This window comes from Atractosteus spatula, chromosome 6 (assembly GCF_055471065.1).
Source record: "Atractosteus spatula isolate fAtrSpa1 chromosome 6, fAtrSpa1.hap1, whole genome shotgun sequence".
In the NCBI taxonomy this organism is placed as follows: Eukaryota; Metazoa; Chordata; class Actinopteri; order Semionotiformes; family Lepisosteidae; genus Atractosteus; species Atractosteus spatula.
In genome coordinates this window covers 4,887,468-5,089,805 of record NC_142711.1, presented here as the reverse complement: position 1 = coordinate 5,089,805, position 202,338 = coordinate 4,887,468, and the positions used below count along the sequence as shown (strand labels likewise).

The window sequence follows — 202,338 nt, the reverse complement described above, 5'->3', positions numbered from 1 at the left end:
CAGATTAGCATCTAACTATATTCCTAGATATTTCTAAGATGTAACTTGCTTAGTGGACTCATTATGAGTTATGACTGGGCAAGGACTTTGGTAAAAAGACAAAAAAAAAACCAATCTCTCCTGTTTTTCTACTTTTTAAAATCAAGGACATTCTCGTCACACCATGCAACCACACTGAATACAGTGTTCTGGTACAATTTGGGGTCGTCATTATCATTCATCAGAGAAAGTAAGGGGGAATCGTCAGAAAATGTGATTAGGAATTGGTTTGGACCATTGGCAACATGATCATTCGTATAGAGAGTTAAGAGCAATGGTGAACTCACATGTCCCCAGGGTGCTGCACAGTTTATTAAATGGACTTACAGTAAGTGTAGTCTGTTCTCTGTCCATTAACAAATACCTGCAATTTGTTAATGGCATAAATTGTTTATAATGAACTTTATGAAAGGCTTTCTTCATTTTTCCTAAGTATATTTTTCATAATGTAAACATAATATCATTTATTGGTCTATAATAACTTGGCACAGTTTTGTAATCCTTTTTACTGATGGGCACCATGCAAGTAATTTTTTATTCAGTGTAAATTGGTCTTTTCTTGAGTGACTGCTAACATGGTGCTAACATGTCTTGTTTTTTTAAATGACAAATAGTAGAATAATAATCTCTATCAGGCCCTGAAGATTTAAAGTGTTTCTAGTACCTGTAAGACATCTGCCTCTTCTTTGCTAAGACAATTTAATACAGAACTTCATCTTTCTTCAGCCTGAGGCATGTTGTTGATTTCTTCCTAAGTAAATATCAGAGTGAGATCTTTAATTACTACTCATACACCCCTTTCATCATCTAAATGTTTACAATTAAAATATCTAAGATACTTTCCTTTATACTTTACTGTTATTGTAATGTTATCATTATAAGTAAAGTGTTTGATATATGCTGTATCCACTGTTATTCTTCATATTATTTTCTGTCTCTCTCTTGACCTTTCTGATATCTTGCTCAGCTGTGCTTGCAATTAAATTTATTCCTTTCCTTGCTGTGAGATGATTGATACTCCCATCGTTACACATTTAGAATTTTTTTTTCTTCAGTCTGTCCCGTACAGTTTCGAAGACCTTGACTCCTGAGTCGCAGGCCTGTTTCTGATGTACAGTACAATGCTGCATCTCCACCTGCTTCATCCTTCCTGCCTCTCTGAATTGCTGTGAATCTAGTGATTTCAAATTCTTCACCATCACTTTGTTAGCCACCTTTCTGGGATTCTAATTCCATCATCACCTCATGCAGTTGCGTCTACATCTTGCAGCTTGTTGCCAACACTCTTGGCATTTAGATATAAGCTCTTAATTACTTTATCCTTTGATGTTTTGTTTTGCCTTGAATTCCCTTTTGGATTCTATTTCCTTTGTATCTTCCTTGCACATTTGTTGGACATTCTTTCAGTTCTTTTCCATTTTAAATTGTTCTGGGATTTCTCTGTAGGTTAGTAGTTAATTTCAATGTAGAAGCGTCTACGCACAGGGAGGGCGATGACGTCAGCGTGTCCAAACTGGCCCCGCTACAGCAGCATGACTTGAATCACTTGCGGCACTTCTTGACGTTGAATAAGGAGAAGTGCCATCCATTTTAATGACAAGGTGTGCAAGTTTGGGGTTTTGAGAAAATTAGCGACAGTCATGTAAAACTGTTTATCACGATGAACTCCCTCTTTGCCTTTAGATCTACACTTCTTTTGTGGGACTGGAGGTGTGTTACTTGTTTAAAGACTAACTGAAAAGAGGTCTATTGTAGATGTACAGCGATAGGGAGTTAACTAATACGATTTTCTATTTAGAAAAGGAATCAGAAAAAAATACATTAAGGTGTTTATCTAAATCTAAAAGTATTTTTGCTAGTTTCAGTGTTTACTGTCATTGTTCTGTTTTAATTTAGGAGGACAGAACTCTGGTGTTGTTGGTGGGGCACTTTGACTCATTTTGCTAAAATGCACAACAAAGGTGATAGATTCATGGGAGCAGATTAAATGTCAGTGATGGGGATTTATTTTAGATTTGTTTCTAATTGGATTTTAAGATTCTGCAACTGCTAATGTTTCGAGGACTTCTTTACTTATTGATAGAATTTCAGTACGATTCTTAATTGCCCTACATTTATAACTCAGTGTGTGAGAGAGAAGATGTAAATAAAGTCACATGTACAGTTGTGTACCCAGTTGCGTTACAGTATTATAACTGTTTGTGAAGCACAGACTAGGATTATGAAATTGATTACATCAATTCAACCCAGGTTAACCCAAAATGAATTTACGTCCCCACTTATGTTGATCGATTCACCAGAACAATCTGTATAGATATAATGCTCAACAATTTTGAGTTGGAGACATGACCGTTTGACTACGGGTTCATACAGAACCATAAATACACTCCATTCTACCCCTCGATTAAAAGTGATACATACTGTATACAATATATACAGAAGAATGTTACAGAAATAGTTTTCCTAAAGAGCAGGTTTTTAACCTAAACGGTTTGTCTTTAATGTTTAGTGCTGCACGATAAACATTAAAATGTTCTTAGCTGAGGTTAAAACAGCTCCGTTTCATCTTGAAACTCCGCGTTAAACAAATCTGTCGCTGGAAATACCGACAGGAAGCATTTACCCATCGATTTTTCTAACTGCTTTTTACAATTCAATTCCCGGCAAGCAACAGCCACAGGAGGCATTATTTCCAACAATCCTGAAACTCGACAAACATGATGCTAAATGACGATTACCAGCTTCACCGGGTACAAAAGCAGTTTCTTAAGAGGTGATTAGCCGAAAGTACGGAAGCGCATTGCGGGGTTTTTTCCCTTGGTGGCAGCAGTGCGCTTCCCTATAAATGATAGTTTAACTTAATAGCCGGATTTTACAAACATTTGCACATTTAAATTGATAAAAGCAAGCTAACGTTGCTGACGAAGAAACTATCGAACTTTGTGTCTACCTGTAAACTGTCATGTTATAGGATAGCAACTAGCCGAAAGGACACACAAATCAGACATCCCAACTTTGACAATTTGATTTCGGGAAGGTCGTCCCTCCCGTGAAAACTTGGGGGGTAAATAAATAATTCGCTGATAGATACTCTAATATATATGCAATACACTATATATACTATAACTCACCAGTCCAGTTGAATAATCTCACTTTCTGTGCAAATATGAGAAGATTCTCAGATGGCTCAAGGCCATATTATATAAACAACAATGCATACAGGGAATATAACTGTAAATCTATAATCGTCTCTCGAATGATATTGAATACAAATGGTAGCCGTTGGAACTTAAGAATCGTTTAAGGCAAGGGCCAATTATGACCTTAACAATCAACGCTTAATTTTAATTGATATCACCTACAAGGTTAAATGCCCACGTTTCTTCATTTTACTAAAATAGCTGTTAATAGCAAGTAAGATCCCTATATCTTTCATTTCTGTTATTTTAATATGCAAATGTTGAATAATAACCTTCGTTTCTCAGGCATATCCTCCAAACACCTGAAAACATGACCAATAGTGACCCAGACACGAATTTATGTGAGAAACAAACAAAAGCTCTTGAGGACTGTTCAAAGGATTACGTTGGTGAGTTACAAGCATTGGCATGAGAAATATGAACGTCGTGATTACGGATCCGACAATCGCACTCCTAGCTTGTGTAGCAAAGGAAGTTAAAACCTAACGGAAGCTTATTCACAGCAGTTATTGGAATATACGTGTCCTGACCGACTCTTTTTTTTTTGTATAAATACATTTGGGATAATTGTTTTACTGGTGAGAACTGAGGGCTCTTTTTGTCATTGTCGTCTTTACCGATATTATGATTGTAATACCAACGATATTGCTGAATGTTGTGTATTTTGAACTACACCTACCAAGGTAGTTGTAGAGTTCTTAACGCTTTTATGGGCAAAGTCATTTTCCATTTTCAGGTAGTTTGCTTACTGTAGATGTGGCTACGTGCCTTGTTGCAGAAACGTGTAAGACTTTTCCAATGAACGGTGGCATAAATCGAGTGTAAAAGGTCACCAAGCTACAAACTGGTTTTAACACGCTTCTTTATGCTTTATACAGAGATTTTTCATCACTTGTTATTTTTTTTTATATCCGATTCTTTTTCTCTAGCCACACATGTTGTATATGAAAGTAGGCGATTTAGTTCTCCTGCTTTACTTTATTCTCGTGCCTTGCAGGAATGCAGCTCAGGTCTGCCACTTCTAACTCCCTACACTTGAGCTCAATACTCATCAGAAGAGGCAGGAAGAGCTGATGCAGTGAAGGATTTAATATCTACAGTACTGACCGCTGTTCTCATACTATAGGCTAGGGGTGTATAATCCAAGCAAGCTGTGATGATCCGCGCGACTACTTATTTTTATTCCCCGTGAGCTCTTGATTTGATGGTTAGGGATTCAGTCAAACCTTCAGATTGAATCCTGAAACGGACAAGTGGCTTGACTGTAACCTTCGCGATTGTAAATTAAACTAGTGCATTTTGCAAGTAAAAAGAGGCAGCGTCCAACACGTTCAGAAATGGAAAACGGAGCTGAACTGCAATCACTGTACCATTTAAAGCTTGAATTATCCAAGGGAGCTGAGCTGGAGCAAAACCCAACAGGTGTGTTGGTGAGCAGGACCGGGGGAGGCGAGAATGTTTTTCATTCGAGTGCAGCTCTTAATGACCTAAACCAGTTTATTAATGGCTTAAAGGGGGGCAGTTTGCCGCTTCTGACAGCTCATTTTAACTCCTCGGGTAATACTGCTTCAGAGACCTAGAAAGCCTGCAGATGTGCTGTCCCTCCAGCACTAGAGTAAGACCCCCCTGCCTCCAGCCCGACTGTGTTGTTCAGGGCTCATGCTAATCCCACATTCACGTCACACTTGCGCTGTTGAAACGGAAACATCTGTAGTCCCAGGCACATGAGTATTTTTTGCTTCATACAGTAAAGACAGAAACTCCGGAGTCATATTATTTTTACATTTTCCAGCATGCCTAAACGTGAATACCAAGAGGAACGTTTAGTTTATCATAATTGAATAGATTCAATTCCAGAAATATCCTGTGTTGCTAGAGTGGTCTGAGCACTTCCTTTTCAAAAATTAACCTTTGTTCTGACAGTAAATTTGCTTTCATCTTTCAATTGCTTTTCATTACTCACTAATATATAGCAATGGGATAACTCAATTACTGTATTTTTAAGTCCATGTGTATAAATGTTTTTATAAATGGGAAATTTTAGGTTTCCAGTTTAATATCTAGGGTAGAAGTCGGGGTTTATGGCTCTGTAAATGAAAAGCGAGGTTGCTTTAATAAAGTTTGTTTGCTCTTCCAGGAGGCCACCAGAATAATCTTCTTGAGCTCTGTCAGAAACAGCTTGCTGAGCTGCCATTTCATAATATTGATGACATCGCAGGTGTTTTTGAAAGTATGATTGGAAAAAATTGAATATTTTTGTGCTTCTTATGGATCTCTTTGTGATGGAGAAAACAGTGGGGAAAAAAATCATAGACAGTTTTGACTATACAATTTTCACTTGAGCTGATAGTTGCCTATAAGCATTAGTATTATTTTAATTTTTGATTTTGTTCTGCCTTATGTACTTCCTCAGCAGGTTTTAACTAACATTTTCAGTGGCCTTAATTGTGCACATCATCATTTTCAGATGCTTGTTAATTTCAAAGTAATGAAGAAGATCAAAATGAAATATACTTGATTTTAATTCTTTGAAATTCTGGGCTTAGTTTTTTTTTTCTCTCCCTGTTTTGTTAGTCAAAGCCAAAAATGTTGTGATGTCCAGGTACAAAAAGAGGGGTTGTTGCAGAAAGAACAAAATGATGGAGAACGGAAAAGAACGTGGACTAAAGTCGCAGTTACAGAGGCCTAATTACTTTGTTTCCATTCCAATCACAGACAAGCAGGTAATGGGAATTTGTACAGCAAGAATTCAAAGAGTCTCGTTTGAGACTGAAGGCTTACAGTTATTCATTTCGTTTTAGCTTTTAAAGTTTCCATCCCGAGTTCATTAGAACCACTGGGTGATGACTAATTCCAAATAGAAAGTCATTTATGTAACGTTGGAGCTCTGCTCTTCTCCTCGTTAGTTACAGGTTGAATGGAACAGTCGTCCCCTTTGCCCTCAGTGGCTCTCAAAATGATGATCAATTCCGCTTCCTGTTTGCTGGGGCTTCCTTCATGTACCAAGTGAGGCTCTGCCTTCGGGATCTTCGCAGCTGGGCTGCTGTTGTTATGTAATCAATGCTTTAGTTTCATTAAAGATTTCAACTCGGCCTCGTCTCCCATCCACAGATAAGTGACGGATGTTACAGTGTTATAACAAATCTGGGTGTTATTAGGGATCTGGAGTTCTGTGTCAGATATTCATGTTGCAAAGGAGGCCATGTCTGTGAAATGTTTGTGGACTATATTTGCAAACCGTTCTGAAATGGTCATATGAGTGTCGCATTGCCTTGTTGGCTTGTCAGATGTACAGTAAAAGTGATCTAAAAATCTAGGTTTTGGGGGGAAGGTATTTCAAGTACTAATAGTTTTGTAATCTTACGTTTTTGCACAGTTAATTTGAATTAGCTTTAGCACTATTTTCAGTGCACTGAATGTGCATGTCCTGTAGCATGTTATACCAAATGCTGTTTATGCTAAGGGAAATAATTCCCTCTAGCTATTATATTTAACTTTTCATAGACATTTTGCCATTAGGAACTGATTTATGTCTAGGTTTTGAGCAAAATTGAAGAAATCCAGAAAGCAATGATTTCTAAGGAGAAGATGCTACGCAAAGCACTGATTCCTTTGGAGAAGATGCATCTGACAGTAATTGTGGCTAACCTGAAGAATGAAGAGATGATCCAAAGGTGAGGAATACCATCTTTATACACCATGTACTGGTGTTGCATAATGCTGCAGTACTATAATATTCACAAATAGATTGATCACACAGGGGGTTAATAAGATTGGTGCCATTATTCATTTGTATGGGGACAATGCAGTCCTGTATTTTCCAGCTCTTTTCCTGCTTTTTCTCCATTTGTATTGCAAATGACCCTGTACTGTACCTCACTGACCCGATCTACTATTTTGTGTTTGAAAGATGTGTTGAACTGTTACACGCATCTAATGGGAAACTTACTGTGTAAAGAATTTTCATCGTATTACAGGTCTGTACTTTATAAATTTGTCCTATATTTCAGTGTCAAGCAGCGAAAACGTGTACCTAATGTTAAAAATGGCCTTTATCTTTTACGTCCTATAAAGGATGTAAAATATTTCATTGTCAAGGCAAATGTTATAATGTTCACAGTAATGTAATTGTCAGCTGAGTAGCCTGAGATTTTTAATGTAAAGCACAGGTTAGCCTCCGCTCCACTCTGTACAGTCCTGTAGTCCCGTAGCCCCGCCCCCAGGCGCTCTTCCCAGCCCGCCTTGCGTGCGCATGGCTGAAGCGCCCCGGTGGCGCTAGACTATTAAACCAAAATGCTTTGCTAAATCAATTGATTGTGAAATATTAAGTAAGCCTTTGATAAGCCCCTTGCCTGCAAAATAACCAGTAATCAGTGATGTTTACACAGTTTACAGATTTCATCCTGATGGAGATGCATGTCAGAGCCCACGCTTCTTTTTGCCTGCAGCAGATCGACTTCTGCCCGTGTTCATTCAGTAGGGTTAGTCCGGGTGTAGCCTGAGTTAAGCTTTTAAGTTTTTCCTTATCGTTGTTAAAGTTGCTTGTGATGAGGCTGGATTCACACAGCAAAATATTATTTATAAAAAAAGCTTTTATAGCGCTGTTTGTCTAAAATAAAACACTTTAAGCTATAAAAATTAGAGCCTTCCTTATGGCGATATGCCATTCTATCAAGCAGACTATTGTTCTTGCCAGACATCAGACAGTAATAATATACTGTAAGTGGATGCGAGATCAGTGCGGATGCACCTGAAAACTGTACTCGGGGAAACACTTGACTATAACCAGGAGACTGGTTTCTCCTTTTGAGACCCAAAGTAGTAAACAGTGAATGAACATGAAAGTGTTTTGTTTTGAAGTTATGCTGGTAATGCAGGCTAACAGACAGCACCGAGACTGTAATTGACTAAAATTGATCTATGGTGCCTTTGATGTAGTTCAGCCTCTAAAAATTTATGAAAAGACATCTGCTGTTTTGCTGCCATTTGATCGATGTTCACACCTCTTCTAAAAAAATCCTAATATGTACAGTAACTGTACTGAGATTTGTTGAAAAAAAAGCTAAGAGAATATTAATGTTTTTTTTTTGGTGTGCATTTGGCTAGAAGCCTAACAAACAGGTTCGTTTGTTATTAAATGCATTTTTTTGTCACTTGAGAATGTTATAAAGTGGAAATGAGTCGATATTTCTTTTTTTAATGTAATACCTTGTGTTCGCAGCAGATCTGGTGGACGAGAGAGAAAATACTTCAATTGAGTTCAGGTGGCACTTAGACGGAGCGTCTTGTGCAATTCCAGAGTGGAGTTTTAACAGGACACTGTTGTGATCCCCCTACTCTAAAGACCATAGCCATGAAATATTTAAAGCACTCAGGACATCAGTTTAGCATCCCATCCAAGGGATGAATCTCCTACACTACGGTGTTTCTTGATTCCATGCTGGCGACTTGGCTCAGAAATTCTGGTCCAGAGAGAAACGTGCCACCAATACCACTTAGAAAAACAGCCTGGTTGACTTGGACTGAGACAGGCCCGGTCTTGAATCACTCTAAAGCTTTGACCAACTCGGTCTCCAAGGTGACAGTGCTGCTGTCCGGCACTGCCAGGTTGCACCCATTGCTTAAAACAATGTGGTCCTGCACTCTGCCAATGGTGATTGAGTACAACCACAGAAGAAAAAGCTGTGTAACTGAAATGGTTATAAGTACATTTTAGCTTTAATTTGTAAACTCTTGCCGTGATACCTGTTGTGGGGGGCAATGGAATGACCTGTAAATTAAAGAAACTTTTAATATTGAAATAGACAGATTTCATATACACCTGCACTAGACCATTAAATGATGTTATGAATACTTTGGTTTACACCATGTTAATCTCAATTTGCAGCTACAGTAATTCCATGGCTTAGGGTTGAAAGATCTTTCACTAATACAGTAGTCAGTTATTCAGTGTAATGGCAGAATTATTTTCTGTGGAATAAGAATCTAGCATTTTATATAGAGTTGTTCCAAACACATTACGATCTGCCCATGTTCACTAAATCAGTAACGTTAAGGCACAGTAACTGGCATGGTTATTGAATTGTACATTTGATCATGTGTAGGAGCACTATGATTAATATTTATGGTTCATACAGGGCAGGGAACCCTACCATATGATCTAAATGTACCTGATAAGTAGAGAAAAACCTTTCACAGTTTGGTAATGAAGTACTAATACTAATTTACATACATTTCTGTTGGGTAGAGATCTAAACAGAGGAACAGGTAATTGAGTTTTTCTTAAATTCTGAAGACCAAAATAGACTTTGTGATGGAAATATCTTTGTGTGGGTTGCCAATAAGTATTCATGCAATGTTTCTGCTATTAGTAGTCTCCAACATCACTGTGCTTAAAACACAAAATCCAGCAGTAGTTTGTAAGGGTCCCAGTTGAGCTTTCAATTGATTTCTTGCCTTCAATATTTAGTGAAGTCTGATTTCTGTTTGATAGAATATTTATATTATTACAGTTCCATTCATATTGTTAATCATTTTAAATTATATTTTGCATGGTTAGCATATGGAGAAAGTGGTGTCAATTAAGAGTTATTAGTAATAAAACTAACTTCATGAATTTCCTATGAGATGTGTGTTTAATCTATCATCTCATCCAAAAGTCATTTTCCTGGATGAATAACAGTCCCACAAAAGACCAGCAATAAGTGGTAATTTAAATCACCAAAACCAGTTAGTGGTTGAAGAATTGAATAGGAGCTCAGATGGAGCAAAAGCCTGTTTATCTTGCTGCTCTCTGGTATTAGTGGTGTTGCTCTAAAAATGGCTGGTGATTTGGAGAATTTGACAGCTTTGGAATCTGAGAGGAGAGCTCTCTGAGCCTGGACACATCTGAAGACTCTGGCAGGATAACAATTTTGACATGTGCACCAATCACCAGTTCCAGACATGTCAGTAGATTTAAAAACTGTGCCAAATATCATTTAAAGGCTTTCCTTTGGTAAAAACAGTTCAATGATATGAATTGCCTGTTGTGTTAAGATAAAAACAGGTTAGGGGAGTGTTCTGTGAACCTTTTAAAAGGGTGTTAATTTTATCCATAGGTGCAAAAGAAGGAATTGCCTAACTGTTATGAAGACATGCTGTGACTGTAATTTTCATTATGCACTTTTCAGTGTCCTGGTTCTTGGGTCCCAGTGTGATGTGCATGATGGAATTAAAATCCCTTTTTATGTGCCTTTCTTGAAGTTAACTGGTTGAGTGAACACCTTATGCCTGCTGCTTCACTGTGCCCTGCTGAAGCATTGATTACCAGCCAGGAATAATGTTCACTTACTCTGGAGTCTCTACTCTTACTCTTTCATTTCACTTCAGTACAGTTTGTATGATTTACATTTTATATGTAGATGTTAACATTTACATGCAGTTATCAGAATTAAAGTCCATAATGGTATTCCATCAGACCTCGAAAATCTGAATGAATCTTTAATGTTTTAACAATGAAAAGGCTCCAGGGTTTTTCTCAATTATTCTTGTCAATTCAGTACACTGGCTGTTGTTAAATTAAAATGGCAATTGATTTATTAATTACAGTCTTAATGCAATTGTTATTAATCAAGATAACCTTTGAAAATTCAAATTCAGCCATAAAGTAAAAGTGGTACAGTAAAAAGTCATTTTTATTATTTTCTACTAAAATGATACTGTGGTGCTACTGTTATTTTATCCAAATTGTTACTGTTGGAATTACTTCATAAGCCTTTGTGTATGATTTATTTTTGTCTCGGCTAAAAACAAAGTAAGGTAGCTATTTAACAAAGTGCCATTTTTTAATGGCAGGATTGTTAAATTAAGAATGATGTTTAACTGCTGTTTCTGCACCCAGGGGAAATCATCTACAGCAGTTTTGATTCCTGCCTTTGCTGGCTTCTTGAAAGTGATGCACTCTGGCAGCCAAAGGTTCACTTGACGTTTTGCTCTAAATGGTTGCTCTCTGCAGGGCTGCAGACGCATTAAAGCAATGCAAAAATCAACTGGACACGATCTTGCTGGGCAGGCTGCCCCAGATGACATTTCATGGGATTGACCAGTTTAACAATAAAGTGGTCTACATCAAAATGACAGAGGAAGAGCACCCGATACTCTGTCAAATGGCAGGTGAGTAAATGTGTTGAATACAGGTACTCGGAGGATGTTGGCATAAATGTTTTTGTGTTGGGGGAACTTAGTGTTATGAATTGTCATTTTTGATCTGTCCAACTATACACCAACTGCCTTGCACACCTGTCTCTTACTTTTAACTGTTACCTTTCTTTTAGCAGTCTTATTTTCTTCTGTTTTTTTTTGTGGGTTTGAATATTTATGCAATAGCAACCTTTCCATTTTTCTATCATAGTATTTGTTTACTTATGGTTTTTTTTTGCTGTGGTGTAGGTGTGTACAGTAGAATACCCATTGCTTCTTCAAACTGTCATGATTACACATTTTAAAGCAATGAGTTTGTGAAAACTGTGCAAGTCGCTTAATACAGTACTTGTACAGTGTACTGGAACCGATTGTCCATTAGTTATTTAAGTTTAATTCTATAAGAGTAAACTTAATCCAGATTTATTCAATTTGCTGCAGACTTCACATTTGCATTGAAACACTTAAAGTCAAACATTTGTGTTTGCCTGTATTGACATGTAGAGATTATGACTCAATAAGTGTTATTGTAGATAATTACAGTACATCAAACCTCATTTCAGATTTATTATAAAGGGTTTTGCAGGTAACACCTCTGATTGATAGAATTCCAGAACATGTAACAATAGCAGAAAGCCTCAAGATTTCTCTATAGCTTAATCCTGTATTGTAGAAAGCATGTTTTATGCCATCTGGAGGTAATTTAAAAAACAGTGGTTAATTGAAGATGATACAGAGCCAGGTGCCCCCTTGACACCTTGGTGGTGGAGAGTTCTTAAATACATCCTCTTCATTCATCCTTGTCATCACACATTCATAGTGACGCATCTGTGATTCAAAGAAATTTAAGTCATTGTCAGTCATTAAGACTTGAATTGGTTTCTTACATTTCTGGTGTGATGTGATCCTGCACTTAACATGTATTTATACTTGAGCTCTGAAGATAACTTTAGCAAAAGCTTTTTAATGAGCAGTGGTTTCTATGAGGTTAAAAAATATCTTCATGCAAAATGGAGAAAATGACTATACAGACTAAATGAACAGCATATAATGCATGAATTTCTTCTTAATGGCAAGGGTACATTTTCTAATAGTAGATATTTTTGCTATGCATGTAACTATGGGCAAATATACAGTACAAAACACAATTGGCTTGCTGACTGGCTCCAGGTTAATAAATGTGCTTCTGTTCCAAATAAGTAAACTGACAAAACTCTTGCTTGAAATAAAAAGGATATATTATGTAATATACAAACAAAATATCTTCCTTGCTTTCATTCTTTACTTTCTGTTTAAGATATCCTCTTTTGCGTTAACGTTGTGTGAACTCTTTCCCTGAAATGAGGAATATACTGTACTAATTAGTTCTTCACTTCATTTTGGTGGTGATTAAAATTGAAGAAAATGTGTAAAATCCATTGCTTGTCAGTATCTGGTCAAAGAGGAGGTATAAGTGGTTAAGGAATTATCCGTCTTTACTTATCCTCTTGGTTTTATGCATAGAGGTTCAAGGGTGGGTTAACAGCCATTATTTCATAGTTCAGTGAAAGTTTGTTGCTTGGATCTAAAATCTAATCTAACTTTTTTTTTTCTCTGATTTCTGTCAGAAACTGTGAAAACAACCTTTGAAGAGATGGGGGTTGATATTACCGGAAGCAAAGATTTTAAACCTCATCTGACAGTTTTGAAGCTATCCAAAGCACCAGCACTCAGACATAGGGTAAACTACTTGGATCATTTGCAAGAACTTCGATGTCTGGCTCTGAGAGCGAAGTAACGTGTGCATCAGTGCTGACTGTGCAGTCAGCAGCCATATCACCCTGAGGCTCACCGCTGGCAGCCCACTGCAGCCCAGCCTGGCCAGTACCTGGATGGGAGACCTCCTGGGAAAAACTAAGGCTGCTGCTGGAAGAGGTGTTAGTGGAGCCAGCAGGGGGCGCTCACCCTGCGGTCCATGTGGGTCCTCATGCCCCAGTATAGTGACGGGGACACTATACCGTACACAGATGCCGTCCTTTGGATGAGATGTAAAACTGAGGTCCTGACTCTCTGTGGTCATTAAAAATGCCGGGGCGTTTCTCAAAAAGAGTAGGGGTGTAACCCCGGTGTCCTGGCCAAATTTCCCATTGGCCCTTACCAATCATGGCCTCCTAATAATCCCCATCTATGAACTGGCTTCATTACTCTGCTCTCCTCCCCACTGAGAGCTGATGTGTGGGGAGTGTACTGGCGCACTATGGCTGCCGTCGCATCATCCAGGTGGGGCTGCACACTGGGGGTGGTGGAGGGGATCCCTGTTACCTGTAAAGCACTTTGAGTGGAGTGTCCAGAAAAGCACTATATAAGTGTAAGCAATTATTATCTGGATTGGAGAATGTAATGACAATGGGACTGCCACTAGAGTAATTGAGATGGCTTCAGTGACCGTGACTCGCCTAATATGAATGACACATTAGTCACTCATGATAGTGGATTGTGTTGGAATCTTCACATCGCTTGTGGGCCGTGACTTGTTGTTGGGAGTTTTTTTGGGGTGTCAGTAAAACCGTGGTTAGTATTCCCAGAACAGTGACTTCCAAACTTGGTCTTGTGGTAACATTGTGTCCTCAGGCCTTTTCTCCTGTCAGGTTCCTCATTGCAGACAAATTGATCTAAATTTCTAACTTGTTTACTTTCGGCTCCCGACAGAGCTGTGGTGGGCTTGTAATTGGTGTCAATGCTAGGTCATTTTCTGAGTTCAGAACTACACTCTTTCAGGCATTAGCTGCTATGTAACCAATTAAACGCAAGTAGGAGGGAAAAGAGAACAGTTTTTTTTTCCGTTTCTATCTATATAAGCATTTTCTAATCTAAATATAACTAGTAAGTGTGTTGATTTTTGCTTTTGTGGATTGTACAGAATTGACTTGATTATTGTAAGAAATAGAAGGGGTGCCCTCTTGTGGTTGATCTGGATTCAGTATTTGAAGAGCACATCGTGTTGAGAAGCAAATTTCATGTTATTTCCAGAGTACCGGCATTACAGGAAATATTGAAAGAACCAGTTCCATTTAAAATATCGCCTTTGACTACAGTTTATGTTCCAGGTTTAAAGAGATGCTTTTAGAGAGGTAATTCCTGATGGCTCCTGTAATCCTGTTCCCCATAAAAGGCATCGTCCTCTTAAAAAAAAAAATAAATAAAAGTGGGCAAGGAAAGAGTGATAATGATAAACCATATATCTTACAGTGCTTTTCAGGACGCAACCTCTCAGAGCCTTACCACAAAGCTCTCAAACAAAAGAAATGTATATTCATGAATCAAGCCATTAAAAGCTAGACGGCTCATGAAAATGCCGTCTTCAGAGAGGTATTGAAGATGCCAATTTACCTGCAAGATCTTTTATAGGCTGGGGGACCATTCCACAGCCCTGTGACGGTAGAACAGGGGGTAATGTCTCCCAGCGTTCAGAGCCTTGGAATGCGGAGCTCAAAGAAGGCCAGTGGTGTGTAGGGACTCGGCAGTTCGCTAATGCCAACAGGGGTCAGACTGTTCAGCCCTTTAAATCCGAGCAGTAATATTTGAAATAAGATTCAGAAATCGGCTGGGAGCTAGTGCCAGAATGCTACAATATGCTCCATCATTTTAAAACGCTCTGAACTCAGTTTCCGAAATCTTTTATCTTTTAGGAATATTCTGCAGTTCATTCCTTTCTCCGCACTTTCACCTCGCCATCATTTTGGTAGAGGTTTATCTGTCCAGGTGGCTGTGAAGGAGAGGTTTGCTTCCTGTGGTGTAGCCTGTCCAATTCTGCAGCATCACTCGCTTTAGAGTTTTTCTTCACGGCTCGGATGCTTTTTCTATCGTCAACTGGAGTTGTTCTCCTCGCCCAGCCTGGTTGTTTGCTCGGCACATCAGTGGTGTCCTCCTTTCAAGATACTCCGTTGAGTTTGCCATGTCCAGTTTGGTGTTTGTGCTACAGTATGGTTTCAATTTTTCTCAACTCTTTCCTTTCATAGACAGTTCTATAGTTATGCTGGTTTAGGCGTGCTGAATCAAAAGGCAGGCCTAAGGTAAGCGCAAAGGCTAAGTCTAGCACTACACATACCCAGCTCTTCATTGCGCACGGTCAGTGCACCAGGAAACGCCTGGCAGCCACTTGTCCCATTACTTCTGTTCACCTGAGATGTGGGGGATTGAACACAGTGTGCAATTGTTCTAAAATGGTAAAACATATAAGCACAGAAATAAATGGTGACATTCTGTACTTTTGACTCATATTCAGCTTTTCCCCTAAAACCCAAATTGTTTGAGTAGGCAGAGAAAATGGCAACTTTGACTTTGCTGTCCCAGTACTTACTGTATGGTGGGCACTGTAATTTGACTTTTGTTGGGGAATTTGAACTTGAGGAACAAGGTTTCATTTTATTACGATGTTGTGGGTGATAAGGAATCTAAGCTTTTTTGATGCCTGGTGATCTTAGTCATTTGTCAGTCTTTGTTTATAAAGTATGTGCATATTATAACAGTCATTTATGAATTATTCATTGGAATGCAAAAGGTAATGTCTCATCTGTAATTCTTTTTTATACAGCATTATGAGACTACTCATCATTTGTTTAAAGCCTACTTTAATCTTGTTGCTGGAGGGTATCATGTAATCCTGAAATCAGCTCCTTTGATGTTTTTTTTAACTTTTGATGATTTGCCTTTAAAATTAAACACTTTGTACATCTGATTTTCAAATACCTAAATCTTAAGAATGAGAGTTTGCTAAATACACTTTCACACGCATCAGTCTTGTGGGCATCACATCTGTAAACCTCAATTGCCAGTGAAGAACTTGAGTCAGTGTTATTTTTAAGCGAAGCCTTAAGGAGCAATTGTATGTGGACACATTGACTTGAAATTGGCTTTAATTTTGGAAACTTGTCAAAAAAATCCTAAACCATTGACCCATTCCCTGTGTGTAGGATTTCCAATGGTTTATTTTTAATATAGAACACTCAAATGAATTAAGATTGGAGTGCATTAAAACCATTTTTATTTGCATTCTCTTAGAGGATTAGGACAATTTTGTATGAAGAATATGAAGACGTCATGTTTGGCACACAGACGTTGACTCGTATCGACCTCTGCTCAATGAGGAAGAAACAGGCCTCTGGTCATTACCACTGCGAGAGCTCGATTCTCTGGGATCCCTGTGGTGGAAGTGTTGTGGAATCGGCTCTTTCGGCCTCCGTGACGGTTCCCTGCGTTGCTGAAGAGGCGGAATCCACACCCGATGTTCTCGGTCGAAGTCCGTGTGCAGAACAGGAATCTGCCCACGACTCGCCCCTGAGGCCGACCGCAGAAAACCAAGATCCCCCCGCTGTCGAAAAAACACGTGAAGGCGAGAACCTGGACTCGGAGATGTCTGCTGATGAGAAGACGGATGCAGCTTCTGTTGAAGAGCCCCACAGCGTTCCAGACAAAATCAAAAACGACAAAACGCCTTAAGAAATTGAATTATTTGGATTTAGTGATAATTAGATGCACGAAGTGAGTTTAATTTATGTGATAAAGAGAATATTCAGTAAAATGACCCTTTTTCTTTTTGTGGAAAAAAATCCAGTAAATATATAGGTTCTATATATGCTTTTTTTAATTACTTCTGTATGTACATTGTTGCTCTTTGTTTTACAAAATGTGAGGGAATGATTTTGACATTTCAGTAAAGATGGTATCTTTTTTTTGTGTGTGCCACGAAGTGTAGCAGATGTGGTTGCATCGTATTGATCAAAATGTGTATTTTAGAGAAGATGGCAGTTTATTATAAATCTTTGTTTTCCTACAAGGGTTGTAGAAAATAAATGCATTTTGGCTAAGACCAATGCAGTTTGGTTATTCTTTCACAAATTCTGATATTTATGGAAAGGTGATAATTGATTTAAAAGGTTTAGTTATTTTTTTTATGGGAAAATAAATTCCTATCTCTTTTAAGTAAATTAGTTCATTTGACTGACTTTCTAAGTATGCAATTCATTTCCCACTTATTAATGGAGACTTTCTGACTTTAAAACCAAATTTAGAGATTTAACTACTTAACACACGTCTTAAGAACGGGTGCTGTGAGACTCTTTGCACTTCATTTCTGAGCTAATAAGAACGAGCTGCTAGATGAGAGCATACCGTATACCTGTAGATCATGACAGGACGGATAGTATAATGGCCATCTCAAATGTTCTGATTTGTTCACTTCTATAAACGGGCATCTTCCAATGATTTGAAGAGAGATTTTTCCAACGACAACAGTTATGGGTGGATTCATCTGGTTGTGGAAGGAACTCCATGTTGGGCGAAGTGAATGTCAACAATGCTGGACGTGTATTGTGTAGAGTCGCTGTCCTAAAGACAGACTAGTCTAGTGTTTGGTGACTCTTGCCGGCGTGCTGCTTTCATTTTATTTTAAAAATAGGGCTCCAAAGAGCAACTACTCATTTACTTTTGCTTTCGCTGAAAATCGCATTTCTTACATCAAATGCAGAGGTCGGTTTCGATTCGGTATTCCCACCGCCTTCATGCAATGACATATTTTTTCCAGTAGATGGCACTGTAAGAAAAGCGGTTGCAGTGCTATTTATAGAAAGTTGCCATTATCCGCAAGACAAAGAGAATCCAGGGGTAATTGCAAAATTTATCAACTGAATTATTGCAATGTATATAGCATTTATTGGGGGGAAAAACTTGTATTGTTAGTGTTGTGTACTGGAAGAAGTAATGCAATTGTAATCATGAAAACCACCACCTTGAAAACACCCGTTAATTCCGATTTGTTATTCAGGGTGCCTGCTCTTTTCCTGTAGGGTGCGGGTTATGTATGACTTTCTAGAAAACCGACTGTTTTGTAACAGGCACACTGGGAATTCGGCTGTCATTGGTGATTATCTGAAAAGGTGGAAGAAGCCATTGTATGGATGTAGTTATATAAACAGATTCAGTTATTATGTAAGTGGGAGGAAAGGCTACCAAGGGCTTTCGAGTGAATGCCTTTCTTCCGCCCTTGTTAATAATTTGCAATGACACAATTACAGCTTTAAACGGGCTGTACAATAATGTGGGGGCTTCGCTTTGTAAACTTGAAAGAAGATGAGTGTATAGGACTGAATTTGTAAAACCCTTGTATTTATTTTGGGATACTTTTAATGTATTCAAGTATAATATTGTAAAATATTCATACTCTAAATACAGTAGTAAGGCTGCATAAGAATGCAAAAATTGTATATTTCCTTTTCCATTTAATCTTTCCTATCTCATTGTGCTACCGTTAGCAGTAATTGCAGTCTTACAGGCACATTGCTTTTGTGAAAACTTTATTGCCAGAGTTGCATCAAATCTTTGCACTAAAACCTTGTCCTTAGTACTCTGTTGTGGATAATATGGTTAAGTATTACAGAATTTCTTAATATTCTATTTATTTTAATATTAAAATTACACTTTGTCAAATTCTTATTTATTAACAATGTTATATGATAACTGGGATTTGCATCAAACTCCTAATAAATCAAATATTGTATGTCGTTGCTTCAATGTGTTAAGAAAATGTAGCCGCATAATCTTCTAGACAATGTTACCCTTCTCCTGAGATTGCAGGGCTGAGAAAGACTCAACTACAGTAAATGCTGGCTGAAAACATCAAGGGCAGGTTAACAGTTTCTGCAGGGTTTCGCCGTGATTGTTGAAAAAATCACGGTAGATCTTTAATCCATTTATTTGCAAGTTGTATTTCAATTTTAATGACTAAATAATTTAACATTCCACAGTTTGCTAGCTTGAACTCCCATTATCATCTCCTTTATTCCGTTCTTAGTCTGTCTGCTCCCTGTACTCACAAAGCTTCATATTCTACTCTCTATGTTTCTCTCTCCCTCCATCTCCCACAAAACTGTAAGAAAGCTCCACCATGAAATATTTTCTTCTTTTACTTTTCCTAATGCACAAAACCTATTGATGCAGCTTCCCTAACTGAACGTATATCATGATTACTGTATTTTAATGCATATTAATTATTGCAGTTAAGTTAAGTGTTACGTATTATTGTATTGTGAACAACAAGCACATGTACAGTATTGAAGGGTGAAAGCCAAAGGAGAATGCTTACTTGCAACTACTGTATGTAGTTGTGTAGCTGTGTAGCTTGCCTCCAGAAATCAGACTTGAAGGTTGTAATGAAAATAGACTATTGCGTCTGCTATGTCCCTAGGTAGAATGGTAGCAGTTTAGGATCTGGGCGATTGAATAGAAAACAAAATCTCTGTCTTTGTGATGAGTGTAAAGCTTGGATGTTGAGAAATTGAGAAAATGTTTTTAATCAAATACAGCAGGATATTGACACAATTCAATTTCTGGACAGGAGGATTTGAGAGAAGGTGTGTTTTCATGCAGAGAGCAAAGGAGCAGTGGAAAAGACGAAGTCTTGAAACATACGTATGGCTGGCAACTGTGTTCTGAAAAAGAGGAGGACCCAGCCCTCATGTTACAGTTAAAGGTGTTGAAGTTTCTTCTGGAAGCAGGATGGTTGTAATATTTGTTCATAATGTTACACAAATAATCCTAATCCCTCACCATGCTAGTTCCTATTCCATTGCACATTTCCCCTCATTTCCATTTCATATTTGCTGGTAGTACATGTGCTTCAAAACAAAAGAGGTGTACATGAAAATGATATTACTGTATGTCCACTGAGTTCAGTCATTGCGTTCTTGTTTTTGTGGAGGAAGTCTAAGATGTTGTGCCATATCATTATTCGCATATTATCTTATACTCCTCCACATGCCAGGGAAACATTCTAGTGATGCTTTTTAATTATTTACTGTGTATTTTCTGGGTTTAATTATTGAAGCATGTGCATATTAAGCAATTAATAACCCTAATTATAGGGTTTTAAAATGTTTTCCTTCGTTGTTATTTCATTTCTCTTCTCCTGTATAAAGGTGGGAGTTCCTGTACTTCTGCTCTCTGTCTTGCTCCCACCTCTCCTTAGAGATCAACACACACCTGTACTGTATTAAAGGACAGTAAACCCTGGTGAGCCTGCAGGTCTTCTCACAGACACAGACAGGACTGGTGCAGTATCATGAGTGGTAATTCTCTATATGTGTTCGCGTAACAGCTAAAAAAGGGTTGCCTATGCTGTATGTAAGATTCAGGTTACATAAAAACCCAACTCTTACGTAACCTGGGGAGTGGGTGTACACTTAAAATGTTATTAAATGCTAAGAGATATTTTCGGTATTTCTGTCAAATTACAATGAGATGAGATGATGAATATAAAGGGATAGAGTACTCAGTATTGTAGAGTTTGGAGTTATCTCTCCTGGCAGAGGAAATAACAGCCCCGGCCATAAGTACGTTCATGGGGGGTCTGGCAAACCTGACCTTACAGTCAGGACTCCCATTTCCTCAGCCGGCCAAGTGAACGTCACTTGTGAGGAATGAGCCAGGGAGCTGCTGCAAGGGTGAAGATGGAGTAGAGGCGGGGGGCTAGAAAATACAGAGTTGTGTGCAGCAGGCGAGATTACAACTTTACCTCTCCTGGACTTCTGTTCAACACCTTCACCCTATTTCATTCTTTAGATATTATATTTTATATGATACCTTTTCCAAATGCTTTTAAAGTGTATCCATTTGTGTCCAAATAGAAAGAAATCCAGCAATGTTCAGTGGCTATCGGATGCAAAAGAGTCTCTTTCTTAAAGTACAACATCTGTTGCTATCGCATTTCTTTTCGTCATATATTGTTTGATATTGTTTTAACAGCAGTAATACCAATGTCTCGTTTTTCATAAATGTGATATTACAGCTCATAACAGATATGTGTATTTTCTTCCCTCCTGTTTAGTTTTCCTGCATCCATGTTTACTGCTCAGTAACTGAATCCTACTGACTTACTATACCAACTTAATCTTTAAGTAAGTTAGAAAGAATTTAAGTTAATAAGAATTTTCACGGAAAATGGGAATTTTCTGTATATTCAGCACTCTGCAGGTGAATATTGAACAGTGACCCCTGGGAGGCAAGCAAGTATTTTTCAAACGGTTCCACCAGGAATGCATTCAGAATCTAGCATGGAAAATCTTCAAAGTGCAACCCAATAAGAAAATTTCCACTGAATGGTCTTACGATTTTCATGGCTTCATCTAAATTTAGTACATACTGTATGAAAGGTTACAAATAAGGAAGCCATTCAGCCTGTTTGGGAGTTAGTAATTCATGAATTTCTTGAAAGAAGACAGCATATGTGAACAAAACAATACTGAATAACCTTGTATTCTTATGCTTTGTAGACAAGGTGAATAAATGTTAAGAGACCAATCCGACTTTTAGTTCACTGAATCCTTGACACATTCAGTTTGAAAGCAAATAGATAAATGTTCAGAAGTGAGAGTAGAACATATCACAGATTGAAAGTTTTTTTATTCCCTCGTCTGTTGAAAATAACGGAGCTTGATCTTGACATTCTGACTTTATAACAGTGAACATTTCAGCGTTTGTATCAAGTTTGCTTTACTTTTCCCTGTCAGCAGTCAGGATTTAGAGAGGCAAGAATCTGTCAGGATTCATTAAGCCATCAAATTGGTTTGTAATAGTGGCATTAACTCTCAATTTATATGTTTTTTTTCAGTAGCTGTTGATCTTTTTCTGAAAAGAAATTAACAAAGAGTAATTATTATGTGAATCTTATTGTACCAAGATGTAGAGACATTTATGCATAAAGTAATTATTCTTTATGCATGCAACTAGAGAACTGAAACACGTTGGTCTAAATACATATAAATATAAATTAAGTATTGTAAATATACTGAACTGACAACATGTTGCTTCCTTGTTCACTTTAATCCTTTAGTTCAATTTTTAATTTTTTGTGCTTTCCTTAAAGTTTAATTTTCTATTTGCAGTTACGATTGAGAAAGTCAGAAGACAATACAGTAGAGTTGCAATTATCCGACCTTCGCTTATCCGACATTCTGTTTTATCTGACATGGCCAATCACCATAACGTACAGTATATACTGTACACTATGGGTGCATAATATTGTAATGAACTCGGGTTCTTGGGCTTGTGCCCTCGCCGCTCCCGCCCCAGTTCGTCCCTCATCGCTTGGGCTTGCCGGTGGGCTTCAGCCCGGGCGGTCAACATCCCTGTTATGCGCAGGGGAGTAGAGGGCGGTGCCATCACCGCGCTGCAACCGGCTCGTACCACCTGTATGTCAGGTGGGGAGCTGCGTCAGCATGCGTAGTCTGCAAAGGAACAAGTAACAGGTTTACTCCCTGCTGAAAAGAGAAGAGAGAAAACACAACGTTTCAGCTGTGAAGCCTTCCTGAGGTGTGAGAAAGACAGGGCAGACAGCAAAGACTAAATAGCACAGAAGAACAAAAGCTGGGAGATCATTGTGATCATGGCCGTCTGAGGTGAAATGAGAAACTATGGGCTTGGAGAAATCTTTAATCTTAACTGCCCTAACATATTCTCTGAAGCGGTTTCTGAGTCTCCTTCCAGTTTCCCCAATCTAGATAGCTGGGAATTTTTTGCCGGAGATACAGTAAATTAAGTTGCTGGAGGTACAGGGTGTTGTCTGGGAGATCTAGAATTGTCCTGAAGGGTCTTGAATGAGCGTGCTGTTAGATATGTATTTGCAGGTGATGCATTGAGTTCTGTTGCAGGGGAAGGTGCCTGGTGGGGATGATTGCTGAGTGCGGTCAAGGGAGCTGTGAACAAGAAGTTTACGTAGATTGGGTGGTTGGCGTTATGAGATGGTTGGGCGGTTAGAAAAAAGGGTACCGATGGAGGGATCGCCCTGTAAAATGGAGTAGTTGTTAATAATGGTCCAGGGGATAGAAAGTGTGTTAGAGTGGAAGGGAAGCACCAAAGGAATGCGGTTGTGAGACCTGGAGTTCCTGATCGAGTTGATGATCTGAGGACTGTTTTTGGCCCGGTGAGGGCCCTATCGATAACATGGGTGGGGTATCCTCTGTTGATGAAAAAATAATACATTTTGAGTGCTTGGTTCAGGAAATCCACGTTATCACTGCGGTGTCGACGTAGCCTGAGGAACTGTGAAAAAGGGAGAGAGTTTTTGGTCTGGGTAGGATGAAAAGAGCTGTGCAGGAGATAGCTGTGTGAATCTGTGGGTTGTCATAGACCAAGGATGAGAGTAGTGGATGTTTAATAGATACATTTATGTCTAGAAATGGAAGAGTGGTGGAAGTTATGTTAACTGTATATTTGAGGGACAGGTGAGAGTTAGTGAATTGATGCAGGACGTGCTCTTGCTGGTCATGAGAGCATGTAGCAGCACCGCAGTCATCGATGTATCGCTTGTAGAGGTCAAGGACAAAGCCAGTATAGGTAGCAAAGGAACATTCTTCTACCCAGCCGACAAACATATTGGCATAGCTGGGTCCCATCCTGGTGCCCATGGCGACTCCACTAACCTGCTGATAAAAAAGGTTATTAAATGAGAAGGCATTGAGTGTGAGAACTAGTTCCGCAAGACGCACTAGAGTGTGGGTGGGTGGATCAAGCATTGTGCGTTTGTCTAGCATATGCTTGAGGGCTGTAAGACCGTCACTGTGGGGAATGATGGTGAAGAGAGACACCATGTACAGTATGTTGTCCGTTTTGTTACAATATTTTGCCCAATCCGATGCTGCTCTGTCTCTCCGTGTGTCACATACTGCCGTTGACGGCGCTTCACTTGCTGATTTCAAGCTCGTGATGATTATTTTTCCTCCTGTATTTTCGAAGCGGCACATTGAACAACAAGAGGAGGCAACTGCTATCGATGTCATGTTACTGAGACGCTGGCGAGGTCTTGCCCCAAGGAAGAGAAACACATCTGGGAAACGGATTCCAATAACCCATTTTTTAAAATAATAACTAACAAAAGTTACAACACAGGAAACTGTATTGTACTTATTTTAGTATTATAGTAGATTAATAAACCAGATTTCGTACTTATACGGCGCTTCCATTAATCTATGATTTGTCTGCTCAGTTTCCGTATTATCCAACATTTTCAATTATCCGACATACAGTACTATCGGTCCCGTTTAGGTCAGATAATCGGAACGCTACTGTATTTGTAAATATTACTTTAAGATGTTATACTGTATTATCTCTTGTTATAATATAGACAAAGGAAAGATAATGATGACCATAAATGGGTCATCATAAAGGCTTTTTCTCTTATCTGCAGATTTATACCAGAGGCTTTAGTTTTGGTTCAGGCTGGCCCTTACTGGAGTCAGAGATACCTCTTCTTCCTCACCTTTTTTATATGGCCTCCATTTCCTGAATGACATATCTTTACTCTTACACACATCACCGTCTCCTTGATTTAGCTAGCTTCCTGTGATGACAGTAACACCACAGGGCATGATATCTGTATGAGTTTCTCACTAATGCATCCGGCAAACAGAAAGCCATTTGAGACTGCTTGCCACTAATGCATTCTAAACTGTAGATGCCTCTAATGCAGTGATGCCTGGCCCTGGACTTGGAAGAACACTCTCTGCAGTGTTTCTATTCCATCTGAGCTCCACATCTCCAGTGCTAATTGATGACTTCATTGATCTGTTTGCTTGTTTAGATTTTTATTGAACTTGGCTCTTCTTCTCAGTCCCGAGTGTTAAAAATACCCTGCTTCAAGTGTACTGCACTCAGAACTTTATCCACCTCAACTCGTTTGCTATTACTAGGTGATCAGCGGCTGATGAGTACAACCTTCCATCATGAGCATTATTGTCCTTACATCCATACTTTCCTTCTGCAGTGGTTCAGATGCAGAATGTGGACAGTCCAGAAACTCAGAAATGGGAACAGAGTTGGTACAAATCCCGTTTGACATTTTAAGAGCTGAAAACAAATGTAGAAATATGCCCCAAAATAGAAAACTCGAATGAATGAGACATTGATTAGGCTCTTGCCTGTAGCAAAATCCAGAAGGAGACCCAGCCTGTCTTGGACCACCTTGTCAGTGGTTCTCCAGTTAATGTGCAGTTCCACCCCTGTACTGATCTCTCTTCCCTTTTAAATCTGATCCAAACCTAACTAGTTTAACATCCAAAGCTGAAACCAGCCAGACTCTTCAATCACAGGAGGTACAGCTATAGTACAGTGGGAATGGCCTTTTGTATAACTGTGTGGCCCCAAGCCTTCTCTCCATACTGTCCTTACTGTGCTTGCTACTGCTCCCAGGAGTAGATGAAACAACTCTTTAAAATCACAGAATCTCCAAAAATTATTCCTCATGCTGGAGTAGCCTTGCCTCTAGTTACTCAGCGTGCTGACATTGCACATTATAAATGTCACTGGATATCGTCCATTAAAAAGAAATTGCGTGGCAGAAAAGGCATATTAGCAGCTTTTGCATATGGAAATTCTTTTTTTTCCCTAATAATCTGTAAGCTTAGTGATTTATTGTGTAAAGAAAAATATACTGATGGAAAAAAGAAACACAACATTTTCTGGAATGAGAATACTATAGTTATAGCTTATGTACTTTAACAAAAGGTTGTCGATTTGTTTTAAACCCTCTGACTAGCAATACAGCTTGTGCAGTGAGGCATTGCAACTTGCCATTCACACGAAACTTTGTTAGGTGCACTTTTACCCAACGATGCCCAGGTGGAACTATGCCTGATCAGGTCACCTTTAAAAAGGCCTTAATTCAAAGCTTAGGTCACTGCGAGAAGAAGGCCACACTTAGTCAGCTTTCTGTGCATTCCATAATGCCTCGGATGGCACCAGAAGCAAGGGAGAGGGCCATTGGCATGCTGCAGGCAGGCCTGTCATGTGCCAGCGTTGCCAGACACTATGGAGTAAGCTGCTCCACTGTGTCCCAACTGCAGAGAGGGTTTCAGCAGACCGGCAGGACAGATGACCGTCCAAGATCCAGTCACCCTCGGGTGACCACTCCAGAGCAGGACCGACACATCAGATCTGCCACCGATACTGCTACTGAAACTGCCAGCAGACACAATACCCGCATCAGTGACAGGACAGTAAGGCTCCATGCTGCTGGCCTTAGAGCAAGGCGACCTGTCAGAGGCCCTCTGCTCACACCTCCTAGACGTCACACCCAACTGGCCTGGGCCAGACAGAGGCTGCGATGGACTCGTCAGCAGTGGCATCAGGTCCTCTTCACGGATGAGTCACTCTTCAGCCTGTTCCACCCAGACGGGAGGGCCAGAGAGTGGAGGAGGAGGTGTTGCGTTTCTTTTTCTATCAGTATATACATTTGCTTACCTAAAAAAATCATAAAATGAAATGTGGACTTCAAAGCAGATTTACAATCCGGACTCCAGGTACCTCTGTAATTTGATATGAATTGTATGCATTAAGCGCATGAATGTAACTTATATTTAAATTTAAGTAGGAATTGACATGACATTTGTCACCTTAAAGGCAAATTTACACTTCATCAGCTTCAATGATCAATGACAATCGTTAATGACAAGTGACACATGGTTTTCCTATGTTACATATTACACATTGAAACAATTAATAGACTTAATGCTGACAATAAGAGAGAATAACTTAAGCATTAAATTATACTTCAACAAAGTAAATAAAAGTTTGTACAGTATATACTGAGCATCATAAGAAGTGTATCACGTGTAACTACAACACGGAAAGCAAGTTATTTTTTTTTTTTTAACTGAGCAGACATGACATGCAAAATGCCAATTAATATCTGTCTGAGACAGGGCTGATGAGCTGTGGCTTTACTGTGAGTCACAGGCTAGTGGTGTGTGATGATTTATGCATCACTAACACCGACCTGTTTGAGTTGATCAACACAGTACCCCCAATTCACTGTTCGAGAGAACTTAACTCCACTGCTAGTGAGTCCACCTGGGGTGTTACTCCAAAGCATTAATGGCACCAAAACATGGTTCTCCTGTGGATGAAAGGAATAGTTTCCTGTTTTTCTTGGCTTGATATCCAATCAACACTCTCGCTGACACCACAAAATTACTCTAGGGTATCACAGTAGTCAAGATGGATCAATAAATTAAAATAACGACTAAAACATCTCATCAATATCCAACATCTACATATTTCATGGACATCAAGGTGGCGCAGTGGTTAGAATTGCTGCTTCACAGCCACATTTTTTGGGGTGCTGTCTGCATGTACAGTATGTTCTCCCTGTGTTCCTGGGGGGTTCATCCTACAGGGCAGAGACAAGTTGGTAGGTTGTTTGGCATCTGTAAAACATTGGCTCTGTTATGAGTGTGAATGTGCATTTGTGTCTATCTATGCCCTACAATGAATTGGTGTCCTGTCCAGGGTGTGGATCCCACCTTGTGCCTGTTGCTTGCCAGGGTAGTCTCCTGCTTCTCTGCACAACCCTGTATTGGATAAAGCTGTGGAGAGAACAGTTGGATGTATACTGTATATCTTTCTAAAAACGTGCATGCATAGAGTAATTCTTCTGATGCTCGGCAAATGTTCCATCTGTTCTAATTTACTTCATGAGAAAACTTCTGTTTTTAGCTCCCTTAAATCTGGAAATATGTTAAGTTTAAAAATAAATGAAACTGATTTGCTACAATTGAACCACAAGCTGTTACAAAATAGTAAAAAGGCAGTCATCAGTGTTTTTTAGAGGTGTTAAAGGTTTTATTTTATTTAAAAGAGGTTTTGTGGCTTGAGATCTATTTCAAGATGATGAGATATTCATTCTTCCTGTTGGCACCACACTGAGAGCTTCAAGCACATACTGTTTGGGAAGGCACACAAAGTGCTGGAAAACATTTAAATATTTCACTTTTATAGCTCTTTCTTTAATGTTACATTCTAAATTAATATTTAATCAGTATTCCATTTCACTTCTATGCTTTATAGTGTTGTGAAAAGATTCAGTGGATTTACATACTGTATCAAGATATATCAGACCTTCATCTAGTCCCAACAGTAGATCAATCTAACCTCGTGTGACAGATAATGCACACATATTTTACTTCGTCATTATTTATTAAACAAAAAATCAGCCAGCATTCTTTAGCCTTGTGTGAAAAAGTAAGTGCACCCTGTGATTCAGTAATGTGTGGTGGAACCCAACAGCAACAGGGTGAAGGGAAAGTTTCCTGTAAGAGTACATCAGTATCTCACATTGCCTGGAGGAATTCTGGCCCACTGCTCCTTACAGGAGTCCTTCAGCTCCACAAGGAGCTCTTTAGGTCCTGCCACGGCATCTCAATGGGGTTGACTCTGCCATTCCAAAATCCAGATTCTTTTCTTTTTCAGCCATTCAGTCGTAGAGTTAGTGGCATGTTGTGTTTTGTCCTGTTGCATGATTCACTTTTGGCTAAGCTATGGCTGTTGGACAAATGGTCTCACATTTTCCTCTAGAATGCGCTGGTATAGACAGGGACCCATGGTGAGCTCAATGACCTGACGGTGCTCAGGTCCTGCGTCTGCAAAGCAAGTTCAAATCGCCACCCCTCCACCTCCGTGTTTGACGGCTGGTACAGGGCTCTTGTGGTGATACGCAGTGTTTGGTTTTTGGCAAACATTGTGTTCTGCATTACAGCTAAACACCTGCACTTTGGTCTGCACATTGTTCCAGAAGTCCCATGGTTCATGCAGCTGCTGTTTTGCAAACCTAAGCAATGTTCTTTTTGGAGAGAAGGGGTTTCCTCCTGGCTGCCCTTCCAGGAAAGCCGTTCTTGTTCAGTTGTTTCCTCGTGGTAGAATCATGATCTCTAATGTTTACCACATTGCCAGTGGTCTGTAGATCCCTGGATGTAGCTTTGGGGTTCTTTGCGGTCTCTAGAAGCCTCATAGACTGATCTTGGGGTGAATTTGCTGGGATGCCCACTCCTGGGTAGCATCTTGAACTTTGTCCATTTGTAAATGATCTTTCTCACTGTGGAATGATGGCCTTCATATTGTTTTGAAATGGTTTTATAACCCTTTCCAGACTGATGAGCAGCAACGATTCTTTTTCCAAGACCATCACAGATATCTTTTGACCCAGGCGTGATGTGTTACCACAAGCCTGAATGCTCCAGACCAACCTGACAAAGTATCTGATTTTAGATTCAGGTCGAAGCACTTCCTGATGATCAACTATTCATGTGCACTTGTTTAGCAGCACCTGATTCTAATTACCTTCTTAGCTGATATAGAAGCAGTAAGGGTGCACTTACTTTTTCACACAAGGCTTCTGAATGTCGGCTGATTTTTTTGTTTAATAAATAATGACAAATTAAAATGTGTGTGTTATTTATCACATGAGGTTATATCTATCTACCGTGAGGCCTACGTGAAGGTCAGATATCTCTTAATATGTTAAACCACAGAATCTTAAGTAATCTTTAAGTGTACTTACTTTTTCACATCACTGTATAAACCTTCCATCATAACTGCAGAAGCTAATTGTTTCTTCTGGTTTCTCGTACGGCCCCTTTAAGAAGGCATAGTCCTTTCAGGAATTCCTGACCACTCACTTGTCTTGTTTAATCAACGCACCCTCAGCTCTTCTCTAGTTTAGGACGCTCTAGTCATTCACTCTCGGCTCAGTATTTTGGAAGCTCTCTCCTGGTACTGGGCATTCATCGTTTGTCTCGTTTCTCCTAGTTTTCGGCAAAGAGATCTCTTTGATATCGTTTTCTGGATTATGTTTCTGGCTTGCTGTTTTGGTCTCACATTTACTTGCTTTTGGACTCTTGGATTTACTGAACCTTGGCTTTGGACTTTGGATAGTGTTTCGGAACGGCATTCATTTGAAATCTCGGACTGGCTTTTGGTACAGCACCCTACTCTGCACAGGATCCCTCTCGACTCATCTGGCAGCCTTCCATGCATGCCTTCCACAGTCAGAACAAGTGTTTATTTTCTTTGTTCTCAAAAGAAAATCTCAAGTGAATACAGTGCTGATTTCATCATGTCGGAAACTACAGTAAATCATTATAATTATTAAATTAAAAATTTGATTTAAAGACATTTACTTATATTTCTAAGTGGCATGCTGTTCATTCATTTGCTTAGCATCAGTGAAAGTGGATCAGATATTCCAACACAAAAGGAAAAGGTCTGGTCAACAATTCATATGCATTTTTGTTTTCTGATTTAGATGCTACCAAGCTTATTTAGCTTACAAGCTATTAGTTCTCCAATTTATGATATGTAATATACAGTAATACCTTTACCAATACCTTATAATAATCACATCTTATTATTATCGAACCTAACCAGAACAAAGCCTTGCAATGGCCTAAAAGAGAAGAATGCTTCATGTGTACATCCTCCAAGACATCACCAGGTCACCTTCTTTCTGCAGCACAATCTTGGGAATAAAAAAAGCATGCAGGACTGAGAGAGTTCCCATGATAATACACTTAGCCTTAGTCCCTGCCCTATACTATAGCAAGGGATAGATGGTGCATGGCTTGTGCAAGGAAAGGTATCTACTGCAAGAGCTAACATAGGTGTCCAAGATTGCTTTTGATCACATCAGTTCAGATGGATGCATGTAGAAGGATGTCAGTGATAAATGCACACTGATACTGTAGTTACAAATCTCTCAGACCTAAATCTTTAAAACTTTAATGAAACAAAAAAAAAAGCTTTTTGTTTTAAAGCAACTGATATAGTATCAAATTGGGACCTTGCAACCACTGTACATATCAAGTAAATCACAATCACAGTGTCACTGATGTCATTTTAATTTGTATCAGACTGCCTACAGTTCACCAACCAGTTTGTAGATGGTGTGGAAATCGCTGGGTTTAGTTTAGGCTGCACTGCATTGGGGTCCTCTCAGAAGTGAAGGTGTGACTTAACCTTCCAAATATCTCTAGGCATGTTGCTTTTACTGAATGTTTGCTACTTCTTATTTTATAGTGCAACAGCAATTGCATCACATGCCCAGGAAAAACATCCCACTGTAGTTCAGAAGAATGCAACATCCAATAGTACAGACAGAGCCAAACAAATCCCCTTGAATGTTATTTCTGTAAATTCTAGGACGCTTTTTAATTTGCATGATTTTTCCATGTACTGTATATACTGTAATTCAGAATGTGATGTTGGTACATGTTTCCCAATCTATTATCGACAGCTTCTGTGATAGTCTCTTGCAAGTACTATGAAAGAACAGATGTATTTAGTCACACATTTACAACTGTTCAAAAATTCATCACATTCATATTCTCAGAACATTATGAATAAACATTTGTGCTGGATGAAATCTGCCGTAAATCTGTTTAGTTTTTGTCAGAGGCTTTGAAAATGCTGTTATTGTTTGTGTAAAAGGTAAAATCTTAAAATTAATTTTCAAATTCCAATGAAGATTAATGTTGGAAGCTTTAATACTGAATTAACAGGTCATTAGTTTTATGATTGTATCAGTACTATAGTGACTTAACAGACTGAAACAATACTTTGTATATTTTGATGTTAGCGATGATATATTATTCTGTAGTTATATTAATTATGTCAATACGGAGTGCAGAACGTCCCTGATCTTTTGCTTCTAAGGGGACTAGTACAGAACACAGACTTTTCAAGACTGGTAATTCAATATAGCACTACAAACCTTAAATTTCCAAAAATTACAATTTCGTAACAGTGTCTCATTATATAGATACATTTCTAGACAAGCAATTCAGGCATGTTTAAATAAAATGAAACTGACAAGTACGTATACAATTTGAAGTATGAAATAACTGTTATACTTGTGTTGACAAAAATACATATTTTTCACAGGCAGTTAGAATGTGTTACGAATAATATTGCTTACTTGAGACCAGTGTTGCTCAGACAGAAGGAAAAACTGCCTGTTGTAACACTGAAAAGAAAGTTTGGAAATTATTTTAGAGACTGCAATCCCTAACTGGATTGCCTTACTTTATAAACTAGATTTTAATTTTGTAGTTGTTACTGTTAATATATACTCATTATTTTTGAGACATACAGTCACAACTCAACATAACCATAATGTTTTTGTCTTTTTTCATTTTTTTTTGCTTTGAGTTTTCTACAGTAAATTGTAAATGTAAATAAATGCAACATTCTGAGATTCTTTGGGTTATGACTTAACCGCCAACAGGAGTATTAATTCACCACCAATAGGAGTATAAGATTGTTGTTTTTTTTAAAAAAAAGACGGTGCTAATAGTCGTCATGAATCTTCTCAAACACCAGTGCTTTCAAGATCTTCATTGTCCAAGCTCAGGGAAGCGCCTGACTTGGCAATCATTAGAAGTTTCTCCTTGTTTGTATATTGCCTTGTTATCCCTTTTGGGGGTTCATCAGCACTCTCTTGTAGATCTGGATCTGTAACGCTGCCCTCCTGTTTGTCTGCTTCCTTAGAGACTCCACTGCTGGAGGCAACAGGATCAGAAGATTCAAAAGACTCTCCTCCAGCTTCTCCAAGTTTTATGTAACCCTTGCTGTTCGACCGCTCCAGACGGGGGCAGCTAAGGCGCCTACATCTTTCCCCCTTCTGGTCACCAGCTCTTGATGGACAATCACCGAGGTCTACAGACTTCGAGTAATCGGAAAGGGCGCTGAGGGAAAGGTGGGACCCCATTCCCCTCCGGCTGGGAGACGGAGGGAGCAACTGGACCTGTGAGCCTTGTGGAGAGGTCCGCTGAGCCCCTTGCAAGCTACTTGTGCTCTTGTGAATGGCTGCCGATTCTTCCGGTGAAAACACGTTGGTCTTTGAGGTCTCCACTTTGGTTTCAGTGTTACCACTGTTGGCACTGCTCCCATCAGTCTCTTCCAAGTCACAAACGACTGCTTTGCTTTTCAGGTCTTTTGAGTCTGTGCTCTCTGGTTGCTTAGCGCTGTTTTCCTCTAACACACAGTTGTTAAGCTTGATCACTGGGAGGGTAAAAGCATTGATGGAAGAAGTAACGATCGATCTTGTCTCCCACTTTTTTGCCACGGGTGCCCTTTCAGTTGTCCTGGTTTGTTCCCTGTATATACTGTAGACCGTGTCTGTAAAGCTCTGCCCCTCTCTAGAAACAGTCTGTTGTCTGGCTACGGAGTGCCGCCTCACTGCTTGAATGCTTTCACCCTGATCTTGCTGCTTGACTGCCGCAGAAACTGTAGAAGGCCATGAGCTCTTGGCTAGCATGGCAGTGCTATAAGATCCACCAGACTTCACGTCCACACTCCTTGACTGCACATAGTTGACAAAGCCATTAAGTGGTGTGCAGTCCTTAGTCCGTAAACTGTGAATATCTATGACTGTTGAGTAGATGTCCCTCAGGTTGATAATTTTAGTCTTTTTGTCTCTGTTCTCATGAAGGACAGCATTGGCACAAATGAAAAGGAAAATGCCAATGCCCATGATCAGCGGGCCAAAGACCTTCAACTTGTCCGAATACAAATACCTCTCCAGAAATTCAGCAAAAAAGCCTAAAGATGAAGAAGCGTCCACAGAGGTGCTGTTAGAATGATTGTTTTTCAGCAAATCTCTGTCCGTTTGGTAAACATGTCTATTGCTTGTCTGATTATTTGACTCCAATACTGTCTTTCTGTTATTTGGTGAGTTTTTAGACTGTCGAACATCTTGATAAACTGGACTGTTCCTGGGCCAGTATCCCATCATAGCCATGGCTATTCCTACAAGCAACACTAATATTCCAATGGCAGCAACCAACCCAGAGACAGAACACAGCTTCAATTTGCCCTTGACCACAACAACATCATTCTTTCTTTTCTTCTTTGGTTTCCTCTTCCGCTTGTTCTGCGCTCGATTTTTGGATCGGAGAGAATCCTGTCTTCTGGCTGAAATCCGAAGCAGACCTCCAGTTGCTATCATGATCAAGGTTTGATGGCCGAACAGTCACTCATCCTAGGAATAAAGCAGGGGGACAGAAGAGCTCAGTTATATTCCAGGTTTCTGCAATATCCTCTTCATAACAGTTGTGCTTTAGCATCATTTTAAATGAATTCAACAACACAAAGTCCTTATAAGAGTATGTAAATATCTGATTTTATAGGTATATCTGTCTTACATAACACAAGTGCTATTGTTTCCTTGTTGTATAATAACATTTCCCCCAGTTTACATTAAAGGTTTACATATAGTGCCTTGCAAAAGTATTCATTCATGTTTTGATTAAAAATACTGACTTTAAACAAATATTTACACATCACTTGCAATTCAATAAAGGGGGCAGCATTGGTAGAGGATTGCAAGAGATTGTATCCCAATCGAATTATAATTTCTTGACATTTTTGTTATTGTGGACATACTGCATGTTCCAATGATATACACACACTTTTGGTGATAATTGTGTCAATGAAAGTTAACAGCCAGAAGGAAAGAAGAGGACGTTAACATTTTTGAATGGCACCTGTCTGACAAACTTCCCTTTGGGCTTTTCAATGAGAAGCCTGCACAGAAATAATGTTGCAGTAAAAAGAAGTTACAGAGAAAAGGCTAAGATGTCCAGACTCTTAAGGATGTGTTCTAGGTTAGTGGGGCAGTCACTTGAGCAGAACTTTCAAACTGTTGGCATTATAAGAGTGTGTGGAGACTGTGTGATCCTACCCCCTCTGATGCCTTGCATGTTCTGCATGAGGAATACCAAGTGATGCTTTCACATTTAGAGTCCCTCAGTGCAGACATAACAGTGGTGTTGCAATGACGATGCAAGGGGTGATGTCTTTTATGTAATATATTTCATTTTAACGTAATGTAACGTTATTTGTTCTGTTTGCATGCTTTTGTAAGTCTCTGTATGTGTAAAACATAGTTGCTTGGTTGCAAAATAAACTACTGAGAAATCAGAAAAGAAAGTATTATTGTATCGTAACTGCACAGAAAACACTTAATAAGGTATGGAACAAAAAGTGAGGTGAAATGACAGAAAAACTAAGATAACATCAGTTAGTCCTTTAAGAATGGTTGTTTAATTCAGTTCACTAAGACTCACAGGGATGATGGTGTTTCGAATTTAAATCACAGGAAGTAAGGTTAATTAAGCTTATACTAATGCTGCAGAGGTCATTTAGAATGGTGTGTCATTAAGTTACAGTATAAGAAGAACACTTTTGCCTAGAGAAAGAGTTTAAGGAAAAGCAGCCAGATCAATTTGAAATGTGAAAGGATTACCATACACAGAGTGCCTTGTGAAAGTATTCCTACCTCTGCACAGTTTTCACATTTTATTGCTTTTAATGATTGCAGATATGACACTTTGAAGTAGCAGTTAAAATGTGTTGTATACTGTACATAACCTACTCCACACATTCAAAGCAAAAAACAAAACAAAGAAGTAAATAGATAATGAAAAAAAACAAAAATAAAAAGTCATGCTTGCGTAAGTATTCAGTACCTTTACTGTGACTAACCTAAATTTTGGTACACAAAATGACCTTAACAAGCCACACAAATAGATAAGTGGCCTCTGTCTGCAATGTGTACAATAACAGTGGTTCACATGATTTCAGAATAAATACACCTACAGTATGTTTATGAGGTCCCTCAGTCAGGTAGTGAACTGCAAGCAAAGATTCAACTATGAGGACCAAGGAGCTTTCATAACAACTGAGGGATAAAGTACTGTAGTATGAAGGGGAAGGGTATAAAAACCAACGTAAGGACGGCTAATGTGTCTTTGAGCCTGGTGAAGTTGAATAAGAAGCAGCAGGCACCCTGACACAGCGTAGATCAGGCTGCCCATCTTAACTTACCAGCCAGACAAGGAGGAAGCGTTTAGAGGCGCCACCATGAGGCCAACAGTGACTTTTAAAGAGCGGTAGAGTTCAGAAGAGTTTAGCAAGGGTCTGAATACTTTTGCACAGCACTGTAAATCACTTTAGTCTAGAACAGAGGAGGATTATGATCAAACTCAATGCTCAACATTGACACAAGCAGCTGATGGCACACATGAACACTATGAAGAAGTCCATTTAGTACTGAGATTAGAAGGACTACATCTTTAGACAGAGACCTGTAGGTACCAATTTGCTGATGCCAGTGATGCTTTCAAAAATGACTGAATGATATCCTCAGAGCTACTGTCGTAACACTCAGGCTTGCATTTTCTCTAATTAATTTCTTATTTTCTTATTAACAATAGACAAAAGCAACACCATAAAAATCACATAAGGTAAAACAATGTTAGGAATTTCCATTTAAAACTGAAATGTAACAATCATTCTTATAACACAGCTGAAGTTTATCACTGAATATCTGTTATAACAGGTGGCATGACTGCTTTGATACAGCCCAAAAAATATAAGAAGGTGTTTGTATGTTTTAAAAGGTGACAGAATACTTGACCACCTCTTTTAAATTAAGATAAAAAATATTCTTAATTAATCTTAATTATGATACACCATCATGCTACTAAAGCCATTTATGCTTAATCTAAGTTTAAGTTAACAATAGCTACAGTACAAAGAGCTTAGTAAGCACTTTTAACATGATTATCACACAGGATTGTGAGTTCAGACCCCAGACAGGACACTACTATTGTAACTGTTGTACCGTTCTAAATGTCCTACTGCATAAATAGATCTTCAAGTCATCTACAGTATGTAAATTGACCAACAAAACTGATAAATAAAATAAAAGATTAAAAAGACTAATCAGGAGTTTAATGGCACAGCAAGGCTAGACTTGAAGGAATGTTGTGATCAGAATTAACAGCCCATGCTGCATCAACAGAGGCTGAATTATTTCCTAGTCTGTAAGACATTCTCTCAGTACAATTAAATTTGAATATATGGTAGAGAATGCCTGAAGAGAATTATTTATCAGCCTTTGCTGCTTTTTGTTTGTTCGCACATATACTGTGACAAAAACATTGGCATTAATTACAAAAGCAACCTTTTACCGATGATAAAAAACATAATGTGTTCATGTGTAAAGCCTACAAACAGCAGTTCCAACAGATATTTTTCCTAATTAATTTGCATTTTAATTAGTTTGAGAAACAAACCCAAATTGTACATTTTTTAATAATGAAAATGCATTTCAGTAAGCAGTTTGTAGATCACATAAATATGGTATAGTGTCTTTACAGACTGAATTGTATTACAGTGAGGTGTATTAATTCCATTTACAATTAAATAACCTACCACTGAGCAAAATCAATTAAATATTGTACAGAGTCAATAAAAGACAAGTGCTGATGTATGTTAATGGGCCTGAGTTTACAAATCACACATTTCTAAAGCAGCTCTGACAAAACACAGAGATCACAAGAATTGAACAATTATACTCGGCTAAAACAGCAATTATATACTGAAAGAAAAAAACATTTCAAGATGGCAACATGGCTGTAATTCTTTCCAGTTTCCTTAAAGCATACTGAGGTCAAAGCAGGTGAACAATCCATTGAAATGGATTCACCATAGTGAGAGATTATTTACTGTATGTTCATTTACTTGGCTGTATCATGCCAGATATCCATTCCTTTATTAAGAAAAATTCTGAACAGAAATGGGAGCCATTCACCTTTCAATATGAGGAGTGTGTAATTTAGAATTCACAATGTCCTTTGTAGATAGTGCCGTAGCTGTTTCAAGCAAAAAAAAAGAGGCTGCAGTATGTCCAGCTGTAAGAACACAAGTACAGGTAAAAAAATACAATAATACTTTGGTAGGTATGAAAGTCAGTATTTTCAAATTTGAAAAAAAAAACCCACTATGGTGTGGGGCCATTTGCGTTATGTGTCAGTCGGCTAAAAAATTAATCTAGTCTTTCTGATTATAACATCTCACTTCAAATTATCCATATTTCATAAATTGCAAACTATGATAAGTTGCATGTAAAAATATTCGAGGTAGCTCAGGTGGGCAGCTGCGTCAGCATGCGTAGGCTGCAAAGGAACAAGTTAATAAGTCTATTCCATCCAGAAAAGAGAAGAAAGAAAACACAACGTTTCGGCTGTGGAACAATGTTTTGGCTGTCCCTCTCTCCTGGCTTTTGTTTTCCCAGGCTATATTATCTTTGCTGACTGTCCCATCTTTCTTACACCCGAAGAAGACTCCACAGCTGAAATGCTGTGTTTTCTTTCTTCTCTTTTCAGCATGGAATAAACCTTTACTTGTAAAAATATCTCGCATGCAACAATAAATGGAGACATCAGGGAATGTGTGGCTTTTCCAACGATCACCAATTACTGTAACTCTGCACGTGATTACGATTGCAGTCCGAAAGGAAAGACCTCATTTCCAGCCATCCCACGGTCTTGGCTGAATGTTTGGATCCGTAAATATTCACAGTGGTTTTACTGCCACCTTTATTCGAACTTGGCTGCAGCCGATACAGAGACTGCAGATGAGTAACACAGAGTAGTCTGCTGTGCATGAAATTGTGATGAAGGACATGCCAGGAGCCCCGCTAGCCCAAAATCGGAGGAAAAATCCAGGCCAAGTTCTCTTTATTCTGATCCTGACAAAGGTTCTCCGTAAAGTTTACAGGAACGCGCCCTTTTAACAAACCCACGAAAACTTTAACAGGACCCTTCCCATTAAAAACAACAACAAAAGAAACCCACTGGGAATAGGTTAACAAATGGGTATTTTGTCAAGAGCTGCTTTGACCGCTGGAAACTAACTACTCAGAGCATCCAGGGGTTTGATGGGATGAAAGCAAAGAGACTGCTCTGGATTTGGATTAAGAGTAGGCTAGCCTAAGGTCAGCATACAGCCCAGGGATAAGAGCCTGAGAACCCACTGCTGTAACAGACATGAAAGCACAGAACGTGCAGGTCTGAGTTCTCATGAAGATCACGAGCGTGATACAAAGCAGAATTAAACATATTCCAACAAACTGTTTGAAGAGTCTTTATTTGACTTTTATACTACCTTATAAACAAATGAGGCTAAAGGCCATTAGCATGCTTGGTACTTCATGCCCTTTGAACATTCATCAAAGTCACCTTAGGAAACAGAATATTGCAAAAGGTCCTAGGTTGGTGCAGCACAAACTAATAAAAGGCTTTTTACCATTGCTCACTTTCATCTACTCATAACCATACACAAAAAAATGCGTTTAGAATGTTATTGCAGGCTAATCGACAGAGCATCAATCTGTAGCGCATTAAAAAATAATCTTGCCCACTTCTCTGTGACTAGTCAGAAGTAAGAGAAAAACACATTTGTATTCTGAAGCCATCGCAGGTACTGAAAAGGTCAGCAGCTCCCTGCTGCAGGACCGGTGTGATTCTGCCACCACTTTTCTTAATTTGAGACGACACGTTTTCTCCTATTATAAATGCACATGGCAAGGACAAATAGCAGCATGTAGCATTTCTGTAAAAGATGCCAAGCAAGTTATCCTGTAGCCCTCAGCTGTATTGTTTTTTAGGCTAATAGTTCATGTTGTAATACAAGCTTTGGAATACAAGTCTCCTCTTCTCTTACATTTGCATGAAATCTTAAAAGAATGAAAATTTGCTTTCACATGTACTGTATATTCCTGCAGCTGATAAATACTTTATGATCTCAACTACTTAAACCATGCCCGTTTCCTAGAATGTATGTGTATTTGTGTTGGTCATTTAAAGCTAAAGATCACTGAATGCCCACATCAATAAAAATAACTCACATGCTATAGCGCCCCCGTGTTGGGTCAGTATTAACCCGACGAGGAAAATAACATTGACCCAATGAAGCAAATGATATACAGCAGCTCAGGGACACTAAAGGTTCTTCACAAGATGGTGCTCATGATAAAATGATAAAAATAATCATAACATTTTTTGTTAATTCACCAGGGATTACAAAACACATGATGATCTTACAGTACGTTTAAGATGTTATTCTTCATTTGTCTCGCAAAGATTTAAGGGACTGCAAGTTGTATTTTCAAAACTACACGTGAACAGCAAGGCTCATGAAAATCTGGGGTTTGTTAAGTTATTTAACTACAAATGATGGGCAGGGACCATAATGTCAAAAACAGTCAAAGAGTTTTATGGTGCGCTGATCAGCACAAAACATAATCTTATCTCCCTGAATGATAAGAATGTTACCCTTGGCGCTGTGCTCAGTCTTCATGTACTGCTTTATCTGCACTTCACTATGCTCGGCCTGAGTGAATCCTTCCCTCCCTGCGTTTTAATGACGAGCAAAATCAGATTTCCATATTGCACTTCACTGTGTTCATCCCCAACCTCACCTCACCCTCACACAAAATCAAATACAAGATTTAGGACCACACTCATTTCATACCTGTTTGGTATTAAACAATGTTCACAGTAATCCCATTAATAAACCATGCCTTCACTACAATGCTATTATAAGAAGCAAAATATGTGCATAATAAAGTACAAATATAAAGTGAAAGATTTTATTGCAGACTCATAGAATATTAAGTGCAAAATGAATTAGAATACCTATTTCAAAATTGCTCTTTTTGCCTTGTTATAAACAAATTTTAAATGGCATTGCAGGACAAATCATTAAGTCCTGCCTGTAGCAAACAGAATCATTGCCAATATTACACAAATTATTCTCTCAGGAGCATGATTCAGCATTTACATTTTGCACCACTACTGATGATAAAAAGATCCAGGGCATTAGCATCAAGGACTGACTCGCAGGCTTCTCAGATGTTCTGTAATTAAATGGAGTAGCAAGACCAAGGCTGTATGAAGAATGAGGTGAGTGGGAAGATACTGATCTTAAAAGATTAGATTTATGGTGGTGAAGGTACTAACATGACAAAACACAACACTTGTCCCAGAATGGCTGCAAAATGAGGTCACTGTCTTATGTTTCTGTCAAAAACCAAGTCATTCGAAGTGTGATCAAACTACAAATGCAGTACCAGTGAAAGCAATGATATCACTAAGTACCATTTTCCACAGTGGACAGCACTAGCCCAGTCTAATTCTTAATTAATCTAGCCCTGCAACTAAGAACACTGTAACAATAACACCAATAATTCAAAGCAGTAGCAGTAATTGTAGTCTACTCACTATCCTTTGTGGTACAGTATATGCTGAAAAGATGACAATGGAAAATAAATGTGTGGGCAACTACAATTGATTCTCTCTATTTCATTCACTGGGCTTCTGGCTGGACAATAACATTGGTATTCAGGCAGTAAATCACAGGGAATCATGACTTGTTTTACTTACAGTATGACTACACACTGTTGCCTTTTAGATGACCGGGGTCTGAACTAGTTGCTTCTGTACACCGTGATGGAAAAGCATTGTGAGTTTATCATGGAGAAAACTTTGAAAGACCATTTGTATAATCACTGCTGCAGAAAATATCTTGTGTTGAAGCTCTTGACCTGTACTAGTCCTGAGTTACAGATTGGCTGACAAATGGTAGCATTCGTCAGAATGGGCCTCCTAGCAGCTTCTCTCTATCCACAGTGCTGAAGTCTTGGTGGACAACACTCCAGTCTTCTGTAGAAAATACTGTACAAACATACTGATATTTTAATACTAAATGCACTGCATTGCTATTACAACTGACCAAAAAAGAACAGTATCTCCCCTCAGCGGAAGGGGTCAAATGTCATGGGCTGTATGACCAAATAATGTGTCAAGTACATACTGTAGCTCTGTTTCTAATATTTAGGTTTTGCAAGAGCCAAGAGGAAAATGAATCCGGTTTTCATCTTCAACCAAACAGCACCTGTCAGTTACAAGTAAGATTCCACAGGATGGACAACCAGATCTTTTTAGGTTGCAGAATAAACCTGGCTGTGGCTCACATCACTTCACTGAGCAGCGTGACTCCGCTCAAGAACATTCGACAGCTGTTTTCTATGAAGGGTGAAGGGCAGGGCATATATTTTGATGATCTCCAGATTTATGTTCTAAGGGTACGGGGGAGGTTCATCAAACCCTCAGAATGTGCAGTCTCCTGTTAAAGACAATTGAGAAGTAGATGTCAGCCTCCTTATTTCATTATTCGCCTGGCATTTGTAAGGTAGAAATGTTGCAGAACAGGAAGCAGAGGAAGGAGAATTAAAAAAACGTCGTTTTCAGTGTTAATTTATTTTCGAAGGACTACCATTCAATTTGAATATATCCAAACGGATACAATTGACTAATAATTAAATGCAAGGCTATATTTAAAATTGCGGATGCAGAACATTCGACACGTCACAATAAACACATACTCCAGCGTGGCAGACTGCGTTAATTCTAGAACCACACACAGCGGTAACAATTCACGGACAGGGCTAATCAGCAGGTCAGGAACACGCTAACAGAGTGGATAAGATCAGAAATTAGAAAATGGATAATTCAGGATGCACCTGAACGGTGGTTTTGTACTGCTTGACTGCACAAACTCCCTTTGTGGAGTCAACCCTGGAACATCCAGTCAGTGCCCTGGAGATACCTAATTCCTAATTGCACACATCTCGTTAGGGACTCAGTCTCTAGAGGAATGGCCTGTTCAATTTCGGGGGGGTCTTTCTGTCAAATCTCTTGACGAAAGGATAGAAAAAAAGCTCTAGCCCTGGTTGGTTTGCTCCTGAAACACCGCAGCAATTTCCACACTCTTCGAGCCGCTGTAACATGAAATTCTGAAAATCAACCTTTGAATAAATATATTTCCTTTCTTCCAAACTAGAGTGCTCATTCATAACGGATATTTAATTACAGTGCTAAACTAAACGGCAATTGCTCTTTAAGAGAAAAACGGCATTTTACAGTACATCAAAGACATTGGGAAAAGCTTCTATTCAGGAGCAACTAACGCTTAGCTCTGTATGTTATAAACTCCTGTTCACGACATTCTGAAACATATTTAACGTTTACGGGCAACAGTATATGTTAAAGCAAAAAATCCACTGACAAATTCCCAGCGTAATAGAATACATACTTCTTTCGGTTTTCTGCGGTATGCAAATAATTGCCTGTATCGATAAGTAACCACAGAGAAGGCACAATTCATAGAATATTCCTGCAAAGCAACGTACATTTCAGTATAATTTTATCTGTATTGAGGCAACTCTTACACAATTATTACTAAATTGTCTTAGCCCATAGACAAATGTAGCAATGATAAAGGATGGACATCTGTGAAAATGGCTTCATACTTGTCTGAATTTTCTTCGGAAACCGTGAGTGATCTCTGCTCAAGTCGCCAGCTGGAATAGGTCTCCGTCCTGTTACCTCTTCGACTGCAAGTCACTTCTGTAACCTGCGGTACAGCGCTGAACTACACAGTAACTCTCGGCACACACCGCGGGAGGTTTGCTGGTTAACCGTTGTGGGAGAAAAAACAACGAACGCTGCTCCAGAGATGTTTTCAAACTCCACAATCAGATCTTAAATAATCCTGGAGGTGATCAAAGTGGAACAGGAATATAGCCTCATAGCACAGGGTTAAACAGTGAAGAGCACAAATATCCAAATAGGGATTACTTAAAAAAAACATGACTGGGCGCTAGGGATGATACAGTTAATACAGGCAAAAAGGATGCCGCCGGACCCTAAATTGATAATGAAGATTAAATGTCCCCTACTCTTGGCGGTTTTTTATACCGTGCAGTGATTTAAGATATGTACTGTATGTTTTTTCCCCTCACAACACAAAATGCTCTGAATTCATTTACAGTAGGTGACACTTAAACCCCTACTTCTCACCCGTTTCTCACGAACACCATTCACCCCCAAAAAAGCACAGAATAAACAGAATAAGTAGCGGGGTGTAAAAAAGTAGGAGTAATTAAAATATTACAAGGTGTGTGCAAAGGGGGGAGGGGGGGGGGGTTATAAGATTTAAACATATTGATCCCACTACATCTCTGTTTCTATCAAAGTATATTTTTTTATGAATTCGTCGTACCTTAATGAAAAACGTTTCATCTTAATCATACGCCTAAGCTACACACCTGGACCAAGCATTTATACAAAGCCCTTGGTACACACCTATCACCGACCTTTCTTCTTAAAGCACTAATTAAAGAAATAAGCTACTCAGTTGCGCGAATCGCATACCGTCATGTGTTCAACTGACTTTGTAGATAGGTGTTGCCAATCCATTTACTCTTTCAAAACAGCCCCCGTTTTGTTGAAGAATGTAATACAAAAATAAAGGGATATATAGCGGTAATTTGTTTTCTTAGGCTTCATCAGCTGCCAGTCGTCGAAACTGATCCTAAAGCCGAGGACCCCGAGGTCCGCCAGTCTCCAATAATCTTTAAAATGGCAGCATTTACATGGACAGTAAACGACCAAACTTACCAGGGAAGACGCACGAAATGTAACGACGGCAGGGAGAGAGGGGGGGAAACAGATATTCCCGGGGCTTTCGCAGTCAGCAAAAAGTTTCTGCCTTCCAGTGTGGACACCTCAGACGTGTAAAGGAAACTCTGCGCTGTGTCTGACCCCCCATAATCCAAGCCATAAAAAAAAAAAACGTGGCCAAAGCGTAAAGCTTGACTAAATTGCAGAAGTCATCCAACCTCTAGTGAATAGCCGGTGCCACAAGTTGTAGTTTCCATTGGTGGACGCGCATTGTCCGGATTCCCGAGTCTTCCGTGGATGTCTGTGGGCTCAACGCGGTTTCCTCGGAGTTGCAGCCAGAGGTCTGTGCAGTTTGTAATGGTGAGTTTTCAGCTGGCAGACAGGGGTGATGGTGATATTGCCGATATTACCCTGAATCCCCGCTGTTGCTATGATACCACAGCAGTGGCAGGCTGAAACGGCTGCAGGATGTGAATAATTGCCTTCTTAACTATCCTTTTAGTATAGTAACCAGCCCCTTCCTCTGTCCGCATCTAGATGGGCAGCTCCCCCGCCTGCGAGAAAACCGAGGTTCAAAACGGAGAGCGCAGGTGTGGGAAACACACAAGTGCGCTCGGCAATGTGCATCGCAGCTGCAATATGCACGGCCACATTAGCAACCTGTGCAAGATATCACCTGGGTTCCTTCACAAGCGTGACCTCCTCGCAGTGATGTCAAAAAGCATAAAAGCCACATTGCATGTGTGCGTACCGACGTCACGGCAAGACGATCAGCTCTGACCTGTCGTCAACTGGTTAAAATGTTAGATGAACATCTTCGCTGGAAAAACAAAAAGGCATCGCAGAATGAAATAAATTGTGTTCACCCCGTCTGCTTTCGCAGGGTTCACATAGTGCAAGATATTCGTCCAGAACCTTTAGGCAGTGCGCCTTAAACGAAACTGTTCCCAGAGCATGTTTTTTCCCAGCCATAATCTACATCACCGCAATTATTTCCACAGGATCTGAGAGCTGGAGCTGAAAATAAACATGCCAGCTGCGTGGGATTTGACAATATTCCACTGGGGGGTGGAGGGGAGGGGGCAATGTTCATTTCCGTTTCAAGAGCATTTTTTAGAGACTTTTAGCGTGATACTAGATCCGTTATTTACGAGCAATTACCAAATTATTACTATCAACTATCAACATAAATACATCCCTGTCATGGAACTGCTATATGTGTTTTAAATTTGCAAAACCTTTTGTCTGGTAAAAAAAAAAATACTTTTTTGGATAGCATTGTAAATTCGACTTACGATTCCTATAAATATATATATATAAACAATACTATTTAAACAGTAAATATAATTCAGAAATTCTATGAGCTTTATGCTGATGGAAGGTACAGTAGCTAGACAAAACACATTCTTTTTCTTTTAAAAGTTGCAGTGGTTAGAAATACTGTAACGGATTTGGGTTCTCCAGTTCGTCCCTCGCCGCATGGGCTCGAACCCGGGTCTCCGGCGTCGCTCAACAGGGGTCTTGCCGGCTGAGCTCAAGAACATCTTCTTCAACCCTGGCGGCAACGTCCCTGTTGTGCGCAGGGGCTTATTCGTTATTAGCAATACTAATAAAAAACATAACCTGGAATTTGCAACTAGCAAACCTAAGAAGTACTGTGAATTAAAGTCATTGCGATCTTCAGTTGAAACAATATTAACCACTTATTCAATTTGTTTAAATATATGTTCTTGGTGAAACTGAAGGAGTGTTCGCAAAGCTTTGCAAGTCAGAGATTAGTCTGAAATGCGCTTTTATATGCATTTGCTCAAACCTGTATATGGTAATTCTTGCCCGTTGTCGTTCTATCTAATATTATACAGCTCTTTCAGGGCCATTATTTGGTGAACATTTTCATCATAAGAGCAGCATACGGTCATCAAATCATTGTGATGACCAGTGAAGAAAATGAATTTCCTTTATTATTCTACATTATTCTACAGTAACATCATGACATTTTTGCATACTGCAGGAGGCAAGAAATTGCAGATGACTCCAGGACTGAACGACCATTGGAAAACCAACTAGTTTTCACTTATTCTTGTTCAGAGACATTTTCAGAAGTGCGGTCAGATTCTACTGATGAAAGAAGCTGATGAATATAAGGGGATAGCATACTTGATATGTTGGCAGAGGAAGTGACAGTGCTGGTCAGAGATCAGTGCTGTCACGTCCTCCTCACTCATGAAGGATGAGCCAGGGAGAAAATGCTGCAACATTGATGTTGGGCTGGAGGGAGAGGTGCTAAATCTAGATTGTCGTGCTGCGTACAGCCAGGGATCTTATGTACAGTATGTGGAGAAACGGAAATGTGAGATTAGAATTTAACCTCCTCCTGAGCTTCTCTTCAAAAAACATTTCTGTAGTTCGGTCTAATTCTAATGACGAAATGAGCTGATGAATATAAAAGGATAACGTATTTAATACTTTGTCTTTAACTAGCCTGGCTTAGGAAATGACAGCGATGTCTGTAGAAAAGTGCTGTCACATCCCCCTAAGGATCCCAAGAAACACCCACACAGATTTTGAACACTGAGCTGAGACAAGTCAGTTCGGCTGCAGGCTTGCAGGGAATGAGCAGGACGTGCCTTTAGCATGAAATGAGTGACAAGTGCGTATGATGCACACTTGAGCTTGTTTGAACAAGTAGATACAGATATGCAGTGAATGTGATGTGATATGCTTGTGCCTGTTTGATCAAGACAATTCGGACATGCAGTGAATGAGATGCTGGCCAAAGCTTGTTTGATCAAGAAAATTAGGATGTGCAGTGAATGAGATGCAGGATTGAGATTGTTTGACTAGATTCGGATATGCAGTGTTTTGGAGGAAGACTGACGGTGAATGAAGTGAATGAGAAGCACTTACGATCAGGTGACAGAATGAGTCAGCACCCAGGTGGCTTCATTTGCAGCTAGCGGTGCTAGCAGGACTTGCTTGAGACTGGAACTCTGTGGTGGGCAGCAGAAGTGACCCAGAAGAGTAGCTTAGTGCAGGAAGTAGGAAGACAACGTGCTGAGATTTGCTAGATGGATGAGAACATTTTCCAAGCAAAACCCCCAAAGAAGAAGGAATATCAGCTACAGTACTGTACATATTTGGCTGGAGGCTTTGGAAGGGGGAAGAGATGAAGGCCAGTACCTCGCCAGCTGGACACCAACTGAGGCAGGGGGTGTGGGGGGGGGTATCTCTGTATCTGTCTAGACCGCAGGTACTAGAGACAGCATGGTCTGTGAATGAGCAGACTGACCCCATGTGCACCCATGGGATGGAGTGGGAGTCAGCAACCAGGGGTTAATACAGGGACAGCAAAACACAGGAAAGGTGGAAGAGCAGAGTGAGTGAGATAGGAAGAGAGAGAATTGAAAGCAAAAAGGGGAGACAAAACTGCCTCATTTGTCTGAGTTTCTGGAAGGGTGGATGACATCGGGACAAGTGAAAGAAAATCACAGATCGCATGGCAGAGCAGAGCCACTTGTTTGCAGCGGTTAAGGTTGAGATGAGAAGCAACTCTGGTCGAAGGACATGAATGCAATGAAGGTAAGGTTCCAGAAATGCCTAGTGTGAAACATGTACTGTATTTCTGCAACACAATTAAGTGCTGGTGCTACAAAAAGGGGCTTTTGGTACCATCTGCAGCCAGGAAGCTTATATGAGTAGGGAAGTGGAAGTGCAAGGTTAGAATTTGACCTCCTCCAGAACTACTGTTACAGCATACACCATTAAAAACCATTAACACCACTATGCTTCATTTTGTGCAGTAGAGTTTCACATGACGACAGCCATGTTCAATCTGCTTCAGCTGTCAGTAATTTCCATTCATTCCTGACGTCATTTCCTCAGGAGAAAACTACAAATACAACATGCAATCCCCATCTGGTGGCTTTGTGCCTGAGGATCTGTGCCTATGGCTGGAAGATTGCTGGTTCAAATCCCACAGCTGGCAGAGGAATCCTCCTCTGTTGGGCCCCTGAGCAAGGCCCTTCACCCCAACTGCTCCAGGGGTGCTGTATAAATGGCTGACCCTGTGCTCTGACCCCAAGTTTCTCTCCCTGCCTGTGTCTCTCATGGAGAGCAAGCTGCGGTATGCGAATAGACAATTTCATACAAGAAATTGTACATGGCCCATGATGTGATCTTCTCTCTCCCTTGCATACATCTTTTGCATCCCTCCTCCAGCCCATCTCTACCTCTGCAGCTGCCCCTTGGTCACTCTGGATGACCCTTAGCCAAGTAGTCTAAGCCACATTTATTGTGACTAAAAACACATAGCAACACTGCAAAGGAACAAGTAAAGGTTTATTCCATGCTGAAAAGAGAAGAAAGGAACCACAACAGCAAGGAATAAACCTTTACTTGTTCCTTTTCTGCCTATGCATGCTGACGCAGCTACCTACTTGAACTACCCTATAAAACTGTCAAAATGCTTATTTCTTGGGTGTTGTTTTTCCTAATGGAGTCAGTTTAGTTGGGGTGAACAATAAAACAGTGGAACCTTTGAACTTGCTCTTTTGAATCTGAGGAGGTATATGATTATGTATACCCTGAACTCCACATACTCTACCTAAAGAAAACTTTTTAAGTCAGCTTTAGATCAATATCCTGCCAGAGATACAGTGAATGCTGTTGCTCTACTGTAGACAGCATTATCTCTGAAGCCTTACTTTCTGACATAAAGTATAAATGGCTGACAAGCTTTTCCTACCTGGTATCCTCTGAGCAGGACATCTTGGAGTGTGGGTGCTGCCTTCCCTAAGGAATGCTATTAAAGATGTTTTGGAAATCCAATCATTTGATTTTGACAGAAAGATACGAACTTGTTGAAATGTGTTAATATCAACAATACCTGTTGTATATGAGTAACTATAATATTTTCTAATATATTCCTGCCACAATTTTGATATGGTGCAGCATTTTACAACATATGGTCCTTACCTTCCCCTGTAATGACTTAAGTACCCTGTGTGGAGACAATTCCTCTGCTGTTCTCTGCACATCTTGGAATCTACTGTAGATATGTCAGTTCTGCCTCCAATTTTACTGTATTCTCCCACTTTCAGCTATCACACTGGCTTGAAGAGATGAAGTTTATGTGCAGTTGTGTACATCATAAGATCTTTTACTTGTTAAAACGAATTGTAGATTCTTCGAGGTACAAAATATTTTTTACCACTATTGGTCAGATGGGGAAATCATCCCATTTTAGGTCAGCTTTCATTGGAATAATAATTATTTTTTAATGAAATATCAAAATGACAAACAAGATACAGTAACTAGAAGAAATATATAGACATATATAGACATACAGTATTCACCATGTGGCCAGAATAAAGTACTATTAGTACCAATGGCTATTACCTTTCTTGGTGCGACTATAATGTAGTCGTACATTTACAAGTAGGTTTAATATAGATAACCATTTTTTAATATACCTCTGCTACATCATATTCCTGAAACTGAAGCCATTCACAATGAGGAAAAAAACTTGTTTGCTAGCCCCAGGATGATCAGTTTGCTCCTTGTGCATCACCGTTTACTGCAGGTGAGCACTCACATGTGGTAAACTGGAAGCCATCCACAGATAAATACAACAGAGGTAGCAGAGCTGGGTTATTTTTTCCGAAATTTGCCCCAAATGGGTGGTGTGTTGTTAAAAAAACATTGAAATTATTTGAGATTTGAGATTACTTGAGAGTTCAGTTTAAAATAGCATACAGCAGCACTCAATGATGAAACCCACTAGAACAGATCATACACAGCATTAGTATGTTGGTCAAAGGTTCTGTAACCAGTATGCTGGTGGTCAAGAGAAAAACAAAGTCAGAATTGAGTCTGGACTCCAAAGTATAGGTACTGTGGCAAAGTGGAATAGTTTTAGGGCTTTGTACTCTTGACAGCAGGTTTCAAAACCTCGCTGGGAGCCCTGGTGATGTATCCTCAAGCAAGGAATAAGAACCCAGATTTCTCTAGCCTATATTTGCATGTGGAGAAAGTCTAATTGTAATCTCTGTAGGTTGCTTTAATTAATGAAGGGTAAAATAGGGGCAGGGTAATAGTACAGAATTTGTATGAGATCTTTAAACAAGAATTAGCTTCTGGGAAAAATTAATGGCGATGTTTTGCATGTAGATATTAACAATGAACAAATTTACTTTGAAATATTACCTAGATGAAGACATACATCGTGGAGCCCTCTCTTGTGAGCTGACTTGCCCCACTTTCACTCACTCTCTTAGGGTTATATATCTCAGTTGGGCTCTCGAGGATCCCAGCACAGCGTACTTTACAACTTTTCGGTGTGAATAATTGGTATATGGTTCACTTTCCTATACATAAAATACATAAAAGGTAAATTTTCTTTCCCATTTTTAGGACAGTAATTTTTAAACCTCTCTTAGATATAGTGGGTGGCTGTTCAACACATTTGCAATGCTATCAAACCAACAAGCATAACAATAAATAATAAGGCAATGTTATTACAGTATATTGTAAATTGTCCCATCATGAGTGATCAATGTTTAGGCACAGCTCTTTTTTTTTACAAAAAATGAAACATTTTTTTTCTTTTATGAATGATTCATGATTTTTTAAGAACTGTGCTTCATATCGAACTGAGGCTGAAGTTAAAAACTCATAAAGCCATTAGGTGAGTACATGAATCAGTGTTAGAGAACATGGTTTTCTTTTGAAAGTATTTTAATCATCGGTTTTTGAACAAGTGATACTACAGCAAATTATCTGGAGTGTAAATGAACTTTTTAAAAATATACTGTACCATGGCAGCAGCACTTTACAAAGAACGAGACAATTTTAAATTTCTACATGTACATGGACATGAAGGGACTGGGAATTGGAGATTTTTCTTCCTGAACAGTAACTAATTAAGGCACACCAAAAACGTGCTCTATGAGAAAGCAGGTCTACACTCTGAAGAACAGAAGAAGGCTTTATTCAGTGGAGGAAAATAAGAAACTAAAAATTAGAATCATTACCTCTGTCACAGGGAGTTCTCATTCACGTTCTTAATTGTCGAGGTGCATTTCGATGTCTCAATCCATGGCTAACCAGACCCTCTCAAATATTCACTCAGATAGGATGCTCTCATAATGGAGCACTATATTATAAACATGCAAACAAGATCTCAAATAACACATATTTGAACAAGGAATTAATTCAGTCCTGCTGTAAGGCATAGATAGCCATCAGTAAACCAATTGCTCAGTCACAATCATAGTTCCACATTCAAGTTGTACTGGTCCTTAAACCACCCCACAAAAAACAATGACAATATCAATCTCAACAGAAGAAATATCATACATGTAATAGATAGATGTGACAAACACAGCAGTGTAGGGTAGCTTGCCCTTACATATTTATGCAGGGTTTAATGCGTGCTTTTACCCTGTAAGTTTGTTTTTACAGAAAGCACAGTGAAATGTTTCAGAGAGTTCTTTTTACATGCCCCTTCTCTGTAATTTACTATATCTCACTTTGCGCTTACCAATGGCTATCCCAGTTATCTCAGACGTATAATAATTTAATAATTCTCTTTTTTATTCCAACCTTCATAGAGGTATTTAAAAACAAATTAGTTCGTTCAGCTCTTCATTGGTTATTTGAAGTCCAGTCAATTAAATTCTTATAATGACAGAACATGCTAATGAGTATAAAGGAATAGTACTAATACAGTACTTTGGCATTAACACGCCTAGCTGAGGAAATGACTGCACTGTTGCATCCCCTCTCACTAACTGTATGAGGAATGAACCAGGGAGGCAGCTACAACAAGTGAACTTGGAGTGGAGGGATAAGTGCCAGAAAAGATGTGCGCAGAGTTGTGCGCAGCCAGGGAGTATTTATTTAACCTCCTCATAAACGTCTTAACTTTGTGAATATATGTTATATAATTACCATTATCTGTAAATATATGTTGTTTTTCATTGTATTTGAATGCATTATACTGTACATATAGGTGTTTCCAAGGAAAGTGGAATCAGTAATCCAGGAAAGTGTATGCATGAAAACAACATGCACATTGTACAGTATGTTTACACACAGAATATTAGACAAAGGGGAATGTACAGTAGCAAGAGAATAAATGACAAAGCCCTGCTTTTGATTTGTATCTGATTTATTTTGGTGATCCAAATGCCTGTATTACAGAAAGTGAAAAGCCACCAGTTAGAAACTATTTTACAGTTTACAAGTATGCACACTTTTCAGTTCAAAAGATTTTTGTATTTTGGGGGAAACTCTAATTGTGCTGTGGCATGTACCATGCTCTACAAAGAAATTACATTGTTTAGGAAAAAAATAACAGGATTATACAACAGAACGAGACAGAATCAAGCAATTTAAATTATTTGTGTATCTTTGAATACTGGGTTACAGCAAACCCCATAAAAGGAAACAGTTATTTAAAACTAATACATTCCTATACATAGTGTTCAGTACAGATGTTCAGGTAATAATATTTAAGCTGCTCCCACCTTTTTATTTTTTTAAACAAAGTTTACAACAGGAACAATAACAAATTGATCAAAAATTTCAATAATAAATATATACCATTCTTTTTTATACTGTATTACAATTTTTTGCTAAGTATAAAACAAATAATAACACAGAAAAGTAATTCAGTTCTGGAAATACACACAAAGTTGTAAAGGCTTTCTTAAATGGCCAAAATATGAGTCATCTTTCTATACAGAATACATAGCACTTGTTATTTGTAGAAGAACATAAGAAATAAGAAAACTTTATGACAAGAACAGGTCATACAACCCATCACAGTTGGCCATTTTTCTATACAATAAGCAATCCTATTGAAGCAGTAAAGTTAGTTTCCAAACACACCAATGTCTTTGTCTCCAGATTGTGGGTTTAGTAGCCTACTGCATTCCACACACTGATAATGAAGACATTGAAAGTTCTGAAAACCAAGTTTGATAAGCCGTAATACAATCACTTAGTTTGTAGTTCGCAATGACATATTTTTCTCAAATTTAAAAGAAACATTAAAACTGTTGAAATGTCATGCCTAGCACCAGCTACAAAACCAATTACAATATTGAATAGAATGTACTTTACTGTAAAATATGAAGAACTCTCATGTTGAAAAGAATTATATTTCTTTACAATTAATATTTCTTTATATTAGCAAGAACATTTTGCATTATCCAAATTATTAATATTTCTAAAATACTTTTAAAAGTATAAAATATTCCTTTTTTCACAATTAAAACAAATCCTTTTGGTATTCAAGATTCTTATATATATATATTAATTTCCTTCAATCCAGCAAATGCTTCTAGATACTTAACTAGTCCACAATAAATAAGTGAATCCTTACGTGTGGTCAAATTATACAGCAGTTGTACAGAGAAGAACAAAATTAAATAAGACAACACAGCTTTAGTTATCTCTTAGTTATCATCCAGGAGACAAGATCTCACTGTGCAAGTGAAGTAAAAGGCTGCATGTTTCACTTTCTCTGTTGTATTCTAGCAACAAATAGCACCTCGATGGCTCAGGTTAGAAACGCTAAACCACCACAAAAAAAAAAAGTGTGTTTGGTGATTGTCAGCTCTGTAGTCCTTCAGTTAAAAAGCAAACAAGCACATAAAAATGCAGACTGCACCTTTGTGCAATTAAATAAGCCACTGTATTTTAGTGGCATTAAAGGCAGACAATAAGTGGAGGCTGTGTCCAGTGACTCTGTACAATGCACTAGGGAAATAGAGCCACCGGAACCCAAGGTCCACGGTCAATGACAGTCATTTAGTAATAGCAAAAATCTATTCATTCTTATCTCTTTAGCATATTTTATACACCAAAGTTGTTATGCCACATTTGTGTGCTGGCTGCTTAGGAGATCGAGAGCTGTGTTTTGCTTCAGGTATTCAGCTCGTTGTTTCCTGATGTTTTTTCTTCTGCATACTGAAACATCAGGATAGAGTTGTAGATCTTCAAAGCTGGACCCAGTTTGATGTTCATGATCTTTACTATGTCGGTCTGAGTCATCAGCAAGAAGGCCTCTCCATCGATCTGCTGTAAGAGAACACACAAGTCACATTGTCTGATTATTGTCTAATTCAAATATAAAGATTTTAATACCGTTTAATATAGGGTAAATAGCTATGGATTCTTTTCATTTATTTTTATGGCTTATTTTCTTTATATTTAATTGCTTCAGTCTCTTTTTCCATTTTGAAATGTTTTCTATGTTCACTCTGAAATGCAGATTAATTAAAAAAAGCCATTAATAAGAATAATGAGAAAGTAAATGCAGGTACAGCAACTGGTTAAGTGAGAGGTGGGAGCGAGAAAGCCTGTAGCCCCAGCCTGAGGCTGTTACAGTCATTGGCTAATAGCATATGCAGTTTCTAGAGAAAAACGTTTATCCAGTGTTGCAGAGAAAGACATAACAATGAAATCATTTTTTACTTTCATACTTAGTTTTTGCCATGGGCAATAAATAAATGTGTGTGTATATATATATACAGTAGGTGGATAAAGCTAATAATAATGGTAAAAATCAGATGAAGGGCCACTGTTGCCCTCCATCTGACCCTATTGGTTTATAGATGGAGTGAGCCAGTCTCCTGCAGCTCCTTTGCCAAGCAGTTCTGGACTGTGGAGAATCTCCACGCACCTGTGGAGAAATATTCGCGCGGCGCCATACAGCAGCTCTTCAGGAACATGCTGTGCAGAACTGCTCGCACTAGAGTTGCAAGAATGAAGGCGGCGTTCTTATTTCCGACAAGTGAAGAAATCCGACGGAAAAAAACGTTTGTGCTAGTAAAAGACCCAGATTTTGCATCTGAGTCTACCCGTTAACTCGTTTACAAAAAGACACTCTTTATTAATGACATCAGTTATGAAAAAGTACAGACAGAGACTGGCTGTTATAACGTACGATCAGATGTGGGACTAGACTGAAAGAATAGTAAATAGAATATCTACCCTTCATAACACTGTACACTGTTCTGTAAACTGAACACAACTTTTGTATTTCAGCAGTATATATTTTGTCTAAAAGTATTAGCATATTACAGTTGTGAGACCAATTTTAGATATGATACATCAGATATGATTTACAGTATTCAAGTTATTTATGAGGTTTGTGATTTTTCTCCACTAACAGTTCACTTCATATTCTCTCACATATTCTATTTTAATATACATGAAACAAAGCAGTTTTTTTCTTTATTGGAATGTTTCTGTAGACATTCCTCAAATCCATTTTGCAAATAATTGTCAAGTCCCCGATGTCACAAAGTTTGACACTTGCAAATGTATCCTGTAATCTGTAGTAAAAGCTACATTGCACCTGTTCCACATAATTAACTGGATATTATAAAAGGGAATTAATATTCATTATTTTAAATGCAGAATGTGAAACACCAGGGAGTCTTCTAGCAAATGTATCTCTGCTTACCTCATCTTTAAATTGCTTGGCTGGCTCCTCACAACCAGGGAGAGAATGCACAAAGCTTGCCACCTAGACAGAATGAGAACATCTCATTATTATAAAAGTTTTTTAAAAAGTACTTTAAATGCTACACTTCCAGAATTAGCTGTAATTAGAAACTTCGCAGTTTTTATTGCTCTGTCTTACAAAGGACACACACCCACACACCAGGTACAAGATGACTTTAAAACGAAGTAAACAAAAGTACTACACAATGCTTCTGTGAATTGTTGAATATCCTCACCACACCCAGCCTTACTTTTGATCTAGTAATTTACTGTACATTAAAGCATCAGCACTGCTAAAGTAAATTACAGCGCCCAAAGCTGCAAAACCATGAATAATTTGTAACACACTGGGACTGGGTGTGCCTTCTTGTCATCCTTTTAAAGGCGGCTTTCACAAACAACTGCTTCCATGAAGCCTGAAAGATTACGGGAAATTATCCGTCTCTGTTGTCATGTGCTTCATCCAGTCTGGTTTTTCCCTTAAACAAGTTCCTTTGTCTTCAGTCCTTTCTGTACTCCTCAGCAGCTTCCTTGTCTCACTTGTGCTAAACAGTCAAAAGTGAAACACTGGGGTGCCTTCCACACACTGAGTCCCTGAGGCGGGTGACTTCTTCTGGGGGCGTTAAATATCCTGAACTGCTTAGTCCTCTTCAGCTTCGCAACGGTTTCTGGGACTTCCTAGTTTTCTGACGTTTAAACTGGCTCTCCATGTCTCTGTTTTCTTTGGTGTTTTTTAGGACTCTGCCCCCCCAGGGCAGATAGGGGGAACTAAAATACAAGTGCGGCACTGTAGCCTAACTCTTAGACTCTGCATTTCTCACCAGAGGATCGTGGATTCAAATGTTCAAAAAAGCCTGTGATGTGAGTCTGTCGGTGATTTATTCTGTAGTGTTTTATTTCTGTCCAGTGAACACAGCCTGGAAGCTGAATGCCAGTTTGAATTTTTGTTGTACATCTGAATTGAACTCTTAATGCTGGCATTTCCAGTATGTTTGAGAGCATGTTTTAAACCCATTCTATTACTGTACAAATGAGATCACACCACAATTTAAATGACTCAATATTACAAAAATCTTAGAATATTTTAGTATCCAAAATAATTGAATTTAGTTATGGAACAGTATTAAGGTTTGGAAAACCTTATGAAAGTACTACTGCAAATGCACATATTCTAATAATGTGATAATGTTAATGATAATGTTTCTTTATTAGCCCTATACAATTTCTTGCATTAGGAATTCATCTTTTCGCAGACCCCAGCTTTTCTCCATGAGACACGGACACACAGACAAGGAGAGAAGCTTGGGGTCAGAGCGCAGGGTCAGCCATTGTACGGTGCCCCTGGAGCAGTTGGGGTTCAGGGCCTTGCTCAGGGGCCCAATGGAGTAGGATTCCTCTGCTGGCTGCGGGATTTGAACCGGCAACCTTCCAGCCACAGGCGCAGCTCCTTAGCCACAGAGCTACCGCTCCGCCTATATGCATCTGTGAGAATGTAAGGTCACAAGTTTTTTAAATATTTGATTTGTTAATCTGAAAAGGTCACAGATTGTCAATAGTGACAATAAAGAAATGAGAACAGGGCAAATACAGGGATGCCAGTTGGTCTGGAATATTACACTGTCAGCATAGGACTGTTACAAGACAGTATGATCATGAAGACTGGTAGCAGTGGTGGTAGTTTTTTTTTGGTATTTTATATTTGTATATTCCACATCTTGTATTTGTAAAAGGAGTGGGGAGAACTAATGCAGGAGAATAAGAGGATATATCCAGACATTTATTCCAATACTTATTTAAGCAGTAAGACAGCACTGTTTCCCTGAATTAAATACTGTAGCAAATTGAATCACATCACATTTACTAATACACAGACCAAACAAAAAGCATGTGTTACCATCTTTCCCTTAAATACCTGGTTAAAAAGCCCACTCTATAAAATCTGACATAAGGACAAGCCAAAGTAGTGGTTATTTTTGTGATTCATTGACATTAAGGTCCTACAGGAATTAAACAACAGAAGATCTGAACTCTCACAAGGAAATCATGCTACAAGTAAGGCAGTCGGCTATATTAATTCATTAAAAACCTTAATTATATTTCTAAGGTTTCCTTAACACAATTTTTACGAGAGATGCAAAGAAGACTCAACAATAATGGAATTTGTAATTTGCAGAATCTGCCCTTACCAAGGCCTCCCTGCTAAGGCATCAACAGGCCACACTTATTAGTGGTCACTAATCAACTTTGTAGTCACTTTTAGTCACATTTTACTCATTTACAACCCACCACCTTGAATTAAAAAACTATAGTAGTTAAAGGCCTATTTAGTAAGTACATTTTCCACTGGCGTTTTATTTAATTTTAATAGGACCAACACACACTACACACCTGACCAACGTATAGTAAATGCATTTAACCTTGTATTGCACAACCATCTACAAGAAGCCCATAGAAGATTTAGAATACTGTGTAGAAGTTTGGTCTCCACATGACAGAAAAGATATTGCAGCTCTGGAATCAGTCCAGATAAGATCAACCAGAGATATATGGGCATAAAGGCAAGTCCTACACTGACACGCTAAAATAATGGAACCTTTTTAGTCTTGACCAAAGGGAATTACAAGAGAATCTGATTAAAATATTTAAAAATCCTCAAAGGCACTGACAAAGTCTATCAAGGGGATTCAGTGAAACATGAACCACAGGACTGAAATGAAAACTACATGGAAGTGCAATTCACACCGAGAACAGGAGGAAACTTCTTTATGCAACCAGATTGCAGGTCTATAGAACTAGCTAACCGGCCATGTTGTTGAAGCCAATAAACTGAGTTCTTTCATGTCTGGATGAGATCCTCAGATCAATTAGCCAAGAAAAGTGGGCAGAATGTCCTCCTGTTGTTTGTAATCGGTCTTATTTTATTAACATTATAAACGTACTTTCAACTGTGAGCAAAATATGCTTCTTCCAAACAAGATGAATGACTTCTCACCATCACATGGAAGGCCTATGTGGCCTTTCTGACCTCACATTTCCCATATGCTTAAATAAATGTTGACTTATTTGAATGGTTGAGCACTTTTAAAATGAAAACTATTCAAATTAAACACGAATTTCATTTAAAAAGTAATCATTCTGATTATTAGAACACGCATTTACTGACAAAGATAACATGTAATAGGAGACAACTGATAACAGGAGAAATTCCAAGTGAAAACGCAATTGAAAGCCGACTATCACTATCACTATCACTATCACTCTGTCTCAGTTTTGGATCACATTTTGACAGACCATTCGCCTAAGGATAAACTGCAAGCACGGATACTGTAAAGGATAAGGTACAGCAATGAGCAAATACAACTACAAACACAAATACAACAGTCCTCTTGCATTAACTAAGTTTTACATAGATTTAATTTAAATAATTTTAAACTAACTATGACAAATACAAAACTGTTGGGAGAGTGGTTTTAGTCCTTACATTTAAGCATTAAAATGGATTAGAAATAATACTGTAAATCAATGTAGGATGAAAAAATAAAAAGCTACAGATAACAACACTGCACTGTTGTTTTGCTTCTTTCAAGGCAAGCTCTGAATAAGCAGTTGTATGTGTAAATCCTGGCAGTGGGAGTTTGGCTTGATCCTTTAACTATAACATCCTTTAACAGCTTGTCTACTCCTTTAGTTTGCTCTTACTGAAATCTGCATCTTAATGTTCCTAAAACTAAGAATAATTATCAATGTGTATGCTGTTTGTTGCTGTTCTGCCACATTTTAGAAAATAACATACTATCAATTTTTCAAAGACATGGACCATCTGCTTAGAGATTTTCCTTCAAAGTACTGGCCAAGCCCAGCCTTACTTAGGTACTAAAACCTGACACAAATACTTCATTTATGTGCCAAATGACTATCAAATAGATCTTACTTCAGGACATTTGTATATTTGCAATAATTATATCTTCAAAGGAAGCAGCAATCTAAAATTTGGGAGGACCATCTGCATTTGGATTAAAACGATACATATGCTTCACCCTGGAAAATAAAAATACCTGCTGAGAGAAGATTCTTTAGATAAAACAAGAAATAGCTGTCTTTGTATGAAAAGGTTACAATTTCAGGGGACTGAAATGCAAATACAACATCAAACAATTCTCTTTTCTTTCTTACACGCATCGGGTCACTTGCTTAATTGAAAACACCTCTAAACAGAAGCAAATTCCTGCAGCAAAGTTCTCTCCAGCAGTAATCCATGACCATTTAAAAATAAATTTCAAAATGCCGAGCCTCAGTTTTAATGCACAAGAGTGAAAAGAAGTTTAAGTTTTAGATTGCATTTGCAGAATGCAGTTATTTTCTGATGATTATAAAAATAACTAGGTCTTTATCCACAGCAAAACTGAGCTTTTTGTTCTCTCTAGTACAAATATGGCCAAATTCTGGTTACACTTAAATGCTGGGTATAATAGATCAAATCTATCAACATTTTAAATCTGATTTTTAAAAATGGTGAAAGCTAAATCACCTTCACATTTAAGAAACATATTGATCTTTTCACAGAAAAATCAGTACACCCATTTATATCAAAATTCAAATCAACAGTTTGTAATGAGATCCATTTAGAATAATCTTCATGAATCAACATGCAATAAGACTAAACAAAACACCAGTAACATTAAGATAATTTTTACATTAAACAGTTAAAATCTACTTTTGAGGAAGTATGTTTTTTTGGGAACTGAAAGAAGATCAGAGTCCTGAAATTGTAAAGAATTCGTAGGTCTATTGCACTGTGAAAATGTTTGCATAGCTCTGTGTATACTGTAGACCTAAAACACAATTGGATCCTCATGAAAGTCTTATTAAAATATGAAAATGACATGAGTAAACATAAATCAGAAAGCTATAAGATGTATTTTCATGTGAAATTTCTTCTTCCTAAGTCATTCTGTTGTGGACCAGGATCACTGTCTTGCTGCCTGACCCACTCTGGGTTCAGCTTCAGCTGATGAACCAACGGCCAGATAGTCAATCGATGATTTTCTTCTCACTCAATTATTAAACCACCTTAATTGTGCTACTGTATGTATACCAGGTGTGCATTATTGCTTCACATACACTGATTCTTAATTCTTTTTTTTACTTCTGACAACACTGCATCTCAGACAGCATTGCAGTGGTAAACGTACACCCTTTATGTTACTTTTACTTAAGTAAAGACTCTTTTTCTTAAACTAAGGTACCATGGTAAGAAATTGTAATTGCCATAATTATATCAGGGATTCACAGCCTTTTTCTAGGCACTATATCAGAAGATAATATTCACTCAGATGTTATTTGATTAAACAAAGCTTGCACACTTCACCAGAAGGAAATCTTATATCTGGGATATACGGCATATATTAGCATAACTATCCTTCCTTGCAAAGTCACCATCTGCACGAACAGCACCATCTGTTTGACGGACTAGGTGCACGGCAGCGCTGATTCCAAAAGCAGAAGTGAAGGAACCACACCAAGAAGAAACCACACACATGACGCAGGCGGCAAGGTGGGTATTTCTGTCCACTTTGACAGAAGCCAGTTACTGTGTGTGTCGCTGCCGTGGCGTGAAACAAATGAACAGAGTCAAGCTGATCCCACATGAAAGCATGCTAAAGGCAGGCTCTGCTTGGCCAGGGCGCTGGCAGCATCTGGTGTGCAGCAGTGTTACCTCATCTGCAGTCCAGTGGAGCACCTGGCTGGCCTGCACACCGGCCACCCCGGGCAGGAGCTTGCAGTGCTGCTCCCAGCACAGCGGCAGGTCGCGGCTGGGGTGGGCAGACATGGCTGACAGGAAGACAGACTGGTGCAGGGCCTGCTGCATGCTGTCAGAGCCGCAGTCTGCAAGAGAACAGAACAGCGCCCGGTTACTCCTGCACACACCCCCCACGGACCTGTCATCGGCAGAGTGCAAGCGTCACCTGTGCAAATCAGGTTTTGAAAACAAGTGCCTGTTACCAGCTGAGCTCACAGATGACATTTCCAGCATCCCAGGTGAATAAATTCATACTATTTCAAGACGACCAAAAGTGTACTGAAAGATTTTCCTTGAGCTTAAAACACCTTTACTTTAGATTCAACACTGCGTTTTACAATGAAATAAATATGATATAGGTTTGAGTGGAGGAAAGGAACAAATACAGTACAGAAATGAAGAAGATGTACAGGTACAGCCAAAAAGTCTTGTCTTTGTTCTTTCATTGAAATTTCATTCATTTAGACAGTTAGACATTTAATAGTCCTTCTACTTCACTATCAGGATAGTTATTTAATAAACTGTATAAAAACAGTCATTTAGGAAAGTTAGTACCTTCTGTATTTTTGCTAAATGTTCCTGCTTTTTAATGCTTTTGAGCCTACTTGCAATTTAATCAAACAAGTTTGGATGCTGTTGTCCTGTACCTTAAAACCATTTTCCACACCAGAACCTCAGAGGCTCGTTGGCCCAGAGCTCTTCCTGGTTTCTGTAATGTTAAGTGAACAGAGAGAGCATGTCCCCTCCCCTCTGGGTGGGACCCCAGTCCATCCCAGCGGTAACATTACCTCCCACTTATACAGCTGGGAGGGCTGGAGAAACTGGGGTGAAGAACCTCACTCAGGGGTACGACAGCAGAGTCAGCAGCTGAGTCTTGAACCCAGAATCTGCCAGGCCTGAGTCCAAAGACCAAGGGCCAAAAAGGAATAGCAAATATAAAAGAAACAATATAAATGTAACTGTAGATTTACCAAGTATTTACCGTATTTCAAATGTACACCTAGGTTTCTCAGTGCTTTGTATAAATGTTCAATAAGCTTTCCCCTCACCTCCTTGCACCTTTCGGATACTATTACAGACAGGACCCTTTAGAAGCCTACTGGCTGAGCTCCCCCTGCTTCCATGTCAATTACCATTAAGTCATTGAAGGAATCTTCAGCCTCTCACACTGTATGATGCCACAGGAAGTGAACCGATAGAGTCGAGGTTAGCTGCTACAGCTCCGTTATTAGGCTGTACTGTAACAAGCTCCTGCTCCAAAGGGCTCTTTCAGTGTATTCAGAGCTTTTTACTCTCTCAAGTAAGTGAATTATTGAGCTCATACGGTTGCGGTGTAATCTTCTGCATGGTAACTCTGCATGCTATATCATTTTGGTTGATTTGTGCAGTGGAACATGTCAGGCTTGCGTTTGACAAGTGTACAGTAAATACTTCAGTGCTAAACCTTGGAGCTTTCAGTGCATCATTTCACTTTGTTCCACAGTGAGAGGATAAAATACTTTAATTAGGGGACATTCCATATATATTCATCCCTTGAAAGCTATTGTAGAGTCATAAATTACTTTTATGACTGTTTCTGATACAAATAAACAATTATCAGACACAAAACATCTTTAACTGTAAGAAAACATATATGCAGTATATACTACATATTCGAGCAAACTTAACGTTTCACACTTATCACTTAAAACATGAACACATTTACCTAAGTTAAATAATTTACCTAAGTTAAATACTAGAAAAATATCTTAATTTTCCTTAAGTGTTTAAGTATACACCTTTGTTTGTATATACAGTGTTTAAGGTATTTTGTATTTTAAGTACATTTATGAATCCTAAGCAATATTCAGAAAGCAGTGTTCCTGGTACTGCAAATATAAAAAATCCTACAGGGAAGTCAAACATGCTTTCACTTTCATTGCCAGCTTGGAAAAACCTCTGTGTACTGCTGAATAATGCATACTAAATATTTCTCACAATGCTGAGAAAGAAAAGACCTTATGTTATAGCACATTTAATCCCAAAAGATTCCAAAGCACTTAAAATATGATAAGGGCGGCTTCACTTCCTAAGAGCTAAGCTTTCCAAAAGCTGCATACACTAGTGCCTAACAACTTTATTCATACCTCTGTGAAACAGGAACATTACATCATACTGTATAACAGAATGAGTCATGGATTGGATAATGTGTCTCGTTTAATAAATTCTAAAAATGTTATACTTAAATTTTTAAGTCCATATTCTAGTAAAATATGGCAGGGATCTATTATGTTTTAGGGCTGTTTCGTATCTATGGGTCTTGAAGCACTTTTTAAGGACTTCAACATGTACAGTACTAGGACATTTTAGCCAGGCACCTGGCTCCTTCTACAAGAAGCTTAAGCTTAGCCAAAAATGGACAATCGAGTATGACAATGACCCAAAGCATACATCTAATTAGTTCAGGTGGGTAGCTGCGTCAGCATGCGTAGGCTACAAAGGAACAAGTAATAGGTTTATTCCCTGCTGGAAAGAGAAGAAAGAAAATACAAACCTTTTCGGCCATGGAGCCTTCTTCAGGTCTAATATATCTAATTAGACAACCATTAACAACATAAAAAAAGATCTTCAGAATCAAGATCAGTTCTTGATCGGCCGTCTCAATCCAATCGAAAATACGTGGTCTGAAATACACTTGGGTGATACAGCAGCAGCCCAGCTACTGTACATTGACGAGCTGAATTACAATGTCTATTTCACAATATTAAAAGCATTTAAGCGTCCTTGCATCTGCATACCTCATATTGCTCCTGCATGAAAGTATATCTGATGGGCTCCTTTTCTAAAGTGGCTCCAGGTGCATACAGTACATACTTATTAGATAGATCATGTACTGCAGATTAGAGGAATGACGGTTCATCACAACAGGTCATCCTACATGCCTGCTGTGAGTCTCTATGCTTCTGTGGTCCAGCACGCTTCATAATGAGACGTATAAAAGAAAGCGGCCATGACTGTACATCACACACATAGAGCACAATCATAACTAAGAGATTTGTTTCAAAAGTAAAGATAAAGCATCTCTATTGTCACTAAGCAGTAAAACAGTAGGAGATTTTTTTTTACAAGGGGCACCACCTGAGACAAATAATACAGGCCTGAACTGGAGCACACACAGTAGAGTTATTTATCTAAGCGCTTTCAAGTATAACCTGATTCCTTTGAAGCCTCAATTGTTACAGAATACAACTGGTGAGCTCTAGTTTATCAAGAACATTTATATGCTGTATGTTTAATTTAAGTGCTCTTGCTTTTTCAAATGATAGTTATTTCGATATATGCTGCACCCAGCTATCTGCTGCCAATGTACGGAATTTAAAAGCTTTGCCCGAAACTGGATAGACATTTGACATAATTTAATTTGGTTTGAACTAGAAGACTCAGAAGATCATGGGCACAACCAACAACATGTAATTCAAAAGTGCTACCAAACAGCTCACAAAAAAGCAGGGAAAGTTCAGCTAATGTTGCAAAACTGAATGATTCACAGAGATATCAAAGGATCTCTGCGAGAGATAATGTGTTCTTGTTATTTTTTATTTCATACAGTAATGCCGATGATCAGAATTACCATCACAAACAAGAATGTTATAGTTTGATCCATCTAAATCAATGAGATCACACCATACACTATACAAACCTGTACTAAATGAAATATACTGAGAAGTAATGTAGCTCAGCTCAAAAACTTGGAAAGTTTTGGCAGTTACACTGAGGGAACTGTGGAAAAGTGATATACAGTACATTTTAATGTCAAAAACTGTAAAGGAAAACAAGTGTGACAAAGAAATATATGCATCTCTAATCATAAAAGACATAAAGGCCTTTTGTTATTATCCACTATTATTTAAAAGCAGAAAGTGCCTTCTAACATTAATTGGTTGATTATCAACCAACCGATTTTTATTTTTATACAGAGCCTTTCAATCCAGAGCATTCTTAAGGTGCTTGACCAACATTATACACATGGAGGCCTGTGTAAAAATTCTGTGAAAAAATAATTTTACACAGAAAAATAGGAAAACATAAGAACTCTTAAAGGCACACTGGAGACGGACCACACAGTGCCTGGCAGGTCAACAACAGAATGCTAAAGTCTGTCCTGTATCAGAATGCTGACCAGTGCAGGTTTTTCAGCATCAGGAGAAATACATTTGCCATGTCACCCCTGCGACTCACATCTGGCAGCCCACTGAAGCTCAGCAGGTGTGAGCCTGGTCAGTACCTGGATGGGAGACCTCCTGGGAAAGCTAAGGTTGCTGCTGGAAGAGGTGTCAGTGGGGCCAGTAGGGGGCGCTCACCCTGCAGTCTATGTGGGTCCTAATGCCTCAGTATACTGTAGGTACGGGGACACTATACTGTAAAAAGGCATTGTCCTTCGGATGAGATGTAAAACCGATATCCTGACTCTCTGTGGTCATTAAAAATCCCAGGGTGTTTCTCGAAAAGAGTAGGGGTGTCACCCCGGCGTCCTGGCCAAATTTCCCATTAGCCTTTACCAATCATGGCCTCCTAATAAACCCATCTCTGAAATGTCTTCATCACTCTGTTCTCCTGTGAGGGGAGCATTCTGGCGCACTATGGCTGCCGCTGCATCATCCAGGTGGGGGTGCACACTGGTGGTAAAGAGCTTTGAGTGGAGTGTCTAGAAAAGTGCTACATAAGTGTCAAGAATTCTTATTATTTTTTAGACTTGGTCAGCACTCAAGCAAAACAGTTGTGGGCATACTAGCCATTTCTTGAATGATCCAGATAGCAAAGCACTAAGGTGTCCATCCTTGAGTAGATAAAAATATTAACTAATTTCTCTGCATCAGTGAGAGAAAGAACTGGTTCTAATATGTTATGCAAATGGAAAAAGGATGTTCTGCAGAATTTCAGAGCATGTGATTCGAAAGATCACCTCTGTGTTTTTTAACAGAATTTAAGGGAACAATGTCTGTATATCACAAAAGTGAGTTTCAGACAGTCTAATTTTGAGACGTGATGGGGAGAGGCAACTAAAATAATCTAGGTCTTATTCTTGTTGAATTGAACGAACTGAGTTTAGTTTAGTTTTATTGAGTTGTGAGGCACCCACAACTCTATGTCTTTAAGATATTTGATTATTGTTTAATGTGCAAGTTGAGGTTTTGTGCATGCAGGTAGGTCTGAGTATCATCAACATAACCGTGGAAGTCGTAGCTGAAAATAAACCAATTATACTAATTAAATGATTAACTGAGAAAGTACTGATAAGTTATAAAGTACCCCACATAAAGTGGGAAAAGTACAACTGTTCTACTGCAGAACCATTTAAAAACTAAGCAATAATAAAGTAAGTGAAATTTACAGAAACAGAAAATGGGAGACTGAATTATTGTGCTACTGAACGTCATTAAAAACTAATCAACAGCAGAGGCAGAGAAAACAAATAAGCCTTTGAACGCAGTATTTTTTAAATAACATTTGCTTTGGCGTTATAGAAAATGCCTTAAGCAATTCACAAAACCGGAGTTTGTGAAATGTTAAATTTGAACATTAATATCAGTTTGAAAACTCCACGTGGTTTGCTGCCACATTCAGCACATTGGACTTATCTCGCCTATATATTAGACTTTGTTGCTTCCTGAAGAATATACAGTACATAAACTCAGGTCTACCTGATTGCAAGTTCATGAAAAGTCAACCAACTGCTGCAGTAATTAAAACACATGTTCTCAGCCTGGCCTCAGATTCTCCAGAGCAATAATCATTTTCAACCAAGAACAACTCTGGAGTTTGACTGAAGGTAAAACACTTTTATTGACTAAATACATATAAGCCATCTGTTGAGAATCTGCTTGGTATATTTCTTTCTTACAGAAAGACCCAAAAAGTGAGATACTTGTAATGTTTAACCTGTTGGGTAAATTACTATACTGTATATAAATAGTGCACCTCTATAGAAACAAAACACTTTAACAGAAAAAAAACTCTTACAAAACAAAAATATAAATGCTCCTAGACATCATCACTATAAGGCAGGAAACTGCATGCTACCAGTTAAACTTCTGTCTAATGAAGCTCAGAGTAAAACTTGTTTGCTGATATTTCTCTATTAAATCTATTAGGTTTAATGTTAAAAATAACTCAGCCTAGGCTTATTCAAATGTTTGAACAACTAACCAAAGACGGACTCAGACTCCAAAGCTTGATGGCAGCTCTTCGCCGGATGGCTGCCAGGCGCATTTTGAGCAAAAGCCGTCAATAAAAAGCTAAAAAGTTAGACCTAGCATGTGATTCTGTTGTAATCTGAGTCTAAATCTGGACAAGCCACTCTGAAGCCTCTCACGCCCACAGCACTGAATTCTCAAAATGTGAAGCAGGAGGCTCCTCTGATCAATTATTCCACTGAACTACCTAGGGAAGACAACACACAAGACACAGATAATTCATGAACCCTTTTAGCTCTTGTATTAAATCTGTTCAGGACAGTGAGTAACAAGCCTAAACTCTCAATCATCTAAGAACAGGAATTTTGATTTATTTTTGCTTTTTTAAATTTTGATTATTTTATTTTGTTTAGTCCCAATCCCATTCTCTGTCATCTGCCAGTTAAGGCTCACTATACTGTAACTCTCCTTTCTGAGGTTCCTTCGAAAAAAAAAAAAACAGCACCCTGTTTTAATTCAATGCCAAGATTTCATCCAGCTTCCCTGACACACACTGGCTCAAAAGCACCTTACAGCACAGTTTCCTGTTTTATCTGCAAACACATTGTTACCAGTAGCTGTTAATGCCTTTGGTGATGATGAATTAAAAAGAGAGACCATTAACATCCTGCAATGTAGAATTAAAAAAAAAAACAGTGAAGCTTTCATATTAATCTGAACAGAGGCAGACCAGCTTTGATCAGACATCTTTGATCTTTTAGGTCGGGCATTTAAAGTAGGAGCTCAGAGCCTATGATTCTATTACAAAAAAATAAAGAGAAGGAGAAAACGGGTATTTTCTTCATTCACAAATTCATTAGTAATATTTATATATATATATGTTCATATATATATGTATATGTATTGTATATGTATGCAGATATGTATATATCTGCAATGTATTGCAGAGATTTTAATCTGAGCTATTTTTATCCATTGAGGAAACAAAGAAAATACCTTTTTTAAACAGTTATGTAATCGTATAGCTAGAATATGACTCAAGGGAGAAAATGCATTTCATTCAGAAGGACTGAGTAATGAAACTGTCATTTTGTATTTTGCTGTATCAGATGCATAACATTCTCTTTGACAAGTTACCATGGCAATACTTTCATCACGCTTGGTAAAGCTTAGTGCTGGGGTCGAGGAATATTTTTACTAGGTATAATAGTAAAAAAGGAAAGCTCCGTGCTGTAATGCTTCCTCAAACGAGAGAACCTAATTTCTGTCAGAGCACATTCTAGAAAAATAAGGATTCCGAAAGAACATCAATGGCAACAAAACCCGCATTTCAGGAATAACTAGGAATCTGCTCAATGTTTACTGGCCAGCAATTGTCACTGCAAGAGAACTGAGTGGTGGCCGTCAGACCAGACATAGGACATGCCAGCGGACTGCGGGCAAAGGGAGATACAGTAGGTTGTCCTGTGTTGAGCTCAGCCGGACTGACTACAGGAAAAGGGCATTCAGGAAAAGATTACTTCTATGAGAAATGCATTTGTGAAACTTGAATTTCCTGCAATCTGATAAACAACCCCTGATTATATACAGTAGCAGTATGGCACACACCGGGATGGAAATACAAACCTAATCAGTCAAGGTTTTGTCTGCTAGCAGAGTAACTGTGCCCTGGATGTTAGGAATGTTGGAATTTGCTGCCAGCAGCTGTCTTTGACTGAAGCTTAACTTCCAGTGTGATTATGCCTACTGATTTGCACCTGTATGATTTTAAGTCTTTGAATCACTTTCCATATAAACCAGTGAACTGGATGATGCCCGTCATATTAAAATTGAAATTATATTCTTGTTTCTGATAGGAATAATGAGATTGAATCTTAAAACTGTTAATTAAAATGGTAAAAAAGCAGAAGTTAATTATTCCTTTTACAAGTACTTTCACTAAACATAACAGCATACTGACACTTTGATTTTGGATAAGAATATTTTCAGAAGACAAAGTGATTCATTTTTACTTAATGGAAAATTTTGAATGTTATAGTAAGATATACAATCTAATTATCTGTACAGTTTCACATAATTAGCTGTACTTATATAATATGGACTGTAGCTTCTTTTACATTTCATTACATTTCAGGAGAAATGGATTGCGATCAAGCACAGCGTTAAGCACGAACACTATTGCCTCAGCACGCAGAAATTAAATTCATATAAAAACTGAATTGGTGGAAGCGTTACACATTAGAAAACCCAAACATCTCATTAACACAGTGATTTCCAAAGCAGAATCCAAGAACCGAGGAGCTGCCAGTCAACCTCGGAGCACGAATTTGAGCAGCTCCAGCATCACAGTTTTACCACAGAGCCCATCACAGATGTCACTGAAACGAAGCAAACTGGAATTCTGTGCTTTTCGAGATCGGACGTTGAGGACAGACCCTGTGAAGTTTGGAAGTGTGAAAAGAACCTTATCCCTCCAAATGACAAACACTTCTCTCAGGGTGTGTTTTCTTCTGCGTGGTTTTGAGAACATCCGCTTCTCACCGTTTCACAAAGCTCACCAGAACAGACAGAGACCAGAACAGTTCAATAAAGAATAGTTTCGATGTATAGTATCTTAACTTTTGCATCTGGTTCATTTAAAATTAGGATATAATGCAATTGCAAAACATAAATCGATGCATCCCTATAGCTAGATAACCTAAATAGTGACATTTTTAATAAACATGTTAGGTCTTCTATACAGAGAAATCTCAGTTTAGGTTTCATTTTAAAAAAACAATGACTGCATATTCATTATGAATTCTGACAGGATGCTAAGAAATAACTCTTTAAAGTCACTGGCGATTCTCCTGATTTCTGCAGACATTGTGTTCACAAACCACACGATGATCACCAACAGCATTATAATGAAAGTTGACTGAATTGCACATTATAAAATGTGACCCATTTTTACTAAACCCACCTCTGTGTTACACACCCAATCTCAAATTCTATTGTTTCTTGTTATTTCACTTTGTGTGGAGAACTCTGTGAAAAACATGAATATCTTCTTGTCCTTCAAGCAAAATTAAATTCCAAATAGTCAAACAGTTCTCTCACATACACACAATGGCTCATCCATGTCACTCAGATTGTCTGTGCAAACAAAGACAGATGTTGTCACTGAATAAAATGTGTGCACATACATCTACATAAAATATGCACTGAAGGACTAAAATGAAAATCTAGGCTTAGAAGTATAACATTTTTCAAAAGAATATTAATGTACTTAAGGCTGTCTGAACCTAAACATTCATCTTTGAAAGCGAAAAATATTGATCAAGCAATTAACTAATGAAGTCAGTAAAAAGGAGACAATGGATTACTACATATTATGTTAAAGTGACTTGAGAGGAAATGCTTTTTGAGAAGATAATGGAAGTATTTAGAGACAACAGCTTATCCTAAGATACATAAGAGAGACCAACCTTTTTTTAGCTTACTTTACTACTGTTTAAATTACGGTCCCTGTCATCGTGGATGAATTGAGCAATAGGATGTAAACATTCCACACAAAATCTTACAATGTAGGTGGTTTGTCTATTAATATTAAACATTCTTCAAAGCAGAAACCCTATGTGACAAAAAGGTTCCCTAAGGGAAATAAACACATTAAAAAGAGTATCGGTCCTAAAATTGAGCCTTGGAGAACACCTGAAGAGAGTGGGACAATTTTGGACTTAAAATTGCAACTTTGGAATTAAAATTGCAATTTTGGAATTAATGGCAACAAATTATCCCCAGGCTGACAAATAAGCCTCAAAAGCATTTGGCTGTTGTTCCAGTCACATACGTACAGGATTCAAGGTGATCTGCTAAGAACTCATGGTCCATAGTGGTGAATCTAAAAGGCCCAATAGGGAGGTAGAGCCAGAATCCGAGTTTAACAGAAGGTCTTTAAAACTGAAACCAAGGCTGTCTCTTGCTGTGGGCTTGTCTAAAACCAGTGTCATATACATTATCTCCCTGGTCTAGGATCTGAGTCTCATCTAAACTGAACACCCATTTGGTTGCAGTTGAAAGCCTAGTCAAGGCCACAGATATGTTCTTGATTCTATTTGTTTAACAGTTTGCTCCCACTCTGTCATACTGTCAATGTAATGTTGTATTACGACTTTGATTTTGTTGGTGGACCTATAACACTAAAAAGCTTTATAAGACAGCATGTTGCTACTGGAAGTGAAATGCAGAACAAAGGCTGGAAAAGTACAAACATTATTAAATAAGGCACATTCTGGAATGTAAGAGATGTTTTTTTTCTCCACTGAGTCATGCTGCTAAGAATCAGTCTCAAGAGACAAAATGACCTTTCTTCACAACCCCTACCCATCCGCATTCTTCTTATTTAACTATGTGCATGGAATATGAAATAGGAAAACAAAGACCTATTTCCTGGATACTATATGATTAATAATGTCACACAATTCAGAAACAAAGTCATTTACATATTTGAAATTGTTATAGGAGTTTCCGGCCTACAAAAATATTGAAACATTGTATCTTGTCACTTGTTAAATTACACAGTACTTTCTGATTTATTAGAACATACAGTACTGTGATGTAAAACATTAGAGCTCAGGCCCCATTTTTTGCTCACTGCCTCCAGGGTAATAATAACACTGTGACACATAGGCAATAGGCATTAGAGAAATTAGTCCTTGTCCATTTGCATGCTCAAGAAAGAGAACAAGGGCTTACCAGGTACACCTGAATTGCAGAAATGGCTCAGTTAAAAAAAAGAACACTCTAGAGATAGTGCTGACAATAATTTTGTACTGCGAGTTTGCTAAGGTATTCAGGGACCATTACTAGACTCTATTTGTCCTGTTATTGTCTTCTTTCCACTAAACAGACCAGGTACTCTGAACTAGACTCTCTAGCTGATTTGAGCCAAAAGACTACTGTCCACATTTTAAAGAGTTTTTTCACCAAGCACAGCTGGCCTACAGTAGGTACTTGCAGTACATTGAAGATCAAATGGGAATCCATCTCATATTTTACTACATCACAACAGCGCATTCACATGAATACAACTATGCCCTGCAACTGTAATAAGATGTATTCAGGATTGAACTGTTTTTCTTGCATCCGTCACTTATAAAAGTTATCTCACTATGGTTACTGTGTAGAAATAAAGAAGCAATATAATGGTTGCTTTTAAAAAATGAAAGGTAGGTCAGATTTAGAAGTTAGTTTTTGCCTCTTTCCCAATGAAATAATTAACTGATTCACTATTAACACATTCCTTGATTGTAATAAAATTAAATGCATCAATTAAATTCAAAATACAAGGTATGTTCACAGAAAATAATTTTACATTCTCATAAAGTTACATGCAAACAGCAACTAGTACATTTATTTTGTTCATACACTGTGCAATGTTTTTGTTTCTTTACTTTCCTTCCACTTTCAGTCTCCCCTGTGTGCGGCTGCAGTGTTTATAGTTAGGTGCTGAGATGTGATAAACAAAGAACTGGCTATCCCAAATTCTGTGGGTTCACAACAAGAAGTTCCGATTCTAATTAAAAAAATAAAACACAATAAAGATTATTATTTCATAATGAAGCTCCCCCCAAACAGTGATGACTTAGCTCCACACCACCAGGCTGCATCACTGCAGTCTGCAAAGGAACAGAAATGACAGTACCATGTACATGGGGAGAGGGTGATATTTCTCATGAAGTAGACTTCTTCATCTCATTTGGCAATGGAACAATATGTCTTTGCATCGGAGAAAATGCAAGTGTTTAGCTACGTTCTCTGTAAGGGAATGACATGGATTTAATGGTAGGTCACCAGGCCAGAATTATTTTTTCAATGACAGTCTCACTACAGTTTAATGTGTTAACCACATTTTGATACCTGTTCTCCACCTGCTATTAAAGCAACGCCACATCTGGATAATTCCTTGTTACACTTGCACACTGGATACACTGGATAATTCTTGTAACACTATTATACTTGTCTCAACATGGAGTCACTGAATGCTTTCTCTCTTCTTCTCACATCAGCCTCATGAACTGGGCTGCTGTACTGCTTGCTCTTCACCCATAAGAACTCCTGAGAGATAAGTGGACCAACTACTTCAGTGTCAAGGACCATGACACAATATGATGAACTGGCAGCTGTATGGAACAACATCCCTATGGTCCATGTACAGCATTCCTGCCACGACCACTTCCACAACAACTCGTAGGGGCAGCTAAACAGAGCGGATATCGTGTGTGACCCATATCAGGTGTTTTAAAACATGCTTACAAGTGATCAAATAACGTCACTGCCTTAACTGACTTACTTTATTCCCTCAAACGTTTCTGATCAATCAGGAGCCGCTTTTGTAAAGTGCCTCAGTGTGTTTTTAAGTTGCATTTTTTACGTTTCTCAAAAGTTAAAAAAGATTTTTTTTAAAAAATCAAAGGCACTTTAGTTTCATTCCATGGCAATATTACATCCGCAAGTAACAAAAATAAGTGCACGCTTTAGATAATGGGTGATCTACAGTATTACACAAAGTTGATGTCTGATAAGAATGCACAGTTAAGCTGCTAGTTCAACAATGACTGCTTTAAAATTAAAAGTACAAATTAACCTTTCTAATGGGTTGACCATTTTTCTAATGATCTAGAATATACATATGGCACAGATGTTACTCAGAGCAGAGCTTGCTGAAAATATCCACGGGGCAAGTCAGATGGAGATATAATTTGGTGACAACACGCCAGTTGCTACAGTGAACTCAGCCTGACAGCAGGCCCCACAGGAGGGAACTCTGTCACTCCTAATACTGTAAATCTCCTGGGCACTGGGCTTGTGTGCAACAGGGCCTCCTGTCCACTAAGCACAGAAAAGGGTGATGCCAAATGCTGACAACAAGCTACAAATCAGTTCGGGCAGCAGAGCTACACCATGAAGGTAGGCAATAACTCCAGCAGTCAAATTAAATTACTAGGACACCTACAGGGTACACAGACAGACTTTGCTACATAAAAGGGTATTAATGTGTATTATGATTTTTTTTCTTTCTGCTTTGCAGAAGAAGAAGAAGCTTCTTCTGTCACATCTATAGAATCCAATACACTCTAAGGATTTTTCCTTTTTTTAAAAAAGGATGCCTCGTTTGCACTACATTAAATATAGCTTTGCTTGGTTTTCTTGCCTGTTCAATGAAAATGCCTCTACACATGGACAAGATTCTCAGTTTTCTTTTGTATGTGCAATCACAGTGTCGAGCAATGTCAAGTTTTGACAAAGAGCAGAAAAAGCTGGTGATGATGCAGGTGAAAGTAAAATGTTCATTATTTCGAGTTGCTGCTAGTACATGCCCTAGAACTCCAAACCTGGGCTGACAAAAATGAATAATGCCATACAGCTTCCCATCTCAGCCAAATAAGAAATACAGACATTTCCAACCCAACTTTTGCATACCAAACATTTCACTACATCATACTGTTTACAGAGCATGACTTGCTTAATTTTAAGAAATAAGCTTTCAGAAACCCTGTTCATAATGGTTTTGTGATAAGCCTTGGAACTGGAATGCCTATGTTCTTGAGTTTGTGACAGCAATTCTCTTTGGACAAAATGTACCATAATGCATAAAACACCTCAGGGTACATACTGTAAAAGACAGCATGTTACAGGTCGTCTTGAATATTGAAATATAATTTGAAGATGATACATCAGGTTGTTTGAAAAACATGATGTTTAAGTTCAGCTTTAGTAAGAAATGAAGTTTTGAGAAATACTGTACAAACTATGGTAGAAAAAACATATTCTGTAACATGAATAACAGCTATGAAAATGATTTTGTAGGTTATGCTGCAGGTATTGGAATTATTCCTATTTCCAGATCTCCCTAAAAACACTTAAAACCAGGAGTATTGCTGATATTGAACTGTTTGAGAACTTTTTAATTTTGAGGATTCGAGTTTTAAAAAACACTGTAAACTGTAAAAATGTGTATACTTTATTCATAATGCAAAAACATGGGGCATCGTGAATGGGCGGTGAATACTTTTGCAAGGCACTGTCAATTGAAATTACATCCATCTAGAAAGTGGGAGTGCAGCTACGAAAAGACTAATACATGGACCTCACACCATGTAAAAACATTTACTCTAATTTCATTCGATGAAACTGCTTTGAAACATTTAAGTCAAATGTCTCCTGTAAGGAAATGTGATAGCTAAAGCTGAGTTCGGGATTGTTTCCCTGTGCAGATACGTTTAGAGCAGGAACCCTGAAATACGTGCTCTCTGCAGACAGTTTGACAGCAATCCAATGAAGTCTCCCGGGAGCCAGTGGGAGTGGGAAGGAATAGGACTTCTAGGCAACAGAGAACAAACCAGATGTGAATGTCTAATGGATTTCTTCTATACCTCAAAATAAGCAGCAAGCGGAGGCCTTGCTGGGAAATGTGAACTTAATGACGAACATTTCAAACAAAAACTCCTCTTGAGTTACTCAGTTTTGATCCCATTCAAAACAGGCTTAAAACAACTGTGGCGAGTAAACTTGGGGGGGTACAGTTCCCGTCAAGAGGTGAGGTTTAAAATATGCATACAAAATCTACTGATGATTTTGTTAAAATAAAAAGAAAAAAAAAATAGAGAAGTGTTGTGATCCTGTTTGGAGTTTCCAACTGCTCCTCAACACAAGTGCCACTCAAGGTCAAATCTGAAGACTATAGATTAAGACAGTGAAGAACATGTTTAAAATCTCTTAACGGAAAGAGGACATTCTCTGCCTTTTCGGTCATGTTGTTTCAATGCCAATAATTTACAACAGGAATCTTCATGCATCTTCTTCTCATCTGAATCACAGAACTTGACTTTTGCCGATGCTGTGAGTTGCTTTGGTTCCCAATCCTGAACTGGGGGACCCACTTACTGTATATAGAACATGCGTTCTACTCGAGCTCTTTACTTAATTGCCCCCTTGACAGAACAGAACTTAACAGAACTGAGTCGCGCGTTTGGCAGATTAAATTCGTAATGTGGCACATTACAAATGCAAACCACTAAGAGCTACAGTAACAATCAGATTTACAAGGAGGAAACAGCAACGGCACACCTCATAATTCTTACAATCCGAACTGAAGACTTCAGCGTACACTGAAAACAGAAAAGCCAGGGAAATCGATCTTACAGTTAACAAGTCTTTAAAGGTGTTAATGCTCTTGGCTTTCTTGTGTCACAAGTGGTACCTGGCATGATTTCAAAGGGCTGGATACTAGGAAACCACTTAACCTCAAATGCCACTACTAAAGACGATCCTAAGGGGTTTTGACACCTTCACTGGGAATTCCAGGAGAACCTATAAAGGTTCCGACAGCTCATCCACCCATCCATCTTCCAACCATTTCATCCAATTCAAGGTTGCAGGGAAGCCCGAGCCTATCCTGGCAAGCACAGGTGCAAACATTTATTTATATAAAGAGTAAATACATCTCTGCTGGAAAGAGTTTAACGTTTAGTTTTTTTCCCAACATATCTGTTAATTTTTGTCAAAACTCATACAATTCCAACACTTGAATGTTTTCTGTAACAGAGGCGTACACTGACGCAACGGCTAATAATGATTGCAGCAGGCAAAGGAAACAGTCCACACTGGTAACAGATTGACAGTGATGTAAGAGATGCAGCGCTGCCACCATCTAGGGTAAAACGTTTGCAAGGATGTAGCCAAAAGTGAGGCCGAGAGGATACGAGGTCATCTGGATGTTCGAGGGGTGATCCCCGTTCTTTTGGGGTGTCTGGATTACATCTCTTATTTCCAAATACATACCCGCTGGAATACCAGCAGGCCCTGGAGAGTTGTTGATCTTTAGTGCTTCTAGCACCTGTAATGCCTCTTCTGTGTTAATGCTTTCATACAGAACTTTGCCGTATCACAGCCTGAGGCATGTTGTCAGTTTCTTCCTTGGTAAACACCTGAGTGAAATATTAGTTTAATACCTCAGCCATTTCCCTTTCATCATCTCAAAGGTTTTCATAATTATCTCCAAGACACATTTCTTCGCCTTTTATTGTTTCATACTGAAGAGATTTTTATCATTTATTTTAGCCCCTGCTGAAATGTTCCCTTTTATCGCTCTCTTGGCCTGGCATCACTTTTTATCCCTGTTTGCAATTCGCATTTTCTTAACATTTGGGACTAGTCAGTTTGAAGGGAAAGGTGCAAGGCCCTCTTAGTCACACAGCTGCAGCTATCCGTCCTAATTCAATTATTGGGATTCTGTGTGTGTATATATTAAAAGAACATTGCACGTAGAATCTAAATTAAGATGGGCTGATGAGTTATTTGCATCTCTCTGGGCACATCAGACCAGCTGAGAGAGAAGGAGGGACCGTCTTTCTGTTCCAAGCCTCAGCCAGAGAGAGATTACACCACAGAGGCCTAAATCCCACTGAGCAAAAGAGAGCCTTTTGGCTAAGGTGCAGTCCGTGAGCCTTCAATGTGAAAGCTCCCTGTCTAGTGAACCAAGTGGGTGGCTTTCGTCCCTCTAGCCAAAATACATGGGAGCCTCCCTATTCTGTGAATCAAGCCAGCAGCTTTCCTCCTTATGGCTGACATACTGTAGCTTGAGATCAAGGATACGAGGAACAGAATAGTTGCTCATAGATGATCAGAGTCCACACTCAGGGGAAAAGAGCTCTGCACTCCACAGTGGGTGCAATGGAAGACAAGCAATAAACTCAGAGGGGATTAGTCTGAGGCTTTCAGGACTCATGAGAGTGACTGAGAAGGAGAGACCGCACCTTAGACTAGTATAGTAAATACTACTGCGTGAAAGAGAAGAGGGTAGGAAGCACTCTGTAGGAAAGACAAATCCCAAAGTACAAAGAAGCCCTCCTGCTTTGAAAGAGCACCTCTGAGATCTGACTAAAGGAAGACCAAGGTGCTCTCTCTGTTTAAAAGAGGGCCTTGTCTCCCTCTGTCCAAGGAGAAGATAAGACACATGGCCTGGTAACACTGGATGCTCTTTTTAAAATGATTTCTTAAAGTGCTCTCTTTACATATTCTAAACCATGTGCCAATGCCATGAAGACTTTGTTTTACATAATTGTGGGTTGAATTCATTATGTGTTTCAGGCAGAATATCTTTAAACAGTTGCCACCCATTCTCAACAGAATCTATATCCTATTTTTCTAGTTCTCTTAAAATCTGCTGAGGTCATGGTAAGGAGCTGCCTCAGCATGTGTTGGCTTCAAAGGAAAAAGCAAAGGTTAATTCCATGCAGAAAACTAGAAAGAAACAAATAGGCACAATATTTTGGTGGTTGTGCTTTCTTCGGTTGTAAAGACTAGTGAAGAATGCTTTCTTGAAACTATAGGTCTTTGTTGAAGACTGCTCCTGCACAATTTCACAATACTGTACATCTGAAAGCATACCATATAATGATCACAGTTCACAGTGCTTCTCTCACCATTTTCCTTACCCTGTCTTGACTGCTTGAAAAGACTAGATTAATTCAGCCACTAACTCTAGATTATGATTACTTCAACTCTAGTTTGTCTCTGTAGACATTCTGCCCTATGTGAGGAAATTAAAAACCCTCTTCTGATAACTACTTCTTTACTTACACGTATGTTATTGATGTCGTCATTTAAGACTGCATTATAATTGATATCAGAACTGGTGGTCTGCACAATATTCCTCATACTATGCATCTGGCTCACGTCTGACCCATGAAAACTTTTGGGATCCTTGATTCATCAAGGGTTAAGCTCAGCTGTGTCCCAGTATGAACATTTGCATTTCTTAATGCCCTTCGTATGTGCATACCCTCTCAGGTCTACAAGGGCTCAGGGTGTCCCGTTTGCAAATCTGCAATTCAAAAGGGTGCTCACGTGTGCCCCCAATGAGCCCTTAACGCGCCCTTCTCTGAAGTCTGCTCCGATGCGGACCCCCCTGAAGGGAATCTCCCCCAATTCCCCGCGGAACGGTGATGTTTCACTTTGGAACCCATCACAGTGGAGAGAGAAGTGCCATGGAGAATAATATATTCACCTGTTACTAAAATTGAACTTTTTCAAAAGTTTTTAAAGTTTTCATAATATTTTATGTAAAACTGAGTTTTCACGAGGCTGCCTTAGATTCATACTGTATGTATTCTAAGTACGAAGTGTTAACATAAGGCTTTTATTTTGTCACCCCATTTCAACTGAAGAATATTCTTTTAGCTACAGTTTATTTTGTACATGGAAAGACAAAGTATTAGTACAAAGCTTTGAGGTATTTCGTTTACTTTGACCACTTTGAATCAATTATGTTCAACTTGAATGAACGCATTATGTTCCTGGTACCGTCATTTTTGTACTGGGACAGATGAGTTGAATGTATTTAATAGTACGAAGCTCTGAATAAACAAAGAGGGCTACTGCCAAGTTTTCCTCGGTTGACTTAGTTGAATGTCAGTTTTTCTGTACAGGGACAGATGAAATGATGTTTAATTTTTTTTATGAAACAGAGAGCGGAGAATGAAAAATTATTTAAAAACACTCTCTGCTGGCGTGCAAAAGAAGCTCCACAACACAAAGCATTTAGACTGCGAACTGTGTACCCAGCGAGTGCTGTCACGCGAGGGTGTCTTATGACTCGTTTTATAACGATGCACCTCGAATACCCGCGCACTTGGAAGTCCACACTTGCGCGATGTCACAGAAGTGTGGACTTGAAGGAAGGGTTTAGGGCACAGGGTGACATCTGGGACATGGCTCTGCGCTCTCTTAATATTCTTTCTGATGCAGGCTGCTGCACCTCCATGTCACCTGTTTCTCCACAGAGAAGCGAATCCATTCTACTTGGTCGCTCTCAGTCCAAAATCTTTCTGTAATTCTACTTACTGTACACCACAAACACATGCTACTGAAGTACTTTCTGACTCTTGCAACTTGTTTCTAACACTCTGGGCATTTTAGGTCTACTGTATATCCTTAATTACTGTCTCCTCTGATATTCTGCTTTTCCCAAGGGCTGCCTCTTTGATTCCACTGTCTAAGCATTTCCTTTGCAAATTCTCTTGGGATTCTCCCCTCTTCTTTCCATGGTTAGTCTGAAGAAGATTAACTGACAAGAATTGTCGTCATTCTTTTGTTAACTTGTTGAAGGCATAATAATTCATTCATCCAAATTACAATGAACCAAGCTAACAAACTAATAAATAAATCCACACAATAAATAAACAAGAATGGAAAGGCCAGATATTGAGATTCAGAGCCCACTGCAAGCAGTAACAGGCATTTTGATGATGAAAAATGAAACCAGAATGGCACAGGTATACATCACAGAGGCATGCTGCCCTGTTCTTTTTACATTGCTTTTAAATTGGATATGGACAGAAAAGGTCAAATTGAAAATCTGAGGTGAACAGCTCCCCCTGCATGATAAAATCTTAGTCGTGTTTCTGTTCGTGTTCAAACACGTCAGGTTAGAAGACACACTGTACTGTACAAGCGGGGATGACAATCAGTGCACTTTTAATTAGATATCACATAAAAAAATACAAAAAAATGAGCAGCAGTGTGGAGCAGTGGTCAGAGTTCTGCACTTATAACTGGCAGGCCGTGGGTTAAAATTCCAGTTGAACAACTTCTGGCTTCACCCCATTGGTTTGAGTAAAATACCCAGCTATGCAAATGCTTACAAACGTTAAGTCAGCCAGGTTGCTGAAGCTGAAGCCTTGGTTTATTACAAGAAAGAAAAGGCCGCATGAGAACAATTCAGATCAATTAAGTGCCAAATACCAAACAGGCTCCATGGGCTGAGCGGCCTCCTCTCATTCGTCATATTTCTTATGCTGGATCGTTTGATTATCTGTGTCTGCACGGTCTGAAACCTCTCTGAAATCCTCTGGAAAATGAATCTTTGTCTAAGGTCTTCCCATAAGTGGTCAACTGACAACGGCTATACGAGAGTATACAAACACACCTCATGCAGTAGATGTAACAGTTATTTTAGCTGACTTTTTCTAACTAAACCACATTCCGTCTTTCCCAAAGAGGCGAGAGTAACAATGAATTATTGCCGCTCTGTTCTGAGACAATTTGGTATTAATTGGTATAATGGATGAGGAAAATTCCCCTCTCCCTTCTCTTTCTGACTTCACTTTAGGGGACGATAAGCTACTCAAATCTATCATCCATATATAGATTTATATCAAAGCTTATTATACCATCTAATCAAGCTTCCACTTCTAAACTCATTTATCTTTACTCCTAGCACTCACAGACAAAGACAAAACTATCAAACTAAAGCTTTAGATGGATCGCGCACGGTTATCAGTCTGTGAAGGTATTTTAAATTAATATTTTCCAAGGATTTCTAAAATGTGAGGCACTGAAGGTTAAAGATAGCTCAGGGAATAGTTACGTAACCACCAAAGTCAAGGCCAAAGAGTCACTAGCATGAGCACAAATACTGTGGTTTGTTAATACAAAAAATAGCAAAACAACTGCATCTGGAAAGCATTTGATACCATTAATTCGAAAATCTAAAAATGGAGCCCGAATTGTCAGCAGTATTACACACATACTGTACAATGCAACATAATTGTGAAAGAGTCCTTAATTTAAGGGTCAGTAATAAAAAGTATATTCAGTATATACATTCAAAAAGTCAGGTTTTAGCTAGAACACATATGCGATTATCGTTCTTATTATTTTTACAATGATTCAAAAACTTAATAGAGCATCAGACTCAGTACTTGCTAGTAAGCTAGGTACAGTAAGTGCATTGCTGCTGAAGCACAACATTTCCCATGAATAATTAAATGACTAACAAGAAAGTGGATGACAGGCTCCTTTTTAAATTTCGATCTTCTCAATTTTATTACAGCGGATTGGAGAAGTCCATCTTTTTCCACTACAGCGTTTCAACCATTTATTGTCCTAGCAAAAGTGAACATTCCCCTAATAGCAGGTCAGTTCACCTATGGCAGTGATTACAGCTGGAAAGTGTAGTGTTATCAATTCCACTAGATGTTCTCATCTCACTCTGTGGAAATACGAGACATTTCAACCAACTGCAGCTGACGCACTCCTGCATGAGAGGTGAGTAACGGTTCGGTAGTTTCTTGAGACATGAATTGCACTTCAACTTTTCTTTATATCTCCCAGGCATTGCCTGTAAATCCCAGAGGCTGTCTTAATTGATATATTAGCCAAGTCAGCTGTTGCCTTCAGGCATACAGTATACCAGACGCACGTGCACCAAGGATCCAGCCTAGATAGAGGCACAGAGGAAAAGGCCTGGTGTGCTACTTCTTTACACTCCTCACGATTTACGGGTCGTACCACACAGTATGCCATTCTCATTACGAGGACGTTTCCTTCGACACAGACCATATTCCGATTTTTTTTTATAGGGGAGTATACAGTCCTGTTTATAATGCGAAAGAACAATATGGTCTTTGAGTCTCCCTTCGTCCTTCAACAGCTGGACAAGGAATGTTTGTGCTATCCTAAACATGAAACCGATGAGAATATCTTAGTGTTATCACCATCCATCCATTCTGTAACCTCTTTATCCAATCAGGATTGCGGGGGAGCCGGAGCCTATCCCGAAGGTACTCTAACTCAAGCCTCTGTCTGCATTGTACCGTCTTTTCTACAGCATATTTGTTTTCTTTCTCCAGACATAAACAAAACCAACAAGTAGCTAGGGTTAAAACATGCTACATCAGAAAAATAAACCGGGAATACAGATGCTACGAATTTCTAGGATTGGTATCTCTAAAAAGGTCTGTAGACACTTGCGTTCTATTTCAAGGCAGTAAAACATACTTGAACCATGTACACACTGACACCTACAGTACTAACTGATTCATTTTGTAGATTTCTTGATGGTTTACCTTAAATAGTGTGGTTATCTTCTCCCCACAAATACAGTATTTCAATTTGTCTAGTATTGCATAAAATTGTATAAATAATTGTAAATACTTTTACAAAATTCTATAAAGTATTGTATACAATAGGCCTGCTGAATAGTAATCTATATGGCAATTTTCAGCAATAAAAAATACAAATCTATTTTAAATAAATATTTAAGCCATTTAGTAAACTACAGTATCTTACAGATCAGGCTTTTTAATTATACGAATATTAGTGTTAGACCAAGGCTCATTGTGAAGATTTCACAATAATGAAACAGTTTTAACCAGAGTTGTGATGGTAACAACAAATGTCCTGATCATTTTGTTTTATTTAAAACTACAGAACACTTCAGTCATTAACATCTGTGTTCGCCAAACCCGGGTATTAGTGAGACTACCTCTCGCAAAAACCAGCGCCTGTCCAGGACTGACAGACCCAGATAGATTGACTGCTGTGTCCTGGATCCCTTATCTTGCTAACAACAGCAGTAGCCCACAAAACATTCTGTATCTAAAGAAACATAAAGTAATGCAGAGGTTATACCTGATGAGCACTGCACAGCATCAAAACTAGTGTTACTCGGATTGGTGCATATGTACACTATACAGTATATATACAATATCTTTTTCTGCGTCACACAGAATTACTCTGTTACTGTTTCTCTCCCCACAGCTTATTATTAAAAAAGTGCTCCAAAACCTGTGGACAATGCATCATTAGCTACAGCAGTTTATCCACTGTACTGTATGCGACATAAAAAGCAAATTATTTAACTAGAGTCAGAAAGTGATCCAAAGGCTCAAATTCATTTCTAACAACACTGTTTGTGTTTGGTATAACACCACAAAAGATCCTCAAATAAGGCAGGGCGTGATATCTGTCAGTATCTGTTTTAAAACTACCTTTTTCTTGGAGGTACTGCAATGTAATAGGTACTGTAAATTTACAGAAATTAATTCTAAGAGATGGAGTTGTATATAATAATGCAAGTGATAAAATTATTATTTTTTAAATTTTAGATGACTTTAGCTATTGATCTCAAATTAATAAAAATGAGTAAATTATAATTACAGTATTTGAACATATGCCATTAGAGAGTGACCTACACCCTTAATCTTACATATTGTAAACAATATGAAACCTTGTACAAGTACAGAACAAAAAACAAAACAGTTTAGGATATTACAGGAACTGACTTACAGCTATGAAATGGCCACATGAGATGGCATAAAATGGTTTCATGTGAAATTTAATCTAGCAACATTTTACATTAGCACAGAGATACAGTACTGTGTTATATTAAATACAGAAGGTTAACAGTTCGCTCAAGCTAAACATCTGTCATATTGTGGCATGTTTTGTAATAATAGATGTAAAAAGATATAAAAAGCAAATATGAGCCTCAAGACAAAAAAAACTCTGAACTAAGCTGTCTGAAGAAATCAAAATCATTTCTGAACCCGACTCGCTTCATTTATTCTTGAATTTTATATTACTATCATGCAAAAAAATTTAAACAGAGGATACAGTTGGATAACAAACATGAAATGTGAGTTCACATTTTTAAACCTTTTCGTGCAGAAAATTGTCAACACATCTGAGGAATATACACTTCTACAAGTAACTGTTTCCTACTACATCTGGGCCCAACTCAGAGCTCTGAAGTGTCCTGAAGTCCCGCACTCAAGTACTAAAGCCCTGACTGTTTGTGGTCAATAGTAGGTACAGTGGATCTCAAAAGTCTACACACCCTTATTGAAATTGCAGTTTTTTGTGACCTTGCAACCAACCAAATTCAAGAGAAAAACAAATTGATAATTATATAAAAAATAATTGAAATTAAAAACCCACAACACCCTGGTTGCATAAGTGTGCATACCCTTTTAATGGGGGGTGTAGCTGTGTTCAAAGTTAACCAGTCACATTCAAAATCATGTCCAAAGGTAAGTAGCATACACCTGCCATCAATGAAAGTGACTCTGATTAACCCCAAATAAAAATCAGCTGTTCCTGTAGGATTTCCTTGAAATTTCCATGGTTGCATCGTACTGGGATAGCCATGGTCCGCAAGGAGCTGACAAAACATCTACGGGATCTTATTGTGAAAGGTACCGATCAGGAGAGGGGCATAAAAGAATATCAAAGGCATTGGATGTACCATGGAGCACTGTGGAGACTATCGTCAAAGTGGAGAAAATGTGGCACCACAGGGACATTGCCAAGATCAGGACAACCCTCCAAAGTTGATGACAGGACAAGGAGAAAACCTATCAGGGAGGCTACCAAGAGGCCTACAGCAACATTAAAGGAGCTGCAGGAATTTCTGGCAGGTACTGTTCACTCCTTGCATGTGACAACAATCTCCCGTATTCTACACACGCCTGGGCTATGGAGTAGGGTGGCAAGACGGAAGTCATTTCTCACAAAAAAGAACATCCAAGCCTGTCTAAATTTAGCAAAAAAATACATTCAATCACCCTAAAACATGTGGGAAAATGTCTTATGGTCTGATGAGACAAACGGTAAACTTTTTGGCCTTAATTCTAAAAGATATGTTTGGCGCAAAGACAACACAGCTCATCATCCAAAGAACACCATACCTACTGTGAAGCATGGTGGTGGCAGCGTCATGCTTTGGGGCTGCTTCTCTTCAGCTGGGACAGGGGCTCTAGTCAAGATAGATGGGATAATGACTAGCTCCAAATATCAAGATATTTTGGCACAAAACCTGCCGGCCTCTGTCGGAAAGCTGAAGATGAAGAGGAATTTCACATTCCAACATGATAATGACCCAAAGCACACATCCAAGTCAACCAAGGAATGGCTTCAGAAAAGGAAGATCAAAGTCTTGGAATGACCCAGTCAGAGCCCAGACCTCAATCCCATAGAAAACCTGTGGAAAGACCTAAAGAGGGCTGTGCACAGGAGATCCCCTGGCAATATGAAGGAGCTTGCAAGGAAGAGTGGGATAAAATTGCAAAGTCCAGGTGTGTAAAGTTGATAGAGACTTATTAACAAAGACTTACTGCTGTAATAAATGCAAAAGGTGCTTCCACAAAGTATTACTTTTGGGGGGGGGGGGTGCACACTTATGCAACCAGGGTGTTGTAGGTTTTTTAACTTAAATTATATTTCCTAATAATTATCTATTTGTTTTTCCCTTTAATTTTGTTGGTTGCATGGTCACATTAAAGATGGAAAAATGTCTGACATGATTTATCTTGATTTTTGGCTTTACATCACAAAAGCCTCCAATTTCAATAAGGGTGTGTAGACTTTTTATATCCATTGTAAATGTATGATCTAACAATGATGTTTCCCTAAAAGTCATTGAAATCCACTGCCCTAGAGTAACAGTTCTCCATAGTGTTAATTCCATAGATTTGTTCAAAACTAGTAATTGAAGGATTACTCACAGAATAATGCAATTTACTGACAGTCCAAATAAATATAGCAGGGAGAAAACAATTAAACCCAAGCAGCTCAGTTGCATGGAGAACTAACACAATTTCTGAGTCGTTTCACACGGCAGGTTTTTGAGTGAGACCAACAGATTGTTGTACAGTAACATGTCTGTCACTGTTGTGCTGTTCTCTTTTACACTGTCAGTAGAGGAAACAGTCTTTTCTTTGCCAAAGACACAACACATTTAATATACAGATCGGCACTGAGCTGTACTTTGATTCATCAAAATAATAGCAGAATTAGCTCCTGACAATTTGTTCTTTTTTTTCTGGACAACATCCATCAGTATCCAGGAAACAATGTTTTCAGGTTATTTGACACTACCATATTGAAAAGGTTAGTATAATGCATTCACTTTATTTAAACATATTGCTTTCCTATAATGTCTTAGGTATAGTCTACAGTGGGAAAAAGTGCACAAGAGTGTCAAAAAACACAGAATCTTCTCTGAATCTAGTGAACGAACATATGGTGTAATTTTAAGAAAAAAAGCTGAATATATTATGAAGATCTGAGAACAGCTGCAAGCCACAGTCTAATTCTTAATTTGTTGCTATTAAAACATACAGAGCTTGCTGCAGTGAGACATTAACAGTGAGAACATTTTTCTTTGTTAGGTTGATATTTGTAGAAGCATTACAAAAAATGTTATCTGTGGGAAAGAATGGTGTCTTAGTGTGTAATGTGAGAATAAATGAGATAATGTAAAAATACAGTATGGACAAAAATAATGATGGGAATTACAATTTCCTTTATCATAATAATATTATTTAATTAGAAACAATGATTTCATAATTAACCAACAAGGTTTATATTTACCAAATTCAATGTTTTCTTGAGGTGCAATGGTGAATGAAGTAGGAAAAAATGAATAATTATGGAAAACTCTACAGCATGTGAAATAAGTGAACCGTAAGTTTACTTAGCACACTTAAGGAGGTAATTAGAATCAGGTAGTTAAATAATTGTGTTACGAGTAAACAAGGAGTTTGGGCAGTCCTGTACTATACAATAGTTCGAAACGTTGTGAGCTTGCTCCTCACCACACATCATACCATGCTCAAAAGACATTTCAGACTTCAGAAAAGCAGCAGGCTGGGGAGAATTACAAAGCCATTTCTAACATCTGGGCTACACGAATCCAAGATCTCCCCAAAAGCAACTCCAAAAATCATCCAGAAATTCAGAAAGAAGGCCAGTGTGAAATCCACTGACCTATTGTGCTGGGGCTAATGTGAGTGTTAGTGCCTGAACCATAAGGAAAAGACTGAACGGGAATGGCTTTTATCGGAGGGTAGCCAGGAAGAAACCATCACTCTATGAAAGGAACTCTGTCACTGATCTCAGGTTCACCAAAGAGCACCTGGACAATCCACAAGACTGCTGGGAAAATGTTCGCTGGACAGATGAGTCAAAAGCAGATTTTTTTTTGGCCACAACGAAAAGGTTTTGTGTTTTGGAAACAAACACTCCTCTACAACAGAAAGACCTCATTCCGGCTGTCAAGCATGGTGGTGGGAATATCATGGACTGAGGCTGATTGGCTGCCTTGGGACCTGGACGGCTTGCCATCACTGGTGGAACCATGAACCTGGCGTTGCATCAGCAACATCTGGAGGAGTCTCTTAGGCCTCCAGCTAAGCAGAAGGAGCTGCATACAGCAAGACGATGGTCTGAAACACACAAGCAGGTCTACAGCAGAATAGCTGAAGAATTGGAATTTTTGCATTTTGCAAAACTAATCCCACTGAAATGTTGCTGTAGGACATGAAGTAAGCTTGTCTTGCAAGGAAGCTCCCAAATGTCACCTGAAGCAGATCTTACAGGAAGAACGGGACAAAATTCCTAAGAGCAGATGCGCATGGTGGATAAACCGTTAAAGGAAACATCTACAGTATTTGAAGTCATTGCTGCTCGAGGGGGGCGGCACCATCTACTGAACCAAAGCACTCGCATACTTGCAGTACAAGTGGATATTTACTGTCGTTACATCTTGTTAATTAAACAGCCTGAGTATATCTTATCTCTTATGTATTTTATGTTTTATCAGGTTATCTTCTTTTATTACGACTTTTACAAAGATCTAATTTGGTTTTAGGCCTAAAATACACAAGAAAATGGGCCAACCCAAGGACTTGGCATACTTTTTGGCCCTGTATATTCACATATATGCAGACTAACTGGGGGTGCACAACAGCTCCTCTGTATGCCACAGATATTGGGGTCCCACATAAATCCATTACATCCACAAATGAAGGCTACGATATAACAACACATTGGAAATTATGGAAACATACTCTACAGTATAACTTCCACTTTGATCTGTCATGGGTGTCAGATTCCAGCATACTGCATATCAATGAGACAGAAAGCAGCTATTGAATATGGCAGATTGATTCATTAATGAAATCTGCATTGTGTTGATGAGAATGGGCAATCAGTGCAGACTATGCTGTAGAGCTAAAAGTAAAAGTTATATATTGAACATACTAAAACATTAAAAACCACAGATAAGTATAGAAATGGTGTACTTTTATTACAATGTAGATAGTATCAGAAGGGTAACTCATGAATCAAGGCACAGTACGTTTTGTACTAAATTCTCTTTATTACTGTTTGAAAGCTTCACTACCATAGCTATCAGCTTTAGTTTTGTTGCTGTTTTTCACATTGTTGTTCCACTGTATATACAGTAGTTCTATCTTTTGACATTCAGACAGCAAATTGAACTATTGGTACTGTATGTGCCTAATACAGTGACCAATATCCAGAAACGTGGTAAAGCAGACTGTGAAAGAAGGTCTGAAGGCCAACTCCCAGACCATGATATACTGTATGTGGGTCTGCAGTATAGTTAGATGTAATGAGGGGTAAATGCGTTAATAAATTAGGCCAATCTCTTTTTAATATACATAACGTCCATGCCAACATGGCAATTAGGAAACCAAGCAACACAGGGAATAATTATTTTATGCTTCCACAGTACATATAAAAAAGCATTATGTGAAGCAGTCAGTATTAGGTTTGTATATTCTAAATCCCTGACATGCATCTGAATAAATCAAGACGAAGCTTTGATGATCCGTGCAAAGAAAGTAAATTGCAAGGTAAATGTTACTGTAACTGCAAAAATCAATCTTGACACAGAAGGACTAATTAGATGTGCAATAAACAGATTAACTGGAATACTTCACAGAATCGTTTATGAGGACCCGTAAGGTGCAAAAGATAAATGAAAGAGCACAACTGTCCTTTTGGCCTATTGCTGCTTTTATTAATTGGGACATCTATGGTATAATAACATATATTTAAAAATTGCTCATAAGTTAAACACAAATATTGCCATAGAAAAGGCTTGAATTAATGAGCCATTTGTGAGATGGTAGCTGTTTTCTTGACTCTTGAGAAAAGAGATCGTGCTCATCCTCTTTTGCCATCTGTTTTATCGAGATCTAACTATATACCATTGTTGCAGATGGACAGTGTCTGCAGACCAGCTGCGGAGTTGGCATTTCAGTGTTGTTATAGCAACTACGACTCAATGAGAGGAGTGTTTTGAAAAACCATTATTTTGAAGACGACACTTATTTTAAATTTTAACTTTTTAACCCTGGCAGTAATTGACTCTTAACAAAGCTGAGGTAATCCTTTTTTTTTTCCATGCCGAAGAAACAGTAGCCATGGATTAAAATAAGCTTAATAGGAGAATTGCTGTGCTGTTTTTTTTTTTAACATGGTCTGTGGCAGTAAGATGCACATTTTACATTGAGTGCTATGTTATGTTAAGAAGTGAGGTGGAAATATCTGGCCCAATCTGCTCAGGGCCCTGTCAGAGATCTGGAGAAGGGAAGACCTGTAGATTCAGTGTGAACAGAAAAACACACAGTACGGAGAAAAAAACAAACTCGAAGAGCAGATTACCATGAGCCACAGAAAAGGAAATATCACAGAAGGAGCCGATATGCATGGAAAATACAACACTGTCTTATACAACATGGACACTCAATATTTAAATAAAGGTGCAAAAAAGACATTACATTAAAAAAGAAACAGCGACAATATAATAGATTTTAGTCTGACCCAGGGATTTTTCAATTACAGAACTCTAGTCATATTGAAACAGCAAAAAAAGTAGAAGGATTTGTCCGAGATTGTTTTAGTTGAATGGAATATGCGTTTCTCTATCTGTATATAAATGACGCACTGCACTTTATGTTATTTATTTCTAAAATGCATATCAGAACTGACAGACAGGAAGACTGACAAAGAAAAGGCACCACCACCTGGCTGATCTCAGGTGTCAGCTAAGTCATGGTCATGCTGGGTGTGGTCAGTACTGGGATGGGAGACCTCCAGGGAAATCTAGACTGCTGGAGTAAGTGGTTCTGGTGGACCAATAGGTGGCACTCTGCCTGCCAGGCCAGAATTTCCAAACCAGAACTCAAATATGCTGACTGGGGCCACTAAGCTATAGGAGGTATCGATTTTAAAGAGACTCGTTAAATCAAGGTCCTGACTAATCTGGCCATGATCGATCCTGTTGGAGCTGCTCATTACAGCAGGGAGCTTGAGACACTCTAACCCGTCTTTGTGAATCAGTTTCCCACTTCTCCACTGGGGCTGTTGTGCAGTGGCGCTGCTGGTATGGTGTGGCTGCGAAACGCCACCAGGAGGGCACTGCACTTCAGCTGAGGAGAAAAAGGGTCCCCTCCTATATTTAAAGCACATGGGAAGTACACTGGGATCAAAATGCAATTTCCAATTTCTGCAATTTCCCTCATGGGATCAATAAAGTATCTATCATCAAAAGCACTGTATGAATACAGTGAATCATGAATTATTCTTAAAAGAAATTTATGTTGCACAAAACTTTAAATGACTGTTAAGTCATTTGTCCTAGAATGTTTTGGACAAAGATCTTGTACAACGAAAAGCCACACAGTGAAAGGCCTACAGTACTGTATGTCCTGTCACAAATGATTTTTAAAACATTTAAACCTTGTATAGAAAACGTACAAAAATTCCAGATCAGCAGTTTATTTTGCGCACTGCAGCTCATCTTCTGAAATGACTCTGTAGTGAAAAGAAGCTTTTTGTACATTATTTCACTCCTGCATTTCCATTTAAAAAATGTGAGTTTCTTTATCTACTGATTGCACAGTAAAGAAAAATCATTTTCACTACCATCAGACTATTAATCCAACTTTGATACCATCGTTATCGTCCCCAGCAGAGATTCCTCTTGTTTGCAGACATTTTGCTCATTTTAAACAAATGTTGAGTTCTGGTGATGAATTCCAAGATTTATGGCCTGTCAAATGATTGTCGTGTATAAAAGCAGTTTTCAGTATTGGCTGCTTCTAGTCATTTCTGTGCCTTGGTATGACAGAAGGCAGTATCGCTAATTTGTGTTTCTGAAATGTTTTTATTGACCTTGTGAAGTCACTTGCGTGAGTTCTGAATTGAGGCTCTGTGAGCATTTTTTGTTCTACACATCTTCCGCAAGCACTGCTCTGTGAAACTTCCAGGAAGCCTTTTGAGGTCCTAGATGGACAAAAGGAGGAAGGTGGGAGCTACAGTCTGTGGCCTTCCTGGAAGTGAGGAACTTGACCCATTGGGACGTACTTCAAGAGACGCTGGCTCCTGGCAACTGCTAGTGACCTCTCTTCAAGTACAAAGCCTTTCCACAGTAAGGAGGGCCTGCAGATGATTATCCTCAGCTGCTAACATTCTCTGCACATGCATTGACCTACACAAGCATCATGGTCCTTTGTCTCGGCATACTTTAATATGCAGAGGCCAGGCTGCATGTTTTATGCATTACAACAGTGTGCAATTTTTTTTATCAATTTAAAGTCTGTGCTGCCACATTAGCTAATGGAAAAATAAATGTGCTGTAATAAGAATTTATTTCTTGACATTAACTTGAATACCTGAGTATTTATACTGTACAAGCCATGAAAGAAAATTCGATTCCACAGATACTCAGCCTTTGTAATAAAACTGCAGTATTGTTTATAAGACGTATACCTTATCCACAGCCTCTTTACGGAGGCAGAAGTGAACAGGACGTGGCATGAAGGTAACTGCAAATTAATCCCAAAGAACAGATTAAGTCAATGCTTCTCAAACAGGGTCCTAAAAGACAGTCCATTGGGTCCAAAAACAAAGCAATAGTTTCACTTCTAAGCTAGATAGTGAGTAAAATCAACATTCTTGAAAATGGAACTACTCTGACACCCCCAAACTGGTTTTGTTAGGTAGAATGTTGCAACAGAGTCTAAAATAAACAGTAAAAAAAGTTCTGTCACTACTATAAAAGCACAGAAATGTCAAGGATGAAGTGCAATTTATCCAGGACAACAATGGGTAACAACACAGCTGATGTACTAAATGATTATTCCAGGTTTTCAAGAAGTGTTTCGGGTACTAGAAGCCCTCAAGATTAATATCTTAATATCACCAGGGCCTGCTGAAAAATTGCCAATTTTACTCAAGAAAACAAAAGGCTTTACTCAGAAGCCATTGATGCAACTCTTCTAACAGTCGCTCAAGACAGGGGTTGTAACCAGGGAGTCGAATATTGCTGAAGTAGTGCCCATTCTCAGGAGTGAGAAAACTGACTGAAGTAATTATAGACCAACATGAATGACAACTGACTGGCTATTACATGGAAGGCTGTGGAAACAATTATTAGAACTAGAGGATCAGACACATAGAAATATTATCCTAGGAAACAGCATGGATTTGAAAAAAACATCCAACTTTTTAGATATCTTTTTTTAAGCAACACCAGTAATGGAAGCACATAAGGAACATGATATGTTCTAGATTCTCAGAAGGTTTTTGATAATTCCACATAAAATATTCTCAAATTGCCAGCATTTGGCATGCAAGAAAATGCAAGTGTTTGGACTGAGAACTGGTTAATGAATAGAAAACAGAGGGTACAGATAAGGGTTGAAGACTCATATTGGGGTGATGATTCTCATATAGTTAGTAAACTGGTCAAGTTTGCTGATGTTACTAAATTAGGGGGATTATCTAACACCGAAGCAGTAGTGAAATAAAAAAAAACATTCTGACAAAATTCCTGACTGAGCAAACCAAACATTATTTTCCATGTAGACAAGTGCAGGGTTTTGCATGCATATAGTAAAATATACAGTAAACTATAAACACAGAATGAGCAACATAAAAATAGAAGAGGTTACTTACGAAACCGACTTAGGTGTGAATGTTGATATACAGTACAGTATACACAGTAGTTAAAAGCATAGACTCTAAATCAAGGTACTTTATATTAAAATTGTATAACACACTAGAAAGGCCTCACTCAGAAAATCCTGTAATATTTTGGCCACCATGTTACAGAAGAGATACTGTATCGCCACTCTGAAATCAGTCCAGAAAAGAGTAACCAAATACACCCCAGGGCTTTAAGGGAATGTCCTACACTGACCAGCTGAAGGAACTGAAACGTTTTAGTCTTGAACAGATAAAAATGAGAGGGGACCTGATACAAGTATTCAAAATCCTTAAAGGGCTGACAAAGTCAGCACAGTGGATTTCTTCAGAACGAACAGTTATACATGAAGCAGAGGACAAAAATAGATGTGGATATGGTTTTAAAAATGACAACAGGAGATACTTTTTACCCAAAGGGTTGTGGGAGCATGGAACACGTTACCCAACCATATTGAAGGAGCCAATATATTCTTTCAAGAAATGTCTGGATAAAATACTTGGATCAATTAACTGTTATCTACCAAATGAACTAGAATAGTCATTTTTCATTTGTCCCATTTCTTACCGCATGTCCTTATGCTGATGTCAATTTCTCTTCAAACATCTTATAATGAGCAGCTTTGTTTCTGATGATCTTTATAACGATTCAGGGTTCTTACCAAAGAGTGAGCTCTCGAAGAATGTCCACAGGACAAAAACTCTGACAATTGCTCAACTAAGAAATCTGCATGCCTGTACTTTATAATTAATGTACTTCTCCCAAAAGAAACAATCAACATTCTCAGAAGTACTGTATATTATTATAAATGAGTTTTTAAATAGCTTTTTCATTATGTGCTAAAGAGTGCCTGCAAACCTTTCTACTGAAGATTGCTGTTATAGGCAAAAGTATTTTAATTATGATTCATTCTTATTTAATTCATGTTACAAACATTCACTGTTTAATACATTTTCTAAACACACCATCATACCATCATAGTGGTTTAGCTTGGGGCATAGAATCATTGTGCACAAAGACCAGCACAATAAAACTGCAGATCAGCATTTGTTATGGGGGACAAACAACAAAGCTGCTGGAACCCTGTTTAGGATCCTTAGTATTAGAAGCCCTACAGTGACTTGAAGGATTTTTAGGTTTCTGAGTAGTTATGTTTTCATTCTTCTCAATGTTGGAACTGCTTGTATTTTGAAGACCAGTCAAGCGAGCAATTTGACACGACACAAGTACAGTATAGCGGGGCAGATTAACGCATTCGACGGCATTCAGGCTCTGCATCAACCCAGAGGATCACCTAACAGGAGTGTTAAAAAACCCTTTCCAAATCTTCTGAAATTCTGCACTGACCGAATTGGAACTTGGCCGATTTTTTGTTTTTAGAGAAACTGTTTTGAGAAGCGCAGCCAATCCAGCAATAATGTTCTTTGCTCAGGCTCCTGGCGGCTATTTCCCCAGACTCTGCAAGAACATCACCAGGAGGAAGCCATTTGGCTCCACTGGTCTGTTTGATAGTTATCAGCTAATTGAGCCAAGAATCTCATCCCCATGTTGGCTGAAGGAAGCCAATATCTGCTTCAAACACATGGCGGGGTAGTTTGTGTCATACAGTACTACCACAATCCTACAACAGTACGCATACAGTATATGACTTGAGTACCAGCAGAATGAATATCCAGTATCCTTACGATCCTGACAGCTGACAGCGGCGCTTTTCTTCACTGAACCATCCCTCTTAGCGGGGGTGCGCGGCAGCCGTGGCGGGAGCCAGGGGCTCTCGGGCAGACATCAGGCCAGGAGAGCGAGTGACACGCGGAGAGAGAGAAAAGCCAACGGACGCTCAGAGGAGAACGAGCCCCAGAGAATACGATGTCGTCTGTGTTGGGGTTTTTTTGTAAGTTGAAATCAAGAGTGCAGCTGTGCTGGTTTTTTGTTACAACTGCAGTTGTGCATCTGTTCCTTTATCCAGCCTGTAACAGCATATATGTGGGTATCTTAGAATATATCATATCTATAGTGCAATGTGCATGATCACAGAATAATAGTAGCTCTATAGTAAGTATACCCCACAAGTTAATACAGTATTTTTACCTGATTTGGTGGTTATATTTAATTAATCAAGTAAACTATATTTTATAAAATTACAAAATTACAATTTTTAAAAGCTAATTCCCTGTGTCGTTTACTTTATTCAGCCCTTTTTTTGCTTGGCTTTATCAAGGGTGCCAATACCTTTGGAGGTGACTGTGTGACTTCTTGGTCAAAGAATTTGTGCTCAGAGACCCTTGTGAGAGCCTGAATTTCTGATACATGCTGTAAAAAAACAGAAACTGCCAAAGCAGTGACACGTGCCCGAGTGTAGCTGGAATCTTTCCCCGCAAAAAATCATCAGTACACTGCAGCACAAAATGTCATGTGTCTCTCACAAAAGAAAACAAAAACAGTTTATAAAACAGCATACAAATCAAGCGGCAGTGCAAGGCTAGGACAAGGACGATTAAAAGCTGATGGCAAATGTGACACAGTGCTTGAGAACAGATGCCCAATGCAATAACTCAAATCTCCTTTGCACAAGGGTCTCCCAGAGGTAAAGAGAACTGCTCTCCGAGACACCACAGATTGGAAAGTGTGGGAGAGGAGACTGCAATAATGTGAGCTGCAGAAGCCCACTGCACTAGAAACATCCACACAGCACTCGGTGCAGCACAAACACACCGGGCCATGCTCACTGCACACAGAGCAATAAAACACCAGCCCCCTAACTGGGCCTACATTTCTGTGCTGAGGGGGAACAAAAGGTAGTGTTTGGGGATCATTCAGCATGTGTGTTATCATACCTGGAAAGGTTTATACAAATCTCCACCATGTAAGGATTATCATCTTTAAACTTAGAGCCATCTTTCCAATACAGGGAACAGTCACACTGTATTTTTGGTCATTCTAATGTTCATTGAAGTTGACCTCAACAATTCTATTGCTCACTAAATTTCTCAAACTGAAGAAACAAAAGACTTTATACATTTAAAGGTGACAGACTTTTTTATGAAGCTGGATCAATGCAACCCAACACATAATAGAAAAACTGGGATTCTGAATATACAGTAAGCAGAGGGATGAGACTGTCCAGCACAGATTCCCTTTGATATGGAATCTTCAGATTTATTCCACGAGCAAACACAAATGCATATACCGTATACTCTATTATGCAAAACATACATAACAAAATAAGAAGCAGATATTTCTAATCACGCGGAACATACATGACTAGGTTTCCATAGCAACAGATGAAGACCTCCCAGGTCTCTATAGAAAGGTAAGCAGTGTTGTTTTGCCCTAGTTACTGGCAGTCTTGCTGCTGGTATAGTAGCGGAAAAGCTCTATTTGGCTGCTATGGTAACAGACAGATTATACACAGAAAGGCTGTTGCTGTCACAGAATATGAAAGCCAAATGACTGTTCAGTTGCTATTATTTTAACTGACAATGCATAATTACTATCCTGGCTATTTTAAGCATAATAAGAAAACATGTACTGTACACACTCACTGAACAGAATGAATGTTCTTGACGAATACTAGGAATATTAGCTAAATTTAGATTAGAAACTACACGTGCCATTTCTAAATCTTTCATAAATGGTTTCATTTATAAAGAATTAAGTGACCGAAAAGTGATAATAATGTTAATATGTATAATAATGAGTTATGTGTTATAATGATGTTAAATGCTGTAGAAGCCAAATTCTACTGTGCATTAAACCCTGAAATATGAATAAAAATCAACGTCCTTCACGTACTGTATCAATGTACATGTGAACAATCTTGGCTAGGTGATTTCATGCTCTCTGAAGTAAAAGAAAAATGCATGGATTTAATTTTTAATAGTCGATTTGTGATTCTGTCCATCCATTTGTCAGCACTTGGAAGGACACAAGAATTTCTCCACATTCTTGACGATTCGATACACAGTAGGCCATACGGCTATATATAGCCATACTATCCTTTTTTTTTTTTTTTTTTGCACTGTTCCAAGAATTACCTTGCACTGTTTTTGTCCTGTTAAATTTTCTCTGTTTGCGGAATTTTGCACAGTTTTCGATTACATGTTATTTATGTTATGTTATTACATGTTACTGTTATTGCTATTGTGTAACTGTCTATTGTCTCATCTTCTGTCCTATTTATATACTGCACCTGAGTGACTAATGAGAAACACTTTTCATTATACTATGCACCTGTGTAAGTTTAATGACAATAAAGTTGAATTGAATTGAATTGAATTGAATATATAAGCAACAGATACAATGTTGTAAATATCGCTGTGGATTCAAGTTGGTTATGAGCCACTTCTTAAAAAATGCTTCCCCCATAACCACCGTTGAGAATAGTTACTTTGGCATATCCGTTCTAGAACAAACATCGCCAAAAACTAGTTTTACTAATACAATTTAATTATACTCCCACACACAATAAAACTAATGTAAATATATAAAATACTCTACCTACTGATACATATAATTTCTATATGATAATATAAGCAACGGCAATATTTTTTTAACTTTTATAGTAATAGTCTGAATCTGTTACTTTCATTATCTTAAATAATAATCTCTATCATTGAAAATCTTCTATAACTAAAATATGAATTAATTCATACCCAAAAAAGTTGTATAATTCTAGGATGTTGATTTAATAAAATAAGAGTCTTAACCCTCCGTAGTTGTGAAATGAAAAAACACGTTTGGATTTTTTCCATTTGGAGATGTTATGTCAGGAATTGAACCTGCTTTGCTGTGTTAAACCTATCACAATGCACATCACTGTGTTTTTTTCTGCAATTATAGCTTTTCATAGGAAATTAAAAAATAATGACTAATAAATTATTTAATCAACAATTAAAAAATCCTAATACTAATCTTCATTTACAATGACCTTTCCATATCTATTAGGTTTTCACAAAGCTTATCAATTATTCACTCTAGCAAGCTTTATAGATCACTGAAACTTGTTGGAAAAATGTTCAATATCCCTCCAACATCAATCTTGTTTTGCAAAGGTCACGGGGCAGGAACACATTGATCTGAATTCAGAATTCCATACTGTAACACAACTCAAAATATACAACAGCTGTATCTCAAATATGATATCGTACTGTGGAGGTTTGCAAAGGTACTGACATCTGCATACCTGTGACTCTGCTTTCCTTGACAAGGCTATACAGACTTATTCCTCCAAGAAGAGACTGAATTTTACTGGATTTTGTTTTCCATTTTGTAGCCTTTTGGTACAGTATATAGCACTATCTCATTCAACCGCATGTAGTTCGAATGACTAAAGCAAGCTTCGTAATGTCCCTTTACCAATTGTAACATTAGAACAGCCAAGAACAGTAAAGGATGTAGTAAAATGCATCCAGGATAATCACAGGAAACATCTATACAATAAAATGGAAATGAAAAATATCCTAAAGGAGTATTTCACTCAGATGTTTACCAGGAGGAAATTGGCAACATGTTTCAGTCAGCAGGAGTTCCACATGAAATAGTGTTAGTACTACCACTTGTTTTGTGTACTACAAGCAACAAAGATTAACATATCTCCAGGGTTTTTCAACAGTTGCTAAAGACAAGGGTAGCACCCACAGACAAGAAAATTTGTTCTGTAATGTCCAATCAATAAAAAATAATTAATACTAATAATAACAACAACAATAGACCAGCAAATCTAACCACTGCATGCAAAATTAGAGAAACTAACGAAATAATCAGCTATATGGAAATATAATTCCATTCAACATGTTTTTTAAGAAGAGTTGGTCCGGCGTAACTAACTTAGTACACTTGTTTGAACAAGCAGCTACTGTACATAAGGAAACATACAGGGCATATATTATGTTGAAACATTATTTACATCCTCTAGACAATGTGGGGAAGCAATAAAACACAAACTAATAAGACTAAGATCAAATAAGACTAAATCAAGGGATGCTAATTGCACAATGCACTAATAAGACAACATGCAAAACACTGTGTACCACTGTTACTCTGGAATCAGTCAAAGAGCAATCAGATATATCCTCAGGCTTAAAAGACAGGCTAAAAGAACTAAGAGTTTTTAGGTATTAAAAAACAGGACTAGAAGAAGCAGAACTTATTCAAGACTTCCAAATACTCAAAGGTACTGACAAGCGAAATGTGAAATCAGTCAGGCATGACAACTGATATTTTTATAATCATATTGTGGTAAATGTAGAACTCTACAAGGTCGGAGGAATAAATACTCTGGGAACATAACCACATCTTGTGCAACTACCAAGGTTTTGAAAACATGTTTTTGTCAAAATGTTCACCTTAAAAACAGGAATCTTGGCTCATGAATTATTCGATTAAGGCAAACTTAAAAGAGACCAAAATAAAATTTATGAATCACAAAATCTAGCGCAACGTACAGGATTGATATTCAAACATGGATGCATGTTTAAGTAGTGCTTTATTAATAAAAAAGCAATCATATGCAATGTAAAGTTAATAAAATTTGATCACTTTAGTAGCAAATGAAGAAAACACAAAATACTAGTGCTACGTGTATACTGCACGGCACATCTGGCAGTGTTCTTGTTGACTGCAGTCTTTATTGTCATAGACTTAGGTTTGTGGTTATCCATCCACAGCACATCAATTAGCGTGATTCAACAGTTTTTAATGATAATATTAATGCTTCTTTGTGGGAGACTGAAAAACAAGATTTGCAAGAGTCATGAAGACAGAAAAGGCAGGAATACAAGAAGCTGCCCTGCTTGCATGACTAGATTTCTCTTAAAGCACTGTTTGATAAGACACTCCTTTCACACAAGTTGCATTACAAATTCCTAAAAATAAGTACCCAACTACAGAGAAAGTTTATTTAGAGTACTGTATGCACTAAAAAACCTCAGCTCGTATACAGTAACTTACATTCCTCAGCTTGCTTGCTCTTCAGTTTCTACACTTGCATCAGTGTTATCTTCAGTGAGCTTATAGAACGGCAAATTCAGTTAATACAATGATTCCTTATAGGGAGAACTGTATTTATTTTAATTCCAGTGCAGAGAGTAGTATCTCATTTCATCAGACCTACAAGTCTTACAAAGCAGAAACACTACTGACTGCAGTTCAGATTCAGCTGCTGTAGCTTTTGTCTTGTATTGACTAGTGTTGACATGTCAGCATGGAGCTGCTGAGTCAAAATTTTTAAGGATGATTTTATATAGAATAGAGAGGAGCTTAATTTCTACTAGTGATAAACACGTTTGGCTTATAGTCTGCAGCACTACATACTATCCCGGCAGAATGCTACAGCAAAGTTTGCAATATACAGTGAGTTTTGATAATATAGTAAACCCAAGGGCTTAAATATGTTATATATAGGGCATACAGTAAACACCTTAAGGGGGAATTTCACTCTATATTAAAAATAATGTGTTGCTCAATTTAACTAATGAAAACAAAAGCATACAGTATGTACCACAGATGACATCACACTTCAGGTAGAATATTTAGGGGGAGATACAGAGTTTGAACTCCAAAAAAGATTAGCAGTAATCCTAATCATCATCAAAATGATCAAACATGATCATCATCATACTGTAATTGTCATGCTAACGATGACAATGAAAAAAAAAACATGCATATCTTTATGGCTGACCGCTGCTTTAGAAGCATTTCCTTTTTTCACAGAAAACATTTCTCAGCTGCAGAATGGTCTTATTAGGAATTATCTGCAGGAACAGTCCTGCTCTTCTTCAGCCCATTTCCAACGATATTGTATTCATCCAGAAAACGGAAGTCTCTTTAGATCTCTAGTGCTATGAGTTAATTAACATTCACTTTCCCATAATTGATAGTAATTTGCCTGCTCGTACAAGGCCTCCAGTCCTGAAAGCTGCTCCTAGCAATATATATATTTCTATTAGTTTCACTGATCAAAGTAATCTATGTTGGACCGATGAGTCCTAATGGCAGTAAAACAGTTGTCTGTATCTGGTTATTTTGGCTTATAAGTTTGCATATTTCTTGTAAGATACAACATGAAAGCAAAGTACAACAAAATATGAGAGCAAATGTGTTTCTTTTTGCCTTCTCACACACGAGGGGAGCTATTCAGAGGTTTCAAACCTGAGAGTGCACATTTCCAGGTACAATCCTACTTTTTATAAAGTGCTGTGAAGCTAATTGTGAAGATAATTTTTTGTTTCGAAGTGTCTTTACCAGAGGCAGAAAGGCATAGTCACAGGATGTTTTAATTTATAAGTTGTTAATCCTCTATGCCTCTTAATTTAATGCAACCTAAAAATAAGGTTTATAGGATTTTTCTTTGTACGTTATATACAGGGAATGTACCTGTACTGTACGTCTAATTATTTTCTTGTTGACTTGTTATATATGCAATCACTGTTTTTTAATTGACAATCTAAATATTTCATATTCCTACATTTGGTGTTTTAAATGCTGGAAAGCTAATAACAAATTAAACAAAATAAAACAGTTCTATATTATGCCGGGTTTTATGCAATATAAAAGATACACAGATGAGACAATATTCATTGTGATTCTTGCCTGTAGAACTGTGATGCAGAAATAGAGGAATCTGGGTGAACTCTGGGAGTTCACTTTTTATGGTTCACTGCAAAGGCAACTATCTAAAGGTGCAGTGATTTCCAAGCACTTACTTTGTTCCCCCAATCAAAAAAAAACTTGATGTAAGCAAAGAAAAGCACATCAAAATGTATACAATACCTTATATACAAGGTATACCAGTCTTTCTTGACATACAGTACTTTAATGCTGAAACAACTCCTTTACTAAGGTCATTACACTAAGCTGTTATGTGTCTCTACAATACAATCACATTGAGAGGACGAGTCCATTATGTAAATAAAATAAGTTACTCATAATTTTAAAATCTCAGAGGGACTGAAACTACTTTAGCTCCAAACTATTAACAGAACCTCATTAACAATGAAAGCAGGGTGGCTTTAACTATATTGACTATACTGACATTTATTATTGCTATATTGACATTTCCTTTCAAAAACCTCCAGAGTCTGATATTTAGATTTGAACAAATCTTTATTCAGTATCCCCTTTAGACATATTAAATATATTTTAGGCTTTAATAATGAAATAGCCAATCTCTGTGTTTTAAAAATACATTTGGGAACAACCTACAGTACAATAATTATGTTTTTTGAAAGTTAAAAAAAACATGTTTTTAATAAAATATTAGTGAATGTCCTACCTATGGTCTTTCCTGTTACTCTTCCATGCTGAATGTGAATAAATTAATTTTGTGAGAGCTATGTACCATGGTGGGGACTCAGGGTCTCTGGGGACTATTAGTCAATGTTGCTGGGAAGATTCATCTGGAGGAAAAGATGTGACCCTGGCTTGCTGTGAATTGCTATAACTACTCTTGCCAAAACAGGAGCCTTGCATCACTCTTGGTGTCACAGCCCCAAGGGAAGTATTACACAGAGATATTCCTGGGATCAGAGCATATAAAATGTTAGGGACATTTGGCTGGTCTACCAGTTTGAAGTATCGCTTTTTCTGCTTCAAAATAATGGGACACAGCGAGTTTTGCTGTCTGAAGCCTAGGTATGTATATAATTTCTCAGAGCCCATGTTATCATTTTGCAGCATGAAAAGCAGAAAATGCAAAATGTACTTTCCTGTTTGCTGGCTCGTATTAAGTTACACAGAGAAAACCGTTTTGTGTGAGAAACTTTTCAAGCCCATCTTCCAGTGGAATATAGTATTGCAAGCGTGGAGGATGCAGCTCGGCTGTGCTTCTGCTGGGATGTGTCGATGGCGGCTCGTGGGCTAAGAGCACACACAGCGCCTCCCCAAAGACAGCACATGATCGAGTCCTCTGCCGCAGGACAGTTTGACCCTCTCTAGGTTTCTGGGGGTGACATCCCTGCTGTCTCAGTGATTTCCAAGCCATTGCAGTGTAATAAGCCTTCCATACTGCATAAGCATACAGTATAATAGGGGAGGGTTAGGACACTGAATGTACGTTGCTTACTGAGTAAAATCAAAGACTGGCACCTTAAGGGAAGCTCTAGATACTGTATATACACCTACAACAAGAATACTCCAATACAGTATTCATGTATCTTTATTCCATCTAGCTCTCTTTCCTGGCTTAATTGAAAGCCCAAAATTCCTAACTGTTAATTAAAACGAGTGATTATTGTATATAACATGTTATGCCTAATCCATAAAGACCTGATGAACAGGAGTCACACACATTACAAGAAAATGAATCCCATGGACTCATGATGAGCATCACTAACTGAAAATGATAGATTCTTTGAACAATATCACACCAGATTATGAAGCCTCAATCTAATGATCTTAGAGTTCTTTCTTGAAATGTCTTGGGCAATAAATATTAAAAGTCTCAAGACACTGCAAACCAATTTAAGGAAATTTGCATGTCTCACTGCTTTTCAATTATGATAACAGTCTACATTCTCTAGAGAGGGGAGACACAGTGAAACATTTCTGCTTCAATGTAAAAAAAAAATCAATGTGTAAAGTTATTTAATGATGCTGCTTTCTTTAATGTGTAATTCATTCAATCATTTTAAATTTAAATCTTAAATTTAATCCCATTGCAATAATAATAACAATGACAACATACTACCATAGACCTCATTACCTGTGAGCAAACTGTGCAAGTCAATATCTTCCTCCTCTTCTTTCATTTTCAGATATTTCGTTGACTGAGCAAGCCTGGGCAAAGAGGAGAAAAATATACCGCCTGATTATCCTGTGAACTGGAACTAAATCACTATAGCAGCCATAATGTGACTGAACAGCACAGAATAAACAACACTCAGGCAGAAAACAAATTGGATTTAATATCTCCATGCATGTAAAATGATGATATATAATCTAAATTCAAAGTGGAACCACAGACAATTTTAATTGCATTTCACGCAATGCAGGCATTACATTAGTTGCACCATACACAATATCCTCTTTAAAATGAACATTTTATACTTTAAGTGAGATAAAAACAATTCATAGTTCTTTTACCTATGATGGCACACCTTAAAACTTCAAATAATATAAAGAAGATTAGGTACAGCTTTTAATGGACCTTGTTCTAGTTACTTGTTTTGAGTAACTTGTTAGGAAATAGAGCCCTAGAGCACCACCAGAAAATTGTATTTCCTTTCTTGATATTTTTGCAGAGAATGGCCAAATATCAGCTAACCAGAATTACATGAGGCTGTAATCTTTTATTTTAGGCTTCAATCTTTATTCTAGAAAGCATTTTAGCTCTGTACCAACACTCAATTCAAAGATATTTTAGCATGTACTGTACACACTGTAGAATATAATTTGCAAATTATTTTCAACGAGAAAGTCAAGATTTCCTTTCTGAAACATTTAGATAATGCGTGCTTGTAAAATTCTCAGAAATTGAGTTTCCAATCATATTCAACCTGGCTCACATCAAAGTCGCTTTCAACAAATGTGAAACAAATATTACAGCATCCAGCCCGTATCACCATTATTGTTCAGTACGAAAACAATAACATTTTATGGTTTATGATTAATCGCATGCAGAACAAAAGGCAAATGTTCAAGATCCCAGTCACTTCTAACACATTTTTCTCTGCATTGCCCCGTTTATAATGGTGTTCATAAGCCTAACTAGATCAGTAAACTTGCATCAATTTTACAGTGAAATGAAAGAAGAAAATCTCCAGGGAGTTCTAAAAGCTTGGTTGTGTAACATTTTGCTGTCCAGAATGCCTCAAATCAAATTTGTAAATGTAGCATAAAGAGAGAAAACTTCCCTGAAGTAGGGTATGTGGGTTGCTTCTTAATGAGCTCAATGTATTTTAAAATGATCACTGAAGTATACTATTAAAAGTAGTTAGATAATGGTCAAACCAAGTTAGCAATACATCACAGTAAGTCCCATGCTAAAAATGTTTCAAGCAATACTTAAGTCCCCTTTTATAAAAAAAATGAGACAATATTTATGTGTTTCAGTGTGTTCCTTTTCTAAATCAGCTCACCCAAAAATAAATGTAACATATATTATATGTCAAAGACAATTTGTATTTTTTGCTCACTGTAGGTAAATCAGTTATGGCCCATTCTTAAGTTAAGCCCTAAAATTCTCCCACATTTCTTGACAAAATCCAACATTTAGTTTTGAGAGATGCTTCCTCTAAAGGTCAAGTCTAGCAGTGTGGTACTGTAAGTTCAAGAGTTCGGTTGTTACAGTACCTACCGGCTTTGAAGCTTGGCCTTTTTAACAGCCGGAGTTAGAGGCTTATTTCCCTGAGCAGGTGGATCATTGCTGTGCTCTCTCTTGACCAGTGGAGATCCTGAATGTGAGCTGTACCTCCCTCTCAAACGACCTGAGCTTTCACACCCTGATGGTGAACACCTGTTTGTGAAATTAAGAGCAAACGATTCAATATTCACTTAGCCAAGATATCATACATCAGGAAATGTGTTGTAAAATGTATGTATCGATGGTAAGTGGATGAGTACTGTTATGATGATTTGAAATAAGAATACTGAAAAACATATACTGAACAAAAACATTACATATATACAAGTACTGTATACAGTGTAAGACATATTTTCCTTTAATTTGTAATGATGTACAGTATAATAACTTAGTCAAAATGTTTATTGTGCATTACAAGAATTACAGGAACTGGTTCAGGTTACACTGGTTCTGCACATGCCACATAAAAAGAAAATGTCTTTAAAAAGGGAAATGCAATACCAGCCCTTCTCAGGTCACCCTTCTGCCTGAAGGCTCCCAAATATTGTATATTAAGAACATCTATCACACTACTAATAACCTGCACTCATAAGTTCAACCATCTGGATTCCAGAAGCACAGCAATTCTTCAAGTGAGCAGGGGAAGCAAATACAATTATAAACATCGCTTTGTGTACAAAATAAGAGGATTTGGAGGCAGAACCAAAGATAAATACAGCATTCCTTCTTTGACAGAAACGTGTGGTCTGCTTGTTAGTGACCTGCATTTTAAACCGGGCATTTTGGATCTAGCCATTTGTTTTGATTTAGAATTCCAGTTATTCTACACAAACCTAAGTATACTAATAAGTTTGGCAAAATCAGGTTTGCTAAATCAGATTTGTTTTCCCTTTTCCATTTTATTTTGTCTTGCCAGTGACCCTCAGCCAGCTAGACTTGAGGACTCCATAATGCTTTGTTATTCCACTTTTGGTTGGAATTTTCTATTGTTTAGCTTGGAAACAAATAAAGAAGTCTCATTTACACTTCACTACCCTTGGTACAACAACTAAGTAAGTTTGCTCATTTACAGTACTTGCCTCCAAGCAACACCACAACCCTACAGTAATGCATGTCATACTGTACTGTTGCAAGGTTAGCTTTTCTTGGAAGGCAATTTGACCAAAGGAAGATCCTCAAACCTTTTTTTCTCACAATTCCACACTTCTTAAATTCAGGTAAGAAAAGTCCACTCTTGAAGAGGTTATAGTCCAATGCCATCTTTTTATCAGCTTTTTTCAATCCAAAATTAAAAAAAAAAAAACATCCAAAGTCAGATATTTTGATTTCTCTTCTGGGAAATAACTGACGTACAGTCACCTTGCACAGCTCCGTGCTGTCTCTCCTCAGTAGCTATCTGAAATGATGACTAAAATTAAAACCCACCATATGTTCCTTGTGACCTATTCCCACTGTCCTGCTGTGTTCAAATTTCATAATTCTCTGTCCCATTGTCACGCATATCATCAACGAATCATTAAGGGCTGGAACTGTTCCCTTCACCCTTGAATCTTCAGTTATTATCCCCTGGTTAAAAAGGCAGAACGCAGGCTCCAGCCTGCCTAATAATCACCAGCCAGCATCTTAAAAACGTCTAGGATGGGCTGCTGCCGTTCATACACAAGCTCATCATTCTGCACAGAAGCCGTCCGAGTCATTTCCGCCTGCGTTCCCACTGAGGCACTGAAATTGTTCTTTTTAGGCTTTATAACGACCTGGTGACCCTTGATTTTGTTTTTTATCCATTTCTATCCTGCTGAACTTTACCGCCGCCTTTCACGCTGCTGGTCATACCATTTTGCTGACTACATTAGAGAGAGGTGCAGGTTATTGATATTATTGCAACTGTGCCGTAGTGGGTTAAACCAACCTGACAGAAAGTAACTTGTTTAAACTGGATATTGTACCTCGACAACAAAAACGGACACACCTGGCATCCGACTGGGCTCTGCTCTTGGTCCATTTCTTTTTCCTATTACAGGGTGTCCCCATTTAAGGTCCTTAATGGGACCATATAAAAGGAATGTGAAGCAGGGACCTATTTCCCATGAAAAAAATTATGGCATTAGCGGATAATGGGGACCAGGCAGATGTAAATATTCCATGGAGGACGTTAGGTACAACATACTGTACAGTGTTTAAAAGAATTCAAAAGAATCAATGTATTAAAAAAGTAAGAGAAAATGGGACAGGATGACATAAGTCTTCAGTTGTCTTCAGTTACTAATTGTGATTACTATTAGTAATGATCCATTAGTGGAGCATTTAAATGTGCTTTAAGCTTGTTTAAAGTGTTTCAGAGACTTTACTTATAGTTTAATTAACACTGAATTACAGGTTTTCTGTGTGTGAAAGACAGCTTGTATCCATGTGTTGTGAGCAAGTGATAAGCAACATTTCTAAGCTTTATACTTATTTAAACATTACACTTAACATTTAAAATTGTAATACTTTTAATGCATACTGTAGTGTATCACTTATGAACAGTACAAAAGAAGATGAAAGCAACAGCTAAATACTTTTAATTTCAACTTTTATGTACAGTATAATACTACAAAATGTTAGATTACATACTGTACGTATGATAAAAATAGACATCTAATACTTTATAGAATAAAATTACTTATGTTAACTTATCTAGCAACATATGTTACTTGACGTTTCTCTTCTCTGTTTGGGCGCTTTGCTTTCAGAAGCCAGGACATAAAATAGTTGGAAAAATGACAAACATCTCAAACACAAAGTTAGAAAATAATATAGTAATAATAGGTTAATTCCATGCTGAAAAGAGAAGAAAGAAAACACAACGTTTCGGCCATAGAGCCTTCTTCAGGTGACTTGTTCCTTTGTAGCCTATGCATGCTGACGCAGCTACCCACCTGAGTAATAATATATATATATAATGATTTTTCTATAATACAAAGCTGTTTTACTAGAAATTTACTAGACACTTGCCATTTCTTGTGCTCTGGACTTGGAATTTACATCCTTTCGACATGAAGGCAGGGAATTTTTATGCCCACAGTCAATGGTGGAAAAGTGGAGTGACATTTTTTGGGAAGCTCCTGTAATACTGTATGTCACAATAATATAACATTGGGTCACAATCTTTGTAGGTAAAGTGTCGAATTCCATTTCCATGTTTAGGATTAAACAACTTTTTGTTTGGCTTGCAGAAACCAGATGCCAAACCGCTTTGATGATAAAAAATGGATGCAACAAAACTTTTCACATCTGAAATCTGACAAGACTGAAGTTAGGCTGACAGGCTCTCCTTATCAGCGCAGAAAACTAGAATTTGACCAGCTTAGTTGGACTATTGATACTCCTGGAAATCAAAGTGTTCATGTCAGGAATCTATGAGGAAGATATCTCCGAGCCTCGTATTACAAGTACATGTATGCAATGCTTTGAAGGTATTGTCTTCATAACTTTGTAACAGTTCACATTCCTCACAATCTGATACAGAAAAGCTACTGTAATGCATGCGTTTGTCTTTTCCAGGCATCATTACTGTAGTGCACTATCCAAATGTGCTTCACAAGCTGCAATATATTTTGAACTCATTATCCAGATCTTAACTAAAAGTAGAATGCATGATCACTTATCTCCTCCTTAGGTCCCTTGTACTGGCTGTGGGTGGTTTTCAGAATAGAATTCAAAATACTGCTACTGTACTTCACTTTAAGAGCTTGAACAATCTGGCTCTTGACTTCAACAGTGAACTATTAATTCCCTATACACCTACTGTACACGTCATTTATGCTCTTTGGATTATTTTGTTCAGTTCCTAAAAGGAGGCTACGAACACCAGGAGGCCATGATTTCCGTGTTCCTGCTTCAAGGCTATGGAATAATCTCCCAGCTCATATTACTGTAGATCTTGCTAGCCTATCCGTACTTTGAAGTTCTGTTAAATACTCATGTCAATACCCTGTCTTTTAATTCTGTTGTGTTAATTTGTGAATTTCTTGTTTTATTTTACTATAGAGCACTTTGTGGTGATGTTTAACCACACAAAGAAAACTTGTGTTACACCCCCCTACAAAAAGTATTGCACTATATAATTTTCCATGTAAATGTACACCAATGATATACCCTTGATTGATAGAAAAAAGTAGTACTAACAAGAGGTATCATATGTTATAGTTATTTTTTTGTATACTGGTAAACAAAAGGTTTTATGGAACTTAGATTTTGTTATGCCGGTTCCGTAAATTTATAAGAGAAAAATGAGAACAAAAAGTTTTGAGATAGCAAATCAAAATTTTCGCTTTACAGTAATGTTTTATTTTTTGCCATACATGCGTTTACTCATATTTGGAGCAAAATACTTATTAGTGATTACTTAAGAATATTTTTTGTTCAACCCAGTGATTTCAAATGACTGTGTGTATTGGGACACATTCACTTTAAATACATTTCAGGGTGTAAAAGTCGGTATTTGGTGTATATTCCTTTGAAACAGCAGCAACATTAAATCTGCAACCCACAGAGCTTATCAAACTCTTTTTATAATCAACTGAGCTGCTTTAGCAAGACTCTGCTGTAGCCACCATGAGTTCTTGTCTATTCTTGGGGTATACCTGTGGTTTCTTTCTTCTTCAGAATTTTGCAGATGTTGATTTTTGTATGCCTCATTTCTGTGGTACAGTATGCGTCTGTTTCATTTTTTTCTTTCAGCTTTAAAGGTGTCTGCGTTTCTTGAGCACAAAATACACTGCTTTTCATTTTGACTTTTAAGATACACTCCAAGTACAGTAGTTGAAGTGGCACACATTGACAGGTTTCACTACTATTTTAAGAGAGCCTAACTTCAGTACCTAACAATAAACACAGGATTGACTAGAGATACCTTGCAGTCAACCGTCCTAATAATCTTGCTCCTTTAGAACTAAGAGGCTCTATTTGGGTAACTGACACAAGATAGTAGAATCGAGATTGACTTGATAACAAAAAATACTTAGAACCCATCAGTAAAGATTTTGTTCATGAGAAATGATTATTAGAGTTATAATTAAAATCCCAGTATACTTTTCACTAGTTTTCATTCAGTGTATATTTAGAGGGCACAGTATGAACAAAACACTATGATCAATGATTAGAGTTCATAATAATGATCCACTCCTTCACATTTTCGTTCAGACTTTTAATCTGTATAAGTCGAGCACTTTTGTCTGTATGATTCTTACCTGTGCTTTCTTGAGTTAGCAGGGGGCCCTCAGACACATGATAGCCAAAGTTAAAAGTTTCAGACTGTCTGTCTTATTTTAAGCTTACGTGGCCCAGACTGTGTTTTAGTTTATAAATGCATAAAACATCATAAAATCTGAGAGTGCAAAACAGCTCATGTTCAAAATGATGACGACACCAAAAAATGAAGAGATACTGGAAACATTTTAAATTGCAACACAGATACAATTAAAAAACATCCTTAAAGGGGCTTGCTTGTAATATCTGTAACATAATAATCTTAGATCCACAATCTAGATTGTATTGTAATCTGTATTGAAGATAGATCAAAAATACTGTTAGAAAGCATGCAGTAGTTTCTGAAGGTTTTACCGTAAATGCTGTTTTGAATCTGTGGAACCTTTAAATATTAATTAGACATTTCTAATTCCCAATGCTCTTAATCAGCATGTCACATTTAACATGGGCTGCATGCTCTGCTTATTCTAAAAAATCTTAAAAAGGGGTGTGAAGTAAACTCATTTCACATACTGTATAAGCTCTTGTTTATACTTGTTTTCCAAGACCTGGAAGAACAGAGTTCATATACAGAATGTGCATATTTATTGGAAAAAACGCTGACTTGAATGACACAGTACCCTGTTTTAATACTTATTGAGCTCCCAATCTTACCTAGATTCCATATTACATTCATCTGTCTGTTCGTGTTCATCCGCAGTGTACAGACTCTTGGCTTTTGCAACGAAACGCACAGGAACAAAGGTGATTTGTTTCTCTCCCCCGAGACGGTCCTGAAGTGTCACCTCCTTTTTCATGTTGATCTCCGAGTATGGACAGCCGAAGGCACTGTTTAACAAGACGAGATAAATCATTATGTAGTAGGCAGCAGAGCGTCTTGAAGATGGAACTTGGATTTGTACAAAAGAAAGAGAAGTGTAGTGTATGCAGGTCAGAGTATAAAGTTCAGAAAGCTGAATATATGACCTACAGCACACAAATAAAACATTGGATGTACTCTGTTCATAGCTAATTTAAATTTTAATATAAACACTCTTTCTTATATTAAAATAGAATCCTAACACTTCCAGACAATGTGTTTACTTTAAATAATTTCTCCTCTTTACATAAAACATATTTTGTGGCAAAACAAACCACTTCTGATCCTACAATTAATCTACAGTTTGAAGCTCATTTTTATCTTTCTCAGCCCTCGGATTTGATAAACACTTTCAATAAGATATTCAAACCTGGGCTGGTTATTCAGCTTCTCACTTCCCTTAAACAGAGGAAAGAGATGCTGTCAACCTAAGTGTGAAACATGTGGACAATCACAACGGGACTCTGAATACAGGGAAGATAACTTTCTACGTAATGGGCTCTATACAGAGCTCATTCTTAACAGTACTAGTTGCAGTACGTACATGCTCAATCTTTGCTCAAATCTGTGTCGGTAATGGTACTGGGGAATTGTTTTAACAGTTTCAATAGAAAATGTGGTACATTTTACAGAAGAACAAAAATAAATAAAAATAAAGTGATCTTATCTTATAAAGCAGACGAAGCACTTACAGAAAAGACTAAAATGGTTTTTGCTTACTATCAAACATTTTCACAACGGCTGATTTGTTCTGTGATTTCATTTTTATGGAAAGATTAAGAACTTAATGGAATTAGGGGAGGTAAGGACGACTTGGAAAGGCTCAATATAATATACAGTATTTCCTTTCTCAGATTCCACTGATAGGTCATCAATGTTCTTACTTCTATCAAGACAGACCTTCTTTTTTTAAGGAAAAAATGTGTTCAATGTGTATAAAAAAAGGCTACAGCGGATTAGAAATGTTCGCAACAGCCCAGATTCCATTACATCACTTTTCAGGATTTCAAATAATCCTTAGCTGTTTCACAAGTGAAAGGCAGAAGGAGTAAGGAAGATTGTTTTTTTACACGGTGAAGGAATGAAGATGATATACCACATAACCCACGCAGCAATCCAAACAATTCTCTTCATTTCTAGGGGTCAATAAAAATGACATTTATTTATACCTCTTTATAGAACAATCGTACAAGGAGATGTCAAACCGCAGACACTACAGACAGTTCTTGATGACATAAACCTAAAAATACAGTATTGATAAAACAAAGCAGTAAGCAAATATTGCCCTGTGGGTTTTGGTAAACAGCAAGTTATATACAATGCTACAGTACTGTATATCTACAGTATGTTCTACATGTTGTGGACACAAAATGGAAAGACCAGTGTAAAGTCACTTAACAGGGCATTGGGCCACCATGTGGGGCCAGCATGGCCTGTATGCACTGAGGTAGAGCCTTCCAGAGTCTCGAATTCCACAGGATCCTGTATTATTCTTCCATGAGAACCTCAATCAACTCCTGCCTGATTAGTGGAAATGGAAAACACTGTTTTCAACATTATTCCAGAAATAGCCTCTAAATGCTTAACTGGGTATCTGGTGACTGAGAAGGCCATGACATGTGGAAGACATCACTGTCAAACCCTGGGGTGACCACGTGTACTCTGTGGATAGGGGCACTGTCATTCTGGAAGACAGCCTTCCCAGCAGGAAAGAAAGCCTGCAACATTGGGTGAAGATGATTCAGTTGCGATTGGCAGTGACCTCGACGTCCAAGTGCACCCAAACCATGCCAGAAAAATGTGCCCGACCACATTACAGAGACACCAGAACCCCTCAATGTTGGAAGCAAGCACTCAGGATTGTAGAGTTCTTTAGGCTGGTGACACTCTATTTGTCAAGACTGTGGTGAAGGAAGTCTCGTCTGACCATATCACATTTATACACTGCTGTGATGAGCAGTTTGCGCCCCGCAACCCTAATACAGTATGTCATCCCACTCTTCGTAGTCTCCGTGCACCATTATTAATGAAATATGCAGTTAATCGGTCACTTTAGACACTTACTGTAGACACTAATGCTTGTGAAACATCAACAAGTTGAGCTGTCTTGGTCACTGAAGTTCCTTCTAAACGCAGTTTGACAATCTTTTTTTTTCTTAAGGCACCGAGGTCTCTTCTTGCAGCCATGCTAGTCATGATTCCAGTCATGATTCCAGTCGTGCTGGAATGTTATTTGCTTAACTAATAGAGCGGAGCGGCGGCTCTGTGGCTGAGGATCTGCACCTGTGGCTGGAAGGTTGCCGATTTGTATTCTCACAGTCGGCAGAGGAATCCTACTGCGTTGGGCCCCTGAGCAAGGCCCTTCACCCCAGCTGCTCCAGGGGTGCTGTATAAATGGCTGACCCTGCGCTCTGACCCCCAGCTTCTCTCCTTGCCTGTGTGTCTCAGGGAGAGCAAGCTGGGGTATGCAAAAAGACAAATTCCTAATGCAAGAAATTGTATATGGCCAATAAAGTGATCTCATCTTAATGGATGAGACACTCCTGTGTGGAAAGCCTTCTTCAATATGCTTGGTGTCATTTAGCCAGGCATTTCCATTATTTAGTCCACTACCTGAATCTCTTAATTCTATTTTAATAAGACGAAGTTTTAGAATTCACCTGTGCTACTTGGCCCTCATCTCGCTACTGAATAATATAAAATACTACTCAAAACTGCTTTTGCTTTTTCACTTTTAAAACCTCTAATGAAGGGGTTAGTCTGAAATAAATGTACAGTATTAAGAACTGCTTCTGATAAAATTCCATGCTTAGTCCAACCAAAGCATTATACAATTTAAATATGTAATGTTTAATTAAAGTTGTCCCTGAAATAACATACAGACAATGACTTCTGCTTTTTCAATTTAAATGTGAAAAAAAAATCTCAAAGAAACATACCAAATGGTAATTAATCATGACATATGCTTATTGTCTGCTGAGGGAAAAATAGCGGCAGATAATCAAGTCCAACATTATTCATTTTAAAAGAAAATTAACTTGTCTTTCAGTAATTATGCTACAGTATATACTGTAGTTATTTTTTTCTAAATCACAGCTACCAAAATCTACAGTATATATATTAAACTTTCTCTGGTACACATACAAGTAATAATTTAAGAATCACAGTTCACATTAATATTTTATGGTCACTTTAAAATATTGATGTAAAAGGGTTTTTCTGAAATGTGTTTTAAAATTTTAATAAATATATGCACACATAGCAGACATTTCATTACTACTGAGGTCATTTTGTGTGTTTTAATTCCATTTATATTTTTTTTACATTGCTACAAATTTGTGAAAAAAATAAATCTGTTATATCTCTGCACAACCATGACTATGTGATCCTCCAACATTTCTACTATGAGTGGTTTCCACAGAGAACATACCAACAATGACTCTGAGTATTGTGGGAGCATATTAATCACATGTAATGTAACATGTAACAATGATTAAAATGTAGAAGCACATTTTAAAAATACCACTGCTTCCAGTGCTTTATTCCACTGCTTTAAAATATTTTATAGGGATTCACAGGGAGGTTTGTGAAATGCAATGTCCAATTTCATGGATGCTGTCTGTCAAGAGTATCTGTTTTACATTGTAATATTTTTTATCTCTGATTAACTCAGACATGACCAATCGTGACCTCAGGAAGAGACTTTAAAAACCCGATTCGCCAGCTCTCCAGTAATGTCTCTCCCAGGCTGGTCTTCAAAGGAACAGCATGGACACCATTGAAGCTATAACCAAACACTGGGTTAATCATAACAGCAAGTCCTGTGAATCTGTCTGCTTTGGAAAATGTAAAATTTTAGTTTTGACAATCTGGATTTTTCAAGCTCATGAAAGAAAATACATACATTTATAAACACTGAAGATTTAGTTTCATCTTCTATTGCTTGCAGCTCTGTCACTTTCATATTGGATACTGGGAGTTTTCTTTACTGAAAAAGACCAAAAAGGTCATCAGGTGTCTCAGTATTTTGAAATTTGTTACTTATAACTAGGGTACACGTTATGCCACAGCATAACCTCATAGCCTGTTTTCTTCAGAAAGTACACCATGAAGTAGAGTGCACCATGAAGGATAATATATCCATCCACCCATTTCCTATTCTACTTCATCCAGTACAGAGTTGTGGGTGGAGCCAGAGCCTTACCTCGGCAAGCGCAGGGTGCAAGGCGGGGTGCGCCCCGGGAGGGACCTCAGTCCATCGCAGGGTGCACACAGACACAAAGACACACACACTCACACCAGGGCTGAGTTTTACAGGAGGAAACCGGAGTACCGGGAGTAAACGCGGGGAGAACATACGAACTCCACGCAGACAGCACCCCAGGAATTGAACCCGGGGCCCCATGCTGACCACCGCGCCGCCCCGTGTTAAGTACATTTAACCATCTATTCTATCCAGATATCCACAAACAGCTAGAAGTTTCCTAAAAGTGTATTTTTAGACAGGTCTTAACATTACTTTGATGTTTTTAACATTATTTGCTGACACAGCAGCGCAAACATATGCACAGAGTGCTCAGGCATTGGAGGCACTGCACGTGACGGTGTCCGGAGATCCCAGCACCACGTGTCTCCTGTAACGCGTGTGATATACAGTACTCCCACAGTGTTTACCCACTTCAAAGAGCGGCATGAGGCACTTACGGTACAAGGCCATGTGCCCTTTGCATTTTCCCCTGACTTCAGAAGCTCAAAAAGTTATTTATGTTAGAGCCTTCAAATGTTTTTCGAGATCAAAATCAGAGATTGAGATTATTTTGTACAGCGTGCTTCCAAATCGTCAGTTTCACTCAGCTGTTTTCCAGCTGATGTATGTGGGTATATAAGTGTGGTAACATATTCAAATCAAAACTTTAATTAATAGCAATAATTGCTTACACTTATATAGCTCTTTTCTGGACTCTCCACTCAAAGCACTTTACAGGTAATGAGTATGGTAAGGTTAACACCCCTACTCTTTTCGAGAAACGCCCTGGGATTTGTAATGACCACAGAGAGCCAGGACCTCGGTTTTACGTCTCATCCGAAGGACGGCGCCTTTTTAGAGCATAGTGCTCCTGTCACTATACTGTGGCATTAGGATCCACACAGACCGAAGGGTGAGCGCCCCCTAATGGCCCCTCTAACACCTTCTAGCAGTAACCTTAGTTTTCCCAGGAGGTCTCCCATCCAGGTACTGACCAGGCTCACACCTGCTGAGCTTCAGTGGGCTGCCAGTTGTGAGCTGCAGGGTGATATGCCTGCTGGCAAGTGTTAATGATGTGTTGGCCGGGAATCGAACTCGGTTCAACTGCTTGGAAAGCAGCTATGCTCACCACTATACCACCAACATACTGGCATACAGATTTCTGTGCAGTCTATCAGCAAGGTACTGCTGTTTAAAGTGGTGCAAAACTGCAGTCCAAGGCTTGTAAATGAACCCAGGTGTGAGACCAGACAGGCAACACAGGAAAAGGGCAGGGAGCGAGGTGAACGCGGACACAGGCAGGCCCACACAGTCCAGGATCGTGCTCAAAACAGGCAGCGGTCCAAAGCTGAAAGAGCAGATGGGAAGTCAACAAGCCGAGGTCGGGACGAAGCAGAAAAGCCCGTAGCACAGGTGATACACAGTGCAAGTGGATGTTTTCCCGTAACATTAGTTTTTTTTTATGGGACAGGGTTGTTAGCCTTGTGCCCAACCTCCAACATCAAGGACCTGGAGCCCGACGTGGGACACAAACCTGCTACCCTGACAATATGAGTCTCATGCTCTACCAACAGAGCTAGCCAGGGCCCACACAGTGCAAGACATTGAAGGAAAGAGAAAAGAGTCAAAAGCACAGCAGGGGAGAGGAAACAAACACAGAGCAAGTTGGGAACTGGGGAAACAAGGAGCCTCGGAAAGTCAGAGGCTCAGTGGTAACTTTTACAACTGAGCGCAGAGCCCTCTGTGGTTTTACAGGGCACTGTTGGAAAGACAGGGGTGGTGGTGACATCCTCAGGTACAGCAAGCTTCCTGTCTGATTCTGTGTCTATGGCAAACGGCCTGATTGACAGGTGGGAGAGGCATGGCTGGTGACATCCCCAGGTACAGCAAGCTTCCTGGCTGATTCTATTCCTATGGCAACCGGCCTGATTGACAGGTGGGAGAGGCGTGGCTGGTGACATCCACAGGTAAAGCAAGCTTCCTGGATGATTCTGTTCCTATGGCAACCGGCCTGATTGACAGGTGGCCGGCAACTGCAGGAGAATTAATCTATCCTGAAGCGTTCACGCAACGATGGGCTTGACACTGTGTCTCGTTTAAATTCACAACACTTGAACAGGTTATGACAATTACACATACTGTAGGATAATTTTATCAGCTTGTTTCTGTTAAACCAGAAATTAATGTTGGAAGTAGAAGGGATTCAAGGCAAATTGCAAAGGGATTTAATATAATTACTTTTTTAACATTATTACGTTATGTTTCACAGAGAGATATATGGGAATGTTGATCGATTTCTCCATTGGAAATTTCTTTTTCAAATTTAAACATTTAATAAAAGAATCCAACCCTGGAGGAGGAGCTATGAGAAATAACAGTTTATAGCACTATAAACTGTTATAGTGCTATAAACAGTCTATAGCACTCTATAGCAAGAGTATAGCATCTCACAAAAGTTGTGCATTTACACAGTTGCACACAAAGTTGTTTTTTTTGCGTGAGATACAAGTGTCACAGTGATGTAGAATATTTTTTTGTTTGTGAAAATCTGTAAGATATGACTGGGAACACTGTACATTACCTATTAGATCTTGTACAGTACGAAACATTATTTTTTCATGTGGGCTATCAGGGATAAAGAGCTGCCCTTCCTTAAAGGAGTGTGAATCTGGATGACACAGACCTGAATAACACATGACAAGTAAAAAAAAAATGTCTGTGCTTCACATTATGCAAAAACAATACACAATGATTATGGCTGACAGATACTGTGCGTGGGAGGGTGAAGGGCAGGTCACAGAGCTTGACTACAAAGGAAGCTACTTGAAGCTACAATCAGAAAATGTCAAATATCAATTACAGTCTTCTAGGAATCCGAACAGACAAGCCTTAAAATCTTTTTTCTCCCATTACAGAACTAATTAACCTTGCAATTTCAAGCCCTCTTAGACATAAACTGTGGCAACCTCAACAAATACTGTGGTCCATGATACTAATTGGTAATTCCTGAGGGATTCATTGGTTTAGTATAATACTCACGGCATAGAGTAATAAATATTTAAAGCACCTTCGGACACACATTCTAAAAAAGACTGGTGAAATGTGATTTTGAAGCATGTCACACTGTGAAAAGAACGAGCCTGTGAATGCAGTAATCTTGTAATAGCCATCCTTTCAGCAAGAGTCGAACGAGTATGATACATGATAAATGAAGAACAAATATATACAGTACCTTGTTTGTAAGTATTTAGAAGCCTTACAAATATATACAGTAAGGCTTGTTTCTTTGTTATTGTAGTCTGCATACAGTATATGCTGGGATTAATATATTCTGGTATTTTCCTTTGTGTAGTTTCTGGTGCCTTGGAGTGCTCATAGCTATTTTCATTATACCATGAAATACAGGCCAATAAATTACTCTGCTACTGTAATTGCTCTTTGTTGTGGGTGTTTCTACAGTAACTTTACATTCAAGATAAAAGCTTTTCTCAACATATCCACATCTGAAGTAAATGTTAAAGGTAACCACACAAAAATTATTGATACTGCCTGCGTGACTGTCAAGATTCATGATATCCACTATAAAATACAATAAATAAAGGAAATTTTAAATGTATGCATGAAAGAATTTTTTAAGCACCAATGGTGGCACTTGTCACTTTTATTAAAGTATAATCATTCTTGCATTTTTTAAAGTAATTCTTATTGTATACATTCATGTGTAAAGCACTGAAAATAATATGGAAAAGTGCCATTGGGAGCTCAGGCAATGCACTGGAGATGCTGGAGCCCTTGTCAGGCTCTGTAAGAACTCACTACTGACTGCCAAAGGAGAATTCATGATGCACGTGGACATCCTATATTTTTCACAGGTGGCTATGGAAAGGCTCACATGGACAGCAGTGCTTGGTCTTGTGCTTCACAGAGAAAAGTCCAGACAACAACCTGGACCACATAAGAAAAGAAACAGGAAGGGAAAAAACTTACTGCAACACCTGTGTCGCAACCTAAAAGGAGACTCTTGGTTTAAAGAGGCAGAATCCCACAATGCAACACAGAGACCAAGGTGCACCCTAAACGCCAGATAAAAAAAAGAAAGAAACAGATTGACAGGATAGGGGTTCCCCGAAAAATAGGCCAGAAAAAAAGATTGTGACCCTGACTGAGGTTGTTGAGTGCCCACAAGGCAGTTTTATGTGCTAAGGTCCCCATTCGTGAAACAACAAGACCTATCATCTTCTACACTTGGTACTTTACACTATTCTAAGCATTGGAGCTTCTCTGTGTAAAAAACAGTGTTTTCAATGTTTTAATTAAATGGGGCTAACAAACAAACACCACACAACGTGCGTAATCCTTTTGAGAAAATAACATTACAGGCAAAGCAATTATACCTAATGGTTCATAATGAGACATATCTTCTGGATTTATGAAGCCACATTGCAGCAATAGTGCAAAACACATCTACTGTAGGTGCAAAACACATCGGGGGGGGGGGGGGGGGTGTTATAACCAAGACAAATAGTTCTATGCATACAGATTCAGGCAAGAAACAGCAGGACTCCAGGTACAGAGAAACCAGGCGAAAATGATGGAAGACTTGAGAGCTGACAAGGACTTTCTGCAGATGCAGTTCAGTAAGAAATGGTCCAGCTGTGTTTATATGATATTGTATAGAGCTATGTGGTTTTAAAGCATGTTGTTTTACCCTGTTGCGCTAACAAAGGAGTTAAGGCAGTGTTTTTTAGTCCTATTCAAATAAGGCTTTACCCTGTTTTCTAGCAGTGGTGCCAAATTAGCTTTTAACAGGTTTTCACTATAATCCTTATATTGTATTCAGTAAATGTTATATGAATTAACTGCTGGGGTCAAGTCCCTTTAAGAATTTGAAAACCTTCTTTTAAGTTATCCTTTTCTGAGGCATAAAAGATTAGATTCCTTCAATGCAAGTTCAAATTCTGTCATAGAAGACAGTTTTTGAATCATCTACAGTATGTAGATCACCATATACTGTACACCATGTTCAGTACACCACAGCTACAAGATTGAGACTGAAGCTTTCACAAAGAACCATGTAAAACACTTTCTAAACAATTCTAGGCATACAATATGAAAGGGCCTATACTGTACGGTATGTTTCAGTTCTCCTGCTTCAAAGTGCTTTAATCCTGGTTGTGTATTATCTGGGACATTAAGCACACCTGCAACATCATCTTTCACATGGATTTCTGTGAACAAGTTTGGACCAATTTCCTTATCACTATACTGTATACAGTATACAGTAATTCACTGCAACACTTCTTTTATTTCTGAAAACCTGGATGTGTTTTTGGAGTGGAGTGTTTTGGCTTACTAGAGTTTTGCATTATTGTGGCAACATTCTTTTCAAAGTCCCTCATACAGCTCAGTTCTCAGAGCTGTTTGGATTGCTTACATACAGTACAGTATTATTTGTGAGCCTCCACGCAAGTGTAATACACTGTAGATATACAGTACGCGTGAAGCCACATTTCAGCAATTGTGCAAAATACATGCAAGGTGTGTGGGGGGGTGTACTGTATTTAAAAAAAAAGGTGTACCTCTCAGCGTAACAATCAGATCTCTATCTCCCAGGATTGTACAAAACTGTAAGTGTTCAGAATAAACTAACCTGCCATGCTGCCGAACACCCTGGCTTTTTTCAAGAAAGGGCTGCATGTGCTCCTAAGATGAGTTACAAACCATCAAACAGACCAGGTGCATCCTCTTTTTCTTATGTTGTAAAAGGGCAGGGGAATTCTCATTCATCTGATTCAGATGAGTCCTCCTTGTTGTCCTCATTCAAAAAGGACAGGCTTTTACTTACAAAATTATCATTATTGACACATTACTGCTTCACTGCATGAAAATGCTCAACCAGCTGTACATACTTTACATATTAAAACATTCCTTGATATGCAAGATATTATTATAATTTTTATTACGCTGTGTCAACATATATTTTTTCAGATATATTTCTCAGTTGATATTAAATAAAGTCATCATTTCAATAGCGATCTGAAGTGTCCAAAGATTAATCAAAATCGCTTCGTACTGTAAAATGTATCGCTTCTCACGGTAAAAAAAAACATTTAGTCTGTATATGTCTATATGCATCCACAGAAAAGTAACCATAGTTGTTGAAATTTATGATGCCAAAATATTAATGGGTAATTAGTAGATACATTACCAATACAGCAAAGTGAACTGAATGGCTATTTACTCTCCTTACACCCCCAGAAAGTCTATTTCTCTATGAGCAAAACTTTGTTGTGAAACAGGAATTGTTTACTCTGAAACTAAATGACTGCAGATGGCTTCTGTGCAAACATCCGGACCACTTTGCGGTAGAGGTCAGCCAAACAACGGAACTGTTCCAGAAGATATCAATGAAAGACACATGACATTTACCAGGATCCAAAGGTCATCGTGTATCTCACCTGCTCGGGTGCTCAATTTCCAAATGTTAATTTAGAAAATAGCAGTATCGCACAAAATATTATGATATGATTTGGTTCTCATATAAATAAATATAAATATATAAATAAAAATAGATTATAAATGTACAAACGCTAAATGTCTGAATGGAAATATATTAAAAATAAAAGATGAAAGAGTGGATAAAGAAAGGCAGAAATCAGTGGGTTTCTGGAGACGTACTGATGAGTTAGAGAGTTTGTGTGTACTGGCGAGAAGAAGAAGTACAATTGTTTGTGTGTTATTAAACAGATTGTGTTTGTCTATTATTGTGACATAGTTGAAGATCAGACCACATTTTTATGAGTAATTAATGCAAAAATGCAGGTAATTCCAAAGGGTTCACAAACTTTTTCTTGCAACTGTACATACATACATAAGAATACTAGCAGTGAAATGCAGAGAGTAAACCTTTAATTATGCATCTAATTTGCTGAATGCAAGTGTTGAGACAGGGATAAAATAAATATGTATTTATATGTTTGCTTCATTCCATAGAGGATTTACACAAATGTTCCAATTCCAAAAGCTTCACAAATTCTTCTGATTTAAGGAATTTCACTTTTGTTCTGGATGGTACTTTAGGGTCATTGTCATGATGAAAAGCTCTTCCAGAAATCGGCTCTCTGTGGAACCTACTGTAGGTGAACAAGAACGTTGATGAACAGCAGCTTAAACACATCGCTTTTCATGACGGCATGGACTTGTGTGCCAGCTGTGTACTGTATGTGGTGACAGCCTGGGTTGGGTTATTAAACTTGGTGAAAAGCAGGGAAATGTGAATAATTCAACATTCTCAATGTTCTCATTGACTGATCAGACAGTTGCCCATCACTGGAAATTAGCACACCCTTCAAAAGTGCATGAAACATCTGAAAATAGAACTGAAATATATATACACACAGACATAATGTATGTCCTGAATTATATTTTCATTTGAAACGGATAAACATTTGGATTTGCCTATAATTACAGGTTTTCTTTGTTAAGAGGATTTTAGTCATCTTTTCAGGTGGCTCCATAATTCTTACTGACAGTGACGCGTTGAAACATGCAGTTTGAAATGCTGCATGTACAGTACTGTATGTCTACTGAAATAAAGGTTATGAAAGTACTAGACTTTGCTATTTTATTTATTCACATATCACAAAAAAGTAATTTTCTCTTGACTGCTATTGTTTAATTCAGAAAATTGATTTTCATATTTTGCAACCATTTAAGATGATTTGCAGGAAACTAAGTGAGAGTGGTTCCCAGCACACCCTTGTGTTCTCAAGTTTATTATGGCAGGACATCACCATCCACAATCCATAAGAGAGCACGATGAGGTCCTGAGACCACTAACGATGGAGAGTACAATATTGGGAATGCAACTGTGAAAGTCCATTTTCCCACTTCTGATGAAAGTGTCTGGGTGTGGTAACAGTCCACAAAATGCTTCAATATCTAGTGCACCCTACAGATTGCTCAATGTGAATGAAGCTGTCTTATGGCGTGGTTATGTCATGGTTTGAACAAGATTTGCTGGCTTCTGAGAAGGGCACCATGATAGCTAGAACTAACTGGACAACAGTGCCCTGATACAGTGAAATATACAGTAGTGACAAAAACAGTTCCTGGACAGAGAATTGTGATCTCCACCTAGAGGAGCACACGGAGGTGAGAGTGGAAAAGGGAAGCAGGAACAGACTACAGACGCTTTTTCTTGTGAACTATAAACTGGATGCCGGAGGAGTAGTGTGGCATTCATTCAGTCACCTAAAAAAAGGAACACAGGGAAAGTGTCCCTTCTACCAAGACTCAGACCCGACATCCGTAGAAGTACACATGAAAATCTGCATTCTGTTATTGTATCTGTTAGCAATACATCTGGGCATTAAGTGTAAAGTATTATGTGTATACAGTAGGTGTTTTTTTACACAATATATTTACAAATGAATCTGTGGCTTTTTTCTACTCTTAACTATTCTTAAGTGAACCCATTTAAAGTGTGATACAAAGAACGGATGTATATTAGTTGTTTCTCGGGTTCATGCAAACCACATCATCTAGTTTTCAAATAAATGGAAAGTAGGCAGGCTAAATCAGCCTTAATGACAGATTATGAGGAGAAGCTATTCTGCATGTTGATTGCTGAGATGCTACTATCAAACTCATAATAAGGTGATACTATCATGATTATTCAACACCTCACTTTGCAACACCAGAAATATCATATTAAATAACGTGTAGGGAACTTGCAATGTGAACAACCTTTTGTGACTCCCATCACTGTAGTTTGCCATGACGAATGAAACAACTTTCTGCTGCTGGACAGGGCTTGCATTGCACACTTGCATCAGTAATCAACTGCCACAAATATGCCTAGTACATTAATAGTTAAACCATGCAAGCAAGATGACTGAAGTATGGACTCTTACAATCGTCTGTCCTTTTCATTAGTAAAACGATATTTTATCTGACCGATCATAGCTCATGAAGATGGGTAGGGTTGAGGAGTTTGCCTATGCTTAAAATTTCTGAAGACTGTAGGCTATTCCAGTTCAGCTGGGTGTAATAATAGTAACTGGCAATTGTAAATTATAAAAAGCATATCCCTTACATGTTTTTTGGTAAAATATTATTATAACCGTAATCAATAACATTCCATCATAGGGTAGACACATTAATTTTGCTTTTACCACCCAATTATTTTAAAGTCTTTGTCTAATGAGAGTGGGTAAGTTATTAATCAACCTCGGTTATTAATTCAAGGGATCTAAATCCACATCTCATTTCATTTTTACACCTACTGTATGCAATATTACAATGATGAAGCATGCTGCTTCAGGTGGGTTTATATAAAAACTGCATACTTTTTATAGTGTTGTAGGTTTTAATCTGACGTTGGTATTCAAAGAATATTATCTGTCACTTATTTTATAAGTACAAATAAACAGATGAAGTGATGATTAATACCACACGAAAAGTTGATTACTTTTGTTAAGTAATGCCATATACAGTACAATGTTTCCTCCAGATTACAATGGAGGATTGACAAGAAAGGTCTCAAATTACAAACTTTGCACTTTGGGTGCTTTATAATAAAGGTACATACTACTGTCAGTAACGAGGAGCAGTTAAGTAGCATCTCTGTAGCAGCCAAGTAGCAACCTTCCACATATCAAAGACAAATATCTCAGAAGTGTACATCTCCAAGCTACATGTACATGCCCATATCTCCAGGCTTGGAAGTACATGCTATGTACAGTACAGAATAACATTTCATGAGCTGAATGCCTTGTTTTATTGTTCAGTTTTACTGATCCATGGATAGTTTTGAAAGAAGTCGGATTGAATGCATGCAAGGATTGAGTACATAAAAATCAAATATAAAATCAAATGCTTGATTGTGATTACAGAGAATAATAATAAATACTACTTTAACCCAAGAAAAGAAAACTCTGTAAATTAGAACGCTGTTGTATATTGTAATAGAACACTAATTTGTATAAATCATATACAAGGCCAAATGATGTTAAAGCATTACAACTCTTAAAGCTACAATTACCAGCAACAGGGCATAAACACATGCTTCAGACAAAGGGCACAAACTTGTAGATGTATTTCGTCTTTGAATTGCACTAATGGCAATGGAAGATACTAATTGCCTAAATTATAATTAGCCTAATTCACATCTAAATACTGCTGTGAGTGGATATCTTCTGCTTCATCGTTATCTGTGGCAGGTTTATCTACAGAAGGGCCCTTTAGCCATCAGATAATTAGACATGGCCCATTAAAGCACCCATGCACTCTATATTACAAGATAATCTGAATGAACTATAAATTCTTCTTAAAAGTGAAAACAACTCACCATTTAAAGGGCATACAATGACATTGCTGTTTTTCTCAAGGCTGTTGTAAAAATTTACTTTCACATAAAAAAAGCTTTTGCTCAAAGCTAATAACATGCAAATCTAATGTAAATTATGCAAATAGAATGTAAATTATTTGAAAATTTCAGGATGTCCTATTTCTTAAGAGCTCACAAATCACTGCAGCACCATATGAATAATATGGCATATATACTTACAGGTACTATAATAGGACACTCTTCAGAATGATTTATTGCTTTCCTTTGTGGGAAACGACATCAATTTAATAGTGATTAGACCGCTCACTTAAGGAAAACCCAGGAAAAAAAATCAAAATTCTGCATTTGCTCGAATGAGATTATCTGTAAAAATATGTATCCTAAGGATCAAAAGAATTGTGTCTCTCATACGTGCACCATATTAACAATGATATCATAAGGAAAATGAAAGGCACAAAACGCACTGTAATTTCAAAGTGAGAAAAAAATTCTACAGATCCTCCTGAATTCATTTTACATTTAAAACCGAGTCTGGTCATAAAGTCCGGACAACCATGTATCTGTGGGCTCTAGATGTCGCACATTCAATGGGGTTCAGATCTGGCAAGCAGGGCGCCCGCAACTTAACTTCCACATTCTTATCTCACAAGAAAGATTCTCTGCTGCCTTTGTGACAACTAGCACGGATTTTTATCTCATAGGAATCACTGGAAAAAAGCTGCATGAGTCATCATCATACAATACCACTTGACATGCCTAAAGTCTAAATATGCATATACTGTATACATACGGAGAAAACACACAAAGCTTTTAAACATTTTATGGCTGTTTTCCCAACAACAGGTCTTGTAACATCACCCCCCACCAAAACAACGTGAGCAGACACGGTTTTTGTTGATTCCCACGCTGGACCTTTTTTCAAAGGAAAAAAAAACACGCCCGTTCAAAACAGACCGATGTATCGAGACGGTTGTTCCTAAACAAAGGAGGGCTGGACCTGCGAAACAAGAAAAAGCAGGACAACGAATAATGTGGACTCTCTGTAGTCCACAAGACAGAAACCCTAACAAAACAAGTGCTGTTAATGAATAATAGATATACATTTATAGAATAGTTAAACTGTCCCCTAAAAGATCAACCAAAATAAACAAAACCCCCGACACTGGGGAGACAATCAGAGGGCACAGCCTGTATCTAGTTTACAGTTTTGAGAAGAGGCCAGATGATTGGGCCACTCGCTAGAATGGAAGATTCCAGAAAATGACCAGCAGCTCATGTGACCAAGGGGTGGACAGACAGACAGACAGACAGACAGACAGACAGACAGACAGACAGACAGACAGACAGACAGACAGACAGACATTGGCAGGTGGCTGAGGCAGGTGTCAAGACAGGAGAGAGGGAGCTACAGAATACAGTCACTCAGCGCCACCAAATTCCTCCTCCACGAACCAAAGTCTAAAAAGGTACTGAGCACCGGAGGGATTCAGACTAAACTGAGGAAAATGAGCCACATTTGTATGCTTGTGGGACTGCTTAAGTTTAGGCAAGATAGAGCCTGCCATCGGATGAGAAGGGAGGATTAGGCTTAATGAAAGCAGTATCCTGTTCCGCTTCTGAGTGTAGTGGGGGTACTCAGAGTTAGAAATCAAACATCAGAGTGGGAGAGAGCACTGGATTGAAGATGGTGATGTGTTAGAACCCCCTCCTACTGTGTGCAATTGGATTTTTATTTCTCCACACCAAGCTGATTAAAGAGGGTACATGGGCTCACTTGGGTGTCCCCTATATGTGATAATTCTGTGTGCGTTCTCTATGTTATTGATAACTCGTACTGAAGCTATTCTGATGTAATATTTTTCTTTTTAATTCTTTTGCTGACAAACCCACACCTTTTCGCAATGATATTGAGTCCTAATGACACCCATGGTATGGAAACAAAACACCACATGAACTTAAATTGAAGGCAAGAACAGACACTTTCAATAAGATGCACAAATCACTTTCATTTACTGTTATTATAGAGCATGAACAATTCTTTATACCATGTAAATTATTTTAGTTTTCACATTTTTCACTGTTTTGGTTTACAATGGTCTGTCAATGTAAATAAACTTTTCCTACATAAATATCCCAAATCCTCATTTACTGTGAATTAATAAAACAAGTCTATTTACAGATGCAGATTTTATACCTAAATCGTAATCCCTATTATTTACCTTGTACAATGAGAGACTGAGCTGCTGAAAACACAACCTATAATAAAAAAATGCTTATCATGAACGCAATTTCTATTAATATTATTAATTTGAGAAAAAATAAAGGATAAATACGAAATCCAACTATTGCATTACTGGCAAGAGCTTTATGTACCCTGGAAATCTAGATGAATGTTCACTTCACACAATAAATGTTTTTCTTTTTAAATCAAAGACTTAACAATATTTCACTGAACGCAAAGGTTCATTTCAGCCAGATGCTTTCCTGAATAATTGGATTGACCAAACAGCCTCTTCTTGTTTCCAGCTTCTGCAGAGACGAGACTCATTCAATCCACTGACGTAAAGGTTGAGGGAGTATCAGAACCACCCTCCTTGTCAAGGGCCATTGATCATGTGGTATTGATTTTCAAACAAGACAAAAAATGTGCTACGGTACAATATGGAAGCAAATGTCTGCAGTGGTTACGACGACAAATTGGTAAAGGTCACCTCTAGCAATTGATCTCTGAATGGAAACACTGGAAGAAAATGTTAACCTTCTTTTAATATTACATTACATTTAAGACTTAAAGGTACCCGTATATACTCCCTGTCTCAGCAAGAATACGTATGTCAAACTAATGACCAGTAACATTTTATATGCTTTCCAGAATACACGTGCATTTTTGGATGAAATTGCATGTCTTACATGCAATTTACACAACAATAACAATTACAACAGCACAAAACAAGGAGTGACGATCCTTTCCAAGAGAACAGGTAACTAACTCACTACAGTTTTGATTATTGACTTTGTTGATGAAAGAGGCAATTCATCCCAATTTAGAACAATAAATACATATCCTAGACTTATAAGAGGATAAACTCCAAGTTCAATGCATGCAAGAGAGTGTAGTAACAGACAAATAAGTTCTGGAACCCGAGATGAAGTTTAAACAAGTGAGATTATTGCATGCAAGGAACAATAAGACCAAAGTATTGTTCGAAATATAGGTACAAAACTTCCAGTTTATATAGCAAATTTCAGTCGCTTCTGATGCAAATTGTTACCATGGTGTGGGGGGCCACCTGTGTTTGGACATTCCCAAGATCTTGAACACTTGTAATGGTCGGTTTTATCTTTCCTTACTTAGGGGGGTCTCTATCTTGCACTTAGAATTTCATATCAATTAACTCCCATCCCTGCCATAACTCAAAGGTGCTTAGGCATGGAATGTCTTGTGTCACAAGAAGTCTTTGTGCAGAAAAAAATCAGTTAACCCCTTTTTCACATCTTATATCTTTCTTCAAGAGCTAAATATTCAATTTTTAAAATTAAAATTTTGAAAGATGAATCCCAGTAGTTTCAGCTGAAGGAACCTTTACCTTGTTATGAGTTAACAACGAAGTCTTTAAGAATTGTTTTATTGTTCTTCACATTCCTGACCAGCCAAGGTGTCTCGAAAGGAGATGTAATTCATGTATCCTACGCTCAGATTTATCGACATGAAGGGAACAGCAGTCTTGGTTTATTGCTGAGCTAACTGCCTGACTCTCTGACCTTTTTAACACTTTATAAGGCAACAAACTATTACTGACTAATAATAAAAATATATGTTTTTGTATGGCAATTGTGTTCATCTTTAACACTAAAAGCTTGCTGTTCTGTCTCAAAAAGCGAGTGAGAGACGAGGTTAACCTGTTAACCGTCTGTCCTCCTTTCTTTATTGCAGTAAAGACATCAAAATTGGACTCATCAGAACCCTGTTCTTCCTTAAAACATTTATGTTACTTGTGGTTTTAGAGTAACAACTGTGACAATAGTCAATGTACTATAAACTATTGAGTTTTTTCAATAATGTTAAAATGCTATGCTGGATAACTGTATAAATCCTTAGGGAATTTACAACAAGCTTTACTCAAATGAAGAAAATAGTTCTTAGGCTATATTTTACTTGTGAAGAACCAAAACAGAGATTCCAATATTACCTTGAGGTACTGTAGAAGTTCACAGACTGAGCTGTGTGTAATTCAATAGTCTAACAAGACTCATTTCACCATTGAAATTGATTTGGTGCTCCCAGCCTGATTAATCGGAAAATTAGTCCTCGACATAAACACATTTCATATAACAATTTTTTTTATTATATTTGGTAAATGTGATTTCTACCATTTTCTCTGCATGTAACTTCTTAACAGTAGATGTCATGAAAATCTAGATACATTAGCTGAGCATGTCTGAATTGATTTAAATTCATGGCAGACACTTTTGCTACAGGAATGGACAGTTCCTTCCAGGCAGAACTGTGAACCAGAAACATAAAAAATAAAAACTTGATCTATCTGTCTTCTAACCTTGAACTTTGAAGATATACAAATTGATACAGATTGAAAGAAACTATTTCCTCATCTATTGCATCCACATAACATCTTACTTCCTTGACAGGAATTAATTTTGCATTAGAGAACAGAAAAAATCACGTACAGACGCAGAAAGTATTGCGACGGTATAACTGAAGAAGCACCAGTGGTCCTGACTGGGACCACACAGGATCTTAATCAATCTCAGAGAAACAGGAGGCTCTTATGATACCATAACAGTGGAATTCAATGCATGTATTGCTTTAATAGTCCCATGGGACTGTGAGCTCCAAGATATCTTGACCTGACCTTTGACAGGGAGACACACCAAGGATAGGGCCATTATTTTTACGGGAAAACATGAGGTTTTCAAGGTGACAAAGGGACACTGAAGACAAACTTAGAGAACATTGTGTGTGTATGTACCAGAACTGGCAGCTAAAAAGACTCTACTGTGTTCCTTTTCTTTAGTTTAAATTACCAGTCCGGCTAGAGAATAGCCCTTTCTGTACTCTCTCAACATCACAGTGTCGAGCTCAATCACCCATGCCACACTATGGCGTGGGATGCCATATTAAGGGGCAACATGGGGGTGGAAAGGGTGACTTGTTTTCCAGATCCAGTTCTAGGAAAATGGAGACGGCGCAGACCTGCTGTTGAAAACAGGGTCTCTCTCAGTGCAGAGCAGAGATCCAGGATTGGGGACTGGAATCCCTGGGAGAGCCGGAGAGAGGCTAACTGGCCTGGGGACACCCATGGGCTGAGGGATGGTTCAAGATGGGAGAAGAGACAGGAAAGGGACCCCAGGTGCAACAGATTAAATGAAAGGGCAGTTCATTGGCCTGGCCAGGCCACCGGTAAGAGAGGGAGCAGCCTGGTTTCTCTTGTGGTGAGAGGAACCACAGAGTGCAGTGAAGTGAGCTGGGAAGAAGCACAGAAAAAGATGGATTGGTGGCATGAAAGAGCTCCATGCAGTGAGGGGAGCTCACAGAGGAAAGGGTCCCAAAACAGACAAAGGGGTCACGGTGATTAAAATGTGAAAGGTGAAATGCCAAAAGATTTGAATAAAAAGGTACAGTAAGTGTGGGTCGGGTGACCTGGGGTCGAGAAAAGAAAGGGGTCTGACCACCTTACAGGCTGCTGCAGAGAACATGTGGCACCTGAAACCTGTCATGAACCTGAAAGATCTCAGGCACTAGCAGACAGAGAGTTTAGCAAGTAAAAAGGAAGCCCATGGAACAAAGATCAAAGCACTGCGCTTCTTCCAGGAGATGTGTTGATAACTCAGGTGCACTAAACTATCATTCTCTGAAGGTGGGTAATGTTAGAAGATTGCACAATATTGCCTTATCCTGTAAATGTTACATCAGCACTTCAGAGGATAAATCACAAGCTCAGGAGGACCATTATGCTGCACCTCTTGCCCCACATATAAACAAACATGCTGCTACTAGCAAATGTCACAGAAGGTCTCATACGTGACTATTTTTCTTGTCGAGTTTTTGATTCTGTAAAAAGCTGGGCCCAGTCACACGTACTGTAACTACTTGTAAGTAACAATCTGTGTGCTTTGTGCTTAGTTTGTTAGTTTTGCAAATACTGTACGTTTTAGGTTTCCATCTGTGATTTACTTTGGAACCTAAGATAAAACAGAGACAAAAAGAAGCTACAAGACCTTGCTCAATATTTCATAATAATAAGGGGCATCCCTTTGCCTTCTCAGCTTTTCAAGCACTTATTTTTCCAAATTAATTTATACACCCACCCAAAATTAACAACATCTGCAGAGTACAGTAACTACAATGTCATTTACTGTGGGCAAAGTATGTCAGACTGGCACAACACTGAGCATTTTGATAATGCCCAGAGGTTACGGAAGAAAGCAGCATTTAGAATTGTTTACAATTATATAGCGCTTTTCTGGACACTCCACTAAAAGCGCTTTACAGGTAATGGGGACTCCCCTCCACCACCACCAGTGTGCAGCCCCACCTGGATGATGTGACGGCAGCCATAGTGCGCCAGAACGCTCACCACACACCAGCTCTCAGTGGAGAGGAGAGCAGAGTAATGAAGCCAATTCATACATGGGGATTATTAGGAGGCCATGACTGGTAAAGGCCAGCAGGAAATTTGGCCAGGACGCAGGGGTTACACCCCTACTCTTTTCAAGAAATGCCCTGGGATTTGTAATGACCACAAAGAGTCAGGACCTCGGTTTGACATCTCATCCAAAGGATGGTGCCTGTTTACAGTATAGTGTCCCCGTCACTATACTGGGGCATTAGGACCTACATAGGCCGCAGGGTGAGCGCCCCCTGCTGGCCCCACTAACACCTCTTCTAGCAGCAACCTTAGTTTTTCCCAGGAGGTCTCCCATCCAGGTACTGAACAGGCTCACAGCTGCTGAGCTTCAGTGCGTTGCCTGTTGCGAGTTGCAGGGTCATATTGCTGCTGGCTAAATAAGTGTAGTAATTAAATAAACAAGTAGTTAGGCTGCTGTAGTTTATTGAAAAAATATGAATCTGAGGTACACAGTAACACATTTAGTTGCACAATAATTACTCATTGCATTGTTCTTTGTCCTTCTCCCTTTAAACAACAAAGCTCTGTTTTCCAGGTGTCCAGGTGTGTAAAGTTGATAGAGACTTATTCACAAAGATTTACTGCTGTAATAAATGTAAAAGGTGCTTCCACAAAGTATAATTTTGGGGGGGGGGGGGGGGGGGTTGCACACCAGGGTGTTTTACGTTTTTTAATTTCAATTATTTTTCCTAATAATTATCTATTTGTTCACATTAAAGGTCACATTAAAGATGGAAAAATGTCTGCCATGATTTATCTTGATATCTGGCTTTACATCACAAAAACCTGCAATTTTAATAAGGGTGTGTAGACTTTTTATATCCACTGTATTATTTTTCTGTTTTATGAAGAGTGGTGTACATAGGCTTTCAGTGCCTAAGTGCCTTGAGAACTGGAGCCACACACTGGCACAAATGCATTCTGTCTATAAAAGCTTGGCTTCAGCAGCATACTTAAACATGTCTGGACTGGGTTTTTCATTTGAATATCAGTAGCACTTAGTACATCTAATAGAACTACTTGCTGTAGTAGCATGGATTTCTTTTGCAGACACAGGGTCCCTATGGGGAAGACTCACTTGACTGTGACACATTTTAAAGGGGAACTGCAGTACCAATTTCTCAGACCGGTTATTAAATCTCCATGACAAAATAAATTCACTGATGTTATAGAAAAAAAACCCACAATTTTCAAATTTAGCACAAAATCGTGAGCTCTGTGAAAGTACTGTAAGTCGCCATGTTGTCGCTAACCCCTGGTCTCGCCAGGGGAGAGCTCCTCCGAATTACGACATTAAGTAGCCCTTCCTGCTCACTAGTCCCTGTGATGACTCATATAATGCTATGTACGAGCGAATGAGTACAGGTTGTGCAGCACACATTTCACCGCAGAAATGTTCCAACGTGATCTGCATGCAGAAATAACAAGTAAGCAGTATTTGCTGGCAAAACTATCTCGAAGTCAAGAGCAATCTTTTTATTGGAGTAAAAGAGATGTATTCACAATCCTGGCTTTTTACAATGTCATAGGGCCGCAACACATCACCGGACGTTTTGTTGCCTCATTCTAAATCACAGAATATGGAGCTGCCCAGACAACAAAATATGATCTATTTTGTGATGTAAATTGGAGGTTTTACAAGTTTACTTTTATTGTGGTTTGATATGCACTCATCAAGGCCGATTCTTTCAAACCCTGAAATATAAACACAGCGTTGCAGTTCCCCTTTAAAGGAGTTATTCAAGGACTCACCTATGGTGTCCAGTGTATCGTGCCCCTTTGATGTGGCCAACCCCTCGACACCCGGGTGTAGGGCAAACTCCCTGTGTTGTTGAGATCTTGAGGTCTGCTGGTCCTGAAACAAACCAAAACAACTTCTCTAAAGCACAATATGAATGAAAAAAAAATTATAAAGTAAATGACATTCAGGATTCAGAATAGTTATGGTAAATAATTAAGATAACACTAATAATAGAAGTACTGTAAAACAACCTTCACCAAGCTCTCTTCTTAGCTTTAATACTAACATTTAAAATGTATCATTATCTAATGTTTACTAGTAATGTAATGTTTGTATTTTTTCTTCCTGTTTGTGTAAAACACACAGTAGCTGCTTTGATGCTAGACTCATTTCTGAGAAATCAGATAAAACATTATCATAGTGTAAAACCATAACCTCCAGCGCTACTCATAATGCAAATCCAGTCCAACCCCACACTAAAAACACTGGGCCAAAAAAAGAACCTAATACTTTTACAATCTTTATAACTATAGTGACTTCAAAAGGTATCTCTTTACCAGCTGCGACCCTAAACCATTCCTCCTGACACGACTGTCATTCCCCACCTTAAACTTTGCATCAACTAAAGGGTTTTCGCTGGAGCACTTACTTAAAAAAGCAAACAAAGTCTAGTGATTAAATCAGTGATTTCTGATTAAATACAGTATACCCATTTAATTGACTTAAGTTTGGAATCTGGAGTTTTTTTCTGACCTCTTTGTAAACATGTGAATATAGTTATATTTAGTGGCTATCCATTATTCATTTTGTAAAGATTATATTTTGGGAAAACACAGAGCCTCCTTTTTGTTTACAAGACAGGGAGGCCTGCCAAAAAAAAGCAAGTTACAGTCTCACAGTCCAAACTTTTAATCATCCTAAAAACAAGGCCAAAAATCAAACTTCAGTAAGTTTGTTAAAGAGAACACGGGACATCAGCATATAGTGTATTTTTAAGACTTTCTTCTCTGGGAACTTAAATAATATTATTTTCTCTTCTCTTGCCCAACTTGAATCCATAAGAATTATTTCTTCAAACATGAATAAAGTACTAATCAAATGGGATAGCGCAGAATGGAAGACTCAAAAGGAGCGGATTTAAAGAGAACCTAAGGGAAAAACAAAATGTCAAGGACTTGCACCTAAGTGCTAGCAATCAGGGAAAAAAAGCAAGTAATAGAAGTTACTGCACTGGAATCATAAACCATAAATCAACATCATAAAGAGGGTTCAGGCACAGGTTTCAGATTCCATATGGGTCAAGATTGAACAAAAATATTCAAAAACCCACTGTTAGGAGTGCAGTATTATTTCAGATGACCACATTTACAGACCAAATCAGTTACACTTCATTACTGAATGTACATATTGCACATAAAAGAATGTATGCACAGCATGAGAAGCGTCTGTGATGTGAGATCTTAATATTCCTCACACAGATTGGAACATGAATAAGAGACAATATGCATATGAGAGGCTGAAAGTGAAAGGGAAAACATGGCTAATGACTGCTTTCTTAACCAGTTCGTTCGAGAATGGACTAGAGAAAAGGCCTGTGATGAACTGGTGTTTTCAGACAACCCAGATACAACAATGAAAATGGAGGCGAGAGAACAATCAGAAAACTGTGATCATGTTCTGGTAGGCTTTGAAATATATTTGGAAGCTTGTACAGATAAATCCAGGCAAAAAATTACAATTTTAGGAAAGCCGAAGGAAAGGATGAAAGGAAAAGGCAGGCGTTATAAGAAAGTGAATGGGAATGGCAGTAGCACACAATATGTTCTAGCATGATTGCATTGCATTGAATCTCGGAAGCTAAGCAAGGCTAAGACTGGTCAGCAGTTTGGTAGGAAACCTCTAGAAAAAATCAGGTTATTGTGCAAGGGGTTTTGGTGAACCAGCAGGTGACAATCCTCCCTGTGGACTATAATATCCCAACCAGTGTTAAAGCACACTGCACTGCAGGAGGTGCCATCCTTCAGATGGGACTTCAATCCAAAGTCCTGCCAACTCAGATACGAAAGATCCCCTGGACTACTTTGTAAGCAGTTTTGTTAACCCTGGTGTCCAAGCAAAAATTCAACTCTTGGCTTTCAGTAATTCTTTAATTAACCTTAAGAAGTAATTACTCATTTCACCATCTGATTTGTTGTGTAGTAAGACTGCTGGCACACAACAGTTGTTACACATTGGCCAGGTGTGCGCTGCATTGCGGAAGAGGGTAGATGATGACAGATAAGGAACCAGCAGAAAATGAAATGTAGCATTTGAAAATTTTAGTGTGGCGTTTTAAGAATAAATCTACAACATTTCCCGGACTGAGGAATGATTTCCGTATTAAATACCATTAGAGCAGGCATATACTGTATGTTCCAAGTATTAGAAGCACTTAAGATTAACAAATCTTCAGGGACTGATGGAGAAGTTATCAAGTTTACTAGAAGAAATGAGGGATGATATTTATATGTCATCAAAAGGACTTAAGGCAATACTTTAACATTAACCAAAGGGGTAATACTTATTGGCAACAGAATTGCTAAATACTTCCAGGGGAGATTCCAGGGGATAGCCAAGATGGATTTTCGAAGAGGTCAATTTAATTTAGCTAATTTATAGTTCTGGGAACAATTGACCACTGTCACGAAGCGTTCTTTCAGGACCCTATCCAGACAGCACAATCCGGAGAGGAGTGAGGAAAACATGAGGAAAAAAGCATGCAAAGGGGCTGGAAGGAAAACAGGGGGCGTGTTCTAGGTGCGCTGGTGTTCAGGGGGGTGTTTCCAAGGCAAACAGTCTGAAGGAGTCCAAGGCAAATCCGAGAATGTTTCAATGTCCAAAACCGGGAGATCCATCCTGACAGACAAACGGAGTTAAAAACCGGAGCGGGATCCGGCGGAGGGTCGGGGGAATAAAAGGGGGGTCACAGGACCAGACTCTCCCAGTCCCGGACTCAGAGGGTCAGGACGCCATTGAAGCCGATCCGCGGGTCTAGGAGCGGCTCGGCGGGCTTCAGGGTGTCCATCATCCAAAGCTGAGCCCAGATTGGCAGGAACGTCTGGTTTTTATAGGACGGGAGTCAGGAACCAGAGGCAGGTGCAGGGGATCAGTACAAAACAAGGAAGGGCTGGAGCGTCCTTAAGAGGAGGGGTTTACGAGCGTGACAACCACAGTAATAGTTACATAAATGCTGTCTGTATATGGCATGCTTGCATTTGTATCCTCTAAAAGACTAATTCTTAAATTGAAGATGGTAAGCATCCAAAGCGTTCGGATTGAAAACTGGATACTGAATAGAAAACAGAGTAGAGATAGAAGGTGAGCGGTCAGCTTGGGGAGATGTAATTAGCAGAGCACCATCTGGACCTGTATTAGAGCCACTGTTCTTCTTAATGTATATTATTGACATAGGTTGTGAGATATTCGGTAAACAAGACAAGTTCACAGGAGACACTGAAATAGGAAGATTAAAAAAAACACTGGAGAACCAGCAAAAGAAATTCATAAAGATTTTGATTAAATCTGACTGGGAGAACACCTAGTAGCATTTCATGAAGACAAGTGTGGGATGTTGCTCGCAGGAAGCAGAAACAAATTTTACATGTAAAATGGGAAACAATAAGTTCATAGAAGTGACCAATAAAAAGTACTGACATTTTATGTTTACATTTTCCTCCCATATATAGTGTGGAAACATAACAAAAAAAGGCAAAGAGAATGATAGAATGTGTCACTGAAAGGACAGAATTGAAATGAAAAAGACTACAATGGGAATGTGATGTAAGTAGCTAAAAGTGACCTCTTCGGAATCAAAAGTAAACACAGATCAGGAAAACACAAGAAAGAATATTCAAAACTGAGAACAAGGGCTGTTTATTATACAAAAGGTTGCTGATGAAGATAATACCCTACCGTCTTTCAAGAATGGCAAGATGGATAGCCTGTATTAACTGTCTCCTGGCAACTAAATGATCGAGACTGGTCCAACGGCCTCATCTTGTTTTTGACTTCTGTTATGGTAAGCGTTCTTATATTATTTGTCTATTTTAAAATTAATTTGCTTATCTTAAGCCGGCCACTCTTTATAAATTACAATCATATTTTAATAACTTAAATGAAAATACTCCATAAATGGAACTGCTTCTGTAATAATACTGTGAACTTATGTTTGCCAAATCATCCCATTGCTTTATAAACTACTACAAGACATCAGAAATATCAAGCATCTTAAAAGGAAACTAGTATACACACAGCCAAGAAACAATCACTCACAGCAAAAGTTAAACAGGCAAGTCAAATTTAACTGCTTCTTTCCTAACTGAATCACTATCGATTTGCAGTGCTTCTTTTCTGTATTTGTGGATGGTCACACTTCAGCTCAAATAAAAGTATACTTAAACTGTATAAACATGTTATTTCTAATGTTTAAACATTTTAATTCTAATGTCATCCAGTCCCTGGAGGTGGCACAAAGCTTCAGTGATAACAAACGCAATGATGCATACAGATTTTTGTTACAATTTGTAAAATTTTGAGCAAAATTCCAACCTGGCAAATTCGAAATTTAGCTCAAGGATCATGGGGAATGAAAAACCAGCCACAAAACCATTTTCTTCATGGGTTATCAACCAGTTTGACACGAACAATAAAAGCAATGTTAAAGGAATAAAGTTTTAAGTTTTGTAAGTACTGAAGGATTACACGAAGATAAAGCTCTGCTATGATCGGAACATTTCTTCTCTTTCAAAGATAATAAAATCACAAACTCACACATTTTACAAATTATGGAAAAATTCTAAATGTATGTTAGCATAATGAAACAAAAGCATGTTACCATAATAAAACTGAACAAAAGCCATTGCATAATCCAGTTCTGCTTCAGAACAGTTTATAAAATGCCGAAACAGCAGCACATTGCACAACTCTACCCCAATTAATGTACTGCCAAGGGGTTTTATTTCCACAGAAAGCAATTTCTTATCTCAAAAACTAAATGCATTAGATGGAAAAAAAGAAAGGTGCACGTCATGGAGTGCAGAAAAGGGAACAGGAAATTGTTCTATCAGTACAAAGATAAATATGATCTAGCACTGAGATAGGAAGAGAAATAGAAACAATAATTGCACAGGGAGGACAAAGTCAGCACCTGCGTGATTTATGAGATCAATCATTATATATTAATGAACAGACTATTTTCACAGATCTAATGACTATTATTTCATAACTACTGAACATAGGGCTATGTCACGATTCGTGCAATTTGTACTGCACTCTGGTTGAAAAGAACACATTATTTTCTTGAAAAAATCCACAATATTGTGGACAACAATAAAATTGGAGACTAAGGTAAATGTTTCACTGCCGAGGGAAAAACAATGAAGCATAAAATGCCCAATCGTCAACATCTTAATTCAGCTGTTGTCACTGAAATGAAATGCATGTCAGAGACCTCCCCTTGTTTCGAGCAGTTGCCCGAGCACAGTGCATTATAAAAGCCACACTATACAATGAGTTGCAGCTTTTTTTAATAGAACAATTAGCAGAAAATATCACGACAACCAGAAAGGGGTTTCTGGACGAAGCAGAACAAAGACTCTTCACGGACTTGAAACTGCTACCCTGGTGTCCCGGGATACCAGTTTGTCTCTTTTTTAGAGAACAACACTCATGCAGGACCATCTCTGGAGTCCTGCAGAAAAACTGATCCAGCAGGGTTAGGAGTCTGTTTCTTATTTTCGAATCTCCTCATCCCTTGTTAATACCCACAGGCCTCTTAAAGGCATGCTGCTCCTTTACATACAGTACATTCTAATAAAACAAGGACAGCTGTTCCTCCCAAACGAATGTGTATATTTCCTTAAAATAATTATTCATGCGAGTATTATCATTTATAGGTAAATAGACACTTGTATATTAACTGGATGGGCAGATCAGCTCCTTTAGTCCTCACCAGTCCAGTGACTAGTTCCCAGACTTCATCCTCTAACCTGGCTCCAGATGTGGTTTTGCCACCGAATGTACAGTAACTGCAGCTAACAAACATATATCCAGGATATTTACAAGTCTTTTTCTTCTCAGCCTGTTACTGCAAAGGAAAATGCAAATCTTCTGCAACAGGCAAGTTTGATTGTGCAAGTCCAGGGTGGAATTTAGCTTCGACACTGGGTTTGACACATTTACGCTTATGAACAGGGCCTTGACTGTCTTAATGACCAGTGCTGTCTCACCAGAAGGACAGCACTGCCTCCCTCATAAGGGTTCTGATCACTGTCTGGGACACTTACTAGTCCCACCAACTAGTCTGCCAACACCACTCCCAGCCGCAACCCCTTTTAACTTTGAGGTCTCCCATCCTTATTTTGGTGTGTTTGGGAAAATAAAATGTTTTAAAAAAAAACAGATTTCCCATACCAGCACAATTTAGGCACAGGATTATTTAGCCTTTGAATTGTGGTAAAGGCATTGATATTGATAGCAAAGAAAAACAACAATGCACTTAGTAATATAATTATGTAAAATAATGTAACACTATTACCTAAGAAAAAAAGTAGCTGACAGCATGGCCTGTAATGAAAGATTTATGCTTTTCTTCTCCTTCACCACATATCTGTTCAAAATGTCATGATCTTGGCAGAAATAAAATTTAAATTATCTGAAGGAGCAAAAGGCAGCACAAGCATGAAAACACGAATTATCTTTGCGATATACTTATTCTTACACGTGTTAACAGTATATTGAGATAATGTCATACACAGTTAAATCAATTGGATGCACACAGCAAACGTCCTGCATAATTAAGTGAGTCATTACAATAATATGAAAGGAAGATGCATGAGCAATGCAAAATGATAAACTGATACACACAACCATAATTCAACACCAATTTCTTGGAACTCGACTTCCTCATTATTCATTTGGTAATAGCAAGAACAAATACATACACAATCAGCCTCTGTTTCAAATGTTATACTGTAGTTCATCAGGTGAACAATATCAAGGCTTAGTCAATACATCAATTCTTTCAGACACCGTATTGTACGGAAGCTTATAAGCGCCAAGGAGAAAAAAAAACTCATTTATACAATAAAAAGTATCTATTTTATACGAGAAAAGTATTTTGTGTATACCAGAAAATGATTCAGTTTAAACAGAATAGTTAATTTGTGAACATTGTTGCCTGCTACAGTATATTAATACTGTATATTGCATTGCAGCATGTGTTCTGTCTTTTGTATACATGAAGTTCAACACTGTGTCAGGTTAAATGCGTATTGTTTGATGCGTATAGAAATAACGGCTTTCCAAACACATGTTCATCTTGATGTGATCAATATTTTCTCCCATGTAAAGTTCTGGTCCAAAGCAAAGGAATTTTAATCCAAGCGCAAATCATCCTTGGCATCCTCTCATTTGACTCACAGACTATGTATGTAATGGTACCTGTCTCCTCCCTTTACCCTTATCCTGAACAGAAAGATTGGGCTGTACACAAAACCTGTTGAGAAACTTTTGTAGACGATGAAAATGTAGTCTACTATAAACAATGATTGTTTTTGTAGTAAGAATGATATTTTTTTGGGAAGGGATGCTGGCAGCAGAATAATTCCTATCAGCTCAGCTACTTGTTGTGGAAGTGTTCAACAAACAATGAAAACATGTTGATTGCACTGGTCCCTGTCCTAGTCCCCACAGCTCCCTCCATGGTGATGAATGGCACAGTATGCAATGTGGATACATGTGGGAGACACTTAAGAAAAGCATTAGGAAGAAACAGCTTGTTCCTTCCAGTATCATGTACAGTACGGTACAGTACTAGTAACTTCAGCATACTACGCTCAATATACAGTAGGGTGAGATCAATGAGAATCCAGCCTGCATGTTTCACTTAAGACAAATAATTTTACACAATCAGCTGGTCACCAAAGCTTCTTGCTGCTTTATAATGGAAAGATTATCCCATGAGAATTCCTTTCATGTATAAATACGATTAATGGATTTTGTTCGGTCACCAGCAGTGATGCAGTAAGACACTCGTGTTATTATATGCAAACACTGGTGGAGTTCAGTTAATATTGGTCATTTCTAATTTTTCTGCGATTATCTTTCCCTTTTACTTACAGTACATTATTTTTTGTTCCAGAGGCTTTTTAAGAACAATAGTGATAGTGACAAACCACTGTTGCACTCTCCTTAAAAAATGAATAACCTGGTCATAAACAACAGATGGAGACTAATGTTTTTTTCATCTTCCTTCTTGCTGGCTGGTGAGAGCACTCCTTTTAAGGGTAGCGTAACTATGCCATAATAGTTAGCCAGCAATAGCCAGCAGCCATATCACCCTGCAACTCACAAGTGTCAACCACTCAAGCTAAGCAGGTGTGAGCCTGGTCAATACCTTCATTGGAGACCTTCTGGGAAAGCTAAGGTGGCTGTTGGAAGAGGTGTTAGTGGGACCAGTAGGGGGTGCTCACCCTGCGGTCCATGTGGGTCCTAATGCCCCAGTATAGTGACAGGGACACTATAGTGTAAAAAGGTGCCGTCCTTTAAATGAGACGTAAAACTGAGATCCTGACTCTCTCTGTGTTCTGGCCAAATTTCCTGTTAGCCTTAATTAATCATGGCCTCTTAATAATCCCCATCTCTGAACTGGCTTCATTACTCTGCTTCCCTCCCCACTGAGAGCTGGTGTGTGGGGAGTGTACTGGCGCACTATGGCTGCCATCACATCATCCAGGTGGGGCTGCACACTGGTGGTGGTGGAGGGGAGTCCCCATTACCTGTAAAGAGCTTTGAGTGGAGTGTCCAGAAAAGCACTATATAAAAGTGTAAGGAATTATTATTATTATTTCTAAAACAGAAAACAACTTTTTCATTTTTCTCTCTGCGTTCTCTAAGTAGTACTAATCAGCGAAGGACTTTATCCATCCATCCATTTTCTAACGGCTACTTCAAATTCAGACTGAGTGGGAGCCAAAGTCTATCCTGGCAGGCAATGGGTACAAGGCAGGGTGAAGGACTTTATACCCTTGTCAAATCCACAAAGCTGCCCCACAGACAGCATGAACTCCTGTGATATAAAATAGAAGCATGAACCCACATTGCAAATATAACAGAGATCGCAGGATACACACTTGACACAAGCTCTCTTCTGAGAGATACACTGGTGAATTTCATGTTTAACAACATTCTGTTTGAAATCTGATCTTTTTTTGAAAGACCCCCGTTGATATGCAATGCACAATTTATCCCGCTTTACAATACAAAACACCTAATGTCAATTTGCCATGTCAGAGAAAAACAGCAATGCTCATTTCCTTTCTTTCTTCAAAGGATTAATTGTGCTTTTGCTGCACAGACAAGAGGAGATCAGGCAGATACAAGTTCCCTTAAGTACCTCATTGGCATGCGACTACAAATACCACACAAACCTTAAAATAAACTTGTATTTTTTTTACATAAGTCAAGAATTAATCATAAACATACCTTTTGTATTTTTGTGTGTACTCTGCTCATTCATCCTTTTAAAGCCACTGGTATGTCTGCCTAAACATATATAAGATGTTTGAAAAGCCTGATTAAATATGTACTGTATATGAAATGCTTCAAGCAAATATATGTTTAAAAGAGATATACTGTAACTACAAAACAATACAGGTATGCTGCTTATAGGAAAACTGCGGCATACAGTATCTTGGAACATTTTTACTTTTCTTTAAACAATTTTTAAATGTATGTAGGATTTTTAAATATTCCGATGCACACACAAAGAAGTAAATATTTACTTACTGAGTGGCATTTCCAAAGGATGACCAGTCCTGGCACACCACCCAACAGGATGAATATCCGTAGAGTCAGAATCTGCCCAGAAATCAAATTTGTGATGCCAGCCATCAAAATGCACCTGTATGGGCAAGAGACATGTACCCCAAGCATGATTACAGACCAGTTTTCAGTTACAGTTACTAGATTTTCCTTTCACATCTGAATGGTGTCAAAGTCATAATACAATCTAAAGCCACACTGGTGTAAGCAAAGTTACTCAGCATTAAACATTAATTCTGCAGAAAGAAAAACAGATATACATTATTATTTATTACTATAATAACATTATTAATTATGGAAGAAAGAAACATGAAGTGCTTGGAGAATTAAACAAGGTTTTATAGACATAAAGTTTCCATTGAGAATTCACAGTATATTTTCATTGTTTTGTAAGTTCAAATGCCCGATGCATAAAGATCCCATATGCAATGCAGTAACTAATAATAATGAATTGTAATCATGTAGCACTTTTCACCCTTAAATGTTTTACATATAATGTACAGTAGGTGAGAACGCACTGCTATTTCAGCACAGCATCTCTCTGGGCAAGACACCATAATGCACCAGCAATCCTATACAGCAGATTAGATGAAGAAGTGAGAAATTGCTTCAACTACTGAATTAAGGAGGAAACTGGCATAGGGCAGATAATGCAAGACCAAAGTGTAATTAAGTCAGGACACTACAGCACCGTGTCTGAAGTCTGAAGTTAATTTCACCGATTTCTGGTCCACCAAAGTCACTTCCAAAAGCAACAAAGTTATCGCCTGAAGTTCGACATCCCAGTACTGACAAACTAACCCTTGCTGAGCTTCTGAGATTTAAATCAGGTTTATGGTGATAGTACTAGGTGGTAATAATAATAATCATCATCATCATCATGATGCTGGGATAAATGAACAGTTCCACTTAAAATTCAAAAGCTTTCCAAGCCTCCAGAACTGGCTACACAGAAAAACCTGTTATTGCCAGAGATCATTGTTTCTATATGATATACTGTATGTCATTATTTCCTCCAGCACAAAATCAATTAATAACACTGGATTGCACTGTTTCCAAAGACACAGATTGATCGGTTTTGGACAGTGTCCTTTGTAATGCTTAGTCAATAAAATCAATCCAGTCACTTAACCAATAATAAGTGAAGGACTTTATACTCTTGTCAAATCCACAAAGCTGCCCAGCAGGCAGCATGAACTCTTGTGATATAAAATTGGAGCATGAACCCACATTGCAAATATAACACAGATCACTGTTTGCATACCTGATACAAGTTCTCTTCCGTTACTGAGAGATGCATTTTGTATTTTAAGTTAAACAGTGTTCTCTTTGAAATCTGACTTTTTTCTGAGAAGATCCCAGCTGATGATGATGATGATGAAATGTACAGTTTATTGTGCTTTACAACCCAAAACACCTAATGTCAATTCCCCATGTCAGATTAGAATAACAATGCTCACTTCCATTCTTTCTTGCTGGGTAATAAAAGGAATAGTAAAGTAAGAACTAAAATATGCCCATTTCCATTCTGATGATCAAAAGCATCGATATGCAGGATAATTGGTAAGAAATAAAACACAGCTTGTACAAGCTGTGCAAATACTGTACACTCACACAAGCATAAAGGAGTACAAGCCTGTAAAAAATCAAACACACGTTGCTTTAGATGAGCATGGGTAATCGAGTCCAATTTGTGTACAACTGAGTTTCAGTCTTACCAACATAATACAACATTATGTTACATTTCATGATACAAATATTTTTTCTAACATATTTGTGACATGAGACAACCCCGTTTTGTACCCGCAGTTCTGTTACACAGCTGATCGTGTGGAATTTTTAATTACGGAAGGACAGTGAGGACCTCTGTTTGATCTCTCATTTGAAGGATCTCAAAAAGAAAAGTGTCATGGGCCGGAAATTGTGGATCAAATGAAAAAGCACCATCTACTAGTCCACTGATAGCATTTCCGGCAGCAAAATGGTTGTTAAATGTCTCCCGATCCCTAAGGATGTCTCCCTAGCCCCGCATAGCTTCTAAGATCAGGCTACAAGACATCTAATCCATTCCAGTACAGGAGCTCTGTACAGCCAGTTTTTTTTAATTATGTTTGGGTGGGGACCTGCATCAGTGAGTTTCTTTGCAGCTTGCAAGTAGATGTTAATTCCACTTTGAAAAGCAAAGAGAAAGAGGAAAAAAACATGGTTTGCCTATGGAGCCTCTATAGTTTGGATGTGTTTTTTCTCCTATCTAGCTTTTAACTTATCTGACTGATGATTCAGTTATAGAGTTAAACCGCTGACTGTATTAAAGACTTTCAGTGGAATGGATTTGAAGTTGTGCTTTCTGACTGCAGTTCCCATAGAACACACAATTGGTCCAGAAATTAGCTCATCAAAGTATCATTAGCTCATCATTAGTATATATAAAAAAACATCTATCGACACAAGATTGGTTGCAGTCGAATAAAATTCAACATGTTTTTTTAAACTTTACTCAGAAGGAAAATAAGTTCTTAACTGATCTTTGTATTTTGTTTATTGAATTCACTTACCTTTATCTTGTAGTCTTCAGTGTCTATTATAGTAGCAACCCTTATCAACATAGGATTTCTCTTATCCACAGCTTCCAACTTCATATTCACTCTAAACTTATGAGGTGGTTTCTGAAACAAGAACAGGTCAATATTTGGGAATCTTTTGACTTCTGCCATCATGTGGCATATGACCTCAATGAATTTTACTAAACTTAAATTATTACAATATATTATCTACAATATACCGTGTATAATAATTTGAAATCACAAATTACTCAGAGAATGATTTAAATTTTATCCTCTGAAGTTACAATTTCTAAAACTATAAAGTCAAACAGGGGTGCTTTAATCATCCTCTTTGGCATTTGAAACCAATTTTTTTAGATGTGGCAGCCATAAAAAGCTAGCAATAGCTCTACATGCTGTGCAAAGATGCGAGAAGTGAAGTTTTGAAATGTTGTCTAAACTGGTAATACTTACCACATTAAAAGCCTTGCTAGGAACAGCAGAAGAGCCGGTATCTTCTAAATATTCTTCCCATTTGAAATTTTCCGGATTGGGATATCCTAAAACAATAATATCAATAATAAAGAAATGTAATAAAAATATTCTACTTTATGGCCCAACAGAAGAAATGGTTATATCCCAATACTTTTGAGAGCACTGTATAAACCCCTTTAAAACCACACATACCTTCAGAAAGAATGGTCATTTAATGTATATTTTCTATTTGAAACAATGTTATACGCCAATTTTCTTTACTTTAATATTGTTTATTAAATTACATAGTTTTATTAATGTTTTCCAAATTGATTTAACACTGATTCAAGCAGCAGTGAATATTCAAGAATGATTAAACGACAAGTTCAGACTACCAAATGTTATGTTGACACCAAAGATGTCTATAAGAAAAATATCTTAAGTGCAGGTAATTTCGGAGAGAAAATAAACCATGAGAGAAGATGCACAGATAAGCATCATCACTAAAATGTACATAAAGTGAAAGAACCCAGATATATAGCCACATGGCACTGAAATATTAATAGGGCGTTTTCATCTTCACCACCGTGTAAGGAAGTACAGTACAAACGTAGAGAACAGATACAAAAGTTAAGGACTTATCTTGCTGCATTGAGAATACTTAAAAGGTCTCCAGATGCAAACGGCGGCCACAGTCAAATGAGTTTATCTCTAAATAAATTCAAAAGGACACAATGTCCAATATACCAACAGACAGTATATAACTATGTCAGTAAAATAACTGAATAACAAGTTTGCTTACAAAGAGTGCACACAGAATATGGTTGCAAAACGTTTACACGAATACTGTATGCACTATTACTGTTACTATGGTGCCTAGTTATTGCATTTAATTTATTTTTTTTATCTGATAAGGGAACTGTGCAAGTATTCCAAAAATCTAATTGGATGGGTTAAACTTACAGTATGAATACTCAGAGCTATTTAATATTTTATCATTCGCTACTTTTAAATAGTCCAATCTACTTCCGTATCTTGCCATGAGAACTCGATGGATAGTGATGGTGGAACTGTCTATAAGATTGCCACGAGGCGATACTGACTCGACGGCACTCAACCACCACCACTTTTGATGAACATTTATCCTATCCTGTTTACTTAGAGACATTAATGTGAAACATTTATATGGGATACAACAATGATGCATGAGATATTGCTCAGTTTTTCGTTATGGAAATCTAAGTTCAAAGTACAGATTACTTGTCAATTAAAAATGCACATACTAATTGAACTCTGAGCAGTTCAAAATGAATTTTTGTTTTTAAAACAAGGCAACAATAAAGATTTGCATAATTAATACTTTCCACATTGTTTTTTTAAATGAGAAGACAAGCTGAAAATAAACTAGAAATGCATCACTTACCAGAAAACAGATATAATCACACTCTAAGGTCAGTTTTGTGAAAGCCTATCATTTAATGCAATTAAAAATAACAATGACTAAAACCTAAGTACCTCGCTCAAAGATTCATAACAAGCATTCTACAAAAGCCTGTATTCAGAGTGAATAAATACAAATCACTAAGAATAACACAACATAAGCCAAGTCAATGAATGAACTGAATAATGCCTTATACTGTATAAACATCAACAGCTACAGTATGTTTATTACTGATTGCACACAGATGCTAGTGTTCCAGATTTTTTTTTTGCTCCGATTAAGGCTTGTTTGTGTGCAAATTCACAGGCAATTGTTAGTTGTGGTGCTGTTCACTGGCTCAGCCAAGAGTGCTTCACAGTAATAAACATTTGAATTTTAAACTAGCAGATGACCCCCTTGTACAGTTTTATCAGTTGCTGATGGAGTCTAGAATAAAAGAGAGATCGCCACGATTTGACCATAAAAAATAAGACTTAAATCACATGTATAAAACAAGCATGAGAATCATGCAAAATTAATTATGGAACTGTTAATTGAATTCCTGCAAACAACTTCCCCCCAAAAGAAGTTTTGTACTGGAATAATATTGATAATAAGTAGTGGTTATGCCGTCTGAAGATATTTCATCTCTCTTGAGCCAGTTTTGTTAAACATGGATGTCCTGAACGTGCCCTGTGATTATGTACAAACGTGCAGTAATGAGGTTGCTCTGACATCAGTAGCATTTTGCAGAATGTCACTGGCACATCGCAGCTTGAACACTAACTCTTGATTATACTCTTCATCAGATAATTGTGCATGAAAAAGTGACTTTTTTGTTGAATATTTATGGATTGCACAACATATCTTCTTAAACATCATCTAGTTTTATTGGATAAATTGAGTACGTGTACATGGAATTCAAAGAATCTATGACACATCAAGACTTGAGCACTATTACTTTGCCCAGTTCTGATGAAAAGATGGGCACAACTGCACTAAAGTACATAGTGTGTGAATCCTAATAATTAACTGGACTCCAAGTTTATATATTCACTCTATTTGTCACACACAGTTTCTTTATTTGAAAAGTAGAAAAAAGGCACTACTGCAGTCCGTTTTGCATTTGGAACATTTCTGATTTTGCAGTGCATATTGGATCGATCGTGACTTTTGAATAGGTCAATGCAGATCCGATCCTTAAACAGATCTTTCATTGTTTAATGGAAGAGAGAAAAGTGATCTTTATTAAAGTTTCAGGGATTAACTTTATTTTCTAAAAAATATCAACTTTACATTGACTCTGTTTATTATTGATGTTACATGTGCGGTCTTAATTTTATACTCTAAACAATAAACATGTTCTTTTAGCAAGCGCTCTTAATAAAGCAAAAAAAAAATCGTCTTTCTAGTGAGACTGAAACACACTACTTCACTGACTTTTAACAGGCACCGCTTTAGAAAATCACCCTGACAGAATGGTCTCCCTGATTTAGCTATTTCTTCAGCCACAATAAAACTTGCCTTCACCACAGTTACGTGTTTCTAGTAAGATAATAGAGTTTTTTCTACTACTAGATTCACAGTGATATCTGTGTAAACGTAGCCAATCTAATTAGTTTTACTCCAGAGAGGGCAGGGGAGGACATTAATACTCAGTTGTTGCCTGATGCGATTGGAGCCAAGGGCTCATGGGAACTGGAGTTCCTGCTGTCGCGGGACTCATACAACAGACCGGGAAAAATCTTGCAAGGGCCGGATTAAAACGGCTTGCGGGCCGAATGTGGCCCGCGGGCCATGAGTTTGACACGTGTGTTAACTTGGGCCTGGGTGGACCCTGATCTTGTTTGTTTCATCTTGGACTTCTTACTGGGATGGTTCACCGACGTTTAGCTCCTTTGTTGGTGCTTTTACTCTACTAATCCTTGTGCTCCTTCCTAAAATGTCCTTTCTTTGGATGTCCCCATTAGTCTCTTTAAGGTATTCCTTCATTTCTTCTCCAGAGCACACAAGTTGTCCTGACATGGCTTCCACAATAGATTTTAACATTGAAGCTCTTATATCAGTATGTTAATCGGTTAATAATGAAATAACAGGAATGTGCACAGACACAATACAGTAGCCCCACCTCAGCCAGACCATAAAACAAATCAACCAGAATAATATTTGGCAAAGAAGTAAATAAATCTTAAAATATTTGAAATACTGTAGACTATAAATGTCCCCAGACTGGAGAATGGTACTTTATACTTCACTCATTCAGTTAAGATATTTGAATTAATTTCTTTTTGTTCCTAGACTGGAGAGTGTCATTTTACAGCTTCTTCCTTTTAATTCAGTTATTTTAATTAATTGCTACAGTACTTGTTTCTAGACTGGAGAGTCTTCCTTTGCACTTCATTCGTTTAATTAAAATATTTTAATTACTACTTGTTTCTAGACTGCAAAGTGCTCCTGTGCTCCTTTCAAATCAAATATTTTAATTTATTTCCAATGGTTTCTAGAATGGACAGTGTTCCTTTGCTGATACTGCTCCCTAATCTAACTGTTTCTAAATGTTTTCAAACTAAATAAGTTAAATTAATTTTTTCTAAGTTCTTTCACAAACAGAAAAAAAACATTCTGGTTTATTTTTACAATTCTGCTCAGACTTTTCCCCACTTGCAATAGGAATTAAACCAGCACTATATTTTGGAAGGAAAAAAGATATTCCTACCAACAAAATAACTTTTGTTGCCATTGTAATGAAAGGAGGAGGCTTGAATATGAAGTGACCATATGTTAAAATAACAATTGGCTAATTCCTAGCTCACTCGATTCCCAGACTGTATGTAGTATTATTAATTACAACAGTCATTAGCTAGTTATTAGTTACAATGGAGTCATTAAATGTTTTTAGCAGCCTGGCAAAGTTATCCCCTACAGTACAAGGCAGCCTGACTAAGAGCTTCAGCCTCAACCAAAAGACCTCAAAAGTCTTTTGAAACCCACCATTTACATATGAAAGGAAAATTTGACTTGGTACCTTAAATAAGCCTGGAAATGTGGGCACTATTAAAATACTAATCTTCCCTATGATCAGTATGACAAATGTCAAGCAAAAAAAAAAAAACATAGACCAAAATCATCACCAAATCATCACATCTCTCTATATACTGTATGGCGCTGCGTGTCATTATCATCAAGAGCAGGCAGATCGCTGCACAGGAGCTTCTACAAAGGCATCATCACTGCAGTAAAGTACAGTACACACTGCATGCACGGCATTCAATTGTATGAGAGGTGTTCCGACAGAGTACTGTGGGGTATGTGCTGATATATTCAAATTCATTTCATATACCAATTTAAAAGCACAAGTGACAGCAGCTCTTTTGCACGCTGCATTCCCCACCAGCTTCTGTCCTCCTGAGGCAGGACTTTAATTTCTTCTCGCGGCTCCCCAGTGGAATAGCAAACTGATTAGACAGAAGTTTAGCCGCAGCCGAGAGGAAATTACTTGCAAACTCTCTGCCGTGTGGGGGATTCTTTTTTGTGTAAAAAGCCCAGAAGATCCAAAGAAAGTACAATGTGAGGTACGCACACAATTCTTTAAATATCATAAAGGCACCCACGCCTGAAAGCTCACATCTTTATTATTTATAACAAAATGCTGTGTTATACGGTAAATGTAACAGTGATATTAAATTAGGACATCAACTGCATGAAGCAAAGACACTAAACCGGTCTAATTTTGCAACATGAGTTGATAAATAAACATGAGCTTGCACACTGGTGCAAGGGTCATTAAGGGTCTTATTGTAAAAACAATACAGTACAGTGTATCAGCTGTTATGTTTACTGACAAAACAGTACTCCAGCAACGCAAGTGTGAAGAGCAGGCACTGCCACCATCATCAATTAAACAAATCCTTATTTCTCATTTTATTAAACGTTATTTTATTAAAATCATGCTTATTGTTCCACAAAGTATTTTCAAAGATTTACAAGATCATGTCTTCTTGCATCAGATTACCCATAAAATATTAGGATCATTTTTTTTAATTCTGCAGGAAAAACAGATACCGTAAGACTTACAGATCCTGTACAATTTGTATCTAACACATACTATTCATTTAGAAGTTAAAAAAAGCATGTTATCTTTTTTAATCAAACCTGAAAAAGCAGTTTATTTTTTCCCTTCACACTTCAGTGTACAGATGGGTCTGTATTTCCACTGTAAAGGTTTCTGTTTAAGATCACCAGATTTTCAACTGTGCTCCTCTTTCAACTAGAGCCACCTAATTTTTGTTACACTGACCTTCAAGGTCTCTATTACAGCAGAGCATTAATTACATGCTCAGCACACATTTCAGATCACAGTGCCACATTAAAGCAATTTCAAATTACTGATTACAATGTGACATTTTCTGCAACAAATGATTAAATCTAATGATTATACTTCAAAATAAATTTTGTAGCTTACTGATGCTGAAAAGCAAATTGATGGCAGGAGCACTTTTGAACACAGGAATGAGCACTTAAGTACCCAACACACAGCTGAGTAGACTGAATGAGGGTAGTGTGAACTTCATGATAGAGTGTAAATAATGCTTCATGGATTTACTGAAATCTGTAGTGTTTTGAGTTACCAAATCGAACAATCTGGCCAATGTTACTGGACTGCTGAGCAAGAATGCACCATTGGATACAAACCAAGGTCCATGTACAGTACAGACAACCTTCAACACCTTTCTAAATGTATCCTGCTTCCATACAGAAAAAGGACATGATGGAGCTGCAAAGTGACTCAATTATACAACTGGAATAAGTATTCCAGTAGTGCAGATGTTTATCATTTGGTTTATGGTTTTAGGAGCTTTTTTCCTTAGTGTGGTTAGGATGGTGTAAAGTTTGTTGTCCTTACCATAGATTGACAACTACAGTATAACAGCAAGCAGTGTGTGCTCAAGTTCACCTCTGTAAGATTACCATGGATGTGATTCAGTGATGATTATGACAGGGCAAAGGAGTGTCTAAACAACACTGCCTGGAGACGGCAGGTCAATTCTGGTTTTTAAGATCTCTACAAGGGTCCTCTGTACTGCTCTGGGATTTAGATGTCATCTGTTCTTTGTAAATTGCCTCAAGCCTAGCAGTCTACACAAATAATTAAACTCGCCCTTGTTACATGGCATAAAATAAGGATCCATGCTGTGTGTTTGAACAGCAGAGCACCTGGACTGATCAGTCTCCTTTTCACAACCATGTTAAGTCATGTGGAACAAACGCCATAGGAATCTACCAGTAATGAATAATTTTCTAAGCAAATGCTTTAAATAGGCATGAATTAAATGGTTCACAAATAAGACCAACAATGTGTCATTCAGCAAATGCTGTGGAGCTCTTATTTTTACCTTAGTTTTTCTGTTCTTGTCAATTTGTTTCATTGATTTATGCTGGCATTGCAAAATGAAATACACATTATTATTTATTTATAACATATACATATATACTGTAGGTGCTATAAGAAAAGGAATGGCTTGTGTCTCAATGTAGAATGTAGTGAATTATTTCTCCTTATTAAATATAATATGTGTTATCAATGAGAAGGTACTCATTTAATGTACAGGTAATGTTTATTTAGATCTGAGATCTGGAATCAAATAAGAGACATACTTCCAAAGCAAGTTTGAATTTCTCCGTCATGTGTCTTAATTTGTATTACTTGCTTGGATGACATATTTAAATTGGTACAGTAAGTAAGTGACCTTTAGTTATGTAACTATGAGTAAGAGTTAGCCTTCATGATCACATCTGCAATTTGAAAATATTTGCAAACAAAATTTGATCAAGGCTCTCTTTTCCGGGCAAATCATGGGGAAAGCAGGATAACAGCTTTGAAACAATTCATCATTTCACACTACAGATATACAGACAAGAACACGTCAGAGACACGCAAGTACCAGCCACATTCATGAAGCAATTCTAATTGCCTAATTACCAGATATCGTCATACTGTATGTATTGATTTAGCATTTAGCTAGAATTAGGGAAATGTCTACTTTAAATGAGATGTATATTTTTAAACACCATCACAATTTAGCAACACCATATTTCGCCTTGTGTTACAAAGTCTTCTTAATGGCCTAGACAGAGCTATTGCAATAAGGTTCATCTAACCTTTGCAGGTTCAAATTTGGAACAGCATTACAATATGTAAAACCATGGTTGTCAACATACCCTACTCTTTGAGAACATTTGCAATATAAAAAGCAGCAAAAAATATGTTATCTAAATAATCTCCAGTTTAACCCATCTTCAAGGGTGGGACAAGCAGATCAGCAACACCATATGCTTCCCTCACCTCATGTACTGCGCCTCATTTGTGATTTGTCTGAGTTTATATGAATATGTACAGTATAAACTCATATTATTGATGGAAGAAGGGATCACTGGTCCAAGTAGTAAGAAGATGGGACCCAAATTTTCAAGGACAAGTCTTGGATCTTGTCCAAGGACAAGCACAAACAGGATCTAGTTTTAAGATTCATAACAAAAATGTTTTTCCCTTTTTTTTCTTGAAATAAGCTTTCTAATCACATACAATTTATATAACATACTATATTTGGATCTCAGTTTAGCCAGCTGCCTGAAAATGTGCATATATTGTAACTCTGATGAATGTTTTGAATTTTTCTTATCTTATTACAAGTGCACCCTTCCTTCACAATGAACATTCCTTATAGGCAAAAAGTAAAATGCAAGCACAGCAGTATTTCAGACCCAAACTCTCAGTCACAGTATCATCTCTTGCAGATGAGTTGCAGTACTTTGTTAAGGGAATATACTTCATTGTTGAGAATTATTATGAAGCAACTGTTAGTGAACTTTATCATTTATGCTGTATGGTGTGTACATTTCATAAAACCTTTTTAAAGTCTGCATAATTGAGACATTATTTTCTAGGTTAAGCATTTCAATTAGCCATTGATCCATCCATTATAAGCAAGCCTCTTAATCTTTTGAGGGTCATAGCAAACTGGCGTCTTTCCAGGAATGAGAGTTCCCAACCGCTCTCTTCCTGGAAGGGATACCCATCCATCACTGGGCCATGGAGAAACGGCCAATTTAGAACAAAACCTCAATAAAACCTAAACAGCATAATACTGGCAGTTGGAAGGAAACCTTGAAAGCACAGAGAGAAAATGCAGACTCTACACAGACAGCAGTGCAAGGTCACACTCGAACCCAGGATCCTGGAGCTACAGGATAACAGTTCTAGCTGCCATGCTGCTGTCCCTCTATGCACTGAAAAACAGGAGCACAGCAAAGCTTCCAAAAATAAAGGCCAAAACAGACTTGCCACAATTTTACCTGAACCTGAAATACAATTTGCATCTTCTTCAGGTGACAAACATCAGGCTGTTTTTGGAATCACATCTCAGCCGCTGAATTTAGAGGTGATGATCTTTTATTACAGGGTCATATACTGTAGCTACGTTGGGTGTTGGAAACTATATTTTAAAGACCAAATGAATGAAAAGATCCAGATTGGGATATTAAAATGGCAAGCCAAGTATTCAGATCTTAAAGCAGTACAACGTGGGGAGAGATTGAGACAGCAAAACTTAAAGCAAAAAGAGTAAAGTTGAACTTAAAAATAAATGAAGCATATTTGAAAATTATTATTGTTTTACAACAAAATAAATACAAGCAAGCATATAGTAGGTAAATAAGACTACTAAGAATACTAATACTGACCACTAAAATACAGAATTAATAAATCATTTAATTCTGTATGTATTTTGTCTTTAAGTTTTGATAGACGACTGCTTAATACAGGTAATTAAAAGTAGAAACAGTACCATCCATCCATTTTCACTTCTGCTTTTCCTGGTGAGGGTTGCAGTGAAGCTGCTGCGAGCACAAGGCAGGGTACACCCTGGACAGGACGCCAGTCCATCGCAGGGCCAGTGCAAGCTACTCATGCATGGGGACAATCTGGAGGTCACGGTAAAGGCCGAGGGGGGAAATTTGGCCTGGACACCGGGATAACTCCCTACTCTTCTTGAGAAGATGCCCGGGGATCTTTAATGACCACTCAAAATAAGGACCTCGGTTTAATGTCTCATCCGAAAGACGGCGCCCACTACAGTACAGTGACCCCACCACTATACTGGGGCATTAACACCCACACAGACCGCAGGGTGGGTGCCTCCCACTGGTCCCACTAACACCACTTCCAGCAGCAACCATAGCTCTCCCAGGGGGTCTCCCCTCAAGGTACTGACCGGACTCAACCCTGCTGAGCTTTAGTGAGCTGCCAGTTGAGAGCTGCAGGGTGACACAGCTGCTGGCTCAAAACAGTACCATTTACTACTTAAATCTGCAAAATGCGTTGTACATTATCACTTACAGTATGTTTTCTTGGTACTACAGAATTGTGGAAACAAAACTGTAAACATTGAACCAATAAAATATTTTTGATAACCATCAATCTCAGACAACCTCTATTAAACAGCCTATCAAAGCAAACGCTGTATTTGTTAAATTCATTAAACAATGGCATGACATTTCTGCACACTTCAATAACAGTTGTGGCAAATGTCAAACTCAGATCGGGTGTTTGGATAATGAGTAGCAATATAATAGCGTAAAAAGGCTCTAAATGAGAGAAGGCCATCTGGCTGTAAGAGGAGTGTGTCGCTCACCCTGAGGAGCAGTAAGGGGTCGTCCATTGTCTTGACACCACCCTACGGGATGAATGTGAGGACTACTGGAATCGCACCTATAAAAGAAAATCAAATCATTACCAGATGTGAAACTCGCATAAAGAAGTATTACTTCATCCATATTCCTAGCACAATATATTCTACAGCACCAAGTATAATGAGAGAGAATGGGAGCAACAACAAAAGAGCCCAAGAAAAAACATGAAAAAAGAACAGAGGCAGTTCGATTTTCACATACAGTTTTAAGCTTTATATTTGTTTCTTTCAAACTGATTTAGGAACCTACTATAACTTGGAAACGCTGTCCATCTAAAAATACAGCCACTCGATTATTATATTGAAATTTACTGAGTTTTCTCAGTTTGGAAATGTAGGAAAAATGCTGTACAAACAGCATGGAAGGCATTAAGGCTTTTATGCATGATACATTTCAGTGTGCTTCATTCTCCATGCCTAATTTTAACTTTTAAACCAGAACAACAATAATAATACACTTTTCACGTCTATACAGTATCACCCCAAGGCACTTTCAAATATTAGGGGGCCCATTCTGTCCACCACTGGGGAGCAGTACCTGCCTGGGCAATCCCTGGCAGAGACCACGTGCCAACAGCCTCACTACGCAACAGCTCAGACAGAGAAAGAACGAATTACTACCAATTAAAACTGAAGATGTGAGCCCGAGATAAACTCAGCCACAGGACACCACAGCTAACACCAATATTCTGTGTGGTCTTTAACGGCCAGGAAGGACTTTTCATCCAAAAAGCTTTAACTCTCAAATGAATTGCCTGTGCAGCAAGAGATTATACTTAATAGGTTATACAATAATAAGAGGTTTCACTTCAATGAATATTAGTGAACAAACGCAGGCTGGATGGTAGAGAATGCCCAGTATATTAAAGTTTGATCCTAAACAATGTAGTCAGTATTCGTTATGACTTGTGGGCTGCTCGAGACCACCATGTAGTCAACATAATTTTATCACAGCATGGCTTCAGAAACCAGATGATAGTTAATTTCATTAGGAGCCTGCAAAAAAAAATAATTTAAAATGTTTCAACTTTTATCATGTACATGCATAGTCTAATATTATTATACCATGATACGCCTCATGTTTATTAATTGTCAATTTTAATGGAAAAACTCATTCAAGAACATGTTTTGCATGCATCTTTTTTATTTTAAATGATTTGGGGAAGATTTCAGGATTTAGACCATGTACCTAAGAGAATAGCTTGTTCTTTTCAAAGGGTATTACTGGCAGCAGGTATTCTGCTCTGGGGTTCATTTTTCACATCCACCTGCTCTATTCCAAGGCATGTTCTGCTCAAGAACATGTTCAAATTAGGATCTGCATGAAGTCATTTTGTTAAATCCCATTTCCTTTGTAGCAGGATGTTAGCATGTCAACCTTAGCACTTAAATATACAGTATTAATTTATTTCTTATAAACATTGGTGAAAATTTGTACATTGGTGAAGTATTGCCATATAAAATTATGCAACATTTACAAACTATGTATAAATAAAAATGAGGTATTTCTTAGAATTCACAGGTACTGTGGTTTTGTGTTTAAGGGAGTCTCCTTATTTATATTTCTCTTTATAGTTATCCACTTTTCCAGAGCAGTGCTTGATGGCCACAAGCAACAGTTCTATGGCGTTTATTCAGTTTAGTTTAAAAATGACATGTACACATTCAACACTGATTATCTCTGTTCTATACAAGTTTAATTTCTTTAAAATCAATATCACATTCCAGTTATACATATCACATTTTTAATTTTGTAATACAGCAATAAAGTACCTGTGCTACAGTGACTGTAGGCAGGGATATCTACACTAATGCACACAAATTAGAAGTATAAATTTGTCTCATACAGAAACATATAGGATTTTATTTTGGGATGCTCAAACACTTCCTATGGACTCTAGGTTTTTATCTTGGGATTTGAAAAGTTCAAAATAAGACATTATAAACACTACTGATTTGTTTTTCCTTTTTGTATTCCTCGGGACTGGCCATGGTGCTACTGTACATGTATGTTATAAAACTGGCTAAGGGAGCATCTTGTTATGCACATCTGTTGTTGCATTGTCTCACCTGTGGGGTTATCAGCTAGAATATGAGCCTCACCTGTTGGGAGGATGTCAGTCGGGCAGCTTAATCATCAATGCCTTCACAACACTCAACTGAGCTCCACTTCAAATAGGTCACCCAGATAAAATGTGGTGTGCCAGGCACGAATTGTACAGAACACACTTTTTTAAAATACAAAAAATAAGAAATGTCTAGGTTGTAAACCGGACTCTAAAACTGTTTCTGGTCATACATCAACGTGTTGTGAATAAAACCGTTAAAAAAAACAAATATACAAATACCACATTATGACATTCGAACACTTACCACCCTATAACTATGATGTCTTAAGCTGACCGACATTTTCAAAGCACACTAAACACCTCAAACTTTTCAAGTCAAAACTACCGAAATGTTTTTTTTTCATACTGTGAACAAGCACCAGAAACACGATTGCTAAGGTTTTTGGTATACTTAAGTACAAAGTTATTGTACTTCACAACCGCTGGATAGAAAAAAGTGAGCAAACACATTTAAACCACCTTACTTTCAAGGAGGTTCTGCGATACTCCTGCATGCCAAATGACAGTTATTACCTGTAACGCATGTAGTTAACTTAATCTCAATAGGTGTACTTCCACAGAGCAGACATGCCTGGAACATCACTGATGTCTGATCACGACAGTCAAAAAGGTGTTTTATATTAGATGCCTTCCTGACCACGGGACTTAAAACACTTCAGCAGCCACAAGTCAGCACTTTCAAACTGTGATTTTAGATCTGGATTTAAACTGGCATTTTTCACAGAGCTTCCAAGAAGCAGCAGCTGCTTTATCTGGTGTGAGGTGTATTTCAGGCATATGGTTCTATTGCTCATCCTGTGACAATGTCAAGGACCATCGCTAAGTAAATACAGGGAGTGCAAACACTCTTCTACCACCACAAGAATTATAATGGAATAAACTGTCCTTGATTTATTGTATTTTCCTCAGAAGCCCATAATCCAGAATCCCTCGCTTCCAGTCCTAAAACTGCAGGGGGCTTGAATGTTACCTTTCATTCTTAACAACATTTATCTTCCACTTCACTATTAATCTTAACGATGAGGGGTTAGGAAAAAATCTTCAGGGTACTTGAGAAATCCAACTCAATTCTACCAGTTCAATAGTTATACATCTGCAAATTAAGTATGGTAATGTGCTCTTCACAGATAAAAAGCTGAAAGCTGTTAAATTTTGATAATGTTGACAATCACAAAAACACCTAAATTGTCACTGTGATTGATGAGGTTTACTACTGTAGATACAGTACAAGTACAGCTGCAAACAAGAGGGGAACATTCGGCTTTGCTACGCAAACAGAACACAGCCATCAATCAGTGTGTTGAGCATAATGTTATAACTTTGGGTTTATTCCATGCTGAAAAAAAGAAGAGAGAAAACACAACATTTCGGCTGTGGAGCCTTCTTCAGATGTCACACAAAAACGTTGTGTTTTCTCTCTTCTTTTTTTCAGCATGGAATAAACCTATTACTTGTTCCTTTGCAGCCTACATATGCTGACGCAGCTACCCACCTGAACTACTACATGTTATAACTTTGCTTTTTTATTCCATGCTAAAAAGAAAAGAGACACAATGTTTCGGCTGTGGAGCCTTCACAACAGCACGGAATAAGCATTTACCTGTTCCTGCAGCTCACTATTTGAACTTAGCAACAGGTGAAGTATTAGTAGTATACCAGCAATCTATTATCAGTTATTATAGGAACAAGATGATATCACATACAGTACACTGCTATGAAAAAGTCTCAGACACAAGCAAGAGTACAACATACTGTATGTAAGTATACATTTTTTACTCTCAAGGCCTCCACTACTGCTTTCTACAATTTTAGATTTTATTAATGCAACTTAGTTTAGAAGAAAACAACCTTGTCATTGAGAAATCTGTATTTCACATTGCTCAGGAAATTAAATTTGACCTCTACATATAATGTAAAAGTACCAATGGAATATGAAACGTTGTAGCAGCTAATGCATCTGTTAGCAAATCAAATCTTGACTTATTGTCTTGAACAACTTGTCATTAACGTTATACTGTATGTTCCCCGTTACACATCCATAGAGCTAAAAGGTATTTTATTGAACAGTATACAGTAACAAAGCTTCAGACAGTATTTAATTTAAAAGAATAAGGTTCACAAGAAAATGAAAAGTATGGTATTGTCAGGTACTGAATTTTAGTTTGCACAGATAAGGTGCATTTTACCTTCTCAGCCAAGAAATTAATAAATGAGATTTTAGGATCAATTTACTAAATAAGCAACCTGAGAAGAAACATGTACCACAGTCATTTTTACAATCTTTCTATCAATATATCTATGTCATATTACAATACAGTGTGAGATGCATACATACTGTCAAATACAGATATTCAGTAACAGCAAACACTAATTAAATATGTTGTGAATGTTTTATAATCCATGTGTTATCAATCAGGATATCAATTTTGAAATATATCATTTCAGCCTGAATGCAGATGCTATATTTACTTTCTATAGTTACCGTTGTCAAGAACTAACGGTGTCAGAAGTGAAAGTTGTTTTTTTTTGTTTCATACAACACAATGTATGAAGGCTTTAGAAAAAATACATACGATTTCTGAATGATGTCCAACAGGAAATAAACACATTTTCAGTTTCTCTGCTTTTATATTCTACTGTTATCTAAACCTAAAGACCATTCTTTGTGATAGCTGTAAATGTTACCTACATGTTCCATTTATTCTCATTAAAAGATCAAATGTTTAATTTTACTATTGCCATATTTGCCTTTTACTCCATCCAAGGAGTAGGGTACCCAAGTGTTCACACATAGGAAATTTTCTCATGGAAGGAAAATCACTATCTGTGGTACAATATTAATAAGAGATGTCTCACCAGTAATCATACGTATCGTCCCAGTTATCAAAGTGAACGAGAAAGCGATGGTCCACCACATCTGCTACAGTCGCGACACAGACCAAGCAAGGGTTCTTCCTGTCAACAGCTTCCAGCTTCATCCCAGCTTCAAATTGTGATGGTGTCACAGTCTGCGGAGAAAATGAGTTGAGAAGAATTAAGAGACAGCATTGTTAAGGCTGGTGCTTAAACACGTATAGTATATGCATACTCTGTGTGCCATAAGCACATACTGTATACTGTACAGTCTCATTTCTGTGACTCGACATTTCTTATTGTAAGTAGAAAGTTGTCTGATCATCAAAATTTGCATAAGAAACTAGACTACACCATATTCAGCGTCTAGTTTATACAAAAAGCTCAGTCAAATTCTCTTTTATTTTTTAAAATATGTATTTCACGTTATGTATTACATATTCATTAACATACGTGTTAACTATGCACACAATTTAAAAAATCACTCAGACCTAAAAACAATATTAAAAACACACAATTATAATATACTGTATACACACATCTACAGAGACTTTAGTACATTTAGTTAATCTAGTATTTGTCAAAGTAGTATCAGTGACAGAAACTGTAATATACCAAATTGTCTTATGAATCTTGCATACTGTAAATCTCACTCTGTATTCAGAGTGAATAATGCTTTCGTGTTTAAACATGTTTCTGTATTGTTTAATTGTAATCTGTGGTGTGGACATTTTAAAAATTATGAGGAAAATGAGTTTTCCTCACAATATGAATATCATTATCAATAAGCCGGAACATCTGCATTTTATGCACATAATTCAAAATTAATTTGTTTCTACACTGGTTTTGACAAAGTTGCCAAGATAGTTCCGCAGGCTAGCACAAACGCTCCCAGGACTGCATGCTCTAATCCCTCCTCGACGTTGCTGGGCCAGCACGGTGGCACACAGCACTGCTGTCTTCCAGCACCGGGCCCCTGGGCTCAGTCCCTGGGTGCTCTCTGCATGTACTGGAGTTTGCATGTTCTCCTTGGGGCTGTGTGGGTTTTCTCCAGGTGGTCCAGTTCCACCCCACAGTCTAAAGACACGCTAGTAGGTTAACTGGCTTCTGGGAAAACTGGCCCTGGTGTGAGTGTGTGCGTCTGTGTGCCCTGTGATGGGCTGGTGTCCTGTCCAGGGTGTGTCCTCTCTTATACCACTGCGTGTTGCACGCACCGATAGGCTCTGGTTCCCCTGCAACCCTGCACTGCTTAGAAAATGGATGAACGGATGGATTTACAAAACCACAGGGCTCCATAAAACGTAATTAATGCTCAAATGGCTACTAACAGCTGTGACGACTTTCACCTTTTGCAAGCAGAACAGAACACTCACAGTATTTTGGTTCTTAAACAGGTTCTTTGGTGCAGCCTGAGCATTACAAGCCTCTAGATACTTTGACCAGTTAAAGTCATCCTCCTTGCAACCTGAAAACAATGATGCAAACACGGAATTACTGTTATTTATTTTACTATAATGCACATACAGTATATCAAGAATAAGAATAAGAATGGTACGTTTTGGTGTTGATTTTGTTTGTGTCTCTCTCGCTGGTCTTTGGCTTTCAAAAAAATTTGTTTCCTTTACTATTGCCACTGCAATATCTGTTATAATATAAACTCGAGAACGATTATTGGTTGTACCGCACTACGACAATTTTCAGATACTTATTTTTATAGCTAGCATCACCTTGCCTAGAAATATAGGCTTTTTGAAAATGATTCAATCTTTGTAAAAATTAAGAAAAGGAAATCAAGTTGAACTGAGAGTTTTGTCTGAGTTTCTTTAATTCAAAACACATTTGGCTTTTTGTTAACAAAAGCCCTTATATCTCAGATCATTTTGATTTTAAGTGCTTGTTTTGGTACGATTTTGCAATGATTTGTAAAAAGGTATTCTGTTAAATACTGATGTTAAAAACTGATTTAGCCAACATAGCCATCCAAAATCAGTGAAATCAAAAACTCATGTTTTTCATCAGAAAGAACCACAAAACAATTAAAGGTTTCAATTTGGTCTGGAAAAGAAAGACAACTTTTACAGGAAAAACATTAAAGGCAAATTAATTTATCTTAATACAGCACTACATTAAATGTAAAACGTGCAGAGAAAAAATTCTACAAAAAATGAAAGCAATTCCCTTAATGCAATGCAGCTACGTAGTTCATAAAATCCCAGATAACTGCAAAAACCTTAATTTTAAAGAAATCATGCGCTTGATAAATGCTATCACTGCATATTTTAATATTTGTCTCTTTTTTATCCTGTGTTGCTTAAAATCTCCTTAAAATCACAAAATCAGCAAAATAGTTTGCTTTAATGAGAGCTGCTGCTGTGCCTGTAGAAGGATACCTTTCGGGGGGTGAAGTCTGCGCCCCGTTGTTTCACACCACCCTGCAGGCCGGATATCAGGAGAATCGGCATTCACCCAGAAGTCATAGCAATCGGAAAACCCATCAAAGTGAAGGCGTAAGCGATAGCCAATCACCTGAGAAGGATATCGGGAAGATGTTGCTTACAGACTGCAAAAAATTAAATGTAATAAAAAAAAATACCAGAAGACTGAGCTTGTCACACATCATTGAGGTTTGATAAACTTTTCTTTGACTTACTTCTGCGACCGATAGGACACAAAACATAGATGGGTGAAGTGGGTCAATGCCTTCTAACCTCATGCCGACTTTAAAGCCATTTCTGCAGTGTGGAAAAGACTGTTGCTGCAACAAAAAACAAAACATTTGAATAGGAGACCGGACTATTTAGACTATGCAGAAAACTTTCAAGTGTGTATTCAAGAATACAAATAAAGTAATTTTGTGCAATTTAAGGCCACTTTTTGTGCTTGTTTACACTGGGGTGATGCCTCTGTTGCTTGGTTGCTGTAGAAACCGCTGTTTATGCTTCTAAAATAATTGATATCTTATTAAGTCCTGTCGTAGAAAAGCCCATCCACACACTGCATGGAAAGCAGAATTTATTCAACCATTAATCATTCTGTAATGAGGTCTGAATTGAAGTGGAAAATATGAAAACCCTTGCATGGTCTATCAGATAACTCTAAACCCTGAAATAAAACATTTCGGTAGGTCTTGGTTGGTAATAAAAAATAAAAACGTTCAGCATGTATTTTCTTGTAGGTTTAAACCTACAATGTTTTCCATCTTCTTATGTTTTATAGAGGATCCTTCTTGTAAGACACTTTCTTTGGAGTGCATTCAAAAACAATTATAATAAATATGAAACATCCTTCATTATACTAAGGGTTATATTGCAAATAGTGCATTACTGACCACTCACTAGGGTAAAATAAATGAATGCATTTTTCCATTTCAATTAGATTATTAATTACAATAACAGTGGTCAATAACTCCTCTATCCTCCCAGATCAACTCCTTCATATGATGACACTGTACTGTTTTATTAGTAAACCAGTCTACAGTAGATCAGTAGTCTGGGATTTCAGACATATTCAGTCTGTTAAGTGAATACTGCATACTGGCCAACAGCAATTTCTTTGTTGCATCTCAACAAACAAACACTTCCAAGTTGTATTATCACGAAAAAATATTTGCAGAACTATTTTCTGTTTCTGTTTTGATTAAACACCCTAATCTCTCTTAGTTCACAAGTGAATATACTGTACATTGACAAAATATTCCAAAACACAATTTTGTCTGTTCGTACTTTGCAGCACAAAACAAAGCAAGAATCTAAATGATCAAGGCCTGATAATTCTAGTTTAATCATTTTTAGGAATGCACTGAACAGTTCGGCATTTAATAACCTTATATGACTACAATTAGCCGGTTCTATTCTGGGAGGCAGACGCCTACTGTACCTCTGTAAACAGTTTCACTGGTGCAGCTATGGCCTTCTGTTCCTCCAAATACTGATCCCAGCTCCACATTTTCTTTTTCCCATCCATCCCTTAAATAAATGCAGAAAAATCACGCTGAATTAACGAGACATTTAAAGTAAACTAGAACAGCAGTTTTGTTTTTGCCGTCCGGTTGGAATCGCCAAGTTCTACTGTGCTGTATATTCCTCCCAGAAGGCGAAGCAGAGGTGCTCAATCTTTCCCTCACCAGCGGGTCTTCTCTTTTTATCAGCATGCTGTACGTTACAGGAAAATGCTATAATTCTAAAACTGCCTGAATGATAAGCTGGGTTTCTCTGCTGACAAAACTTAAAAAAAAACACAAGTAAAATGTATTTCACTTCCTTATCAATTCTTCCCAACCAAAAACTACGCATTAGGAAACCCTGAAATAGGCGGATGCCTGCATGGACTTCAGCCACAACTTATTATAACGGCTTTAAAAACAAATCCCTAAAGATTTTCACCGGTCTGCAGAATATGTGAATATGTGAAATCTAATAGCACTCTCCTAGAGCCTAAATAGAGAAAAATGTACAAATACTAAAAAAGCTTACCAAGTGTACAAGACATTTTATTCTTTATTTTTGTCTCCTCATCTCTTGGCCGCTCCTGTAACACAACAAGTTTATTATTAGTCGATTAGCGGATGACAGGGTTTTCTAATAAAGATTTAACAATAAAGAACAAGTATATTAGTTTAATAAAGAACTTGTTTATTAGTAAATGACAGGATTTTTGCCTGTTTTATAATAAAGATTATTAGCATTGTAATTATTATTATTCCATGCTGAAAAGAGAAGAAAAAAATCAACGTTTTTGAAATGTTGTGAAACATTGTGTTTGTAAAGCAACTTCTAACACAATTTCAGATAAAGTACCAAACTGGATAGAGCACCATTTTCTAAAGTAAAATGTTTAATATATCACATACTGTAGCAAGACAGTATAAGGCTGTAGACAGTATAAGGCTGTAAATCAGCAAAACAGCTCTAATTTGAAAGAGCTTTATATTATGTCATAACTAGAGCTCAACCTGAGTAAATAAATCTTATCAATCTGTGGTGCTGTCAAAGAAAAATGTTAAAAATACATCAAATGCTGTCTCTTTATAAAAATGTCTTTGTTCTAGAGGTGAGCATTAATACTTGTTGCTGACAAGTCAAATACCAATGACTGAACTGCTTCACACTGGAAAAGTGATCATTTTACATAATGCTAAAAACACCTGTTCGCAAGAGATTTCAATCCACAAAAGGCGTTGGCACGATTAGTTGAAATCTGAGAATATGAATTTAAGACTGTGCACGGGGGCACATTTTTTTTTTACACAAAGGGTTGTGGGTAATGGGAACAGTCCCTCTTCCCTCTGAGTCGTATTATCAGAGCTGGCGTTTTTCGAGGAACAGCAGGGTGTGATCCTCGGATCGACTACACACCAAGCTATGAATGTAGCCTTTCTTACAATTGCATGCTCTTAAAATCGCAAGTGTGCACAAGGGAGTGGCAGGGCTGCAGAACCAGACATGGAGCACACCACTGGGGCTCTTTAGTTTGTCTTTTAACTCTGGTTGGCAAATCCTGAAAGGACTTCCTAAGCCTCCCCACTGAGAATGGCTTACTTTATCATAGCCCAGCATTAGTATTCCTCACATCTGCTGACTGACTAAATTATCCACATACTGTATGTTACTTAAAATGGAAGCCAATTAGTGATAAAAATTGTCTAAAAATTGACCCTTCAAATACACTTCAAGTAGAAGAAATAAGCATTTTACCTTTACGAACATTAAATACTGTTACATTCTGAATGTTTCTGAATACAGTGTCTGAGTCTCATTTTTTTAAGGCAATTTATTATGTCTTTATATACTGTGAATATTCAACTGTAAAAAAGAAAGTTTTATAGCTAACCCTATAACTGCTAGCTGCCACTTTCAGCAGAGCCTAGGAATTCGTCTGCTCTTTTCTTGACAAGTCATTAAGTTCAGAAGGCCTGACGTTGTAAAACTGGGTCAGGGAATGAAAACTGGCAGCAGATTAAATTGCTTTTTCCTTCTTACACGGTACTTGTTTACCAGACAGAGATGCTTTATGCCCAGTTTTTGTTGTGTTTTGTCATCCCTACAGCTCGCCACATACAGTACAGCCATTTCAAGTCAAATTCAGCAGTATACTGAAGCTTGTCACACATCAGAGGCTGGTTACATTTCTACAAAGTGAAACCTGCATTTGACTCCTTGGCAAAATATACTTAATTTTTTTTAACTGCTAATGTCAATGACTTGAAGAATTTTCTTTGGTGCTTTTCAGCTAACTGCGAGGGTCCTATATTCTATATTCAGTTTATGCACAATGCAGTCAAAAAATATCTTATCTAATACACAGAATTGTTTTCTAAGTTTTTAAGTTAAAAATCATAATGTTTGTATTTTGCTGGTATGAAAAAGTTTATAAACCTTTTTCTACTGGATAACTAGAAAATCAGTTTCCAATATTTCCAAATACAGTATTATAATAAGACATACAGTACTTACTCTGAGGCAATATTCATCTGATGACCCTCTGGAACTCAGACTTATTTTTCTTCTTTTCTTTTCCTCACACTGCATGATGACAAGCTGAATGGTACCTAGAAAACACCACCACAGCAGATACAGAGGCATTTCTACACACATAGTGAAATCTCTGCAACATGTTGAAACGAAATGAATTACAATGAACAAAAAAACTGTTGTATTTTTTGGATAGGGCTGCTCGCAATACTAAGTAAATGAAGAGCTGTGATAAAATACAGCAGCACTGAATTTCACTGTAACTGCTTGTGTTTGTTACTGCCGTCTCATGCCCCAAACCTTTCAGTGCTTTTGCCTATCCATTCTATTAAGTGAATATTGAGACTGCACTGCACCCTCTCCGCTACAAGTATTCGGATAATTTTACTCATTCAAAAGCACCCCCCACATTATAAATTCACCTCCTGTATTAAGCAAAGAAAATGTATATGCAGTGAATATTAAATTAAGAAGGCCCCGTAACTTAATTGCCATTTGTATAGTACTCTTGTTTTCCATTATACTTCGACATGCTAGATTAGAAAGCAGACATCGTTGTAACACTGACAACAGGGATTTTCATACATTTAGAGAAGTCCTCACAAATTCCACAGTATCAGACAGATACATTCCGTGACAGCATTTCATGTGATTTATTGGTTCAACAGACAGGATGCTACTAGAACACTTTCTTGAATGCCTCAGTAACAAGATAAATCACCACATGCACAAAGACTTTAGACAAAAGTGCTACAGGAAACGTGAAGAATAAGTCTTCTTTACTGCTTTCTTTTCTTTGTTGTTTCTCTTGAGCTGGCAACATGATTTGTTGCTGACTGCTGATCAAATAAAAAAAAATCCTCATAAAATGTATATTGGATTTAAATCGCTCGGGGGACACATTTTTCCCAGGTGACAATTTGGAACCCTTGCTAAATATAAGATATTTTGTAAGAAGTCAGTTTTACCTCATACCTTTTCCGTTTAGTTATGTTTACTAGAGCACGAGAATTGCGGAGCGAGTCAGTGTGTGGCACTCGTTATTTCTCTAATTCCCAAGGTCTGGTTTTAATTGATCTCTGAGAAAAGCCTGAATGCAGCGGGGATGATGGGACCCTTCTGTCTCACCTAGGGTTTCTGCAGCTCCTCAGTCAGTTATAGCGGGACCTCATTAGCTGGCTTTCTACGGCATTCTCATTTGTCTCTTCCAGACAGACCAGTCTCTACGGCCCTGGAGTCATTGTCTACAAAAAAAACAACACAGTCTTGTCCACATTTCGATGCTTTTGTTAACTTTTTTCTTGGGAAAACAAAGGGAAAATTAAGTCATTAAAACCACCATTTGCATTTGGAGAATATGTCAGTCCTCTGTTTACTATCTTACACAAGTACATACAGTACAACTCCAGCTTTATAACAACATTATTTTCAGGTTAGTTCATAATGCCTTTATGAGTTATTCTTCTGATCTCATTAACTTTATGCACCTGTTGTTATTTATTATAATTTCTTAGGAGAAGAATCTCAGGACCAAATTTCACATGATATCCTATTTGCACTTCAATCAAATTGTATACTGGTATTGGCCTACCTGAAAAAATGCATGTTCTTCTTAATTTGACTTTTTGAGCTCAACACATACCGTACTGTATACCCAAAGTCCAGGATAGTACAGATAAAAAAAAACATTAATCTGCTCTCTCCACCAACAAGCTATGACCCAGCACTGGATTTTATTCACACAAACATGTTTTACATGTAAATTAATCAGGACAGCAAAACTAGATCTTGTATGATAGTTTCCCATACATTCTGAGTTTATACACATCTTCATTTTCACCTAAAGAGAAGAACTCTTCCAGATTTGAAAAACCATTTGTTCAGTTAAAAAAAACGACCCTTCTGTATATCAGCTAAAAATGGAGCTATGACAATGTAATTTGCAGTTTTAAAAATTTGGTAAAACACCTTTGGTTCAGTTAGCCAATAGCATGTTGAATTATTTTTCTATTAAAATAAACTGGTTCATCTACAACATACAAATATCCATCCTTTATAAAATAAAACAATAAAATATAATAAAACAATAAAAGTGCAATTTCATACTAATAAAACACAAGAAAGATGTGAATCATCTTTCCAAAGGCAATAACTGCACTGCTGTCAAACTTCATCTTAAAACAAATCCATATTCTCTGACCTTCACAGCTCACTGAATATTTAAGTATGCTATCTCCCAGCTAAAAAGCTCAGACCTGGAACTTTTCAGTAGGAATTCACACTGTGGAGCTGTTTGCTAATGACGTACAGCATGAAAAAATCAAATGACACAAGCATTCACATTTTTTTCCCGCTTGTATTTTAGGGGAAAGATGGATATTTTAATATAAAGTAACATACAGAAATATTGTAAGATGCAAGATCTTGGATTTAAATAAAAAATAAAAATGTAAATGATTTGATTTGATCTGATATGCATTAAACAAGATTAAATGTTTGTGTACAAATCTGTTGAGGATTTGCAATCCAACATTGAACAAAATCAAAAATATCAGAAGCTAAAATTTAAATACTGATCAGTCACTTTATTGTCATGACATGCTAAAGTATCAACATCATGTTTGTGATATTTGAATTATTTTTCCTGTTTCAGTAAAGCAAAGCAATTGTTTTAGTAACTATTTATGCAGCTTTACCCTATGTGTAAATTTCTACATGAATATTAATCAGTTCACAGTGAGAAAAAATAATCCATATGTGACTGGACAGTGATATAATTTTAAAAAATCCTTCCTAGTGAGGGTTACTGTTTTAAAACAACAAATGTAAATATACTATGTGATGCACTGCATGATATCTGACAAACAACACAGTCTATAGTAAGTCTATTACTTAATACAGCATAAAAATGACATGTACAGTACAGTACAGTAACATTCTGGTTTCCTCTCAGTTGACAGACTAGATCTAGCTTGGCTGGTGCCTCTAAATCTGCCCATGTGGGTTGTCATGGTAAGAAGACACACCCAGAGTGCATCGCGTCCTGTGTCCCATGTGTGATGGGTCAGGTTCCACAGTCCCATACAACGCTGTATTGGACTAAGCGCTCATGGAAGAAGGGTGGATGTAAAATCTGTTTGGAATTAACTAAAATGTATTTTTAGAATCAACACGATGTACTTAGAGATGCCCCGCAATTATCTTGCCCAGTCTCTCTAATTGTCCGTAACCTATAAACATACCAGCTTAAGATAAATGTGACATCTCAAAGGTGGCTGCTAATGTCTTGATGAGAGGGCACATCAGGGCAAATGAAAGACAGCTCGTAAAATATATTAAAAATATATAAAATATATTTTTCTTGTTTTGTGCTGTTTTTTAAAAACATCAAGTCTAAGGAATAACCTCCTGTATATGTTAAAGGTTAAGGTAGTTCTCTGAAGCATAACCATTAAGCACACATATGACTATGTGAAGTCTAAATTGATCCGCCGGTGAAAAAAAGATTTTGTCGAGAGGTTAAATGTTGTTATTAACGTCTAAACAGGCACACAGAGACACAGATACAAAAACTACATGACCTGGAAGCTTGAAAACCTTAAAAAAAAACTCATCCAAATGCTGAAATAGTCAAAAACAAATCGACGCCCTCCATCCTTAACAGTTAAGAAACGAGCAAATGTAAAAAATTGCCCATGTCATGAAATATTCAGCAAATTTTAAACACACCTCTCACAGCAAAATGGTAATGAAAGTTGTTCAAACGTCTAACTGCCAAACCTAACCCACACTCTTACCAGAGATGTGTCACCATGACAACTACATTCAAATCAATGGTGAAAAAGATATTACAGTATATTGTATCAAAGCAATTGCTTGGGATCCTATTTGCAAAGAGTCCAATCAATCAGTTACTTTGAATAGAAGCAAACAGTTGATATGTGAAATGTTTTAACAATTATAGAGTATATACTGCACTTTGGAAGTAAAATAAACTCTACAGATTTCCCTACATTCTTTAAAAGATGACAAAAATATTTTCTTAAACTCATGCGAACCATTAAAAAAAGACCTAGGGAGAATGTGAAGTGATAAGTCTTGATTTATTATTTCTTCTAAAACTCCTTTAATGTGGGTGTAAAAATATGGTTATTTTTTGCTTTGTTTTTAAGAACCCCTCAGAATTTTTTTATCCCCAGCGTCACTACAGCACTTTATCATCGTACTTACAACAAAATTCTGTACAGTATGTGCAAATATGCGGCGCAAAATTGTACATATTACATAATACATATTTGTATTATACGATACATACAGTATAGAACATATTTCTCCTATAAGTACCATGCCTTTGCATTCTCTCATCCCAACACATAGTAAATTTCACTATGTAGTAAATTTGAAATGATGTTTTCATGAAAAGCTCAATTAGACTAAGATTCACAAACTGACTTGCTGTATGTGGTGACATCTCAAGCCCCTACCTCTCAGTGAGGACCAGAATATACACATTTTTATGAGTGATTAAAAATGATCATAAGTCTAAGTGTTATTGATTAGTCTGCAACCCTGTATTGGAAGAAGCGGGGAATGGATGCTAAGAAAAGATGCTACAACAAATATATATATACAATATAAAGTAGAACTGATGTCAAAATGTAAAACCTGACCTCCGTATTTTCCCCACTTTGTGTAGCACACTGCCGGACCTTCAGTTACGCTCTCCATAATTTACTCTGGCACCCTATCGTTACATTTTCATATTTGTCCAAAAACACGGAGGGTAGCAGCTCCTGAAGCCGCTCAGTAAAACGGCTGTCGGCAGCATCTCTGTTGTCCTTCTCTCTGATCTTATCCTCTGCCACTTCATATCCGGCCATCTCGAACGCTGAGGAATCTGACAGCGAGCCCTGTAAGACTGCTGTTACTGAGGTTTGCTATGGCTCCACAAGTGTAACAGAATAAAGGATAGGCTAATGCTGTACAGAAAGCAACCAGCACCTTTCATTATGACAGAACCTTTTTTTCTAGAAATTTATTGATATTTTAAAAAACAAAAAAAATTGATTTTTGTCATAGGGGTCCTTCCCGACAGACTGTCAAAACAAGTTCCACGGCCTTTTTGTTTGGATTCCTTCTAGAATTAACACATCATTCTGTTAAATGCATCTTATCACATAACCAGTGAGCATGTCATCAAAATAATGCAGTGTCAAGAGAACGACGGAGTGACTTTGGCATAACGATGATCTTGTATCTGAATGACAGGCACATCTGGATAGTCACCATAAATGTGAGAAATCATTCATTAGGATAATGCTGTGCACATTTGTATTACTATTTAGTTATCTCCCATTCGTTAAGATACCTGACAAAAAAGGCCCAGATATATTCACTTTAAAGCCCTACAGCAGTTCCACAAAGAAAGGTTTTAAGTATATGAATCTTTTTTTACTTTTTCCGAAAGAACGTCAGTACCCGTAGGAATAAAAATACAGAATTTACCTCAAATTACTTTCAGAACTGAAAGCTGCCATCATCCATGTTCTATATAATAGAAGTGTATCAGCTCTTCTATAAGATACAAATCTGATTATCAGCCAGACAAAATCAGAGAACCTGTTCATTTCATTTTCCAGTCAGCCAGATAATTCAATTGAGAACAAACTCACTCACAGTGACGGCCAAGAGATCCCTGTATGCCCCAGCGCATTAGCTGAAGCAATCTGAGCCAAGTACCTTGTCTGAGGGTAGAACACCAGTGCTCCACCTGGGATTCGAACCCACGACCCCAACCACTACTCCACACTGCTGCCTTTACTATTGACCACAGTAAAACTGCGTGTCGGTGTTTGTGCCTGTCCAGGGTGTACCCCGTCTTGTGCTCATTGTGTCCCCCCAGCGACTCTGAATTGGAAAGAAGGGGTTAGAAAAAGGATGAATGGAAGAGCAGTATAATGAAACCGCATAGTGACGTACTGTAGCTAACCGTTAGATACATTACATTCATTAGATACCCTGGTCTTAAGCAAAGATCCCTTCAAGCACAGACAATCCAGCAGTTTTCACCTAAGCAATGCTTGCTCGCTCTAATTGTGAACTAAGAATTCTGTATCTTAGTTATCAAAACTCCTGACTCGGAGTCCTAACAGTCTCAAATAGCTGTCAACCATGTTTACATCATATAATGAAGGAAATTGGGCAAACAAAAGGATTTAAAAGAAATTTGAAAAGACCCATCTAGCAGCTGGTAACAATTCAGAAAAAGTCCAAATAATAATGATCCATCCAACAAGTTAAGACAACAAATGCACTTAACAAACCGGATTCGTTAAGAGCATCATTCCTGGGGCTTAAATGCTTTTGAATATCGCCTCTACAGTAATTATGAACTTTGCTTCTCTTTTAGCAATATGAAACTGAGACACAATTTGGACTGAGTGACTTAAAAGACAGGGTCAATAGCATTTTCATGCTTTCATGTATGCTTAAACATATAAAAGGCATTGAAACACAATGCAAAAATGATCTGAACCTCTTAACAGTTATTACTGAGACAAATATGTGTTTATACAGTCCTGTGTATTTATACTGTATATGTTTACAGATTACCACCCACTCACTATCAGAAAGCCACCTGCCCAAGCTCAAGGGTCCAGCCAGCACAGGACCCACCCCTGAGACCATGGAGCAAATGGGAATGAATCTGCGAGCACAAGCAGAGCATGAAAAAACCACACAGAAGGTGTCCTAGGCTGGACTCGAACCCAGGACCCAGGCACATTTCAGAACAAGTGAATAGGGAACGAAAAGCATATTCATGTTAAGGACAACTACTGTACTATTGAATTGAACGACGACTGAATTATCAATATATACTTTAAGTGCAATACAGCTAAGCTATGCTTTATTCCCACAGCTATTAACCTGCTTCATTTGGACAACTGACTGTACTGTATATTTTACGTGTTATTTAATTTATTCTTTTCATCTTGTACGCGGCTCACACACCGATGACCCATTTTGTTTCTAAATTGTGAAGATTACTTAAGTTGTTAACTTGTTTTTCTCATCTAATGCCTGTGATTTCTTATCTGTAAACGGGTTCATAATGTGTTAAATGTAGTGTATATTGTGCTATGTCTTGTACCTGCCTGCCATGCAAATTTCCCATCTGGAATAATAAAGGAAGTACAGTAAGTACAGCAGCCCTCTCTGTATCCCTCATGGTATAAACAGCTGTTCTTAAAATCAGAGATGGGCAATAATATAACTCTACCATAACAATGCATTTCCTACGCTCAGAAAATAAGTTCTGTCTTGTCCAGGGACCAGGTATAGACTCTGCTACTGTTATTTAAATATAACACAGTAATTAGGCAATAACATACTTCACTGCACTTCAAGGTGTTTTTCTTTTTAGTCCAGTGTATCTCTTCCCATTCCTTTTGTTTACAAAGAAAAAATTCTTTATTACACCACTGCCAGGATAAAAACGAAACAGAAAGATTAAGACATATGCTGTAATAGTGGTAAGTAAAGGACATCTACAGTACCACACTGTTTACACAGATCTTCTCTTGTTGGCCCTACAAGTGACGCAGTGTCTGACAAAAGCATTTAACCAAACTAGCCTGGAAAACTCAAGGTTTCCATGAGTACAGTGCATGCAACCCTGTCTCTGTGTCAGACTATTTTACATTTCAGCATACATCCAAGATGATATGATGACATCAAAGCTATGGGTAAAAGAACAATTTACACCTGCAGGGAGAGCCTGCCCTGCAGGCTTTTAAAGATGAATGACACATGGGTTATTCTGCAGGGAATCTCAAAAGAACCAATAAAACCTGAAAAACAAAGGACTTTCACAGCCACTGATGCTGTATAAAGACTCACCAGAGGAACTGCCTGAAGAAAAAAAAGTGACTGGTGAGGCAGTTTTCGAACCTAACACCGACGAGAAACTAGGGCAATACTGCACAAAATGTTTTCCATGAAGTGAATGAGGTGAGGAAAAAAAAAATCACAGTGAGCCTGTTCCACAATTATGCCATGAGATACAATAACGATGCAAATTTCATTTGAGAATCTAGACAAAAAGTCATTCCTACTGTACATTTCAGTTACACGAGGGTATAAATGTATGGTTTTGAATCACCGTAAAACTTTCAGACTCTAAAAGTATGATAAATGTTTTATAATGTTTAAGTTCTATTAATGAAAACTACACTTACTGTATGCTTTGACTGTTAATAATTTTAGTCCTTGCCAGGATCAAAGGGGTCAACATTTATAAAGACAGGTGTCAACCGCCTATTCCATGTCCATTCTTACAGTATATAAGAATATATAAACAGTATTTACAGTATGTTTTTCATGACATACACTAATTGACAGCACTAGAAGCATGAAAAGACCAGATACTGACGCATCAGCGAGTAATTACATACACGTGTAAATTCAGCTAATAAAACTACAACAAAGAACACAGATGTTACAAAATCCTAAAGATCAGATTTTATTTTAAAAAATGCATTCAATTTAATTCCATAACAGGAAAAAACAAACACTACCGTCCCTCTGCAATTCACACCAATCACTTTCTTTTCAAGTAGTTTAATTAAATGCACCTGATCTCACACAAACCCTGAAAGAATCAGGCCCACTTGGGCATAACAGTAAAGGCAGAGATTAATCAAACAGCTATGGAAAGGGGGTTGGATCTCCATCCCGGCAATTCATTTTCCACATCAGACAGCGATCTCAGCTGTTACAAATGCAGAAGGGGTTTCATGCGGATATTAACAATTCAAACACAACTTTAAGGTACATTCTTATAGGTTTCACACCACTGTAATAAAAAAAGCCAGCAAGCTTACATTTCATCACTGAGGGCTATCGACTCAGCAAAGTACAGTACATTTCATGATCATACAGTAAATGCTTTTACCGAAAGGCACCACTTCAGAAAACTATTACACTGTATATTAAATAAGACTCCCTGTGGACACAGCATGCGTCTTCTTCTCATTATTCAATCCTTTTGCCAAAGCACTGTTTTTTTTATTCTTATACCACCCACTTAATTTCTATATTAATTTTCCAAAGCTCATGATAAATTCATGGGCCAGATGTAGTTTCAAGAAATATTCAAGGACAACAGTCCACAAAATTAAGAACATTACTCTGCAAGACGGACAAGTATACATGCGTTGTTTCTATCAGATTTAAAGCTAAATGCTGCAATAACGGTAATAAATCACCAATCATGGGAACATTTGATGTAGTTTTATTACAAAAATATGTATAATATTAAGAAGATTAAAGACAGCGATAAGTGATTAACTACACCCCCCTTACCAAGGGACGTATTTTCAGTTTTCTGGGATTCATGGCTGAACCCGAATCCAATTTTTCAAGAGGCTGTGTTCATTTCACAATTTTCTTAAACATGAAATATATTACATTCGATTAAATTACAAAGGGAACTTCGAAAAAAATTGATTAATTAAAATAGTTTTCTATCTTTGTTGGTGCAATTGTAATTGTATTCACCATGCAGAGTACATTTCCAACACAAAAGTCAGTATTTATGTTTTTCAGGACATTAACTAATTGACAGCATTTTTTTTAATTTTATAATTCCCCATTGGAAATGTTGTATTCCCATAAAATGTATAAACACAAATAATTCAAAGACTAAAAAGAAAACGTTTTATACAACATAGAATAGTATACCTCACCTTGAATGTTTCTAAATTCATACGTGTATGTACTGAATAGATACTTGTTTTCAAACTGCATATACAGTACCGTATGTACTTTAAATTGCCTTGGATAAGGGCATCTGCTAAGAAACCAATAGGATATTTATAATCTGTGACTCCTCAGCAGGTTATCCTACAAAATTGCTACCCAGAGTACAGCATAATGACAAAGACAGTTGTGAAACCCTGTCTTAATAACATCACTTTTATAATTTAAGTACACTATAAATAGACAATTGGCCTTTTAAAAGTGACTTATCAGGAGGTTAAAGATTAAATATTTTATGTTAATTTTTCTACATTCAAAACAATTACCATAAAATGTACCAGGGGGTTACTAAAGAGTGACAAAAAGCCATTTAAAAGACCACCAAAGTGTAAGGTTTTAAAAACAGACATGCATGAAATTGTTCTTGCTTATATGAAATAAGGCCAGAAACTCTGGAGAAAAGCACATGGTAATAAAAGCACCAATAGTGGTGGTCACAGGAGGTCATTTCTACATTTAGTGGTTACTTTTACTTTATTACTTTATTAGCCATATACAATTTCTTGCATTAGGAATTTGTCTTTTTGCATACCCCAGCTTGCTCTCCATGAGACACACAGACAGGGAGAGAAGCTGGGGGTCAGAGCGCAGGATCAGCCATTTATACGGCGCCCCTGGAGCAGCTGGGGTTAAGGGCCTTGCTCAGGGGCCCAATGGAGGAGGATTATTCTGCCGGCTGCGGGATTTGAACCGGCAGCCTTCCAGCCACAGGCGCAGATCCTCAGCCACAGAGCCACCGCTCCACCCCAATGGCTCCTACAGTACTCTGAGGTTAATTGGCTTCAGGGAAACTGGACCCTGGTGTGAGTGTGTGCATCTTTGTGTCTGTGTGTGGTCCCTGTGACAGACTAGTGTCCTATCCAGAGAGCGTTCTGCTTGCCGAGTTAGGCTCTGGCTCCCCTGTAACATACCATTTGGCATGGTAGTCGATGGTTTGGACGTTGATTCAGATACCCCAGGTGCAAAGTGATGGTGTTTTTCATGTTCCCAGTTTATCATTTTATATTTTATTAGTTTATCATTTTGTGACTCAAGTCACATCTGGCTAAGCAGGTGCTGAGAAACGGGTCAAAACCTTTATTTTCGCTAGACTGAACTGCTGTACTGTAAACGTCTGCTTCCTTGCAGGTCTAACAGCACTCTCAACAGGCTTTGTGTTCAAACCTCAGCTGCAAGAATCCTAATAAGATTTAAGCGCAACATTAAACTAAAATTCTAAACCTAAAATAAAATGATCACAGTATGATGGTAGTAATGCAACGTTCAGGAACACCACACATGATCTGCCAATACCCACCTGTAACCACGTGTCTGGATCGACACATCAAACAGGTCTGCTGCTGCCTTCAGCAAAGCACCAAACAAATGTGCATCCACAATCGGGGCACATGCATCAGCCTCCTAACCTACAGGGCAGCTATGTCACATGCTGGACCTCACCCACCACTTTACCCCTATCACACCATTCTCTAACACTTCTGCAAGGCGCATGTACATATACATGTGGACAGTAACACACACTATGCATGTAAACAGATTAACAGGGAAATCCTGAAACACCCCATTCGGAGAGCAGGTCGTTACAGCTATCAGTATACAGCACGACTCCACGCATTGATTGTGGATGTTAAGAGGCTGCCGCATGGGAACAAGTCACCCTTTAAACACAACGGCATACCGCGGGATAATCCAACTACTGTAGAAGAATCGATTCGAAAAAAAGATACGAGCCAATAAAACCCACATCAGTGGTTTTAGGCTACAAACTCTACTACGCTCAGTGGCAGTGAGCAGCAGGAGCTTGAGCAAGGCAGGGCTTTTTTTCCGAATTTCTGAACATGTCTTAAACGTCTGGGGGCCGCTGCTCTAGCAGTTGAGGCTGCAAGGACAGTAATGGTGTCTAAGGCTGAACTGCTCATTTGACGCAGACCGGAATGGAATTCTAGCTATTTTCATTTACAGTAAATGGGCCAGATACACTTTCTGGAATTCAGAAAGTCTGTCCGCAGACGGTTTTCTGATTAATCACGAGAGGCGACACCTAACTGCCTAAATCCCTTTTTAAACGGGAAAATTCCTCTTAACCACCAGATGACACCCCCCACACACACAAGCTGCCCAAACCTCTTACCATCCTGCAATTCATGCAAGTGAATGTAATAGTGTAGAACACTTTCAGTTTCAATTATGATATCATGCATCAAAGTAATAAATATCAATTTCCAAGCCAGTTTTGTTCTGATACCTCTGTTTCTGGCAAACAGCCTTACTGAGGAAGCCAAGCAATGTTTCCTTTTATTCTATTGCTATACAACAGAGATATCTTACTTCACAGACATGGACAAGGAGCTACTGTATGCCTTCATGCCTTCAAACAAAAGTTTTAAATAAGGAAAAAATTACACACTAACAAATTATCGATGTTTACTATTAGTGATTTTTACTATTTTTAGTCTATTAGTGGATTTTTCAGTCTTAATAATGTGTAATGTACTGTACCTTACATTCAGCAACATTCACTGCATATAACGGCACATAACTAGTGCGTGCACAGATCAATATTTTTTGTCATTTCGTTTTTATTGTTTGGGTGAGGGGCAGCATGGTGGCACAGATGTTAGCATTACTGCTGGAGTTGTGGGTTCAATTCGAGACCCAGGGTGCTACAGTATCTGCAATACTGTATACAGTACACAGTAGTATTTTCTCTAACCGGTGGCTCCGGTTTCCTCCCACAGTCCAAAAACAGAGTAGGATATTTGGATTAATTATCAAGCATTTTCTAATTAAAGGAAGAAGTGCCATTAGGAGAAACAAACACCTTTCTCAATTAGGTATTAATGCTACAGTGGGGAATCTTGGACTTTCTGCATGTCCTAGAAAAGTTTCGGCGACATCACTTCCTGACATGACCTTTCCGAGACGGCGAATCTGGAATGGTGGATGAAACCCCCACTGGACAGCACCTCCCTCAGACAAAACCCCCCATGGGAGAAAACCCAGGCCCAGGGGATAAATCCCCCTCCAACAGAAGAATAAAGCCCAACTATAACAACTCACGTCAAGCTGAACTGAAATGGAGACCAAAGTGCTCAGTATGAGTTAGCGCTGGTGAGAGGTAGTAAGAATCAGAATCAGAAACGTTTTATTCGCCAAGTAGAAGATACACAAGGGATTTTCTCTCGGCGCAGGTGTCGGCGGGAGCTTCTGTTCTCTGCAGTTCAGCCTTATCTCCTTATTTTTGTATTTATGTTTTTATTGTTCTGCATGTCTATAATTTAGTGGGATGGGCTTTTGTGAAGGGGGTGGTGACAGAGGGGCTGTTCCACACTAACAACTCTATGTGAGCAAAACAATGATTACAAATGTGACAAACGTGACAGAAATGAAATAAATACTGCTTTCGTTTTGTGGATCCTCATACCACACTATTAGACTTACACAGTACACACCCAACTTAGAGCTACAGTTCCTAAGATAAATCCATTCTGTATATACAACTGTAAAACACCCAGTCTTAAAGCTTATTTCCTAAACTATTTAAGCAGTAAATAAACCCTGTTATAAAATAAAAAATGTTTTTTTATCTCATATTTAGCCATCTCTGTACAAAGAGGTCATTTAAAACTCAAAATGTAATGTACACTAGATGAGAAAAACAGGAATATCAGACTTATTATTTTAAAACATGCAAGGATTGCCAACTTGGACTGGGCTAGATCACATTTAATGTTTTATACATGTCATTAAATGAACTGTTTGAAACAAATTAGTGTCGATGATTTCATCTCTTTACATTCATGTACTGTACATGAGAGGGTGTTTGAGGGCATCAAACTTCTACTCTACTAGAGAGACAAGAATCTCCAATTACAGCAATTAACAACACTTATCAAAATTTAAAGCAATATTTTTTCAGTAGTGTATGAAGCAGATTCCATAAACATTTAATTTATGTTGGATCACATGTATAAAATGCCATCAAAATAAACAGTAACAATTGTCACAATTGTTTCTCCTTTACATATTTATATAAAGCAGACTATTCTTTTCCATTTTTTTTCAAAGGGAAAATATTTGCTTGCTAATACATTGAAATATTAACTTTTGTGGTGACCAAACAAAAATTAAAACATCTGTACTCCAACCTTCTGTAGAGCGAAGAATTGGTTAAAATATGAAAAATGGTCACACTCCCACACACTAAAATATTCTAAACTCACATTTTATTGTGGGACACCAACGGTAGCATGTCAGTCAGAGACCTCCAACAAAGCACTAAATTCACACATTCAAATCAATGTTTAAACTAATTACAATACACCAACTAATAATATAATAATAATAATAATAATATATAATTAACAACTAAATGGTAACTGAAAACACTATTACTCATTTGTCAGCACATAGTAAAAAAATATAATTCACTCTTCACTTATGTACAAATAAAGTACATAAGATAACCACAAAGAAACAATGTATTTCATCACAATTAGTGTATTGCAAATATATTCATAGTAGATCATCACTGTTATAAGGAGCTTATTATAGAAGCTAAAACTGTGAATGCATCCTCATTTAAAACTTCAATAGTCTATTTGTATAATGTAGGGCATACAGGTTTCATATGAAATGAAACCACAACAGCTGCCCTCTCTATGAAATGGACTTGATTTCCACAACTGTGCCCGAACGTCATGACTGAGGATGATCAAAATAATGTTTAACTTAATATCGCATAAAAAATGTAATTTACTTTGTGATTTTATTTTTTGTATAACTACAGATTAAACATTAATTTTCAGAGTCAAAATAACTGTTTATAACATGAATTCACAAGTATTTAATGCAAGTCCATAAACTTAAAAGTATTTATGGAACTGACATTTTTTTCTCTAACTAGAGGTTTTGACTGATGCCACATGTTCACTTCGAAGACCCCTGTTTCTAACAGGCTGCATGTGTACTTGGGAAAGGTTTCGATCACTTTTTGCTTTGATTCAATTATGAGCATAATGTCCACAGCACGCAAAGTCACAAAAGCATCAACCAAAAATACTGGAAAAAGACATTCAAAACATCTTGCCTGCTCTTTTGTCTTGACCTTCAGTATAACCTAAAACCCACCATTTTAAAATGTTTTAATAAACATAGACACTATTTAAAGAGCTGGAGAGAAACTAGAATGTGGAAAACTCTTAAAACCGACAGAAAATGGAAATTCCCCTAAGCTGCAGTTTAGTTGTAGGAGAGTGGAGAGGATGCTGACAGAAAGTCTTTTTTCTTCTCATTTTCATTTGAAGACCAGGAACCTTAGACTGAAAGGGTATACCAGGATTGCGAGGCTATTAAATTTGATGCCCTGCACTACTGGGATGGCAGCCTGCCCCATATTGTCAAAAACCCCATTCAAAATATTCTTTTGCGCCACTACACAGACTGAAATGAAACTTGCCAGATTTCATCAACAACTTCACTTTTTCAAGTGTGAGCACGAAACGTTCAAAAGGAACGATGGGTCATAAGCTGTTTTGAAAAATGTGACTGATCAAACTAATTTCTCCTGCTCAAAAACAGTTTGGACTTTTTGCTCTCGCAAGTCATACTGCCTCTATCTTGAGAACATTTGCACTGACTGAATGGAGACATGCCGAATTTCTTTAACAGCCAAAGCCTTTTCTAATATGAACCGCACAAGCTGCTGCAATAATTTACCAACCCACACAGGGTCATATATGCTTGGTAAAACAAGTCAAACTGCTCCTGATAAAAGCCTGCTAGACCAATTAACTTCAAACTTGGTAGGTTTAATTGCAGTGATAGTATAATGTAGTTAACATATGGTGATATGGAGTTGTTGTCTAATCAAAATGGCTGATATAAAGTACGTTCATCTTCAAAAACTATTTTAAAAGGAATTCATGAAACGATTTTATGCCATCTCCAAATTTGTTTGAAATGATTCTAAAGACAACGCAATTTTATCAATTGGGATGGCTGACAAATTGTTCTCTTGTTGATATGCATCCCATAACACAAACACAAAGTGAAAAGCCAACTTCTTTCAAGCTTTCTCATCATTATTCCGATCACATTATAATTATCACATGGTGAATTATGGTTCCTGCTTAAACCACGACTTTCTTATTGCAATTTTGTTTCCAAATTTCGAAATACTGTTGACTCACATCTCGCAGGTTTCAGCAATGCTTTTTATGCCAAAAGCAGTTGTCAAACTGCTTAGCAACATACAGTATGGCCCATACCATTGACTGCTCTTCTGTTGGATCAATTAACTTCAAATTTGGCAGATATCACTGCAGAGATGGCAATACGCAAAACAGAATTCATGTGTATACCAGAATTGAATTCAGTTCAATTCAATTCAAAATCCTTCATTCACCCCCAAGTGGGGCAATCTAAGTGAATGGCTGACTGACTGCCATTTTTCTCTTAGATGTAAGTTTCCAAACAAACTTCATCTGTTTTCCCATTTAGCTCCAATTTAGCTCCAATTAAACATAATTTTTGTGGCAATACAATTTAAATGGTATGCACACATGTATGCCCACACTGCAAAAAATGTGCTTTGTTTTGGTGTTAATAAACTGTGTGGTAAATATCTTATGAAATATTTGAAACCCCAGTTAAATCAAAACTCCAATCTGTCTGCCAATCACAACTTATCAATTCATCGCATGATAACAGGTTTCCATGAGACAGAAGCAAGAAACCTGTGACAAACAGGAAGACGTCACCGAGTACAGGCTTTATTTGGTTGCTAGGTCTATGTTTTGACTGAATTTAGGCCTTGGGCAAAAGTTCTGTGTAGGCTATAGAATGACAGATGTGTTGCTCCAGTCTTTCTGCTAAACTGACTGCCACCAACTTGAGAATCTAGGAATCCATTGAATCCAATGAACAGAGCTGAACATTTCAAGAATAACTGACAAAAGAATAGCGATTGCTTGGTGCCTTTCATTCATCGCTACACAAAAAAAAGAGATCCAGAAGCTTCAGCTTTTTTCTGGCCACTAAATTCTGTTTACATAAATCAAAACGAGAACTTTAGTTCCAAATTCATATTTTAAAAATGCATTATGATAAAGATACACTTCACAGGAAAAGGTAAAGGTTTATTCCATGCTGTAAGGAAAAGAGACACAGTGTTTCGGCTGTGGAGCCTTCTTCAGGCGTCAAACACACCACACCTGAAGAAGGCTCCACAGCCGAAACATTGTCTCTTTTCCTTACAGCATGGAATAAACCTTTACTTTACTTACCTTTACTTTTTTGTAGCCTACACATGCTGATGCCGCTACCTACTTGAACATCTTTAACATACAGTACACTTCAGATCATGCATCACTGCTAGATACACTGTATGTAGCATCATTTTGAAGAACTGACTTTAAGCATCACACTAATTCACCTTGTTATTAAGAGAGCTCATGGGTACTGGTGATGAGACAATATTAAACCTTGTGAAAATCAAGACAGAAAAACACAGAAAGGAACTAACATTCCCTGCTTATTCAGAGAGTCTTCATTTCCATTGTATATTGGAAGCTAGACTAAGTCAGTGCTATAAACCTTATTAGTCTTGAGAAGAGAAGACTACAAGGGGACCAGATTAACAAATTCATCATTTTAAAAGACATTAAGTTTAACCCCACAGACTTCAGAATAAGGAATGAAACATGAGGCAGAAAACACAAGCCAAAATTATGTGGACATTGATTTAAAACTGAGAATAAGATATCTTCTTTACACAAAGGGCTCTCAGAATATGGAACAAGCTATGCTGCCATGTAATCTCTATTGCAATTTTAGATTATGGAATTGATGATAATATATTATAATATTAAATAGTATTATTATAATATTAAATTAATAGAGGATAATCAACATGGATTTAGAAAGCACAGGTCATGCTTAACTAACGTGAGAATTGAACAAGTAACAGCAATAGTGGATATACATTTAAAAAGCTATAATGAGAACTGGTTAATGGATAAAAAAAAGAATACAGATAAGGGGTGAATGCTCAGATTGGAGAGGATGTGTTTAGTGCAGTACTACTCTTCTTAACTTGCAGAAATTAACTTGATTCTGGTATGCTTATTAAATTATTCTGCTATAATATGTGATCTTGTTTAAGAGGTCTATAAACACTGCAGAATATGAATAAAAGACTGAAAATTTAAGAAAAATCCAAGACTGTGGTAAGAAATGGTAAATGCAGAGAAGTACACTTTATTGCAAATAATATAGCATGCAACAACATACTGTACGTTATAATTCATGAAGAAAAACCTTTATTTTCTAAAGCTGGTGAGGAAGAAATAAAAAAGCAAAACAAAAAATGTCAGGAATTCAGCACCTGTAAGTACTGTATATACTGTCTCTCATGTTATTTTAAAATTGCACAATGCACAAGGAAGACCTCACTGAGAACATTGTTCACAGATTTGGTGGACAAACTGCAAAAAGAGATATTGCTGCTCTGGAATAGACTTACGCAACTGAATATTTTGAGCCATAAACTTAGAAGGCTGCGAGAAAACCAGGTACTGTACATGGCTGGCTAGAATGTATTTTTGTCAATACAAAGCTGCCTCCACTATAACAATAATAATAATCAGCCGTTGGCTTTGGATGTCTTATGGAATTCCTCAGGCTAAGTGTGTAATCTTAATTATCATGCACAGTTCTATCCAGACATAAAGTGAAATCAAGTAAAAGAAATTGTTACTCGATCACTTTTGAATCTTTTACTCTGTATTTCAATTCTCTACCATATAATATTACTTTAAAAATCATGCAATTTGAGGAAGGCAAAAACATAACATCGAGTACAGAAAACTAAGACTAGAACGGTATACTGCATCCTTACTGTACAAACTGACACACTAGATGACAGAGGCACACACAAGGCCACAGTGATCTTGACTGAGGCACACTTTATACAATCACCTGAAACCAAGCTTCAGTATGTGGGAAAAATCAAAGACGTCAAACCTTAAAACTGAATTGGAGTTTTTTTTTTCAAATCATTTCAGCAAACGCATTTAAAGAACCCCACTTTAAAAAAACAGCCTTAGAGTTTTTGAAGGCTTACAACTCCACAAACACCACTCACACAGTCATCCGAAACTTAGGCTGTGTATATCATTCACAAATAACTACCTTTTGCATTTTATTTAAAAAAAATAAAGTTAGTCAGACGTAGGACTGCTCTGATATTTCTCTAGGTGATATGGAACTCACCATTGTATCAATTTAGAAATTAAAAGAGTGTTCTTGTACTCATGCACTAACTCCAGTGTACCCTGTATTCCTTCTTTTGTTCCTTGTGTCCTCTATTAGGGTACTTCCAGATTCGTAAAATAGGCCTATATGCAGAGCTTATGTCATTCGGACACTGTGCAGTAACAGCACAATCAAAAGCTTCCCAATTCGATGCCTAAATAACCAGGACATTCTGAATTAGTACAAGGGTAGCAAGTATCAGCATAAACTTTTAAGCAACAAAGCTTTTTCTTTTAACTTTTCATGTATCTTGTCTTAGACACATCGACAAGAAACTGTAAAAAAAAAAAAGAGGACAATGATTAGATTAAATATTAAGTGGAAAAACCTTCACAACATGAAACTCTCTGAAAGCCTTAACAACGCGAATTATAAAACACCTGTGACAATTTCCTATTTTACTAAATTTACTGCATCTTAAAATGTATTGATGATTTCTTGATGTCTTGAATACTAACATACATCTCTCATTCTGAAGTACATTATACAAGAAAATGACACACAAACCAAGCATCATTAAAACAAAAGCAGCCTATTGTATCTCGTAAATGACCTGCAGTTCAGTTTGTAACGAAGGCAAACTGATATGAAAGTTTACATTAAGGTCAACTTTAGTCCACAAGTGTCTGCCACATGCTCTGTCAGTATGGAGGAAGTAACACTTTGAAACCAGAATCTAACTTTTTTTCTGAGAATAATGTATTGATGTTGATTCTGATAGGATGGATTTGGTAAGAACCCCATAATTTAGAGCTGCAGAGAGTGTAATCTGATACGAAAACAGGCTAAGGTCAATACAGTATCTATGTAAACTGATCCAGGGTACACTTAAATATTTAGGCAAACGTTTCTTTGAGGTTCTCATTTGCAATAAAGACCAAGAAAAGTACACTGTATGTAAAAAAAAAAGAATTACAATGATCCTTGCTTTTATACTTTAACAAGAAGCTGTAGCAACTTGTCACAAAGCTCAAAGGTAAGCTCTAACAGATGCATATTCCTACTAAGTTTGCAAAAACAGGCACTTCCTGTCAAAAGTTATAATCTAGTGCAATTGAATTTTTAATGGAAAAGAAAATCGAGTGCCACATGCTTTGCTTGTCCACAAAAGTAAGCTTTAATCTGTGATACATTTAGAACAAGTCTAGCAAAAAAAAATGTATTATTAAGTGCCAAAAAATACTATGGCAACCTCTGCGTATCACTTATAATCTAACTGCTAACTCACTAAAAATGAATCAGATGTTTTGAAACAGAATGTAAAACTTTTAGAAACATATAGAGTGGAATTTTGATGTCCACTCATGACAACATGAGTCATAGTTTTAGGTAAAATCATTTTAGCTCATTAATTCTGGGATCCAAACACAAAATAAAAAAAGCACACCATTATGGCGTTCTAATTTGACTTACCCTCATGTTGAAGGTGTCTATTCTTTTTACTGTGCTCTTAATATAGAGGAACGCCTTTCGTTATGCTTTGACACACACTGCTAAAAGAAAGGGTCTCCAGTTTTTACACAGAATTAGGCTACAACAGCTTTAAATGCTAATCAGCCTGGGATCTCAAGTACAAATAAAAAGAAAAGTTCTGTTTTGTTGCTAACACGGGTCATGAGGACAAGTACCTTTATGGGGACTTCAGAGTTGAATAACTAAAAGTAAAATGGAAATTTTTCTACATTTATATTTGTTTCAGGGAATTGTGGAGTATAGTATGTTGATATTACCTGTGTTCCATAGTTTCACAAAAGTAGACAATAATGACACTTTGCCCCCAATATTATTAAAGCGAATGTTCTGCAAACACACTTGTAAGATCAACAAAATGCAGCGTAACATAACACATTTTAAAGATATGAGCTGTCAAATTTTGAAATTATTATATCGCTTTTTGTGTCAGCAAGAAAAACTACAATGATTTCTTTTTTAAAAGAATTTAATGGTGATTTCCTAGCAAATCCCAGTTACTTACACTCAACTACAACTTGCAGAAATAAACTGACTACAATTTAGCATCATTGCACAGGACAACAAAAAAAAAAGATGCGGGTAGCAATTTGATCATGGCTAAGGGAGAAAAAAACTTCACTAGGAATTAAGTAATTTCACATCAAATGCGTAGAGACGGAAAACTGCTTTTCGGTACATTTTCGAAAGCAGTGTTTTTAAACGCCAAAAGAAAAAGAAAAAAACATTTACAATCAAAATGGCGGAGGTATTTAAAGCAAACAACAAGAAACAAATTATAATAAAACTGCAAGAGGAAACTGACCCACCAAGTGGGTGAACAAGCACCAAAAATGCTGGATGAACCGCCGAGGTCAAGTCTTTATACAAGATACAACAATATAAAACACAACTTCACACATTTTGATGTTAAAAAGCTGTCACCCAGGGAAGAGCAATGACAGACTTTCAGGAAGAGTTGCACTCTATCAAAATTTTTCAGAATGACAAAATAGAAAGGAAACATTTCCGAGAGCAAAGAAAAAAATAATAGTTTCACTTTAGACTCCTGGTTACAATTTACGTTGAAAGATCTTTAAACCCATTGAGTGCTATAGAAAAAAAATGAAAATTATTCATGGCTTTTGGTAAGTGAAGAAGCACCAGGAGGAGAAAAAAGCACCTTATAATATGTTGGGCTAACAAGAAACATAGATTATCTCAAAACGGATTTCAACGCCGTAGGAAAACACTCTTTTAGATCTCCTCTGAGCTATGTCGGATTCGCTTCCCGTGAATATAGCCGCTTTGTTCAAGTGTTTACTTTCTCCCCCTTACAAATATAATGCACTATTCCTGCTGTTGTATGTAATGTTATTAATTTCTTACCCACACAGCAGTCAGTGTGCCCCTCAACGTTGTGACAGCAGAAGCCAGGGTGTCATAATAGATTGTGCGCATGCTCAGTCTTACACAGCCCTCTGTCGGAAGCAAAGATCGGCGCAGCTCTCCGCTGAACAGGTGTGAACAGCACGCAATTTACCAGCGCAGCGGTAACATTTAAGCAAAGTACCGGTGATTTACATACTGTATACCTGTCATTTTTAATCAAGGGCATCACCAAACAATAGGTCTGTTGTTTTTTGTTGTTTGTTTTTGCGCTTGCTCCATATGAAGTCTTTCAGTGGAATCCAACCTCTCCCTTTCTTCAGGGGGGTTTCAAAAGACGAGCCATCATGGGGGTGTTTTTAATGGGTTTTTTTTTTTTGGAATAAAATCTTTAAAACGACATCGTTGCTTTCCCTTTTTCGTTTCGAATTGTTTTCACGACAAAAAAAAATGACTTACAGTAGGTTTTTTTAAAAAGATATTGACCCGCACGTTATTCTAATCATACTTCTTTATACTGTAGCAGAAGTCTCAAACTAAGCTAAGAAGTCTCAAACTAAGAGGGCCTAATGTCTTCTGGGTTGTCTCCATAAGCTGGTCTAGTTGTTTAGTTAACTGCATGATCGTAATACGTCTAACCAGGTTCTTAGCTGATTATATGTAATGGTACCTTTAATGGATTGAATGTTTTTGCCTCATCAACTGTAATAAAATCCTGAGCAAAATAAATATGGCTAACTAAGAAAATAATTTGTTAAGAAGACACTAGTGCTTCCACGACTTGAGTTTAATACCACTGATCCACTACATTAGGATAACAGTGGTCCCCCTGGAACAGTACTGGACTGTATGTAGAACATTCTTAACACAGCCTACTGAATTATTAACTACTGTATAACAACTTGTTGTAACAAGGGGTTCCACTAGTCACTGGTATTTTGGCATTTTCATCTACTGTCTTGCTTCATTTCAGCAGAGCTTTTCCCAAATGTGATCAGACAGGTCAGCACTTTTCCAAAATTCATCAGGTGAAAGAAAGGGACATAATTAAGCTTATCAAAACTGCCTGGATTAATTATTTTTTTCTGGATGTAGGACATCCATCCAATCTCTGCTGTTTTGGACATGAGACTACTTAATTGCTTCTTCACCCTGATCATTGTAAGGAAGGGAAGTACGATGTGAATCCTCTATTCTGCTCTGATAAGTGCTTTTTATTCAGATATAACAGCCAAAGGGAAGAGAGTTTTTAAATATTAAATAGCCACTATTTCAGCGCTCAGATGGTTTGCTTTCATTTTTATTTCATACTGTATGTACATTATTTCATATGTTTTATAGGCTATGTGATGGCTGGTTTTTATTTGCAGTCCCAATTTGTCCTGTGCAGTAGAGTTGAGCTTATGAAAGGTAACTGGGAAGTTGGGAAGTTTCCTTTTGTTCTGAACTCTGATGACAAATGATCATTTCCCAGTGGATGATTTACAGTACCTTCAGAAAGGTAACGTTTGTTATGTTATGATTTATTCCCACTGATGTTGTAATCCCTATGACTGTAGCTGAAATGCTTCGGGGTTTAATAGTTAGTTTAACCGGCTTATAAATAACTTAGAAATGTCATTGACACTATATAATGTCAAGCGCTTCAACACAAATCAACTGTTAAAGAATGTATAGTTCTTGTTTAGTAGTTTCTTAATCAAACTTTGTATTATCTTTTACTTGAGAAGTATGTGAGTGATTTTATACAGTAACATTTATATAGTTACATTTAACACCATGTGTTTCAAAAGAATATATCATTCAAAATAGACTTTTATAAGCTCTATTTTATAGAACACTCCATGACTGAAAATGTACCTACAGTAGGTGCATTTCAATGATGCCCTTATCCATATGTAATTAAGAAAATTAATACAAATCTTTACTGTATTGATTGTGATAGCTGTAGAATGACAACAATGATATACTTTACAAGAACTGATATCAAATCTTATGTTTAATTTAAAGATTTCACTTGCAAACTTTACTGTACCCACACAGTTATAGATATTACTGTGTTAATATCTGTATTCATGTCATGTTAATAGGATTACACTGCTTTACTTAACCACCACACAAACCTTTATAATATTATTCTGAATATATCCAATCTGTTTAGCTTTTATCCAAGGAACTGCCCTATATAGTTTATATTACATATTTAATGCTTCAACAATACTTAAAATCAGTTGTGCCCATAGTTTGTTTTATATTGTATGTATTATACCAACTTGTTTTGTTTTTTAAATAAATGTATTGTAACGCATACGGCCAACATTAGAGGTTGTGCGAGCCGGCTTTCCAGCGCGGTGACGTCACCGCCCTTCCCTGTGAAGAGCAGGGGCCGCAGCCGCCGGGCTGACGGGAGATCTCCCTTTAGCTCAGCTGGCTGGGTGCCTGTTGAGTGACGCAGGAGGCCTGGGTTTGAATCCGTAGCGGTGAGGGTGCATACCCACGTGAACCCGAGAGCGCTACAGTATACTTCTGATCTACTGTAAGTTGAGCTTATATTCAGTACAGTGCTGAGAAAACATTTGTGATCCTCCTAGTTTACTCCATATTCATATTCCATATTATGATAACATGATTAAATGTAGAACACTAAGACATACAGTATATTTGGATCATTTATTTAACAAAATAATTTAAAAATAAAAATACTCATTGGTGTAAACTCCAAAAATTGAGTAACTGGTGGCACCCCTTTGAACAACAATTACTTAAACTCGACATTTCCTGTAATAATTTACCAATCACTCACATTACATTTTAGGAATTTTGGCCCATTCGTCCTTACATAACTGCTTCAGGTTTCCTTGCATGAGCAGTCCACTCCTTGTTCTGCCATAACATGATTCAGGTCCGGACTTTGACTTGGCCAATCCAAAGTGAAAAATGTCTTATATTTCTTTAGTCATTTTGCTGTAGCTCAGCTTGCATGTCCATGATCATTGTCTGTCTGAATGACCCATTTTCAGATCAGCTTCACCTGACAAGTGGATGGCTTTGTCAATGAAGACCATACCCCATTCAATCCTTTTCTGATTATTGAGGTTTGAACACTTACTGTACATTAACTACAACAAGAGAGACCTGCAGATTCTTAGATGTTACTCTGGGATTCTTTGTGACTTTTTGGATAATTTTCTGAGTTGTTTTTGGGGATAACTTAGCAAGATAACTGGTCGGGTAGATTTATCATGGTCTATATTACCGTATGTGTCTGACAGTGGAGTGGAGTGGACAATGCAGAATGGAGTACCAGATTTTAGGAATTGTTTTGTAAGCATCTCCAGACTGATAAGTATCAAAATATTTTATTATTTTATTGTATTTTAGAGAGCTTTTTATTGTTTAATTATTGATAGTCAAGTAACATTAACATACAGAAATAACATGACAACACAATATACACAAAACACATTGTGTTTTTAAGATGTCCTCTGAAATCTGGATCGTGTTAAGACATGTTACCATTAACCTGAATGGTGAACAATCAACTCAGAAAGTCAAAGATGTATGGATTTAACAAACAATGACTAAATACTCATAGTTTCTCAGGGGAACTGAAAAAGTAAGCAAGCCCCTAATTTATTTGGTTCGGTTAAGGGAATCATTGGAATCAGATGTTCAAATAATTCCATAGAACCTGGCAGCTGAGTTTGTAATACTTCACCCAATAAAGATCAGAAACATTATGAGTGTGGTCTTTACCATACAGGTGAATGGAAACAAGTCATGCCACAATCTAAGGAAATTTTTGATGATGTCAGGAACAGAGGTATTAATGCTTATCAGGCCAGAAACAGTCAATCCACTGTCAGACAGAAATTCGACACATGGAGAAAGTTCAAGACCACAGTCACTGCCCAGGAGTGGCCATCCTACCAAAATCTCTCCAAAAACAAAATGGAAAATCATCAAGGAAGTTTAAAAGAACCCAAGGGTAACATCCAAGGAACTGCAGACCTCTCTCTCTGCAGCTGATGTGACTGTTCATGACAACTATCAGAAAACGACTGAACGAGAATGGTATTCATGGAAGGATAGCAAGGGGAAAACCACAAAAACCACATGCTTCCCATACTGCATGAAGGTTGCTAAAGAGCACATACGTTGATCTTCCTAGACAAGACTTCTGGACAGATGAGTCAAAGGCAGGCCTCTTTGGCTTCGATGAGAAATGTTATGCTTGGCAAAAAACCAAACACCGTTCTTGAACTGCTGACCCTCGTCCCACCTCACAAACATTGTGTTGGGAGTGTGATTGTTTGGGGCAGCTTAACAGTCTCAAGACAGGGACAGTGTCGACATGCATCCTGCATTGTGTCAGGAGGTTCTAGAGGAGAATTTCAGGCCATCTGTCCCTGACCCCAAGCTGAATCAAAAGGGGGTCTTGCAGAAAAGACCGTGATACAAGCAGATCGACAAAAGAATGGCTGCAGAAGAAGAAATTCCATGTTTTACAATGGTCTCGCCAAAGCCTGGACCTAAACGCCATCGGAATGTTGTGGCAGGACCTGAAGCAAGCTGTCCGTGCGAGGCAGACCTCAAACGTCACAGAGCTGAAGGAGTTCTGCAAGGAGGAATGGGCCAGAATTCCTCAAAACCGGTGTGAGAGACCGATCAATGGTTACAAGAGACGTGTAGCTGCAGGAATTGCTGGTCAAGGGTCTGGCACCAGTTACAGAACCTAAACATTCATATCCTTTGTCACAGATGGATATTGAATGTTGCAGCATTTGAGAATAAATAAATGTTGAAAGAGTATCGTGTTTTGTGTCATTTGATTCAGATGACTTTATCGACTTTATCTATTATTAGGACTTACTGTAGATCTAATAACATTTTAGGTTTCAGATATGTGACACATGTGGAAAGTACTTATTGCCCAATTATTTATTACCTAGTTCTACTTTCCCCCACAGCTGTGATACGTAAATTAGGGGTTCGTTTATTATTTCACATACTGTACACCAATTTTTAATTAAGCATTTGTTTGCTTCATACACCCTTGTTTCTCACAAAACTTTGAAATGGTAAATAGAAACCCTTTTGATTATTTAAGCAAAGACTGTTTTTTTAGCTTAAACAAGGGTATAATGGTAGGAAATTGTAAGTTCTATAATTATATTGGGGATTCGTGATCTTTTCCTTGGCACTGTGGTTGAATTAAGTGAACATAATAAAAAGACAATGTACCCTTTCTCAGATAAGGCTCCATTTTTTTTCTTCACAGTTATATAACTGATTAATGTGACCCCTGCAGGGAATGGAATGTTATCCTATTATTTAAAAGGCAAAGTGGAATTATTCCTTGCAATTTTAAGATTTCTACAGCAGTTTTCAATTTTAGTCACTTCACTGTTCACAAAAAGAAGCTGGGAGTAGAAGCAACATATTCTTAAATAAGAATTTGAGAACCTGTGGTACAGTATGTTGCATAAAACACTTAAGGTTAAATTACCTTGAATTAATTAATTACTTATCAATTATTTTTTGCCAAATGATGTCCTGTACATTAAATTTAAGAACACCTTTATCTAACAATAAAAAGGACATAAAAATAAAATAATTTTGTTGAATATACTAAAGGTTTCTAGACCTTATCATAATTTTTTATTTTGTAATTTCTTGATTTGTGTTTGATATTAAATACTGTAATTAAATGCATCCATCTTTATTGGTTATTGTAGTAGAAAAACATCCCTGCAAGAAGTGTAGATATTCTTAAGGAGCTCCCAAATTCTAAGTCCATTAGAAAACAATATTGTATTGTTGCACAACAGTTCAATTCATCGTTGCTTTTATAATGGGGTTGGATGTTGACATCCAAGAGCCCCTTTCTCAGCTACTGTACCTTATCATTCCAGTGTTGCCATAAACTCAGCTGTGTTCTCGGAACTATTAGGCAGTGTGATGAATCATCCCCCCATTTCCAGACTTTGGCTTAGATTCTTAGACATTCTCTCTTGAAACAATGAATATCCCATACTGTACAGTAATATGACATTTAAGAATTATGTCTCTACATGTCAGACAGACTAAGACTGTTTTTAAAATGCATGTCTTTTTCATACAGCTGAAAGGTCCAGAAAAGGCACAGTTTTAAAAGTATTTACAAATGCAACATATTTTAAGAAGCTGTCCCAAAAATAAAAAAAAAATGTAAATCTTGCTGTGTGGAATTCTTTTCATGTTTAGAACACATGATTTCAATCGCTCTTTTTTTCTGCTTGACCGTCTATGTGGTAAGAGAACGGATGAGAGCATCTGAAATGATCTGTGCACACAAAAAGTCTGTAATTAATGCTTGTTGCAGTACAACATGAGCACAATTTATTTCTAATCCTCAGATAATTTAAGGAGCTACAGAGCAACAACATTTAATTTCAAACACCTATAAAGTTTCCTTTAAAATCCACAAAAGATTTTTAATAATCCACCTCGGGTAGGAGGGATAGGGAACAGAATTATATTTTTATATTTGTATTTAATATGGAAGTACATTTTAAAAAGTACTATTTTATTTAATAAATCTTATTGATAATTTTAATAACAGTAATAATGTAACAATTTTATGCCCAAGAACACAAAAAACTATGCCTCCAGTATCATTTAAATCATTTAAATGAATGAAATCATTTCTTACCTGTGGTATAGTCCTTTATGTCACAGTATTTACTATTGTTATTTATTATCGTTAATCTTAATACTTGCTAGTGATTAATAGAAATATTCTGTACAGATACCCACAGTAAAATGCTTATAAGGAAGTGAAGTAGGGAGGCAAATGAGTATCACAGATTTTAGTTGAAGACCAACATGGCAGTGTCATGCACTAAAACTATAGAGGCTTTAGTATTTTCCCAAGCTACCAGGAGCTAGGAGAATGGTTTCGTCAGACATCATGCACATGACAAGAAGATCCTGTATCAACTACAACGTTTTTGATCTACCATGGAAAGGATAATGGATCAGCCTAAAGACGACGGTCATAGAATATTAATGCATCGGATAAAGACCAGTAACAACATAGATGTAGCAGCAGCCAAGAGAACTGAATAGCAAATTGGCTGAGTAACATAACCAGCCAGGTAGACTCAACCTGAATTTAACCACAAATATGGAATTTGGGAGCTACAAGATCACAGTAGACAATGCTGAAGTGGATAAACTACAGGAATACAGATATTGAGGTCTCCTCCTATGGAACAATTGTAAATTGTATGAGGTGATGAAAAGTATGGGCAAGCACTACTGAAAGTGATGACAAGGATAGCGCTCGCAATCATGTGCTTCTTTTACTTACAACAGAAAGAAAAAACAAATAGCCAGTGCTATCCTTTTCATCACTCTCCTTTCACGTTTGAGGATTCATATACAGTAAGTCAGTTTAATAACAAAGAGTTGAGCATGTTCATAAACAAACTTTCAAGGATTAACAGACCCAATGCAGGGATGACTGGGCTTAACAAAATCTGGAAAAGTGAGGAAATTAGCATCTTAACCCACTTGAAGATAATAAGAACGTCTATCTCCGGTGTACAAGAAGGATATCATGGAGGTGTTAAGAAACGTTGTAAATGAAGGGTTAGAAGGAGAGTGTGAAATATAAGATGGCAAAACCGAGCAAGGAATGAAGCCATGAGAAAGAAGAGGGGAAAGGACATTACAGCAGGACTGTAACAGAGAGAGAATTGAATCTACTGTGCTTGGACACTTCCTCATAATGAACAAGGACAGAGAATCGTGTTGATAATCATGACAGGGAAAAACAAAAAGGGTTGAGGCATGAAGACAGTGTGGAAGATACACAAGGCTGATGTCAGAGGGATCTACAGTACATAGCCTTGGCCAACTGACACTAGACAAACACAAAAAACCTCGTCAAGCACAGCAATCACCGATGGGCAATGTGCCCAGGGACAATGATGGTGATGATCTTCTCTATTACATCTATTACACAATTTTGACTCTTACAACCCACTTGAGTGCAACATGTTTTGTGATGTGTTATAAATGTAACATGTTGTTATGTGTTATATTGTACATGTGCAATAGAGTGATGTGCAATATTTTTCTTATTTTTTGTAACAGAATAATGTGCAATGTTTTTCTTTTCTTGTTTTGCATTCTATTTAAATGTACAGGAGTGCTGTGCGTCCTTAAAAAAATGTCCCTCAGGGGATGATAACAATCTTATCATATTGTCCCCTCCAAGTAGCCAAAAATGTCCTTTCCAACGTATGGACTAATATCAGAACGCAGTCTCTCTGATAAAATTCCCTGGGTTGAGCAGGATAGTTGTACTGTATCTGTAGTCCAGAGAGGAATTGCCAGATGCATTCCAGGGCACAAAAGAATGCCCTAAGATAAAGGAACTGAATATTTTAGTCCTGAACAGGGGAGACTAATTATGGGAGCTCATTCACACAATAAAAACAAAGACATTGACAAGGACAGCCCCATGGACTTCTTCAGAACCTATATAAAAATGAACCAGAAGACAGAGGTCGAAACTATTGGGGAAGTACATTTAAAACTGAGAACAGCAGGTGTTTTTTACACAGAGAGTTCTGGAGACCTGAAACAACCTACTTAGTTTCTTGAAGCTGATACCTTCAAGAAACAGCAGTGTGGTATCCTCAAATCAACCAGTTAACTACCAGCAACAAACAGAGGTAAACCTGTTTGTCTTCCTTTCATTTGTATCCCTTTAATTTTCTTATGTGTGAAGATGAAAGTGTATATCAGAATCAGAATCACCTTTATTCACCAAGTAGTTTAAATTCCCTAATCCACAAGGAATGTAAACTGGTGTTCTTGGTGCTGCATAAGCATTCTGCATATACTGTACCATACACAAGCAAAACTAATGGACATCATTAAGACACACAGTATACTGTAACTAGGAATTCTGGATAAGCAAAAAGACAGCCCTAGGAAATAAGCTGTTCAAAAACTGGGTGGTTCTGGTTTTAAGAGCGCAGTAATTGTCTTGAGGGAATCGATGAAACAGGTGGTAACCTGAGTGGGAGGGGTCATCAGCAATCGATTTAAAAAACAGTGTTCATTGTTATCATATTTAATAGGAGAGTACTGTATGCTGTTCCAGTGTCCACTAAATAATTTCTGTTGGATTAAGATCAGTGCCTTTCAGTATCTGAATGTAATTTTATATTACCCTGAACAGAGATGTAGAGTAGGGCTGCATATCAGTGTTACAGATCATTACCAGCTCTTCTGCGATTGAGGTTCTGTCTGCGGAAATGCCAGGAGTAATCTAAGAGAGGCACTGGTGAGTGAGGCACCTTGTACCTCACCCAGACTATTGGGTCTTGACCAGCCTATAAACACATGGATAAAAGGCAAATAGTTTAGAATGTGCCTCCCTTCTTCATAACTACGAAACAAATAATTAATCCAATGTGGGAATGAGGCCAGTATTCCAACAAATTACCATATTGCTTATCCCTGTGCTCTTTATCAGTGGAAATATTATCCGAAATAATCTCAAATACCCCCCTTCATGAACATACGGGGGACTACAGTATCCAACAAGAAGCCACTTTGGTTAAGAAACATTGTTTTCATTGAGAATACCACACCAATTTACGTTTTTGTTTATATAAAAGAACTCCATTTACTTTCTACTTTAAATAAAAATTTAGTAGACACACAAAATGTACATTATCATTGTATAAATGATATTAATCATGCAGCATG

General features: G+C 37.8%; 3 protein-coding genes across 9 annotated transcripts; 1 reads left to right on the top strand and 2 right to left on the bottom strand.

Annotated features, from left to right (window-relative positions):
- The first annotated feature begins 3,549 nt into the window (after positions 1–3,549).
- On the top strand, positions 3,550–16,898 carry LOC148831720 (A-kinase anchor protein 7-like). The gene is made up of 7 exons (XM_088919049.1): positions 3,550–3,628; positions 5,377–5,469; positions 5,814–5,962; positions 6,777–6,913; positions 11,236–11,393; positions 13,028–13,140; positions 16,461–16,898. The coding sequence occupies exons 1-7, from the start codon at positions 3,550–3,552 to the stop codon at positions 16,896–16,898; spliced, it is 1,167 nt and encodes a 388-aa protein (XP_088775175.1).
- Positions 16,899–31,739: 14,841 nt separating this feature from the next.
- Positions 31,740–45,615, bottom strand: tmem200ca (transmembrane protein 200C, genome duplicate a). Its single transcript, XM_088919539.1, has 2 exons — positions 44,588–45,615; positions 31,740–34,257 (listed from the first exon to the last, which is right to left on the bottom strand). Exon 2 carries the CDS (start codon positions 34,222–34,224, stop codon positions 32,587–32,589), a length of 1,638 nt encoding a protein of 545 aa, XP_088775665.1. The 5' UTR covers positions 34,225–34,257; positions 44,588–45,615; the 3' UTR covers positions 31,740–32,586.
- A 7,133-nt stretch (positions 45,616–52,748) lies between these two features.
- l3mbtl4 (L3MBTL histone methyl-lysine binding protein 4) lies at positions 52,749–192,635 on the bottom strand. Of its 7 annotated transcripts, XM_088919531.1 has the most exons (21): positions 192,568–192,614; positions 171,724–171,839; positions 170,578–170,672; positions 168,598–168,652; positions 168,002–168,090; positions 166,776–166,880; positions 166,516–166,651; positions 165,499–165,590; positions 164,129–164,280; positions 159,087–159,163; positions 148,977–149,062; positions 148,515–148,625; positions 145,924–146,038; positions 145,621–145,680; positions 136,110–136,212; positions 112,909–113,082; positions 106,999–107,157; positions 105,406–105,479; positions 61,824–61,993; positions 56,067–56,129; positions 52,749–54,676 (listed from the first exon to the last, which is right to left on the bottom strand). In XM_088919531.1, the coding sequence occupies exons 3-21, from the start codon at positions 170,650–170,652 to the stop codon at positions 54,521–54,523; spliced, it is 2,052 nt and encodes a 683-aa protein (XP_088775657.1). In that variant the 5' UTR covers positions 170,653–170,672; positions 171,724–171,839; positions 192,568–192,614; the 3' UTR covers positions 52,749–54,520. The 7 variants fall into 7 exon arrangements, with proteins under 7 accessions (XP_088775657.1, XP_088775658.1, XP_088775660.1 ...); XM_088919532.1 differs by lacking the exon at positions 171,724–171,839 and having other exon boundaries at positions 192,568–192,635; XM_088919534.1 differs by lacking the exon at positions 145,621–145,680 and having other exon boundaries at positions 192,568–192,626.
- Positions 192,636–202,338: the final 9,703 nt, after the last annotated feature.

Excerpts from the sequence above, each read along its gene's own strand:
- LOC148831720 (XM_088919049.1), top strand. The coding sequence starts at position 3,550 with ATGACCAATAGTGACCCAGACACGAATTTATGTGAGAAACAAACAAAA. Across the intron at positions 5,470-5,813 it reads CATCGCAGGTGTTTTTGAAA|TCAAAGCCAAAAATGTTGTG; the intron begins GTATGATTGGAA and ends CTGTTTTGTTAG. Across the intron at positions 5,963-6,776 it reads TTCCAATCACAGACAAGCAG|GTTTTGAGCAAAATTGAAGA; the intron begins GTAATGGGAATT and ends ATTTATGTCTAG.
- tmem200ca (XM_088919539.1), bottom strand. The coding sequence starts at position 34,224 with ATGATAGCAACTGGAGGTCTGCTTCGGATTTCAGCCAGAAGACAGGAT.
- l3mbtl4 (XM_088919532.1), bottom strand. The coding sequence starts at position 170,652 with ATGCAGTGTGAGGAAAAGAAAAGAAGAAAAATAAGTCTGAGTTCCAGA. Across the intron at positions 168,653-170,577 it reads CAGATGAATATTGCCTCAGA|GAGCGGCCAAGAGATGAGGA; the intron begins GTAAGTACTGTA and ends GTTGTGTTACAG. Across the intron at positions 159,164-164,128 it reads GACGATACGTATGATTACTG|GTGCGATTCCAGTAGTCCTC; the intron begins GTGAGACATCTC and ends TTTCTTTTATAG.